Genomic DNA, 285,875 nt, shown 5'->3' with positions numbered 1-285,875 from the left:
AGGAAAATATGGTTCATAACAAACTGCAATCTGGATTTAGGAAGGGACATAGCACCGAAACGGCGCTTCTAAAAGTACTCAATGACCTTAGAGTATCCGCAGATAAGAAGCATGTGTCTGTTCTTCTACTCCTAGACCTAACAGCTGCGTTTGATACTATTGACCACTCAATTCTCATACAACGTCTGAACTACTGGGTAGGTCTATCAGGCACAGCCCTATCCTGGTTCTCCTCATACCTGTCGGGAAGAAGATATTTTGTCAATCTAGCTGACTCTGTCTCAGACACTCACATAATTAGCTCTGGTATTCCACAGGGCTCAATTCTGGGCCCTCTTTTGTTCTCTCTGTATATACTGCCCCTGGGAGAGCTTATTAGTGCTCATGGAGTGAACTTTCATTTTTATGCTGACGATACTCAGCTTTATCTCTCCGTAGCTCCGGATGACCCCTCTGCCCTTGATCCATTGTTGACCTGTCTCTCTACCATTACATGCTGGATGAGTGAAAATTTCCTCAAATTAAATGAGGACAAAACTGAAGTTCTCATAGTTGGCTCCAATGAGCAAAAAGAATTAATTAAAAACAGACTTGGTAACCTAACTGTAGCAAATAACCATACAGTAAGGAACCTGGGGGTTATCATTGACTCTGACCTAAATTTCAATGCGCATATGAATTTCATTACCAAAACCGCATTCTTTCACCTTAGAAATATTGCACGCATTAGATCATATCTGTCTCTGGTTGATGCAAAAACACTGGTCCATGCATTTGTTTTCTCCCGCATTGATTACTGCAATGCACTATTTTGTGGCTTACCAAAAAAAACATCAGACCGGCTTCAAATAGTCCAGAACGCAGCAGCAAGAATTTTAACCAGAACCAAAATGAGAGAACACATTACCCCTGTTTTAGCCTCACTACATTGGCTTCCAGTAGTTTTTAGGATTGATTTTAAAATTCTCTTACTGGTTTATAAAGCCTTAAATGGACTAGCACCTTCCTACCTCCTCGACTGCCTACCTAGATATGTCCCAGGCCGCCATCTCAGGTCCACAACCGCTGGTTTGCTCCAAGTGCCTAAGAGGATGGCAACTAAAAGACATGGCGAGGCAGCTTTCTGCTTCTACGGCCCGACAGCCTGGAATAAACTTCCAGTGCACCTTAGACAGGCATCCTCAGTTGACATATTTAAAGCACAGCTCAAGACCCACCTTTTTACTCTTGCTTTTAGTTGAATTTTAAAGGTTTGTTCTTACCTGTGTGTGACCCCATTTATGCTTACTGCCGTGCCTGTTTTACTCTTTTACTCTTTTTGCTCTTTGCTATTGCTTTTATTGCTGGTTTTATTCTGTTTGCTATATTGTTTTTTTCACTGTCTTAAAGCTGCTTTGTTTTTATTTGCTTGCTTTGCTTATCTTCTCTTGACATGTAAAGCACTTTGAGTTGCATTCTATGACAGGAAAGGTGCTATATAAATAAAGTTTATTATTATTATTATTATTCCTCCTCATTTCACTACATAAACCTCAATAAAGTGGCAGCTGGCTGGAGAGAGATGGACAGAGAGCGTCCGATGTCACGCAGTGCGACGCGATAGTCGGACACTCGCATGCAGTTAGGACACGGTGTTTAGTTGTGGGCGTGGTTTGCATTTTGGTTACGTAACCAAAGGGAGCAGAATCTGAACGGCTCGTAGATCCACATCACACTGGATGGCTCATCCGGGCGGCTGTACAGACACTGCAGAATTTGGTTGCTTTCCTCCTTCTCTGAGTTGGCAGGCTGAGGGGAGACCACTTTATATATGTTAAAGCAAGAAAAAATTTGTTTTTCATAATAGGTCCCCTTTAAGTTGTGTGAAATAAGACCTGGAAACAGGCATTGTGGCATAAAATTGTCAAATTGGTTTAATTCACCGTACAAATTGTTACAGATTACTTTTGTAATACTGTATTTGACCTGGTCTTTGTACGTTTTGACCGTATAGAAACGTAATTCTTGCCATTTTAAGAATGTGATGTGTACCTGCTGGACCCTACTGTCCTTACTTTTTAACAACTTTTGCTTTCTATTATTTTACCTCTTTTCTTATCATTTTATTTCATTTTATATGTCATTTATGTTTTAATTGTGTCTTGCCGCTTTTAATGTTGATGTAAAGCACTTTGAATTACCTTGTGTTGAATTGTGCTATACTAATAAACTTGCCTTGCCTTGTATTATTATTATATAACAAACATCAGAATGGTAGAAAAACTCCTACTCCTACTAAAATACTAATGTTGCACTGTAAAAACGTCTACTCATCTTTACTAATTTTTATGTGAATATGACTAGTTCAAATACAAAGTTAGATCATCAATACATATTGTTTGTTGACTATTTGACCATTACATTAGAGTACTGCTATTCGCTTTCCTAAATATTTTTTTATCACTAGATTAAAAAAAACCCAAAAGGACTGGGGTAAGAAGAAAACAATAATTTCACGTTCATTTTGTTAAAAGAAATGTCTCTGCACAATCTTGATTCATACTTGTGGAAGTGTTGATATAAATTCAATTAGATGAATCCTGAAGGATCAATAAGGGTTGTGGTCAGTGCAGCCCTTTTGGCATGAACCGCTGACAGATTGAAGGAAAGTGTCTGAAAAATGTTTACAGAATAAACAGTAGATGGCGCTACAGAGCTGTAGCATATTTTAACCACCAAATCCCTGCAGCAAAAATAGGTCTACTTCTTAATTCTTCTTTATTTTGGGCCACGTGTATTCTCAAACAAATCCCAAATTGTCTTTTGTTTTTCTTAACATTTCTATAGATGCATTTGTGTACTTCATTTCTGGTTGGTGAAAGAAATTCTGGACTTTTTCTAGTTGCATCACATTTTCTTGAAAAATCTGTAGGTGTGTATCAAAATTAAGTTATCTTTTATTCTGAATGACACATGTGCTATACTATTTCATGAATTATATCATTTTTGACGGATGAACGTTTAAGCGGTAGTCCCATGTCAATGATTAATAATGTCAAGATAATTAGCTGAGTGGTTATTAGGCTAATCATGGCGTGATAAAACCCCTTGGTTATTGACTGACGATGTAAACTACTAATGATTTTTTTACTCGATGCTTTGAATTTATTTAAAAGCCCCCCCACACACACACACAAAGGGTGTCCTAATTAAAATCCAAATTCCTCATCAACTGTGAAAGCATATAAGACAAACACACAAGCCATCATGTCTGACAAATTAATGTGATGTGATGTTTATGAAATGTCATTACACACATGTGAGTTGTAAATTCAATCATTTCCTGTGGTGTATGTCTAAAACAATATCTGCATAAATCCTTTCAGTATTTTTTCCATGTCTGTACCACACTTTTGTCTTCAGAGTCGGCTCAGACATTGCCCAACAGTGACAATGTACACGTATGCATGAATACATTGACTTAAAGACACCTTTTCATTGAACTCTTCTTGAAATATTTAATATTTTGTTAGATTTCAAGCCTAACAATACTCATAAGACTCACTCGTTTAGCATAGTTAATATTTTCTGCAGTTAAGTTTCATGTAATACACTGATATATATTGTGGTTCTGTGTGTGTATGAGTGTGGGCACACTCATGTGGCATTGCTCTTTTAAGCTTTATTAAGTGATACAGCACTGCTATGAGACAGAGGTTGTTTATAATCAAGTTATCTCGAGCAGCAATCCAATTTTCCAATACAGAATGGAGTTAGGTTTCATGTGTGTGTGTGTGAGCGAGAGAGTGTGAATGTTATAGTGGGCTTGTGGATGACACGGGGCTTTGCATTTCGTTCTTTCTTTGTGTGTGATTTCACATTGTGCATGCAAGTATATGTTGCTATGGTTTACGTGATGCTGTGCTGATCTTGATCCTGTGTAAATTGCATAAAGTAATCAGACATGTCACTGGAAGTTTTCTTATGTATTGCAAAATCTGTGATTTTCCTAAATTTAGCAACAGGCAAAAATTGTCACTACTTCTCAGACACTGGTGAGCAACCCCTGGTTTTTGAAACCTGAAGGTTCATTGAAAGACCACCAGGTTCTGGCTCCAAACCCACAAACCTATGCACAATAATTGCAGGTACGTGCCTTTAAGAGTGACAGCTGCATTGCAGCTGTTAAATAGCACACTGTCATGACTTAAGCTACTTAACACTTTCAGTGAACTTGACTTCTGAGCTGCGCTGAAAGACCTAAGACAGCACAATCATTCTAATTTTAAAGATAATATAGCTTGTTGTGCGGTGACTTCTACTAACAGAGCATTACAAAAGGCTCTGGGTTGGCCTGGAAGCGGCCGGGGATCTCATTGGATGATGCTGTAAGAAGGTGCAGCAGCTGGCTACTCTTACCAGGCCACCTTCACTCCCATTGACTCTGTCAATGCCAAACGCCATCCATCTAACTTCTGGCTGAGGCTCATGTGGAAATAAGATTTACTTCCTTGATTTAGTTCCTTAACTGACTGCTAAGCTTTTAGCAGTCAATCTCTATTGACTCCGGTGTTAAAATGACCAACAGAAAAATGCTTTGGTCTCAGGTTTTTAATTTCACACCCATGACAACTCTGATGAGAGTGAATTTCATTGTACTGCTCCAGGGGAATGATATGACTATTTGACAGTTGGCTCAGCCAGTATCCAGGCACTATCACTTCTTCATCCTTAATTATCATGCTACCACGCTTCACAAAGAAACCAAGCATTTATATGAACCCAGCGTTAGCTAAATGCAACTGTCATTTTTGATTTCACTGCTGAGAACATGACAAGTTCAGTTGAGCTTCAAAAATTGCCCTTAAAAACACATGGGTGTTATCACAGATGGTTTTAACAGTACTTTGTAATACACTGTGTGTCCAACTTGTTTACTTGACTACAAATAAACATAAACAGTAGCTTTTAATTGTCTGTTACGTGTGTTTTCAGCTCTGGTGGTTTGGCCTCAAGGCAAATTTGGGAGTCTAGCAACGCTGCTTTTCTCCCAGTCTCCCATTTTTGTGTCAGATGGAAGTTGTTTGTACATGTGTGCATGTGATCAACCCACTGCGTCGTCTTTGGGCCGTTTGCTCCAAGAGCCTTTGTGAGCACAAAGAGGCTTTTCTGCCATTTCAGCACCTCTTCCTGTCCCTTTCCGCTTGCCTGCTATAGAGGTTGTTTCCATAGAAACAAGATGCAGGATGCCCTTACAGAGGCAATATTGTAGGTTGTTTTAAGGAGACAGTTAAACTGAGTCATTTTTTGTCTTTATTAATTTTAATGACGTTTCTTTTCACTCACTAAGATCCTTAAAGAGGTTTGACGAATGTGAGTTCCCTGAGGTACTGAAGCTAATTTGTTCCATCCAACTTTACTTTGGGTCTGGATTGAACTTAATGTTCTTTTAAAGAAGTTCCCAGCAGCTTTCGGTCTCCACTGTGGGGATCCCTCACCTGATAAACATAGACTCCATTAGTTTTTTTGTGAATGAATGAGTGGGCAGAAGCATAAAACACTCAATGATCTAGAGACAGAGGATTTAGCCGCCACCCCACGCTGACCTCCTCCTCTCATCCTATGTGCACACATGCCGGTTTTGATGCTCTGTGTTGCAGCACTAACTTGGTCAATGAATGTCTACGTCTCTGTAATGCCCTGAGGCTGCAGTGACCAGCCAGTGTGAGCCTCCATCAGGCCCTCCACCCCAGCCGCTGCCTGCTCGCGGCCCAGCAGCAAGCAACAGAGATGGGCCAGACATGCAGCTAAGTGTGGGTCAGTAAGTGCCCTGAGGATGGAAGCTAAAATGTAGGTCTACGTGATAGTGGACTCGATTCTTATCACTCACAACCGTTATATCTCTTTTTGACTGATGATCTGTGTTTGAATGCATAAATGATCTTCACTCAGAATGTTCCAGGCTGAGCCATGATGGGGTTTTGTGATGTTCAGCCCATTAATATGTCCATTCTGTGTTGCAGATTCATGCTTTACTTTTGGGGGCTACTTGAGCATACATTGCACATTATCACACATCACACTAACTGAAACGACTTAAAATTCAACAGTGACATTTTTGCTGTCACAGATGAATAAAAACTAACATTTTAAACATTTTCTGTCCAGAGAATTATGAGCCCATGAACGGCAGTGAAGCAAAAGATTTAAACTTTCATCTCTGGTTTTCCAAACTTATAGTTATATTTTTCATGCTGTTCTATTTGTTATTGATAACAGATCGGTCTTTTTGAAGATTTTTGAATAAAGAGAATTTTTTAGATCTGCTATTCAATAGAGCCTATACTTTTGGAGTTGCTTTTAGCTGGTGGGGTTTCTTCTTTCACAGAACAGTCTGTAAGACTAACAGACATCTAATGATGAAGGTTCAAAGTATTTGTCCTCCTGAACAATCCCAGCGTCCCCCTCCTCCTCTTCCAAGGTTACAGGAGAAACTATGTTGGGTGATAAAACCTTGAAAATGAGCCAGTGTGGTTTTGTCCATTCTCAGTTACTGTATCACATTTGTGAATATAAATGGCTTGTTTTGGTAGCAATAACAACACTACTAAAACATAATACAAAACATGAATTACACATTTAACACATCCCTAGTTATAAGGCACTACAACTTAGCAAGGAAATGTATTTCTGGATTCTAATCACACTTTTCACTTATTTAGAGAGTAGAGTGATGTTGAAAGCTTGTGTTTGATCTTTGTACCGCAGAAATATTCCTTTTCAGCCAAGTTCCTGCAGAGTGGGAGTCAGACAGGCTCGACTCAACAGACTGAGGAACTCTCTTGTCCCTCAGACTGTTAAATTATTTAATCAGTGTTTGTGTAAGCTGTGAGATTCATGGATTGACTGAACACGGCGTGTTGATGCGTTACAGTTACTTTAGATTTTCTATATTGCAATTTTGTGCCAAAATATTAGATAAATTGTGATACAATATTATGTTTTGTTGTTGTTGTTATGTATGTATGTCTATCATTTAAGTTAAACTCAGGTTTTCAATATCCACAAAACCTCATGGTGTTATCAGTGCTGTTCATACTCTAGTAACTTTTACACTCATACAACCCCATACAATCGAACGCCCTCCTCTTATGACAGACGGCAGTGACGCGGCATTAGCAGTGGTATATAAATCCAGCTGCATTCAAATTTAACTTTGGGCGCAGCAGGGCAGCGCCCCACCAAGCTCATATCTGTTGTATCGAAGAGAAGCAACTGTGCATGTACAACTTAGAATGAGTCTATGGGCAAAGATTTTTGCACCTGGGGAGGAAACATGTGACCAATCAGTAACTTTAGACAACAAAAAAAATGTACTAAAACCTAAAATCTTTAGTCTTTCATATATTGTTGCGATATATGCGATTGCATAATGCGATATTGTTGCGAATGCTGCTACTCCTATTAAGAAAATAGCCAGATGAGGAATGCAGCAGACGATCATTCAAATGTTTATGCAGAGGCAAAGCCCTTATGTACTTTACAATGATTGAGTAGTGTTACCGCACAACTACACTGTATAAATGAGGCCAAAAACATCTGTAAACTAGATTTTGATGACTTTAGATTAGACCAGCTACGGAACATCCAGCGCTGCCGGAGACGTGGAAATGTGCCCAAAGTGTTTCCATTACACTTTGCAAATAAGTGGATTTTTAGAATCGCCTGAAAACCCACCTCCTGGAAATGTAAAACATTGTATTTGATATTCCGTTTTTTTTTTTTATTAGTGCCTTTTCAATCACAGGGTTTCTTTATCAATATTTGGTTTTGTGGAAAGGGGTAGCCTAATGGAAACGCGCCTAGAGCTGTAGGTCCCTTGGTGGTTAGTGTTGTCAACATCTCTCTTCTCATGTGTTGTGTACCAGCTGCTTTTAACAAGCTGTTGTGTAACCTCTCCTTAAAAAGAAAAACTTGGATCCTAATATTCTGTCAAGCTCTGGGCCAATTTCCAAGCTGCCTTTTCTTTCTAAAATCTTGGAGAAGGTGGTTTATCTTTAGTTACATGTCCAATCTAGAGCGATATGGCATTTTTGAGAAGTTTCAGTTTGGTTTTAAGTCATGTTACAGCACTGAAACAGCCCTTCTCAGGGTGTGCAATGAATTGCTTTAGCAGTTGATTATGGAGCTTTGGCTGTTGTTCTTCTTTATGATTTCACCGTTGCCCTCGACACAGAGTAGATCATGACATTTTATTATCATGATTAGAGCAGTCTGTTTGATGTGAAGGGCACTGCACTTAAATGTTTTAAGTCCTATATACTTAACAGGAGTATTTCTGTCCAACTTGGACACTTTTCTTCCAGAGAGGCCCCACTTAAATATGGGGCACCTCAAGGCTCTATTTTAGGCCATGTTTTATTTTCTCTATCTGCTTCCACTGGGCTCATATTTTTGAAAAATATAATTTGGCATTTCATTGTTATGCAGATGACATTCAGATTTATTTAACTTTAAAATCTGGTGGAGCCCAGTATTTACAGAATTTGAAACAGTGTCTACAAGATATTAAAATATGGATGGAGCTGAACTTCCTCTGCTTAAATGAAGATTAAACAAGTCTTTGTGTTTGGGAAAAGTAGCCTGCTGACAGGAAGTAGCAGTGGTGCTGGCCCTCTGTATTTTTCTAACTCTCCAAGATTTATTTGGAATTTTGCCATTCTTTTTGATAAAAATGTCAAATTTTATCAACAGGGCAGTGCACTAGTCCAATATAGTTTTTATCATTTGAGGCTAATTAGCAGAGTTAAGCCTTATCTTCCTCATGCTGCCCTTGACAGTGTCATTCATGTTCTTATCTTTTTTCGACTGTACTACTGCAACTCCTGTTATCGTGGGATTGACCAGTCTCTCCTCCGCTGTCTCCAGCTGGTCCAGAATTCAGATGCCCGTCTATTAACGGGGACAAGACATCTGATTGTTGAGCTTTCTTCACTGGCTGCCTGTTTCTTTTAGAATTGCTTTTAAAAATGTTACCTTTAGCTTTTAAATGCTTACATGTCCTGACTCCTCCTTATCTCTCTGACCTCTTCCTTGTAGAGCTCTGACATCTGACCTGTTTCATTACAGCTCCTAAACTTTGGAATGGTCCCCCTCTTTCTGTGAGGTCTGCCAGAACTCTCAATGATTTGAAGTCTCTTTTAAAAACAATTTTTTCACACTGGCTTTTAACTCCAGCGAGCACAATCAGTTAGCCAGTCCTTGCATTATCTTTTGCCTTTTTGTTGTTTATTGCACTGACTTTTTTTTTTACTGCTTTTATTTGTATTATATTGTTTCATTTGTTGTATTTTTATTCACCTGTACACCATTCTGATTGTATTTTTGACATGTTAAATATAAATAGATAAATAATACATGAATAAATAAAGTTTTTATAAAGTGTGAAATAAAAATAAAGTGACTTTATTTGATTTGACTCAATTGTCTCTTGGTGATCACACATCTTTGCCTTGTCTGTCAGAGGTCACAGGTATGATTGGTTTTGTTGCATTTTATATCTGATTTGCAGAATTCAATTTGAATCCATCCAACTTCCATCACAAAAATGACAACCATGTACCTTCACACCTACAATTTCCATTTAGTCTCATTAAAGTTGTCTTCATAAAATTAAATGATAAGCTTGTCAATTCAGTCTAACATGACGTTACTCATAGGCAATATGAGATGGATCAATCTCATATTTAAATCAAATCCGGGTTCAATTTGCTTCTGTGGATGTGTCTTATCTATTCCATCTATCACATGCAGGTTTTGGGGGCAGCAGCCTAGAGAAGTCTGGGTCTATTGGCTGTCTCAAACTCTCTTTTGGCTATCTCCTCCAGCTTTTCTGAGTGGACACAGGTATTCCTAGGCCAGTTGAGATATGCAATCTCTTCAGTGTGTCATGGGCCTGCATTGGCATGTCCTCCCAGTTGTGCATGTTAGAAACACCTCGTAGAAATTCTTACCAGATGCCTGAACCATCTCGGCTGGCTTGTCTTGATTTGGTGGACCAGTGACTCTACTTTGAGTCTCTACTGAGTTACTGAACTTCTCAGTTTTTGAGTGTCCAGCAACCCTGCAGAGGAAACTCATTTCAGTCGCTTGTGTGTGTGGTCTTGCACTTTCAGTCATCTCCAAGAGTTTGTGACCATAGGTGAGGGTACAAACATTAACTAGTGAACAGTAAGGCTTGCCTTGTGGTTCAGCGCTCTCTTTGCCCAGGTCTGGAAAAAGCAGAGGTAGAATGCTGAAACTACCAGACTGGACCCCTTTCCCCCCTTGGCTGTCCCGAAAAATGTTGTCCATAAAGATTATGACCTGAACCAATGTAAAAGGGGTAATTTCCCACCCACAAAGAACTCACATTACTGGTGAAAATGCTTACCAAACTGATATCCCATTTGTTTAGAAACTGAATGACTCATGATAACCATCTCACACAAAGCATAGCAGCCACACAACGTTCAGAACCTTGAGGAACTTAGGGTGTACCTATCCATCCCAGAGCTTTTTAACTATTTCAGCAACCTCAGCCTCATAAGGCTCTGGAGACCAATGAGTTCATGTCAGTTGTCTCCAGAGTCTTATCAACTAACCAGTCACTAGAACTCCTTCTTCACATTGACTGCCTCACTTTACTTGGATGTCCACTACTTTGCTCAGGGATTATTGCTACAACACTGACAACCTTCTGGGCTAAAGCCGCCTCAACATATGAAGGAAATGGAGCATGATATGGGCCAAATGGACATTTGAAGCTCTGTCAGTGATGGAATTTGAAGATATTTCTGCCAGATGTTTCCAAACCTTCACTACTTGTTTCAGTGTCACTGGCTCTGTCTGGCATCTGCTCCCACCATTTGATATGAATGTAAAGTCAGTCAATGCACTGTGGCCACAGTTGTCCTGTCCTGTCCGTGCCCATTTAAGTGATGCGTGCAGTCAAGCATTGCTGTGGATGCACCACTATCAAATTAGCAAACTTTTGCATAAAAAGAAATGTCTGAAATGCTTGGCTGGAACTAAGGACTTTCATTTTTGAAAGAAGCTGTGAAAGTTGAGCTCCGTAGGATGATGGGACAAAACACAACAGGGGTCCAGCTCTGCCAAGAATAAGCAAGAGCCTCCTCTGCTTCACACCACTGCAGCTTACACAGATAAATCTAAAACGGTCCTCTGATGCACACATGGACAAAACAAAGACAGCATCAGACATCTGTGCACACTTAGTAAACACAGTCAAATTATCATATTGTGTATGACACAAAGGGGAAACAAATTACTTATTTCAACCGCCCGACTTGTCATTTTGACCACGCACCTGTTCCTGTGCCAGCCTGTGAGTCTACAGAATGTGTGTTTGGGTAATCCCAGCCAATTCAAACAGTTTTGTTACGCTGAAGAATGGGAGGATTAGTTTATGGAGCTTCAAAGCCAAATATAGAAAAACACATGCAAAGGCTTATGGACACATCAAAGTATGAGAATGAGGCTGAAGAATGCACTAGGGTACACCTTTATCTTCCATCTTGCCTTCTCTTTCCTGCTTCAGGTCTTATTCACTGGGGGAGATCACGTGATCTTTAAGTTGGAACAATTAAATATGACACTGAAATTCAGGGGGGTTGGATGAATCTTAATCCCTAACACAAAACTAATTAACAAGGCTTTCATATCATAATGTATACGTGGAAGTGCAGAAATTCCATTTTTTATTCCTCCCTGCCAGTTACATTTATCCTTCTGCAATGGTTACAAAAAAATTTAACATTTTAAAATAGCTGAATGGTTTGCAGCACATTAAAACTCTGACTCATCTTCATATTTTCAGGCCAGGATATAATGAATAAGACCTAAAAATTACAATGAGTGTGAATCAGTGCGCTGGTGAAATATGCAAAGCCTCAAATCAGAAGTCACAGTGATAGACAGAACCTGAGGGCGGCAGGAGTTATCTTTCAGAGCCTCCTATACAAGAAGGTAACTGTTAATTTGACTTTAAACGTATCACTAAATATAGGGATCATGCTGCAGTTTTACAAGTACAATATTTATTAAAAACATATCTTCAGGGTTTTATAGCATACGCAGTATGGTGCTTTTCACACTTTTCACTGTGGACTCCTTAAGAGGTGGCAAGTCAGTGGAATAATCTTGCAGAGTGGATTTGAAAACTGTAAAAGTGCCTGGAGAGGAATGAAAGAGCTTAAATATTTGCTTTGGAAAATAGAGCATTTTTATTATGTAAGAGTTCCTATGAGTTGGTCTTAAAAGTTAAGTGGAAGAAATGAGGCGGCTGTGTAAAAACACACACCACTATTGTTTTTGTATTCTGCTGTCCCGCTTGCAATGGCCAGTTCCCTCCAGATCTAGGAGGATTTCAGCCTTATCCTCATAACTGTATGTTAATCTTGTGTGAAATCCAGTATTGCTGCCTGTCTGGCACTGCCGTCGCCACCTGGTTAGGCTCCTAAGCTCCTATTTGCTGACCAAAAATGGACCAAGTTTGATACAACATGCAAGTATGCATGTTGATGCATACTTCATATCATAAAAAGTGATTGTCCTCTGTGGCAGTGTGGGACGCTTTTCTGCTGTCATAGATAACTGTTTTTGATCAGGATACAGATAATTGTGCCAGCTCCCTGCAGCACAATGTAATTAAACTACAAAGCAGTGGATTTGCAGGGGGGTGGAAATAGTGTGCTGAAGTGTTTTTGTGTTATGTTGTGAAACTATTTAGTGCAGTACAGATATGCAAACTGTTGGTGATCAGTAGATCTGTCTTATTTGCGGTGTGGTGCATTCAGGTGACAATGATTTATTTAATGTAGGCAAACAGCAACATCACTGACTGCCTTCAGAAGGCAAAAGAGGACCATCATATATGTGTGACTCAACAAAGAGAAACCACTTCAGTTTCCCCTTTTGAAGAAATGTGACATTGCATGAGGAAGGGTGTTGAATGTTACTTCTCATTTATATCAGCTCAAACTACCTCCACCTTTTAGCTGGAACAGAATAGCCTCTGAATGAGATGTGACCTTTGACCCCAAGCTGCTCATACTGGTGGCCCCTCCTCCGCCACAGGACAGGATTCTTCTTTATGTCAGTAAAACAGACTTCAGATGTTGCCAGGCATCATCACTGATGTGGTAATCTTTACAGCATGTGGTGGGTGTGTCACTGGGAGGGGCTAAACCGCCCCAAATATAGACCTGGTGATTGGTTTGGAGATTTAAACCAAAAGCTGAGCATTTGGAGAATTGGCTACACGTCATGTCAATCACATATGATTATGTTGCTTTTAAGGTCCCATAGTATTATTTTTACCATTTCAAGAAAACAGCCCTCATGTTTTTTTATTCATCTCTCACTTGTGGACTGTTACACTTCCTTAAGTACGCAGGCTGTAACACATGCATTTAAGACATACTTCCACCTTATCAAAATGGTTTCATTTCATGACATTCATATATTTCAGACAGGATGCAGTAGTGTTTTGCAACTCTGCTGTGTGACCCACATTTTTATTTTTTATAAATGTAGCTAATCTAATAAAATACAATACGATAATGTAAATATATGTTTACAAAAGATTCAAATGACTGGCTCCATCTTAAAATCCTGTTTACAGCATAGTTAATCATACAATGCAGCGTGACACTTGAAGTACACTTTGCTGTTTATATTCATGCATTATTACACTTATTAAATGCTTCATTTGTACATGTAATAGATGTTTTGTTTTGCAGTACGCTACATTGTGATGGGTTAGCATGACCACATAGGTTTTGTCTTAGTATTATAAAAGCATGGCATAGTAGCTTAGTTTGGCTATCAGTAGGCTATCACAAATATGGGCTACTATTCATGGAAAGGGGGAGTATATGTAAGATAAGATAAGATAAGATATTCCTTTATTAGTCCCACAGCGGGGAAATTCGCAGTGTACAGCAGTAAAGGGTATCGTGCAAAACAAGAGGCATCAATATAAATAATAATAATAATACAGTAATAATATCAGAGTATGACACACTATAAACAGTACTGATATATACAATAATAATAATAATAAAAAATACTGGTATATAAAATAACAGACGGATATTTACATAATTGCACGATATATAATTGCATGTACATCAAAATATGTTATGTAGCTTATTTCATTCAATTTTATAAGTATTTATTGGTGGGATTATCTTGTTTGAGTCTATGATGACAATGTTTTTTGGGAGTGGTTCTTGGTTTGGCGTTCACAACGAAGTGGTGGATATTCCGGAGGCCCGTGAAGGCAGCACCGCCCCCTTCAGTGCACGCTCTCTCCGCTCGTTCAGTGCGAGGATCGTTCAGAGCAGCGCTGTGGCTGCAGAGCAGCTCTCATGTGCTTCGCTTTCACGCTGCTCAAACAGGATGTAGCGACTGAGACAGACAACCAAGAGAAAAAGGAATAGAATTAGATAAAAAAAAAAAAACTAGACATTGCGATGTGACATCCAGCAGTCACTCAGACAGAGATGAGCGCAGCAGCAGCGGAGGAGTGGAAGAAGACAGGAGGAGTCCCGGCGAGGCAGCTCAGCGCCGGCAGGTCTTGACGGCTGCTGACCTGAGACACCCAACCCCGCCGAAAACGCGACACATAAGCCTAAAATCCCTCCACCTAAACCGACCATGGCGGGCCAGAACGACTGCTGCGTAAAGGTGGCGTTGAGGTAAGCCTCCAGCCTAAATTATGGTTCCGCGTTAAATCGACGCAGAGCCTACGCCGTAGGGTACGGCGTAGGGTACGCGGCGACGCGCACCGTAGGCTCTGCGTTGGTGTGACGCGGAACCATAAATCAGCCCGTCCGACGTCTGTCTCCTGGAAATCCTGCCGACCTTTGCAGACTACATTGTGTCTGTCTCTGCCTTCCGGGCGATCACTTATGTCTCTCACCACACTACCACCAACTCTCCTTATTGCCTCCGCTCATTGTGATACAGAGGAGGGCACTCCACGTTGTTTTGCAGTATCTTGGCATTGCATGCACCTCTGCACCTCTGCACCTCATTGTAAACGCAAAACATGTGTCTGTGCAAATGCAAAATCTCCACATGACTGGTGTCCTTTTTGGAGGGCGGCAAGAGTTTTATGTGCAGCAGCACAGCAGCTTGCATTTAGGATTTAACACAGGACGAAGTGACAAGGACAGCTGCAGCCAGGTACAAGGAGGAGAATGGGCGTTTCTCTGCAAACCCATTTACAGTGAATTACCTTCATTCTCACCTTATCTCCACTGGCCACGATCACCCTGTAATATGTGCATTGCTGAGTTGTAAAAGGAGAGTCTTCTTCTGTTATTTCATTTATTTTTTTATTTTTTCATATCCTGACTCTGCAATTTAAATGAGCACAAAGAGATGCTCTCCAGGATCATTTGCTGCCCATGTTGGATATGCAGTCAAAAGCTCTGCTAGCACAGCCGCTTGTGGTGTGAGGATATTGGATTAGTTCATTAGTAGTGTGTGCTTAGAGTAATTGTAGGTTCAGAGAGAGCATGTACATGTGCTTGTATGTACTGGCACTTTCTGGGTGGCAGCCTTTGGCAGGCAGGTCCCTAGTGCGAGGATGTCTGTAATCAGGCTGGTTTTAGAGTGCGTGTCGAGCTGAGGCGGTGGTCTGACAGACCTGCAGTCCGTTTTACTCCAAATTGTTAGTAGCGCGTGTCTCTGTGGGAATATTTGACAATATTCTGTCAGCACAGTCACACATGCAAATAATCAAACATGCATTGACTATGCAAATTTGAACCAAATGCAACATTATGGCATGTAACAGTTCCTCATCAGTGACCCTTTTAAGGTCCATTGATTGATGTGAGCCGGGGCTGAGAACGTGGGGGTTGTCTCTGCAGAGATGAGCTTTGCTTTTAAGATGAGACTTAAAACTAGTGGCTCCATTTCCCCGGGGGGTGTTTCAGTCTCCAGTCAGCCACTGAATGAATCTCCTTTGTGCTTGTTCACAGCCCCAACTGTAACAGGAAGCAGATAAGGTTGTGGTAACTAGAAAAAAAAGGTAAAAAGAGAAACTATACAGACAGTTGGTGGCTGCTGCTCCGCAGAAGTTGTTGAATAGAGTATAGCTGAATGAGTGTGAAACTGATGCCCCACACGTATGTCTTTTATGGTCATCACTGTGTAAACACACTTCCATTAATTTTGCCCATCAAACACAGATGGAAGTCAAATCAGCATAGACGGCTTCATAATGACATCAGCACAATGAAATCAGTTTAATCAGCACAAACTCCAACAGAGTTTGTGCAATTACAGGACCTCCCCGGTGGGCCAGCTCGCCCTGCTCCTTTTCATCATGTGTGATCTATATTTACATGCCCTGTGAGTGCTACAAAAAGTGTCTGTGTGTTTAACAGGAAATGGGAAGCAGGCAAATAAACACACGGAGAGGGATAACTTCCTGTCTGTAAGCAGCGTAATTCCCTGAAAAAGCCTCCCAGCTTCTTCTCTTTTTTCCCAGAGAAAGTTGCCCACTGATAAGAAGGGGGTGATGTTTAATCGCTACCAGGTTGGGCTGCATACATGAAGACTCCACACATTGGAGGATTTCTAGTTTTGCGTGTGTGCTCGTGTGAATATGGATTTTGAGGTCAGTGAGGTTGTCATGAGGTTGAACCGACCCTCGCCAACGGCTGCTCTGTCTTCCTTAGACAATGTCTTTGTATCCGTTGACATGGCCTGCAACCCGGCATTCAGACTAGACTGCCTGAGGAGTGGATTGGACACACACACACACACACACACACACACACACACACACACACACACACACACACACACACACACACGTGCACACGTAATCACACGCACACAGGAACTGCATTGCAGTCAATTCAGACAAGAGCACATGGATGTAATGCTCCTCCCTGTAAGTGGCTGATGTTAAATCGCTCTCGGCCCAGTTTTTGCGCCTTTTTGTGCAAAAGCATTCATTTACAAAATCAGCTCAGTCTGGAGCAAACAGGCTATAAAGATAAGTAGATTTGTTTGAACCTGCACACTCGCAGCAATCGTCGCACACAGATGTGCACGTGGTTTCACTTCACTAGCCCGACGCTGCCTCTGCTGGATTTTATGTCCCGTCCTTGAGGGTTTGCGTGCCCTGCCATAAATATCAATAATCCCGCTTTTATGTGTGTGTGCTGGGTGAAACCTTACGTGAGAGTTATGACGATCGTGTAAACTGCTTATTTGCATATTGATTTCTGCCCCCCTCTCCCCGCTGTGCCTCTTTGTGCCACTCAGTCATATCAGAGAAGCAAACGACCTGTTCGCCGCTGAATTTGCAGAGTCAGCCTTCATGGCTGTGTATGGGCATAAAGACAAATCTGTTCTTCACAGCTGTGATCCACGACCTTGAGACTGCGACCTGATGTTCTCCCCTTAATGGACTTTCTCTCAAAGCTGTGGCTCCTGTGTGGTTTGGACAGATTAAGCAGAGCATCACGAAAGAGTCGAGTCATGTGTTTCGCGCTGTTGTGGCTTATCAGGATGGTGGTAATGAGTTCCAGTTTGGTCTGCCAGCTCACAGGTGGATGACCGGGGTGAAAAAATAAATAAATACATTAAAGCATTTAGGACTCAAAGGCCGCAGGAGTGTTTCATAAATGGATTAATGTGCTCCACTGGCTTCAAAACAAAACAAAGAGTAGCAGAATACGACTGCGGAAGGGGCCTCTCACAGCTGATACACAAAAGGCTTTAAATGGAAGAAAGAAAAGGTAGTGTGTTGTTGTCAGACGTATGTCCTGTGTAGCCTACCAGTCTCGCCCATTTCCTGTGTGTGTTAATAGTTTGCAACGCTACCTCTGTCTGGGTTACAACCCCCCAGCGTGAGGGTCAGTGTTTAGATGATTTGGTGGGAAAAAAAGTGTGCATCTAAAGGCCTGCAGTAATTGTAGTGACTGATGTTGCCGGGTCGTGCTGCTGCACGAGAGCGTTTCTTACACTTGGGCTCAACATGCCCCACCACCACCTCCTCTAGCTCGCTGCAGACTCACGCTCACTAGTTTGGAAAGTGAAGGCCTTAATCGATGGGAGTCGCTGGCAAAGTTGTTTCTAATCAGGGATTTGGAGTCGAGGGAGGGAAGAAGAGCAGGAAGCGTGGCAGAGCACACGCCCGAGTTGGCCATCAACAGCTGCGCATCACTTCCTCCTTGGTGGTGGTGATCACATGCTTCTTTTTTTTAGGTTAGATTACTTTTTTGGAGGCTTTTTTCATTTCTTTTATTTGATCACGGCAGTCAAAACAAAAAGGAAACGTGAAGATGACTGTAGAGGGATGGTTGGGCAGCTTAGACTTGAACTTTAATACTGCTGAGCTTTTGCCAGCCATGTGGTGTAATCACACAGCTGCCGGGGCTCCTGTGGTCACGTGTTGTTATGTTCTCTCTGGTTGTTGTTGTTACCTCTAAAACATCCTACACCCAGCTCCATGCCAGTGTCTTTTCGTGGCGTGAATGCCAAAGAACCCGGAGACATGTGGCGCCGAAGTGTAGAGAACTTCAGGCATGAGGCGTGGAGGTTAATTAGACTGGCACTGGGAAAAAGTCAGGTGGTGATGTGCAAAAAGCAGGAGTTGGGACATTTGAAGACGGTTGTGGATCTTGGTCATTAAAAACAACAAAACAAAACTAGTGATTCAGGGCTGTAGCAGCAGATTGCATCAAGCTGAAGGAGTCTGAAAGTGCAGAACAAAACAGCGACTGATATTTGTCGCTAGATAGTCTGATTAATCGTGACTCATCTGACATCAGGGTTACAAAAGCAAATGGATGGCAATTTTTTTTTTCTTAAAAAGAGCCCGTAGTTTCTTGTAAGCCAAATTTTTGGGACGCAGTTGTGAAAGCAGCCTTTGGATTGACTTCTCTTTCGTGCGTTGGTACTCCCCAGTGATGTGCTGCTGTTGCAGAATGACTTCCTGCAAGGCCGCCACTGAACTCTCTGCGCTTCTTGTTCGCTTCCTGCCGCTGACATGACTCAGTTAGAGCTGCAGAGTTTTTTTTGTGAGTTGAGATAAAATGGGCTTGAAGACAAGCTCGGGGCCCTTTTGTTGACATACTTTCCTGGGGTCTGTTAGCAGCTCTGTTGCCATGTCCTGACTAGAACTGGACGATACACAGTCGGAGAGCATCATGCACGTCCTCATTTGTGCACTTTCTTTTCTTTTGTTCCCTCTTATCTGCAGTAAAAACAGAATAACATCTGAAACTGTGACCAAAATGCAGTATTGTGGCCAGATTACTCTCTTTTTCCAGCTTCGTTTACACACCCACTTATGCACACCCACAAATAGCTCTGTATTTATTTGAATTTTTGGTTATTTAAATTCAGCTGTGAATGAAAGAGGCTTCAGTCTAGTTCAGCATCAACATTTTACTGTTATCAGGGTCTCTCCTATGTGAGCTGGCCCTCTAAACAGACCCCACTATCACCATTCATGCATCTCCGACACAAGGAAACCCTTTTTACAGCTTGTGTGGTCGGAACACACATTGTTTGATAGCATTTGGGTGAAAGCTAAATGCATTTTTCGTCAGAGCTACCGCTGTCTGTATATTTTGATGAACCATATGTGCATGTTGACATTGTTGTGGTCAATTAGTGATCATAGGGAGTTGTGTCTGTGGAGGGGAAGGGGGGGGGTTGGCAGAAGCCCCTTTAAACAGAGCACCTCCTGGACGAGCGGAGACAGAGGACGCAGTGTGAACGAGTCTGATGTCACTGCGAGTCTTTGTGCGCTCTGCTGAGCTCACACACACACGCGGATAAAGACGCAACAGAAGCGAGGATGAGGTTCACGCTATATTCTTTCGAGGGCACAGTTGAGCGGGAGAGCATAAAGAGAGCAAGGGCGAGGATTGTAGTGTCCATTCAGTTTTATAAACTGCCCTCCTTTCCTGTAAAAAGAGCAGTACCTCCTGCAGTTTACCAGGGTGAAAACAAGGATCTGGCAGGGGGAGACGAGCTTGTCTGGTGGGCCGAACGGAGGGTGATGTGGAAAAAGGGTCAAGTGTGTCGTCTGTTGTCAGAAAGGCTACTGTAGCATGCAAAAATGAAATGCACGTGTGTGTACGTGTGAATAATTCGAGTGCAGCTGAACGCGTGCGCCGTATTCCCACTGAGAGCAGAAGCAGGAGTTGTTGTGTCTAGACTGTAAAGAGTTGATTTACTTCTCTTTTTTTTAATGCCAGCCGCTCTTTTGAACCATTTAAATGAATATTTTCTTCTGCTTTTGCAAGCAGTAAATCGGAGGAAACCATATAACCCATGGGAGTGTATTGTTATAGAATATGAGCTTATGCTTTTTTCATGCTCATGTTTATTATTTTCGTGAAACAGCCTTGAACATGCAGACACGCTCCCCTGACCAGCTGGCCTATAATCACCCTTCCCATTAAGTAGCTTAATCACATGTTTGTTTTGTGCTACTCGAATGGAGCGAGGTGTCAGCAGAGTTATTGGCTTTAAAAACATCCGACTTCATGAAAATCCTGTCATGGTTTGCTGTAAGCGTGTTTATTTTAGTTACCTAATGTATTTTTGGAAATCAAGAACATGAATTAATTAGGACTCTGGAGGCCAAAGCAAGAAATGTACGCTGTTTTATAAAGGTGACATCAAAACGTTATTGGTGCTGACGTTTTTAGCTATGCTTCACAATTTTTGTTTGATCTCTGCGGTATTTTTGTTTTTTGTGCTGCTGCTAAATCCTATCTCACCAGTTTATTGCTAACTTTGTTTGGAAATGTGAATGTGGTGGGATTTTCAGAACTTAAAGTAACTGTGCTCTTCTTTACCTTTTGATTGACATTGAGAGTTAAAGCAACACGAAGGAACATCTTCATATTAATGTATAAGTTTCAATTTGACTTTAAACGGGAATGTTTGATTATGTTAGATACTTTATCGCTCTTGTGATCAACAACAACAAAATAAAACACCCAAAGATCCAGATCGTATCTAGATCTCTTAATAGTCTGAACAGCCAAAAACAACTAATGCAGTGTTTCCGAATCAACTTCAGACCACGTACGGAGGTGGTTTCAAGTATGATGGTGTTTTTGTTCAAACGGGATTTCAAATAATCTTTTTGCATGAATAGTTTTATTTTGCACCAGACTACATATATGGAGGTGATGGCTTCAGACTGTCAAAATAATTCACTTGGCTCTGTTTTGACCCGTGAGCTTGACGTGTCCTTCAGTTGACAGGACAGTGATTCCAGCCTGGGAATGGAAGCCGAATTAAAATGGTATGTGATGGTGAAGTCAGCAGAAATGAATATTCATACTAGTAGTGGAAGTAAAAGACAGATTCAGTTACTAAGTCATTCAGCTTCCTACGTATGTCTCTATTTATTGGAATGTTGTCACGTTTGACTTTTCATTCCTTACGCGCTAATGCAGTGGCTTGATCTTTCAGGTAAGCCAGCAGGTGGCAGAGAACAGATCCTTGTTCATAAGAAGTATAGGATCTACCACGTACAGTTGAAACCAGAAGTTTACATACACTGTACAAAAAGACGTGTAACATTTTTTTTGTCTCTGTCTGAAGTCAAATCAGACTAAACCTCTCCTGATTCAGGTCAGTCAGGATCACCAAAATTATTTCATTTTGTTTATTGCCACAATAATGAGAGAGAGAATTTAATATTACTTTCTTTGCGGTCAAAAGTTTACATACACAAAAAGTACTGTCTTTAGATAACGTGGGGAAGCCCAGAAGATGATGTCAAGGGGGGTGGAAGGCCCTGATAAGTTAACTGACAACATGTGACTTAATTGAAGGCACACCTCAAACACTGCTTCCTTGTTTGATATAGAAAGAAAGAAAGAAATCTGCCAAAAAATCAGGGAGAGAATTGTGGAGCTCCACAAGTATGGTTCATCCATGGGTGGAATGTCCAGATGTTTGAAGATGAACGTGTACGTGGCGTTCATCTGTTTAAACAATTATACGCACAGCTAAACATCATGGCAATGTCCAGCCATCACACCACTCAGGAAGGAGACGGGCACCGCGTCCCAGAGATGGATGCGTTTTGGTCCGAAATGGGCGAATCAACCCCAGAAAAAAGCTAAAGACCTTGTGAAGATGCTGGACCAAGCTGGTAAGAAAGTGTTATTATCCACAGTGAAACGAGTCCTGCACTTATGGGCCGAAAGGCCACTCGGTAAGAAAAAAGCCATTACTCCTAAAGAAACATAAAAAAGCCGGATTACAGTTTGCAAAAAGACACCGAGACAAAGACCCATGGAAGATTTGTGGGCCACCGACAAACCTGACTCAGTTACACCAGTTCTGTCAGGAGGAATGGGCCAGAACTCCAGCAGAATACTGTCTTTACATACTGTCTACATGTGATGTAAAGCCATTATGTGTTGATTATGAGAATGGGAATAATTTTGGTTTGTCTCGTAGGAGGAGCTTCAGTATGAAGTCTGGAGTAAAGCCTGAATTTTGGTTCTGCGTCAAACCAACGCAGAGCACACGCGGTCGCCGTGACGCCGTCGTGAACCCTTCGGACTTCTCCGTCACTCCATTTCGTCGCGGTGCAGTACCCGCGACCGCTAGTTAGCGATCTTTTCCTGAATGGTTTATCCAACTTTTTCCGGTCACAGTAAATCAAAGAGATAAGGACAACTATTGTGCTAAAAACCAAAACAAAAAAAATCACACATACACGAAGAAAAGAGCGCTGAAAGTTTACGACTGCTTCAAACTGGAAACCGGAAATGCGTTGCTTCCAAGCGAACCAATCACAGCCCTCTCCGTCTGCGTGTGGTCTGCGTCGCCTCGACGCGTAGTTACAATTTTCGGGAGGTGCACATCAGTGACGGCGTCAGTGATGGCGTGTGGTCTGCGTCGACGAAAGAAAAGTCTTTTGGCGCCATGGCCGAAACCGAACAGGAAGTCGGCCATTTTGAATTAATCGTGTAATTTTGCCGCAATTTATGCCATTTCTTCGCCCGAACCGTAACGTGCACCCAGGTGTGTTATACATCAAAATGTGCGTCTCCATCCTGCGACGATGCGCATTACTTTTCTCAGTCAAAAGTGTTACCTTGGCAACGATAGACGCCAAAAAGCGCGCCCCCCCCTTCATCTGATTGGTCCATATTTGATAGTTCCTACTTTCTGCCATAACTTTTGAATGGTTTGACATAGAGAGTCGTGGCTGGTGTCATCCGCTAAATGTCCAGGGCTGAAGAATCTACATGCAAGTCATACAAGCGCTTCCACTGCAGCACGCCTGAAGGTGCACAAGGGTGCGAGGGCCCGTTCATCGCTGCTTGCAGCTTTAATCTTTACTGTTTTTGTTAACCAGCTTTCACAGTCCACAACTTCATAAAGGTGAACAAAATAAAATCCATCACCAGGTGGAGATTTGTGTCGAGCCAAATCCTACAACAGTCCTCCAGTTTGGCTTCGTTACATCGGTTCTGTGCAGATAGGTTACCATAGCAACCACGTGGATTAGTGAACGTCAGCAAGAAAACGGATGGAATCAAATCACATGCAGTTACATAAACAGTCAGTCAGACAATTGGATTTAGATCGGTTGTGAGTGATCAGATTTGGACCAAAGACGGTACCGATGGAAGAACTGAGGAGAGAAGTTGTTTCTAATCAGTGATTTGGAGGTTTGCTACACAAACAGGAAAAAAACGCTGCTACAGAGCCCAGTTTCCTCATAGGATTACGGGAAGCAAGGGTTATGCCATCCAGAGTCAGTAAACGCTTGGATATTGAATCTATGAGACACTTAAGGCCAATAATAGTGATCTCATATTTGCCTAAATTTAAAAGTAGAAAATGACAGACCCTCCAGGCCTATTTAAGTCTACAAGCCAAACATGTAATTTCAGTAACTGATTGGTTTCAAATTGACAAAGTTCTCAAATAGTTTTCGGTGACTGGATGGAAAATTTGATAATTCATAAGCTCGAGTTGCCAAAATCCAGTTTGCTGCAGAATTCAACACCATCCAGCTATTTTGTGGTGGGTAATAAAGTTTGCTTTGGCTCTTGTTAAAAATATTGGTGTTTCTCTATTTCTACAATGTTTTAGCATTTGAGTTCACGTTTTAGACATTTGTTTTATAGGTTCAGTGCAAAAGGGATCCCAAGAAGATGATGTTTTTTCTCTCTGTCGGTGGTGCTAAGAAGCCCCCAGGGAGGAGGCCGAGGAGCAGAGACACAGCAGCAGTCTGCCTCTCAGCTGTGCTTTTTTGTTTGTCCGTGGAGATGGAGAGGAACAGGATGAACAAAGGCATCGGTTTTCAAGTGTGCTCATGATTTGATGTATGCCGTATTGAAATATTACGTCATCATTTGATTCGTTGTATTTTGTGTACTTTTTTGTGTGTGACCTGATTCTTTGAGGGTTGTTTTATCTTTGAAGATGCAGCATGAATCACAATTTCACTGTTTGAAGGAATACACATGTGACTTTACACACGTAAAAAAAACTCCACTTCCATCTTGAATTAAAACACAGAAATACACATTTTAACGAATTTCACACGTGCCGTCCATAAACCTGATTTCATAGTTCTTGCATCCACTCATGCGGCAGGCTTGTACCAGTTTGCAAAGGCCTCGACAGATCCCTCTGACGTTGACTGTAAAAAACCTAAATAAAACAAAAAGAGAGGCCATACACTTGAGACATAACAGAAAAAGAACAGGGTCTGTCCTTTTGAAAAATAAGGGTTATTCACACCTCCACAAAGCTTTGTCAGAGGTCACAAACAGATCAAATGTGCATGCATGGAAAGTTTTGGCACCGCTGACCCAATTTGTAGCATGATGAAAACCACATGTCTACAGAGTTCTGATTGGTTTGTGGATGCAGTTACCACAAATTTGACCTTAGGGTGCTAAACCCTGCTTCAATGTCCGCAGACTGTAAACATTCACATCATGTCTCTGTTGCATCTTTGCTTCTAATCTTTGATCCTTTTGGGAACTCTCTGTCTGGTCTCTCTGTTTCATTTTAGTTAAATAATAGTAAGGAGTATATAGTCTGTCAGTTGGGTATTTATATAACTAGTAGTTATGTTGCTGCTCTAAAGCTTTGTAAAAAGGAAACAAATATTTTTTTTTCTTATTAATTCGTTTGGATTGTTGAAATTAACAGGCAGGAATGGCTCCTCACTGACCTTGACAAGACCGTCTGTCATGAAGATGCAGGAGAGGAAGCTAATTTGATTCTTTGTCATGCCTCCACCTCCCCCCACGGAGCAGCAGACAGAGCAGATGAGGGGGGAGGAGGAGGAGGGGAAATGAGTTGGGGCATGAGGGAACGGGGTGGGGATTGACCCAGAATCGGCTCATGTGGTGCCAACTGATGTGATCCTGGAAAAATGGGAGATGCTCATCTAAAACTGATAGCTGCTCGCCCTAGAACGTGGCGGGAAATTAGTTTCTGGCTGAACGGCTCACTTTGTGCTGTGGTGATCAATACAGGCCTGAAAAGTAGCGCTCTGGTTTTATGGTAATTGGAAAAATGATTTAGCTACCTTTCAATGTTAGCTCTATCAATAACATTCAAAGAAAACATATGCTCTCCATTTAAATGTTAATTACATTATTTTGACACCAAATAAAGGCAGACTTGTCACATGGTCTGTTAAGCTTTCAACACATCTTGTCTTCCTTTACCTAATATTATCAGCAAGGGCTACATTTAAAAGTAAACTTTTGAACAATAAGTGTCTCAAAAATCCCCCTTTTTTTTAAAGAGATGCACTGCTTCCATTAATCAGATGGGAACTTAATGTGTTTGTGTGAACAACGTGACACAGTGTCAGCTTGATTTATGATCAGCGGTTTAAAGGAATCCACGAGATCTTGCTATCGAATAAACAACATGGGATTTTCTGTCGGCTTCACAGCTGTGGCCGAATGAAGCGGCGAGGAAGACGACCAGAAAAGTGATCGATGATCTCACGGATTGATGAAGCCGTCAGTGTCGCGCATCTCGTGCTTGAAAAGCATTACAGATTCCACTCGTCCTCACGTTGTCTTTGACTGTCACAGGACCGAAAAGCTGTTCACTGATGCAGTCTGAGCTTCAAGGCCCGCAGACAAAAATGAGCACAGTGGTGCATTCAGACGGGTCTTCATCTTCTGACACCGATCTATGCCTTTTGAAAATATATTCCTGATGGAGATATTACGAGATTCTTTGAGCTGATACTTCTTGAAGAGTTGACCCAGCTCTTTCCAGATAATGTGGGGCAACTCTGTCCTTGAAGTCTGGCTCAGTTAAGCCAAGAGTTAAAACATCAATGAACCAGTTTGCTCATTTGCTCTCCAGCGTGTGACGCTGCACGGTAATGCAACCAGTCAAAGCAATGTACGCAGAGTATGTGAACCCTGCTTTCTTTTATCGGCGATTACCAATTGGCAGCGCAGCCTCGGGCCGCAGGGTCTCCAGTCTGTGGGGATAGTTTGATAGATAAGGACACCAACGGTGGCTCACATGTATATCTGTGCGTGGTTGTGGTGAATAAACTGCTCACCCAGCAGAGGACGAGAAATGAAAGACTGCCCTTAATGTGAATGTACACAGAGGAGAATGTCGTCTTTTGAGGTTGTGGTGATTTTTATTCACGTTGATTTCCATTAACCCATTTTTAATATCATGTTATTAATGTGAAAGTAAAAAGAGAATAGTGGAGTTGCAATTGATGTTGTTGTCATTTCTGATTATTGGGTTGAAGGTAAAAGTTTTCTGTTCATTTTTTTTGGACACATCTGTCCCACATCATTCTTATTTGTATCCCTTTATATAAAGAGTTTAGAATCTCTTCAATAAACATAGTATTTCAGTAAGATATCTAAAGTTATTAACAGCAACAAAATACTGTGATAATCCATCCATCCATCCATCATCTATACCCCCTTCTTCTTATTCAGGGTCACAGGAATCTTTATGGGGAATGTTACAAAAACAGAGTCTCATGTTGTCATAGCGTTTGATCAAACATAAAAACATAACATGTACACTCTACAATCACCTTTGACATTTTGGCCAAAGTTCTCTGAACATTCAAAGTTCATTCGCACTGATTTGTGACGCTTTTAAAGTTTTTGTGCTTAAGATTTACCCTTGCCAATTGTGCTGATCATGATGGTCATTACAACGGGGATCGGGACGCTGAGAAAATCCTCAACAATCGGCATGGTAGTTTCAATTTAAAAATGTAAACATGCCAGAGTTGGCAAGAGAGATAATTTCATCTCTAGTCTGAACAACACAATATTAAGGACATCAGAATCAGTGCAACATAAAAGTAGTGCATTTCTAAAATCAGAATCAGAATCGGCTTTATTGGCCAGGTTCGAACGTTGTCCAACAAGGAATTTGACTCCAGAAATTTCACTCTTTCGCAGTAGATAAACAATAAACAAATGTGGTATTTTTGACATATGTACAGATAAACATCTAAGGTGCAGCAGTTTGAGGTAGGGAAAAAGAAAAAGAAAAAAGGACTGCTCTAAGTAAAGAAAAAGCTTTGTGTTGCCTGAGGGCAGTGCCAAGGAAGATGTAGACTGGCTAATCATGATTACAGGTTAATAACTTTTGATCCATCTCTTTGAGTTTTTTTTTTAAAGTAACAGTAACAGTAACATTTATTTTAGGCCTGTGTTGGTTTAAAAAACAAAGTAATTAATTGTTTTATCGCTATGATAGCTGGAGTTTTCACTTAATTTAGGAAAGATCATTCAAATAGTTAGAGGCTCTCACCGGGAAACCGTCTTGCCCAAACCTACTACACTGTACAACGCCATCCCCTCGTGGGCCTGCCCCAGTTATCCGGTCGTGTTTCTGTTATAGAAAATCTTTCAGTGGAGGAAGTGCAAGCCCGTGTAACATCTTAACAGTGAGGCAGACATCCAATGTCGCTGTGCCAAGCTCAGCAATGCCAAACCTACTCCATATGGGATTTAGTGATGCCTCACTTCCAGAAGCAATCTATGCTATCTAATGAGCTACTTAAAACACAATGGTGGTGACATTGTCACATTCTAGGAGAGGATTTCTGGCCCCACTTTGGCACACTGAGCGGCAGACTTGCTTACTGTTGGTCACAGTGTTATGGCTGATTGGTGACTCTTCTGTCTAAAACACTTGTTTTCCTCAATGTATCTCCCAGTCTTAGTATAGTCCAGATTAAGCTAAAAAAAAAAACAGATGTCTTATCCCTGTTGCTCAGCTTGGGAGACTTCCAGCATGGGAGGAAGATGTGAAGGCTTTTTTGATTTCTTGATAAAACTCAAGGGTTAAACTTGGGTGGTGCTTACAAACACGACTACTGCAGTTGGTCATACTATAATGTCACCACATCCTAGACACCAGACGTTTTGACGAGACATAGTAGACACTTTTTTTGAACGTTAACTCAAAAATGACCACGTTCTGTTGTGTAAGTTGCAGACTTTCATAATCACTTCAGATACAACAATATATGCATTCAAGGGTCTTAAATGTGCAGCAGGGTGGCCTGGTGTTTGGCACTGATACCTCACAGCAGGAAGGTGTCTGATTTGTCTGGATTGTCTCCGGGTACTCACACCTCCTTCCACAGTGTAAAAATATGTATATTAGGTTGACTGATGATTGTAAATCACCCGTAGGGGGGAGAGTGTTCATGGTTTGTCTGTTTATGTGGCCCTGCGATGGACTGGTAACCTGTCCAGGTTGTACCCCTGCTGTTGTCCTGTAATGAGCTGGAACAGGCCCCCGTCATCCCCGCCTTATCTTCCAGCCTTGCATTATACAGTTTACAGCATAGCACCATGTTGGTGCTGCTTGTCTCATCTGAACCGCCCGCTTCAAACAAAGCAGGTATAAAAATAGATGGAATACAGTATATCCCCCTTTTCTTGCGGTGCTCCGGCCTGTGCCAAACAGGGACCTTTTAAAACCTCTTGCTATAGGTTCACTGTTATCTTTTCCTCTATAAAAGACATCCTGTTGCGTTGAGTCGGTGGCTGAGGTCAAATATAGCAAAATAGTTAATTTAATCATTGTCACAGCATTCGTAGATGATGCAACCCTACCTCGCCATAAACAAGGTTCAGTGAGGTATTTTCTAGCTTTATTCAAGCTATTCTTTCGACTGTTTCAGACAATAATATGAAATTAAGAATGTGGCTGTGTGCATTTGGCTGCTGGCCTGGTGGCCTGCTGGGATGTCGGGGCCCATGTGGAGGATTTGAGGCCAAAGCGAGAGACAGATTTTGGAGGGAATGGCTTGCTTCCATGACCTAATAAAGCATGCACAGTAAGAGCATAGCGCAGACATTGTGCGAAAAAAAGTGTCATGAATTGATTGCGATAGATGGAGCATCAGAGCATCAGACAGATGGGAAGATGGAGAGACGACTGAGTCGGATGGAGAGAGGGAAAGAGACAGCTGATGGTTTTTATGGGCAGAATCACTGCAGACAGCTGATCCAGAAAATCAATGGCAGCACTGATTAAATGGGCAGCAAGACAGAAATGCTTACTGTAGCTTGATAATCTCGATATTTCAGCAGCATTATGCCGGAGTCTTTCTCTCAAAGCAGGAAGTGAGTATAAGCCCTTTGATAAAAGGGGTGTTTGATTAAAGTTTATGATAGGTGTTAATTAGTGTTGGGCTCATATAAGATCAGCAATCAGGATTTCTCAGTCAGCAAGACAACATTGAATAATTAGGATACCCAGTGCCTTTTTACTACTAATATTCAGTATTGATATATTTGAATATGTTGAGCTTTATACCATATAAATAAATATGTTTGGGGTGATGATGTCTTATGAATTCATCTATTACTTTTAGATGATTGGCCCTGGAAACCTGCATGTTGGGACTCTAGGTTAGTTTTTAGTTTAAAGCGCAGGCATCTCTGAGGACAGCCTTGGTAAGACTTTAGAGTCTTTTACTTTCTGATTCATATACTGGATAAAATAGTTGCGGCGTGTAATATTCCCACTGAAATTGAGCTATCAAAACTGTTTGAAAACCTGCTTGAAAAGAAGAGCCTTCTCGGCTGTTTGATCTTAAAAACGCATGATATTTCACTCTTTCTTTCCCGTATTTTTTTCTTGCTGGTCATTGTGTTTTGACCTCAACGGCCATTTGTCTCCCTCCATCCACAGCTGCACCTCTGGGCCTCTCTCCTTTCATCACACAGTCACCGATATGCCCAGAGCTCCTAACCCAAAATAGGAAGAGGCTGCTTCCTGAGTTCTCAGGGCTTTTCATGTCAAACATGCGCCGATCTACTTGAATTGTTATTTCACCCACCCGGCCTTGTTCTCGTTTTCATTTCCCCCCTTTCGTGTTTTCCTTCATGGCAGGGGCAGATGCAGTGAGGGGACAACAGAGAGATGAATTGTTCGGAGGGCATTCATCTGCTTCACCTCCACAGCTTTTCAGAAGTTTTGTATGAGGTGCCGATGTCACAACTTTCCGCGGCACGTTTAACTTGCAAAGACTTAAACTGTCTACACTCACTGGTCCATCAAGGAGCTCTGAGGTTCATCACTAATCTTAAAGCTTTGACTCACCTCAGTACTTTACACATTTTGGGCTGGACAATCTATTCTGTCGTCGACGTTGACTTGAATTTTCTTTTACAAAGCTACCCCTTGAAAATCTCTTAATACCTACAGACTTGCACCCTTGAAAAAAGCTCTGAGGTCGTTGTCTTCGCTCCCAAGACTTGTTTCTTTTAACTATACCTGAGGTCCAATCATCAGTTCCCAAGCCGATTCCTACGTATTGAACTTCAACTTCTTATTGCATGATCTTAAACATGATTTTAATATTCATCCACTTCTGGCTGTAGATGTAACTGATCATTGTCAGCCATGTTTAAAACAACTTTTGAAAAACTTTAAAGGCCTAAAACAAGTGATAATTTTGGACTTTAGTGTTGTCTTTGAGGATGTGCTTGTGCTATCTGATCAGACGATACATGAACATAGTCTACTGCACGAGCTAAACAGGCTACAATAATGATAACGATAAGGGCTAAATTCCTTAGAATTGTGATAAGATTGCATCTTAAATAATAGTAAAATCCTGGCCGACCTCAGCAGCAGAAGTCTCTCCTTCTGGCCTTGACCAAGTCTGTCTAGATGTCATCAAGGTGGGCTTTATTCATATTGAGTATATTAATAATTTCCATTTATTATAAGATAACAAGCTAATGAATGAGCTGAGTGTTTTTCAATGACTCCAATACAGATGTTGTTTGTTTGTGACTAGATGTGTTAGTGTATCTGTGTGCGATGGTGTCAGTGTGTTGTGGTGGTCGACGTCTGCCTTTTATTGTGTGTGTGCTTTTGTTTTAGTTCTGTAAAGCACTTTTTGTTGCACTCGTTGTATGAAAAGTGCTATACAACTATAGTTAGATTGATTTGATTTTTTTTTTCTCTCCAAACTTAATGCACTAGTCATAGGTTTGTCAAAAATTAGTTGTCAAAATAAGGAGTTTTTGCTTCATTAGTTGGAAGAAATTCTCCTGTTTGTTAGTTCAAGTCGATACCAACGTTGATGTCGACTTACTTTCCTCTTGAAAATGAGGTTTCTGTGGGTCACGGTGTCCACGGACTGGATTTTCATTTACATGGCTTTTCCCTCAAATAATATACACAATGGATTTACAAAGACCACAGAGGTGTAGTCAAATATGGAGGCCCAAAACTGACATAATTAAAAAAATAAAAGCAGAAATATATATATTTTGTTCTTCTGTGCTGTTTTGTCAAGAAAATATATTTTTTGTTTTTCCTTTTCCTTATACATGTACATGCATTCCTTGTTTTTACATTCCTCGTCTCCTCTTTTTACTTTACCTTCTGCGTTTCTGCCTCATTATACAAATGAGGAGGGCTGCCCTTCTTTGTCCAGCTCCCCTACTATTGGTCAATAATGGGAAGGATCCTGCTTCTTCCTGTTTCTTGACAAAAACGCAAAATGCAAAAGGAAGGCTATATATATATATATATATATATATATATATATATATATATATATATATATATATATATATATATATATATATATATATATACACACACAGTATTTCTGCTTTTATTTTTAATCATGTCAGTTTTGGTTCTCCATAGTCAATGTCATCAGTAGAACAAAACAGTGGACTGGATTATCATTAATATAGAGATTCTCTCATTGAAGAAGTGGCATGGAGTGCCACACCCCAGCTTGCAATTTTCCCCTGTAGCAATTTGAAACAACTAAAAAAATGGGTTGATGAAGCTGAACATTCAGCTTTATGGCCCATTAGTGGCTCATGGGACCCTATGCAGATGCGTAGTTTGCAATACAGCAAGAAACGGCTCTGGTTTTTAGAAATCCACATTTTCATCCTGGTCACCACCTGACGGGAAAAGAGACGCTTTAGTCTCTTTCTTTTAATTTAACCTTTTGCCCCTATTTGATTTCTGTTTTGGGTGTAATTTCCAGTAAAACATCTTAGTTTGCCAGCAGGCCAGCAAGAAAACACAAGACAATTGGTTGTACTTCCTCATTTCTGAGGAAGTATCTCTCTCTTTTTTTTCTTCTGCATAGAACCTCTTTGAGAGTTTCTGGATAGTTATCTTTACCTCATTGCCATGATAACCTGTTTTGTGCACGCTCACGCTGCGAGGAGAGCCCAGCTGGGTGTGTAAAATCAGTGAGAACATTTAGCCAGTGGACATTTAGGTCAGGTGGGTGTGTTGCAGCTGAAACACACAAATGTGTGTAATATTGGAGATTACAGAGACTTTTTTTGTTTTGAATTCACACTTCATTTCTGTTTCATGTAGACTTTTTATGGATGTGTTTTTTATAGGGACATGTGGCCACCATAGTCACAGCTTTGTTCTGTCCATCGTAATCATGGCCCTCCCTTGATGGAGAGGTCACCACAGCTGAGCTTTGCAGCCCCCAAAAACAGATTTTGGCAAGGTGATTCACCCAGGCTGCCCTTCCTGACACAACCTCGCAAGCACAGGCAGAACGAGCAACCGTCACACAGCCGGAATCAAGCTGGTGACCTTCTGACTGCCAACCACCGGGCCGCCAGAGCAGCCTGGGGAAAAAAAAAGAAGAAGAATAAATTAAAATTGAAATCAAACGGTTACATTTTAATTTTCCGTGTGTGTATGCAGAAAGAAACTTGCAGCTTTGTCAGGCGGTGTAATCCTTATCTTAACTCTGACCATGACGAGGCAGAAGGGTATGGTTCAACAAACGGGACAGAAGCAGATGGAGACGCTGTGCTCCTGTTTATGTAATCTGTGTAATCTCTCAGAAAAAGAAAGACATCATTACTTTGTAAACAACACTAGATGCTTGAGTTTGGTATGTTTGTTTTTTTAGGACAGAAATATAGTGTCCTAAACTATTAAAGGATTATCTTATCTTATCTTATCTTAGTGGATCTGTCTCTGTACGCCGCGTTTTTTGGTGAAAGAGAAGTTACATTTCAGGAACTTTGTCATTTCATCATCAAATGTGATGACGTCTATTGTTTTGTTTGTTTCATGTCATCTGATTTTGTAAATTTTGATTTGTACATCTGATTTTGTACATTACTGTCTTTGTTCTTTTGGTGATCTCTCATGCTTTTGCTTTGCTGCAAAACATTTTTACTGGAAGGTAACTACTGGCTGTGTCCTAGCGGTATAACATATGATAGCAGTGGCGATAAGATGACACTATTTACTGAAGAAAAACTAAGCCCACATTTGAAAGCAGTGTGTTTTTGAGTGTACGATATGGTTTCTCCTGGTTGGGTTGTGGATCTGATCCATTAAACTGTTTTGGTGCAGTCCTGGTGTCCTTGTACTGTTCTTTAGTTGCACCTCCCTCTGGAGCACCGGTCACCAGAGTGAAGTACAACTGAAGAACACTGGAGGAAAGTTTGTTTTTCTTTTTCCTGTTTTTAGGCCGGAGTATTGCTTTTTCAAGAGACAGAATAAAAGCAAATATTGATTAATGTGCATGCCCAGGAGAATTTAGGAATTGGACTTCTCTCAAATTGTTAATTAAAACTGCAGTTAAAACTGCTTTTGTCTAGAATTTAGTGCAAAATTGATTGTCTTTTATTTAACACATCTCCCTCTTATACAAACTTTAGCTCTTTTATTCCTTGTTTTTGATACATTTTAATGAGTAAGCTGAAAGTTATGAATTTCCTTCCATGAATTTTATTCATCAAGGAAAATGAGGAGAGGCAGAGTTATTTCAGGACAGAATAAGTTGGAAAAGATTAGCAGGATGCCAAGAGAGATGAAGAAAGTAAGCAGGAGTACAAAGCCATGTGACGCAAGGCAAACTAAAGTATTATGACGAGTTGTATGAGAGGCTGAACACAAAGGACCAGAGGATTTGTACCGGTTTGAGAGGCACAGATTGAGAGGAGAAGGATGTGCTGAAGGTTTTGGTGATTAAGGATAGGATGGAAATGTGTTAATGAGGAGAGTATAAGGGAAAAAATTGAAATAATACTTTATAAAACAGGTGAACGAAGAAAATGAGAGCGAAAGGTGAAAGGTGAAGAACCTGTAAACAAAAAAGTGACATGGCATTGGTAAGTTTAAAGTGAGATCAGCTTTGAAGATAATAAGGAATGGAAAGGCAGTTGGATGACATATCCGTGGTAGTATGGAAGCATCTAGGAGAGGAAGGGGTGATGTATTTAACAAGCTTGTTGTTGAACAAGACAGTAGTGAGACCAGCCCTACACTTTGCCTTGGAAACAGCCGCACTGACTAGGAGATGGGAAGCAGAGTAGGAGCTGGTAAAGTTGAAGATGTTAAAGTTTTCTTTGGGAGTGATGAGGATGGATATAATCAAGAACATTAGAGGAGCAACCAGCGTCAGATGTCTTGGAGACGCAGAAAGAGAGGCTAGACAGAAGTTGTTTGGATACATAAAGAAGAGTGATGGTGAATCCATTAGTAGAAAGATGCTGCAGTTGGAACGTTCAGGCAGGAGAAGAAAGGGAAGACCAAAGAGGAGATTTGCATTTGGTGAAAGATGATACCCAGTTGGCTGTTGTGACAGAAGAAGATGCAAAAGTTGAGAGGAAGATGGATAAAGGGGATTCTGATGCAACACAAGGAAAGTTTACTTCTATAGAACAATTCAACAGGGTGATTCACAGTGCTTTATAAAGACATTGAAAAGCAGGATTAAAAGTTTGAACAAAAAATGATAATAATGATGGTGATCATGATGATGATAAGATAAATAGATAAAATAAAATAAAACATGCCGTAATTTACAGAATTTAAAATAATCACTTAAAAGCGAATGAGATGCAGGAAATAAAGGTTGCAGTGCATTGTGGGAGAAATGCAGAAGTAAATAAAAATGTTTTCAACCTTCATTTAAAGCAACTGAGAGCAGCCCTGATGCATAATGGGAGTTTGCTCCACAGGTGAGGAGCATCAAAGCTGAAAGCTGCCTCGCCGTGTTTGGTTCTAACTCTGGGTACAGAAAGTAGGTGTGACGCTGACGACCTGAGGGTTCTGGTTGGTTCATAATGGACCAGGAGATCACAGATGTATTTTGGTCCGAGATCATTCAGACATTTGTAAACCAACAGCAACATTTTTAAATCTATTCTGTGACGGACAAAAAGCCAGTGTAAAAATCTAAGAACCGGAGTTATATGAAGTGAACCCAAAGGGAAAAAGCCGAAAAATGATGATTCATCAGATTCATTTATTCAACAAGAATGAAGCCCTTCAAAGTTCATACCAAGACATGCACAGTCAGCCCATACTGTTAATTGATTGCCAGTATTTAGGAATCAAGTTATGCATCTGTCCATTTCTTTTAGCTCTGCTGGACTCCAGCTTCTGAGGGAAGTGTGTGGCTCTCTATAATCTGCAGTTTCATTAGTCACAGTCTTTTCACTGAAAACAACTGTCTATGTGATTAGAAGCGGAAGACAAAACCAAAACAGCTGAGTCTTGGCATATGAACCAAACACTAAGCTGGAAGATGGTATAAGGCTCACCGGACCTGGAGGATCTGCAGTGCCATTTCACTACGACCACCCTCTCCACATCGTGCGCGTCCTTGTAACAGTCCTTCAGAGGATTTGTCGCATTAAATGCTGTTGGGTCGTGCGAGTCAGTTGCTTGTATGCAGACTCACTGACACATCGACACGTTTGTGCTTGAATGCATTAATTTGTGCCATCAACACTGACACGTGTGCGATTCCCAGCTGCTGTGTTCGGTTGGAGGAAAGGGAAATAATTTGAAGTTGCTCATCATTGATCAAACTGTGTATTATTGATCTAGCTGTGTACAGGTCAGTGTAGCCTTGGGCAGAATAGAAGGACTTAAATCAGCACAAAATCAATCCTAATCCGTTGCCCTTCAACACGTAATGCACTGTGGAAGCTGCGTTTTCTGTGTCCTATCGCTGCTCTGCGTCTGTCCTGTGCAGACAGTTCACCCATTGAGCTTTCATTCTTTACCTGTCAGCTTTGAGTTTCCTGGATGACAAACTGACTGAGTTATCTTTCAACGGTTACTTGATGTGCGTGCGTGATGAGAGGAGGGGTTATGGCTGTGTGTTTGCATTTAAAACAGTCGTTAAGGAACAGACACAAAGCGTTCGTTATGTGTTTTTCCACGAACAGGTCGACATCTGATCGGCAGAGGTAAAGAGAGCCAAGGCGTGAGAGGAAGTGAGGGAGAGTCCACATTAGTTACCGCTCTCTTGTTATCAGGAGGAAAAGGAAAGTGGAGCAGGCCCATCCACTGCATCTGTTATCAACGCTCCTTTTCCTAGTCGTCTGTTTAAGTTGGCAGCAAACTGAAAGACGGCTCAAAAACTGAAGGACATGTGAGGACGGGCAGGCGTGAATAAGATGTGATGGTTTGCAGTGGAGGGATGGAGAAAGAGGGATTATATTAAATTGAGATTGAGAATTTGAAGATGAAATAGACTATGTTTAAGAAATGCAGTGTGTCTAATGATGAGTGCCGTCCTGCGCTGGCTCAAGCCTGACGGGAGACCACAGAGCTCTAAAACCCTCACAGCTCTACTGAATACAATCAACTGTGTGTGTGTGTGTGTATGTGGGTGGGTGTGCGCTAAGTCTTTACTGAAGTGTTTACATTAGGGAAATGAACTCTGGCTATCACAATCCTCTCTCTGAAGGTTGATTGAGCATAAACGCCCACACACACACACAAAGAGGCATTACTGGAAGTCTCTCATCATCGGCAGTGACCACAATGGGCTGGTTTATTGTTTTTCCCTCTTTGTTGGTCGTAGATTTGGCATTTGGTTCAAGTGGTTTTATTTTCACAAGTGTAATTAGACAATAGGTCAACAGTTGTTTTTGTGCTGAAGATTATTCAGAAAAGTGGACCAAATGGGCTACTGGCATTTTCAGTCTGCAAATTTGAGCATCATCACAACAGTTATATCATGCTGGTGTGGAAAGCAACATGTGCTCAGATGCGCAGTCATCTGGCGGCAAATGCAGTAGAGGAAAGCTGTCAAACCTTTTTTTTTCTTCCCAATGTACAGTACACTCACTGGCCACTTTATTCGGTACACCTGTCCAACTGCTCGTTAACGCAAGTTTCTAATCAGCCAATCACATGGCAGCAACTCCATGCATTTAGGCATGTAGACATGGTCAAGATGATCTGCTGCAGTTCAAATCAGCATCAGAATGGGGAAGAGAAGTGATTTAAGTGACTTTGAACGTGGCATGGTTGGTCTGAGTATTTCAGAAACAGCTGATCTATTGGGATTTTCATGTACAACCATCTATAGGGTTTACAGAGAACGGTCCCAAAAAGAGAAAATATCCAGTGAGCAGCAGGTCTGTGGGTGCAAATGCTTTGTTGATGCCAGATGTCAGAGGAGGATGGCCAGACTGGTTCGAGCTGTTAGGAAGGCAACAGTAACTCAAATAACCAATAGTTACAACTGCACAAGAGCATCTCTGAACGCACAACACGTCGAACCTTGAAGTGGATGATCTACAGCAGCAGAGGGCCACACCAGGTGCCACTCCTGTCATCATGGAACAGGAAACTGAGGCTATAGTTCGCATAGGCTCACCAAAACTGGACAACAGGAAAAACGTTGCCTGGTCTGAGTCTCGTCTGCTGCCACATTCGGATGGTACGGTCAGAATTTGGCGTCAACAACATGAAAGCATGGATCCATCCTGCCTTTTATCGGTTCAGGCTGGTGGTGTTGGTGTAATGATGTGGGGGATATTTTCCTGGCAGACTTTGGGCCCATTAGTACCAACTGAGCATCGTGTCAACGCCACAGCCTACCTGAGTATTTTTGCTGACCATGTCCATCCCTTTATGACCACAGTGTCTTTTGATGGATACTTCCAGCAGGAGAACGCACCATGTCATAAAGCGCAAATCATCCCAGACTGGTTTCTTGAACATGAAAATGACTTCACCACTCAAACGGCCTCCACAGTCACCAGATCTCAATCCAATAGAGCACCTTTGGGATGTGGTGGAAAGAGAGATTCCCATCATGGATGTGCAGCCGACATCTGCAGCAACTGCGTGATGCTATCATGTCAATATGGACCAAACTCTCTGAGGAATGTTTCCAGTACCTTGTTGAATCTATGCAACGAAGGATTAACGCAGTTATGAAGGCAAAAGGGAGATGCACAAAATGTTGGGCCTCCATCAGCAGGACAAAAATAATTATAATTTATTATTATTATTATTATTATTATTACTATTATTATTATAATAATAATAATTATTACTATTATTGTTAGTATACTATATTATGGGATGCCTGGGTCTGGGGCCCTCCGTTGTCGGGCCGGCGCGGGTGTCGCCCTGTTGGGGGGTTCCCTCTCCCCGGGCCCGTCTCCGGTCCCCCCGCTGCCCACGTGGCGGCGCTCCTTTGGTCCTGGAGGGCCGCTTTTGTGGGGGCGGGTGCGCCTGCCCGCGTTGGCGGCCGGGGCGGCTCTGTCTCTCCGGGCAGGCTGGCCTCTCGCTGGGTGGGGGTCGTTGGCCTGGGGGGTGAGGGCCTCCTGGCCGCATGTCCGGCCCGGGCCGGGTGGTCGGGGTTTGCCTGGATCCCGGTCCGCCGCCGTGGGTTCCCTGGCTGCCTCTTCCTGTGGTCGTGGGGGCCCCGCCCGCGGGTCCCCTCGGCCACTGCTGGCGGTGGGTTTCCTCCCGCCCTCTTCTCGCCCTCTGTGGGGTTTCTGGTGGCCTGGGTTCCGGGTTCTTCCTTGTCGGCCTCTGGTCTCGCGGGTGGCGGGGTTGCTCCCCCCCTCCCCCACTATAGATACAGTTCAGGTGGAGCTTTGATAGGATTATTACGCACGCAGGCACGCACACACACACACACACACACACGCACACGCACACGCGCACACACATCTGCTCACTCACCTACATACTCACTCCGCAGTTTTGGGGGACAGATAGCAGGTAGCCTAGCTGTGATTGGGTCCCGGGGACCTGGGATAGTTGCTGCTTGTGTCTCTGCCTGTTCTCGTGTCTTTGTTTTTTCTCTTGCAGATTTCCAGGGTTCGTGTGCTCATTGTGCGTTTCCATGTGTTTTTCGCGTCTTGGACTAGCAGCGGATCCCCCGTGCGTGCGTGCGTGTGTGTATATGTATATATATATGTACAGTGTATATGTATATATATATATATATATATATATATATATATATATATATATATATATATATATATGCGCTTTAGGTTCTTACCAACATCGTATTAACCATTAATATATATGCAGACAAGGAAAAACAAAAGAAATGAAGGCAATAGGGGTCCTACTAGCAAGGTGTACCTAATAAAGTGGCCGGTGAGTGTAGTAAAAGTAATCTTTTTATCTTCATGTTTACCCCACATTTCACACATCATGTGAGGCTTAGCAGAAAATGTGTTTACTGTTGTAAGACAAGCAGCCAGAGGAGAACAGAAGAAAAGTACATAATCACGATTTTGTTTTTAACTCCACTATTGGGAAGATGATGTGTATATGAATAATTTAGAGTGATGATTTACTCAGTCCCTGGTGCTTTTTCCCCTCTCTGAAGACGTGTTTTCTCATATTAGCTGTTGTATGATCTGCAGCAGCATCTCCATGGGATTCGTCTGGATGTCCGTGTGATGACTTGCTATTAACTGTCCCCCGATCACTTCTTTCTTTCTTTCTTTCTTTCTTTCTTTCTTTCTTTCTTTCTTTCTTTCTTTCTTTCTTTCTTTCTTTCTTTCTTTCTTTCTTTCTTTCTTTCTTTCTTTCTTTCTTTCTTTCTTTCTTTCTTTCTTTCTTTCTTTCTTTCTTTCTTTCTTTCTTTCTTTCTTTCTTTCTTTCTTTCTTTCTTTCTTTCTTTCTTTCTTTCTTTCTTTCTTTCTTTCTTTCTTTCTTTCTTTCTTTCACATCTCAGTTGTGAAAAACTAATATTCAGTTGTGTAGCACTTTGAAGGCTCACAAAAGCTATATGTATTATAATCTCTCTTGTTTGCCACCTGTGATGGTTGCTGTTGTGTCTGCATCATTTTCATTTCAGCTTTTTGACTCTTGGGAAATATCTCACATTTCAATGTTACAAAGGTCTGGTGGCTGACTGCCTTCGCCGTGCTTTAGATAAATTCACATCAGGGCTTTTTTTAAGCTTTCCAAGTATATTTTATTTAGACCGTGTGTGTGTGAGAGCATCTTTGATGCCGGGGTCTGACCAGTACTTGGAGCTTTGATAATCATAGCAGTAAGTGTTTCAGAGCTGGTGGATGAGTTTCTGATATTGTGTTTGGCAGAGTTGGATGAGGCATCCATCCATCCACCTTCACATTGATCAACACAGGATGAGCACAGTTTAAATATGGTCATTGGGGTGAGGGTGTGTGCTCTGAGTTACCTTGTTTACCCCCCCCCCTGGGGTATTTGAACTTTTTCTTATTTGAACACAAACATGACAAGCGAAAGATGCGGTCATTTGCCGCATAAGGGAAATAAAATCTGTGTCTCTTGACGCCTTTTTCATTCAGACATTTGATCGTGGCGCTGTGGGCTATTTTTAGCATCTGATGCGCTTTATTGAATCTGCCATCTGAATCTGGATCTTTGTGCGTGCATGTGTCTGCTTGTGTGAGATGCTTGCTCTTTCAATCAATGCTATAGATCCCACCCTTTCTGGGTGCAGCTGGCTTAAATGCTCATCCAGCTGAGCCATGGCGCGTGTGTGTGTGTGTGTGTGTATATGTGTGTGTGTGTGTGTGTGTGTGTGTGTGTGTGTGTGTGTGTGTGTGTGTGTGTATTGATTGATTATTGAAAGCTGTCATTTCTTCTCCCGGTGGAGCCTCTGACAAGATCCTATTGTCATCTTTTAATGGAAAGGAAAGCATTAAATTGCAATAAAGAATCTTAAACACTGACCTATAAATGCTGCTAGAATAGCGTATAAACAGAATAATCTCCAGTGCTTTTACTATACAGCTGCAGCACGCACGCATACGCACGTGCACAGTCCTGCAAGTCCATTGTACAGAGACAATGCGCTTCCCTTCTGCAGTATCCACTTTATGTTAATAATTGGCTTGAAGAGCACTTTTGGATGCATTAACTCCTGTGTCAAGGTCACATCCGGCAATAAAAGGAGCTTCTGCGTCTGCGAGCTGCATTCAGAGTCGCACTCTTTGTAATGAGGTTGGCTGGGTGAGTGCGCTGGTGCTGAATCGCACCGTTCAAGTGTTTTTAATTCCTTCCTGGAAGACTCTCTTCGGCGAACCCTCGAGCTCTGAAGGAGGGCAAGGAAGATGTGTGTGTTTCTGTGGTGCCACAAAGATGTGCGGCAAAGGGATTAACGGAGTGTGTGTTAGTGGTGGGTGTGGTACTTAATACATGCTTGAGAGGAAACATGTGTGAACTAAAGATGGTACAGTAGGTTGTTTCTAAACTGCACATGTCTGTGTGGATGTATTTGGGGTTTGCCCCCCCCCTCCCCTGTGGCTTTATGCAGCATGTGTGTATTTCTTTGTGCTGCATCCTACAGGGGGTCTGTAGTGTTTTCCTGCTGTGCAGGAGAATAATGATTTGCATCCCCTCGACTGAACCGGGGGGGTTTATAGCACGTGGAGGGTTGGACCCGATGCCTTGATAAACGCTGGCTCATGGCTTTTTTTTTTTTAATCCTGTAAGTGATTACCTCCCCACTGTGTTGACGCTTGTCTGAAAGCCCTGTTCACACTCTGACGGACCTTCTTCTGTTCTAATTAAATTATGCGAGGGCAACATTTCTATACTCTCTGTTTAATCACCGCTGCAGCACAAGCATGAAACGAGAGAGGCACTTCGTCAGCTACATCTTAATTAATCAGCCCTCTTTCCAGTGAGGAGTTTAAACTCTTTAAAATTATCTGACACTCAATTTTTTTTGTTAACAAGTTCAAAAAATGTTCCGAAGCAGAGGCTCCTTCTTTTCTTACTCATCTTATGTGGAATTTTTTTATTTTCTTTTTTACAACTGGGATGTCAGGTGAAAGCAATTAACTTCAGTGAGCTACCAGTCAGGATGGAAAACCCAGCAGAACCCAGAGTCCCGAGAAAAAGAAGGATTAACAGCCGCTCTATTAATGACTTATGAGCCCGTCTTCCCGTCAGCAGACCACCAGGAAGTTGGTTTTTCTCAGAGGTGTCCGTTTTATGCCTCATTATTACACGTTCCCTGAAATAGCCATGGTAGTCTGCTGGTGGGGATTCCTCTTTATATTTACACAATTAAGTTCTGTCAAGGTCTTTTGTGTGTCGAGATTTTGTACAGGTTTAAACTTTGCTCTCACAGTTCAGTTTCTTTTTAAAATATGTACTTTAACTTATTTTTCAACAAATAATGCTTAAGGAGAAAGATGATGTAAATTTTGCTGAAGTAAATGCATGAGGTTACGATATAGTTATTACATAATACAGTTTGTCCCGTGGAGCGGCTCTGATTCAGCAGATGTCTGCAGCACATGTGTCATCACAGCCAAGCGGACAGCAGTGTCGAGTCAGAACTGTTGTCATAAGCCGGTAACTATTTTGTGAAATAGTTTAAGGTGGGTGTTGTGAGCTTCTCGACTCCACCTCTTTCATTTGCAGGATTGTGCATCATTTGAGATCTGTCCTGCAGCTTCAAGCTACCGTGTAAATGTAAATTTGTACACAAAGTACTCTCAATAACTCCTGAAGCTTATTATGAACACTTGAGAGCAGAGAGCAGAGAGCATGCAGCCTGAGTGCTCACAGCAGCACACACCCACCACACCAAACAGATAAAATACCCATAGTTTTTTTATTACTACTTTATTTTCACTGTCCAGTAGTTACATTACCTCATCCGGAGTTTGTCCACTTATACATCGGTGCAGATCTTTCTATTATGCACAGTTTTGTTGGAGTCATGTGTTGAAACCCTCCAGATTGTTAAAACGTCACCACAGACATGTAACAGCCAGCCATCTGCTCCAACTCGCTGCATAATTCCTCCGTCACGCATGAAAGGACACGTCCATTTCTGTTGATGTTTTTTTTTTTATTAAGGTTTTTGCGACGTCGATGTTAAGAGCTTCCACTTGTGTATGGGCGACTTTTCACACGTATTAGAAACGGTGTTGCTTCTAATGCTGCATTCATGGACAAACAGGGAAAAGGGAAATTCTTATTTTCAACAACAATGAATGCGGTAAACCTCAGATGACTTTGTCAAGATATAAAACATTTAATAAAGTACTGTTGGAGCATTTTTAGCTAATTAATTTATTCAGCTTATATAACTGAGGATGAGAAGTTTCAGTTTACAACATCTAGTAACTAAAATTGAGTTGTGATTTAGATGGAAGAGTTGGATTTCCAGTCTGTGATGTAACCTCACCCTCCAAATCTGAACAGTACACCGAAAAACCGCTGCAAACAAAGTGACAGGGTTGTCACGTCAGACACCCAAATCCAGTATTTCCTCCCAAGCGCAGATTTATTATATTTATTTTCCTGTTACATTTACATACACTTTCCTCAATGAGTGAAATGATGAGTTCCAGCAAGATTATGGTGAATATTGTTATTTCTAAATTGATTTAACGATGACAGTAGTTTGTTATTGTCACAATACCATAACAAGAACACAGTGATGCTAAAATGTGTTTACGTATTACACATATGTTTTAGTTCAGACCTCCCTTCCTTAATCTTCATCTTTGCTTAAAGGGGACCTATTATGGATCTAATACCTATTTTAAACAGGTCTTGAATGTCTTAAAAACAAGCTTTTGATTTTTTTTTTGCTAAATAAATTAGAAATTCAGCCTCTAAACCGTGTCTTTATCATCCATTGCATGCATTGGTCTCCCAGTTTTTATCTTTTTGGTCTCCCAGTTTTTATTTGTTTATTATGCTTATTTTTCAATCACAATGTCAAAGCACCTTGTATTTCATGTACTTGGACGAAAGGTGCTATATAAATAAAATTTGATTGATTGATTGATTGATCCCATTCTCTAACCTCATTATCTATGCGGAATTCTGAGTGGGCGGGGCTATGATAATGAGGCACTGTGCTGATTGGCTGCTTGAATGACGCGTAGAAAAAGGCGGAAGCTCCGGCCGGCGGAGTTAGTTGTTGTTCTGGCCAGAGTTAGTTGTGGGCGTGGTTTCACGCATCGGAGGCCAACCTATGTAAATCGCTCGTCGTTACGTAACGACGGGAGCAGAATCTGAACGGCTCGTAGATCCACATCACACTGGATGGCTCATCCGGGCGGCTGTAAAGACACTGCAGAATTTGGTTGCTTTCCTCCTTCTCTGAGTTGGCAGGCTGAGGGGAGACCACTTTATATATGTTAAAACAAGAGAAAACGTGTTTTTCATAATAGGTCTCCTTTACGTCTGAAGTGTCCCAGCTTCCTTATCAAGGATCTAGTGTAACACACCTGGATCTGTTCTGTCCACCACATTCAGCTCTATTCACAACAAATACAATTCATTCCACAAAAGCTGGTATATGTTCTTAATTAGATTGAGTTTCGACTTCGATACGAAGTTAATGTGCTCTTAAGATCCTTGTTGAAATCTCGTCTCCTTCTGATAGCTTTATCTGCTGGATCCAATAAAACACTTGTGTCTCGTTTGTGATTAGTGGCCTGAGTTTGCATGAAGGTGCCGGCTTTCCTGCTCCACAACATATCGTCACTTCTTCATTCACTGATTGCGTTTTTTCATGTGCCTCCGTCTTAGGATTCGTCCTCAAATGGCCAAAGAGAAGATCGAGGGCTGCCACGTCTGCACACTGGTCACACCTGGAGAACCGCAGGTCCTCCTGGGAAAGGACAAGGCGTTCACCTACGACTTTGTGTTTGATATAGAGTCGGAGCAGCAGCACATCTACCAGTCCTGCGTGTACAAGCTCATCGAAGGCTGCTTAGAGGGCTACAACGCCACCGTGTTTGCTTATGGTCAGGTATGACGCCTTTTCTCATTATTGTAAGTCATTTGTTTTTCAGATGCTTAAGATTACCATGTAAATTAGCACGATAATGGTGGGAAAAAAGTAAGTCAGTGTTGCTATCGCCTCAAAATAAAGAAAGTACTCCGGGCATGCATTTATCGGATATGCCGACGCAGCCATCGGACAGCTTTGTTCATGAATATGAGAAGATGTTGGGTCTGTAAGTGTTCACGAACCGTGTTCCAGACGGGCTCGGGGAAGACCTACACCATGGGGACCGGCTTCGATGTGAACCTGGCCGTGCAGGAGCAAGGCATCATCCCGCGGGCGGTTCACCAGCTGTTTGAGGGGATCCAGAGCCGGAGGGAGCGAGCCCAGGAGGCCGGCAATCAGCCGCCCGAGTTTAAAGTCAGCGCCCAGTTCCTGGAGGTGGGTGACCATCGCACAATCTGACTCAGTCTAGAAATGTAAAGGATGTTGGAGTGATAATGTTGCTCGCCTGTGTGTGTGTGTGTGTGTGTGTTTGCGTCCTGGATTTTGGTTCATGTTAACTCCAACCAGATGGGACAAAATGGGGGAGATGACGGGATCAGCCTCCACTTCCACAAACAGGAAGTGACAGCTTGAAGACAGATGGGGTGGGATGTCTGCTTGGGCTTTGTTGGTGCTGATTAATGTTTGCCATTACCTCTGACATTATTGCTCATCACTCTGGGCCACAAGATGGATACGAGCAGGGAATCGAGGAGAGGAGGGATGCTGGTGCAGGAAAAATTAGATATACGACTACTAATCATCTCCTCTGGGAGTATCTGGGAGGCAAATCTTTAGGTTGCATGTGGGAGTACATATGTGTTTGTATGACCTGATTACTTTAATAATCTTGTAGGGATAGATTAAAAAAAAAAGTAAAATTAAGTAATTAATAGCTTTTATTCATCGGTTTTGTTCTTTTCTGTCTTGTTCTAAGTTATTAGTGTGTTTTTCTTCGTTTTTTTTCAGGTCAAAAGGTTATCTTTGATGGTAAACAGACGTGTGTGTGTGCGTGCGTGTGTGTGTGCGTGAACAGCTGAGCTCTCAGTTGACCTCTATGACCTCTGACCTTTGCCGGTTTCAGAGAGGCCGTTAGTTTGACTGCTGTTGCTGCAGAGCTGTGTTTCAACAAAATAAGATGATGTCACTGTAGTAATTAATGAAGTTACTCTGTTGTAGTTGTACAATGAGGAGATCCTGGACCTGTTTGACGGAGGCAGAGACCCCGAGATTCGCAGCCGGAAGTCTAACATTAAGATCCACGAGGACGCCAGTGGCAGCATCTATACCACGGGAGTCACTTCCAGACTGGTGCACTCTGAAGAGGAGGTGGGTTTGTGTTAGTGTGAAGGCTTTTTATAGCCAGCCAAGAGTGTTTCAGCTCTTTTTGGGGAGTCTTTCACCCACTCTTCCAGCAAAAGGTTCTGGCTCTGTGGGGCAGCGTCTCATGCTTCTGCTTTGAGGTCGAACCGCTGAGATTCAGAGATGCCTCCAGCTTTTATCCATCGATGTGTTTCATTGTGGATATTGAGGCATATTAAGTGTCATTATTCTGCAGAAGCTATTCTCAGATTTGTTGCAGTTTAACTGTACCGTTCCTCCGTTTGGAAACCTTGTTCACCTTGCTGCAGGCTACAACTCCAGCTTTTCTGTGTGGAGTTTGCATGTTCTCCCCGTGTTCCCTTGGGTAGCTAATGTGAGCTACTCTCACAAAAACATGCAGCAGTCCTGGGCTATACATGCCCCCTCTGGCCAACCAGGGCGCCAGATGGGGTGGGGAGGATCTGGCCGGAATAACGTGATCCTTCCACGCACTACTCCCGGCCAGAGAAGCCCCACCCTGTCTGGTGAAAAGATGCGGCCTGCTCACTCCTCAGGTTAAGGAGGAGACCTGAGCTCAGTGCAGGGTTGGTAGAGGGAGCAATGCCCAGGACTGTCACTTAGGTAGGAGCACTGGGTGATGAAAATGGGAACAAAATCGGGGATAAAAATATTTAAAAAAAGAAAAAAGAAAGAAAGTCAATTCTAGGAGTTTAAAGTGAAGACACATGAAGACAGTGAAGTACCGGTACACCAGGAAGGTTTGTGAGTGTGATCATCGATATAAAAATTGCTTGCGACTTGTTTTTGTTTCCCAGACTGCTCTTTGGGAGAATATTTGAGTTTTTTGTCTTTTACTCTTCATTGAGAATGAATGTAAGCACCTGTCTTTGTTTTTGTGTACATCCGTCCTGCAGCTGCTGCAGTGCCTGAAGCTGGGCGCTCTTTCCCGCACCACAGCCAGCACGCAGATGAATGCCCAGAGCTCCCGCTCGCACGCCATCTTCACCATCCATCTTTGTCAAATGAGAGTCTGCCAACAGCTGCAAATGGTGAGGCTTTATAGTGGACAATTGGGGTGCTTGAAAGATGAGAGGATATTACAATGATTAAAAAATAATAACATGATGACAGGAAGCTCCGGATCGTGTCTCCCCTTTAATTTTTATGCCCCTTCCATGTCAGCTGTTAGTAAGATGGATTAATAAAAAAAAAAAAAATGCATGTATTTGGGGGAAAAATATAAATAGATGATGAATGAATGCTGATGAATGAATTAAGTGCTTATTTAGATATTGCATTGTGCAAGATGATTAAATAATTGCCAGTAACTGCCATCCCCCAGAATGGAGGCGGGGAGAGCGGAGAGGTGAACGGTGTGGACTCTGGTCCCATCACTCAGCCAGAATATGAGACGCTGATGGCCAAGTTTCACTTCGTGGACCTGGCTGGCTCTGAGAGACTGAAACGCACAGGGGCCACGGGGGAAAGGGCCCGGGAGGGAATCTCCATCAACTGTGGACTGGTGAGTCGGGCAGGAAATGATGATGTGTCCGCAGCAAAAATAGCATATATATATATGCTTTAGGTTCTTACCAACATGGTATTAACCATTAATATATATGCAGACAAGGTAAAAAAAAAAAAAAAATGACGTTTGCGTTGTCCTGTTTGTGTTAGCTGGCTCTGGGAAACGTGATCAGCGCTTTAGGTGATCAGAGCAAGAAAGGAGGACACGTCCCATACCGGGACTCCAAACTCACGCGACTGTTACAAGACTCACTGGGAGGCAACAGGTACACCAGCAGACACTCCATCTCACCGGCTAATCATACATAATAGAACGTTTTCTTGGTTTGTTAAAACAATATATTAAGATCTGCATCTTTCCCTCCTCTGCAGCCACACAATAATGATCGCTTGCGTCAGCCCGTCGGACCGTGACTTCATGGAGACTCTGAACACCCTGAAGTACGCCAATCGCGCCAGGAACATTAAGAACAAGGTGGTGGTGAACCAAGACAAGACCAGCCAGCAGATCAGCGCCCTGCGTGCAGAGATAGCCCGGCTCCAGATGGAACTGATGGAGTACAAGGCGGTGAGTGATGGATGGCAAGGAAGAAGCATTGCAGAAGAAGACGGGGGAGGAGTTGAACGGGATGTTAGGCATGAGAAATGCAACGTGGCAGGTTGAGTGATAACACAGAGCTAGGCTAGCCCGGGTCGGGTATCTGAGGCAATAAGGCCATAAGAGAAAAGTGTGAATAACTGTACAGAAAACATGCTGATCAGCCGTTCCTGCTGTACCACCTGCTGACTATTATTACTACATTAAATACCATTAGGGACATGTGCGCAGCCGTGAAAGCCTTGTCTATTGTGCAGCCTGACTACTGAGATTAATAGACCAGAGATCAGCCTTTTACACTGTTTTATAGAGGCGATCTATCATTCAGCTGAATGTATTCTTCTGCATAGAGTCAGTTACAAAGTTTGCAGGTTGGTTTGCATGAAATGTAAAGAGAGACCTTCTAAGAGTCTCTCCTTTTTAATCATCTTTGACCTCCAGGGCTGCAAGAGGCAAGCAGCTATTTAGCGGAGCTGTCAGTCTTTTGTGGACTTAAGAGGGTTACCGCAGATACAAGGGGGAAGTAACTATAACGAGAGACTCGGAGCTGACCTCGATGTGGTAACAAGGGATGTGATGTGACCGGAATCCAGAAGTAATGGAGTGTCGCGAGCTGTGACCGGATTTGATAGAGACTCTCTGTCCGAGACTGAAACAACTGGATTTGTTCAGTGTTTTGGATTCAGGGTTCAACAATAGCAGCTTGAAGAGGCAAAGACGGATCAACTTGTTCTGAACAGCCACATTGTGCACAGTCGGGCCCCAGTACTGTGTGTGTGTGTGTGTGTGTGTGTGTGTGTGTGTGTGTGTGTGTGTGTGTGTGTGTGTGTGTGTGTGTGTGTGTGTGTGTGTGTGTGTGTGTGTGTGTGTGTGTGTGTGTGTGTGTGCGCGCGCGCGCGTGTTAGGGATCGATTCAAATGTCAAGATTTGATTCGGATTCTTAAGATTCAGAATCGATTATCAAGATTTGATTCGATCCGATTTGATTCCGATATTGATTTGGGTTAGTGTTATTAAAACTGTTTTTTGAGCTGTTGCATGAATTATATGACTGTAGTTCTGCAAAATATTACTACTAGTATTATATTGAGATTCAACAGCAAGTATTGGCAGCTAATGATGCTGTAAGGACCAATCAGCTCCCAGAATGCTGATAGAACTGTTTTCAGAAACATCATGTGGGTCAGAATTACCAAACAGATCCAGGGAGGAAACAGAGACGGATGAAATCGCTTTTATTTTTCCCATATTCTGTTTTTATTTGTTCCATTTTCGGTCTATTTTGTTTTTTAATTTTTGAGCATTTGGTTTTTAGCATTTTTTGCAAATGTAACCCCAAGACAGTTTAGAACACTTTAATGTTTTCATACCTTTAAACATATTTAAAGGCAAAAACATGGCACCAGTTATTCTCGTGTCCAACAAAACATTCCTTTTTTGGGGATAAACAAAAAAATAACCAAAAGTTGTAATGTAATGATTAAAAAAAAATACATAAATAAATAAAAGAAAAAAAAAGAAAGAAAAAAAAATCGATCTTTAGACATATGAATCGATTTTTAGGAATTAATATGAGAATCGATTTAGAATTGGGAAATCGATTTTTTCAACACAGGCCTAGTGTGCGTGCGTTTTTAGTTGAGGGTTTGTTGCTGACGGTTTGAATCCATGCAGGGAAAGCGTGTGGCATGCGAGGATGGTTCAGAGGGCTACAGTGACCTGTACCAGGAGAACGCCATGCTGCAGAGAGAGAGCGACACGTTGCGGCTCCGAGTAAAGGCCATGCAGGAAACCATCGACCACCTAAACGCCCGTGTGACTCATCTGCTGGCCAACGAGGTCAGCACGCTACTCACCAAATCAAGTACGTGAGAGGGATGCGTAATTACCACGACTGGTCCAGCTCAATCTCAGCAGCTACCTTGTTAGAAGTAAATTAACAAAGTATGATGACCTCTGACCTCTAGGTGAAGGCAACGAGGAGATCGGGGCTCTGGTTCATAACTATATCCAAGAAGTTGAAGGACTCAGGTAAGCGCTCCAGATCTGGTATGATATGAAATAAGCTTCTCTTTCAAAGAAGTCGGGTTGGTAAACGGAGCAAGAGCCCTTATGGATCTCATATTATATTTTGAAAAAGCTCTTTCTAAGTGCACTCATCTTCCTCTGTCAGGACCAAACTTCTTGAGAGCGAGTCCATGAACGAGTCGCTGCGACGGCAGATGACTCGCCTGTCTTGTCGTTCCCCCTTCCCGACCTCTGTGCTGAGCCCGGCCCCCGGTCACCCCCCCGGCTCCTCTCCCGCGCCCATGTCCATGGAGGCGGAGATGACTGACGTGCTGCGGCGAGCCAAGATGGACATCGAGAGGCTGAAGAAGAAAGAGAGGAGGCAGCGAAGGATGAGGTGAGGAGAGAGAGAGATGCATTCTGCTCTTAGCTTGAAGTTTTTCCCCTTCTTCAAACATCTTAGAAGTTGAAAGGGCATCATTTTCTCTGCCCATGTGTTCCACCTTCCTCATTACTTTTCTCTTTAAGAGCGACTGCAGAAGTCAGTTATGGCTGTGGGAATTAGGGAAAACTGAGATGCTGAGAATTACGCAGCCTTTCACACAAAGAGGCCTCGTCAGTTGGGTCATGAGAGAGAAGATTACGCAAACTAAAAGGCTAATTGTGCGCTAATGGAACTGGGATGAAGGTAAATGGCCATGTAGAGATGGTAAAAGTAAAGGAGGGAGCAAAGGGGAAAATAAAATTGGTAATAAAAGTTAAAAGCCTAAGGAGAAGGATGAGGGTACATGTACTGGTGGGGACTTCGCCAACGACTTTGGAGGGCTGATTTGGCAGCGCTCCCAAAGAATTAATGGTGGATGTTCGGGCCAGGTGCCTTCTCTCTCGGGGGCAGAGTGTTTCTGCAGAGCCATCTGGATTATTAGTATTTTTTTTCTTAATTGCTTCTGTTGTTTTTGTGGAACATCATTTCTTTTTTTTTTTTTGCTTTCCGTTCTGCAGTCCAGAGATGGAGAAAGGCCTGAAGAAGCGAGTAAAACTGCACACTCAGGAGAACGGAGAGAACCGGCAGAGCGGTGAGAACGGTCAGAATGGAGAGATCGACTCAGATGACAATTTCGCCGAGGCAAGTTTCCACACGCGTTGTTGCAGACTTTCACCATCATTCTTTAAAGAAAAAAAAGTCTGATTTTTATAATCACTTGCCTGTCTCCCGGTAGGACGTCATGTCTCCGCTGCAGGAGGAGAGTGGCTGCGACGAAGATGAGGAGGAGGAGGAAGGCAGGGAGGAAGAAGACGATTTCGACAGTGACGAGAGTCTGGTGGATTCGGACTCTGATTCGGAGGACAAAGGTGTTGTCTCTGTTTTGTTGATTCTTTGGGGAGAAATCATGTAGTTTTGACATAATTGAAGACATTTTTGGTGTAAATGAAGCTGCTATATCATGCAGGTTAGAGTTCTGAAAAAGAGTGTTGACAAGTATCGCTGAAAGTTTTGGAGTTGATGTAAAGGGAAAGAAAATCCCTTAGGATTATGGAATCATTTTCATGTTCAAAGATGTAAAGTAAGGTTAAAATCTTTCTCAACCCCCGTCTCTAATTTGCAGCCAACTTCCAGGCTGATCTGGCGGACCTGACCTGCGAGATTGAGATCAAGCAGAAGCTGATAGACGAGCTGGAGAACAGCCAGCGGAGGCTGCTGATGCTGAAGCTGCAGTACGAGGAGAAGCTCATCCTGCTGCAAAACAAGATCAGAGACACGCAGCTGGAGAGAGACCGCGTGCTGCAAAACCTCAGTGAGTTCGCTTCCTTCGCTCAGTTCAAGGTAAGGTATCCCAGCACCACCTTGTTTTAAACACTGCTGACATGGTTTCGCAGTGTCCATGGAAAATTACACGGAAGAAAAGGCCAACAAAATCAAACAGGAGTACGAGAAGCGGCTGAAGGAGATGAACCGAGACCTGCTGAAACTGCAAACTGCACAGAAGGAGCACGCGCGTCTCCTCAAGAACCAGGGGAGGTACGAACGGGAGCTGAAGAAACTCCAGGGCGAGGTCAACGATATGAAGAAAGCCAAGGTAAGGAGACGGCAGCTGGAGCCACGCGGGCGCGGATAAAGGGTGTCGTCTCATCTGACGTGCTTTGCTGCTGCGTTCAGGTGACGCTGATGAAGCAGATGAAGGAGGAGCAGCAGAGGAGGAGGATGGTGGAGGCCAAGAGGAACCGGGAGATCGCGCAGCTCAAGAAGGAGCAGCGACGACAAGAGGTGGGCAACCTCTCCGTCACACATTTACAAATTAGTTTGCTACCTTCAAAGAACCAAAAAGAACCCACAACTAACTCTGAATTGAACTGAAACTGACAGAAGTTTGAGGTGTCCTCACTTTTTATCCCATGTTTAAAAGAAATCATCAGAAGTATTGTTTTAGAAGCATGAGCTGCTGCTGCCTCTGGCACCGGGTGCTATAGTTCACTCCAGGATACCTTGATTGTCTTGAATTTTAGGAAATACTGAATCTTACACAGATTCAGTATTTCCTGACCCACAGCAAAGCCCCCCCCAGAAAAAAAAGAAAAAAGAAAAAAAGAAGCTGAGTCTGCTCCATGTGTCTTAGTGGTCACAGCGTTCTGCTCTACAGAAACTTCATTTTTTCCATCTGCTAGTTGTTTTGACTCTCAAAAAAGCTCCAGTTTTGTCTCTTCAGACCAAACATTATTCTCCCAGAAACGTCGTGCCACGTAAACAAGCATCTTATCAAATTCCAGTGCGGTTGTTTCATGTTTATCTTGTAGCAACTGATGTCTTAGTCTTTCTTGAAACGCATGGAAGGCAACAGTGGAGAACCTCGACCCTGGAGTTCCCCCTGAAGATATTTGGCTGTTTTCTTGAACCTACGGTCTTGTCTCGAGTCCTATGGACTTCCCACTTTTTAATATTTGCAAATGTAGTCACGGGAACGAGTTCTCCTGGAGAGCAGCTCACTTGATTATACTGTATGTACTGTTCCTTCTGAGCTCCTCCAACAACCCTCTCCTTTGCTTCCCATGTTCAGACTGGTGCATGTAATGATGGCGAACACCAGGGTGGCAAGTTTTAGCCCTTTAAGCAGGACTAATAGCTCATAAAAATGATAAAGGCACCTGTGTTACTAGTTAAGCTTGTGAGTAAACTGAAACATGACTATGATAGATCATACTAATTGACCCCAGGAAGAATAGTTGCTGCTGAGGCAGTGACTAATGGGGATCTACAATAAATAAATAAACAAAAATACTTCCAACAAATGTGTACAGACTTGCAGTAGCCTTGTAAAGTAACAATAGAGCCTTTGTTTTCATACATTCGTTTGTTGACTTGATCGAACTGAAGCTTGGAGGTATATTTGGTTAAGAGATAATTACTTTTGATCTTATCACTTTTCATAATAAATCTTTGTTTCAAACAGCTCTGATGTTAAAAACAAATTTGTCTGCGTTTGCAGTCATGCCCTTCTGCACATATGGAGGCGATGTATTTCGTGCACCATGTGTGATCACTGCACTGTATGCACCGAGGTTTTATGGATATTTTGCGTACACATTCATTAGAAAAGGAATCATTTGGTAATTGCTGTGCAAAGTATGAATGCAAACTTGACTGAACAGTGTGACAAATGTTATACACGTGTTATTAATTTGTAGCTGCGGTCTTTGTGGTCCAAAAGCTGCAAGTTCATTTCGGTATTTAAAGAATCCTTCATTGTGGTGATTTGGTCCACAGAACGCTGACATGTTGCACATGTGGACATTCAAGCCTCCAACTTTCCACCTGGAATATTGAAAGCCTTTTGTATTATCGTGTATTATCGTAATGCAGACGGATTTCTGGATTACATTTTTTAGTGCACACTATTTAACTGTTACGTTTCATCTTTTGATGGTTTCCCAGGAGCAGGATAAAAACAATTACTCTATCTTGAATCAAAGTAAATGCATGCAAACCTGGTGGTTCAGAGAAACTAAAAATGGATTTCTTTCCATCAGTACCAAATCCGGGCGCTGGAGTCTCAGAAGCGGCAGCAGGAGATGGTGCTCCGCAGGAAAACCCAGGAGGTGACCGCCCTTCGTCGCCTGGCCAAGCCCATGTCTGATCGTGTGGCCGGACGCGTGGCCCGCTGGAACACGAGCCCCCCGGCTACGGACTCTGGAGCCGATTTTTCGGCCAGCACCACGGCGAGCAGCTCTGAACCCGAGACCGGCAGGTCTGTGAGTGGGTTGGTGCGGCACTGGAACAACAAGAACAACGTGTACGGATACCTGGGAGAGAGCGAGGGGAGTGTGGACGGCACACGGGTCATCGGGTGAGAAGTCATCGCTGAGATAAAGACTGCCACATACGGCATCCAGTAGTTTTTCTTTGTTTTTTTTCCTCTGGGTTTCTTCAAGTTGTTTTTTTTTTCTCTCTTCTCAGGGGCAGAAAGAAGTTGCAGCGTAAACCAGCAGGACTGGGCAGCACTGCAGCTGCAGGCAGAGCCAATAGTTTCTCCAAGTCAGCCCGTCAGAAGTGGCAGGCCCTCGAGCGTCGCATAATGGATATCGTCATGCAGAGGATGACCATCTCCAACGTGGAAGCTGACATGGATCGCCTCATTAAGGTAAGAACGGCATCAATGCCACTTTAGATCTTGTTAAAACCTGTCCCGTTAAATGTTAAAGTGTTTTTTTTTTTAGGTATATTCTTCTTCCATCAGTTTCCTGGTCTCTCTCTCTACCATGACATTACATTTAGTACCCATGTCACTTGATAAAAGTGAAAGTCAGGAAAACTGTTTGCCCCATTTGGCAGTTGTACCCTGCATTAGCAGATCTTTTAAGCTGAGCAATATTTTTTTTCCTTTTTGCTGTCTCTGCATTTGCGTTTTTGACGAGTTAGAAGCGAGAGGAGCTGACGGCCCAGCAGGAAGCGCTTTCACACAAGAGGGAGGTATTGATGGCCGAAGGGGAGGGACCAGAGGCCGAAGACCGCCTGCTTCAAGAAATTAGTGAGGAGATTGAAGTGCTCAATGCCAATATAGATTACATCAATGACAGCCTGTCTGATTGCCAGGCCACCATCGTGCAGATAGAGGAAACCAAGGTACGAGGACAAACACGAACACGTCCACGCCGGTCTGTAAACTTGTTACCTTTCATGAGAGAGCAGTCGGTGTGCCTCCGCTGACGGTCAGTTTTGTGTTGTCCTGCAGGATGAGCTGGACTCGGTGGACACCTCAGTGGTGATCAGCTCCTGCTCCCTGGCTGAAGCACGCCACCTGCTGGACCACTTCCTGAAGGCATCCATAGACAAAGTGGGTTTAATACAGAGAATCTTGGAAATAAAAGCACATTCACAAAGACAGGATAATACTGTATGCAGAGTACCATAACTAGCGTTTATTTGGATGCACTGCCATCTAGTGGTATCTATTCGTTACTGCAAGCTGAATGTACAAATGATCAATGAGAACTGAAAAATGTGAAGGCATGGTTTGATATCAATGAGCTATCATTAAATCTAACTAAAACTAAGTTATTAAAGTTTAGCACTAGAAAAATAAATAATCAATTAACAATTAAAATTAGTGGTATGGAAATAGAAAGAGCAAAAATAAGTTCCTGGGGGTAATAATTGATGATAAACTTTGCTGGAAATCACATATAAATAGTGTAAAATCAAAAATGTCTAAAACCCTAGCAATATTAAGTAAAACAAATTATATCTTCAGTCAAAGAGCACAGTTTTTGATGTATAACTCACTCATAGTTCCATACATTACTTATTGTGTGGAGGTATGGGGTAACACCTATAAAAAACACATATAAACCCTATTTTCTTATTACAGAAAAGAGCTTTAAGGTTAATTAATAGATATGACTATTATGAACCAACAAGTAATCTCTTTATTAAATATAATACTACTACTAATTCCATGATATAGTAGAGCAGAAAACTGTTTTATTTGCCTTTAAAGCCCAGCAGAAACTGCTTCCAAACTGCATTCAGGATTTGTTCCAAATAAAAGAAACCCGCTATGACCTGAGGGGGAAACTCATGTTTGAGATGACGACAGCAAGAACAAATATTAAAAAGAGATGTACATCAATTAAGGCAAGAGAAATATGGTATAGTAGTGACAACGACCTAAAAATGTGCAGTTCTATCTACAAGTAAAAATGAGAAAATGTTTAAAGAAAATATTGTAAATAAATATAAAACACTATAACTATAAAGTATATTATCAAAAACATTCTAGAATGTGAAACGTCAATTTTAATATTTTGTCTTATTTATTTTTGTCTTCTTTATGCATTGTTTGTTTCCAAGGATTAATGCTAATGTTTCTGATTTAAGCTGATCACAAGAGAAAAAGTAGGCGCTATAAGCTACGGCTTCAGCCTACACCTTTTCGGCAAAAGCAATGTTTATTTTACTTTTTTCATTTTTTTTTTGTAAAATAACTTGTACAATTGACCGAAATAAAGACAATTCATTCATTCATTCATCAATAAACTCATTGCGTAAAATCATACCATAACCTTTATTGTTCTGTTAAATTCTCCTTTGTCTATTAGTTTGATTACTGGGTGAGTGTTGATGGTGTTTACTTTCGTGTGCAGAGTTTACATGTGGCTCAGAAAGAGGCTCAGATCCGACTGCTCGAGGGCCAGCTGAGGCAGACGGACGTGATCGGCTCGTCTCACAATCACATGATCCTCGATGCCCTGCGTGAAAAGGCTGAATACATCCCCGAGCTCCAGGCTCTCATACACAATGTTCAACAGGGTGAGCATTCATATTTTTCTCGCATTTGAAGAACAATGAGAAGTTTAAAAAATGAATAAATAATGGTGAAATGTACAATAATTTTTCATTTAAGTCTCTTTTCCTACCTACCGATATATCTTTGTATTAGTAGATATTTTTGTATTATGTTCAAAAAGGCAAACTGATGTGTTGACTGTTGTAAAGGGAATTGTGTACAACCAAAACCTACAAATAACATCTTTTCTGGATCAAAATAACATAGAGGTCGAAACAAAGAAAAAAAAAAAAAGAGTTTTACTTTATGATTTATTCAAGTATATTTTGTCTGGATTTACAATTTAATCTGCTAATTATTTTTGTCCGACAAATACATTTTACATGTTTTTATGTAAATGTTTTCAATGTTTTTAACATGTCGGTAATTAAAAAACCTAACATTTATTTGTCGGAAAAAAAGAATTAGCAAATTAAAGAGTTTTCATTTAGTTTTACTGACAACAAATCTGACATCAAAGCTTTGACCACTGAGCTATTCAGTTTCCAGCAGAGTGAAAAACCAGCTTCTGCTTCAACATTGCTAAAATGTAAAGCTGAAGTCAAATGCATTTAAAAAAACAAAAACAAACAGACGTACAGTTCATGCACATAAAGTTTGTGTAGTGTATTGCAGGTGTAACAGGTTGTGTTTTTTGTGCGGACTTTCAGAGAACGGTTACACCAGCACAGACGAGGAGCCGTCTGAGTTCAGCCAAGCCTCCGACTGCAGGTGAGCCAATGTGCTAAACTTCTCAGGATGCACATTAAACCCAGTCCATCTCACATCCTGACCCACCCTAGTATATCTGCTGGAATTAAATTTTTCTTGGGGGGGGGTTACATTTAGAAAAAAAAGGAAGTACAATCTATAATATCTCTAATCCTCTCTGTCTTTTTTCAACAGTGTGTCTCAGATTAAGGAATCCAACAGCCAAGATGATTTCAAAGTAAAGGTAGAACTTCTGCTTCTGTCTGTTCCTGGTGTTTCATTTGGCTTTTTGGCCTAATTTTGTTGTGCCAAGAAAAACTTTTTTTTTTTTTTTTTTTTTTTTTTTGTCAGACTCTTCGCTATACCTGGGTGAAACCACAGAGTGGCAGTATAAGCAAACTCTTAAAAATCTTCCCTTCTTTGTCTTGGTAGCAGACCAGCTCTCGCCCTGTACTTTTATAGTGAATTTTTTGTAATGATTATATTTTTTTGTCTAGCCTGCCTCTTTTTGACATGTAAAAGAATGAAACAGATCTTGTTCACATTACTGTGTTTGCACGTGTTTGGCTTTTTCCATGTTAAATTATGTTTTCAGACGTCTTGTTTAAAGGGGACCTATTATGGCATCTAATACCTATTTTAAACAGGTCTTGAATGTCTTAAAAACAAGCTTTTGATTGTTTTTGATAAATAAATTAGAAATTCAGCCTCTGAGCCATGTCTTTATCTTCTCATTCTCTAACCTCGTTATGTATGTGGGATTCTGAGTGGGCGGGGCTATGATAATGAGGCTCTGTGCTGATTGGCTGCCTGAATGTCGCGTAGAAAATGGCAGAAGCTCCAGGAGTTGTTGCTGTTCCGGCCAGAGTTAGTTGTGGCCGTGGTTTCACGCATCGGAGGCCAACCGATGTAAATTGCGCCCGTTACGTAACGACAGGAGCAGAACCTGAACGGCTCGTAGAAGCCACATCACACTGGATGGCTCATCTGGGGCGGCTGTACAGACACTGCAGAATTTGGTTGCTTTCCTCCTTTTCTGAGTTGGCAGGCTGAGGGGAGACCACTTTATATATGTTAAAGCAAGAAAAAACGTGTTTTTCTTAATAGGTTCCCTTTAAATTAACTCCTAATATTCACGTACGCCTCAAGTGTTCTTGCGCCAGTATCCTCCTTCATCCTCATTTCACTCCATTTTCTTGGGTCCTCTGCAACACAATTGGTTTTCATGTTTCATCCAGATGGAGCCTCGTCTGTCAGCCCAGATGAAGGCGGTGTCGGCAGAGTACCTCGGCCCAATCCTGGACCCGTCATCAGGCGGGAAACTGCAGCACGTCACCAAGTCTCTGGCCTCGCTGACGGACATCCAGGAGGACGGCCTGAGTCTTGTTCCAGGGAGTCTGGGACTGAGTCTGACCTTCAGAGACACTTACCACAAGGACCGGGCATCCCGCACCATCAGCCTGCCCGTTAGGGGACACACCTTGTAAGTCATGGAGATTTAAACATAAATTAAATGTGGACCAGAGGTATTCTTGAAGTGTCACCTGCATGGAGAGACGATGGACGCACCTGTATCTTAGGCATGTATCAGCCCTACCAACCTTCAATCAACATTAATTTGGCCAACCAAAGATCGCGAGGCTACAGTCTACAATTTTCTTCTGATCACATTTTCAAGCTGAAGCTGGAAACGAAATGCTATCTTGTCAATAATGAAGCTTTAGGAAGGAAAAAAAAAAGATATATTGAGGAGATTAGCATCAACCCTCTGACACTGGAGATCCGAATGTGCATTTGCTCCGCTGGTATGCAAGAAAATAGTCTGCAAGGACGGCTTTAAAATAGTATAAACCCCTTGTTGCTATTAGATTCCTGACAGTTTATTTCATTGTTTTTGCTTTGAAAGTCTGCTTAGTTTGCTTGCTCTTGTGTGTGTCAGTCCTAGGCAGTCTCGGGGTTATGACACATCCCCGATTACGCGAAGGAAGTCTTATGACCGTGCATACAGGTACAAGTAATACCCAGTTCAAAGTTAACTTACTTGCAGATGGATTGTTTGATTGTAATCAAGTCTTCTTTTTTTCCTCCCCTCACGCTCCTCCTGCTCATCATTAGGCCCACTGACGGCTACACTCCTCCGTCCTCCCCTCCTCTGAGGACCAGGAATGACCGCAATGTCTTCTCAAGGCTCACCAGCAACCAAAGCCAAGGTTCAGCTCTGGACAAGTGAGTGCACGCTTGCCTCAAAAGCATAAAACGCGCACACAGGTTGAGTCCTCTTCGTCCCCACGTTTAAATCTGATCGATTCAGTTGCCCCTCAAACCCGTCCCTTTCTTTTCTTTTCTTCTCCCCCATGGTTTAAGGTCTTCATGGGTCCTGTGGATAGAAGGAAGGTCAGGCTTTTTGAAAGAAAAGTGCAGATACATTTCACTCTGACTTTTTTTTTGCAGGGACAAATGGCGAGAAACGGTCGTAGACTCTGAGTAGAGAATGCTTAAAAAAGCATCACAAAACACCATTATCCAAAACAAGGCGAAGAACAAAGCTTTTTCAACCTGGCTTTCCATAAGGGTGACAGCATTGTGTAATTGCAGTGGGCTTTGAATGCACATGAAGAAATTACCAGGAGGCCAATGTGGCTGATCAAACACCTGCGATGTCAGCTCAGTACTCAGGTTTGACATTGTTGTCAGACAGAATCCTGTTCCAGTTTTCCTCCCATTAGCATGCTGGAAGGTAAACTAAGGGTTTTAAATGCTTTTTTTTTTAGTGTGTAATTGTGTTTTCTTGCTACAGCAGTCTGAGGGATGATGTGGGTATGAGGCTTGTGTCAGCTGAAAGGGAGCCAAGTGTGGAATGAGCAGGCGTTCGCTTCCCTTCCCGCTCACAATCAATTCCAGCATTCCCCCTCCGACAAACGCTGGCAGTCAATTTCAGCCGGCTCCGAAGTTCCCTACTTTATTCCTGTTATTACGCCGGAGCATTTCTCGGCTTTTATGGAGCCCTAATTGGTAGCGAGGACGCTGTGAGAAATAAGTTAGGGTGTTGTGATGGCACGTATGCGTGCTGTATGTGTTAATAACTGCATGTCTTGTGTGCGCCGGAGCCTGTGGCTCCTCATTATCTGGACCAGGGGTAGGTAAATGAGATGGCACTTGTCATGTTCTCATGCAGCTGTTGTCGTTGGTGGGCATCTTGAACAAACGCAGTGCGGGAGGGTGTTTACGTCCGGGGTCTTTTCTAAAGTTGCCGCAGGAAAGTGAACCCCCATCGAGCGTGACGCAGGAGGAGAGAATGCCGTGAGATTTCTTTTCTTCCCATGTGTGGCTGCATGCAGTTTTTGCATCTTGGATTGAGGGGAATGACATCGGGGTTTGTCACGGTCTTCTCGCATCTCAGTTGTGTTAATGTTTTGTTTACCAAAAGAAAATACAGTGCGTAATGCATTTTATTTATTTATTTTGGGCCCAGATTTATCATTAAAACCATACCTGTCATTTGACTTGTACTGTCGTATTATTGCTGTTACAGACTCAACTCTGACACTCGAGTGATCGACACAAGCATGCATTTACGTAAATGAGTTAACATGTTAAAGAAAATACAGTTAAATGTAACTGGAAAGCGATGTTCTTCACAAACCCAATTAAAATAAAAGATGCCGTTTCAGTGACGCTGACGGGACTTTTGTCTTCCCTCGTTTGGTTGTTTTTGAGACGGGGATGAAGCATTTGACGTGTAAACACAAAATTAAAATGAACCTTTGTTTGAACCAAGATTTCTCATCCCTTGGATGGAGACTTGAATGACTTTCCCCCCCCCCTTTTTTTTTTAACCACTGAATTTCAAAATGGATTAGGTTTGAGAGTGATTATTTGATGCTGGCAGTCACCATAACTGACAATACTATAAATGTGGCCATCGCCTTTTAACACTGGTGTCCCCAAACATTTATTCTGTTTATTTGATGCTCAGAGACAACAGCACATCCCCTGAAAGATTATATAACAGTTAATAATGCACCATTACACACATGCCAGCATTTCCCTGAGAGTTATTCTGGCGGTATGGGTGTGGCACAGATTCCTTTTTTCCTCCATTAATTTCTCCCCTTTTTTAAACCTTGTTTGCTTTCCCCCCATAAAACCTTTTTCTGTACCGAAGCCCTGAATATGTCTGCAGAGGTAGAGTTCTGGAGTGGAGGCTGACCTTTTTGTAGCCAAACACAAAGAACAAAACAGAAAAATGACAAAAACTCTTAATGTTTAGTTCTGCAACCTTTGTGCAAGACCGTATCAGCATCAGTGCTTCCTCCTTGACCGCCTCTCTCTTTCTGTCTGTGCCCTTCAGTGTCTGCTTTGCAGACTGACAGTTTAATTTTAGTTGGAAATGCCGTTGCAAAGGGCTTTCTTGCAGAGCGCGGTATGAGATGACTGACACCGTGCTCATGTCTGGTTGTTTCATGCGAGGTTCAACAGCCGGAAGCTTGACTTCTCCTAAAGAGGGTACACCTGTAAGCACATCTAAAGCTTACATGCTTGTACATGCTTGTATGTTGTCAAAGTCAACTTGTAATGCTATTGGTACATTTTATGGACAGGTGTCAATCTTCTCTCGCCAGCTCTCAGCCAGAATCTAAATAACGGCATTTCCTTGAATATCCCTGTTTTATTCAAACCTTTAACCCTCAATGTGTCTCCTAACTCCGCTGGTTGAAGTCCACTCACTGGTAAATGTTGGGCGTGTTGCAGATACAGGTCAAACAAGACAGCCTGTTCAGTGAAGCGTTTTGAGAAGAAACACACTTTTGGGCAAACTGCCTGATTGACACTGAACAAGCTTTATTGTTGCCCGAGCCTTTCCTGCCAGCGTGTGCTCCGCTTTGTGTTTAAAACCCGTCTACTACTCACTCCTTCCTTTTGAACCCTTTTTGTCAGTAACCCTTCTGTCTTTTCTTCGTGTGGTTAACCCTTTCCTCTCCCCACCCTGCCCCCTCCTTCTCCTTGCTCCTCTTCTGCCTCCAGGTCGGATGACAGCGACTCCTCGCTCTCCGAGGTGCTCAGGTAGAGGAATCGTGTCTGTCACTCTTTGTTTTCCCATTTGGGCTGTCAACCCCACTCGGTGTCTTGTTCCTCTTTCTGGTAGTCCTTCTCCACCTCCACCTTTTAGTTGGGGTCAGTGTGGTGCATGATTTAACCACAGTGCCTTTGTGATGCTGCATATCTCTGAAGTCACATGCAGGATCTGAACCAACTAGACAGACGTGAAATGTGAATTACTAATCATCTGTATGGCCGTGTGTGTGTGTGTGTGTGTGTGTGTGTGTGTGTGTGTGTGTGTGTGTGTGGTAAGTCACTTCACCAACATGTGACTGCAGAATAGATGGAGTTAAAAAAACACAAATGAGTTAGAGAATAGCTGGAAATGCTGCGTTCTTCTCAAGAATAAGACGAGAACATCGGTATCGTGTAAACCAAGCCTGTCCATGTGCAGCAGGTGAAACCGCTTTTCTGCAACAATCGAAATACGATTGTTCTTTTTTGTTTAATTTGCAGAAACGTTGAGCTAAAACAACGCTCTTCACCCATCGTAGCTTCCAGGAGGGCTGTTGTCATCTCTGAATTATTCAGACAATGTGGGAAGGCTGCAGCTACTAACTGCATTTTTTCCCGTTGTCTACTTTCGGTAGGATGGGTGTAACCCTCAGAAATAATACACTCGCTGGTTGTCAAAAGAAGCCTGATTCTATAAAGATGTACAGCTGTTTTTTACGATGGACATGAGCCCCGATGTGTTTCAGAGGGGCGGCCTATGAGAATGCAGACCTCTGCATTGCAGGAGATTAATTGGACAGCCGCCCACTTCGAACTTTTGAGCGTGACCTTTCCTGGGAAATGTACAGCAAATGAGAGTGCAGTCGTTTCCAATTCGTACCCTGACATGTATGTTGCTTTACGCTCGCTTTACACTCCATCACTTTTGACATACACAACACAAAACACTTCAAAAGCATGGTATTTTTTTCTGTTTTTGAATCGTGTGTTTACTCCTGCATGCTCTACCCAAGTGCTACAAAGGAGTTTCCAGTTGTGAGCTTAACTCTGCAGCAGAGAAGAGTGTGGGTGAGAACAGCAGCTCCACAGGAAGTCGGGACCCAATTCTTTGTATGTTCTTCAAAAGTTTTCCGGTGCTCATCCGTAGTTTAAAAGAAAAAAAATATATATATTTTTCACTCGTCCATTTAACAAAACACGAATGCAGTTCCAGTGTTGGCAATGAAGCATGTTGGGTAAAAAAACAAACAAAACATAATCGAAGTTAAACTAAAATTAGACATTGAGGGTTTCCACATGGTACAGTTTACAAAAATATATTTTCTCTTATGTAATGGCTTTATGCTAATTTACACATCTGCTATAAATAGCATTAGATCTATTCGAAAAGAAAATACCTAATTTTCCTCCAACTTTTAACAATTCCCTGCTTCATTGACGTCATCCATCATTATTTCTAATTTACCCCCCACACACACACACAAATAGTTGTACCTCTCACCAAAGAGCCGTCTGTCCGTTGTTTTTTTTCCTTTTCCGTGTTTCTGCAGAAAGGACATGCTGATCCTACGCCATGTTTTCATTAACGCCGTTCTCGGGTCTTGGCCCCGCAACATCCATTAGCAGCTCTTACACGCTGCATAACACAGCGCACCATGATATTCTCCCCAGATGCTGACAGAAGTAGAACAGTTTCTGCTATTTTGAGTCTCACTGTTGTAAGAACTGGAGTGCTGCATTAAGCAACATTACATTAGGTCCTTTTTTTTCTCATTTCAGAAGGAAAAATAAGGGAACTAGATAGAAACTTCCAAGAAAGTACTCAAACTAATACACAGTTAAAGTTTTTTTTGAAGAAAGTAGGTTTGCCATGTGGTATTTATGTGAATCACTATGTTAATGGTATTTTTTTTCTAATTGGAATAACTCAGGTGAACATTAATAGGAGGAATTACTCGGTTTTCTGTTTTTTATTTTTGTCTTCTTAAATAGAATCAGGCTAGAAGAGTTTACACCGTACATTTGCCACCACAGTCTGGTTTTGTCTCCGCTAAAGATAATAATTTAACCATCTCATTAACTTGTTGCATCTCTCTGAATGACCTCCACGCACCATGCAACCTTTCCCCTGAACCCCAGACGGCGTTTGGCTGTTGGGCGTCGGCTTCCTTCTGAACTGAGGGGGAATGTTCACGTCGCTGCATGTGGTGATGATGCAAGGATGTTGCGCCGGAGTTCGTGGAGTCGGTCATCCACGCTGTGGCTGCTGCTGTTAATAATTGCTTTCTGAGCTTTTGTTCTGTGCAGATCAGTTCCTTTTTTTTGTTTGTGTGCCTTTAGTTAAACTTTGCAAACATGCATGCAGCCTCTCTTTTCACTTGCTGGTGAATGAGACTTTCTGACTTTAGTTGGCAACTCTAGCAAAGCCTTTTATCTTACTATTAAAGTATTATGTTATTTTGTTTTTTTTTGTGCTCAGACATCAGTGCACACCAGAGAAATATGTTGCCATCCTTGATGCCCGCATCTCTATTTTGTTCACTCTGTGCAGAAACAAATAAGTCCCGTTTCTTATTTTCTGTGTGTGTGCGCGCAATCAGTTTTCTTTTGCCCCTCACATCTCTTCGTGTCTTTGGCTCTTTCCTTCACACTACTTCGCACACGTGCACTCTCAATTGCACACCAACCGCTACCCATGAAGCCCCGCTAGGGACCAATTTTTTCAGCAGCTCTCCCTCTTCTCTCACCCTTTCCTTGCTCTGCCTCACTCTGCTGACTGCTCTGCAGGCTCTCTGGGACTCTGGGCCTGTCAGAGGGACATGGATTGTGAGGGTGTGGTGGGAGGTGGGGGTGGTAAAAGATTGACTGCACATAATATAGGAGAGGCTCTGTGTATGTAAGGAGGAGACAGAGATAGACAAATTGAACAAGAAAGCGGCTTCTACTGTTGTAATGTGTTAATTGGGCTGCTCTGCAGCTAAAAGGAAGGAAGGAGCAAGGAGGGATAGTGTTTACTAGTACTGCTGATGTTGTTGGACCATAAATCTATTAAATGTTTTAGATATATATAGATATATGTATATAGATGCAGTTTTGTGAAAAAGTGTTTGCCCCCTTCCTGATTTCTTATTTTTTTTGCATGTTTGTTGCACTTAAATGTTTCAGATCATCAAATAAATTTAAATATTAGACCAAGATATCACAAGTTAACACAAAATTTGAGGTCTTTATTATTAGGTCTTTATACGTTCTTTATTATTAAGGGGAAAGAAAAATCCAAACCTACAGTACATAGCCCTGGCCCCTGCACCTGACTGAAAGGGCTGAAGATGTTGTGTGTTTGTTGTCTGGGTGGCTGGGTTTTCTTTCCCCTTAATAATAAAAGCCTTCATATAAAAACTGCATTTTGTGTTTACTTGTATTATCTTTGTCTAATATTTAAATTTGTGTGATGATCTGAAACATTTAAGTGCGACGACATGCAAAAAAATAAGAAATCAAGAAGGGGGCAAACACTTTTTCACACTGTATATATGTAAGCATTCGGAGAATCCCCTGAAGTGACTGCAGCTCCACTTCTGTCCATGTGCGTGTACATTTTCTTTACAGGAGTAATTTGTCTGTACTCATACAAGTTTGTTTTGCTTCTGTATTTTTCTGTTCAAAAAAGATTTGTGTTTCTGTGTGCATGTTTGTGATCAGCCTGTGTCTTATTTGCGTACAGTCCACATCTGAAGGAAGTCGTCACTGATTTCCCCTGAGGAAACTGACTCCCCGTTTGTGCTTGTCAACTATAGGGGAGTGATCAATCCCATCGGGGGTGTGAAGGGGGGTCGGACGGCGCCCCTGCAGTGTGTGTCTGTAGCCGAGGGCCACTCCAAGCCGGTCCTGTGTGTCGATGCTACAGACGAGCTGCTGTTCACTGGATCTAAAGGTACACGCACCCCTGAGTGAGATCTTTACTCTTAAATGAGCAAATCCCGACACGCTTTGAGGGAAAATACTTTCAATGGAAAGAGGTTTTACCTTGTTTATTTAACTAAAGTCAATCATTACTGACCCACGTGCATGGGCTGCCGTGGCAACCAGGTTGTTGCCAGTAACAACAACACAGAAATGGAAGTGTTATCAGTGACTGCGTTTACATGCAGTCAATAACCCTTTTAAAACCCCAATATTAGCAATAACCGGGTTTGCACGGCCATGTAAACACCAATAACCCCTTTGAATAACCCGAATTTGCTCATAGTCGGGTTTTTAAAAACCTGAATATGACCCCTGGGTTACTCCTTTCAAAACCCGAATATTCGGTCATGTAAACGCCAAACGGGATATCCCGATCAAACGGAACATGAATTTGTTTTCTGCGCATGCTCTTTTCGCAAGGAATCTTGGTCTTTTGAGTCCAGGAAGTTCTTATAAACACGGAGAAACACAAGACCAGGAGGAGACTAATCACTTCATAAATGTAATGAAGGATATGAACATTTCTGCATTTGTAGACGGTAGAAAGTACCGGGATAGCGAGATTTACAAGAAGGTGAGAGAAAAGTTGCGCGAAGCAGCATTTGTTTTGAATTTGGATACAGGAAGAAGAAGCGGAAATGACAGTAATTGCGTCATCACGTTCTCCGCGCGTCGCTGGTTTGATCCAGATATCCCAAATGATTAATTACCATGTATACAGGGATAACCCTGTTTGCTCACGCATGTAAACAGAATATTCCGAATGTTTCAGTAACCGGAATATTAGCAATAACCCGAATTTTGACTGCATGTAAACGTATTCAATGTATTCCTTGGCTTGTGAGTGCTGATCACTGCTGTATCAGCAGTGCTGAGCTCTGACAGCTCCAGTTTTGACTTCATCAATGTCCCTCACATTCCCGGGGAGGCAAGAGACACTTTCCAATCCAATTTGAGAAAACAGACTGATATGACTGTGTCGCACTTGTAGAAATTAGATCAGAATCACATTCAGAGCTGCTCAATATGTGGCTCTGTTGCCACGCTTTCAAATTGAAGTCGGTGGCATCGTTGATCATCTAATTTATCGTTTAGATTTCAGTGCTCTCTTTCAAAATGGCTAACGTCTGCTTTTTATCTACTTGAAACATATGATGAAACTGCAGCTTTTACTTTCCCGAGCCAGTACCGTGATGAAAATGTGCGCCACAGATCAGCCAGGAGCACAGCTACCTGCTGCATGTTGGTGTATTTAAACATTAATTATTGTATTTGTTGACATCTAACATTTTTTTCTAAATGTTAAATTACTAATTCAATCCTTCAGGTCCTCTGGTAGCTGTTCCCGTGGTTACAACCATTCTGTTCCTTTCAGCACTGTGATACTTTATGTTGTGCCACAAGTCTCACTTTAATTACTTAAATTAAACAATTTATTTATTACATTTCATCAATGAGTGTTCCCATTTCACAGGAAGGGAAATAAAAGCTTTTCTTAGACTCTTTAGCTTAAAAAAAAAAAGTAATACTTTATCTTAAATACATTTAAAGTAATACATATTGAAATGTGTTTAATGTTTTGTTTTCATTCACACATTTATCACAAGTCGCAAATATTGAGACATGAAAGCTTTTATTAGCCTCAGTGTATCACCGTCACCTGGTGGGGAAAAGGAGGGTAACGATGGCTGGTAAAGAGTGGTAAAGATAAAATAAGCTTATGTACTTGATATTTGAAATTTTCAATTTTCCTTCCCCAGACCGGACTTGTAAAATGTGGAATCTGGTGACGGGTCAGGAGATCGCCACCCTCAAAGGCCACCCAAACAACGTAGTGTCAGTCAAATACTGTTCCTCCTCCGGCCTGGTCTTCTCCGTCTCCACTTCCTACATCAAAGTTTGGGACATCCGTGACTCTGCAAAGTGTATCCGAACTCTCACGTAGGTTTATCACTCTAGAATCGCCCTGTCCAACTGTTCGGAGTTAAAAGAAACTTCGGCTGCTTAATCAGCTTTTTTTTCTAAGATAAGAGCGGTTATTTCCCATTGACGTTTCTTCTCCTCCTCCTTGTCTTGTGGTTCTGACCTCTCTTTACCCCGGCAGGTCATCGGGGCAGGTGGTTTCAGGAGACGCGTGCGCCGGCACAACCACCCGCACAATAACCTTCGCCCAGGGCGAGTGTCAGATCAACCAGATCGCTCTCAACCCGACAGGCTCCGTACTGTACGCCGCTGCTGGAAACATCGTCCGCATGTGGGACCTCAACAGGTGCGTTTGCTCAAACAGTAATCCATTCACTCATCTGCTTATTAAGTCCTTTTTGTATTCAAATATTCATTACCACTTTTACTGATTTGTGTAGTCTTCACGCTAGCGCATGGTTCATTCATGTGCTTGTTTGCATCTGACTGAAAGGGCTGAAGATGTTGTCGGTAGGCAGGGCAGGAACCCGGGGATTGTGATATGAAGCATGTCCAAGCGAGCGTTTTCCATGTAGAACCAGTTTCTGGCTTTTGAGGTGACACAGCGTCCTCCTCGCTTTTTCTGCTCCTGGAGAGAAACTATCAACAGATTGAACCAGACAGTTCACGCTGAGGGGCTTCAAACTATTTAATGATGCATAAGAATCCCCCCAGAAATGAGAAATGAATGTATTAAACATTTCTTCATCCTCTCTGCCTGTGGCATTACTGCGTCTCAGTGGTTGTAGTTCGTCTCAAGAGATGGAAAGTGATTTCATTTAGTGACAACAGGTTTTCTTGGAAATCTGATTCTTGGAAGTAATGAATTTCACAGACCTTTGCTTCACCTCCTGTTGTGTGTGTGCGTGTATGTGCGTGTGTGTGCGTGTCTGTTTATCTGGGAAGGATGCAAGCAATGGGGAAGCTGACAGGCCACATTGGCTCCGTCATGTGTCTGACAGTGGGACAGTCTCTGCTGGGCAAAGACCAAGTCATCACTGGCTCCAAAGATCATTATGTGAAGGTACAGTACCACACACTCTCATTAAATGTAAAAACGGCAATCACAAGGTGAGTAAAAAACTAATTTCCATCTTTCTATCCTATGGTCAGGTGTTTGATGTGGCAGAGGGAACTCTGGGTAACGTAGGGCCAGCTCATAACTTTGAGCCACCGCACTATGATGGCATTGAATGTTTGGCCGTCCAAGGAGACGTGCTGTTCAGCGGTTCCAGAGACAACGGCATCAAGAAGTGGGAGCTGGAGCAACAGGAGCTGACGCAGGTATGTGCGGTTAAACAGACGTGTCTGTTAAAATGGGTTTTAGAGACTTACAGTCCGGGGCAAATGTTGGTATCAGCTTATCCTTCTCTTGTTTTGGTGTGTTAGTGTCCTTGTTCTTTTTAAACAGCAGGGTTGTCCTGGCAACTCTTCCAAATGAACTGTACTTGTTCAGTCTTCTAATTGTGCTGTTTACAGTTTTGGACATTCAACATTTAACGTCCATGTGCAGGTCTGTAGGCAGACAGGTTGGCAGTGCCGGACATTGAGCGCTCGAGTTTTTTACTTTCTTTTGTGTGTGTGTGTGTGTGTGTGTGTGTGTTCCTCTGAACACTGTATGGTCTAACCTTAAGGTAAATATGCTGGACGCCCACTCCTGGGAAGATAGGCAGCTCCCTTGAATGCTTCCCACTTCATGGTAATCTTACTCACTATAGAAAGTTGAAATCCAGGTTTTTTAGAAATCATTTTATAACTCATGTCAAATTGATGTGCAGCAAACATTGCTCATGTCGTTCCCTCTTGGCGTTGTGTTAACACACACCTGAACGCTGTGAAACACACAACCTGCTAAATCTGCACACCTGGTCATCATCAATTAATAAAGTGCTGATGATCAGCAGCAACTGAGTGCCCTTTATGGAGCGATGACCAAGCACTTTCTTTTGCAGACATTATTGTTTTTCTTTTTTGCCTTTTTTTTTAACTATATAATGGCACATTTAAATATATACATATATGTAGATGTATATGTATATATGTGTGTTTGTATATATATATATTTTATTTTTTTGTCCATATGAGGTTGTATTTTTCTAATATAAAGACGAACTACAATCGGATGTTTTTTCATTATGTTTTAACACAAAAACAACGTTAAAAGGGGGGGTACTACCCGTAAGAGGAGCTGAAACAGTGTCTCCATATGATTCCTCCTCACATCCAGTATGAGGTCAGGAGTGTGGAGAAAATGGTTTCATATTCATGTGAATGCAAAGGTCTAAAACAGCTTCATGACACTGTGGCATGAGCCTTCAGGTCGCCAGCATCCGTCAGGGAGCAATCAATTCAAGATCTCTTGACCTTCACAACGTAGAGCAGCCACTTTTCTAAAGAGGTACTTTGGTAGACATCAGATTCTTCTCCTCAGTTTTGATATACTAAGAAAAAAAACAACTGCATCTGTTATGTTGTTGGTGAACAGGAAATTGCCCAGCAGTCATTTTGTTTCTGGGTTATTTGAGCCATATATTGAAAATGTCAAATGTTGTATTGTTTCAGCTTTTGGGGGGTGGCGGTGAAAATATGTTTTAATATGTTACAAAGTACTTATAATGAAGTACTGAATGTTTGTTTGTTTGCGAATGAGAGATGTGGAAACATTGTAGCCGCCTGAATGTCTCCATTGTCCTTCTGAACTCATTTGTTATTTTTTCAGATAAAGCCATGTAACCTGAGCAGTAACAGTAGAGTAGCTCATTGAGTTATGACGGTGATAAATCTGACGAACAAGACATAGGCTGATGCGAGCTGACGTGGTGAAATATGGTGTGAATTCCGTCAATCAAACTACGGAGCCGCTAGTTGCTGTTTTTTTTATTTGAGAAATGTCGTGCTCCAACAACAAATGGGATGAGCTGAACCCAGCGTCGGGCTGTGAATGGTGAAAAAAACCTACTAGCAGCCAGTTGAAGTGTTAGTGTGAACATTTCTCAAAGGTTACCTGAACAGGGGAAAAGGTGATTAAAATCCACACAGTTCAGAGGGATAACTAATCATTTTTTCAATAGCTGCCTGATTGGATTTGTCGATTTAAGGTCAAAGAGCTCAGTAGAATTGTAGTAGATTGTGTTTTTAATTAGCGTATTTCAGTCCAGGTCAGGCACACAACCCTGACCCTCCCCCACTCTGATGGAGAATGCATTTTACTCCTTTTCCAAAACCGATTCGACAACAACGACTGTGGAGCGCTGTGTTGTCATCTAAGCACTCAGCTGGTGGGCAGCTTCCTGCCACCTGAACGCTTCCTTCATGCTTTTTTTTTTTTTTTTTTAATCCAAAGTCCTTGCTCTGTGGAGCGTCTTCATGTGCAGTGTGGCAGGAAAGCCGTGTGCCAAAAGCAATATCCTTGCTAGAGCCCGTTTGCACCACAGGTACCAGTGGAGACGGTTACTGAGTGTGTGCACGCCTTTGTGTTGCACACTCTGATGCTGCGGTGTCTCCTGTGTATCCTCCGTTGCTGCATATGTTAATAATTCAGAATAAAACGGCTCGTGGGCGGATGTGACTTACTCATTTGCATGCACAGTACTTTCCAAACTTGTTTTGCATAGCTTCTATTTAGCCTTTGTTTACCTAACCAGACGAAGCCGGAACAAGGGACGTTTATTATTTTCTTTTTTCAAAGCGGGGATTTAATCACCTCTGTCTTTGCTGCGGACTGTGCCACATGACCCTCAACCTCATTTGTGAAAGCGCCCAACACGATCCATTTCCCAGCCTCTCTTAACTCAGTAGTCTCTGTCTAATTATGTAATGGGATCAAATTACAGCTAGGGGTATAATAGAATATATTACAAGTTGAGTCTGAAACTGTGTGAGCTGCTCTGCTCTGACCACTGCAATAAAATGCACACTTTGTAGTCTTTTTTTTTCCCTTGAGGGCCTTCAGAAGCAATATGCTTATAATTACCGTACACGGTAGTTCAGGGATCCCTCACCTGCATTATGGAGGCCTTGATATAGTTTCCAGAAATAGTTTAAGTGTGTGTGTTTGTGTGTGGTCTCCGGAGCACCAACGTGCTTATGCATCTGTGGTCAGTATGTTCTCCACACATTTTCATGCGTAAAGTTCTCCCCGATAGCATATAGAGATGTAACGTACACAGCTCTCCACGCACAGCTGCTATTGCATAATATTCTTACTTATAACGCTCTTATACACCAAATCTGCTTTCTTTCCAAACATATTGGCACAGTTTTTGAACCCTTGAGAATCAATCAATCATTTTGCTTTAACTCTTCCCAGGTGATGTATTCTAACTAATTGTGGTTATATATTTTCCATCTTGTCTGGTTCTTAGTTCTAGCTTCTGTTCACGTGTATCAGTTTCCCCCGAGGAACATTCATGACTCAAATCCGCTCCGTCGTTCATTCAAGGCTGCTTAATTGAGGGGCAGAGCAAAGTTGGGGTCATGTGAATAAGATTAATTTCGGGGTATTTTTTGGCTGTGCTTTGACGGGATATTGTTTGACCTAAAAGAAAGATTTAAAAAAAAAAATTTTCCCCTGAGGATATCACGGAGAAAGCAGCGAACTAAAGCCCACATACCTCTCTGGAGGTCTGAAAATGGGTGTGCGTTGATGTTCATCATCCACCTTGATTGAAACTAAACGTTTCTGCCAAGAAAAAGCTCTCAAAGAAAGCATTTGTCAGATTTGTAGGATAACGCTAGTGAAACTGCCATTTTTGCTTGAATCAAATATTATATGAATACTTGTATGATGCATAATATATTACAGTATATATAGAGAGAAACTGGTGGTTTTATAACAATGACATGGTTTGTTTCTGTGCCTGTGTTGCTTTGCTCAGAGCTGCATTAATGTGCAGACCAGTTGGCCGAGGTAAAAGGAATAATAGAACAACATTAAAACACAAGCTGTCAGAGTTATTAAAGTTTGATGAAGCCCTCCATAAAATTTAAATTGCTCTCCGCATGTTGGCTCTGGACTCTCGAAACAGAACAGCGGTTGATCTGATTATGTTTAACATCCCATCCCAGCAGTGATTGGTTACAGATGCACTTTTCTCCTTTCAAAACGGTTTCTTTAATTCGTATGAAAGTGTGCTTTAAATAACATGATATCCAGTAAGAAGCTTTATGTTGGACACTTTTGCATCTAACAGGAAAATGGAGCTAAAGTTAGACTGCAGAAATAATTGATACAGTCTTAAAATAACTTAAAATCTAGTAAAATAAAACAGGGTCTTAAAATGTATTTGTAGTCTACGTAAATGTCAGCAACATGCAGATTAGATAGGATTAGATAGGCGTGTAGAGTTAAGATTACCCTCTAATGATCCTCTGTAAGTACAATTATAACCATGGGCTCTATTGTTTTTAGCCTTTATTGGAAATTCCTTTTTTTTTGTTTTAAAGTCGAGCTACATGATGATGTGAATGGTAAATAGGACTTATTGGTGAGAAATTCTTTTTGAAGCCGTTGTAAAATGCAGAGCGCACAGACACACACGATCTAAGAATAACTGCGGCATTGAATCTAAAAACAGTCTCCAAGTGAGTCTCCATACTTGTACTTTTATGTTGCCTAGCAACAAAGTAGTGCAATTTTCATTCAAGGATTATGCTGGTATACTAAAGATAATTCACGCCTATTAAAAAACGAAACATTGAACATGCATGTTTATCTGCTGCTATTTAAACCCCCGCAGACACATGCAGGCGGACTATTTTCTTCATTTATGAAAGCACTCGCTTTCATATGTTTCATATGTTGATATGTTTCTACCTTGAATTCACAGCAAATCCCAAACGCCCACAAGGACTGGGTGTGCGCCCTGGCATATGTGCCTGGCAGACCCATGCTGCTGAGCGCCTGTCGGGGCGGCATGCTGAAGGTGTGGAACGTAGATAACTTCACACCCATCGGAGAGGTCAGAGGCCACGACAGCCCCATTAACGCCATCTGCACCAACTCCAGGCAAATCTTCACCGCTTCCAGGTAAAGTTCAAGAAAAAACCCTGCAGAGCTCAGTCAGCTAAACTCAGCCTACTTCCCTCTGCTTCCTCTCCTCTCCCTTCGCTTAATTTCATCACGACTCTAACCCTTTACTTCATGCTGTTGTTCAACCATCTTTTTGTGGACTAAATGTCTCCTCTTGATGGAAGTCTTAAACTCTGCCTTCCTCCCTCCACCTCTTCCTTCCTTTCCCTCCTCCGCTCCCCTCCGCCTGGTCGTGGTGACCCCAGTGACTGCAGGGTGAAGTTGTGGAACTATGTGCCGGGCTTGACCCCGTGTCTCCCTCGTCGGGTCCTGGCCATCAAGGGCCGAGCCACCAGCCTCCCATGACTGCCTGTCCTCTGCTCACCAACCCTCCTCTCCTCTGGTACTCTCTTCACCAATTTCCCCGTCCTTTCCTCGTGTTGTTTTATGTCTTTCATCATTTTCAACTTTACCTGGGTGGTCCCTGTCATCCCTTATGTCTCTTTGGGCTTCTAGTTCGTGGTCTTTTGTTTAGTATTTATTTTTCCTGCATTCCCTTGTCGCTATTTTTTTTATTTTTTTATTCTTTCATCCATTCTTTCTTTATTCTTTAAAATTCATCACGGTTACTTGTCACTACCACTATTAAGATGAACGGCCTCTCCTCAGACTGCACTGTTTAGCTCTGCTTTCCTGCCGCACATCATCAGTGAAACCACATGTTTTTTAGAGATTTTTTGGGATAAAGGGGATTTTAAAGATTAAATAAATTTGATAGTTTATTTCTGAGGTTTCAGTGGTGTAGCTTGTTTTTATTTATTTTTTAGACCTTTGGACTGAGTCTCAGAAATGGTTGCTTAACTGACATCGTACCTGGCGTGAACGCTATATTTTCATTATACAGATATCAGAATGGTGGCAGTTTTTTGTGATGTACTCAAGGAAGGAATCCATCACTGAGTTTTTCAAACATCCACTCAGCAGTTATTCTGAGCCTCCGAACACCAGACGAAGCACAACTCCGTTGAGCTGCATAAACAGAATAAAGTGCATCTGTCTTTTGTATGACTTGATGCTCTGTCGCACGCTGGCCCTGCAAGTAAAACTGTAGAAATGAAACTAAGTTGGAAGTAGAGCTGAGACAACTTTAAAAAAAAAAAAAAGACATTTTAAGTCAGGACTGAGAGAAGTTATTATGTCAGTCCAAGTGAAGAAATTCAAAAGATTTGCATGGAAACACTTTCTCCGTGTTGGAAAATACCACCATAAAATACGGTAACTCTTAAAAGAACTGCGTTGTACTAAAGTCTTGGAGTTGGTGTCAAACAGTTTCAGTTCAGATTTGGCATGCAGATGTTTATTGAAGGTAAGCAAAAGCAGTAACCTAACACTCTTTTGTTATAGATACTTTTATGTTTTAGCCTCGAGCTGGCTAACCATGCCAGTTGACTAGTTTGCATACTGCACTCACCTGTTGTGCATGCCACCTAAAAAGTAATCGTATGCTTTCAATTGACCTTGTCAGTTGCAGTTAATTTGTTTAGCACCAATTCCCAATAAGAGACATCTCAAGTCACTTGACAAAGAAAGAAAGCAAAATTTCATGCAGTGCAATTACATATAACCCATTTCAATGTAATTACATTTCAGTTAATTCCAATTTCTTGTAATTTACTTAAAATCCAAAGGAGGAAAAATTGGCAGTGTGAAAAACATCCAACTGTACGATTTCCCATCCTGAGCGAGCACAGGGTAACGGTGGAGTGAAACAATTCCTGTTCATGCGAAGATGTGTAACAGTACCAGCACCAGGTGGTACACTGGTCACTTGCACACCGGAGATGAGCGGCTCAGCTTCCAGATATTACTCCCATAATGCAAATTGGGCAGCTGACTGCATCATCTGTACTGTGTAGCATATCCAGGTGAAATGAGCCTTCACTGGTGGGGTTAAAGATTCTAGATTCTTTATTTGTCATTGTTCATATTTCATAACAACGAAATGACAGGTGCTTCATCGCAGATGCTGGTTGAATGTGGTTTTAAAAAACGGTCATCTTGATAGACGGCAGTGAATCATCGCCACGATCCGCCTCACTTTTCATCCGGCACTTTTACAAACTTCAAGCATCAACAGCTGAAAGACTGCTGCAGCAGTTTACCGTCGTGTGATTGAATCTTTCCCACCTAACCAGCACAAACTTGTCAGGCTGACGTCTGGACTGACGTCATAGCAGCAGATTTGAGCAAAATCTAACAATGCTGATAACGTAGTTCACAGAAGGAGGTTATAAGTATTAACAGTGAAGGCGTGTCTAAAATGTTACAGCAAAGCTACATTTTGTCTTTTCCATTAGAGAGTTATTTTTTGTCTTTTTTCTTGTTGGCTGGTCTCAGATCTCAGTCGGCATCCTCAGCAGACACGCCCCTCCCCCAGAGATCGCCGCTCATTTTTGCATGACTATGAAACTTTATTACAGATGCTCAGAGACGGGTTTAATCATTTATGTTTGGTTAATAGCATGTTTTACTGTGCTGTCCCCAACTGTGTGTGTGTGTGTGTTTCTGTAGTCCATGTTGAAATTCATTGTCTTTTTGTTGCGTCTGATGTGTTGGGTTTTGAAAAGCAGGACTGCATGATTGATGTTATTTTCTCTTTCAGCAGTTTTTTTTTTCCCCCCTTTGATCATCATCCTTCCTCTCTCTTCCTCTCTAGTGACAAGACGGTGAAGATCTGGCTGTCAAAGGTGTGGAGGAAGAGGTGAGAAACAAAGTGACTGCGGGATCCTTTGTCAGCCATTTTGCTGAAACTTCAGCCGCCAATCTGTGACCTGCTCACTTAAAGCGATGAGATGCGACGCCCGAGTCGCAGTTTCCAAGGCAATCAAGCTGCAGAAATTGTAGTCGAAGCTGAATCGTGTTGAGGGGGGGGAAAAAATCAAAAAAACAAAGGAAAGAAAAAACATAAAGAAATGCCTTTCAGATTTTTTTACTGCCAATTTTGAAAATGCCATTCAGACATGGTGCTACTTCAACAAAAGAAGAAAAAAAGAGAGACTGCATCTGACTAGAGAAAACAATTTCTCACCTGACATGAAAGCTACTGTAGCACCTGAAGCCTGGTATTAAATGAAAGTGTCCTTGTGTTCTTTCACCAAGGTTTTAGAAGGTGAGAGATCTGTTGGGTTTCTGCTCCTGCGTGAATGAGATCTGTCATCACTGCTGTTCTGACGTTCAACACATTAGATAATCATGTCATGTGTCAATTTGTGTAAAATATCTTTACACAAATTGGTTAGTATTTTTATTCTGTTTAAATGTATAGCAAAACTTTTATTTACAGGAGTTGCATTATTATTTTTATTGTTAATTTATTGTTTTCCCTACCTCACCTGTTTGGACTTTAGCTTGAGGCTGGCGGGAACATTTTCACGGGTCTCTGTGTGCAAACACTTGGTGCTTTTACGTTTTTGCGGCTGTTATTTAATGCCAGGCTCTTGGTGTGTCCTCTGCGGCCTTCCGGCTCTCGGGCCTTCTAGCTGCTCACCTCGCAGACGAAATCAAATGCCGTGTAGCGGCAGCTACAGCCGTCCCGGGGGACTCGACCGGAACGCATCATCTGCTCTGTAAAGTGCCAACTGCGGCTGAAATCAGAAACACCTGTGCAGATGTTGCTCATCACACAGTTGTGAGATCGGTACTGCTTTCAGGCCGGAGTGCCAGATCGTGGCTCACACCTGCCATCTACCCTTCAAGCGGGTGGTGCAGGAGCCATGCGGCTTTCCCTCTGCTCGCTTTCCTCTCCGCTCTGATGTTTAAGGTCAAGTGTTAGTCCGGCCAGCCTAACCGAGGCGTTTCGCCCTGTTCCCAGCTACTGAGCCTCCCTTGGAAGCCAGTTTAATTAGAGAGCGCAGCTCTAGCAGCTGCCTTTCATGCAAGATTACTTGAGTGGAAGTAGGTCATCACTGAGAGGGTTTCTTTTTTTTTATTAAAATCCCAATTTTTTTTTTCCACCCACTATTTTGCTGCTATACTTACAAGCAGGAACAAACTTCATGTCCCTGCACACTGATGTACAAATCTGTTTATGTGGCAGATTATGTGTGTGGGCAAGGCGCATATGTACTGTATAAGCAAATCTAAGATTTGACTGGATGTTTCAGTTATCCATCTCGTCTGATAGGTCCTGACATCTCTCACCGTCTTGATTTAGTGTTTCTTTAATGAAACAAATTCAGTGCTCCACTTTTGCCCACGCATGCGTGCACCTACAGGCAACATTGAGTCTTAAAAGTCAGTTTCAATTAGGTTTTCTTAGTTTTTCCTCATATGACACACGTGAATAGTAAAAATAGCTTTACATGATGAGCGACGAGCTGCATTTTTATGCTACCCGTCGCAAGATTGGCTTATTGTTCGATGAAAAGCCCCGTTAGTTCGGTTTTGTTCATCTCAGTAATATTGCTCCCCCTGTCGATATGAATAATAATTTGCTGATTTAATGCACTTTTCTTCATGAAAGACCCAGAGATGTACAGCATGTAATTGAATTAAATGTCTCTCGGATCCTAAAACAGCATTCGAAGGGATCTGGCAGAAGAAGGAAAAAAAAACCAACTTTGATGAAGCTTCCTCTAATCTCTGCTCTAATAAATGTCGCGCTGCTGTTTCATGTGTCCAACATGAGTCCGAAGCTGCTTAAACACGCCAAAAGCAATTTTGAAAGTTTTAGTGTTTTTACTTTTTTCCTTGGGAGGTCCTAAATGGCTGTTATGAATGCAAACGTGGATTTTGTTGACATGACGACACATTTTACGGAGTAGTATTTTGCTATGAGAAACTCAGGTAAAGGTTGGTGGGTAATTTCAGTCATACTTTAGTCAGAACTTGACCCTGTGAATTTAGATAGCTTTTTGAATCAACCAAATGCCTTGTTTGTGAGATTTTTCTTTCTTTTTTTTCCCTACTTGGCTAAAAATGGTACTGTTTGTGTTTTACCCCTTCCCCCTCTGTTTTTGTGAAATATTCATTTCTATGTACTATGCTTTATGTATTGCAAAAATGTAAACATTTCAAATGAGATCTGCCCAATCTGGCCAAAGCTGATAGGCCTAGCGACTCTTAAGAATATGTGCACTGATTTTTGGACCACGATTCCTTGTTTAAAGTCTTGGAACATCTGGAATCTGTATGATAATTTGCCTATAAAACTGGAGTCACTGGTATAAAATGTAATCTGTGGGGAAATGAACTCCCATAACATAATGGGATGTATGTTTTGGCTCCACTGGGGCCGTCATTGCATTTACTTGTGCCAATTATCCGAACCGACCCTGCTCACCAGTCCAGTGACGTTTCATGGTAATGTATAAACAGCCTTCATCTCCATTTTTCTAGCTTCTCCAGACTCGTACCTATGGTTAGCAAATCCTATGTAGTGACGTAGCTTTAGGCACCGTCCGTTGTGCCCCGTACTTGTACATTTGCTGAAGGACGTGTAACGCCAGTTGTGGCGCATCTTGAGCGGGCGAGTCATTCATCCATGTTTTGGGAATCTACTGACAAGAATTAACACCTGAATAGATCTGTAAAATCATAGGAAGGATGTGGTTGTTTCTGGACCTTGAAGCACAGTCAGTCAGTTAAACACACTTGATGTTTGTTTACCTGGAAGAGTTACTTTAACCACATAGAAGACCCAAATCATTTCCCGGTCTTGGATCAGCCCGATCCAAACTGAGTCCACTCCGAGACCTGTACTTGAGCATATGTACCCATTACTTGATGACCTGTAAATAGTTTTGTAATATCTATTTATAAATGTTACACAAGACATGTAGTTGAGGTCAGCTGACTTCTTTGTCGCTAGCTGGCCTCAATTTGATATCTGCAAGTAAGGATTTACATGCACTTTGGAAAACAGACGTGGCTGTGAACGTTGGAGGCGCCGCTGTTTTTCCAAATATAAATTTAAGCCATATTTTAGACTTAGTTTACAGAAAATAATCGTGAGCCTAAACGAGGCTTAAACTGCTGACATTGTATTGAACACAGCACATCTGTTTGAATCTACAGTAGGGTTAGAGATGAACAACGTCACTGTTCCTGCTGAAATGAGGTGTAAAATAGTTCAGACAAAAAAAAGACTGTCATCTGCTTTTTAAAGTCTAATTTTGTCGTAACTTGAGAATTAGAATGTTAACTTTTGGCAGAGCAGCATGGAAGTGTTTGTAGATGCTCAGGAGACTCCCACGATAAATGGTTCGTGCTCATCGGCTGCCTCTGAAACTGCCTTCTACGCCAGCAGCATATACTGATTTGACCGAAAATGTTTTCTGTATTATGTAGTATTGGGAAATAAATCAACATTCCCATATCACAAAATGCTTCTATGTAGTACTGATGAAGAAAAAAAAAATCTTTAATATAGATTGCCACAAGCGTGGGAATTATGGATGTTTATCCACTTCTTGCCCTTTTTTTTTTTTTTTTTTGTAAGTCCATAAACGAGGAGTAAACAGTAGTAACTGATGCTTGTTTGTAATGCGTAGTTGGCAGTTTCAAACACAGCTTATGTGTAAATGTTCAGCACTGGGGGTCCCTGCGGTAGTATGGAAGGAGAAAAAGAAGTGCTCAACAACAATACATACTACTGTGTGTGTGGAAACAGTGAATTTCCCATTTGCTAAGCCTCACCCCCCCGAGTTACGGCTGATAAAGACTTCATCTGTTCACAAAGCACATTAAGTTCATAACGACTGCAGTGCAAAAGCTGTGTATGAAATGTAGATGGTCTGTTGTTGCAGAAGCCAGAATCACTCTTGAAATAGGATAAAGCAGACACAGCCGTCCAAATGTCCTATAAATGAATTGTACAAGCCACTTCAGCGTCTCGAGAGTTTGTCTGTTTCACAAACCCTGCTTTGCTCAGTTGCATGGACTAAAGAAGGATTTGTCTTTCACCATCTGGTGTGTGGTTTAACAAATGGTTGATTACAATAAAAGACACAAAGTCATTCCGCCAATCAACAGATTCTGTGTTACCGACTCTAAAACTGAACATCTAATGACCTGTAAAAAAAAAACAAACCCCAACAACCCCTGAGTAGTCAGTATCTCAGCGTAAGCCTCATGCCTCAGCCGACAGGCTCGACTGCCTTATAAAAGCAGAAAGTGTATGCGGGACGTAGATAATCAGTCACCATAAGTCTTGACTCAGTAACAGACCAACTTTGAGGATTGTAGATTGTCCTTCAGTTCTGCTCAAGACCAGTCGGAGTCTGTTTCTTTTCTCATGATGGCAGAAAAGACTTCCAGTTTGCCTCGGGCTGCTGGCGACACGGTACTGCATTTAGATACGATCCTGAGGGCTCTTGATCAAGAGGGCACTTCACTGCTCTGCTGCTTGGCAGGGGAAATCTGTCACACTCCAACACACGCCGTCTCTGCAGCTGCTCCAGTAGATTTTCTCAAGGTGCATGTTGTATTGTTAACGCAACATGCAACAATGTCTGTGAAATATGAATTTTGAGACACAAATGCAGGGTCAAAGGTCATTTGTGCCTTTTATTGCACAGACTACTCCCTCTTGTGAATATGTGTACAGTTTTTGTTTTTTTTATATCTGCATGTACTCAAGCCATGTAAAATGATTCAGCTGAAGGAAAAAAAAACAGGAAAAAAGAAATGGAAAAAAATGTAAATGAATATTTAATGAAGGATCCATTGTTCCCTCAAGGAAATAAATCAGTCCAAAACAACTGCTTTTGGGTCTTATGGTTTAATGATTTTGGTAGTGTCATTTTCTTGCCTGGGAATTAATAAATATACACTTTTATTTCTACGATATTTGACATTTTCTGAAGTGAAGTTAGCAAATGAGCTCCATATAAAAGCAAAGTGTAGGGAAAAAAATAAAATCAATATTCGACCAAACACAAAAATCAGATGCTTTTATTTTCAGAAGATACTTGATTGCCAGACTGATTGGGTTATTGCATTTACCCATCTGTATATTGCAACACTAACTTACTAACCATATTTAGGTCAAAGCAACTGACAAAGAAAACTATCCTTCACCGTATCATTCATAAACAGAAACAGACAAACCCGCTTTAAAAGATGACATGCAGGCTAAAGGGAGTGTTTTTCATTTTGATGCATTTCCTTTTGCTTCAGGGATCGAAACACAGACTCAGAACTCATAAATCCTTGTTTCCCTTGCAAAATCTGATCATTAACTCGTGTTGGGCTGCGCCTGTCTCAGCCGCGATGGGAGATACAAGCACTGTGATGTACGACGGCCATTAACGCCTCAGAGGAGGCGAAACCCAGTGAAGACGCCAGTCACAAACAAACATTCATATACAAACCCTGTCACAATCCAGCTGTTTGCGCTCCATCTGCCTTCTCCTCACAGCTTCCTCTAAAAGTTTCCTCTTGATGCTTCTGTCTCTTTTGACACACAGTGTTTCAGTCATCTGATTTACATTTCCTGACCCATCAATCCTTGTCACACCATATGAATCATTTTACAACTTTAAAAATCTCAAATCATTACATATGATACTTTTCATTATAATAAGTGCAATAAAACTGATTGAACCCTTTGTTGTGGTAAATGTTTGAGGGATTTTGATGTCTTTGCACTGTTGACAAAATCTCTTTGAAAGCTGGATTGTACTTAACTAAATGTCCTGTAGATCTGTTTACAGCAGAACTGATGCTAAACTACCAACAATCACATCCACTTCATTATATACCAACTTTAATTTCTCTTAGACAATGTTACCATGGTAACATTGAGACTTGGTGTCTAAGAGGAGCTTCACATAATCATCTGCGTGGCTTTGCAGCTATACATGACACAGTTGGGTGAAGTTTACGTTGAAAGATCTCTGGTGGCTGGCGGGAACAGCCTTGCTTCAGCCTTTTAGTTGGTGGCTACTTTTCATCATCAGAGTACTATACCGGTTCAAAGTCTGCGACTTCACATTACTACAGTTGCTATGTAAGGGGGTGCAGTTTTCAGATGTCTTCATGAACGAACGCAGCTCTTCGAAATTCAGTTTTGCAATAATAAAACATTTTATGTACATGGCACTTTACATTTGTTGGCTACAAAAAATGATATAAAAATAATTCTCAAATAGTGGAAGCAGTTATTGAAAGGAATTCTGAAATAGAAATGTTTTAAACTGCCTCATAGGCCGCGTTCAGACTGCAGGCAAATCAGATATATATCTGATTCCTTCTCATATCCGATTTTCAGGGCTGACTGTCCACACTGTTTTTAGCAAGTGTCCATATCGGATCTGGCTCTGTTCAGACTGCGCCACATCACTGACTGATCCGACGGGTTGCCGCAGCAACGACGTCGGAGCGGAGGCGTCACCCAGCGCGTGTATTGTGTGAAGTCATGTATTTCTTTTATATATATAAAAAATCCCAAAATATCTGTACCGTTTCTGATTGGGTCGGCACTGCGCATCATTTTTAGACATAAAAATGAACGCATACCGCAAAAGTTGTGTCTCGACGGAGGGACCCGGCGTCCCAGCAAAATGAGAAACAGAGAAAGGTGTTCAGAACAAAACCACCAGCAAACTAACAAACCAACCAACAAAGCTCAGAGTTAACAAAACGAACCAGCAATTAATAACTGGCAGCCCCGCTCCATAACCTCTCCTCCTAGGAGGAGAGGGGCTGACGGGCTGCAGGTTCAGGCTCACAGCGCGACTGAAGGCTGATTTATGGTTCCGCGTTACACCTACGCAGAGCCTACGGCGAAGGGTACGCGGCGACCCGCACCTACGTGGAAATGCGGTGGAAATGCGAAGATGGGTGCATGCGCATGCGGCGACCAGCAGCAGTGGTAGTGCGTCATGTTTGTTTGTTTGAGTTAATGTTAGTTGCAAGTTTGTGTAGTGTGTTTTCATCTTTTTTAACCCGAACTCCACATCAGCTTGCCAAGCGTGTCAGAATTCAGTGACAATGGATATGTCCGTGATTTTCTTCCTGGCGGTGTTGGCGTCTGCATGGTGCCCACTGCTCATGGCACTTGAACCTCATCTGACGATCACGTACTCCAGAGACCGTCTGCTCAACTACAACAACCTCGCCAACAGCTGACCGCCAGCAGACCTGATCTTCCCTGACTTGGAGGAGCTTGTCAACCAGCCCGAGAAGGCGACTACTCTAGATCTCCATCGCGTGAGGCGGCATCACCTGTCTCGCATCCCCCTGCCTTCCATCATACTATCAAACGCTCGATCCCTCCGTAACAAGACGTACGAGCTGCAGGCTCTTGTCCGCCACCACCACGAGCTCAAAGAGGCTTGCATCCTTGCCTTCTCGGAGACATGGTTCGGGGAGAAGGACGCCAACGGTGACTTGGCCATAGACGGGTTTGGGGTCCGTACCGACAGAGCGGCTGTAACAACAGGGAAGTCATGCGGAGGCGGGGTATGTTTGTACGTTAATGAGCGCTGGTGAAAAAATGTGATTGTGAGAGAGAGACTATGTACAAAGGATGCGCCCTGTGTATCTTCCACGTGAGTTTCCTCAGATTTTTGTGACTGTTGCCTATCCATCCTAAGGCTAATGAGGGAAATGCATCAGAGTTCACCTATCAAACTGTACAAAAACTCCAGTCTATATCACCAGACGCTCCTAATCTGATTTTAGGTGATTTTAACCACTGCTCACTTGAAAAAACCCTCAGACATTTTGATCAATATGTGTCCTGCGCCACAAGGAAAGACAGGATCTTGGACTGTGTTATGGGTCCATTAAAAAGGCCTATAAATCAATCTCTCTCCCTCCGCTGGGGTCAGCTGACCATAATTGTGTGCACTTGATACCATCTTATCGGACATGTTTCCAGAGGGGGAAAGTAACAACTAAAAACATCAAAGTGTGGTCAGAGGAGGCCATAATGACTCTTCAGGGCTGTCTGGATTGTACAGAGTGGGAGCAGTTCATTGAATCCTCTGGTGACATTCACAAACTCACCAATGTGGTCAGCTGTTAGGTTACTTAGGTGAGGACACTGTTATTCCTGTAAAAACTGTTAAATCTTACCCAAACAGTAAACCCTGGGTAAGTAGACACCTTAAAGCGCTTTTAAACAAAAAGAAACAGGCTTTTAAACTGGGAAACCAAACTGAATTAAGGTCTGTACAAAAGGATATCAAACAGGACAAACTGAGCAAGAACAATCTGGGCTCTGCATGGGATTGCATTAAGACTATGGTTGGGTTGTCTGATAATGCTAAGAAAATCTTATCATTAGATGGGTTTACTTCAGATTTATTTACTTTGGCGCAGGAGCTCAACAAATTTTATTCAAGGTTTGATGTGCATGATTTTAACAATGAAACAACTACACTGAAAAACACTCTTTTGGAGTCAAGTCATCTGGATGCGCCTGCCTTTGATGTGCATACAGTTGTTAAAACTTTTAAACACTGTAAAACCAGAACAAGTGTTGGCCCGGACAACATCAGCGGTCGAATGCTCTCTAATTGCGCAAATTAGGTTGTATTTTTACATGTATTTTTAATCCGTCTCTTTTCCAGCAGAAGGTTCCTAACTTGTGGAAACTGGCTACCATACTTCCTGCTCCTAAATCTAAACACCCTAAATCTTTAAACGACTTCAGGCCTATAGCTTTAAACTCTTTAGTTATGAAGTCATTTGAAAAACTGGTTAAAGCCGAACTTCTGAACAAGACTGAACATTTGCTTGACCCAATGCAGTTTGCCTATAGGACCAGTAGTGGGGTCCAAGATGCCACCCTAACTCTGCTTAATTACATATATAAGCACCTCGAGGTCTCTAACAACCATGTCAGACTGCTGTACATCCACTTCTCATCCGCCTTCAATACTATTCAGCCTCATCTGTTGATTCAGAGACTAATTGACAACTTTAGTCTTGATGGTAGCATTGTTGGCTGGATTTTGGATTTCCTGACGTGCAGAACTCAGAGTGAGAGTAAATGGACAACTTTCTGACCTATCTTTAACATCTACTGGCTCACCACAAGGATGTGTCCTTTCTCCTCCGCTGTACATATTATACACTAACAACTGCTGTAGCACATTTTTAAACCGTCATATATTGAAGTTTGCAGATGATACCGTCATTGTGAGTCTGTTGAACAGCACTGAAAACTCCCATGGCCCTGTGGTTGATTACTTTCTTAAGTGGTGCCAGGGTTCTTTTTTTTTATCTCTTAATGTATCAAAGACAAAGGACATGTGTATTGAGTTTAGGCGTTCTCACCCTCTGCGGATAGGACAGTGATTGACGGACAAGATGTAGAAATTGTAGAGTCCCATAAGTATCCAGGAACTATAATAGACAATAAGCTGACATTTGCGAGTAACACCAACTTAATTTACAAGAAAGGTCAGCAGCGTCTGTACTGTCTTAGAAAACTGTCCAAATTCCATGTTGATTCATCCTTGATGTCCATGTTCTATCGTTCTTTCATTGAGTCTGTATTCATTTGTTGGTTTTCATCACTTAGGGTAAAGCAGAAAACTGTTCTTACCAATGTGGTTAATGTCCGTAGTAAAATAATTGGCTCTGCTCAGGGGACTTTACAGGACCTGTATAACAAACAGCTGTATAGGAAAGCAAAAACTATCCTATCGGACTGTTCCCATCCTCTACACCAAGAGTTTCAGTTTCTCCCATCGGGTACATTGCTCAGACTTCCACTTGTCAAAACTAACAGATATAAACATTCTTTTGTACCTTCTGCCATCTCCCTTCTCAATTCCATGAGGAAAAGGTAGCTGTTGTGGTGCTTAGATTTTTAGATTTAAACTCGTTTACTATGTGTATATATTGTTGCAAAATTAATTGCCCCCATTGGGGAAAAAATAAATTAAATTAATTGATTGATTGATTGAAGTCAATGAAGATTGGGGAGAATTGGTGCAATGTGCTGTGTTTTCCACACCCTCATCAGGATCCGTGCAGCACAGTTCTGGATGTATTGGAGCCCTGGAGACTCCTGCCAGGAATCCCAGTGAGGAGTGTGTAATCTGGCCTGGAGGAGACAAAGGCATGAACCAGCTTTTCAGCATCAGGGAGGGAGAGGAATGGGCATCATTTGGTTTCACAAATGAGTTAAATATGTCTATCAAAAGATAGGTGGGGGTCAAATCTGAACCCCAGGCTGGTCACAGAGGATGTGAGGGAAATGTTGCAGCCAGAAAATAAGATAGCAAGGAGGGGGGAGGATCCAAGTTGGTATGGGGTTCCAGCAAGGATTGCTTCAGTTTTTTGAGATGTTAAACTGAAGAAAGCTGTCATCCATCCATGCCCTTGTCTCCTACAGACAGGCAGTGAGTGGCTTGTGCAGCTGTGGGAGGCATGTGCTCCAATTCCACATAGAGCTGGGTATCATCAGCATACCAATGAAACCAGATTCCACACTTGCTGATAATGTGGCACAGGGGGAGCATATACTGTAGATGGTAAAACAATGTTGTGGTTGATTTTTCAAAGGTAGTGGTAATTTGAACATTTACTTCAATATTTTTGGAGATGAGTGAGCTCACTAGTTAAACTGTAACATCATGCAGCAACCTACGCTGCAATTAGCATCCTTCAATCCAATACAGTTCATCCATTCCAGCCATTCCTGTCTTATACCGTACATCAGAGCCGCCGCAAGGGGTGTGCGAACCGTGCGACCGCACGGGGCCTCGCGCCCCAAGGGGCCTCGCGCTATGGGCCGTTTTTGAAAAAAAAAAAAAAAAAAAAAAAAAAAATCCTGTTTTCTTTTTTCGTTTTTTCCCTTATAAATATCAACAGTCACATTCCATTACAGACCTAAATGTGTACTAGTCTGTGCATATCAATAAAATATATGTGCAAATTGCAATGATGCGCGTGTCTGTTGTTCAATACAACTGATCAGACCAAGCGCAGACACAAGCTGCTCTGATCCAGACGGGTGGAGTTGGAACAGACTGTCACACAATGTCGAGAGAACGAGACAGATTCAGGAAATTTCCATCAGGGGATGAAAAAAGAAAAAAACTAAAGAAAATGGAAGAGTTTAATGCCTCTCTGAAAGGCTCGTTTGATAAATTTGTTAGAAAAATCACCAATCCGACCGGGTCTCAAGCAGCCGTGGGGCCCCCCGTCGAGGCAAGTCAAATGATGATGAGGCAGGGGAAGGTATCCAGTATTTTGCTAATTGGAGAGTTAAAATTGCGCATATAGACACCCGATCCGACCCAAAAAACCCAAAAGTTTTGCGGGCCCCCCCCCAAGCCATTCCGCACAGGGCCTCACAAATCTCCCAGACGGCTCTGACGTACATACAGAACATATTTCTTTAAAAAAAATCGTTTTTTCTTCTTTATATTGATAATTATATTTTTATTCTTTAAGATTTGCACATTGTGTTTTTTTTTGTTTAGCTGCTGCCTTTGAGGATGACAATTTCGAACCTGTATTGTGTTGCACATGTCAGAATTGACAATAAAGTTGACTTGACTTGACTTGACTTCTCCCGTGTTCACATTTCATAAGGGAAAGAAAAGCCCCTTTAAGAGACAAACACTTGAAGTCTGAATGCATGGCATTATGAAGTTGTTCTTTCGCTGTCCTCGAAAGATCAATTGTTTCTCAGATATTCACAGCAAGATGTTGCACAACCAGTGAACATGGTCTCACACTCAGCCAAACAGCAGTTTAATCCTAGTTTACACTCTTTGAATCCAGGTTTACACAAACCACATACTATCTGTAGTGCAGGCTTTAACTATATCAGTGTAAGACATAAATGTTTGTGAATAATTTGAAAAAGTGCTTAATTATTCTTAAAGAATTACTTGATTTTTTTTTCAGGGGGGCTTTTTGTAGACGGTGCTCATGATTGCATAATGTCTTAAGTATTTTATCATTTTGTCATGTTTGTGCCAGATCCACAAGTTATATTGAGTGGAAGGGACTTAAGGACTTAACTATTAATGTAGACACATGGATAATAAATGTTGTGCCAAGAATTGAAGGCAATTAACTCCTTTAATTATTTCCCACCAAAATGAATACAGTCCACAATCGGATGACATCAAATTAGATCAGAATGCAGTTCCAATTTTGAGATAGAAAAAGGTTAGGAGTATCTTCTTACTGAGGGAAAAACAATGAAGATCAAGATTATTAGCGCTCAAGTAACTATTGATAATTTCCCCCCAAATACTGATGAACGATCGCATCATTTATAAAACTTCACATGGTGCAATGCTCCTTAGTGCGAAGGCTCCAGTTTGCTTTAGTTTCAAATAGATATTGAAGTTTTCTTTATACAAAATGTAGTGAAAATAGAGGTGGTCAGAGTTATTAGTCCTCAAGGGATTTTTGGCTTCAAACCAAACCTGAGCAATCCATCAGCATTTGAACCTTATTTAAAGAACTACAAGGGCAAGGCTTGTGTCTGATATTTGAGAGAGACTCCACTCACATTTTTATAAAGAAGACATATTGGGAGGCTAAAGAAAAGTAAATAACTCAGTCTGAAACTGAGACGGGGTCATAATGGACACTTGTGGAGGGGGAGGGCTATACTGTCCCATCGTTGCTGAACACAAGCTGATATTTTCCAGAGTCATGGCTGATCAATGTATGTCAGAATGAGCTTCCTGATTGTCTGACTTGAGTGATCCACTGAAAGATGTTGACAATGTTTGCTGCTTTGCACTATATTTATTTGGATATTTGTATGTTGCTCTCCATGGTTCTGTCTAATCTTCATTGTGTCTGTTGCATCCAAAAACAAACTACTAACTTCAGTTTAAAAACCCTAAAGTACTAATGACATAGCATTAGGATTTCTTCAGATTTGATATTATTAAACCATTCTACAGTATTTACAGCTGCGTGAATGCGTGACACACAAACAACTTCCAGGTGTTTCGGCCCTATGGGGGAACTGTGGATGATTTCTGGATCCAATTTTGATTTCATGAACATGTACCACTGATAAAGTATGCTTGTGATGGCATAATAACTCAAGTTCCTCTTTATAAAAGGACTATACATTTTTGATAAACAAATATCAACCCTTCACCTGTTTTACTGCTGCTGTCTGTGCACAGGAGCTGCATGTATTCTGCACACATGAAGCTCCATCACGTGTAGGGGCAGCCACATATCTGAGCATTTTCATGTCTTAAATATTATTGTTATCGGGTGAAGCAGGGTCTGATGGAGAACAACACAAGTATCCTTGCGTAAAAATGAAAATAATTAATCAAATGCAACTGATTAAAGATAATCAGCAAGTACATAAAAGTAGAAGTTTTCGAAGTTTGCTGGTCTGGAGGCGATTTGCTAACACAATGTGAAGTAGGAGAGTCATCAGTAATGGTTTTGGGGAAACAATCATTGGCGCCTTATCAAACTGGGAATTGCTTTGAGGTTATTTCCAAATAAATCTGGAGCCCATCATTGTACACTGAGAGAGTTTATTCAAAAACATGCAGGACGGCTGCCAGCCTTCCCAGAGGTAGATGTCCCAAAGTGAGAACGCCTGATGCCCAGAGAAATAAAAAATAAATAATCCAAATCTGAGAGCTGAAGTTTAGGCTGTACAAGCCAGAGTCCGGATGCTGAATGTTTTATGCTTATTGCAGTACAATTAGATGACACACTGAACACGTAAGGCTTTTTTAAAGGATTGCCAGGAGAAATCTTTTCAGTAAAAAGAGTGCAGCAGCACACTTTAAGTCTTATAATTTGCATCTGTTTGCAAAGTTCCATCTGCATCTTAAGTGTACTCTGTAATGAGCAATGTCCTTTGGACAGAAGATGACTAAATGTAGCTGCTCCACCATTATGCACAATATGTTGTTTGGGAGAAAACAGTGTATGTCAGCACAGAAGAAAGTGTGACCATGGGACATGAATTATTTCAACTGTGGATGACACAAGTGTAATCACAAAAACACATTATTTATTCAGTCCCTCCCCCTTTTGGGCCCATTGTCTCATCACGATACAGCAAGTCCCCTGCTCTCATTTCGTCTTCTTTGAAGCCTTTTTCTTTTCCGGTTGGTTTGTCTCTCTCCATGGCAGGAAATTGTAGGAAACCAAAGCGGTGATGAGGTAAGTAGCCATGCCGGTGTATCCTCCAATCACCAGACACAGCGGCTGTGCCAACACGAACAGACAGAACACGTTCATCGACGCACCGTCGTGCAGCTCCACTCGATCGTCCTGCGAAGCCTTCATCACTCCAAAGAAATACATCAGTGCCACCGCGGGGTAAAAAGCCAGCTCCACCATGATCAAGGTAATCCCTCGCACTGGAATACCTTTGGAGTTAAGTTGTACACGTTGGAAAGCAGTATATGAAATCCACTGGAATAAACAGTTGTTCAGATGCACACTCACCCAGATCCAATATACACTCCCAGACTGAAACGTCTCTGCAGTGTGAAGGTAGATGTGACATGAAACAGAATCAGACCTTTGATCCTGCATTGTAAATGCGCCGTCAAACATTATCCACCCACTGCGCTCCTTATCAGGACATTTGATAGTTGTTACAATCACCACGACGACTGGTGGGTTTCTTTGAGTAAAGCCTTCCTTTAAATTCTCAACCTGACAAAACCAGTTACGCTTTTCTTTCATGTTTTTTCTGTAAAAGGATCAAATGGCGTTCTTCAACAGCATTTACGTGAGAGGTCTTCATTCATCTGTACATGGCATGTTGCGTGTCTTTATAGATATTCAGTCTTATACTGTAGGCAAATAAATGATGTAAAGTAAGAATGCTTTCAGAAACATACTATGTAGTTTTTTATTTTCGGTAAAGCCTCATTTCTTCCTCAAAACACAAAGCAAATGAGCTCATTTTTCTTTGAAAACCAGGAACTACCTATGTAGGTACAATTTTAATCATGAAATGTCTTGCTTTCAAGCTTTAGATCAAAGTCTTCACAACATTATTTCACCAATTTCATTTGATAATAAATAAGTGCTGCACTTCAATGAGCTGTATACATAATTATGTCTTGAATAGAGACATCTTAAGTAATTTCCAGCCACTTACATTGGGTACATTTCATGTTGCATTAATACAATCAAAGTAGAGAAAGTACAGACTGTTCCTTTAGGACTTTTAAAGTCCCTTATGGAAGTTTAACCGTAAGGGATTTTTTTGTGTGCCCTTTTCTCATTTTCATCTCATTTCCAACACTTAAACTCTGAGATCTTACTGTGATTTGCAAAAGAACTAACCAAGATATGCTTGGCTGGTAAAAACAGAGCTGAGGAGAATATTCAGGCAGCTTCCCTGGAGATCTCAACTTTCCCTGGAGCAGGAACAACTACTTCACCATTAAAAGTTTTGGAAGTTTTGAATCAAGCAGTTCCTAATTCATTTTAAGAAATAATTTGTCTATTAATAATAATAACTTGCACTTATATAGCGCCTTTCAAGGAACCCAAGCATTACAGTAAAAAACTGGAAAAGAACAAACAAAACAAAAACACAACCGGGACAAAACAACAGGGGAGGGAACCACTTAATGGGGAAAGGCCATGGTGAAAAGTTTTGAGTTGTGCTTTGAAACTGTCCAGAGAAGGGGAGTCACTATTGAAGACTTGCTCAAGAAAAGTCTGGTTCTTCGTATGATTTTAGCAATGGTGTAACTCTAATGCAGCACTGAGGTCTTGGATTCCCCATTGATGCAGCCTGAAGGAGCACCAGCCAATCAACCACCTTGGCCCTCCATCAATGTTGCAATTGTCAATCTCAGAGCAGTCTTTCATAAATGTTCTCTGTGTGATGTTTGCCACCTTAGGAGGGGTTTGATTCTGGACCACCACCACAGGGCCCGAGAGCCGGATTACTCTCTGGGAGGGAACATGTGGCTCTTTGAACTCAATTTATCAAACCTCCTCCTCCTCTGCAGGGTGGGAGTGAGCACACTGACTTCTTGCAGAGGGAAGCACAAAGCCTCAGCAGCTTAAAACCAATTCAATTATGAATCAGAGGTAATTGGTGTTAACTTACACTGTGCCATGTTGTAGTCATTTTGTCTTTATAGATTAGTGTGTGCTTCAAGTGATTTTTGGAAAACACTTTTCTTACATTTCAGAGAAAAAAAAAGTGACAGCACCTGTTAAATATTCATCAAATAATTGTCTGGGTTATAAAAGCAGCCAAAGTTCAACTAGCGAGGATTTATAATAAGATAAAGTGGTTACAGTCCTCCCGGCTTCAAGACTCAAGGCTCACAGTGGTTAATGTTTGATCGCAAGAGGATGCATCTCGCCTCGGGCTCATTAGCAAAATTACCCACAATTTATGTTTGCCCTTTAATTGTGATTTACCATTGCAAAGATCTTTGAAGGCCACAGTTAAGAATTATCAGATGATATTGTTGGTGCGTTGGGATTTCTATGCATTAATCCATATTCAGCAGTTGTAAGAGCCGGTAGGAAGACTCTTCACCAAATACCAAAAGGCGAAGAAAACCGTTCGTTGATGTGGGGTGGTGTTTAAAGAATAAAAATTAAATAAATGTATTAAGTGTTGCTGATGTTGAATTTGGAGCATTCATGCACCACAGATAAGCTGCAAAACCAGTTACCAAATTAACATGCATGGAACAGCTATACACAAATATATGTGTATGTGTGTATATATATATATGTATATATATATATATATATATATATATATATATATATATATATATATATATATATATATATATATATATTAGCTATACTAATTACACTAATAACAGGCAGAAAATAGGTTTTAAAGAAATAAAGGAAAAAGGGGAATCACAGAGCTTCTTTTACTTGACAAGGTTTGTGCCTAATCGCAATGTTTTTGGACAGAATGACGTCAGTAAGAATAAACACAGTAATTAGTGTTCGGAAGATGTAGCAGAGGGCACATTTGAATCCCCTGTGGTGTTATTAATGTCACTGCGAGAACAAAGCATTGACCACCTCCTGGTCCTTTGCAGTTGGTCGGCAATAGCTTTTAAAAGGGATGTTGGTGTTTTACAGATCTTTGCTAATGATGATTCAACAAGAAATAACACCATTATTGAAAATAGATTTTCCTCCTTTAATGTATTTTTTTTTCAGTAAAATTCAGTTGATTCTGGTGGCAGTTTTATAATTAAAGACCATATTTGTTGCTTTCAGACACAAATATGTGTAAATATAAAAAACAGTCAATGCAGTGAGTTTTCTGATCTTAATAAGCTTTGTCTCTGCTGTTTGTTACATTGTAAATTCTGATTTTATTTTTGTGTGTTTGACTAAAACTGTAAGCCCAAATGAAATAATACTGACGCATGCTCCACTTCAGCTGTTAAACAGAAGTCACATAGGACCTGCTAAACAGAAGGAAAAAAGATTGTAACTAGAAAACAATAACAGCACGTATCTCATTTATAAAAACAGGAACACATCTGTCACATATGATGTGTAGAGCGCTATGAAGCTACTCAGTTTTAACTTAACGTGGTGCCAGTTTGTCATTGGTTTTTGCATTTAAAGTAAAGGGTCAAATGGAAGAATCTCATTACCAACAAACTAACAAGTAAATAAACAAATGTCAGCTGTAGTAGAGTCTGACAAATATATGTTGATGAATATTTCCCCTCCCATACTTGCACAGTGAGACTTTAAAAACACTTTGCTTACATGGTAGAGCTAAAAGGAGCTTGGTACAGCTGTGGATGTAAATGTACCAACTGAGCCCAAAAAACATATGAGAAATGACATAAAGAGGCTCCACAATATTACAAAAGTTAGATAGACAGATAATTATCTGTAATGAGGGGCCAAAAGAGCACTCATTTTTATCCCTGGTCCTGGTAAGGTAGCCTCTGTTCAAAGCTCAGATCGGAGGATGTAGATATTTGCAGGACGTTTAGTATGAATATGTATGACATAGTTATATTTAAATTTCTGACACAGGCGGTGGATTTCCGAGGCAAAATGGATGTTGTGACGGTCTTGTCCCTCCCTTTTGTGCATTTCTGTTCTTTTTGGTGCTCTGGCCCCGCTCCTGCCAACCCACTCTGTGGAACAGAGCAATTACAGCCAATCCTGAAAATACATGAATCATCCTGGAGAGAGAGAGCGAGAGAGAAAGCGAGAGAGGGCTGGGTATGCAGATGTGTGTGCCTCTTTATCTCTGCTTATAGGCTGTTTAGTGACATATGAGAAAATGATTTGTTTTTATGTGTGCAGAGAGCTGTGCACTTCTGAGAGAGTGATCGCGTGCTTCTGTATGTTCATGTATGTGCGTGCATGTGTCTCCTGATCCTGAGCTCGAGGGCTGCGTGGGCAGAAGCATCCTGTGCCGATGTAAATTGATTTGCAGAATCCAGAAGCTTGGTGCTCCATGCAGGAAAGAGTTGTGTACTCCTTCACCCGCTTGTGAAGGGCGGTAAAATGCTTTGTCTCGTGTGTCTCCGTTTGTGTGTGAGCAAGACGGAAGTCATGACAGGAATGAGTGTCATGCAGGAAAGGTGAGATGACATGGGAAATCTGATGATTCCCTTCCCACGCTGACCAGGAAAAAAAATGAACACCCGAGTTTTTCCAATATCCAATTTGATGAAAAGTTATTTATTTCCTGATAGGGACTAGTCATATATGGGAACACGGTTGTCACTGGCTCATTCGTGACCATTAGTGTTAATGTGCATTGTGTGTGTGTGTGTGAGTGCATTCTTTACTTATTCATGAGAAGAGACAGAGAGATGAAGAGTGTTGGAACAAGTGAGATAAACAGCGAGGTGGGGGAGAGAGGAAAGCAGACACACTACCTGCATTTAGGAATAATTGTTATCCAAAAGTGACAAATCCATCACTTTCTTGGCGGGCAGCTCTGTAAGTTTAGCATCTTCATTACAATGTGGTTTTACATGTTTGCATACAACAGTGTATTGATGGATGGTGGCTATTAAATCTGTATGTAATTGCCTCCTTGTAATTAATATTGATTTTAAATTTGTCAGCATGAACGCACCTCTGCAGCTCTAATTAAAGTCATCAATGACTGCGATCTCATTGATGACACAGAATTATTTACTTTTAGTTTTACTTGATGTCGCTACTGCCTTTGCAGCTGCCGCTCACAAAACTATAATTCAAAGAGTTCATGAATCAGTTGGTGCCCTGGTTTTCATCCGTCTTAAGAGATATACGTTTTTCAGCAAACAGTAAAACGATGTCTGGGGTTACACCGGGTCAGTTCATGCTCCATGTCCCATTAAGCTGCAATGCTCCATCCTGCTGTCATCATGTATTAGATCCTAACATTTACACACAGAATATGCACATTTATCTTTGCTCTGATGATCTCAGTTCTGTCAGTAAGAGTGTACACTGCCTTGTAGAGTTAAACAGTGACAAAGAAAAAAATATCAAAGATGGTAAATCTATTAACGCTGGCTCACTGAGGGAATAACAAAACAAAACAACAAAATCTTCAAATATACAGAATACAGATACATTTTCCCAACAAATGTATTTGAAATGCTCAGAGAAGCCTGTATGGCACCAATATCCATGTTGAGAATAATTTTAAGAACATTTCTTCCATATTCTGATGCTCAGTTTGGACTTCAGAAAGTCATCTCGACCCCATCCTAAGACGCTCTGAGCTGCTGCCCTGTGATTTGACTGATTAAATATTTGCATCAATAAGCAGATGAACTGGTGTATCTTTTAAAGTAGAATCTGAGTTTATGTCAAAATTTGAATTTCAAACAGACTTTCAAAGGCCGATTCATGCATTTAATTTCCCGCAGTTTGGACAACTGCAGTGTAATATTTTGGTGAACTTTTCCCCCAAAATATTTTCCGTTCTCAGAGGTTTATGGTTCCAACTGCAAACACGGCATTACGTGATATATATATATATATATATATATATATATATATATATATATATATATATATATATATATATATATATATATATATACATACATATATATACATATACACTAACCGGCCACTTTATTAGGTACACCTTGCTATACCGGGTTGGACCCTTTTTGCTTTCAGAACTGCCTTTATCCTTTGTGTCATAGATTCAACAAGGTACTTGTCGGCTGCACATCCATGATGAGAATCTCTCGTTCCACCACATCCCAAAAGGTGCTCTATTGGATTGAGATCTGGTGACTGTGGAGACCGTTTGAGTAGTGAACTCATGGTCATGTTCAAGAAACCAGCCTGGGATGATTCACGCTTTATGACATGGCACGTTATCCTGCTGGAAGTATCCATCAGAAGATGGTACACTGTGGTCATAAAGGGAAGGATATGGTCAGCAACAATACTCAGGTAGGCTGCAGCGTTGACACAATGCTCAATTGGTGCTAATGGGCCCAAAGTCTGCCAGGAAAATATCCCCCACATCATTACACCACCAAACCAACCTCAGCTCGAACCAGTCTGGCCTTTCTCCTCTGACCTCTGGCATCAACAAGGCATTTGTGCCCACAAAACTGTCGCTCACTGGATATATTCTCTTTTTGGAACCGTTCTCTGTAAACCCTATAGATGGCTGTGCATGAAAATCCCAGCAGATCAGCAGTTTCTGAAATACTAGCCCGTCTGGCACCAACAACCATGGCACGTTCAAAGTCACTTAAATCACTTCTCTTCCCCATTCTGATGCTGGTTTGATCTGCAGCAGATCGTCTTGACCATGTCTACATGCCTACATGCATGGAGTTGCAGCCATGTGGTTGGCTGATTAGAAACTTGCGTTAATAAGCAGTTGGACAGGTGTACCTAATAAAGTAAACTTAACCGAGCATTAAGGATAGCCAACTGTGGACTCATTTTAAATTAATTTCGTAGTTAGCAAAAAAAGATGTGTGGTATCAACGGATTCAGTACAATCTGGAGTTTCTGCTGATATTTTGTTAGCTTCAAATGTCTGTAATTTAAGCCTTTTATTTTGGGTAGAATAACTTAAAATTCAGCACATGATCTTCATTTTCAGCCCCAGCTGTGGAGTTTTGCCAGGTCCCTCAACATTTATCTCAGGATGTTCCTAGAAATGTCAAAAATAAAGAGTTCATTCAGTGGCATTCAAGTTATTTCCAAACAATTATTTCCAGTGGTTTGAAAATGCAATTAACTTAAAATGTCACCATTTTTGTGGGATTTATTCTATGCTAGGGCAAAAGCAGAGCATAAATATCAATTCTTTATGTTTCATGTCTGTATAGTAGGGAGATCTGCCGCAGTAGATGGGCTGATGGACGATGATGAGGATGGTGGTACCTAGGGAGAGCTAAGAGTACTGGGACTAGTTTTATGTGATGAAATATGGTAAAATATTGTTTGCTTATGGTGTGTTGGAAGGGCCCAACGCCGTTTTTTCCTTTTTTCCCACAAGACCCAGAATTCCTGGCAGCCCCCATGTAAAGTCATGCAGAACAAGAGTCTAATGAATTAGATGAATTAGATAGTACCTTTGCTGCGCACAGGATGCACATCGTGAATGGCCTTCTCTACCTTGCCTTTACTTTAGTTCATTTTTCTCTTGTGTTGTCCATGCTGCTTGTCTTCCCCTTGTATTTGTGTTGTTTTTGCAATATCTACAAAACATATCTTTAAGTGTCACCTCCATTGAGTTTGTAATGAAATATCAAATACAGATGAAGCTGACATTGTATCTTCCATTTCATGATGGCTTTCTTAGGAAAATGTGCAGCTTTCTTCAAAGGAAAGTCAAAGCATCTGACAGCAGGAAGGCGAGTACAACTGCAATGCAATTAAAAGATTTACATCCAATTTTCATTAGGATATCACAAGGTTGAGCGGAAAGTTATTATGGTGAGTCTTAAAGACTAAAGCTCATGGTTTGCACATCTTTAGGGGAACATACGATAGCTGCATATAACTTAGTACATTTGATATAAAATTAACTAAATTAAGTTTGCATCCCTGTGCTTGCGTGGGTTCCCTCCGGGTTCTCCGGCTTCCTCCCACAGTCCAAAAACATCCATAGTAGGTTAATTGATGATTCTTAATTGCCCGCAGGTGTGTTGTCTGTCTGTATACGTGGTCCTGGGATAGACTGGCGATGTGTGCAGGGTGAACCCCTGCCTCTCACCTGGAATAAGTTAAGATGGCATCCAACAGACCTCTGTGACTCTGCAAAGGATAAAGCGGGTAAAATGGATGGATGAACTAATGATATATTTTTTGTACTCTATGAAGAATGTAACATTAGTCAAGGCTGTTGCATCAAAGCAACAACCTTTAAAGGTGAACTTAAATATATACGCAGCACCTTCCCATTTTTAAGTCCTGCATGTTTTAGATGTGTCCCTTTTTTTATCAAACTGTGATACAAGGAGCTTGCTCATCAACAGAACTATCCAGACTTTGATGACAAGGTGGTGACGACCGCTAATTAGAATCAGGTGTGTTGATGCAGGGAAACAACTAAAACATGCAGGACACCGGCCCTCAAGGACTGGAGTCCAACACATGTGCTTTAGATTGACCTGGTGACTCACTCAGTGGTCCTGACCACCAACTGTGGACGAACCTCTCTGCAACTTCAGCTCTCAGTCGCACAGGGCTCTTTTAAAGGAGAACTATTATGAAAAACACGTTTTTTCTTGTTTTAACATTTATAAAGTGGTCTCCCCTCAGCCTGCCAACTCAGAGAAGGAGGAAAGCAACCAAATTCTGCAGTGTCTGTACAGCCGCCCGGATGGGCCATCCAGTGTGATGTGGTTTCTACGAGCCGTTCAGATTCTGCTCCCGTCGTTACGTAACCAAAATGCGATTTACATAGGTTGGCCTCCGATGCGTGAAACCATCCCCACAACTAACTCCCCCCGGCCGGAGCTTACGCCATTTTTCGTAGCGGTGTATCGCGCCACTCAGGCAGCCAATCAGCACAGTGCCTCATTATCATAGCCCCGTCCACTGAGAATCCATCCATAAAGATCCATAGAGAAGGAGGTTAGAGAATGGGAAGATAAAGACATGGCTCAGAGGCTGAATTTCTAATTTATTTAGCAAAAACAATCAAAAGCTTGTTTTTAAGACATTCAAGGACTGTTTAAAATAGTTATTAGATGCCATAATAGGTCCCCTTTAAATGTATATGCAGCACCTTCCCATTTTTAAGGCGACCCTTTAGAATCTAAAGTTTAGATTGACTTGGTGACTCACTTAGTGGTCCTGACCACCAACTGTGGACGAAGCCACTTCTCTGCAACTTCAGCTCTCAGTCGCACAGGGGTCTTTTAAATTGGTCTTTATTGAACAGTTTGAAATGAATCCACACAGCAATTTTCAACCACGCCTGAAGGGAGAAAAAAAAAAGTGTAACTAAATAATATCCGAGCGTAATTCAATTTCTACAGAAGAGTATTAGGGCCATGCAGGAGAAAACATATTTGAGAGGGGAAGATTTTTTTTTTATTGTGCACTTCAAGAAAAAAGTCGAAATGTCTAGATTAATGTTGAAATCCAATTTTGAGAAAAAAGTCAAAATGTCGAGAAAAAAGTCGAAATGTCGAGATTAACGTTGAAATACAATTTCAAGAATAAAGTCAAAATTTCGCCTTTTTTTCCCAACATTTCAACTTTATTCACGACATTTCGACTTTTTTCTCGACATTTCGACTTTTTTCTCGAAATTGTATTTCAACATTAATCTCAATATTTCGACTTTTTTGTCGACATTTTAACTTTTTTCTCGAAATTGTATTTCAACATTAATCTCGACATTGCGACTTTTTTCTTGAAATTGTACTTCAACATTTGATATAAAATTAACTAAATTAAGTTTGCATCCCTGTGCTTGCGTGGGTTCCCTCCGGGTACTCCGGCTTCCTCCCACAGTCCAAAAACATGCATAGTAGGTTAATTGATGATTCTTAATTGCCCGCAGGTGTGTTGTCTCTCTGTATACGTGGTCCTGGGATAGACTGGCGACCTGTGCAGGGTGAACCCCTGCCTCTCGCCTGGAATTAGTTGAGATAGCATCCAACAGACCTCCGTGACCCTGCAAAGGATAAAGCGGGTAAAATGGATGGATGAACTAAATGATATATTTTTTTGTACTCTATGAAGAATGTAACATTTGTCAAGGCTGTTGCATCAAAGCAACAACCTTTTAAAGGTGAACTTAAATATATAGGCTAAGCAGCACCTTCCCATTTTTAAGGCGACCCTTTTTGACCTGGTCAAGAATAAAGTCAAAATTTCTCAACATTTCAACTTTATTCACGGAATTTCGACTTTTTTCTCGACATTTCGACTTTTTTCTCGAAATTGTATTTCAACATTAATCTCGATATTTCGACTTTTTTCTCGAAGTGCACAATAATAAAAAAAAATCTTCCCCCTCTCAAATATTTTTTCTCCTGCATGGCCCTAATAGGCTACTTTTCCGTAAATGTCACTGTCCCGCTCACACGCCCTGAGTGGAGACCAGAGAGACCAGAGAGACCAGAGCTGCTGCTGCAGGAGAACATGCAGCACCAGCAGCACCAGGGCGCTGGGCTGCCAGCGCTTCCATGTAATTCCGTGTGGGAGGAGGAGGATGGGTGGGTTTAAGTGTAGCTATCAGGTCTTTTCTCCTCACACGCTCTGGTGTGCGCACAGGCTGAGCACCAAACCCGACAGCAGTCCACCTCTCCATGCGATGTGCAGCAGGTCCGTGAGGGCGCAACACTGTCCCCGTGTCAAAAGATATTTACACTTGCATGACGAGTTAACAAGTGCGCTTCACCTTTTTTTTTTCTTCCTTTTTTTTTCTTCTTCTTTGCGACTGTTCACTGACTCAACTCCCTGCTTCCCCCTCCTCCTCCTCCTCCCTCCATCCTCTCCAGCTTCAACCTTTCTGAAGTGGCTGCCTCCCCCGGTCGGACCGGAGGCCGGCTGGTCTCCGACCTGCTCCAGGGAGTCATCGGGGAGCCGGCGCGCTCCATCGGCGCCAGGCTGTCCGCGTCCCGGCTCCCGCCCGAGCCGGCCCGGGCTCTGGCCGTGGAGCTGATGGAGGACGGGGACGGCATGGACAAGCTGGAGGACATGTCTTCTGTGTACGACTTCGACCCGATCACCGGCAACATCCCCGCCACCAAAGTGGAGATCACCGTCTCCTGCAGGTGAGTGGACGGTGTCCGCGGGAAGCCTGGTTCATGGTTCCGCGTTAAATCGACGCAGAAGCGTACGCCGTAGGGTACGGCGTACCTGCGCGTCGCCGCGGTACCCTACGCCGTGAGGCTCTGCGTTGGTGTAACGCGGAACCATAAATCAGCCTTCTGAGAGCGCACAAGTTCGGCTGCATCCTGGCTGCGCGTTTGGTGAAAGTTGTGGACGCGCCCTACCCTTTTAAGATCATTCAAAATAAATGATCTGCGGTTCTACTGTTGTTTAATCATGCCGAGGAAAGTTGGCTGGTCTAATATTTGACATAGCCTATGACTCTTTATTTCCACCTGGACGTTTCCTTGTTTTGCAGATGCAAAAAATTAAGCACACTTGAACAAACTGAACTGCATGTTGACAAAAAGGATCTTCGCAGAACTTGACATTACATCTCAGGCAACTTTTTTATTATCGTTTTTCGACACATTTTTGGGGCCAATGTGTAAGAAAGCTGTTATAAAGAAAAAGCCATTTTAATGTAACCTGGATACACCCACAAATACTGGACGCGTCTCTTGCTGTAGCCTACATCTTTTTTTTTTTTATCCACAACAAGCCTCGTAAATGCTGCAGGAACTGTACAGTAGTTGGATGCTCTCAGCAGTAACAGGGGACTGGAAAACCTCATCCTTTCCCTCTTGCATTTTTGAAAAGGGTTATTATATTTTAAAGGTTTTCATCATATTCACATTGCGCCTGTGTCCCCGGCCTCAAAGGGTTTTCTGCTTCTGTCTTTTTCCGCAGCGCTGCCTCTCAGAAAGTCTCAGAGAGAGAAAGCCACCCCGAGCAGCGTCTCTGAACTCAACTTGTTCAAAACAGACAGTTCTCTTCCCATTAGGGGAAGTTTTTTTAAAGTCACGGCTCTCTGTGCCTCTCTCCCCTTCCTTCAGACACTTAAGTGTGAGAAACAACATATGGGCGCACGAAAAAAAAACACGTTTCTGGTCTTTGATGCTGCGTTTTTAGGTTGGTGAGCCGTTGAAGCAGAGTGAGTTTGAGCTATAACAAGCTGTGAGTGCATTATTGATGAGCTCCCTGACCTTCAGAGAAGCTCGTTTCAACATCTCTCAGCTTTGAGTAGAGACAAAAAAAAAACAACAAAAAACAGACCCGTTGCAAGAAATTTGCTGAATGAACAGAAGCTCAGTTAAGAGCCAGTTTAGATGGAGATAGGGTGGCTTCAAAAGGGATTGCTTGTGCATCAGTCAAAGCTCGACATAGTTATGGATTTCATGTTCTTCTGCTTGCTATATGATGAAGCTGCTTGGGCTTGAATCATTACTGATGCGCAATTAAGGGCCATTCAGCTAAATGATGAGCTGCATCCCGACGACCCCTGCATTTATGCAAATGAGTCCTCTCATAATGTATAAGAGTCCTGATGCGTTTCTGTGCTGGTGTGTGTTGGGAAAAAATAGGGAGCACTGTGGTGATGTTAGAAAGAAGACGAGTTTGGGGAGGAGAAATCTTTAATCAAAGGGGTAGGGTGGATGTTTTTTCCCTCCTGCTTCTCTGCCAACCTGTTTCTGTTTGTAAGAGGAATAGCGCCAGTTTTTTTTTTGTTGAAAGAAAAGCATACATTTGATGTGCAGCACATTTGTGTTTTTTAATGTAAATGATATGGATGACAAAAACTCTGTGTTTCATACTCTAATCAAGCTTATTGGTCCTGCTGTGCACCATACCATACAATGGAGTGGTCATTCAGACCTTGCTTTAGCAAATTTGAACAATGATTCCTCCTAATGAGGCTCCTTGAAAAATTCTTGCATGCCCATGTGCAACAACAATTTGACAATTGGGTTAAAGGATTTCAAAGACCATGACAAGCCAACAGCTAACTACTTTTGAGACAAGCCAGTGTGGATTTTGGGACTAATTTAGGATAATTTATCCTGTTGCTGAGGCCTCAATTGTTGTACAGTTTGCTGTTATTGAAAGAAATCCCTTCCTTTCTTTCCCAATCATGTCGTGAGCTAAAGCATAAGCCCAAAGCACAACTGATCCATCCCATGTTTCAGATTTGAAAAGATGTTCTTTTCATGAAATTCTACAAAGTTCTACATCATCACTAGCCACCACTGCTGTCTCAGACTCCCTTGCTACAGAAGAGATGATCTGATTAATATTTTTGTCACATTCAAACACCTCTGATATTATTTCAAGGCTCTGCAAATCCTCTAATCCTTTGTTCACATGTTGTGTGAGTCAGATTCCTGTTCAAAAGAAGAGTTTTCTTTGTTGGGTCATTTTTGCGGTTACTCTGTGATCATGTGCATGTTCTCTGTAAATCGACCAAACCACAATGATAGCTGTTCCCGGAGGGTAAATACAGCTTATTACAAGCTACACTCCTGAGACAAAGTACTATTATCAGTACCAAAGTGTCAAAGAGAGAGGGATGGGTTGGCACTAAAACAGGAGAATTTAGGGGAAATGATAGGGATTGGTTTGTGTTTTATTCAAAAAGAGGAATAAAAGGGAAACCTCTGGAAGCAGGAAGTTGAAAACACTGCACCTTAAAAATAGATCCCTACAGATTGTATTCTTTTTCTCTTATTTCAGAAGGTCTTATGATTCTTTTTTTTTCCATGAACAGAATCTTTTTCAAATTCTCATCAGTTTATTTTAGCTGCTAAACATTCACTATACTTCATCTGTGGATTATGTTTGACACCGTATTCATAGGGTCTTAAGTGTGACATTGGGTGCTACGTTTGTTTTGCAGGAGAGCAGAGCTGTGTCAGAAAACAAAACTGGTTAGACAGTTGGACTCCACAGAAAAAAAAACAACTTAAGAATTTTAGGCCAAAAATCAAACTGCGTTTTTTCTTAAATTGGTGTTTACACATCCACAAGGCCTTCCTGTCTATTGTCGGCTGTACAAGGTAAAATAAAAGCAGAAAGGTGCGGCGTGAACCACAGAGTGGAGGTGTAAATCCTACTGCCACAAAGCCACAGTCCTCCATTCAGGCCTGTCCTCAAGTTGAAGTCTGTTCTCCCACTACTGCTGCACTGTCTTGCCAGTCAATTCAACAACACAAAGAGGTACTTATGCATCCAGTGTGACCCATCTCTCCTCTGCTGGGAGAGGAGAGACTGCCTGGTTTGTGTATTTAAGAGCAGGTTTGTCAATGGAAGAGAAGCAGCTCAGGAAAGGGATTTTGAAAAGCGATGAAATCACTTGGCGTGTCCTGTTAGTGTGTTAAGGCTGAATTATGGTTCTGCGTTAAACCTACGCCGTAGGGTATGCGGCTACGCGGCTACGCGGCTACGCGGCTACGCGGGAGGCTCTCCATAGCCTACGCCGTAGCCTGACGTGCACCTCCCAATAAATGTAACTACGCGCCGAGGCGACGCAGACCCAACGCAGACTGAGAGGGCTGTGATTGGTTTGCTTGGTAGCAACGCATTTCCGGTTTCCGGTTCCAGTTTGTGAAGCAGTTCTTTCAGCGCTCTTTTCTTTGTGTGTGTGTGATTTTTTTTTTTTGGGGGGGTTGTTTTGTTTTTTTGCACAATAGTTGTCCTTATCTCTTTGATTCACTGTGAGCGGAAAAACCAGAAGCTAGGGGGGTATTGCACCACGGCAAAATGGAGTGAAGGAGAAGGGTTCACGACGGCGTCACGGCAACGGCGTATGCTGTGTGTTGATGTAACGCAGAACCTTAATTCAGGCTTTAGAGTAAAGCCTGGGATATACTTGCAGTTCAGAACGCTTGAACGCATCATGGCCGCCACGTGTATCCTGCGTTCATTTGACGCGTCGACGTGCACTTTCTAAAAAAGACACTGAAGGCGTACGCAACCTGCAGTTCTTGCTCTGGCCACGAGTGGCGCTGGTCCCGGTCTGATACCAGCTGGTCCCGGTCAGATACCAGCTGGTCCCGGTCAGATACCAGCTGGTCCCGGTCAGATACCAGCTGGTCCCGGTCAGATACCAGCTGGTCCCGGTCTGGTACCAGCTGGTCCCGGTCTGGTACCAGCTGGTCCCGGTCTGGTACCAGCTGGTCCCGGTCTGGTACCAGCTGGTCCCGGTCTGGTACCAGCTTGTCCCGGTCTGATACCAGCTGGTCCCGGTCAGATACCAGCTAGCCACAAGTGACGATGCGGAGGTCGCTGGCGCCGTTTTATTTGCCGAGATTGCAACCAAAGCAATGTTATAATCTCCTACATCAGGGGTCTGCAACCCAAAATGTTGAAAGAGCCATATTGGACCAAAAACACAAAAAACAAATATGTCTGGAGCCGCAAAAAATGAAAAGTCTTGAAAAAAAAGTTGAAATGTCGAGAAAAAAGTCGAAATGTTGAGAAAAAAATCGAAATGTCGAGAAAAAAGTCGAAATGTTGAGAAAAAAGTTGAAATGTCGAGAAAAAAAGCTGAAATGTCAAGAATAAAGTCAAAATTTCGAGAAAAAAGTCGAAATGTCGAGGGAAAAAAAAGGAAAAAAAGAAGAAATGAAAAAAAGAGAAAAAAAGGAAAAAGACGAAAAAAAGAAAAAAAAAGGTCAAACATTTTTGAAAAAGCTCCAGGAGCCACTAGGGTGGCGCTAAAGAGCCGCATGCGGCTCTAGAGCCGCGGGTTGCCGACCCCTGTCCTACATCATCCAATGGTGTCATGTAAACTTGTTCGTTGTTCTAATCTGCTACTGCTACTTCCGCTGATACTACCGCTACTACTAAATATTTAATCACTTTTCCAACTGTTGCTCTGCTTACTGCCCCCACTGACGTTGCGGTTGGTGGTGCACGTGAACGGACGCAAACGCAAGCACCAACAGCAAGTATATCTGGGGCTTAAGTTGCTGCTTGCTTCCCCATGAAAAATGCAGGTAGAAATGAACTTCCATTTCAGACCTAAAGACTGAGCACTGGGGCACTTTAGCTCAAGAGCTCCATCTCCTACCACTCAATGGCACTCAGCCATCGAGTTGAATATCTATTTTCCACATAGACTGAGTGTTGGGGACCACATTTTGGGGTTTATTATTCAAGATAAACTGTTCTTGTTTGTTTGTTTTTTTTTTTAAGAAAAAGATGCTCATATAATACATATATCATGCAACATCAAATGGATAGTGATCTCTTGGATAGCTGTTCATCTGTTGAAGAGCAGGTTGTTCAATCTGTCGGTAGACATGCTTATTTCTCACTTAGCTGCAGTTTGGAGTCGTTGCAATGCAGCACAATGAATTTGGAATCAATACGATGCCTCTCTAGTGGGTTGGCTTGATGGATAAGACTCTTAACATGTAAAATGCCCTTAACAAGCAGTAGGTCAGAGATCATATTGACTCAACACAGAACGGAGGACCAATTTAACTAATAGTGGATTGTCCTTTTCTCCAGACTGAGGCCTAATCCATGTCCTTCAATAAGGCAAAAATAGTTGTAATTTAATTTGTGGCTTTTGGCTGTAAAATATTAAACCATTCTTGGAGTGGGTGCGTAGCTAAAGTGGGTTTTAATGGCTAGTTTTTTCTTTTTAAATGTGATCTAAATTCCTCTGCTTAATTTTTCAAAATGGCATTCATTAGCGTAAAGAGTTGAGCTTTTGAGAAGCCTGCTTTTAGTATCTGTATCTGTCTGAGTATCTGAAGTTCCTTCATAGATATGAGACGGATACGAAAGCACCTTCCAGTGCATGTGAGCCCAGGAGAGATCCAACACTGCTGAACATCACCGCTCGGATTTTCCATCTTTTTCTCACATGACATATTGATAGGTTTTAGTTGTTCCGGTGTGAATGTCTACTGCACCACAAGCTCCACTGAAACTCATTAGCCATACCACGAATATGATGTAAAAAACATGAGCTTGCAAACTGCAGCATAATTATCCTTTTAGATGACTCCCTCCCACCACCCAAGCCAGATAAGCCCTTTTTTTTGGTCCTCCTGAATGGTTCTCAGACATAAACACACTATCGGGTATTTTTTATCACGACAAACTGGGCACACCGCCCAACACCACACAGCTTAACTGGTGCAGAGCAAGAGATAAAGGTAGGAGTGGAGAAGGAATAATGAGGAAATGGATAAACAAAGGCAGGCTGAGATGAGAAACTTGAAAAAGAAAAAGTGGGGTTAGCTCATCGCTACGCAGTAACTGGAAGGGAATTAATTAGGAAAAGAAAAAAGTGAGACTCAGTAATTAATGTAATCCAGCATTTAAGTGAAATCGAAGCAAAGCCTGTGAGTGAATGGAAAGTAGACTAATCGTCTTCCCAAATAACACCAAGGATTACATTGGAGGCACCAAAAAACAGTTTTGATTTCGGGGGAAGCAAAAACAAGTTCTGAGCATGAAAACTTCACATCACCCTTCTTTAGTTAAGTATTTACACATTAGAGAAACATAGTTAGCAGTTTGGAGTCCTGAATCCCTCCACCTGGGGTCCGTTTCACAAAGCAGGTTTAGTGAAAACTCGGAGTCTGTTAACCCTGAAATGAGGGAAACTCTGAGTTTTCCGTTTCACAAAGGGAGGTGACTCAAACCAGAGAAAGAGGAGTAACTCTAGCCTGTTTCACAAAGAGAGGTAACTTAAGCTCTGGGTCAGTTACCGTAGTAACAGACGCTCTGAACCTAACCTGGTCGGGACCAGGTTTATATCGTGAAACCTGGAGTTTCTCTGCGTCTCTGCCCTCTTTCAGAGCCACACGCACATTTGATTTCCTCATTCATTCAGTCAGCAGGTGAGTTTTGGCGAAGTTCTGCCGTCTGTCATTAAAAACAGAGTCAGTATAAATATTAGAAGTCCATTGTCACGAACACGGCGTGTCCTTTTGATGAAGACCCAATTGATGAAGGTGCAGAATTAATGCACAGAGAATTAAATATTCGTCGGGAGATGGTTATCAGACCGCGTAATACATGAACATTACAGTACATAGTCTCATTACAGGCAAAGCAATATATGTTAATCATTTATTTGTTATAATTTTGATGATTGAATTGTTTAATGATTTCATAATATATTCACATTTTTTTAGATTTTTTTATTTGGGGTTTTCCTAAACTGTGAGCCATAGGCTAATCATCAAAATTTTAACAAATAAAGGCTTGAAATATCTCCCTTTGCATGTAGTGGGAAATAATATTTGTTTCACCTTAAGTTGAATTTACTACGAATGAAGTTTTGCAATATATTCAAATTTTCCGACCTCCACCTGTATATTATTACATGAATAAATAAGAGCATAATACAGGGGTCTCCAACTCCGGTCCTGGATCCACCTATCCAGCATGTTTTAGGTGTCTCCCTCTATGAACACACCGCCTTATATCATGGTGTGCTGAAGCAGGGAAAGATCTAAAATATGCTGGATAGGTGCTCTCCAGGACCAGGGTTGGAGACCCCTGGCATAATGTGTGTCTGTATTGGTTCAATACGGAACGCAACTTTTAATTCTCAATTACGGAACAATTCCGTATTTCAAGGGACGGGTGGCAAGCCTACATAAACCTGTCCAAGCCATCAAGGAGTTCCACAGGATTGCAGGTGAATGATGTAGAGATATGTTAAATTAATTTTATATTATATTCTGTGCTGCGGTGTTACTCTTTTTTCGAAAAACATGTTCAAATTCGCCGTATGCGCGCATTAAAATCTCTTATTCCATTCGGGTGAAAAAGATCGGCGTGAAGTATGTGGATCTTCAGATGCAAACTAATGTTTCCTCAAAGGGAATTTGTAAATGGAAATGATAAATAAAGTTTAAAAGAAAAAAAAGAAAAAGTATGTCGCTCTTTTGTTGTCGCCGGTTGCCATGGTGAATCCTTGTATCAGCGCTCTACTGATGATGGCTTTTTATTTCCCTCACGCACGCGCGTAACTCCAGGTAAAACTACTTAGAGTTGAGTAAATTACCTCAAATCCGCTGTTCTGGAACCGAAAACTCAGAGTTTCCGATCTCAGAGTAGATCAACTAAGAGTTCAGGATTAGACTCAGAGTTTGTTGAACCTGCTTTGTGAAACGGACCCCTGGTGAACATACAACAACTAATTATTCACAACTATGGTATAAATTGTGACTTCAGAGTTAGTTTATATGTATAGATCATGTGAGCTTTCTTTTTTTTCTGTCTTTAAAGTAAGATACAGAGATTTATGAGCAGTTTTAATGGCTCCAAGTTTTGGCCTAGCTTGTTTTTGAGATGGACTGTTTTTACATGCCATTCAGAGCTTTTCTAAAGGGGCATTTTTAAACATCTGCATAATGATTTGGGAGATAATTGTCAGGTGTATTATTATGAGTGGTGAACTTTTTTCACTCAGTCAGAGCGAGCATATATCTTGTTGTTATGAAAATATCAATTATAGGTTATTTCTAACAGTCGTGGGTACAAAGAAAGTATGAAAACTAATTTTGACAAAACAGTCTCTTGGCAATAAAGTGCTGTGGGCTGCTTTGGTTATTAAAAGATCATTAAACTATAAACGCTTTCAAAAGGCTTAATATAAATGTCAAAGTTACAATAAAGTCACAGGTTTTATGAATTATTTCATGCTGTTAAGAGGGATGAGATAAAGTGTCACCCGTCCAACGATCTGCGCTGATAGAAGAGGGAATTCATTTCAGTTCAATTCAGTAATACTTTAATAATCCTTGAAGGGAAATTGTATTGTTCCAGTAGAACATCTGCAAGTTTGTCCATCAGTCAGCATTTGAATGTGGCTTTTAAAGGTATAGTCTGTAATGTTGGAGAGCTAGCAAGATTTGAAAGTGACACCTCCTCTAAGCCCCACCCCCTCCTCCCCCTCCCGTCAGCGCTCCGTCCAAAGCCACGCCCCCACAAACTTTGGGGAACGCGCATTTGCAGGAGTCGAGTTTTCCAGGACATTTTGGACAGCACATTTTCAACAAAACTACCCCATGTCTCATTCACCTGTAACCGAGGCCGGTTTTAGGGGGGGGGGCAGGGGTGGGCTGTGCCCACCCAGACGTGCATCCTGCCCACCCAATCAAAGTTATGGGGATCCTTTATTTTTTTATAATTTTATTTTTTTATAAATATAAAAAAAAATCACAGAATATCTCTACAGTTTCTGATTGGGTGAGCACTGCGCATCATTTTTAGACACAACAATGAACGCATACCGCAAAAGTTGTGTCTCTGCGGAGGGACCCGACGTCCCAGCAAAATGAGCACAACAGAGAAGTGTTCAGAACAGCACACAGAGCACACACTGAAGGTGATTTATGGTTCCGCGTTACACCAACGCAGAATGATGCGCGTCGCCGCGTACCCTACGGCGTAGCCGTGGCAACAGAGCCTGCACGGCACCGCAGCACCGCAGCACCGCAGGACCACAGCGCACCGCCACCCGCACCGGCGCTCTCCGCCCTCGCCGGGATGGAGACGCCTCCATCCCCACGGACCCCCATACTGGAGAGGTGGTATTTTTGGCTGCGTTTTCTCGTTTTCTCTGCCATTCTTCAGAAAACGTGACTCGAGTGTGTGAAGTTTTTCGGCAAGATTTTCGACGTGACGAGTGCGCGCATGGGACAAAGGAGGGCGTGGGCGGGACTTAAAATGAAGGCATCTGATTGGTTCTTTCTCACCTGCCAATCCTCTGGTCCTCTGACCAATCCGTGCCACTCGGTGCGCAAAAAACAGATTGGTCAGAGTTTTTACAGGAGTAAAGCTGTCAGAGAGGTCAGATTTTTTTCTTTCCTTTTTCTGAACACATTATTCACAGAAGGACCATTTCACCCAGTATAACAATAAATGTTTTTGAATACGATTACAGACTATACCTTTAAGCAGTCATTGGGGAAGGTTGTAGGCGTGGCCAGGACTGGTACTGGTCTGGACCTGAGGAAGTCTCTGACTGTTGTTTCATCATTGTCTTCTTGATGTGGGATGTTTTCCATTATTTTCTGCAACTTGTGCAACATTCTTCTTTGCACAGTCAGCTCTGGGGTCCCCAGAGCGGTTCTCAGCACAGAGCCAGGCTTCTTTATTAGTTTAGTTTTTAGTCACTTCCTCTGATGCTGCTGCCCCAACAGACAAGTACAGAGAAAACTGCACTGTACAGAGTTATAGAAGATATGCGACATCTCACAGGCTGAATCTTTATAAACACCCTGAAGAATCAAAGAACATGCTCCTCATACTGGTGCCTGCTTCGTCCAGAAGCCCATGGTGTCCTCAGCTCCAACAACGTGTCGATAAATAACCTGCAGCGGGTTCAGAAAAGGGTTCTCCAGGATTTCTGTAACGTGGGATGTTAAGGGAACGGGTCTATAGTCAGTAGGGCGATTTGGGGACTGTAAGAAAGTAGCATCTCTTCTGCAGCACTAGAACTTTTGCAAAGATTTAAAAATACAAGTATATCATCAATTATTTCCTTTGCATAGGGGAGCATCTCAATAAAGCATACTAATAAAAACGTAGAACTGCTCAAACAGAAATAAAATCTGCTGTGTTACATGTCATATCCAACTTACATTTGGTTCTCGTCTTGATTTTTTTTTTTCATTTGTTAACCAAAGTGTCAATACATTTTATCATCTTTTTTGTCCTCGTGCATTTGTTTTTAGTTTTCAGCCTATTGGGGAGACTATTTCATTGACTATTATTACAGTAGGTGTGTCAAAGGCTGTGGGTCCAGGGAGAGAGTGAGATCTATGAGGCTGAGACTAATAAAGGAGGATGCTGGGTTTTGGTTTTATTTGCCACTTAATCTTACATTCCCCTTGATGACTGAGAGATGAAATAGTTTAAACAACTTCTTCCTTTCTTCCTGTTTTGCTCCAACTGCAACGTCTCTTCTTTCATCCATCAGATATTTGAGGTCTCAGTGTTTTTACTTATTGGGCTCTTGAAAACTCAGTCAGCTGGTCCTTCATTAACTCTTCCACTGGCATCGTTACTGATGCAACAGATATTTAAAGCTACCAGAAGTACTAATGGAAGTCTCTCAAGCAGCATAGCATTCAAACTATTTGCTGCAACAGGTTTTTGCTGGTGTGGTGCTGGTTTTTCTGGGATTTATTTTGCTTGTCATGCCCACACAGATATTTCTCCTTCTCCTTTTATTGCTTAAGTTACTCTCCGTGTAAGCAGCAGATTCACATCACTGATGAGGCTGCTTTTTTTTTTTTTTTTTTTGCCTCCACAGAACTGGCCTTTGAGGGTCTTTATATAAAATCGATGACAACGTGCAGCCTTTGTGTCCTGGTTATCTAGGATTGCTCACCAGTGTGTGTTTTTGCTACTGTTGTTTCTCATCAGCAACTTTTCTCATTGTTGAGTCAAATTAAAATGCATTTTTGCACTTGGAATCGATTCATATTGAAAACACTTTAGAGAAATTGTTCTGGCTCTGTTTATTTGTTTCTACCAAAATCCACTGATGTTCACTGAGTATATCGGGATTTGTTATGTTTGTGTGGAGCTGCTTGCATACATTTGGATGCCATCACAGCATAAAGCGCAGCTCTCCTGACCTGGCGGCACCACTCATTTATTTTTTAGTGTCATTCAGTACCAAAGTGAATGACTGGGTTATAGACCACTAATGTCCTTTTTAGCACAATTTACTGTATTTCACAGTTCATAATATCCTTTTTTTGTCTTTTTAAATTCCCTTTTCAACTGCTGTCTGTACTCTAATGGACAGCCTGTGACTAACGCATTCACTAAATCTATAAACCGTACTGCAGACATATCAGAATCATACAATTTATTCAATTTAAGAGCTTGCACTCACATTTTTAAAGCAGTATTTTCCCATACTTTATTTTTATGCTATAAAAAACCCTCCTTCCTCTAAAAGTTTGTTTAAATAATATTTTACTAAGCCACTGATTTTCATGTGTCACCTCTCACCTCATACTAAATAATCCCCTGCAGCTATGACAGCAGCACTATTCAGTTTGTCAGGGTCTTCATGCAGCAGTGCCTATAATCAGCCCTGTCATCTGAGAATTAACTGTGTCGTTCCTGCAACCGTCAAATTCTTTCCTGCCCCATTCTTGTATCAAGCTAATATCTTTCAGCTCTTCTGCCTGAGTGAGAGAATCTCCTTGAATGTAAACAAGGCCTGGCGAGACTACGGACGACATCCACTGAACATAAGCGATGTCAAGTCCAGGGGAAGAAGGGTAGCACTCTTTGCAAGTGTTAATGATGGTTCACTGTCATGCTGGCTTTAGCGACTGAGAGGCTGAGATGAGGCTTTGATCTGTGCCCTCTGGCTGACGAAGCTTGCTGGGTTTTTGGCGAGAACAGACAGGTCATGGGAAGACAAAGTCAGATTTATATGTGAAGGGCTAGAGGAGCATCTGAACACCATCTGTCTAAAAAAAGAATTGTGATTAGCGAACACGTTAGGAGGCTAACACCGATTTCTAATTCAGATTGAGTAAAGGTGCCGGGGCCCTTGTTGAGTACTTAGAGCCCTGAAATCCATATACTTTTGCTGTAAAACAGTATTCTCTGATTTGTTATTTAATACACGTTTACGTCAGTTACAGAAGAAGCCGTTATCAACATGTAAACAAGCATATCTTGCTTGCTTTTCTCTGATCCCTGTTTTGCATACATCAATGTTTCCCTGGACTTTTGAATTGACATTTCTTGGATTCATGTATCTTGTCAGCTGCAGCTACAAACAGACACATTCTAGGCTTTTATAGGAGGACACCTCCGGTTTATCATAGATGGGTGACCATCAACAGTTTATTAAGATAAATCATAATAAAGGATACTACAAAGAATGAATTATAAACTTAAAACATCTCAGAATGTGTGGAAACACTCTGCATCTAAATATTCTGATAAAAGGACAGGTGCATGAACAGTCATTTAGCTGTGGTAAGGAGCATCTGTCCTCAACAGATATGTTGTAATAATAAGGTCCTAACAGCTCTCAGTCCGAGGAAGGTGAGCCACAGCTGTGCACAGCTCCCACCGCTCTGCAATCAGATCAGTGGGTCTTCTTCATCCATACTAGAAACAAATTGCAGCAAGAGATGCATTTTAATTGACTGCAATCAACTAATTAGTTTTGAGTTATGTGCCAACGATGGTCATGAGCAAAGATGATTGGATATTTCCCGGAGTGGTGTCGCAAGAGTGCTCACATGTTGGTTGTCAGGCTCAACACTTTCTCAACACATGCTTCAAAGTGAGCTGAAAGTTATGCTTGTCCTGACATATTCCGTACACATGTATCCATCTTATCTGAACAATGTTCCTGACATGGTAAATTTAATCTGCGATGCGTAAAATGAGAGAGAATATGCGGTATGCTCAGTGGAATCTAATGAGCCCAGCTCGCTGCTGATGTTTCATGCTAGAGAGATTCTTATCTGAAAGTGTTATTTTCAATCTGAAAGGAAAATTCATTTAGGGTATTTTTAGAAGTGGTTTCAATGTTAACAGAGTGTGGGCACAGTTCATTTCACTTCGACCATTAGAAGCCTAAAAGCTGATCTCTGGACTCTCTACACCTAATTCCCAAAGTAAAGTCTGACATTTTAATTAGCCCAACATCTCCATTGTACACAAGTGAGACTCAGAGATGTACGAAAACGGTTTATCGGGGTCTATGATTCCAATTTAACTGGAAAGGTGGTTGAGTGTGTATCTTGCAGTGAATGCTGCATGATTGAGTCCACTCCTCTGACTAGATGTGAAATTGCTTGTCTCTTCTCAGTCTCACTGGTGATATTTCAGCTCTGGCTTTATACTCCTGAGTACAGTAAGGGATGATTGGTCAACATGGTCGTGTGTGTGTGTGTGTGTGTGTGTGTGTGTGTGTGTGTGTGTGTGTGTGTGTGTGTGTGTGTGTGTGTGTGTGTGTGTGTGTGTGTGTGTGTGTGTGTGTGTGTGTGTGTGTGTGTGTGTGTGTGTGTGTGTGTGTGTGTGTGTGTGTGTGTGTGTGTGTGTGTGAGAAGATGGTTTATATTATGGAGCAACCAATGCCCTGAGGCCAATGATATGATTGAATGAAAAAAATGTAGGTGTGAGCCTGCCAATGTTGGAAACTTGTTATCCCGACCACCTCCATGGTGTCGTGATGGCATCTTTAGAATTTGGGATATTGATTATTGTGGGTTATACAACCCCAAAGCAGAATGAGTTTGGAGGACAGAAAATGCAAACAAACACACACAATAGAAAATGCAGTGTCATCAACTTTGGCTGTTATTACCTTGCAGGTATAGAACAAATCCAAGAGATTTCATATATTTGATTTGCATCAGTTCTCCTAGTGAAGGTCATGCGTGTCCACCTAAGACTGTCTTCCCTTTTACACATTGAATTATGTGTTGATATTCTGCATTGTAGGAGAGGAAACATGCAAATCTCTTCTAGTCATTTTTAAGAAAAATCGTTCTAAGCATAGAAAAAAAACTTTTTTCTTTATCCTCAAACATTCAGGGCGAAGTTAGATTTATGTAGTTGGTGGGGTGTACATAATTGGTTATCAAACATGACATCCAGGTTCTTTGTAACCTTGGTGGAAAGCACTGTTGTAGAGCCAATATCCATGTCCATATAGAGGCTGATAGGCAGGGATAACCAGGACTTCAGTGTTAGATGCGTTAAGTTGAAGATGGTGATCCTTCATTTAGGTAGACCGGTCAGAGAGGTTAGCAAAGATTTTTCCAGATAGTGGGGTTGTCCAGTGGGAAGGACAGGTAGAGTTGTGTATCATCTGCATAGCAGGTGGTGTATATGACAAAGTGAAGGGTCCCAAGTACCGTACCCAGTGGAAAGGTCAAAATGTCTGCCAATATCACAAAGTCTGCCGTAATACGATTCTGTTTCAATTCAATTGAGGACTAATATGAGACGGTATTGATTGAGTACAATCACTTCCATTCATATGAAATTGCAATAAGTAAAATGAAAAATGAAATTTATATGTTCAACTAGACAATTCAGAAATGATTTGTTCCTTTAATAAAAATAGACTACACTCAAAGTTTCTTGATGACATGTATTAATGATGACATTGACCGCCTCTACGGCGGGGCGCCCCTCTGGTCTTGGAGGGCCACTTTCGTGGGGGACGGGTGCGCCTGCCCGCGTCGGCGGCCGGGGCGGCTCTGTCTCTCCGGGCAGGCTGGCCCCCTGCCGGGTGGGGGTCGTTGGCCTGAAGGGTGAGGGCCTCCTGGCCGCGTGTCCGGCCCGGACCGGGTGGCCGGGGATTGCCTGGGTCGCGGTACGCCGCCGCGGGGTCCCTGGCTGCTTCTTTCCGCGCCGTGGGGGCCCCGCCCGCGGGCCCCCTCGGCCGCCGCCGGGTGGGGGGGGGGCCTCGCAGGCGGTGGGTTGCCTCCCTCCTACTTCTCCCCTCTGTGGGGTTGCCGGTGGCCTGGGTTCCGGGCTCTTCCTTGTCGGCCTCTGGTCTCGCGGGTGGCGGGGTTGCTCCCCCCCCTCCCCCACTATAGATACACTTCAGGTGGAGCTTTGTTTGGTTTATTACACACACACACACACACACACACACACACACACACACACACACACACACACACACACACATATAGTCATTTAGTCACATGCACACACACACACACACACACACACACACACACACACACACACACACACACACACACACACACACACACACACACACACACACACACACACACACACACACACACACACACACACATGCATGATCATATACATACACACACACACACATAGACATACACACTGGCTTGTTCACCTGCATGCTGGCTCTCTAGTTTTTGGGTTTAGGTAGCGGTAGCGATAGCTTAGCTCAGACTGCGATCAGATCTCAAGATTTAGGTCGATTGCTGTTCGTGTTTTGGATGGCTCCGTGCCGGTTTCGTGCTTTGTTTGTGGTTTTTTTGTTGCAGATTTCCAGTGCTTGACGTGTGTCTCCGTGTGTTCCTGCTTCCTGGATTGGCAGTGGATGTCGTCACCCCACCCCCCCCCCCCCCCCCAAAAAAAAAAAAAAAAAAAAAAACACTGGGTTTGTATGTGTATATTTATGTATGTGTACGCATATGTGTGCGTATATATATGTATATATTACATATAGTAATAATGCACATATATACACTTTTGGTTTCTACCGTCATGGTATCAATCAATAATATGTGTGCAGACAAGGTAAAAAAAAAAAAAAAAAATGTTTTAATGTCTCATCAATATTTTCACATTGTATAGATATATACTACTAGGTTGTTTATCATTAGATTGACGTATCGATGTCAATCGTGGGATCATTACACCCCAAATAGTGTTTACATGGACCACAATACGCAAGTCTTAATCAGATAAAAGCAATACTCTGAATTAAGAAATTGACATTTTAACATCAACATTAATGTAATTATGGTCATAATCGTAGTAAGCGTTTATTGCAATACAGCAGATAGAATATGCCAATCATAGTCACATTGTTAAGACATGAACTACGTTTACATGGACAAAAATAATCCGATTACTGATGTTATGCTAACAAGAACATATTAATAATCTAATTAATAATTAATAATCTAATCTAATCTAATCTAATCTAATCTAATTTAATTTAATAAGGCATTGACATTAATTAAAAATACTCACTTCATAATCGGGGTTTACATGTTAAAAAGCAAAGTTTGATTAATGGGACGTCGTCCAATTCTGCTTATAATATGCAACTTTAGACAGTAGACTTGTCCTTCTGAGCTTTAACCTGTTTTGGGCTTGGGTTTGGGCATATCTGCTGCTTCTCCTTTGCCTTAAGTGTAGTACATGGCTTTGACCCAACATGAATAAAATGCTACATTGAATACTGTTTTTGTTATGTGTAAAATATGATGCTTGCTCACTCCTGCAAGTGTTAGTGCGGGCACACACACTCTCTTTTCCTTGATCCGTCTCCCTGATGCATCTGCTCTCTTGCAATGATGTTTGTAACAGCACTGATCCATACTGATCCATATTCAGTTCATGATATACTGTATAACCTCCAGGTTTCCCCACACTTTTGTTTTCATCATATTGTTCCATATTCCTAATGAAATGCTTTTGATATTACAATGTTTATGTTCAGTGTCAATTGTTGGTACACTGTACCGACAATACTGCACTACTGTACAGTAGGCTACGGTTGGTAGTTTTGTTGTTATTGGTTTGTCCAAAAATCTTCTCTCAGGTGAAATTAAACTAATTCGGGATCCTGGAGCTGTAACTTGTTTGTACTCCTATTTGATGAACTCTTACATGGGTAACTAGCTGACTTTTTGGTGCCAACACATGTTTAGTTTCACTTTTTCAATTTATCTTTTTAATTGCCATGCAGTATACTACAGAATGATACACTCCCAATGCGATGACAGTAAATAACTTATTCTGCTGCAAATAATCTAATTGAATGAACGTTTATGTTTTGACCCCCCCCCCCCAAAAAATAAATAAAAATAAATTCATAATTCAAAAAACCTATTCATATTCACATCAGCCTTATTGTGTTTGTACATTCTGAATGCAAAGGAAAAAACTAGTAGAAAACTAGTAGTGCAGACTGTGACTGTAATTCAAGTTAATAAAACACTTCTATATTTGTATCTTGGCATGTTAATATTAGCATTTAGATTAAAGCACTTCTGGGCAGAAGTACAGCCTCATAGATTCACAAGCATGGCCATAGGCTCTTAGTCTTGACATTTTTATGACTGCTTACACGTTCCTTGTGTCAATGAATGATCTATAGTTTATGTGAAACCTCGAGCTAAACCTTCTTAACTAAAAGAGGATGTCACAGGGACAAGCAAAGGTAGACACTTCACAATAAGAGAGATCTCTCCACCGTGGCGCTTCACTGACCTAATCACATATTTTAAAGTGAACAACACTGATGGAGTTTCCAAAGTTTTCTCTTATTAATTTTAGTTTTAAGGATGTTTTTCCTTTTAGTCTTTCATCTGAAAAAACTTGCAGTATTTGTCTTCAGAATAGAATTTTTAAAATTCAGAGCTGGAAATCTGTCTGGTCCCTGTTAATCGCACAAGATGCAGACTCGTTTCTATTATGGTTTCTAAACAGCTCCATGTCAAATTATTCCATTTACCAGAAAGATTTGGATTAAAAGTCACAAATTGTCAATGACTTGAGATTTTGATTTTGGGTTTATCTAAAAGTTGTTTGTTCTAAATTTGAGTTAGTTTTGTGTTGTTGTACTACTGTTGTTTTTTCCTTTTGTTGAAGTTGTTCGCTCTATTCTGTTTTAAATATGTTTTTCCTGGGGTTTGACTGCTTTTGTCAGTGTCTTGTCAGAATTTCAGTTTCCGGTTGCAATTTCAACTCAGAAAGTTGAAGAAACCACCAAGTACCCAAATCTGATTTCAGAGTCCAACATGGCTGCTACAACAGCTGCATCAACAATTTAAGCACCAAACTACATCTACTGTTTACTGGAGGCTGGCCTCGGGCTGTTTATCTACAGTCCAATTTCTAATGCAGAAACTTATGTAATTGAGAACCCTTGCACCAAATAAACTTCTCTGAGTATTAATGGTGCTCGAGTGGGGTGAAACAGTCTGCAGCCACTGTTGCAAGGACTTTTGGCAATAACCCCTGACTGGGATTGGTCAAAAGTTAGTCCACTACTTCAGCATCAAACCCCTGTGGCTTTATCAATTTCCTGGCTTTAGGATTTAGGATTTTGCTTTGGACCTTGTTTGGCCTTTATTTCATTTTCAAGTTCACTTAAAGTAGCAAAATTAACTCATAAAGCAGTGTATATCATGGCAGAGTTGATTTATGGCGCTTTTACACTAGTACTGTACCTACTCAGCCGACTCGACTCGCCTTGCCCTCGTTTCTTTTCAATACCCAGATCAGAAGTCGGCGGGTTGGAGCGAAGCTGCTGTGACGTATTTGATTGTGTGATCTAAACGAAGAAGAGAACAAAGATGTAGAAGATGGAGTAGATGATAGATGTGCTGCTGGGTCTGTGGCTTGTGTTCGATACCAAGCTAATAAATGAGAGTGAGAGAAGCTTCAAGCGGCGATGCTTTTAAAAAAAATGTTGTTTGTCTCGGCACTGCTGAAAAGTCAGCTGGGAGCCGCGAGCAGCTGAGAAGTGACAGAGCTCCTGGTGGATCTGGTTGTTCCTTATCGCCTGTCTACATCCCTTTTTAATTCTCTCCTCAGCCACCAGGTTTATGAACATCTGCACCTCAGAGTTGGATCATGAAACAGACTTTTGCGCTGCCATTGCTGGTCGAATTAAATGAACAAGAAGCCGCAAGTCGCTCTTTCGCTGATTTCCGCCTCCTGACTCAGACGTCTGACTGGCCAACCCCCCGACCAATCGGTGGCCTGTAGTGTGATGACGTCAGATGCAGCCCGACTCAGCCCGACTCACCCCGACTCAGCCCGCTTAGAACCTCGGCAGAGTAGTTACATAAAAAATATCTACTTGGCCGCCTCGACCCCTAGTGGAAAAGCGCCAAGGCGAGTCGAGTCGGGCTGAGTAGGTACTAGTGTAAAAGCGCCATAAGAGACTCAAGACAGTAGTTATGGAGGATACAACAAGAGAGTGACCCTAATAAGAATAACACGGGTTGGACAGTGTTACTTAAGGAACATAACTTTCTCATCTATCTGCAGACCTGCAGTAAAACCCCTTTACTCTGTTTTGACTTTAAATGTTTATTTGGGCTCTCAGGCTTTTGCATTCATGTCTTGTGTTTAGCTGTTGTGCTCTACTTTATGTTTCTTCTTGAAACATTTCTTTCCCGGTGTTTGACTTTTTTATCTGACTTGGTCCGTCCTGATTTTTACCACCTTTGTCTTGTAATCAACTGCCATTACATCCGTCTGCTCAAATGTTTGCCCTTCCACCTGTCTGGGGTGTACGCATGTCTTTGGCCCATCGAGGGCTGGGATAGGCTCCAGCATATCTCTGTGACCCTTAGTCGAAAAATGTGGATGTTGATGGATGGATGAATGGATGGATGACTGGATGGATATTTCTCTTCCTTGTTTGCCTAGTCTATTTCTCAGTCCGTTTTCCCCTGCTCCTCTGTTCTGGTGCCCTGGCCCTGTTCCGTGTTGTTCTCTAAAATAAAAGCTACAGCATTTAGATCCTCACCATTATTAGCAGATGGGATAGACGAGCAAGGAGATGGCCAGGTCAATCTTCAAGATGATGAGAATATGGCTCCACTTTTGAAAAGCTCTCATCTGCATTTTGCAGCTAATAGAAATAGATGTGACAAATTTGAAATGTTCCATGAATCTCATTTTGTCAGAGCGCATGCCTTACGGTTCCTGCTGCTGTTTGTTGGGGATTTTGTGACAATCCTGAGATTCCATGCCTGACTGTAAGCCTCCTGTGTGTATCTGGCTAGCAGAGAAGGAATTTCCCCAGAGGAGGTCTTGACCTGAATAATTCAACAGCTGGTGGGAAAAACGATCCTGCTTGGTTCTGCTATTGATCTGACACTAAAGCAACGCCAGCACCATAATTTAGACTCAGGTGATTGAGGCTTTGAAAAGTTATAAAGAGGGATTTATTTATGAATTGCTGGCTCACATGACTTTTTCATTGGGTTAAGACAGATGAGAGATACTGATTTGTATCTTACTTATTAGGGATTTTACAATATATGGATGTTGATGTGATGAGATATACAAGTGATACAATAGTATTCATTTGAGCGATGAAGATGAAGGGCCAGTAAAAGTTTTTTTTCTTTGGTACATTATTCAGCTTTAACAACACCGTACTCCATACGCTCTTACCCGGTTCGCCACTCCCTCATTTATAATCTGATTAGTTTCATTTTCCACCTCCACATTTTCCTATATTGCTCATATAACCAATTTTCTCTGCTCCCCATCTGTTCATCCCTTTTTCGTTTATTACCCTGTTTTTGAATATCTCCATCCGTGCTCCCCTATTGTTATTACAATACTGAAACTTGAAGGTGTAAGCTTGAATTTTGCATGTACCTACTGCATTTATACAACCCTAATCCCCAAAAGGTTTCGACACTCACAGACAGAATGCAATGGTATACAAATCTCATAAACCCATGTTTTATTCACAATGTAACAACGAAAATATTAAATCTTGAAAATAAGGACATTTACCACGTAAAGGAATACATGTAGGAATAAAAAGGAATAAAGGAATATTTTTGAATTAGATAGCGGTAATAATTCTCAAAACATGTCAAATGTTGTCTAAAAATGGTAAAACATATTGACCCTTTCCTGAAAAATAGTTGCTCATTTTGAATTTGATGGTGGCAACACATCTTAAAACGAGTTGGGATGTAGCAACACTTACCACTGAATAGCTTTCGCTAGTTTTTAAACACCAGGCCTTACAAGCGTGGGAACTGAAAGGAACCAGTTGCTGGGAATTTGGGTGAGAAATGTTGTAGTATGCTCTGAGCTTCCAAACAGCACTGGGTCATTTTTAATGGTATTTTTCATTTCAGGATGCACCAAATGTTTTAACTGGCGAAAAGTACAGCCACGCTATCTTAAGGAATGCCCTGTGTTTAGCATTGTCTTGCTAACAGATGCAAGGCCTAAATGGTCTAAATGGAAGCATATGTTGCTTTTAAAACCATATATCCCTTTCAGCATTGATGATTCTGTTCCAGATGTCCAAATTGTACATTTCTCAGGCACCAATGCATACCTACACCTTCAGAAATGCATTCTTTTGAAATGAGCACTGATAACAAGCCAGATGGTGCCCCTCTTCTTTCGCTCAAAGGTAAAACTTCCACTGTTTCTAAAAAAGAATTTCAAATTTCAATTAGTGTCACCACACTATCTTCCTCAGTTCCTTTTTTAGGAGCTTTGGCCTAGAGAAGCCACCTCACGTTCCATATTATGTTCATTTATGGCATCTTCTTTGCATGATAGAGCTTTAAGGTGCCTTCATGGATGACATGCTGCACTATGTTCTTAGTGATTTCTGCAAGTGTTCCTGAGCCCATACAGTGATCTCTATTTAGGAATCCTGTCAGATGCACAAAGTCTTGTCCAGATGCACAGAAATATATCCAATTATTGCAGACTTTTCATCATATTTTGTGCTGAAGATGTTGAGATATTCAGTGCCATCAAAATTACATGGAGGAATATTATTCTAAAAATGTTTGACAATTTGTAAACCCAGTTGTTCACAGAATGATTAACCTCTGCCCAAACTCTGCCTCTCTAAGATGCTGTTTTTTAATGCCCAATCATGTCACTGCCCTGTTACCAATTAATCAAATTAATTGCAAGATGTTCCTCAAAGTGTTTGGGATTTGTATTTCCTAATCTTCCAACCTTTTCTTGCACGTCTCAGTTTTAAAAGACATTTTGCTGCCAACAAAATGAAATCGTTAATATATTTTTACAAAATGGTGAAATGTCTCACTTTCAACATTTGTTACATTTTCTATGTCCTATCGTAAACAAATATGGTCAATGAGATTTGCAAATCAGCGGATTCCTTTTTTTTTTCCCAAAAAATTTCAAATTGCATCGGGGCTTCTGTTTGGAATTTGGGATGTACATGTTCACCATATGGAATATCAGGAAAAAATGCATACTTTTCCTACATAAATATATTCAGTTTTCTGTTGATGCAATACCCTTCCTTTTTACTGTGGGATGGTAAACAGGACAGAGTCAGAATAAAGGCTGAATTATGGTTCTGCATTACACCAACTCAGAGCATACGCCGTTGTCGTGACGCTGTCGTGAACCCTTCGGACTTCTCCGTCACTCCATTTCGCTGCGGTGCAATAGCCCCGAGAGCGCTAGTTCATACTTTGTTTAGCTTCCGGTTTTTTCAGTCAGAGTGAATCAAAGAGATAAGGACTACTATTGTGCAAAAATCCAAAACAACCCAAAAAAAAAAAAAAATCACACACGAATAAAAGAGCGCTGACAGTTCTCGACTGCTTCACGAACCGGAACCGCGTTGCTACCAAGCAAATCAATCACAGCCCTCTCGGTCTGCGTTGGGTCCGCATCACCGCGACGCCTAGTTACAATTTTTGGGAGGTGCACGTCAGCTATGCCGTAGCCCTCGCCGTAGGGTGCGTGTCTCCGCGTACCCTACAGCGTAAGCTCTGCGTCGATTTAACGTAGAACCATAATTCAGGCTTAAGTATCATCAAGGATAATATCAGTATTTTTAACTAAAACTCTGCTAACAACTGCACTTGACTCATACAGGAAAGTGCAAAAAACCCAAGTATACTGCACTTGGCCTACTTAAACCTTTGAATCATGTACTTAAAAAGAAGAACCCTCCCCACATATTCCTGCTTTAAACAGAAAGTCTAAGTAGCACATCTCTCAGATATGTTTTAGAGCTGTCTGCTGAATGTTTCCTCCACACACATTCACTTCTTTGATGTAGCACTAATGCATAATTTTTGCATACTGTGTTATAAACTCACATGATTAAGTCAGCTTTAAAAGGTAGAATGGTGAATAGTAAATTGCACATAGGTGAAGCCGGACCTGATCTTTTAGGTGTCAAGAGAGTTTATCAAATGATTTCAACAGTTCTTGTAAGATATGTATCATTTGTACTACATTAGCAGATATAATTCATTCCGGGTGCAATTATTGGCCTCAATATATAGATATTTGTGACTGAATTTAATAAAAAAAGCAAAAAAGCAAGTCCACAGACTTCTGATTTCAGTTGCCGGTGGTAACAATGTTTACAGATGAAGATTGTACGCATCATTTTTCATACTGGGTTGTTTTGCAGTCGACTAAGTTGTTCCATGCATTCTTAGTTCCCATGTTTTGTTTCTTCCTGCTATCATGTGATACCACGAGTGCAGTAAGTGCCAGGGTAGATTGAATCATTGTGTAATCTAAAAAAGACCAATACAAGTGGACGGAGTAAGACTCATGAAGATGGTCTGCGTTGCAGAGTTGATGACTTCACAGCAATAATTTGGCAAAAGCTTTGTTAGCTCTTTATTATTATTATTATTACGGCCCGAGCACTTACAGTGCGAAGGCCCTATTGTATCTGTTGGAATTTTCTTTATTCTGTCGAAAGGAGGGCCTTTTTGCCCCCCTAAACGTGCCCCAAAAGTCACCAAATTTTGCACACAAGCCAGGCCAAAATTTGATATTTAATGGTTTGCATTAATGGGCGTGGCAAGATGCCTCAACAGCGCCCCCTAGAAAACTTTGTGCCTCAAGCCCCACAATACGGTTTGACGTACATGCACGAAAATCGGTACACACCTGTATCATGTCGCAACTTAAAAAAAAATCTTGGCGCCATGGCCGAAACCGAACAGGAAGTCGGCCATTTTCAATTAATCGTGTCATTTTGGCGAAATTTATGCCATTTCTTATGCCGCTTCAGAGCCCGAACCGTAACGTGCACCCAGGTGTGTTATACATCAAAATATGCGTCTCCATCCTGCGACGACACGCATTACTTTTCTCTTTCAAAAGCATCACCGTGGTGACACTAGACGCCCCCCCTTCATCTGATTGGTCCATATTTGATAGTTCCCCAAAAGTCACCAAATTTTGCACGCAAGCCAGGCCTGGCAATAAATTTGATATTTAATGGTTTGCATTAATGGGCGTGGCCTAATGGTTCAACAGCGCCCCCTAGAAAACTTTGTGCCTCAAGCCCCACGATACGGTTTGACATACATGCACCAAAATCGGTACACACCTGTATCATGTCCCAACTTAAAGAAAAGTCTCTCGGGCTCTGCCATTTCTTCAGAGCCCGAACCGTAACGTGCACCCAGGTGTGTTATACATCAAAATGTGCGTCTCCATCCTGCGACAACGCCCATTACTTTTCTCTTTCAAAAGCGTTACCGTGGCGACGCTAGACGCCACAAAGCGCGCCCACCCTTCATCTGATTGGTCCAGACAGAAAAAACTTTGTGCCTCAAGCCCCACAATACGGTTTGACGTACATGCACAAAAATCGCTACACACCTGTATCATGTTGCAACTTAAAGAAAAGTCTCTTGGCGCCATGGCTGAAACCGAACAGGAAGTCAGCCATTTTGAACATTTTGAATTAATCTGACTCGGTATTGAGTAATTGACCTTCATTGGCATGAATTAGCCCCGCCCCTTCTTCTGATTGGTCGATATTTGATAGATCCTATTTTCTGCCATAACTTTTGAATGGTATGACATACAGTGTCGTGGGTGGTGTCATCGGACTCGGTTTTGACTCCTTCACCTTAATTGGTGCAAATTAGCCCCGCCCCTTTTTCTGATTGGTCGATATGTGATAGCTCCTATTTTCTGCCATAACTTTTGAATGATTTAACATAAAGAGTCGTGGGTGGTGTCATCAGACTCGGTTTTGAGTCCTTGAAAATAATTGGCATGAATTAGCCCCGCCCCCTTTTCTGATTGGTCGATATTTGATAGTTCCGATTTTCTGCAATAACTTTTGAATGGTTTGACATAAAGACTCGTGGGTGGTGTCATCGGACTCAGTTTTGAGTCCTTGAACCTAATTGCTGCAAATTAGCCCCGCCCCTTCATCTGATTGGTCAATATCTGATAGTTCCTACTTTCTGCCATATATGCATATATCTTTTGAATGGTTTGATATAGAGAGTCGTGGCTGGTGTCATCCGCTAAATGTCCAGGCCTGAAGAATCTACATGCAAGTCATACAAGCGCTTCCACTGCAGCACGCCTGACCGTGCACAAGGGTGCGAGGGCCCGTTCATCGCTGCTTGCAGTTTTAATTATTATTATTATTTTAAAATGGTAATATTATTTATTTTTACCGAATCCCTGTCTCTATAGCATGATTGTTTTTTTCCCCCCATGGTTGTCCACCATCGAGTAAATTCAATCCATCCCAGTGCTCCAGTTGAAAGTGATGTGGATGTGATAATAACAATAAATAGTTACATCCATTACTCTCTTGCAATAAATCTTAATTCAAATATCATTGTGAAACACTGAGAAATGATAATAAGAAAAAGACTTTAAGTTATGTTGCATGTGGAGGAGTTTAAGCACAAACTTGTACTGGCAAGTCAGTTTTCTTTGTTTCAGCTGTGCTGTGACCTTCTCTGAGTTTCGGAGGATGGAAAATATCAAATGCTGTTTTCTATTTTTCTATATTAACACAAACACATAAACACAGCTTTCCCCTGAGCTGAGTGCAAGTGAGAGGTCGAGCCCGGCGCCTGGGCTGTATGTACACTGTATAGACTCATCTCACTCCCACAAACTGCCCTATTGGAACGAGAAAATACAGTCTCGGTGTTACCTTTCACACGGATACACGCATATATTCAAAGGCTTTTCTCTGATTTAATTTTCCAGAGAATTTGGTGCTGGAAGCATTATTCAGATGTGTGCATAGACATACGAACAGTATGTCAGCTATAGGGACATTTGCGTCTATGATCAGACTTGCATTTAGACTTTGCAACAGTGCAGTTTAAAGTAATAGTGGCAATATTATTTTTTTGTCAGAAACATACTGTAATGTAAAACAACAGTGTGTATACATTATTCTACCACTGAACAGTACATCCAGGAGTTCCCAAGGTTCTGTTTATTAGCCTGTGGCAGCCTATTTATGCTGAATTGTCTCCTGTCAAAAGATCTTATGAGCTCCATATGCAAGTCTTCAAAGGGAGCCACTCATCCCTAGATATTTATCGGGCTTCTGTCAGCCTGCACTCAGAGCAGTTAGAGTTGGAGAGCTGAGGAAGCTCCTGCAGGTTAGAGGAAAGGAACCGTCTAATTATTATGATTTGTGTCAGATTTCTGTAAATAAAGTCGGCAGTGCCTGTGTGTGTCTGCATAACCAATGCGTGATTCTTCTTCCTGAGAAACCCTGTTAGGATCAGTCTATTCCTGATACAATCTCGAAGGACCTCCATCTCTCTCCCTTTCCATCTCAATCGGAAATTTTCCAGCACACCTCTTTTCCATCCTCCATACTTACATTTCATTTTCCTGTACATTCATTCTCTTATGATTTTGGAAGATCCCTTGTGCGCAGACATACATACCCAAATCACACCCCTGATTTTTACATAACCTCATTTACATGAGGACTTGGGTTTTTTTTTTTTGCCTGCTACTTTAAAGGCCTTTCGGTCCTTTTGAGATTGGTTATGCAGCACTTAATGTAAATTAGGAGGCACATTTGACAATATTTCATTTCATATGATATGTGTAGTTAATGTTCTTTTAAACTTTAAGCCACACTTACGACTACGGCATGGCAGTCTGACAGAGTTAATTGGAAGGGTTCTATTTTCCTCATACAGAACTTTTTAGTTTTTTACATTTTCAGCGTCTAGTTTCTTGCTTTGCTCTGCAAAATGAACCGACCTAAAATTACTCTTTGCTTGTGGGAAAGAATCAGAAGAGCTCATTTGGCATTAGAGGACAGTAATTACCCCAGTTCGCCCGCAGAAACACAGTACTCTCCTCAAGCCCAGACTCAAAGCCTTTGGATTTTTAAGACATCAACATTAGTCTTTCACTGGGTTACACTGGTAGCCCCGCCCACAGATGAGTAGATGAGCATCTCATCAAAAATTTTGGTTGAGGTTTACTTTCAGATTTAGGGCAGCACCATTGTTGTCTTGGGGGTTGTGTGAAGGGAAGGCATATGCTGTGTGGGCTGCACTTGACATGGTGATAAAAGAAATGCTTTGATGAGGTTTTGTTTCAGCAGACCTACTTTTGAATTCACCCAAGTTGAGCTCTCACTTGCTGGGTGTTTGAAGTTTCAGTTGTCTTGCCTTTGTTCCACTTCCTATTTGAGTGGCTTTAACAGATCTGGATACTGTGCATTTCTGTGTCCACCAGGTCCAACATTGAACATTACATCGGTGAAAGGGTTGTAAATGGTTAATGTAATGATTCATTGGGAATGGATCTGTAAATGACTGAGCGACTTGCTAGTCCGTCCATCCGTCCAGCCAGCCAGCCATCCGACCTCATCTCAGTGGTGTTCAAGAGACAACCTAACCAGATGACCAAACGACTTCAGCCGGCTCATTTTGCTGCCAGAGGAGTAGTAGCTCTATTATGATTTCCTAAAAATGCTAGAAATATTACATACATGCCCCTATTCTCAAGCATCATTAAGCGTTATTTATACAAAGATATGATGTGCAGGGTTTTGTAGAAAGAGTATTTGTTCCGCTGAATTGTGTTTGTTGTGAAGGTATTATTGCTTTATGAGTGTCCAAGCACCTTGTAAAACGCATCTGTTGGGAATTACTTTAATGTTTTCCAAATATTATACACTGAAGACTTAGTTTCAATATTAAAGTTCAGAGTTCAAACAGATGATAAAAACCTATGTGAGATAGGGAAGTCATGTGACCTCTTAAACCCCATTGTACTGTGCATATGGTTTAACTAGCTGACTGTTAGTTTTATCTCAACTGCCATCCTGAAATAAAAATCTGACAACATTCCTTTTCCTTGACACTGCAAGAGGTAGATAATCCTTCAAATTAAATCAAAATTGATATTATAACAAGAATAACAAATCACACGCATGCACGCACGCACGCACGCACGCACGCACGCACGCACGCACGCACGCACGCACGCACGCACACACACATACACACATATATATATATATAATGTAGTATATATATTATTATTTTAGCAGGATTAGTACACAGTGTGAAACTATGAACCTTTAGTATTCAGTTACAGTATGTGCAGCACTTTGTTTCAGTTGTGGGGGTTTTAACATGCAGTAAAGAAAGTTGGTGTGGTTTGGTGTTCCAGCTCAACACAGACTCATTGATTAGATTGGCTAAAAAGAATAATCATGTAGGTTCACCTTTAAACACTTTGATAACAGTATTAGACAAATGGCATTTTTCTATTATTTATTTTTTAGGTGGATTTGCATTTTTCATAAAACAATCACACTGCAACCATGTCCAGCTTGGAGTTCAGCTGCAGGTTAAACGTAGAAGATGGCTTCTAATGAAAAGCTGAAAACTGTTTTTCTTGCGCATTTATACAATGTTGGACTAACTTAAAGTCTTTGATGTTTGAACCTGTGCCTGGCGGTATGAGGTCGCCAAGTGGGACCGAGTAATTCAAAGCAACTGCTGGTCACGGCTAAAAATATAAGAGCAGGCTGGCTGGATGATGGAAAATTAAGTTCGGCGGTGCAGAGATGAAAGCGGTTTGAGGCTACGTTTAGTATAAGAGATAATGGTTAGCCCATTAGAGGGATAATGCACAGCCAACAGATAAACAGGAGGTAGAAATGACAGAGATAAAAAGGAGACAGTGGCAGAGGACATAGAGGCTGATTCATTTTGGACCAGTAAGTGGTAAAAAAAAAGTCATGAACTAAATAAGGAAACAGGGGAGAGGCCGAGGGAATACTGGCGACTGTTTGGATCTTGCACGGTTTGATGATGATGACTAAACATGCACATAAGTTCAGATATATATATTGAGGCTTCCTTCACAAATGCTTCACATTCAATAATGCTGAAGGTTTTGTACTAGAAGATCTGTAGTATATCACAAACCATTGTACACCTTGAAAAGAGGGTCTTGTAGCTCGTTTTTTCAAGGTTGGAATAATCTCTTGAGGTCTTAATGAAGTAATACGGTTTTAAAAGCGGTGTTAAGGCTTTCGTGCAACCCAGCATCATCGGAAGTTTGGTGGAGATCTAGATTTGGTTTGTGATGTAACAGCACCCTGCAAATCTAAACCACTCATTGAATGAGATATTTTCAGAAATGTTTCAACTGGCAGTCACTCTGGACACCCAAATATATCCTCTCATTCAAAGAAAAACTGCACTTTAGTTAAACAATGTTTAACTTTTTCTGATATATCCCAATGTAAAACAAATGAGAAAGACTGAACAAGTGAAATGTCAGGAAGACTCCCACACTGTTCTTACAAAGATAGAAATATAATTTATAAATGAAGTCCAAAAAAGTCACAACCTCCTCTGCTGTTTTTGCGTCTCTCTCATTACGACTAAAAAGGCAAACTTCTTTCCTGTACCAGTTAAATCTAATTTCAGTTTATATAAAGCAGTAATTGCTGTTGTAATGATAATTGTAGCAATTAATTGCTTTAAAATGTAATTCATCCATTCATTATCTATACCTACTTATTCCTATGCAGGGTCATGGTCTGCTGGAGTCCATCTCAACTGTCAGTCTAAAGGAAGGACCTCCTATAGACAAACAGCCACACACGGACATTTATGTAGAAAATGAACAAGGAACTTTCTAGCTGTAACGCAAGTGTTAACCTTCAAAACACATAAAGAAAATCACCTAAGAGCTTTGTACATGGAGCAACACAACACTTAAAGCACTTTAGAGAGTGCTCACCTCTGCCCAGCCATCCTCTTCTCAGCAAGGAAAAACTTTTTACTTCCTTCTGTCTGTCAAAGGCAAAAAAAACATAATCAAGGACCCAACTCACCCAGGCCACTCCCGGTTTTAGCTCTTGCCCTCCAGCAGAAGGTTCAAGAGAGTAATGGATTACATTTTTATATATGTATCTGATTGTATTGTGGGACAGCCAATCCACGTTTGTTGACAAACACCAATGACAGAGTCTATTTATATATACTATACATCTCTTAAAGGAGCATAAGGTAGGATTGAGGCAGGATTTATGAAAAAAATTTGTATACGTTTTAAGTTTTCTAGTAATAATTTCAGATGAAGCGTTCCAAACCAAAACGAATGAGCGTTCCAAACCAAAACGAATGAGGCCTCTAGCGTATCTCTCCGTTGCCTTGAACAGTCTGTGTGCTGCAAAATGTGCTGCAATTGTGGGGCCAAATTTCCCGCGCTGGGATGCGGATGTGACGTCACATGACGCTGCATGCAGGTTCTCCCCGTTCTCCTGTGCCGGCTTCGCTGTTGGCTGCAGTACCCCCGACGGCCGTCGTGGCGAAGGGTGGCGCTAATGAGTCTCATTTCTTAAAAGGAGCCTCATGCTCCTTTAACTTTGTGCCTGTGCTTGACAACGGTGTGGACCAGTAAAGGTTGTTACATACTCCAAAAGAACAGAGACGTTTTTCTCCAGGTAGCAACAACGAGAACTAACTCAAGTTCAAATGTCCTTGGAGTCCTCACAGGACATACAGTACATACAGTGTAGTCAGGCTTTTTGAGAAAAACAGGCAACTGCCATTTACATTTGAATGATCAGAACATGTGTGTGGAGATATCTTGTGGTTCATATAACATAAAAAGGTTATGAATCAGTGTAGTTTCAAACATTACTGCAAGAGTGAAGATGCAGATCAGGAAGGGGCTGACAGAAGTAAGGAAGAAGAATATTTCATCCCCTTTGACATTATATCACATATCAGTAACTCAAAGACAGACAGCATTCAATATCTCATTTTATATAAAAGGAAGGAGGTGTGGCATGCAGAGGGTGTGTGCAGTTTAGTGTGTGAGATTTAAATGCCTCTACGTAATGAGCCACCGGGCTTTGCAGTGATTTGTGTGTGCTTCTTGCTCCTAAACCTTGGTTACATTTTCACCGTCCGTCATGGTGTACGTACAGTTTCTTACAGGGCAAAAGAGAGGCAGCAGATGTGCCCAAGCCTAAAGCAAACCGCAGCTCTGAAAAACAAGCCCTAAAAAGTCCTGTAAAACACACTTTGCGCAAGCGGGAAATTAGGGATGACATTTCTGCTTCTCTGCATTGACCCATTTCACATTTCTGACCAATTACACAACAGTTCTCGGACACCACACAGGAAAAATGTTCTGCTCAGATGATGTTTCGAGAACAAGCTGCAGGAACTCCCAAATCAGGGCTGCGAGAAACAAATGCTGTCATTTTATTCTTGCAGCTCTGAGAGCGAGAACACATTTCTTTGTTCTTGTGATGCATTCAACCTTGAGTCCTCTCCATTACAAATGGTAAAAAAGTACTTGTTGCAGTGAGCTCTGGGGTGTGTGTTATGTGTTAATGAGCAAAAGCTAAGAGACTGAAACAAACAAGCTCAACCAAATACAAAGAAACGTATTATATTACATTGCATTCGAGCAGTTTAAATATTGCTCACAAGTTTTTTTTATTGGAGTAATATCATGACAGTTTGTCAGACTTTGGTCGTGCTCTCATCTTAATTCAGCTGGTGTAAGGTCAGTGTTTTTTTTTTTCTTGTCTCAATGTTAAACAACATCAAATGCACTCAATGTAATTAAAAGCCTTTGGTCATCTGAAGTTTGCTGGATCAATTTTGCCTTCAGGGACCCTTTGGCTAATGACCGGGCTGGTCATTAGCCAAAGGGTCCCTGAAGGCAAGATGCTGAATCCCATGTTTCTCCAACTGCCCCTGCCACATAGCGCTAGTATGAAGCATGGATTTAAGATAAAATAAAATGAAATAAACATTTAGAACATGATACTCTTGTCATCCCAACAAAGGGAAAAGCCAAGAATAAGAAAACATTCTTTAGCTATGTATGATGTAAATATTCGCTCACATGAATGTGTCGACGATTCACCACCTCTTTAGATTGGCGTTTCTACCTCCAACGTCAACCATGAAGCAAGCAGATGGGCCAGTCATAAACATGGAGATGAAAGAGCTATAAGCCTAAGTTGAACATGTGCCTGATTCGTCTCTAAACCAATGTTGAATCCACATTTTTTTTAAAGTATTTTTTATATTTAAACTGCACATGGAACGCAAAAGCAGCTTTGTCCAAGAGTCGATTAATTTTCTTACACATAGTTCAACATTTTTTGCTATCACAGTGATAATGGTGAGAAAATAAAAATCTAAAAGGGAATCTAGTTGTAGCTTTGTGAATGCTGGCCCCTCCAAATCTCCAGCCATAGCAAAGTATTAGTCCATAACTGAGTTATGGCACATTGTCTTTAGATGCGAGAGGATCTAAGACCTTAATCTTATAATCTAATTATCAAATTGAAAACCACATTTTTCCAACATCTTTTCATAATCTTTTAGTTGATATGATGTTTTGGATGTAATTCAGACTCACCGTGTTCTGTTTGTGTTGGAATGTGGGAATTATTTTGGGATAATTTTGGTATTGAAGAAATTTCTCATCAAATTTACATTACTTCTGTTCCTTGGATTTATTGGACTTGTAGCTTGAGATTGTGATACAGCAGTTTGCAACATTTATGTAATTTGTAATGTTGCCAAAGCAATTTACTTGAGGGCTCGGGTGCATTAAAACAGAAATAATGAAGCATGAATCACTGCAGCATGCTGTTTCCTAATGTACCTTTGAGGACTGGTGGGTTGCTGTATGGAAACCATCCAAATGGATAAAAATTTGGATGTAAATAATAGCTGAATAAATTAAACTTAAGAAGGCATCCATTTAGCAGAAACGATGCTTCTGTGGGACATGTTTTCATGAAAGTATGAAAATCTGAAAGTAGAATATGTTTTTAAATAGTCCTTAATCCAGTATTTTTCACTGCAGTGAAACTATATGCTGCTTTTGTAATAACTGTTTAGATCAATTTTTTTTCTTAGACCTTGGTCTGTGTGTTTCTTTGGCAATCAGAGATCACAGCAGATACAACTGACTTTTTAAACTTTAAAATCACACAAAAAACACAAGGTCATAGGACTTCACACGTTTCTTTTTTCTTTTATTTGTCACAGCCTTCTTGGCTCCCTCCTGAAAGCTATCAAGGAGAGATGGGAACTCTGGAGCAGAGGAAAGATCAAAACAGATTGGGGCTACTGAAAGAGCATAGCTGTAGGTTTATGGCATCAGAGGCAAATGTAACGAGAAGAAAAATCAAATACTGGAATCATAAGATCGCAGAGGCTTTTGCCCTCCAAGTGAGGGTTCGGAGGTTACTTTATTTATCTAACGGACAAAAGAAAACAAGAATTGTAATAATACTGGGTACACACTACCTACTGGCAGGCGTTATGAAAAGGTCAAGCATGCCCAATGGAAATGTAATAGAAACACTGCCAGAGTTGAAGAGAAAGTGCATAAAAATGTATTTAAAATCAGATAAAGGAAAAATTGGATTAAAGGAGGAGGAAACACAAAAATTCATGATAATAATAATGAAAACTCACACAGAAAATCCACATGTGACTGTCTTGTAAAGTATTTCCTGTTTTGTCATAAAAAAGCATTGGAAAAGATTAAAGCTTTTTTCAAACATTGCTCACATTCAGAAAGTACTCAAAGAAACATTAATGTGGTCATATAGTGTGATGCAACACACTGGGTTCAGCAAAATGGGAGTCCATTTTTCTTATATGCAAAAAGAAAGATACAGAAAAATAATTAGTGCTGTCAAGTGATTAAAAAAAAGACCGATTTAATTAAGATCTGTAATTTATTCATCTAATTAATCGCTTTCTTAATCTCACCTAAAAATTCCTGAGAAAAGCCCTCAACTTGAGGTGTTTTCCTTTGCATTCATTACATTATTATGGCAGATCAAAAGATTGATATATGACAACAAAAAATGTGGCTTTATAGAGTAATTTATTTATTCCTAGCCATTTACATCCACTTGTCAAGAACATTCGCCAGCCTCTCCGTCACAGACGTGCGCATGCGCGCGGTGCTGTCCTCTAGTTTAGTTTGGGGAAGAGCGTTGCTTTGGCAACATTGTTGCTGCTAACGTTAGCTGTGGCTGCGCTCGTGACCGGGTGCTTTGCGTTTATGTGGCTAAACTTGAGCTGCTTTGGTGGTGAGCAAAGTCCTTTCCAAAGATAACACATATTACTTTACCCTTATCAAAGGTGCTGTCCCGGCGTTTTACAAATGTGAATTCCCCATTCACTGGACTGACAACTTTCACATGCTCCTCGATTTCTCTTCACCGCTACTCACCCCCAGGCCTGTCCAGCTACAATGGGAGTCTACCAGCGTAGCTAAACACGCCCACACACAGGGAACGCTAATCAATGTCCACTTCAAGGTGGGACTCACCATTGTTTTCCACCTCTAACAACTCAAGCACATAACGCCCAACGCACAAACACAGATTTCACATTAAAGGCAACTCGCAAACAGAAAAATTAAAGTTAGAGATTAAAAAATATTTAAAAACATAACGCGCTAAATATGTCTGTAATTAATTAATCGCAATTAACGTGCTAATTTGACACCCCTAAAAATAATATTTTTCGGAGTGACTATTTGCACCAGGATACAAATAGCAGGACCCCACTAGCTGAGCTATTCACACCCTGTTGACATATGAGAACAAATGCGTTGCCCATGTGCATGTGCACCAACGTGTCTGCAACAGAAGGGGCTTTTTCACTTGCCCACGCATGTGCACCACTCTGAAATTGGAACCATGTCAAACAATAGAGCCAGGCAAACGTCTGCTCTCACACTTTTGTATGAACAATTTTTGCACTTATGTCATAGTAAGATATTTTGAAGAGATTAAATGAAGTTTATCAAAAGTGGTGTGAATACCTGTCAATCTCTGTGAACCCGATGTTCAACTTTGAGGTTCTTTCCTTTCCCTAAACAGTAGCACCAGCCTCATCGGCTAAGCATTTTTTCTCTGCAGACCTTAGGGTTTTTTTAAAGAAAAGCTTTGGAAACCCTCAAAATGAAAATCATTGAATCCAACGAAACTGGTCAATATTTCCCTCCAAAGTTCTCGTAGTACAGTACAGAACACAAAATGTAACTGTAGTGACTGTTCCCCTCTGAAAAGTTACATTTCATCCAGAGAGAGGAGTTACGTGGGAGTATTTTATGTAGCTTCTGTCTAAAGTAATGAAGTCTTTGTACATTTGTCTATTGTATCAAACAATGGCATGTACTGATTAGAGGTTGCGCAAAACTCACCCATGCACTCTTCCCACATTTTATCTAATATCTGCAATCCCAGCTCTTTCCCCCACTGTTTTTATAAAAATGATATAGTGGTAACACTTTCATTAGGATTTAAGAATAAGCAGTATTAGAGTCGGACCAATTTATGTTGCTTAATCTGACATTCAAAATGTCAGGGCCTTTACAATTTAAGAAAGGGGAGGAGACGGAGAGGAACTCATCGCTGGTTAAACAAAAACTACTTTTACCAGCTTATGTTCACATAGTAAGTTACCATGGTAACAGACCAAACGTACAAGTTACCTCTCTACGTAAAATTGGAAACCCTGAGTTTCCTTTATTTCAGTTTCAGCATGCTCACAGGTAGACATATGCCAGTCAAAGGTTCGATCCCAGGCGTATCGAAGTTTCTTTGGGGTTGACAATAAGTCAACTGTTGCCTTTGATCACTGTCTGTGAGAAAAAGCACAGCATAGACTTACATGGAAGAAAATTATAGATTAAGAGCGGGTCGTATTAATGGGTAGCTTGAAGTGTCACTGATTAACAAGACCTGTAAACTCTTCATCCTCCAAACAAAGTCATTGTGTGCAGTAATTTAAAACTCTCCTCCACAAAATAGTTTTGATAGTAAATTAGCTCCACAGCCGTTAGCAGTTTAAATGTGTACAATACTGATGGTGATGCTTTTGTGCAGAGCAAAAGCAAAAGAAGCTTTATTGCCAACAATGTGAAGTTACAGTTGCGTCCTAACTCCATCTCTCCGTCTCACCAGCAATTCTCCGCAATGATTTAATATTTGCAATCATATAAAATAAGCGACAATAACTAAGGATGACAATGCAATCTTCAGATAAATCTGTTTATTTACTCAGACTCGGGACTACACCCAGTTTCCAGACCATTTGAGTTAACTAAATGATTTCAAACAGCAATGTTAAAATATACATGACATTGAACTTACAACAGTTGTTGAAACTCCAGTTTGATATCATTTTATATGATGACATGGCTTTCAGATCAGAACATACTTTTGTGTGTCTTTACATAGACATTTATCTTCACAGTTTTCAAGCGCTTAATCGGTGTTGGTAAAATAAATGTTGATGCAACAAATCCCCCCGGTTTTTGGAAATCAGGCTGGTAATGAAAGAATGATGTTAAGGTTATGGAGAACAATTGCTTTTCTTCTACCGTTGAATGCTGACTCACATCTAATTTAAGGTTTATTGATCCTGATGTCTTTATTTTTCAGAGTGTGGCTGTAAAAAACTAAAGATGAGTGTAAGATAAGATAAGATAAGATAAGATAAGACAAGATAAGATAAGATAAGATAAGACAAGATAAGTACTCAATAGTCACCAAAACAAGCTAAAAAAAACCCCAAAAAACACCATTGACGACAATTTCTATTGTAACAATAACGTAAAAAGACAGAATTTAAAACTATCTAAAACATTGATGACACACAACGTTCCAATAACTAGTAACTTTTATTCGTGCAAAGATTATTCTTGTGTTACAGATGCAGTCATATAATATTACATGACAGTGAGTCCAGTTAGATTTGGTAAGGTGTGGAAAATATATATATATATATATATATATATATATATATATGTATATATATAAAAAAGTATACTAACAGCATAATCATAATCTAAAGAAAGCATTAAATTGAAAAAATAAAATCCATATTAAAGTGAAAACATCACATACAAATAGCAGCGCCAAATAGGGGAAGTGAGTGAAATAAACAACATAATGGATTCGTAATGATACTAAAATAAGTATTCTAATGCATTTATCAAAAGGGAAATATGTGATTCATATATACTTTTGATGACTTATTACTTGAGACACAGGTGATGTAAACGGCCAACACGAGTAACAATTATTTCTGTTTTCTCCCCTCATTTTCCAGAAATTTGCTGGATAAAGACACATTCTCAAAGTCAGATCCAAGTGAGTACAGTATGTTGCAGAAAGTCTGTTCTCTCACTTCACGTTTTACTGTAACATGATAGTTGTGACACCCTGTGTGGTTTTCTTTTTCTTCTCTATGATGTGGGTAGTTTGTGCAGATATATGTTTTACTGTGACTTTATCATTATTATTTCATTTATTTTAAATGTTGGCTAATGTCTTCACTGTTTTGGAGCAGAACCCTTACAATCAGTCACAATTCATTTGTAATTGACTGTCTGTTTTTCTTGAGCTGCTTCTCAATGTCTCTTTTTTTAACAATATACTTTGGTTTGATTTCTCTGTCTGGTACCTTTTCCACAGTGTGCGTACTTTATACACAGGGTGTCGAAACCAAACAGTGGAGAGAGGTGAGTGTGCACGCACACACACACACACACACATACACACACACACACACACACACACACACACACACACACACACACACACACCACACACAGCTGCACAAAGAAAATGAAAGAATTCTGTCCAATTAGGCTGTAGTTAAGACATTACATGTCTTTGGTCTCTATTCTTTTCACAGTGAGCACACATATTTGGCTTTAACAATTAATTAAAGCTGCTCAGCCATCACTTTTCTGAACGTGTCAGGAAAATATCCCCTAATTGGACACTTCAAACTTTGATAACAAGAAAAATCCACAGGAAAACAGTCACAATGTGGTGATCAGTATGTTGATGTTTGAGGAACTGAAAAGCTCTACGTTGCGTATTTCTCAAGTCAAAGAAAACAATAATGTAGATGAAGAATGCATACTAATTCTGTTTATACAGAATTTTAATTAATTAAGTGAAATTTGAATTCAGATGAACTAAACATTGAACCTGAACTCTACAAATATAATCTTATTCACAAATAATGAAAATAACTTGAAATTATGTCGGAAATGCAACTTGAAAGTCCGTTGTATAAACCCTGACAAACATTGTCAAACGTCACAGATCTCAGTGAAAATGATGGAAATGATTATCCCCAGTTTTGTAAATAATGTATGGCATCTGGGTTGGACGGTCACTCAGTGGAATTATGTTTTGTGTTCAGGAAGATTGTTTTTGTAAAGACTTGGACAAAGACCAGCCAGATTGTCATCAACAAGTCTAAAAGCCCAACTCTGCAATCATATGGGGTTGATGAGTTCTATTAGCAAAAATGACTTACTGTTCTGTCACAGAGTAGTAGACTTAGATTTTAGAGCTCTGATAATACTGCCTTCAAGAGCACTTCTTTTCCAGAGATGTCCTGCATATTTAAACAAGAAGATGCAAAATCACAGTCTGCACACATTATAAAAACATGACTGAAGTATAAGACGATGTGAGTACCGGATCGACCTTTCAGTCGTCCTGACCCATTTCAGAGAATGTGTGGAGAATTGTGAAAAGAAAAATACGACAGTAATGACACCCACCCTGTTGCACAGGCATGTTACAGGAAGAACAGGAACAAAATAACAAGTGAAATGTTTCCTTACTTGGTGTCCTCAATGCCAGAACATCTTTTATGTGTTACGAGAAATAACAAAAGAAGGGAAAAAAGACAACTTTACATATACTTTTTGGAATGTATTATGAATCTTGAATGCACTTCCGTAGGTTTTAAATGCAGTTTTAGTTTCATTATTATTTTTGTAATTTGTATTCTAGTCCCACCTTTTTATGATCTAGTTTTAAAAGTTACAAAAAAAACAGATATACCAGTTGAATACAGTACATATTTCCACATGAAAACGGATGTAGCTAGCTGGCATCGGCGTCCGAGTTTTTCCAGGTTTCATTTTTACAGACCCAAACTATTTCAGATGTAGAGTATATAATTGGTAATATTTGAGAGAAACATAATGGCACATGCATTGAAATGTATGACTGTGTATTTAATTTGTATAGACAGGTGACCCTTATTTGCGGGACACCCACATACAACAGATGGCTGTGTGGGTGTGGGCTTTCATTCCGATGCAGCTGAACTGCTGTGAATACGCTCAGGGCATATGCATATGTAGAGGCCCTTTAATGATAAATTCTCCATCGTATTTCCTGCTTCTTTTTTTAGGCACATAGAAGAACAGGCTGTTAATCCAATTACGCACACAAAATATAATTAGTCTAATGAGCATTTCCCTTCTTTTCTGATGTCAAATTATACTTCATTCTATCCTCTTCACCAACAAACATGTTATTCAGTCTTCTACTTGCGTTAATAAACTATCACGTCCTTAATTATATTGTTAAGAAGCGGTGCATGGGTCGCTGGTGAGGTTTCGTAAGCAACATTGAACACTTCAGACTGAATATTAACCAAACAGGTGACTCACCAAGGATTCCCAAATAACATGTTGTGACAGGACCCTGTGGCACACAGGTCAGACTGAGGTCACATTTGATGTTGATTTCCATTTCTTCCAGCCTGCCATGCTCACACAGCTAATTCTTGATATCCATCATTTTTGACTTGCATGAGCTTACTGCCGTCATCTGTGTTCCCTCTTGTTTTTGTTTCACATGGCCGTTCCCCTGACTTTCAGCCCAATTTACTTCCCTCATGTGAGGGTGTGACCTGATTTGGAGCTCATCACAACTGATTATTTTACTGTACCCGAGACTCTTTGATCCCAAAATATAAATATCAAACACGTTTGATATCATGCATAGTGAATGTGATATGTACGGTTCAACTGCATGCTCCAATAACCAGTTAGATTGAGTAGATGTTGTTTATTCTCATGTCAGAGCAGAAAACATAGCACAACCCAAACCAAATGGACTGTAGCTAAAGAAGACCACATGAACACATGAGTTTCTATTAGATATTGTGCCCATGGAATCACATTACAACAAGCATTAGATATGTGTTCTTGCAGTTTGGTTGAATTGTCCAGCATATGTGCTTGGAGGAGTGTAAGATGAAAAATTGGTTGTCTATCCAGTCCTGTGTTTTTGAAATCCTCTAAGTTCCTCTAAGGTCTAGGCAACTTTCGAACTGAAAATTAAACACTGAAAGGTTTGTACACTTGGTGAGTGTAACCATGGTACAGTACTTTAACAAAGTAACTAAGAGGTAATCCGTTATGCTTGTATAAAATCAAGGTATCGCTTCCAGCAATGACTGCCTGCAATAGAAGAATTGAAACTTGTTGGAGAGCAAATGTCTAAAAAGGCTGTAGAAGATGTTCGCCATGTGTAAGGAAGGGTTGCTAGTGCAAAAGTTGTTATTCCCTTGTGTTTAAAAACATAATAAAACCATTTGATGCTAGTGGATCTCAAGTCTTGAGCAAATATAACCTCAGATGGACCACAAAATCAAACCTTTCCTCAGGGTGCCATTAATAATTTAGTGTATATCTCTCTGTGTGTATGTGCATGTGTTTATATATACATTTGTATCTGTGTATGTACTGTATAGGCCTATATTGTTACGGTACTATAGAAAGTTTTTGCAGTGATAAAATCTTTCCACAGGACATTGTTCCAGAAATCTTGTGGATTTGTTCAGATGCAATTTTGAAAATTGCAGTCATGTTTTAATATTAATTTTAACCAAAAGGGGCTCTTTTTGCAACCTCTTCAAACAAACTGTACTTGAGTCTTCTTCTAATTGTGCTGTCATGGACTTTTAACATTCTCAGTGAGGCCTGTGATGTCTGAGATGTAACTCTTGGGATTTGTTGCATTTCATGGTCTGATCTTAAGGTAAATTTACTGGGATATCCACATTTGGGAAGATTGGCCATTTTTTTCCTCTTGTGAATAATCTTTCTCTTGTTGAGCTTCGGATCTTTTGGAAATGGCTTTATCACCCCTTCCAGACTGATGTACAGCAGCAATTGCTTCTCTAAAACCATTACTTGCATCTTTACTTCTTAGAGTTGTGTTAACAGACACCTGAATGCTCCAGACCAGCAGACTGCTAAAACGTCCGCTTATACAGAAGTCTGCACACTTGTTGTTGATCAATTGTATTGACCCTTTTCTCCACACACCTGAAGGTCTGCTGGCTGAAGATTAGCAGCAGCTGCCTCAGCTTACCCTCTTAAATCCTAAGGAAGCAGTAAAGGGGTACTTAACATTGCTCAAATGTTTTTATTTGGATTTCATGTTTGCTAAATAAATAATTACAGAGTGAAAGAAGTATATGTTTGTTTTTCTGGATTTGTATTTGCCTAATCCTAGGTCTCACAATGTAGAAATGATTTTCATTATGTTTTTACACGCACATACACACGCACACACCGCCCTGCACATTGTTGTAATGTGTTGCCTAACCATCAAGAGCTTTCAAGTGTCACTGGTTAATACAGAATATATGGAATATGGAGAACAGTGTTAAAAACAGTTTGTCCTGAACTAAGTTATGTAAACATTACCTGAGTGTTCATTCAACCTGAAGAAAGTGTTCATGACCAGTCAGGCTTTATTGTGATCATAAAATAGCATTTGCATAATTTACCCCGACTTAAAACAAATACAATAGTAAAAACATTTCTTCTGCATTCCCATGTATGTGTGTATTCTGGTCAACATATATTATACTTACTGGATTTTGAGTGTAACATACAGAAATGTGGGTTGTAGTAGCAGTTAAACAGCCTGGACAGATGGTAGACAACTGAAAACACAGCTGGAGCACTCTGCGGTAGATTGTCTCAGTCTGAGGGAATATGGTTTTTATGGTGATTGTTAGAAGTCTGATACATCTTAACTTGGGTCAGAAAGAAATTTACCCAGGGATTTTTTCTTTTGCAAATGGGCCGGAGGGAATCCTCAACCTGTTCATTTACAAATCCCTTGCCACTCTCTTTATTCGTCTCTTGTGAGTGTCTTTTGGTTTTGATGGAAGGTTTTGAGCTATTGATTACTCACAGTTTATGTGAGCCTGATGTGTAGTCAGCGTTGTGATCCAGCATCTTTTTTTATTGCTTGGACCTGCACGATGAGCTCATCTTCCCAGTCCTTTCTTTCTTGAGATCTACCCAACGCAAGTTATAGTTACGTCTTGTAGACTCTGAGAAGTGGGTCAGTAATATCATGATCAAGTCCAGCACAGCACCGTCTTAGTTGCTGACACAGTGGCCTAAATTTCTAGTACAATTTCACTGACTTCCCTTTGCTGACACTGTCTTATGGTCTAAAACTGCCCCGATTAATTAAAAATCAGTCTGCAAATCATTTGATCGAGTAATAAAATAAACATACATTCATGTTCCCGTCTGTTTGACTTGGTTTAATCCAAATCCTTCCCATGCTTTGGGAATCAAGACTGCCACTCCAGGCCACTCCAGAGGGATTTCTTTTCAATGGAAAGAAATTTACTGGTAGCTTATTTGTTTTCATTGACTGGATCCCAGAAATAGAAACAAGAAAGGATAATATAAGGACAAGTTGGTGTATGTTGAATGGCACCTTTCATCTCATTGACTCTAGCTAAAATCTTAGTCAGACAAGAGTGTTTGACATTCAGTACCAATGTATTAACTTCTCTTGACCTCAGCACCCTGGTCAAACAGCATTCGGCTATAGAGATGAGACGTCTTCGAAGTAACTGAATCAAACAAGCCCTTTATGTGAAAAGATGGTTAATGACTGGGCTGTTGGCTCACATGTATCAAGTGTGAGACTCATACAGGGGCTCCTGTTCACATACTGTCATGCCACATATCATTTTCTTGCACAAAAAAAAGAAAAGTTGATGGCTGGTAACTTTTATGTGCTGGTTGTGCAGAAAATGCACAAAGAAAGCAGGCAGCAGCATCTTTCCCTCAGGTTACAGGTTCTCTATCTGTCACTCTGAAACTTTACCTTCAGCGTTGTACCTTAAAATAGTCCTCGATTCAAGCTAATGCTGGTTGAAACTGTCAGCATTTAAAGTTAATGATGTTTCATTCCAGTTTAACACTGCAACTATAACAGGCAGAGATGCTGTGTACTGCGGCTGCAGTCATAACCTGTATTAAATTTGTTATGAATAAACAGGTGGGAATGTAGCAGTAGATTGTAGTGGAAAGGCCATTTTATCTTACTGCACTGGTGATAAGGTGTTACAGTTGTAAAATCCCGCTGATAAGAGTTAAGTCTGCATTTATGGGCAAGTACTGAATGCATTAAAAAGTTCTGAAAAAATATAAGCATGAACGCTCAAGCTGTACTAGCTCATGTTGATAGTTGATGAAGCAATTTCCCCTTTCCGTTTTTGTCCACTGTCTTATTTGTTATAGATATTACCCACTCCTGCATGATATCAGTGTCCTTGTGTGCTTGTGCACTCGTCTTTGAGGGGTTGTAATGGATATTATTCAGAGTTAACGTGCACTTAAAGCGATAAAAACAAATGCACTCACCTGTTAAATGGTTCTTCTGTACAATTTACAGCGCTCATGTGGCCACTGCGAGTTTTCAAGAAAAGTAATGGGATTTTTGATTTATTTTTTATAGAAATTCATCATCATTATTATTTGGAAACTTAACCAATTCTCATTGACAAATTAGATAAAAGCAAAGAAATGAAGTTCAGACTGTGGTTCACTGTGACATTTCCCCCATCTGCAGTTAAATAATTAAGCCGGTCAATTTATTTCAGAACATTGTAAGCCAATGAAAGTAGTACCTCTGAGAAAATGCCATGAACGAGCTCGGCCTTGTGGTTTTATAGTAATTTGTTTTGGAATCACAGGTCTATAGCAGGTTGGTTTAATAATGATAATACAATTAAAAAAAAAATATGTTTGTGAAAATATTCCTTGAAGTAACTTTGACATTGTGAGAATCACAGTTCTCAAAAATTTATGGAATTTAGCCATAAAATTACAACCCCGTATACCATTTTGGTGTAATTACCAAAGCGGTCGTGATGTATCCATAATCCAAGTATACAATAGGTTTTACATTACATACAAAGAAAGCAACAAACAAACAAACAAAACAAAGAAAACGCTTGACTTCAGTAACAATCAGCTTTATTAAAAAAAATATACTGATGTACATGTACATTGCAACATCTTATAAGAGGAATAATAGTGAAAATATAAGTATAAAGAGTAAACCTGTGGGAATTTCCTAATTCTCCGATGCAGCACAATGCAGATATGAACAATTTTGATGCAGTGTCATAACATAATCTAACCCTTCACCAAATTCTGATATGTTTAGAAAAAGGCTGTGCTTTTCTGGTCAGATAAATTAGCTTGCATGGTACATTACACCAAGAGTGAAGTACTGTATTACTGTATACTTAACAGCTACAATGTCATGGTACCATTATGGTAACAAAAAAAGAGCTCAGCATGAAATAAAATAGAATCAAATAAAATCAAACACCAAGTGGTTTATAATGCTGCACAACTTTCACATGCTCCTCCCTTTTCACCTCTTCTCCGCTAACCCCCCCCCCCACCCCTGCCTGTCCACCAGCGGAGCTAACCACGCCCACACACAGGCACAGCCAATCAGCGTCCACTTTAAGGTGGGACTGACCATTGTTTTCCACCCACAACAACTCAACCACAAACAGACTTCATAATAAAGGCAACTCACAAATAGAAAAAGTAAAGTTAGAGATTAAAAAAATTGATTAAGCGATTAAAAAACTCGCTAAATATGCCTGTAATTAATTAACCTCAATCTCTCAGACCTTCAATATCCCGACATATACAACTACCTGATTAACTTTCGTCCAAGTTCGGGAATTCTGTTAAAAATGACAAAAGCCTGCAGGGGTATAAATGGACGTTATGCCCTGGATTTGCGAACAGCATTCAGCTTTGGACTCTCAGCAAAGAATTATTTTATCATTACTGGAAGGGTAAGCGGCACTTCATTCATTTAATTAACAAAGGCACTAAATAAAGGCACAACACCAACACAGTCAGTAGGCTAACGTAATCGACATGTTAATTACAATCAGATGTTGCCATGGATTTTCACCGGATCAACTAATTAGTCAACTATTCAATTAATTAATTATTCAATTCCTGTGTGAATTCAATTTTAAGGGACCACCGCATGCATTCATTTTGACATGTTTATGAGAAATAGTTATCATGAGGGGTGCCTTTTTTAAACATAAAAAAACAGCTTAAGGAAAACTCAAATATCCTATCTCAAAAAATTAGAATATTCTGGGAATCTATCTTAAGATGTAAGCCATAATCAGCAATATTAAAATAATAAAAGGCTTGCAATATTTCAGTTGATTTGTAATGAATCCAGAATGTATGACATTTTTGTTTTTTTAATTGCATTACAGAAAATAAAGAACTTTATCACAATATTCTAATTTTCTGAGACAGTCCTGTATATATTTGAAATAAATACTGTTGATTTCACTTTAAAACGCCACTCCAGACCTGTTTTCACATATTATTCACATGTAAGTTTGTATAATAATGATGATTCAATACATTTTGATGCATCTTTAGATTGAAACCCATTAAGTTATGATTAGCGAGTAACGAGTTAAAATCAAATCACAAGGCCAGCAAGGATTTGTATCTCAAACATACTCATACATCAAATATAGTCTTACACAGTTCAGTTTGTACTTCGCGCTGAACCGTCTCTTCTGAATCCTGTCAAAGCCTTTCACTATTGTTTATAAGCCTTTCTTTGGTTTTGTGTTTTTAGTGTAGGTTCTTGAGGAGTGCATCATTTGTCAGTTGTTTTGGACATTTTAGCTGTGCATGTGAAAGGGTTTTACTTGTATGTGTGCAGCCGTGCAGGGTAGTGTTTGGATGAGTTTTGTTTCAAATGTTTACATTGTTTATCCATACTAATTGTAAGTAGGTGTTTTTTTTATTTTAAACAATTGCACAATCACTGCTGTTGCTCAAACAAAGCCAGGGATTTGTGTTCCCTTCTCATTAAGTCTCACAATGCCTAGTGCATGTGGATGGAAATAGATTTTTTTTAATGCAATAGTTTTGTTCTTTCCCTCCACCAATAAATAAAATACTACAGCTGTGAAAATAAACAAGAATTATTTTTAATATCTAAACCTCACCTATGGTGTAATTTTGTTTTTCTCTTTATATGACGAAGTACCAAAAATACATCCGTGTTTTTATTAGCACTTAATTGTACGTATGAAGTGGGCATTAAGAGACAACCTGGATTTCAGCGTAGAGAAGTCAGCCATAACTTAAGTGCTATTTACTGGGTAGCTACAAGGTATCAAATAACGACTTGCAGTACCTCTTGTACAATAACAGTCTGGGGTAACTCACTTTATTAAAGACAAAGTTAAACAAAAATCCTAAAATGCTGTGTAATTAAATATTAACAAAGGGATAATTTGGTCACTTTACTGTATAATGTAGCTTGTAACCCTAAAAACACTCAGTTATTGTTGATGGAAAAGGCGAGTACAGTGCAGATTTAGTTTGGTCAGGGTAAACTGTATTTATACAAGAATAAACATCATGCATTTCATTTGCCGTTTATGATTAATCCATATTCATTACAAATACTTGATTATTCTCACGTTCTTTTAAAACACCAGGTGCTTACAAAATTTTTACAGAATGATTGGATTCTAAACTAGAAATCATTAAATTTGACGGCCTTGTTCTCGTGTAATGACATTTAAGAGCTAATTAAAGCTCTCAAGTTTTTTTTTATGATTCGCTCGTGTGCTAAAGTTACACCAGATGTTCAGAGATATTACAGGGTAAATGTCAAGAGCTATGTTATGTAGCCTTACAAAGAATAGTAAGTTCAGTAGGAAAACGTTCATGTTTAATATATCTATTCAGTTCCTCTGTGTAAAAGTAAAGGCATTGTAATTAAAGTGTATTTCCAGTGTAGTTTACAGAATAATGAGTTTATTTATAATGTAAGGAATATGAACTCTGGACCAAGAGTCATGTATAACTTATTACTTTTCGTCAGACTTTGGGCAGTGGCATATGCTGCAAACCATTACATGTCTGGCACTTTGAAAGGTCTTGTTTCTCATTTTGCATACCTTGCATATTAAGAGTCATCTTCAGCTCCTTCCTTTCTACTACGCTTGCATTGTTCCCATGCTCCTACCTTTTCTGAAGACGGGACTCGCTGCTAAATTTCATATTACTCTACACGGATTATACACTGTTAAAGATTACGAGTACCGTGGAACCTCTCAAAGCTGTTATATGCATTTCACTTTTTCTCTGGGTTTAGTGACTGTTAATCACAACCAAAAGTTTTTCCACTTCAGGTTTAAGCAGACGAAAATAATCTGACATTGGTGTCATTTACTTCTGTCTGTGAAAACTCAAGACACTGCAGGGCTCATTATATCAGCTTTGTGTTGCTGTCTGCTGAACATGCTACAAGGAGAATAAAGAAAACCACGTTGGCCAAAAAACAAGTGATTTGGATGTCACAAATCCCCGGCTGTGGTTTCTGCGTGCTCCGGGGAAGAAGATAGTGAAATCTCTGTCTGGTTTGGGACAGAAAAGCCATGTAGAGATTGTAGGATTATCCTCAGATCTCGGCCTCACTCCCCTGGGCTTGGGCTTTTCGGAAATCTCACCCATAGCATGGCTCTGTTGTTAGGGACACGTTCACATTTCAACCTTAGACACTGCAGCTGCTGTACAGGTATAGCCACTGCCTAAAGAGCTCAGTTTGCCATATGTAGAAATTATCTGTGTGAGCTGTTGTGTGTTTCAAATGTCAAGAGTTCGGTTCTTCGGGACTTCATGCCGGATTCTCATTAGCTCCAGCAGCGCGGGCAGCATCTAATGAACTCTGCAGCCTAGTATTGTTTCTTCCATTCAGAAGGGAAATCACATTAAGGAGCCCTGCCTTCACCCATCCTCTATAGTAACATGTTCTCGCAGCCTTATCTTTACCTCGCAGATTCAGGCCCCGTTTACACGGAGCAAAAACGGTGGCGTTTTCATGCTTTTTGGCCGTTCATTTACACGAAAACAGAGCTCAAAGCCCCCAAAAACAATCATTTCTGAAAACTCCGGCCAAAGTGGAGATTTTCAAAAACTCAGTTTTCACGTTTGCTTGTAGACGGAGGAAAACGGAGGAAAACAGAGATTTAGGCTCAGAACGTCACATTATGCAACAGAAACGTCACCAGCATCATTTGTGCGACCTGTGTTTACAATTTGTTTGGCCACCGTCAATATTTTCTTTTATTTTACCTGTTTTAAATTCTAAAGTCACACTTAAAAGTAACTCCACTTCTCTGTCACTCCAAACGAAAGACTCTCGTTCCATCTTGGAAGTAACTGGCAGTCCAGGCTGATTTATGGTTCCGCGTTACACCAACGCAGAGCCTACGGCGTAGGGTACGCGGCGACGCGCACCGTACGTAGGCTACGCCGTCGATTTAACGCGGAACCATATTATTCAGGCTTCACACATGTCATTTGTTGATGTTTTTTTCCAGGATTCCGATTGGCTAGCATGACTTTACGCTTCTCGTTACACTGCCCCCTGCAGGTTTGGCTGCTCATAGCACCTTAACAGCGTTTTCATGCGGGTTCGTGTAAACGAGGATATTTTTGAAAACGTAGAGGGGAAAATATCCGTTTTTGTAAATACCCGGCTATGTGTAAACGTGGCCTTAGTATCAGTAGCCATTTACTTTTACTTTTCTCTCTTGCTGATATAAAAATGAGATTTTCAATTAGTAAATTCTTTACTAGAGGTATTCAACAATTCAACAATTTTTTGCCTTTTGTTTTTAATGTTTTACATAAAAAATCAGTTTGCCTTCACATCACACAGCAAATGCCTCTATTAGCAAACGCTAATGTAACATTTTTAAATGTTCCAAGAATGTAATTTTACTTATTTGTTTTTTCCATTCATGTGTCTGAAAATGAAATATGGGAAAAGGGAGATAACTTTGACAGCTACTGTCTGGAATCAAGAGTTTCTTCTCCTTATTTGTGTTATACAATCCTCAATTTAAACCCTGGATCATAATTGTCTTTGCAAGTAAATAGTCCAATTATTCAATTTTGTTCAATCTAAATATTTTAATGATCAATTAAAAATATGTTTAAAGTTATGGAAGAGTAAAATGCTGTCATGTGGCGAGACAAAGAAATGCAGAAATAATATTCTCACCTTGTAATTATTAGCACAAAAACACACACCAACCCACTCACACACATAAAAAAGCGGCAGACTATTTCAATTTCTTTCTCACCCTCATCCATCCATCCATCCATCCATCCATCCATCCATCCATCCATCCATCCATGAGTTCAGTAGCAGAGGCAGCAGCTTACACAAAGAGGCCTATGCAAGCCCCTCCGCCACATCCTCTAGCTCTTCTCATGGGATAATGAGGTTCCCAAGCCAACCGAGAGATTTTATCCTCCCAGTGTGTCCTGGGTCTGCCCCCGAACCTCCGACTGTGTGGATACGCCCTAATCACCTTTTGTAGGGATTCGTTCAGGAGCCACCCTAACCAGATATCCAATCCATCTCAACTGGCTCCTCTCGGTTAAAAGGAGAAGAGCAAATACTTCCCGAATGGTGGAGTACAGACACCGGAGGAAGGAAAGTCATTTTAACTGCTTGTATCATCAATCTCATTATTTTGGTCACTATACCCCACAGTTCATGACCATGTGGGTTAAAACATGAATCGAGCAGTAAACAGAGAACTTTTCTCTTTGGTTCAACTCTCTCGTGCTGATTATCATCCCCAACAATTAGCACTCTGGTCTGAACTGCTTCAGAGAGAACTGAAGACTCCCGCCGAATGGAGCCAGCAGGACAACATCATCCACAAAAAGCACACAAAGCACATGTGGACCGATTAGTTTAGAACACAAAAGATTTCTTAATTTTGTTTTAATGCCGAGCTCAAATAGGAATAACCGCCCAAAAAATGAAAAGCCATACTGTAGCTTTCCGGAAATAATCAAAGCTGAGCTATTTGCAAATGTCTCATAAGTGTATAATGACGTTATGCAATTATTATTAATATTATATTGTCACTCTGAAGATATTCTGAATTGTGGATTTCAGATTTCACAATTTTTTAAATTTGATGCAACCATCAAGGCTTGAAGTTCACTGTTGTGCTCAGTTGCTTTTTATTTGATTGCCAGGAAGGAACTGGCCAGATTTTCCACATGGGTTGAGTAGTCATCCTCAGCAGTATTTTTAGATAAAAATATTTGCATAATGTCTGGAGGAATTACCATCAAAGAAATACGACTAAAAGCAGAGGCTCTAAATGGCCAAACTCCAGAGATTCCTGAAAACGCTCCCTCCACAGGGAGACACACGAGGAGCATAAACAGGCAGTGGTGAAACATCAGCATTTTCTGCTTGAAGACATCTTTGGATCTTGGATTTAGTTTAGCATATTTCAGGTTATTTTTGTGTTCATTTACCCAAAAAGTGGAAAAAAAAGAAAAGAAGATTAAGGCCTTCTGACCATCTCACATATCTGCCCCGTGGCTGTATTTAATTTAAACAAATGGTGTTCACTCAAGTGTATTCTTGTTATCTTTTCTTTTTGTCAACAAAGTATTAATTACGTAGAAATCCTTTGGCAGAAAATTAATTAGTAAATTTACGTCTCGCATATGTGAAACTTTTAGTCATTTGGACAGTATCCATGAGCATTTTGAGAGTTTTGACAGCCTTTCTTTTCCTTAAACTAAAAAAGTGGAATGTAGGAATGCTTGTAATTAGGAAGCATTAATCACTGGTTTTCTTCTTCGTTTCACTTCCTAGTCGTTTTCCACTCCCCTTCTCTCACCAAAATCACTCCTCGAGCCCCCCCCCCCCCCCCCCCCTTGTTTGCTTTCTCCTCATATCTCTGGTACCATTTTCATTCCTTATCTCGTTTCTTTTCCATGTGCTCTTCTCATGTTGTTTCACAGCCGACACAAATTTCTCATCTCCGACTTTATCTCTTTCTCTCTGAAGGGTTGATCAGTGGGTTATCTTGTTGTAATTAATGTTAGACAAGGGTGAAGAGCAAGAAACCAGGAAACACACCCCTGGGTTCCTCTGCACATCAGCGACGTTGTAAAAGCAGAACTATTTATCGATAACATTTCTGAAGACAGAATAGATCCTTCCTCAGACTCTGGATCACTTATCATGTTGCTTATTCCTTTATTGTGCTTCTCTGTTGACCACCATGTGTCTTGTTCTCTACACAGTTTGGCCGAACAGAGGTGATAGACAACACACTGAACCCTGACTTTGTTAGAAAGTACATCTTGGACTACTTTTTCGAGGAGAAGCAAAATCTTCGCTTTGACTTGTAAGTGATTTATTATTATTTCTTCTGTTTTCTGTAACTCTTCACACTTAAGTGCCATTACAGTTTGCAAAAGCTGCCTGTTCGTCGAATGCCAAAAGCAGACATAACTCTCTAACACGTAGGTGTGACTCTGGCGAGTTTGCCATCTCCATCGTACCTATTTAAGACATCTAGGTCTATTTAATGTTTTCTCACCTAAACCTGACAAAAGTTTATGAAACTTACACAAAACAGGTGATTATCAGTTTTTATAGGGGAAACAACAACTTTGTTGCCTGATGGGAGGGGAACCAACTGACATTAGAGTCATACTTTACTTGCTGTTTGATTAGGTTTAAATGGTTATTTCTAGTCAGAGCTAGTCTAGCTAGTCAGAATGAGGAATATTTCATAAATGTTTGCTTGAATGTTACGTCTTACATCTTACTGATTTTTACACAGCACTTTACACTTTCGAATTAGACATGTTTTCTTGGAGCGCTATGAATTTTATGGGTTTGACTGACAATTGAGTGAGCGAGATCCAGTGTTTCATAGTTTGATCTCCGTACATTGCATATGGTTAATTGCTCTCACTTTCATTGCTTTATTTTTACATGCACATTAGATGAGGTCAACCTCTCAGGAAAAGGGTCTATTTGAACCTTCCCCCAGCTGCTCTGCACAAACAGCAACATCAGAAAAGACACTCGGCCCCAGATCTTTTCATCTTGCCCTCCTCTAAATTAACACATTTATGACCTTTATCTCCTTTTTCTCACATGATGTCCGACCGCTGAGTCTGGCACATAAAATTAAGATCTTGTTTTCTTTTAATAACTTTTCCTTATTTTCCCGGCTATTAGATTTCCAGTGAGAGTTTTACAGTCGCTCTTTTCCATCTTTGGTTGTTTGCATCAGTTCATCATTGCTAAAAAAACAAAAACTTTCAAAGGCTACAGACAAAATGAATTTTGTGTAGAGAGAGAACATTTGATTATCTTTTGCTTTTCAACATTTCTCCTCCCCACCCATTTCAGGTATGATGTGGACTCCAAGAGCCCAGATCTGTCTAAACATGTGAGTGCACATACTTATTAGCCTGAATCACAAATACCAGGAGTAATTCCCTCTGAATTACTGGCTTTAAATGCTCGGAAAGGGGGAAGACATTTTGCTGCAGGGAGTTTAATTTGAATTAGTACAACCTATTTTAATCATTAGCTAATTGTGGAAATGTTAAGGTCATTTTGTTTTTATGCATGTTTTGATTGGGTGTTGAATGCAGCATGTTTTTATTCATCTTTTTCAAGGTGGAATAAAACAAACCCCTTATTGGTATCAAATACAAGTATTTAATTCCCTTTATACAGTGTTGTTGGACTTTGATTTGACTTTCTGACTTTTGAGCGGTTATAAAGTTGTGACACTGTAAAATTAGTGCCAAATGCACTAATTTTCAAATTGCATAAATACCTATTTTATGCCCAAATTATATAAACAACTCAAAGTTGTTTTTTTTCATGGACTAAGTTAGGTCATTTTGAATTTGATGGCAATAACACGTCTAAAAAAAACCTGGAAATTGGGCAACAAAACGTGTGAAAAGTAATTAGCACAAATCAAAAGAAACTGAAGGAGCGTTTGACAGCTAATTAGGTTAATTGGTCACAGGTCATTAATATGACTGAGTATAAAAAGAGTGTTTCAAAGAGATAGAGGCTCTAAGAGATAAGGGTGGGCAGAGGCTCGCTAATCCGTGACAAACTCAAAAAAACTGTGGAAATGCGGAAAATGTTTCTGAATGTCAAGTTGTGAAGACTTTAAAGATCCAACCATTAACAGTGTACAATATCCTGAAAAGATTAAGAGAATCAGGAGGAATCTCTGTGCACTAGCGTCAAGGCTGGACATCAAAACGGGATGCTTGTGATCTTCCGGCCCTCAAGCAGCGTTGCATTAAAAACAGGCTCAGAAATCTACTGCATGGGCTCAGGAAAACGTCCGGACATCACTGTCTGTAAATACGGTTCACCTTGCAGTCAACAAATGCCGCTCGCAGCACTATCATGCAAAGACGACAAATGTGAACATAATCCAGAAATGCTGCAATGCTGCTATGTGGTCAGATGAATCAAAATGTCAAATTTAGTTTGAACAGTGGCGAGGGATCATCCAACTTACCCTCTGTGGGACTATTAAAGGTTTATCTTATCTTATCTTATCTTATCTAATCTTATCAGCTTCATTCAAAAACCTACATCTTTGATGGTATGGGGTTGTATTAGTGCCTATGGTGTGGGCACCCTTCACATCTGGAAAGGCACCATCAGTGATGAAATGTACAATAGAGGTTTTGGAACAACATACTGTATCTTCCGACCCAGCCAATGTCTGTTTTAGGGAAGGCCTTGCATTTTTTTTTAGCAAAAGACAATGCTAAACTACATACAGCAGCATAACTTCACAGGAGCAAAGTATGGGTGCTGAACTGGCCTGCCTGCAGTCCAGGTATTTGACCAAAAATCCAGCAACCAAGACTCAGGACTGTTAAGCAGCTAGAATCAAACAAGAATAGGACAACACCCCCCCCCCCCCTAAAACTCCAGCAGCTGGTCTCTTAACCTCCCAGATGTTGTTTACAAGAAGAGGCTATGGTACACAATGATTAACATGGCCCTGTCACAACTGGTGTGAGATGGGTTTCTGCCATCAAATTCAAAATGCGCTAATATTTTTAATGAAAATTGTCTGAGCTTCAACATCTAATGTTGTTTATGTTCTACCTGGGATAAAATACAGATTTATGATATTCTTATACTGATATATATATATATATATATATATATATATATATATATATATATATATATATATATATATATATATATATGTATGTATATGTATAATGTAGCTAGTCTTAGCTTTTCAGCTGTGCTATGCTGTGCAATAACTTGAACAATCACAGACTATAGATCATGGGATGCTTTTTACTATTAGTTTCCATTTTAAGAATTGTTATACATTACATTTCAAAGTACTGTTTTGGTTTACTGGAAGCAGTGAAGTTAATTTTTATTCGTCAACACTGGAAACAATAGTGAGAAAAAGCATTGACCAAAGTTGGAAACAAAATAATCATTCTGGATGATTATTTGATGCATTTGGATGTCTGGGGTTTGCATTTTTCCATCAGTTGCTTCAGCTCCACTTGTGACGTGCTCTCACACAGCATGCTGATGTCTTTCCGCTGCCGCTTTGAACAGGGCTAGGACTGTTAGGTATTTTGGTGGAGTGTTGTGTATATGATGTGCTCTGTTGTTGTTATTGTTGCTGCCGCCGCCCAACTTTTCTGGAAGCCTGCAGAACTCAATGTAGGTCCCTGCATCTCTCTCACACTGACACTGCATGCACGCTGTCTCATATGAAGGATCTGTCTCTCAGAGGGGGCCGTTATTTAATTCAACAGACTGTAATAGCTGAAAGCCAAAACAAGTGGTCTGAGTATCTTCAAACTGTTTTCATAGTCTCAGTGAGCTCCAGAAAGCCTATAATGTGTCAACAATATTTAATTGTTATGTATTTCAAGAGTTTTTAGAGCAAATTTTCATCACAATGATGAAATTTTTCAGGCACTTGCATGTTAAAGTGAGCGGAAACAGTAAGCGGAAGAGAGCAGAAATAATGATGAAAGAGTCTGTGAGCTGCAAAGGCCATTGTTAAGAATTTTGGTTGGGAATCCTTCATAAAGCAATTCTAAAAAAAAGCCTATACCCTGCCAAGAACTGGTCTCACTGACAAGATCCATGCCAAGAAACACTGAGAGATATGGTCCTGTTAATCACGTTTTTCTAAGTGAACCTATGACTTTTCTCTAAGAGGTCTGTATATCAATGCCTCACACATTTGATTAGAGCTTTATTTTTGATTTTTTTCATCACTCTTCATTGGGTTTTTAGTTTTTACCATCGTCTCCCACCTGCCCGTTCTCTGCTTCAAGTCATTACATCTTAACTGGTGTTCAGCATATGGATCGTGGTTGACTAGTGCAGTTCTTCCCAACCTTGTCTTTTAGCAAAACACATTGATATAGACAGACTAAAAACAGGAAGAAAGGTTTGCTGTGTGATCCTAACAATATGCATATATGTCTGTTTGCATGCTGTTACTGGCCAATAGAAGTATTTATGTAGGTGCAGATAAATCATTTGGCAGCATAAAACTTGTATTTTAGTGAAATGAAATACATCGACACATCATTTCCTTTCTGTTAGACATTTGGGTGCTTCTATGAATTTATCCTTTTTTCATCCTTTTCTCATAAAGAAGTCTTTTTCTAAGCGTCTGGGGTTTTCCCACAAATTCTTCCACTCATCATGTCACAAACTCAAGCTTGGTCAAGGTCCCTGCTTTTAAGTACCTCTTTAGGAGCTGCATCTTGTCAGGCGAGGATTTGCAACGACTGACAGCATCAGTGCATATTAATGCCGGAGGTAGGGAGCTGAATTCTTTCAGGAAACCTGAACCTTGAAAAATGACTAGATTTTTGCTTTAAATCACTGTTCTTTTTTTTTTTTTTTTAGGATAAGTCAACAAAGCTATTATGTCAGGATTGGGAAAACATCATGGTTTAGAGCCAAGATGCACTATTATACCGTGGACACTTTTCCCTAGGTTACCATGGGGACATTCCTGGAACAAAAGTATCTTCAGCAGTATCAAAAAATGTGTATATACTCAATCTTAAAAGGGGTAGCCTGGTAATAAAAGCTGACACCAAGGGATCCTGACCAAGCTTCCTTCTGTGATGATTAAAGGAGTCGTGACGGTTTCCGTTTTGTATGATGGAGTAAAGTTTTTGTATTTTTTTGTGTCAGCTTTTGTAAGATGATACGGTATCTGACTTCACATTTTTATTCCAAGGTTATATTTCGCATTGATAATGACAACACTTTCCAAAGAGTATAAACTATATCCAAGGAGATCTACGAAGTGCAGATAATACTGTAAACATTATACAATAAGTTCAATACAAGAGGTGGAGAAAATATATAGCGTATCAATGCAAAATTAAATATGCAGGGTTAAAATATTGAACAACAATGCAATTCTTTTTAAGATAACAAAAACATGTCTTTCTGCTGTTAAGGATTACAGGTGACAAAAAATGTCTCATCAATTTACAATGACCTGCATGAAAAAAATGTTGACATACAAGTGAAATTATAACATTTGAACGTGGGAAATATGAATAAGCATTAGTGAAAAGGTGTTTTGTGAAGAAACTAATGCTTGAATTTGTCAAGTGAAAACAGAAATGTGAAATATTATTGAGTCTAGTTCTTTAGTCTAGTACCCTGATCAGTTGCCTCAGTTCTTCAAATCAACAGTTCTGGTATTTGTCTTTCTTTTCAACCACTCTTTACAATCTTCCCTTTTTCCCTTCCCTCCAGGACTTTTTGGGTCAGGTGTTCTGTACTCTTGGGGAGATTGTTGGATCACCGGCTAGTCGACTGGAAAAACCACTGGGGTGAGTGAGAAGTTTTCCATACCTCCTGACTCCAGATGTGATTTTTTTTTTTTTTAAAAGCTGCCGAAAAATCAGCAGTAAACAGCAGTAATCTTGAGTATAAAATGTATATAGATAGCTTCATTTATACTGTGAGATCTGTAGATCCGTACATGGCGGGAGATGCTAATTTAGAAGACAAGAAACTGAGTCAGAGACGGGTGAAAACCGAGATATGGGAGAAGGGGAGGAGATGGAGGATGTGATTAAGACAGAGATGTGGGGAAAAGACACTGATCAGACAACGAGAGAGAGGGACTGAGGAAGGAGACAACACATCTACAGATGTTTTCCACAGATAATTATTGTCATTAAAGAAAAAGGAGAAGCGCAGAGGAAAATTACTCAAATTACAGCGTATCCCCTCCGCCTTTGCTCTTACACCGGCTGAGCAGAATGGAGTATTAATTGTCCTACAACCATCATCAATGTCATCATTCTGATGGGCTGTTGTGCACGTCAGGTGAAGTCCTTTTAAATGATGCGCTAAGTAAAATGTCTTTTACCTCTTGATGTAATAAATTCTTAGAATATCTTCTGAGGTTCACCAACAATTTAAGAAACTCTTCTAAGTTGGTAACCAGTATTTACTGTCCATCTGCTGTATTCATTGATGTGTTCATGATTGAATAATATGTAGTCTTGCATGAGTGTGACTTAATGTGTGTGTGGGACTGTGTGGAAATCCCAGGGTGCTATGTGGTCCAGCTCGTAGAGGGAAAACATGTTTGAGATATGTAGGTCACGTTCACCATGTTGGTTAAAGAAAGAAGAACCCAGTTTATAGCAAACAGGGTGGTAAAAGACTGTACTTCAGTAGTTATAGTTTTATTTGGATCCCCATTAGCTGCAGCAAAACTGCAGTTATTCTTCCTGTGGTCCGACATAATATACAGTACCTGACAAAAAATTAAAAGCAAACCTAAAGAAGTAGTAAAGAAAAAGAGAAGAAAAATAGAAAAGAAAAAAGGAAAAAAAGGAAATTCTACTACAAAATATACTTTAGATATCTGTCAAATAACACATAAGTAGTGTGGTCATATGTTTCTGATTCTTCATCTGTGTTTGAAATCACGTGCAGTATATCATAAGTCACAAATGGTAGACTCACCCTTAAATTTAGTTAGAATTTTCCGGGTTTTACTGTTTGAGTGATCAAATGAAGAACACGAATGACACAGATGAGTGCACTGCTCCGTCAGGGTTGTGCTGCTAAATAGACGTATGTGTCTGGCCTCTGTAACAGACATCAAACTGAACATCTACCATCCCCACAGACAGCATAGGGAACATGCATGCATGTGCTTGCACAGCCGTGATGACTAATTTGCAAAACTCTTACAAAAATATTTGTTCTCCGCTATTTTGGTATTCATTGATGTTGTTGCTTAAGGGGACGTCAGCTGTGCAAATGTAAGTGCGCCCTAAGCATCTATCTTCAGGGCTTATTAAAAAACATAAAGTTTATTATTAAACCATTTCTTTTTTAGCTTAAATTAAATGGCAATGTTTAAGAGAAAATGATATAGTTGCCAAATTGTGAATTTTTAATTTGACTCTGCAGCTGAGAGATAACACAACTGCTGCCAAAATGTATTCTTTGACACGCTTTTAATTGCTATTAAAAGACTGCACCGCCCCCTGGTTGAAACCTCTATGGCTAAATATTAAACAAACTGCTACTTCAACTATATATGGTGTATATAGGGCAAATCTGCCTTTGAAATGCCACCATACAGTTTATTCTACATGCTTTCTATCTCATGGCTCCTAATGACATGTAGTGGGGTTTATTTCTGGTGGACTGACACAGATTCATAAATCAGATGATGATACCGTATCGTTTAGTTCTCTTAGTGTGTCGAATGAGCCTGTGATTTGGCTGGATATGTGAAATGATTTCCCGATTCCTCATTTAAGATATGAACTCTGAACTCAATATTCATGTGGACTTAAAAAAAAAATGTGGATCAGCAACTTTTTGAAGTTACACCCGGAGAGGCTGTGAAGAACATTTGTTTCATCTTCTTTGGGGGGAGTCCTGGTATGCAGAAGCAGCAAAATCACGCACATATAAACACACGCAGCGGCGCATTGCTTTGGTAGATTTGATCCCCACTGGAGTTTGTTTCCATGTGGTAAGGAAGAATGATTCACTTTTCATTGCTGAACCAGCAGGAGCTTTTACAGCATGTGTTTGTTTTTCATGTTTCAACCAGTTATTGTTCGACCTGAGCATACAAAATATAAAACAGAGTAAGTCATCATCTGTCATTTCTAACGCCATCCTCAAGTTTAAATGTGAGCATTTTATCACTAATCCACAATAACCCTTTTCTTTGTGAGCTGCATAAGAATCAAGTGCTTATGTTTGTAAGTTGAAATCTGGGTTTTCTCTTTTCTTGTTAGTTGTTACTCAGCTTCTAACCATATTCTGACATTTAGAGTCTTACATGTTTTACTTATTGAAGTTGTTCTGAACCTTGTTTAAATGGTAGATGATTGTACAAATTATTTTCTTTTTTCTTTGACTAATTGATTTGACTTTAATGTTTGTGCTTTTATTTATCAGGAGCTACTGGGATTTTCAAATGGGAGAAAAAAAACCCCAGAAACAAAACAAAAAAACAAAATAACGGCTACTTTGATGACAACTTGGGGTTCTAAACAACCTAAAACGTTTGGTCTGATTTCACACAACACATACAAGTTGCAGCTGAAATGAAACAGAGATAGTGATTCAAAAATTATGTCCTCAAACAACTCTTTTCCACTTGCAGAAAACTGGAAATAATTTTCTAAACTTGAAGGACATTTTATCCACTTTTGGCCACGGGTATTTGTATTATGCCCATATCTGATTGCTCCTCTCTGACGGTCCCCACATGACAGTTTTTATATTGCCATGAATGGCCCTTAAACAAGTGTGCTTTAGTCATTATCCACACTGCATGCAGTAAATAAAATAAAAAAAGCTTCAAATCCAATTGATACAGTTCTTGAAGCTAATTTTACAATCGAGTACTACTTCAGCACATCACTGCTTCTGTTTCAAATGCAGACAAAGAGAGCACTTGACACACTCATCTGTCATGCAGTAAAGCCGGCATGAGTGTTGAGATCAGGTCTGCTTATGCAGATGTCTGAGGAGAAAGGAAGTGAAGAGAACGGCTTTTTTTTTGCTTGAAAATAGAGTAATGTTGACCTCTAGAGTCATGTGAAAAAGATATTAGAATTTCTATTTGAAGGCTTTATTTAACATTCAGATGTGTGGTCCCACAATGCCAAATAAGAAGGAAATCAGCAATGATTTCAGCAACTGTTGCTGCCAGTGGTTTTGCTGAAGTAATTGTTGCTACCCATCGAAAGGTTATGATCACGTCCTATTTCCTATTTCCATTTAAAACGCAGTGGATGCCCCAGCAAGCTCCCATCCATCCATCCATCCGTCCGTCCGTCCGTCCGTCCGTCCATCCATCCATCCATCCATCCATCCATCCATCCATCCATCCATCCATCCATCCATCCATCCATCCATCCATCCATCCATCCATCCATCCATCCATCCATCCATCCATCCATCCATCCAGAAATCACAAAGGGCTTTACAATAAAAAAGCGGAGCAGGATAAAAAAAGAAGTATAAAACAAACAAGGAGTAAGAACATAAAAAGGAAATAAAAGAGCACCATAAAACCGAGTTTAAAAAAATGCAAAGTCAAGGTTATTCAATCAACTAAAAGCTTGTCCAAATAAAAGGATCTTCAGTTGTCTTTAAAAGAGTCAGCACTGTTGGTCAGGCGCGTAGAGAGAGGAAGAGCATTCCATAGTCGAGGGGCGATGGACCGATTACAAATTGTCTGTGTGGTAGATTGAGTCTGTCCCTATGAGATGCACTGGTGACATATCTTGGGTGGATGTCTTTTGCCTGGTAAGAGTGGGGAAAGGCTCCAGGAACCTCCATGACCCTGGGTGGGATTGAAGTGGGTACTGAAAAGAAATGAATGCATGGAGCATTAACAACAGGACTTCACCTTGTCCTGAAATGTTAATGAAAGTGTGTGTGTGTGTGTGTGTGTGTGTGTGTGTGTGTGTGTGTGTGTGTGTGTGTGTGTGTGTGTGTGTGTGTGTGTGTGTGTGTGTGTGTGTGTGTGTGTGTGTGTGTGTGTGTGTGTGTGTGTGTGTGTGTGTGTGTGTGTGTGTGTGTGTGTGTGTAAGAGAGGGACAGAACAACACAGAGCCTAGCCGGCAAACAAGACATTCTTTTCATGTGAACATCAAAGATCCTTTTCTCTTTTATGATCACTTCAGATTTTGCAGTGCTCTCTTTCAACCTCCATATGCATAAAAAAATCAACAATACACTATTATTCAATTTAAATGTTTTACTGCTGCGCCATTGATCAATTCCCCATGTATGACGTTTTAAATATATTATATAATTTTATTGTTTGTTTTTTTGTTCATTTACAAAATGCAAAGAGAAACCACAGTTACATAGGTACTCTTGAACACAGTATTTGAAGGAAATCGGCAAATAGGATGCTCGAAACATCCTGGAGACCTAACTGAAGATCTTCTGTGGATGTAGGCTGACTCAAATCTGCAATAGTGTTGTCATCAGGACTCTTTGTGAGCTGCACGATGACTTCCAGAACTCTTTGTTCTTTTTATGCTAGAGACAGTTCCTAATGAAGTTGCCTCTATGTTTAGGCTTTGGTACCAGTCACGTACCTCCTTCATGGTAATGCATGATGGACCTGCCTGTATTTTTCAACAGTAAGGCGATCATTAATCGTGGCTAAATCCCAAATTCAATCTACTGAAAAATTGACATGAGACTTCCACTGTTCTTCACTATTGCTTTCACACTTTTTACTGTGTCACTCACAAGCACTTTGGCGAAAATCTTCTGCTGTGGCCAAATAATTTAACGGAGCATCTGCTACTATTTTTCTGGAATTTATGGCACTTTTACACTAGTACCTACTCGGCTCTCCTCATCTCAGCTCGGCTCGACTCAACTTGGCCAAGTTTCTTTTCCATGACAATTCAGCACATGGAGCAGAAGAAAGAGGGTTGGAGCGACGCTGCTGTGACGTACTTGATTGTGTGATCTAAATGAAAAATACAACAACAACAACAGACAAGACAACAAATGAGAGTTTTCTTCTTTGTGTCTGGCCGTCTTCCATACCATGTCCTTCCAATGGGTGGCACAGGCAAGTGCAGCAGCGTTGGGTTCGGCCAGGTCATCTCCAGTGCATTGTGGGGCAGATATGCATCTCATGATGTGGTCCATGTTTGTGGTTCCACACACGCATGCATCAGAGCATGTTCATTTCCATTTTGTCATGGATGCCTTGCAGCGTCCTTCGCCGACCCGCAAACGGTTTAGGGTTTTCCAGATAGCCCATGGTTGGTCATGGCCAGTTGCAAGACATTCATCTGGGATGATGCCTCTCTCTGTCCATTGGGTTGTCTGGCTGCCCAGGCTGTTCCACTGGTTTTGCCACTCCATGGTCCTGGCGACAGAAGGTGTGGTCCCCAGTTCTGGAGTGGTATCCAGGAAGCTGCTGCTGGACGTGAGCCGTTTCAGGGGGGCCAGGTGTTCGTGCAGTGAGTGCCGGTTGTCATGGGCCTGCTTGCTGCGCTCTGCTTTGGCGGTGACTGCTCTGCAGATGTCAGGGGGTGTGATGCCTGAGAGGGCGTAGAGGCAGTGTGGCGCATCCCGGGCAATGCTAAAGACAGAAAACTGTGTATCACACTGACTGACTGAAGTAGCCAATTCTGCAACCATTGACCGTCAACAACAGTCCAGTTTTTCCTAGACACGATGCCGGCGTTACTAGTAGTGACCTCAATCAACGTCGAGGGATACACTAGAATGAAGGCCGATGTGCTAGCGACTAGTTGCAATGGAAGCGACATCGTCTGTATTCAGGAGACTCACCTGGGTCAGACGAGCAACCTCCCAAGTATGGATCAGCCATGTTTGTGAAACCCCTGCTGGACGTCAGGGATTTCCACACAAATGAGAGTGAGAGAAGGCTTCAAGTGGCAACGCTTTTTTTTTTTTTGTTTTAGTTTGTCTCGGCGCTGCTGAAAGTCAGCTGAAGTCGCGAGCAGCTATGAAGTCACAGAGCTCCTGGTAGATCTGGTTGTTCCTTATCGCCCGTCTAGATCCCTTTTTAATTCTCTCCTCAGCCACCAGGTTGATGAACATCTGCACCTCAGAGTTGGATCACCAAACAGACTTTTGCGCTGCCATTGCTGGTCGAATAAAATGAACAAGATGCCGCCGTCAGAGTCACTCTTTCACTGATTTCCGCCCCCTGACTCAGACGTCTGACTCCAACCCCCGACCAATCGGTGGCATGTAGGTTGATGACGTCAGATACAGCCCGACTCAGCCGCTTAGAACCTCGGCAGAGTAGTTACAGAAAAAGTATCTACTCAGCACGGGTAGACCCTTAGTGGGAAAAAGACAAATGGAGTGGATTCGAGCCGAGCTGAGTAGGTACTAGTGGAAAAGTGCCATTAGTCCTTAGTGTGAGTTCCAGGTAGATTTTTGGGGGGGCTGGATCATTGACCCGTGTCTCCGTTACCAGGAACGGCCCTGCAAAAGTATCTGTCAGTTACTGTGTGAAAAACTTTCCTGTGGTAGGAAAGGTGCTCAGGTTGGCTAACAGGAACTAGGGCTCGGTGATATGACCTCAAATCAATATCATGATAAATTGGGCAGTTTTACCTCGATAACGAAAAATGCAGGGATAGCCAAAGGGACATTATAAAACCAACAAAGAAAGCTAGTGTATATTAACTATAATTCTGGACATTATTATTATTAGTTTTAGTCTTTAGGTTGTGCAATAGTCTTAATTTTGGCCCGATCCTGCTCTTTCCCATTTATTGGGCAATAGGGCAGCCCACCTCATTTGCATAATGTTGCTGAAATGCATAAGGTAAAGAAAAAAGAGGAGACGAGGGATGTAAAAACAAGGAATGCATGTATAGGACAAGGAAAAAGAAAATAAATACGTATACTGTAATCCCTCGTTATAACGCGGTTCACTTTTCACGGTCTTGCTGCTTCACGTATTTGCATTGTGTATTGTGTTCTGCATTCTGTTTGGATAAACAGTCTCCCCGTTACAGTTCTCAAATATAATCGATGGTGGCATGTCGGTTTATAAGAATCTTTTTGCCTAGAAGAAAAACAGAGTGACAACAACTTCCCATAACTGTGAAAAAACACACCTGAACCACGGGCTTTAGAAGAAAAAGACGCTACAAAGCGAGTCAGGATGCAGTCAGAAGAGCAGTGAAATACGCGCCAGTCACAATTTGTGCTACTGTACTTATTGTATGTTTTTTTATAATCATTTTTCATTTTCTCCCGTTCAAATCCAATTACTTGGGTCTCGGTGGGGCGGGGCTGATCTCCGCAATTTGAAGCCTTGTATAATAATTTGCATAAATAAAAATAAAGGTTACTACTTCACGGATTTCACCTATCACGGATTCTTTTTGGAACGTAACCCCCCGCGAAAAATGAGTATTTTTATTATTAATTATGTCAGTTTTGGTCCTCCATACTTGTGTGGGGCTACAGCGTAATAGAGGCACGCTGGGTGAAGAGGCTGAGGAGACGTTCAGCCGTGATAGAGGTTCCTGTCTGGCGGGCTTACCCTGAATCCCAGTTAATGGAAATGCACCTTTTATATGGAAATACATGTGCAAATCTGCTTTCAGCTAGTTTGGAGCTGATGCCATATTCCAGTTTCAAAGTTTTCTTGGCCAACCACTGTGTCTGCAGTCCTCAACTTGCTGGCCTGTTTTTTCAAGATTCTTTAAAGCAGCTTGAGCAGCACATCTTGACACCCACGTCATCTTTGCAACCTCTCACTGCATGGGAGCTTGCTGATGCAGTATAACTACCTTGTGTCTTCTTGTCAGTGTGTGCAACCTTGTCATAGCATATACACTATGACATGAAACTGTTATCTACAATGTCATCCTGGTTTGATTTTGCCTGTTTGTCCCCCACTTTTAAGCTTCCTACACAGCCGTTGCTGTTTAAGTCAAGGACTGGACGTTTGGTATAACTGATATAGTTGGTAAAGCATACACCTGACTGTGATTCTGCAAAATCCCTAAATCTGTCCAAGCATAGCTAGAACAACTGATGCTCTTTTGAAGGCAAAGGGTGGTCACACCAAATATTGATTTGAGATTTTTCTTCTGCTCATTTTGCATTTTGCATCTTGGTCCTAAACCATTCAGTGCTTTATAAACTAATAGAAATATTTCAAAGTCTATTCTCTGAGATACAGGGAGTTAGTGTATGGACCTCAGAACTGGAGTGATGTGTTCTACTTCCTTAGTTCTGGTGAGAACCCGGGCCGCAGCATCCTGGATCAGCTGTCTGATGGACTGCTTAGGCAGACCTGTGAAGACACTGTTGTAGTAATTGAGTCAACTGAAGGTAAACACGGGTATGAGTTTTTCAAGATCCTGCTGACTGATTAGTCCTTTGATCCTGGAAATGTTCTTCAGGTGATAGAAGGCCCACTTTGTAATTGTTTCATTGTGTCTCTGAAGGTTCAACTCTGAGTTCATGACTACACCCAGATTTAAGTCCTTATCATCTATAGCTGTACCTGAACCTTAACCTGTGTGCTGACTCTTAAACACTCTTATTTTTTTCCCCAAAACAATTACTTCAGTTTTATTTTTGTTCAGGTGAAGAAAATACTGAAGAACAGGCACATCCACTTATTGACTTATTCTATGCATCTCCTCAATACTTGTTTATGGTGCCATATCACAACACAGATCATCTCAAGACACTTGAACAATACAGTTCAACTCATTCCAAACTATTCAAATAATACAAAGCCAATAAAATAAGAAATCATAACTATCAAAACTTTTCTTTAATACAATCCCTCATCGTGAGCAAGCACCGGGTGACTGGAAAAGAAAAACTCTGCTTTAACAGGAAGAAACCTCTGGCAGAACCAGAGTCAGGAAGGGTGGCCATCTGCCATGACTGGTTGGGGGTTGAGAGGACAGGAAAAAGGAGAGAACAGCAACAACAACAGATCAGGAACACCTGCTGGGAAGAGGGAACACAGGTCAATAACAACAACACTAGTGTCTAATAGAGTTGGAGGAGAGGAGAACAGAGTGAGGAGAGGTGTATAATGGGAGGTCATCCGGTACTCTAGACCAATAGCAGTCTAACTAAGGGATGTTTCAGGACACCTGAACCATCCCTAATCATAAGCTTTAGTAACAAGGGACGTTTTAAGCTTAATCTTAAAGGTAGAACACAAATGATCAGATATAAACTACAAGTAAACCTGCTGTCTGAGAGTGAAGTGCTCTGCTTGGAGAATATGGAACTATGAGGTCTTTATGATATGATGGAGCTTGGTCATTTGGCGCTTTTTGTGCGAGGAGAAGAATTTCAACTTCTACTCTGGATTTTATTGGTAGCCACTGCAGAGAAGCTTAATCTGGGGATATATGATCTCTCCGACTGGTTCTCGTCAGAATCCTGCCTGCAGCATTTTGGATGAGCTGGAGTTTTTTTTTTAAATGTTTTAGGACAAACCAATAGTAAACAATTACAATAGCCCAATCTCAAAAGTAAATGCATGGATACATTTTTCTGTGTTAGTCTGAGACAGATTGTTCCTAATTTTAGCAATACAGTAATGGGAAGGTGAAAAAAGGTGGTCCTAGAAACCTGTTTAATATGCAAAAGACAGATTCTGGTCAAACATATTCTAAGGGTCTAAAGGAAACTGATGATTAAATGCACGTTTTTGACTATCTATGGCTGAAGGGAAACCAACCTTGATTAAATGGGGCCTAGGACTGAAATGACAAGTCATTCTTGATTCACCCCACTCTCCCCAGAGTGTATCCTGTGTACTAGAGTGTGATGGGAATTAAATGTGATGTCCAGCAGAAAAAGAAACACTTCACAGTGTAAAGGAAATGTAGGACATTTTGTTACCATATGACATGAGTTATCCTAATACCTAATGACATAATTTAGCACCCTAGTGATGTTTTCTGTTCACATAAGTGCAACAGTGTTCTAACAGTGTCCTGAGGTGCTTGCTGTTAGCCTGCAATTGTGCACAAAATAATCTTTGCTTATGGAACCACAAAGAAAACCTGAATGCAGAAAAAACTGAAGCCAAAATGTTTTTACTCACATCTGATGTTTAATTCAAAGCCTTTTTCAACAAATAGCATTGGACATTCTGCTGGACTAAAATATGTTATCAGTAATTTCACAAAGCAGAAGGGAATAGCTGTAATGACACTGACCCCAGCAGATTCTGAAGCACTCCAGCATAAAACTGAGCAATAAAGAATACCGTTGCAAAGATTTTGATCTTTTTTTTTTTTTTATTAATGCAGCCAAAAAAGAAAGTCCTTGATTCAGCCTTGGTGAAAGAATTTAGTGCACCAATTGACTTTTCATCCAATCCTAGCAAACAGATGGATGCGGTGTTGCACTCATCCAGTTACTTTATTTAACATTTACCATCAAAATTGTGATAAAAACCTTTATGGCTCTTTGACCATTTATCTTGTTGGTTTTTGTCATATCCTTGTATATCTGCAATCTACAACATTATAAGGACATTTGTGGTTTTGAATAAAAGAAATCAACTACTCCTGCTATTTCTTTTGGATGGATTTATGATGACTTATAGTCACTTCAAGTATAATTATTTAGTCTTTTTTTTTCATTCTTTCTTTCTTTTTTCTTATAATTTTAAATCATGCTCTTTATTGATGTTGTAATGTCTTTGTAAAGACATTAAACTTTGAATCACCTTGTTGTTGAATTGTGCTATAGAAATAAACTTATACAAACTACTGAGCATGCTGTTTTTACTATTTAGTTTGAATCACACTAGTTTTTATGTACAGCCCCTTTAGACAAATAAAAACTCAAACTTGATGGTTTTTGGATGTGTGCAAATGATCATTTTCAAAGCAGTGCCAGCAGCTGCACAGTTACAGACATCTTGGAAATGATCACCAGCACCACACTCTTCATACAGAGCCTGAAGATCAGCTTCAGTTCAGCTGATATAGAAGACACAAATGGCTCCATCAGGGGCACACCGGGGACAGATGAACACGGACTGAACGGCTTCGAGCGTGCTATCTGGTGCTACTGACAAGAAGTAGAGGCAATAAAGTTGAATTAGTATAAAAAAAGAGAGAAGAATTCAAGAATAGAAAAGTACAAGAAAGAAGAATGCTGAGAGGAGGATGTTCAGGAGTGCAAAACCATTTACTGCCTTGGTATTCCCTGAATGTCAGTGCAGATTGCTGGAACATTGTATGGAAATAAAAGGAAATCATTTGTGAATGTCAATGGAGGTTTCTCTGCAGAGGCGGAACACTCAGCTGGGTATAATAACAAACCACCTATGGCACCAGAGCTTCACTCATCATTTATTGTCTCTGTATGTAGTTCTGGATGAAGTGTCGGCTCCTGCAGGATATTTGCAATCATGGGAACATCTTAGTTAGTGTATTTATCTTGTGTACTGGGATTATGGATGTCTGCTGTCAGAAATGGAGAGGTTATAAATAACTCCCTTTTGCTTTTTTTTAAGGTTATAACAGTTACTAAAAACAGTTTTCCTCGCATATGTAAGCCTTCAGATTTTTAATTTTGCAGATCAATACCATCTCTGAAACTTTTTTTATTAACTTTGAAAAGACTTATTAGCTCTGCTTCTTTTTTGTTTGTTCTCAGTTCCTTTATTCAAATGGACCTTTTTATGGAGACAATTTCTGCTTCTTAGGCAGGAAGTAGCTATAACGAATCTCCAAATATCAAATGGAATTTTAAATGGAAGCAGAAATCCATCACCTCAGTTGTTCGGAGTTTCACTGGTTGCAACACATTTCACAAACAGGTATCTCTAATGTGAGGCACACAAAAGCAGCAGGATCTAAATGACTGAATTCCTTTTGATGTCATCTTTAGATTATAGACTATAGATTTTTTTTTACATTTTTTTACATTATATTTCATTATCAGTACCTTTCATCATTCTTCTGCAATCTCACTGAGTCCAAGCCCTGCCTTAATTACACTGTGATGTACCGCTGTGTGTTTGTAGAGTAGAACTGGATGCTATTTTAATGCTTACTATGTCTGTTGGTGTTAAACATGTATGTATATTCATATAAACTGGACTGCAATTTAATTTCAAACACATTTTTAACACAGCTTCTTCACATCTAAGTCATTTTTCTCCCCCAATCCCTTCATGTCATAAACCAAACCAGTGATACTGGCCTCTATTGTAAATATGAATTAAATTGGATTTATATGAATTCTGTGACTCTGAGACTAAGCAGAGTCCGTTAAATATGGCCTTAAGCACATTCTGCTGTTGTGCGTGCATGTACATATGAATGGGTTGTGGATTATTTTTGAAGTTGTTTGGTCCAAGAGGGAGACAAGGACAAAGTTATCATCTCAGATCCCTGTAAACAAGGATTTAAAAAAGGCAGAGTAGAAGAGGACATATCTGAAACGAGCCTTTGGCGCTAAAACTAACAGGAAAAATACATTTCACACATAGTTTACAAAGAATTCTCCTCATTTAAATATGCTACATGTACACTCCTCTTTCTTGTCCTCTCAACCACCATCCGGTCGAGGTGGATGGCCACCCTTCCTGAGTCAGCGGACGTTTGGCGTTTCCACAGTCGGCTGGTGTTTGCTCAGGTTGAGGTTGAAGAATGATTTGACGAAATCTGTTGGTTTCCTTAGCAAAGCAATATTTAGGGCCCGAGCACTTACAGTGCGAAGGCCCTATTCTGTATCTGTAGGATTTTTTTTTTTCCTTCTTCCGACGAAATGAGGGCCTTTTTGCCCCCTTAAATGTGCCCCAAAAGTCACCAAATTTTGCACGCAAGCCAGGCCTGGCAAAAAATTCAATATTTCATGGTTTGCATTAATGGGCGTGGCCTACTGGTTCAACAGCGCCCCCTAGAAAACTTTGTGCCTCAAGCCCCACAATACGGTTTGACGTACATGCACGGAAATCGGTACACACCTGTATCATGTTGCAACTTAAAGAAAAGTCTCTTGGCGCCATGGCCGAAACTGAACAGGAAGTCAGCCATTTTTAATTAATCGTGTAATTTTGGCTCAATTTATCCCATTCCTTCGGCAGTTAATACGGCCCGAACCGTAACGTGCACCCAGGTGTGTTATACATCAAAATGTGAGTCTCCATCCTGCAACGACGCACATTACTTTTCTCAGTCAAAAGCGTTACCGTGGCGACGATAGCCAAAAACCGCGCGATATAATGAGTCGTGGCTGGTGTCATCGGAATCGGTTTTGAGTCCTTGAACATAATTGGTGCAGATTAGCCCCGGCCCTTCATCGGATTGGTCAATATTTGATTGTCCCTATTCTCTGCCATACTTTTTTTTTTTTTTTTAAATATTTTTATGACCGATTTTTTTTCACATTTTCATCACCCAGTGCTCATACCTAAGCTACAATCCTGGGCATTGCTCCCCTTTACCAACCCGGGGAGGGCCCTGCACTGAGCTCAGGTCTCCTCCTTAACCTGTGGAGTGAGCAGGCCGCTTCTTTTCACCAGACAGGGTGGGGCTTCTCTGGCCGGATGTAGAGCGTGGAACGATCACGTTATTCCGGACAGATCCTCCCCACCCCATCTGGCGCCCCGGCTGGCCAGAGGGGGTATGTGTAGCACAGGACTGTGTGCATGTTTTTGTGAGGGTAGCTCACATTAGCTACCAAGGGAACACGGGGAGAACATGCAAACTCCACATAGAAAGGCCATTTTGCTAACCCCACCCAGGGTGTGGGCGCCGAAGTCATGGGGGAACTAACACGCACATTGAACCCAGGACTTTCTTGCTGTGAGACGGCTGCACTACCAGCTGCGCCACCGTGCCCCCACTCTGCCATAACTTTTGAATGGGTTGTGATAAAGACATGTGGGTGGTGTCATCGGACTCTGTATTGAGTACTTGACCTTCATTGGCCTGAATTAGCCCCGCCCCTTCTTCTGATTGGTCAATATTTGATAGTCCCTATTTTCTGCCATAACCTTTGAATGGTATGACATACAGAGTCGTGGGTGGTGTCATCGGACTCGGTTTTGACTCTGTCACCTTAATTGGTGCAAATTTAGCCCCGCCCCTTCTTTTGATTGGTCGATATTTCATAGTTCCGATTTTCTGCAATAACTTTTGAATGGTTTGATATAGAGAGTCGTGGCTGGTGTCATCCGCTAAATGTCCAGGCCTGAAGACATCTGAAGACAAGACGCCACAGATGTAGGGGTCCCGGGTTTCGGCACCAGAAAATGTTAGGTCTAAGGGCCAATCCCAATTCTCCTTCACTCGCCCTTCTTTTCTCCACTCGCACTTCTTTTCTTCCCTAAACCCTAAAAAAGAAGGGGGAGATTTTAGGGCACTTGAGATCTAGGGCACTTGGCCCAGGTGCCTGTCCCATTTCTCCTACTCCCCCTCGTTTTCATCCCTAACCTGATCAGGAAGCAGAGAGCCAAAAGCTGTTTTAATTTCAGCTGTAGCGCTGTTAATATGGCACTTTATTAAGTTTTAATATTTTTTCAGGCATAAAGGTAACCTTAAGATCCCCTACCTGGGCTCAGTTTATCCAAATAACGCCTGTTAAGAAATTTGACCCGATGTTTGCGGAGATGAGAAGAGCCGCCGCCCCCGGGGAGCAGCCTCAGCTCACAGGCCGAAAACAGACGTGTCCGCCGGGTCAAGCTGCTGCGTCGCCCCGGGAGAGAACTCTCTCCCGGGACGCAGCCCTGTTGAGAATTATGCTGGCTGAAATAAATCATTTAGGAAGATGTTGGTTTAATAGATGAAATCTAACAGTTGTAGCTACGCCTGTTAAGAAATTTGCTCCGAAATTTAGAGATTTCTGTCTGCCGGCTCCAGAGTTTGGGTCCGCATTAAATCGACGCAGAGCCTACGGCGTTGGGTACGGCGTACGGCGCGCGTCGCCGCGTACAACGACGCAGACCGTATGGCGTAGGTTACGTAACCTCCGTCGTAGGCTCTGCGTTGGTGTAACGCGGAACCATAAATCCCTTTATTCTGGCGTGATCTTCTACAACTTTATATGAAAGTGTGTAAATTACCCAGATAACAGCTGGATTACTTTGTGGCTTCTGAAGACTATTATATCAGAAACATCCAAAATAAATATGACGAGTCACAGGATTATTTCTCTCTATTTCTCTGAGACGAGTCTGCCTGTTTGCCTTCGGTCGGCGAGTCAAATCGACGCAGAGCCTATGGCAAAAGCATTCTGGGAAATTTTCATACCCCCTCGCTCGCCAAGTCAGCATCTGAAATCCCTCGATTTGAAGGGGCTATTCTCAGCCCCTAGCCCTCGTTATGCCCCCTCCCCCTAGGTGAAAAGAGGAATTGGGACACCACTACCTTCACGGGAACGCGCAAAAGTTAGGGTTAGTGAAGAAAACGAGGGCGAGGGGGAGTATTGGGACGCAGCCTAAATCAACATTACATACATTCATAATGAGGAAAGACACAGACACTGAATTGGAATGGTTTTAATGCACTTCTGCAGAAGGGAGAGAGCAACGCAACAGGGGCAGAGCCCCTGACAGCAAATGCTTCCCAAAAATCCTCCTCCCAGAAGATGCTTTTATTGAGAAACTTGACAGGAAATGACCATATAAGGACAGTGAACAGTGAACAGTAGACAATGGGTGGAAGTGATAACGTGTGATTGAATACTGACATTACAGTAGACAGATGTCACCAGAACAGTCCAAAACCCTGAGTAGATCAGGAAGTGGCTGTTGTAACATCTGTTCACAAAGCATGTAACAGTTTCGTAAGGACAAAAACAAGTTTAAAGGTTAATTAACATCACAGACACTTAAAAAAAATGTTTCCCTCATGTTCACAACATTTACATCAAATGCAGGAAGATTGTATTCAGCTTATCAGACGTCTCCAGCAGGATTGAAATTCCAACAACTTGTTTCTCTCTGAATGCTGAATGTCTTTCTGGCAGTTCTGTTTTCAACTCACCTGACATCAAACAACAATACACACCTCTTTATGTAGGTTTGGCCACCAGCAATTCCTGTCCCACATTTCGAGAGAGCTGTGCTCAACTGTGCCTCATTATGCCTATATCTGGGATATGCAGATGGCAATGTGGGAAAGAAATGCAGCTCCGCTCCAGCATCTCTAGTTTTTGTGATTTATTTGTGACATTTTTGTGAAATAAGACTCGTGCCAATGAAAATAAACTAGTTTATACCCAGCCACATTGAAAATGTCCAAAAAAAGAGACTTGCATAATTTGAAACCGACAAGAGTTAGAGGTATCCATCATTTTTTAATTACATTTTTGAGAGAAATAAGACTTAAAAAAAAATTAAATAAAAATGGGACACAAAAATGGTGGTACTGTTAACTAAGGGGTTCTCTTGCACAATCTTCAGCAGTAATCACTGCCAGCAATGATGTCTGTTGCTCTCAACGAGACATCTTTAATTATCAACTGGTCTTTTGGTGTCCTCTTCCTGAGCAAACTGGTTTACCTGTCTCATACTTGCAAGGTGTCACACTGCAGTTTTCAGATCTCTCCAGAGATGTGCAACATTGTTAAAATCAGGACTTGTAGGCGGTTATTGTATAGAGGTCTGAGAAATTCCATCCATCCAATCAGTATGGTTGCCTTTAGCCATTGGACTCTTGGTCTACAACTTTACTAAAAGTTTCCAAACACCGGGCAGCATGTTTCACTCCTCAATGAGTTTATAGTCCCAAGCTTTCAATATCCTCTGAAGATATTCAACACCAGCCCCAAAACATAACTAAACCCCCCTCTGTTTCACAGGTATCTTATTTTTTTTGTCTGTGAACATAAAGCTTTGTCCTTCTGATCCAGTCCAACTTTTTTTCCATTTTTCATTTATCAGTGAAGTCTTTCCATGTTTTCCTTGTAACATGACCACAAATCCCTTTCTTTTAATAATTTTATTCACTATTACATACTAAAATCAGGTGATACCATTCAAGTGGAAAAAAGTTGCATTTGTAATTTAGGTGTAGTTTTAAGGTGTAGAATATAGTGCAGTGTTATTTCAATCAAATGTTTTATGACTAGCTTCAGCTTATAAAAAGTAAGAAGAAACATATCTTCTTCAGCTTGTCCTGGGCCTAACAGAAGATCGCCTCCCACCTGAACATCCCCAAAATGCCTTGCTTTGAATGTATAGGACCCGTAACTGCACCACTACGGCTTTTACACTTCTTTCATTTATAGCCCCTTTTAGGAATACCCTGTGTTTAACGCACGGATCTAAGCTGTCATGTGCCGCTTTTACATTGACCGACACGGGGTGGCGTGTCGAACTGCCCTGCTAATAACTCGCCTCCAAGGGTAGTCTTAACCGCAGGTCAGGTCTAATGTAAACAGAACTAACGCGTGGCATGTCGTGGGAGGGGTTTGTTGATCATGTAGTACAAACCACCAGGGAAGTTTTTTTTATTAGGGCCCGAGCACTTGCAGTGCGAAGGCCCTATTGTATTTGCAGGAATTTTTCTTATTATTTTTTTTTTTCTTCTGACAAAGTGATGGCCTTTTTGCCCCCCTTAACATGCCCAAAAAGTCACCAAATTTTGCACCCAAGTCAGGCCTGGCGAAAAATTTGATATTTAATGATTTGCATTAATTGGCGTGGTAAAATGGCTCAACAGCGCCCCCTTGAAAACTTTGTGCCTCAAGCCCCACGATACGGTTTGACGTACATGCACGAAAATCGGTACACACCTGTATCATGGCGCAACTTAAAGAAAAGTCTCTGGGCGTCATGTCGAGAAACCGAACAGGAAGTCGGCCATTTTGAATTAATCGTGTCATTTTGGCGAAATGTATGCATTCCTTCGGCAGTTAATTCAGCCCGAACCGTAACGTTCCCCCAAGTGTGTTATACATCAAAATGTGCGTCTCCATCCTCCGACCCCACGCATTACTTTTCTCTTTCAAAAGCGTTACCGTGGCGACGCTAGACGCCAAAAAGCGTGCCCACCCTTCATCTGATTGGTTCAGACAGAAAAAACTTTGCGCCTCAAGCCCCATAATACGCTTTGACGTACATGAACGAAAATCGGTACACACCTGTATCATGTCGCAACTAAAAGAAAAGTCTCTTGGCGCCATGGCCGAAACCAAACAGGAAGTCGGCCATTTTGAACATTCTGCATTAATCGCGTAATTTTGGAGTAATATATGCCATTCCTTCGAGAATTAATTCAGCCCGAACCGTATCGTGAACCCAGATGTGTTATACATCAAAATGTGCGTCTCCATCCTGCGACTACGCGCATTACTTTTCTCTTTCAAAAGTGTTACCGTGGCGACGCTAGACGCCAAAAGGCGCGCCCCCCCTTCATCTGATTGGTCCATATTTGATAGTTCTCCAAAAGTCACCAAATTTTGCATGCAAGCCAGGCCTGGCGATAAATTTGATATTTCATGGCTTGCATTAACGGGCGTGGCCTAACGGCTCAACAGCGCCCCCTAGAATACTTTTCTCTGCCATAACTTTTGAATGGTTTGACATAGAGAGTCGTGGGTGGTGTCATGGGACTCTGTAATGAGTCCTCAAGTTTCGTTGGCCTTAATTAGCCCCGCCCCTTCTTCTGATTGGTTGTCCCGATTTTCTGCTATAACTTTGGAATGGTTTGACATAGAGAGTCGTGGGTGGTGTCATCAGATTCTTTATGGAGCCCTTGACCTTCATTGGCCTGAATTAGCCCCGCCCCTTCTTCTGATTGGTTGTCCCTTTTTTCTGCTATAACTTTTGAATGGTTTGACATAGGAAGTCGTGGGTGGTGTCATGGGACTCTGTAATGAGTCCTTAAGCTTCGTTGGCCTTAATTAGCCCCGCCCCTTCTTCTGATTGGTTGTCCTGATTTTCTGCTATAACTTTGGAATGGTTTGACATAGAGAGTCGTGGGTGGTGTCATCAGATTCTTTATGGAGCCCTTGACCTTCATTGGCCTGAATTAGCCCCGCCCCTTCTTCTGATTGGTTGTCCCTTTTTTCTGCTATAACTTTTGAATGGTTTGACATAGGAAGTCGTGGGTGGTGTCATGGGACTCTGTAATGAGTTCTTAAGCTTTTTTGGCCTTAATTAGACCCGCCCCTTATTCTGATTGGTTGTCCCGATTTTCTGCTATAAATTTGGAATGGTTTGACATAGAGAGTCGTGGGTGGTGTAATCAGATTCTGTATGGAGTCCTTGACCTTCATTGGCCTGAATTAGCCCCGCCCCTTCTTCTGATTGGTTGTCCCTTTTTTCTGCTATAACTTTTCAATGGTTTGACATACAAAGTCGTGGGTGGTGTCATGGGACTCTGTAATGAGTTCTTAAGCTTCGTTGGCCTTAATTAGCCCCGCCCCTTATTCTGATTGGTTGTCCCGATTTTCTGCTATAACTTTGGAATGGTTTGACATAGAGAGTCGTGGGTGGTGTCATCAGATTCGGTATGGAGTCCTTGACCTTCATTGGCCTGAATTAGCCCCGCCCCTTCTTCTGATTGGTTGTCCTTTTTTTCTGGTATAACTTTTTAATGGTTTGACATAGGAAGTCGTGGGTGGTGTCATTTCTGATATGCTTATGGGGGGCGGTGGCCGTGAGTGCGAGGGCCCGTTCATCGCTGCTTGCAGCTTTAATTTTATTTATTATTTTACGTCATTTTACACGCCCACATACAGTAGGTCGCGCATAACGCCTACCTACTCGTCTTCCTTCCCCTCAAATTGCCTTCAGTCACCAGGATACAAATAACACATTGCATTGACATTACCAATGCACGTTAAACACGCGTTCATCATCCAGTGATATTAACGGGATCCAATCTAAAAACACCTTATGACTGTGATCGTTAAGTCAATAAACAGAGATTTTGGTCATTCGTGAGGACAGTAGATCCGCGGTAGAATTTAACACCTTCTGAGTCAACAATCTCATTACAATCAGGACGTTTACATGCACTAACAGAAAGTCGAATTGTTGCCTTAATCCGACCAATATCAAAGTTTTAAAAGCCATGTATACACCTTAGCCGGGCTGAACTGAAGCTCTTGAGATCGAGCATGTATACGCAACCCACGCTTAGCAGAGCTACTGACCGCCTCGGGACTCTCCCCTTCCCCGAAAGTGACGAGGTGCGGGAGTGGGAATAACAGTCAGGGCATCACAACAACATGGCAACAGAAGAAGAAGAGGGAGACTTTGCGTGCATCTTACCTGCAAGATGATCAGGCTTAGTATGTACAAAATTTACAGAGCTGCTGCATCATTAGCATCCATTTTTTCGCATGTTTTTGTCCTCCTTCGCGCTTTTTTACCAATTGTCCCATAAGAATGCCAACGCCAAAGTGGTAGCACCGCGGAGTCGAATGCACCTCACTCAATAATTTGATTCTTCTCATGCATGAATACTTGGATTTCTCTGAAACTCCAGTTTAATCCTTAGCTAGATTGTTGCCAATAGCTTGATTTAGATGTGCATGTAACCGCAGTGTTACCCCAACACTTGAGCAACATCTCATCCCCACTGTGGATTGGAAAAAAAAACATGTTTTTCTGGATTGGACAAATAAGAAAAAAAGGCCTTTAACTTTGAGGTAATGAAATCTTAACCATCACATGAAGGTGCAAAACTCTAACCCACAAACTGCGACGCAAACTACCATCATCTGCAAAAAAAAAGATGCACTGTTGGGCAGAAATGTTCAACAACACGGACCAATACACAGAAAATAATAATAAAAAATTGTAAGATTAATTAAACTAAATCAAATAGGCTATAAAAATGAATTCCCAATGCTGTTGCTACCACAGAGGACACAAAACTCCATCTCATGAATGAAAATCGTGTTTTTAGCCCTTTCATTAATCACACTGTCGTTCCTAAGTGGACTAAAGGCAAACATCCCCCACAGTCTTGAGACAAAGAATCTGGGCTGGTGCATAATCAAACTGGGCCCGCAAGGCTCACACTCCCGAATGGTTTAGTATAGTCGGCTGATCAGACAGTCAGGGAGGAACCAGACCGCAGGGATCTCTGTATGCCCACCTGATGGAAAAAAAATTTAAGCCAATGACAGCTTTGGAGCTAAGATTAAAAATGTCATGTCTGTCATAGCTGTCTATTGATAGAGATACATTCATGATAAATAGCACACTCACACAAATGGAAAAAGACATATGCATGACAGTGACAGAGCTGTGCTGGTTGGTTAAGCCACATTCCATAAATAATCATTCTCCAAGGAATATACAGCACACTTTTGGTTTTGGTATTAAATATTAGGGAACCCTCACATCCCATTTTGACAGATGGTGAAGTGGGAGAGACACATATGCCAACAGCGAACAGCACCAAAGGAAATTCTAGAAATAGTTCCCTGTCACTGGGAGAATGAGTGAACTGAGAGAGAAAACATTTCCTGATGATCAGACTTGGTGCCATTTACTTTTAGTTTTTAAAAAGGAAGGAACTTTGCAAACAAAAAGAAAATATTGAAGTTAAAGGAAAAGAAAAAGGAAAAAAGAGGAATGTACTGTACATCAAGATGGTTCATGGTGAGGATTCTAATTCATACCAAAATGGCCCATAAGGTAGGATTTCTTTCCCCCACATTTGCTAAAAACCCACTATATCCACTCTGGTGCCATTCTCTAATAGAGCTTTAGTACAGTGCGCTGATAAATCTGCACCTCCGTGCTGCTGTCTTTCACTGACACATGAATAAATCAGTGTCTTCAGTGGCATCACCTCCACAAAGGGACTTCTGCACAATTGTGTCCACACATACACATGTGCTCATAACATGCAAGCAGCATGCGTACCTCACAGACAGATCCTGTGCTCCGACTTTGAGAGTGGCTATTCATGATTTTCTAAACCTATTCTCCTCCCCTGTCCCTCTCCGTTTCATTCTGTCATGTGTCAAGCTTTTTCTCTCCCTTGGATGATATTTCTTTATTGACATAAAAAGGCTCTTGTAAACACACATTGTCTTCTTCTCAGACTTCTCTGATGAAGCTGCATTCCACTGGAACCAGTGGTACCACTTCACTTGCCCCCCGAGGAAGTCTTGATTGGTCGACTGAGTCACTGCCACAAGAGAAATGTCTGTGCTGGGAATTGTTATAGTGCATGTGTAGGCTTCCTTTGAGACCAAATATCATATAGTAAATATAAGATACAGGTCTTATTACCTTGGTGTGTGTGTGTGTGTGTGTGTGTGTGTGTGTGTTTGTGTGTGTGTCTGTGTCTGTAGGGTGTGGGGGGTCGGTTTGAGTGGTCAGGAAAGAGTAATGGCTTAGAGTTTAATTACTACTCGAGGGCTTCTTTTCCACATGAGTACCTAACCTCATCCTCTCCTCACGCTTCCTTTGTTTCTCTTAAAGGTCTGGAACTTTTGGAAGCAGATTTTCTACTTCTTTCTTTTATTTTAGTTTTCCAAAACTGCGGTTGCATCTTTGTCTTCTGGGAGGTTTCATGATTGAATCAGATCTGTTGGTGGAGGATAAAGGGGCTACTAAGAGCCTTTGCAATCAGATCATAAATTTGATATATACAGTGTTTGAGGCAAATTTAGAGGGAAGCGTGCTGGGCTTTTCTGTAAAATCACTTTAAAGGGGACCTAATATAGCATGTACTATCTATTTTAAACAGGCCTTGAATGTCTTAAAAACAAGCTTTTGATTGTTTTTTCTAAATAAATTAGAAATTCAGCCTCTGAGGAATGTCTTTATCTTCCGATTCTCTAACCTCATTCTCTATGCAAGATTCTGAGTGGGCGGGGAAGCTATGATAATAAGGCACTGTGCTGATTGGCTGCCTGGATGACGTGTAGCAGGGGAGGGCACAAAGCCTCGCTCTGGGCAGAAGAGCAGCCGGCTGCGTACACTATTAAACCGTGTCCTAACTGCATGCGATGCGAGCGTCAGCGACAAAATCAATTCCATTGCTTTATTAGGGCCCGAGCACTTACAGGGCAAAGGCCCTATTGTATCTGTAGGAATTTTCCTTCTTTCTTTCTTCTTTCTACTTTCTTCTTTCTTTTTTATTTTTCCAATGAATTGAGGGCCTTTCCCCCCCCCTAAACGTGCCCCAAAAGTCACCAAATTTTGCACGCAAGCCAGGCCTGGCGAAAAATGTGATATTTAATGGTTTGTATTAATGGGCGGGGCAAAATGGCTCAACAGGGCCCCCTAGAAAACTTTGTGCCTCAAACCCCACAATACGGTTTGACGTACATCCACGAAAATCGGTACACACCTGTATCATGTCGCAACTTAAAGAAAAGTCTCTTGGCACCATGGCCGAAACCGAACAGGAAGTCGGCCATTTTGAACATTTTGAATTAATCGTGTAATTTTGGCTCAATTTATGCCATTCCTTCAGCAGTTAATACGGCCCGAACCGTAACCTGCACCCAGGTGTGTTATACATCAAAATGTGCATCTCCATCCTGCGACGACGCGCATTACTTTTCTCATTTAAAAGCGTTACCGTGGCGATGCTAGACGCCAAAAAGCGCGCCCCCCCTTCATCTGATTGGTCCATATTTTATAGTCCCTATTTTCTGCCATAACTTTTGAATGGTTTGACATAGAGAGTCGTAGGTGTTGTCATCTGACTCGGTTTTGAGTCCTTGAACATAAATGGTGCAGATTAGCCCCGCCCCTTCATCTGATTGGTCGATATCAGATAGTTCCTACTTTCTGCCATAACTTTGGAATGGTTTGACATAGAGAGTCGTGGATGGTGTCATCCGCTAAAGGTCCAGGCCTGAAGACATCTACATGCAAGTCATACAAGCTTCCACTGCAGTACACCTGAACATGCACAAGGGTGCGAGGGCCCGTTCATCGCTGCTTGCAGCTTTAATTTTCTATTGGACTGTCCTAACTGGCCGCGAGCGATGTAGCGCTGCGCGCCGTTTTGAACTGAACATTTGTCGGATGTCCTGCTTCTATTTTCTTCCTGTGGCTCGCGTTGAAAGCCAGTTCAAAGCGCTGTAAGAAACAGTCATGGATGAGGAACGGCTGATCCAGTTAGTTGAAATGAGAAGTTATCTCTATGATACCTCGTCATTTCACTACTAAAACCTCAATAAAGTGGCAGCTGGCTGGAGGGAGATGGACAGAGAGCGTCCGATGTCACGCAGTGCGACGCGATAGTCGGACGCTCGCATGCAGTTAGGACACAGTGTTTAGTTGTGGGCGTGGTTTGCATTTTGGTTACGCAATGAAAATCAGCAGAATCTGAACGGCTCGTAGAAGCCACATCACACTGGATGGATCATCCGGGCGGGCTGTACAGACACTGCAGAATTTGGTTGCTTTCCTCCTTCTCTGAGTTGGCAGGCTGAGGGGAGACCACTTTATATATGTTAAAGCAAGAAAAAATGTGTTTTTCATAATAGGTCCCCTAAGCAATTATCTAACAAGAACACTGCAAATGGAATAGTTTTTGTCATGCTCCAACCTCATATGTTGAGATCAGTTTTTGTGATACAAATATATGATACAAAAATTATTTCTGTGTTCATCCGCCATAGTTGCTTCCACATGTCCAGCTACATTACAGATTAGATGAAGTGATAAAATAACATAAACAAAGCTCTAATCAGAAGCTTTCCCACTGTTACGCGTTTGTGTCGGGAAACCAGACATTAATGTTGAAATATGACTGTAGGAGTCCATAATGTACATAATAGAGAACACTTTTACTTAGCTTGCATCAACTGGTGAACACACCGAATCCTTCACCTTCACCAAGGGATTAGTTTGTACGTAATAAGAAGATTATTTTCTATATTTATTAATTTATTTATTTTGGCCTGGTGTCAGTTTTGACAGTGTCCGCATCATGCTCATGGCGGCTGTCTATTTTATGAGGTTTATATTGATTTCAAAATACAATATTTACAATTATGAAGTTGCAATTTGCTATGAGTACAGTTATTACCTGTCATTGTGAAGATTAATTGTGCAACATACAGTACCTGTGTGCCAGTCCCATCTACACATCCTCAGTTGAGGTACTGGAACATGGTAACTTCACAGTAAAAACTCTGAAAGTGGTGTTTTTTCATCACATGCCATATATACGTTTGAATAACATCAGCAAATGATCAGATGAATGAGTTATCATCACCTTGAACTTCTTTTGGCAGTCTTTTCTGATAAGCATTGTACTATACACCTCGGTTCTTGTCTGGTTGTTTACCTGTTTTGAAAATGTGAAAGACTAAACAAACTAAGACAAACCCCAAGCATTCATAAATTACATATGAAGTAATATATAGCAATATGTCAGCTCAAATTGAATATGCCTTTGGTTCCTCTGATAGAATAGTTAACTTCATCTCTACCTTTTACCCTAAGGGCATGTGGTCTAAAATAAATGCATTTTCATAGATATTAGCATTTGTAACCAGGTGCACAAAATAGTCCCCACTCTCTTTTTTTCTGTAGAAACATAATGCAAATATTATGGTATAGTAAAAATAGTTTAGTACGAGGCAAATACAACCTCCGGCATATTATTGAATATTCATTCACACAGTAGTCACTTCCTGCGTGACTTTATCAGTCACTTTTTTATCATGTTCGTTGACGTTTTGGGGCATTGGGTTACACACAGCTGTCATAAGGTCTTGCAACATGATTTCAAGATGTTGAGTAGGACTTACTAAAACACTGAGTCTTTTACTTTTCAGCCATATTGATGTTGCTGGTGTGCTTTGATTCATAGTTCTGTTGGATGAGTTTTTGCTGTCTAACAGATGGCCTCGTATATCTCTACAATAACTGCTGAACGGAGCAGTTCATTGAGTCGACAATGACTGCAGCATGCCCGGGTGCTGTGGCTGCAAAAGAACTCCACATCTGCTTGCTTGTTTATTTATTTATTTGTTTGTTTGTTTTTTTGTCTACTAAAATGTTGGCTTAAAAGATGACGATCTGACTTTTGCACTAATCCACAGACAGCAAGTAAGGAACTAATTTCTAAAGTAAATAACAGACAGCTTCAGATCTGATGGTTTTTAGCTGGGAAAAATAAGACCTTTTTGCTTAATTGTTTTCATTTTCATTTTTTTATGTGAAATCATCAAACTCATCATGACAATGATGGTTTAAGAATTTGATTATACTCTGTGCAAGAGTGAATAAAAATAACAAAGTGGTAGGGTCAGTCGTTAGGAGTCAGCCATTAGATGCTGGAGCAATTTGTTCATACAGCATCCCCCTGGTTCACTCAGAAGATTAGATCATCATTTATGTGATTGTTCTTATTTGTCTTAGTCATGAGCAGATGCAGTGATCAAGTAGTGGATGGGTTTAGAAGGAGATTAATTTCTTGTGTATTTAATCATTTTAATTTCATCCAAAGTGAGCTTCAAGGGAGAGACTACATTGCTGTGTTGCATTTTCTACATTTTCTAGCTCATTCTTTCAGCTATTTGTTTCCCACTGTTAGTCTTTGAAGCGCGAAAATCCAGCGACACCTTATTGAAAGGAAACCCTACAAGCAAGGAGGAAAAAAGAGAGAAATATTTTTCCACTAACCCTCCTGTCTAGCTCTTGCACAGACAGGAAAGTCTTTGATGCTGTGATGAAAAGTGACAGCTGTGGTGCCCAGGGCAGCTTGTGTTCACAGGACCAGGTGAAGTGAAACGGATAGTTCAAGGATGCGGAGCTCCATGGAAATGTGGCCACCAGAGAGGGGTTTGCCCAACCAGAATCCTCACTAGCTTCAAACTATGCGGCAAAGGTTGTCATCTGTGAGGAAATGCTTGAATAATGCCAAACTATTCAGAATATAATTCTCAGTTTGGCAAAAATAATAAATAAAATACAACTAAATACAAAGAAAAACTCAGAAAATATAAACATTTTTAAAAACTAAATTATGTTTATGGTCAAGACTCCAATGAAACAAGCTAATTATCTTACCAGCTTTAAAATGTTTGAAACAGTTCTCTGCTGTCTGCCGCATGAGCACAACCTGCAGGTAGATGACTTTCAAAATGACGATACTTCTGCTGCGTGTTGATTTTGGTTTTGCTATAGTGCATATTACGTGCTAACAATGACCGTGGGCCATTGGTCATATATCTGTGTAGCAGAATATTTTGGTCGTGTCCTATCACTAACTTGTAGATATTCTTCCTGGATTTAACCAACTTTTACCAGGTGTTTGATATGATTTATGACTCCCCTGGATGCATATACATTTACATTTATGACATAGGTACAGTAGGTGTGACTGCAGGTTTCTGAAGTTTTTTTAAATTGAAACACAGACTTGAAAAAAATACTAAAGTTATTGCTGTATAATTTATTTAATCTCAACGTTAAAAAGAACCGAAGTTAATGAAAATTATTCAAACTATGAAAGTAATTGAAAGACGTGTGATAAGAAAACCACTGAATATTTGATCAGGAATGATAACAGAAATAATAATAGTTTTCTGTCTGACTGCTCAGTTTAATTTGTTGCCTTGCCCTCAAGTCTGCCTTATTTACTTCAATGCAAAATTCAATCTAGCCTCATTTAAAACAAGTAGCCCCTATAATAACGGAACGCACTGCGCTTTCCTCTGAGAAAATACAGAAATTCCCTGTGGTATTCCGGTTACATGCACATAATGATTAATTATATGCTAATATTCAGCAAATTAAAGTCAAAATGTTGCCACACATAAAAAAGCTTTTCATTATATGAAAATGCACAACAAAGGGATACATAACATTTTATTTCACAGAATATTAACTGAAGATTAACAGTGACAGCATCTAAAGACATTTTAATATGACTTTTTTGATTACATATTTGGAATTTTAATCTTGTATATATTATATCAGAATTGGGTGACTTTGTCGCTCTCCAGATCTATGCTTTCAAAAAAATGTCCATCCATCCTACTTTTCCATCTAAATGCACTTAATCTCATTCAGGGTCACGGGGTGCCTGGAGGCTTTCCTAGCTGCCATCAACCAAAAGAAGGGGTACACCCTTCTCTTTAACATTGTTGCCAAGTACATGGTGTAATGCGTTTTGTTCAAGATCCTGGGGAATCTGATATGATCCTCACTTTTGACTTTACAGACTATGCACAACAATTTCGATGTGCTCAATTCTTATTTGGGTGCAAAAGTTTCCCCAGCCTATCTGGTTGCCAAGGTTGTTAGGTTTGTTAATTGCATAGGAAAGCAGCTTCATTAAGGCAGTTCCTGCTTTCTTGTATGTAACCCTGTTGGCTGTTTCTCTCCACCCTGTCCTATGGTCCCTTTATAAGCCTGCCTATGCAGAGCAGAAGGCTCCATAGTACATAATTTAACTGCTCAGCCCTGTTTTTGCTCTGCATTTGATGTTGTAATTACGTGTCACACAGAGAGTGATGCTAAGGTCTTTGAAAAGTCTAATCCAGGCAGCCAGAGCACCAGGACCTGTATGCACTTACAGAAAGGTGGGAACATTTTTATAATGATAAATCAAAACCCTTACATAATCTGCTTGTCAAACTAAGTTTTCCACTAAACATTGATGAAAAATATTTTCATAAACATCTAAATACTGATCCAGTTCTACAGTAGCAGGGCAGGTATGAATCAGAAGCATGTGATGAAGTAAGTATTTAGGGTAAGCAAAAGCAGTCCCCACTCCTAACATTGCAAGGTTATGCATACGTATACCTAATAATCAATTAAATGTTAAAAAAGTTAATTAAGCCGTCTAGGTGTGTGTTTGACAAGAAGCTAGTAATTTGTTTTCTCTCTTGAATGCAATAATTTACAGAAGACGCAGCACATACAAATACATTTCAGGGAAATAATGAGATGAAAAACAACCGGTGGTGCAGCACATGTTGCAGGTCTGCGTACTAGCTCAGAGAAATAGATTTTTTTCTTTTGCAGCTTCTTCTTGCAGTGTGCATGGGTTTGCATGGTGATAATGAGATACAGTTTAGTGATCCACACTTCACCAAAGAGAGTACAGGGCTACGCACCATCTCAGAGAGCTAAGTTAGTAGAATAGGTTTTTTAAATATTTTTATCCCGATTGTTTTTCCCATTTTTTCCCTCAGTGCTCCTACCTAAGTGACAGTCCTGGGCATTGCTCCCTCTACCAACCCCGGGAGGGCCCTGCACTGAGCTCAAGTCTCCTCCTTAACCTGAGGAGTGAGCAGGTCGCTTCTTTTCATCCGACAAGGTGTGGCTTCTCTGGCCGGACGTAACACGTGGAAGGATCACGTTATTCCGGCCAGATCCTCCCCACCCCATCTGGGGCCCCGGCTGGCCAGAGGGGGCATGTGTAGCCCAGGACTACTGCATGTTTTTGTGAGGGTAGCTCACATTAGCTACACAAGGGAACATGAGGAGAACATGCAATTGACAGAAACAGTTTACACGTATGGCCTTACTGCTTCTGGTTGACACTGCTCCTCCTTGCTTCCAGTACACAGTACATCACCAAAATGTTGAATATGTGCTACCTGAATTTTGATTTCAAATCCAAGCAGTTAGGTTCAGTTAGAATAGATTCATTTATTTCTAAAAGTCATTTTAATCATTCATATTTGTCGAACTTACACTTATAAGACTTTTTTTTGTGATGTTTTAGCTGTCATTAGGACAGTGGATCCTCAAAGTGATCACATCTAAAAGGTGATCAGATGATAAAACGTGTAGTGAATGTTTCACACACGTTTCACACAAAGTGTAATTGTGTGTCAAGAGACTGACACTATTGCTCTAATTACACATTTTGCCTCTGCATAGCAGCAAGCGTCCATATGTCCATCCGTTATGCACATTTTGTGAGCTTTTTCAGGGACTTTGCAATCAGTTTACACCCTGCCCAAAACTGAACCTATGCCAACTGTATATTCTGTCTGAACATTGGGGAACACATCTGCATAATAACAATAACGATCTGATCAACCCAGCGGGAAGCCAGTGGAGAAAATACTTCATTATTGACCAGATGCTTGTGATCATTTCAATAAACGCGTCAATTAGCAATGCACATTCCCAAACAAATTTGCTATTCAGTCATTTTTACAACAGCAGGGTGCAATGTTTGACATTTAGAAACAGGTCTCCTGTGGTTAAGCCACCGTCCTGGACATCTGTACCCACTCAATGACTCTGAATGTCCAAACGAGATGCCTATCAGGAGCAGGCGGAGAGCATCTCTGTCTGCTCCTGGTCACGGGCTCCTTAGAACCTTGACCATGGCGTAGCTGTTCAATACCTGCCCTCACTCCTTTGATGGAAGCCCTGAGGATTGTAGGGAAGGTGGTCAATCATTCAAATGAGATCGTGCGGAAATGTTTACTGGTGTGGCCCATAAGAGACATTAGTGGAGAAAAAGGTTTGCCAGACATTTAGAACAACTAAAAAATGCTGTAAATCAGGATAACAGAACTCTGTCAAATCACCTCGACTTCCTTCATGTTTATGAAGTATGGAGTGAAATAAGTTTAGTTTACTTTGTAAAATGGCTCTCTGAGATACTGGCTTGTTTGTTGGCTTGCCAGTCCACGCTGCACTCCTGCCAGTCTGACTGACACCTCTGACTGTACTCATTCTGGCTGCTCAGAATCCCCTGCATACCCATTTACAATAAATGGCAAACCGGTTTGCCGTGCACTTCTGCTTTGGTGTGAAAAGGTTGTAGTCTGGGTGAGAGCTCACCCATTATTGATACCCTTGTGTTTAATATCGCTGTGTGAAACTCCATTTCCACTTCTAGCTGGCAGCAATTGATCACAGCTTTCACTTTGTAAGCTAAGCCATCTGTTAAAAAAAACAATATTTGGCTGTTGTGTATTTGATTGCAGCTATCAGTCAAGCTGACAAATCAGACCTCCTTGCATTGAGTTAACAGTCTCAGGTATTCCTAACTACTTCATCAAGTTACATTTTACTCTACCCTCCACTCTCCAACCGGGCTCTCGTTGGTTCGGAAAGCAACAGATTCACAGAACCCACAAAGCACAGCTTGTTTAAACATTTGGAGACAGCTATTTTGGCAAATAGCATTGATTCCTCCCTCCAAAACGAATTAGTGTTGGTGGAAAACAAAGCAGTACATAGATTGGCTGCCTTTGTTTTCGATGCTAATTGCCTGTGGTGTCAATTGTTCCCCAATCAAAACAAGGGCAGTATGCATGTGCATGTGTGTGTTTTTTCCACTTTCACCTTCTGCAGTTATAAATAAAGGGAAGACGGAAGAGAAGTTCAGCGACATGACATGTATTCACGTTTGTAAGGGTCCTTAAATGTGCTCTCATTTGTGGTTTTGAACTGCTATTCATCAGTTCCCCTCATTTGGCTTGCTTTTGAAACATCCCCAGGTATTGGCTCTGACACTTCCTTCTTTTGGAGATTAGAGCGTTTTTTTCAATGAAACACGAGCGTGGATCATGGAACACATTAATCAGGCGTAACTGTGCCTAATTTACCGTATATTTATCTGTACCTGCTGGGTGTTTGGCATTAATTCAGCCCTGGATTTTGGCTATACACTTGAAACAAAGCAGTATTCTCTTGGCAGACTGGCTCTAAACCATATATATGTACATATATTGACTGAAAATACATTTATGTATTTACTTTTTTTGAAGAGAATTGGAAAGAGATTTCTGACATATCGGTTGGGACTTTATTTGAAGATTTTATGCCACTTTTTCATTAAAAATACTTGAAAACCTCTGAATATGTTACTTAAGCAAACAATGCGTATGGTCAATTATCTGCCTGACACTGAATATAGTGGCTATTTTACTTGACTAGATCATATTTTATTTGACTGCAGTGAACTTTGCACCCTGCAAAGTGCTTTGAAATGTATTTGTTGTAAATTGGCACAATGCAAAAAAAGAAGAAAAAGTTAAAGTGAGAAATGCAAAGACAGACATCCAGCACTTACTTTTAAATATTTCTATATACATGTTCTACCATCTACAAGTTAATCGGTTGAAGGCATCGTCATGCTGAATGGCAAACTCCTTTTTTTTCTTCCAAGGCCTCTGCTAATGTCTGCAATTTGACACCTGCTCCAAGCGTTTGTATTCATCTGTCCTATATCAAAACATAAATGTTGAAACCGTGTTGAATTGTCCAGGTGGGATCTAAACAGCTACCAAAGTGTCACATGTTAACATATCCATCCATCCATCCATCCATCCATCCATCCATCCATCCATCCATCCATCCATCCATCCATCCATCCATCCATCGTCCGCCGCTTATCCGTTCCCGGGTCGCGGGGGCAGCAGCCTCAACAGAGATTCCCAGACTTCCTTCACCCCAGACACTTCCTCCAGCTCTTCCGGGGGGAGTCCGAGGCGTTCCCAGGCCAGCCGAGAGACATAGTCTCTCCAGCGTGTCCTGGGTCTTCCCCGGGGTCTCCTCCCGGAGGGACATGCCTGGAACACCTCCCTAGGGAGCCTTTCCACACAGCGCGCCGAATGGTTGCGAAAATACGGTATTAAAGAACTAACACAAATGAAATACACTTCAATTAAATACTTCGTTTTTTTTTTTTGTAATTTATTTTCCCAAGCCACTCGGAGCCGCAGTATAAGGATGAAAGAGCCGCATGCGGCTCCGGAGCCGCAGGTTGCCGACCCTTGGTCTAATGGATGCATAACGTAACCCCAGCCTCTACTGTAGCGCCTTATAATGCGGTGCACCTTATATATGGAAAAAGTTTTAAAATAAGTCATTCATTGAAGGTGCGCCTTATAATGCGGTGTGCCTTATAGTACGGAAAATGTTAAAAAACGTTAAAAAAAAAACGAAAAAACGTTATTCAGGGCGAATCTAATCCACCCCCCGGTGCCCCGCTACTGAGGAGCTTACGAACCACCTCAGTGACCTCGGCTTGGGTGATGGATGAGCACGCCCCAGAGTCCTCACCCTCTGCTTCCTCAGTGGAAGGCATGTCAGTCGGGTTGAGGAGATCCGATTCCACCGTCCGACGATGTCCCCAGTCGAGGTCAACAGCTCCCCACCCGCACCATAAACGGTGCCGGCAGAGTACTGCTTCCCCCTTCTGAGGCGCCGAACGGTCCGCCAGAAATGTTAACATAGGATATTGTAAATCTACAGTTTCTCAAAAGGTTGCACTTTTAATTCTGTTTGAATGACGCCCTACAAAAACGTCAAGAAGTTCCACTACCTTGAAAGATACACTATTGCTGTCTGTTAATGCGGCCTGTGCTTTATTTGATGGAATACTATCTTTGTCAAGTATAAGTACATCTGAAACCCTGCTGCAGCCTTTGCAGTTCATTTCTCTGCTTTTCTGGGTGGCTGTTCACTCTCGATCCTCTTTTTGATTAATGGCACCATCTCTCTGGTGGGTATTGTAATAAAGTCAAATGAAGACTTGAATGGCTGAGGCTTTGAAAAATCAGCAGTCGGGTAATTGAGGAGGTGGATGTCTCAGGTGGTTCTGTGTCCTCACAGCAATAAAATAGTTTTCCTTTTGGTGAAGAAAGTAATTGTGTTAGACAGATTGCATTTCGCTGCTTATTGGTGTTTGTTTGGATCGTCATGCTCACGCTCTGTTTGAGACATTAAAGAGCATGTGGTGTGGAGGAAACATCCCTCATCCCAGGATACATCATACTCCCCTCAATTTGTCACCTGAAAAGAAGCAGAGACAGAGTAGCGACCATTTAAACGTTTTGTAATCCGTGCTCCGATCATCAATAATCTCTCTTAGTCAAACGTTTGTCTTCCTGTGGTGAATTTTGCTTGACGAATTTGACAAGAAATTGTCTCTGAAACCTGTAATCATTCTTTTCATGTGGAAATATTGGATGGTCTGTGATTTCAAATATGTTATTTGGAAGGTTAATGGGTAACAGGCGATATGGAGCACTCCATTTCCCTCTGGGAAGATGGCTTCGGTTCAAATCCAATCCCTTTTATAAACACGAACCCAGCCAGATTGAAAAAAGGGACTCATAGATATATCTCTGACCAGTTTTACTCAGAATCAGTAAAACCCCAGGACAGCCTAACGCCAATAACAATAATCATAATTAACAAAAAATGATTTACTACTCCTGATAACTTAGACAACTATTAATTAAATATAAGTGATTTTTTTATGAACATGCAAAAAAGAGGATCTTTAAAATTTCTGTTTATGTAAAAAATAGAATTCAGTATTGATGACATTGATCTTTTAACAAATAAAGTTAATCAAGTAATATGAAATCTGCTGACCTTAGTTGTAACATCAGTTATTAAGTCTTGAAAATTTCCTCTCAAATACAATTTCGGTTGCAAGTGTTTCAATTCTATTGTTAGCCTGAGCCTTAAGTACAGTACATGGTTGAGCTGAGATAAGGATATACAAAAAAAGTGATGGTTTCGGTGTAGGACATTCACTCCAGGAACCCATCTCTGATTTCCTTTTTAAATACGGGGTTGGATCTGCTCCCAACAGCCAAGCCTCCAACCTCCACACCTTCAGTTTCTGCTGGGATACATAGCGTACACATAGCGTTCTGCGTGACTGAACACTGGCACTTTTTCAGATTGAACTATTAAGGAGGCAGTTCCTTTAGCCATACCGGGTGGGCTGGCATAAACTGGTGATCAAAAATATCTTTAAGTTGGACAGAAGCAGAGATAACTTACTGCCTGGCTCCGAAACAGGCCAGAATTTACACCCTTCTTTTAACTGTGACTATTTTGTTGTAATGTGTAGGTGTCACATTTTATAGCTTTTCCACAATTTTCCCTTAAAGTCGCAGGGCTTATTTTAAAGCATTTCACTATATTTCTTAAAATTTGAAGCTTATGGCAACACTCCCAGAGTCTCTCACTTAATTAATGTCACAACTCTTAAATACTAACTATTTTTTTAACCCCTTTTTCCTCAAATGTACTATGACATTTTTTAAATCCATCAAAGCTTTGAGATTCCTGCTGAACTTCTGTGAATATAAACAACGTTTGGCTACACATCACGATCGTAATCTCACCCACAATGCAAGCTGTCCACAGATGTAGTTTGAGTTGTCAGACTGTAAAATCAAAATCAGAGCCGACAGTGCTCAGACCTGCATTTGATCCTGAAATGATCTGATAGCGAAAGATGAGTCAGGTCAGCCGCGGTACAACCTCGTTTAGACGCACTGAGAGCACCTAGAGTAACTCACTTGTTTCAGTTATTGAATTCAGTTTTACTTGTAGTGATTTTCAGCTGCAACTTCAAACGTTATCCTTATACATAATCAGCATTTTGTTAAAGATAACTATCTTTCTCAACATCTAAAGATAAAAAAATAAATGTTTGTCCCACATTTTGAATCATATCTCAAAAACAAAACCTCAAGATCTGACAGCATTGAATGTTTTATTCACAAGGTAACCCAATTTGCTAAATTTGGTCAGCATATGTGTCTGCTACAAGAGCTTGTTATTTTCATCCAACGAAAGCACACCGTTTCAGTCATCAGATGAAGTCTCAGTTGTAAAATCTGCTCACTTTTATGTTCTTGGAAACATGAAGATGAGCATTTGGTGGGTTTTTAATGGCAGTCAGTAATCACCATCTTTGATAAACTCCCTGAAGGGCATCCCGAGGGGTTTTTGCTTTCCAGACTCCCACTCAGTTTGTGGTCTGAAGATCAGTACAAGCCACGGGAAAGCAAACCGCTCTGCCTTTCCTTAGTCTCAATGGCAGGTTTAGACAAAAGCTGTGGAGTGAGAGGGATCAGGTGATCTCTAGGTGGTGATTTGGCGGTGGGACAAACCCAAAACATTGGTGTGGGATTCTTAAACACGGAGGGCGTGGATTACACTGCATTCTCTATGTGACTTATACGAATTGTAAGTTAGAGAGCGGTTGTGCCGTCTCTCTAATTGGGTTAGGGTATTTCTGCACTGTACAGTTCTGCAAAAACATGGATGAGGGGGTTTTCCAAGTAACACACTTTGACATGAATGGTATAAAAGCAGAAACTAATAAACAGCACAAAGTGGCAGTTCAGTGCATAAACAAAATTAGCCAGCATCTGTCTCCAAATTGTTTTCTGTGATGGAGAAGAGAAATTTCAGTGCCTTTGGGGACCAGAGTGGAAAAGATTTCAGCTCTTGTAAGGAAGCCGTCTTACTTTCAAGGAATTTTCATCCGAGACACATGTCCCCTCTGGGGGGGATTTGCAACAGATGTTTGTTTCCGAGGATGGTGGCAGGCTTTGGTGTCACACTGATTCTTGTTGGGAGGCAGTGACTGTAACCCAGCGACAAGCAGGAGAGTGAAGAGAATTCAATTAATTTTAAATGATTTATTAAGAATTTTCATTGCAGTTTTAATTTGGACTAATACAGTGTGGCAGAGGAAAAAGCTTCTTTCTTAGATAAGAAGACAGTGTTCCTTCTTTGTTGGATGAGGTCAATGACGGAAATCCAGAGCATGACTGTTGGAACGAATCCGTCGCTCGCCTTTGTTCTTCAGTCGCAAATGAGGACAAGCTGTCCACTGGAAGTTAATTAACATGCGAAAATCCTCAGAAAAATGTAACTGAGGGTGATGATGGCAGCCCACCTTTTAAAGTCCGGCTTTTTCCTGTGCAAGAATTGATCATTGACCAGGCAATTGATGTCTCCTGCATGGGTTGATAATCCAGCAGGGGAGTGACAGGATGTGCAAGTACATGCGTGGTTAAAGCAGAAGACATGTTTAATTGTAAGGTAACATAAAGCCCTGATACGCTAGAATGCTTCTTACCGGTCCACAAACTGCAGGCAATCAATGATAAAACAGAGACATAAAGGTGGAACTGGAAACAGGGCTTCACCGAGCCGAGAACCATGAAATCACAATCTCAGAAAATTGCCTTTATATGATCAAAATGCATATTATAAGTGGCCAGACAAATGCATTTTTCAGAATGAGAAATATATTAGCTCTGGTGAAATTTACAATTTATGTTACTCGCTTCCATCAATCATAATTGTCCTCTGATTATCACCAAATTTGAGCAGGTAAGGACTTACAGAGCATGAAAACGGCTTTTGGAGAAGCATTAGTAGACAGAACATGCTATACAAATGTTTTACACCTGACAGTCTCTTCAAGCCTTGATCACATGTTTGGGACTACTTTTTGTCAAAACACCACACTAATAGCTGACACAGTAGCCCACCTTAAATCCAGGTATTTATTTCAGGACTCCCTTCCCCTCCACAACAAATACAAATGTTGTATTTTATTAAATTTGCCACTAAAATACAGGTGAATATATGTGTTTAATTTGTATTTATATTTTAAGATCAGCAGGTTTCCTACATATTACTTCATTTAAATTTAATTTAATGTCATTTATGTAAAGTGTGCATTTTCAGTTGAAAATAAAGGTTAACATTAATATGGAGTTGCTTGGGGTTTCGAATTGTCTTTGGTTTTATGCCTCCCTTTTCACTGACAGCACACAAGAAAGATGAAGAGGAGGCAGTAGAAAAGAGTCAACACAAAGCAGAGAGATAGATCAAGCAAGAAGGTGGACAGAAAGACGGTCCTGCTGCAGAGCCAGCATCCATTTCATTCGGATTCAGTGCAGTGTATTCCACAACAAATCAGCAAACTAAAAGAATGGAGCTAATTATAGATTTATGGAGGCCGTAGTTCATCAGATTCAGTTTTTTTGGGTATAGATAGACAGTTGAAATTCTGGTTGAGGGAGAGAAAAGAGAGAGGAAACTATATGAGCTGTCAGGGCAAAGCATGAAAGAGTGACAACATCCAGAGATTAAACCGAGGGAGCAGTTGCCACAGTAACACAGATCAGTGTACTGTTGTAGTTTTGCACATGCATCGTATACATTTGATGTGTAAAGTGTTTATCAGTAGTCGCAGTGTGGGATTTTGTGGATTGATATCTGAGGTCTTCATTTTTTTTTTAATTTTGCATTTGTTTCTGATTCAGCAGCAGCTGGATGGGAGTTTCAGAAACAGAGTTTAGTAATGAGCATCCATGCAACCACACCATTCCACATTTCATGAGGAGCCTTAATCATAAAAACATGTGATTTAGTAATGGGGTAGGGGACGGGGGTTGTGCCTCGGTGGAGGTTAATGCCCAGCAATGCCACTTCCATTAGGTGATGCTGATTCATAATTAGTATTAACTCATAATTCTATAATAAATAGTTATGTCCTGGGTGATGAGGCTCACCTCGGGCTCGGTGAAGGTTTCCATCGAGACAGTCAAGGAGGCCATGAATAAAGAGGCAGAGTTGTGGTAGTCACTTCAGACACCCGAACAAATGTTCTCCAGCCCAGGAAACCTACTTTAAACAGGCCTTGAATGTCTTAAAACCAAGCTTTTGATTTTTTTTTTGCTAAATAATTTAGAAATTCAGCCTCTGAGCCATGTCTTTATCTCCCCATTCTCTAACCTCATTATCTATGCAGGATTCTGAGTGGGCGGGGCTATGATAATGAGGCTCTGTGCTGATTGGCTCCCTGAATGACGCAATACACCGCTACGAAATAATGGCGGAAGCTCCGGCCGGCGGAGTTAGTTGTGGGCGTGGTTTCAAACGCATCGGAGGCCAACCTATGTAAATCGCTCCGTCATTACGTAACGAAAGGAGCAGAATCTGAACGGCTCGTAGAAGCCACATCACACTGGATGGCTCATCCGGGCGGCTGTACAGACACTGCAGAATTTGGTTGCTTTCCTCCTTCTCTGAGTTGGCAGGCTGAGGGGAGACTACTTTATATATGTTAAAGGAGCATGAGGCTCCTTTTAAGAAATGAGACTCTCTAGCGCCACCCTTCACCACGACGGCCGTCGGGGGTACTGCAGCCAACAGTGAAGCCGGCACGGGAGAACGGGGAGAACGCACATGCAGCGTCATGTGACGTCACATCCGCAGCCCAGCGCGGGAAATTCGGGACCGAATTGCAGCACATTTTGCAGCACACAGCCTGTTCAAGGCAAAGGAGAGATACGCTAGAGGGCTCATTCTTTTGGGTTTGGAACGCTTCATCTGACATTATTACTAGAAAACTTAAAATGTATACGGATTTTTTTCATAAATCTTGCCACAATCCGGCCTCAAGCTCCTTTAAAGCAAGAGAAAACATGTTTTTCATAAAAGGTCCCCTTTAAGTTTTAGATTTAATTTGTATTGTTTGTTTTTGTTATTATTTCAATTCTGTTTAGAATTAAATTAGTTCCTCTTATCATGTTTGCCTGGTCAGAATAAAATGAGACTAAACATTTTCTTTATGAGTAAAAAAATAATAATTTCCGTTTCCAAATTAATAATGTATTTTTGAAATGAAGTGAATTGAATGAACTTTCAAGGGTTCAGCTTTATATTTGCAGTTCGTGAGAGATTGAAACACTGAACAGTATCATGCAGCTCTTTAAACGTTCCACTCTTTCTTAACCTTAGTGCCCTTCTCCCGCAGGTCAGACCTCTCATTTTTCCATGCTGAACTCTAGTATGTTTTGCAGGCTGTTAGTCGAGCTGTTGCACCAAATTAATCAATGAATAGCCATTGTTTAGTGGAGAGTTTTTCTGGAAGAACTCCAGCACAGTTTCATTCTCAAGAGGTCTGACAATATACAATGGACTTTTGACCTTAGCAGGGAAGTTTCTTGTATCGTTTTCTTCAAGCTTTCTCTTTGTATTTGAATGAAATTCCTGGTAAGAAAAGGACACGAAAAAAGAGAGAGAAAACATTACTTTAAGTATAAAACTGTAAAATCTAATATAGACAAGAAACATGTTCACTTCTGGGATATCTACACAGCTATTAATTCAAATGCAATAACTCTTGTTAATTGCATTTTGACTTGGAATAAAATAATACATTTACAGTAAAACATGCAAAGAAAAATAGATTGCATATTAAAGTGTTTTTTCAGTAGTAATACACTGATATGATGACACTCACAGAATGAGACTCGGATTGTCATCTGTAAATAAAGAGGATGGTATATTTTATCTATTGATTTTGTCCTTTATCCAGCTCCCCTCATTATGTTCCCAGGAGATTTGTTGATTGTCTCCAAGATTGTTGTAATTAAAGCTTCTTGTCACATACTAAAAACGGTGTATGCATGTGTGTGTTTGATGTCTGCACTTTTAATTTCTAGTCTTATGCTGCTACACAGTACAAGAAGTAATATGTCACAATCTTTAGATGTGTGTTCATGCAAAATCGGCTAATCCGCAGCCCGCTTCTGTTTAATGCTGGCAGTTCAAAAACACCCTGAGTGTACCCTGCAGGTCTTTGAAGTATTGTGTAAATGGATAGGTTACATTATGGATGCACCGTTGCTTTGACTCTTTAGTGTTTCTGATAAAAAGACAAAAAAGAAGTCCTTTATTTTCTGTCATCCTACATTGTTGCAAGAACTTCCCAATTTTCCAAAGTGCAGTTCAAAGAATAGAGCTTACAAAGAGCCGGACACATTTATTAGATTACTACTTTAAATTTCTAATAAAATGAAGGAAATGTGTCCAGGCGGTCAGACTGAGGAGGAATCTTCTCCACAATAGAGGAAACATGTCAATATTTTGTTCTTTTTTTTCCCTTCCCTTCCATCTCATTTGATTATTTCAATCTCCATCTTCCACTTTTTTGTTTTAAAAGTATGACAAATGAGAAGTAAATAGGAGATATGCATGCAGATTAGAAAATTTGAAGATTTGAAATTTTGGGCTGTTTTAATAAGCATTCCATTGCCTTTGTTTTTTTTCATTTGTTTCTCATTATAACACGTGTGATGTCTGAGAACATCTCGACTATGTTCTCAAATCAGACTTTGGTAAAACAGCCTTTTCTATTCCATCCACTTGTACCACTTGGTGCCAGTTCATTCTGTCCAAGTTCACAGAACAACATTTCTTGAGAAGCGAAGCTGCTTTGAAGGCTCAATCTGTAATTACATTCCGAAATAGAGGTGAAGTGAACTGGTCAGTACCGAACGGTTTGATAATAATTGTTTGTTTTGTTGCTCAAAATTAAGGTCTCATTGCCAAAACGTTTCACACCATGTAGAACAAATGACAATTAAGATAACAAGGATAAAGAAAGAAAAAAGGTAGCTGGAGCTACATTCATGTGTGACTGCATGGTGCATTTTTGCTCTTCATAGAAAAAAAAACCACTCAGTCACACATAGAGGCACTCAGGCTGGATGAAAACGATAAACTGTCACATCCACACAAGCCAAATGATAAATAGACTGTGTTGGTGCTTTTCTAGTCTTGTTGACTCCTCAAAGTGCTTTACACAACAAGCCACATTTACCCATCCACACACATGTTCATAGAGTCTTTGTCTACAGAGATCAACACAAATAGCTCTTCTCTCAGGCCCTTTGGAGGCAGTGCAGAGTTCCATGTCTTGCCCAGGGACACTTTTTCAAATGATGGTATCAAATCACTGACTATATGGCTAACAGCTACCTCCTGAACCACGGCTGCCCTGAGATAGACATCATCTTTTTTTCTACATTGCATTTCTTGTCGAGTTAAGCATTGCTTCTTATCATTCAAAGTGCAAGATGCTTTTAAGAACATTTTTGATAATTTATGCTTTGAAAACGTAATGGACACAAGTCTACCAGCTCAAAAAGTATGGAAAACATGTCTCTGGTGTATTGTTTGTTGCTTTTACAGTCTAAGCTTGAGTGTTGTTGCACCTCATATATCACTACTGCAAAGCATTGGCAAGTATTTTTTCAGACTTTTAACAACTAGGAAACAGTAAAGGTTGAAAGCTTGGTCCTGTGGGGTCATTGTGGCCGTAGCAGCTCCGCTCTGCAGCAGCTGCAAAGCCACAGCTTGTCAGCACAGCACACCACCTCTTTTTGCATAACCTAAATTCACTGTCTGTTGATTTTAGCGTTTTAGCGGCCCTAAGATAATACACTATTTCTGGGAGATAAATTGATCCAGTTACAGGAGGTGAAGGAAGAAATAAGAGGAGACACATGTAGATATGGAGCCATTTGTCTTTTGAAAGCTGCGTGTTTAAGCATGTGGCTGACAACTCGCCAAATGCCTTTGATTTTGAGTTTGCAGCATTTTAAGTGATAAAAAACACACTCACAGTTTCATGCATCACTCAGCCATTCGACCGGGATGGTTTTCCCACCTGAAGATCGATTGAGTTTTTCAGTGTGTGGGTCTAAGGTCTCCCTCTACCTCTTAAAAACACTCAGACTTGACAGTGGCACTAATGGCACTTTCTCACACAGCTGGAAAGCACTCTGTTCAGTCTATTGACCTTTGCATGTTTTGTGCAAAACCAAAACGCATCAAGCTCAAATGATCACACACAAAGCAATTCTTAGAAAATCGCAGTTGCAATATATATTATAACTAAAGTAACTAAATCCTTTTGACTTACTTCCCCGAACAATGCACCTTTGTTCTCTGGGACCCTGGAGAAATAGAAGGACTGCAACTGTTATTAGGCAACTATGTTTGCAACCTTTTCATTTAAGAAAAAGTTTTAGGCAAAGCACAGTGTCAGAGGAGTATTTGTGTGTTATTCATTTTTATATTTCAGATAACTGATTAAGTTAACTGATAAATGGTTAAAGTTACTAAGCTTACTAGTTCCTGCTCTAGTAATTAAAAGGGTGACACATCCTGATTCGAGATAAGAACTGACATTTTCAGTGTTTAACCAAGAGCCTAATGATTCACAATATGTCATGGCACTGTTAATTACTTTACCCTAAAATATCAACTAGTTGCTAAAAATGGACATAACAGAGCACAAGGCTTCACTTTTCAGTCTAATTAGATTAAAATTTGTGCAAGTGTGTGTTTTTTATTACTCAGGGATGGATAGCACATGTACGTGAGGAAGACTTATTAAAACCCAACATGTGGCCAATAGTAATGGAACAAAACCCTTTGGACTTAACCAACAAGTTATCTCCGCAGCTCATTGTTCACCCCTGGGATTTATGTAAATACCTATTATTTTAAAATGTCTCACTGTTTCACAATAGCAATGGACTTGGGGACGGTGCAGGTAGAAATATAAACAATGGTAAATCCTTTGAAACATAACACTCAGACATGAATAAAGTAAAGATAGCTGCCCCTACATTCAGCTCCACGCTAAATCAGACCAGCCTCCACGGGAAATCATTCTGGGTCAAGGTACTCTGTGTCCTTAAACCAAAAAAATGCTAGAGTTGTGCGGCCTCCTTAGAACTCTCAATTTACGTTCTGTCTCATCTCAATGAAGCTCTTAGTCACGATCAGGCGTGTATGCTACTTTAATTCAGTAACGTGCTGCTTTCCTTAGTGCCACATCATCTTTAATCATACAAAAGCTCCAGGAATTACTACCAGCTCTCCTACCTTCAGTCAGCCGAATCATTGTTCATGTTGGGACTAATGACACTGACCAAATCAGATTTTAGCCAACTCATTCATTTTTTAAGATAGGAAAATTTGTATTCATCTCTGGTTCTATTCCCACTCACTTGTGGTTGCCGCTGTAAGTGGTTTTCAATGGTCCTTAGTCTCCTAACCTGACTGCAGTCCACATGCAAGCCCAGGAACACTGGTTGTATTCATCATTCTAACATCCTCTGGAGTTACTGGACGTTTACAGAGACAGAGAGAGAGATAAAGAGAGAGAAGTCATTAAAATTGAATTCGTGGCACATTTTCTTCCGAGGATCTTGTATAAACTCACCCAATGTGACTTTTTATGGAATTGACTTACGTAATTACATTAGATGCCATTCCATGCAAATCACATATGTATCATAATGTATATATTTCATGTATTCAATTATTTTATTTTATGGGACATTGTTGTATAAAGCACTAAAGATATGAAGCCATGTATCTTTTAAATCAAAATACTTCGATACTGATTTGCCAAGCCATAAATAACATCCAATTATGCATCCCTTTTTGATACCACTTATTTCTATTCAGGGTCACAGGGATCTGCTGGAGCCATTCCCAGCTCTGTTTGAGTAAAAGCCAGGTTACAGCCTGGACAGGTTGCCATAAATACAAATCTATTTTTTATTGTATAAGTGTGGTTAAGGTGTTAAGAAAGTGAAGGCTCGAAGATCAAATGAACATGTTCAGAAATTCACAGAAAACAAAAATAAAACCATTATATCGGATTCAAGTACTGTTCCACTGGTTCTGTCCACCCGATAAGGTAATATACTGTAGGCTTTGATGGCTTATCTGATTTTTTTTCCAACCTTTCCATCATCATCTTCTTCTTTTATTTTGAGTTTTATCAAAGAAATCTAAATGCATGTGAGTTTGCATATGACTTAAATCTCCTTCAGATAACAGAGCTGGAAAACACAGAGTTGAGATATGAAGATATCAGCACTGTTGCACCTCTGTCCTTACCATTTCTAGTGCAACATGCAAATAACTGCAGCCCAAGTACACAAGTGCTAATGTTCGAATAAACTTGTACACAAGTCTACTTGAACATTAGCAAGCTTGGTAAAAAAAACTACCATGGTTAATAAGGTTGTCCAGGAAATGCATGATCTCCAGAAATTGCCTCCTCCATAAATCAGGTCCCAATTAGAGAAAAACAACAACATTCTGTTATTAATACCCACAGTCTAAACAGGTTCAAAAGCAGCACTTGTGACTTGGGATTGTTGTTCAGAGGTCTGGTTAAAAGCTTTGGCTCCTGTGCTCTTGTGCTCACGTTGATGCATGATATTGCCACTCAGACTGTTGCAACTAGTAATTCTGTTAATGAAGACGGAGAGAAAGATAATTAAAGCTTCAAGTACACGTTTTCATGTAAGATGAGTTATGAGTTGTGGTGAATAGACGAATGTGCCAAACAAACTGAAATTCATTACCATGAAACATGCTTGTGTGCCAAATAGATAAGCAAACCTATTATTTTTTCACAAAGTAATTGCTACAGAAAACACATTTGTCAACACAATAACAAGTAGCAGTTAGAAAAATGAAAATATTTAGTATTTTTTGTAAAGTATTTACAGAAGTTTCAAACAGTTAGAAAATAAACATTTTCACAATGTTTTTCATTAATCAATTATGAGTCGATAGTAGGTACATAAATGTGTTTTCCTTTTATTTCTATTTATTAATCTATTTTTTTAATGCATCTTCCAATGTGTTTCTATGCTCCAAAGGGGGATCCCTGGGAAGAAATGTGGCACTATCATTCTGTCTGCAGAAGAGCTAAGCAACTGCCGAGTGAGTAAACCATAAAAATCTCCTATGTCAAATGCACATTACCAGGCAAACATCTGTTAGCAAAGCCTCAGTAAAAAGACTTCACATACGAAGTGGAGTGAGCGGATGGGAGGTTGTAAAGGTCAATTAAAGCTGCAAGCAGCGATGAACGGGCCCTCGCACTCAGGGCCACCGCCCCCCACTAGCATATCAGAAATGACACGACCCACGACTTCCTACGTCAAACCATTCAAAAGTTATAGCAGAAAATCGGGACAACCAATCAGAAAAGGGGGCGGGGCTAATTAAGGCCAACGAAGCTTAAGAACTCATTACAGAGTCCCATGACATCACCCACAACTTCCTATGTCAAACCATTCAAAAGTTATAGCAGAAAAAAGGGACAACCAATCAGAAGAAGGGGCGGGGCTAATTAAGGCCAACGAAGCTTAAGAACTCATTACAGAGTCCCATGACACCACCCACGACTTCCTATGTCAAACCATTCAAAAGTTATAGCAGAAAAAAGGGACAACCAATCAGAAGAAGGGGTGGGGCTAATTCAGGCCAATGAAGGTCAAGGACTCCATACAGAGTCCCATGACACCACCCACAACTTCCTATGTCAAACCATTCAAAAGTTATGGCAGAGAAAAGTATTCTAGGGGGCGCTGTTGAGCCGTTAGGCCACGCCCATTAATGCAAACCGTGAAATATCAAATTTATCGCCAAGTCTGTCTTGCATGCAAAATTTGGTGACTTTTGGAGAACTATCAAATATGGACCAATCAGATTTCAAAATGGCCGACTTCCTGTTCGGTTTCGGCCATGGCTCCAAGAGACTTTTCTTTAAGCTGTGCCATGATACAGATGTATAGCGATTTTGGTGCATGTACGTCAAACCGTATTGTGGGGCTTGAGGCACAAAGTTTTCCGGGGGGCGCTGTTGAGCCATTTTGCCACGCCCATTAATGCAAACCATGAAATATCACATTTATCGCCAGTCCTGGCTTGCGTGCCAAATTTGGTGCCTTTTGGGGAACTATCAAATATGGACCAATCAGATGAAGGGGGGGTGCGCTTGTTGGCGTCTAGCTTCGCCACGGTAACACTTTTGAAAGAGAAAAGTAATGCGTGTAGTCGCAGGATGGAGACGCACATTTTGATGTATAACACATCTGGGTTCACGATACGGTTCGGGCCGTATTAATTCTCGAAGGAATGGCATATATTGCTCCAAAATTACGCGATTAATTCAGAATGTTCAAAATGGCCGACTTCCTGTTCGGTTTCGGCCGTGGCGCCAAGAGACTTTTCTTTAAGTTGCGACATGATACAGGTGTGTAGCGATTTTCGTTCATGTACGTCAAACCGTATTGAGGGGCTTGAGGCGCAAAGTTTTTTCTGTCTGAACCAATCAGATGAAGGGTGGGCGCGCTTTTCGGCGTCTAGCGTCGCCACGGTAACGCTTTTGAAAGAGAAAAGTAATGCGTGGTGTCGGAGGATGGAGACGCACATTTTGATGTATAACACACCTGGGTGCACGTTACGGTTCGGGCCGTATTAACTGCCGAAGGAAGGCATAAAGTTCGCCAAAATGACACGATTAATTCAAAATGGCCGACTTCCTGTTCGGTTTCTCGACATGACGCCCAGAGACTTTTCTTTAAGTTGGGCCATGATACAGGTGTGTACCGATTTTCGTGCATGTACGACAAACCGCATTGTGGGGCTTGAGGCACAAAGTTTTCCGGGGGGCGCTGTTGAGCCATTTTGCCACGCCCATTAATGTAAACCATTAAATATCAAATTTTTCGCCAGGCCTGATTTGCATGCAAAATTTGGTGACTTTTTGGGCACGTTTAGGGGGGCAAAAAGGCCTTCCTTTTGTCAGAACAATAAGAAGAAGAAGAAGAAGAAGAAGAAGAAGAAGAAGAATTCCTACAGATACAATAGGGCCTTCGCACTGCAAGTGCTCGGGCCCTAATGAGTTGCAGTCAAGCAGTTGTAAGCTACAGAAAACTCCTTTGGACCACTTCAGAAAGATAACACCACAATCTTAAACCCAATCTTCTATTTATATTAAAACATTTTGAATCTGGGTCAAAAGATTTGTAATTGAGTTGATTTACACAGATATCAGTTTTGGAGTATTTAATATTTTGCAATCCAAAGAATTGGCTTGTTAAGGCCAGGCTGCATACAAGGATTACAAAGATGTGTGCGTGTAAATGATACCACCATTATTCGTCCCAAACATAAATATGGCAGCTATGAACATTTTTATTTTTTTGCCTTAAATGAAAGACATATTTGACTACTGATAAAAATTAAAAATAATTACTGTGGGGTACAGTCTCAGCCCTAGAATTGGTAATTGATGAGCAGTTCAGTGACTTGGTTTTGTTTTGCTAGTATTCAAAACATGTGTTAAAACACACAAATTATGTTTGAAAAAAACAGAAATTTCATATTAAAGACACCTTGTTCCTATTTAATGCAATAAAAGGGGGCCAAGGATCAAACCTTGGGGAACACCTGTGGTCATATTAAGTAGGATAGAAATAATCACTTGCCAGATGTGTAGTTTCAAACCAGCATACATAGCATCAAAAGAGTTCAGGGGCCTCATTTATAAAGCTTGCGTGCGCACTGAACAGGGCTTGAAAGATGCGCACGGCACCTTCTACACAAAGGTTGGGATTTAAAAAAAAAAAATGAACGGAAAAATGTCCGTATCTTTAGGCAAACTTTGATCCTAGCGCACAAACATTTTGAAGATATGGGGAACTGGCGACGCAGACGGTGAGGTGGTGAAATGAAGCCAGATTCATGTCATACTTTTAATGTCATCACATATCAGACTTATAATATAATAGCGCTGATCGTGTCCCTCTGTGTTTGAAGCACAGCGTCAGTCAGGACACGGCTGTCGTGCCAAAAAGTGATTGCCTGCCAGAATCTAATTTCTCCCCTGAAAATTGGTCTTTTTACCTGCCAAAAATTGATTGAAGGCCAAATACAGTTAATGAAAGGTTGTTTCTACCTAATAATGATTTGATCTCATTCTTGAGCTTCATAATATAAACACTAGAGCTCACAGGATTGCTTTTAACTCTTTTAAAGGACCATTACAACACAAAATAGGCATTTTCACCTGCCAAAAATTGATTGAAGGCCAAATACAGTTAATGAAAAGTTGTTCCTGCCTAAATATGATTTGATCTCATTCTTCAGCTTCATAATCTGAAAATCTGACGTTTTAGCGCTATCGCTCAACGGGCTGCTGTGCGCGCTGCGGCCAGAAATCAGATTCTGGCAGGCAATTATCCGATTTCTTTGCTGCATGTAAACGTACTGACTGAGGACATAACAAATAAGTGAGGTGCCACTCTCTTCTTGGCCTCCACCTTCAGATCACTTTTTTATTTATTTTTATTTTTTATTTCTGCCACAGATCTGTCCGTGGCACTCACTGCGTTTAGCGCAGCAACGACGTGCTGGCACTCACTCACTTTATTTGTGTTAGTGATGTCACTACTGTGACCACCAAATAATGTTGTTTTCCTGGCCTCCACCTCATCCACAACATCTCGATCTCGGCCTCCGTGAAATTTAGTGGCACGGTTGCCTGACTCGACAAGTCTCATTCATCCTGACGCACAGCAGAAACAGGCTGCAGGAAGCCGCTGCGCATGCTCAGCAGGCTCATTCATATGCAAATACAGCCATGGAGTACTTTGCATTGCCCATTCATGGTAGAAAGTGGGCATGTAGAGGGCGGGGTATGACGCAATTTCACGTGCGCAACCTTCCAGCTGGACTGTGATTTATAAAGCAAACATTGCGTGCAGATGTGCGTGCACACCGTTTTATAAATCAGGATTTTTTTGTGCGCACGCCATTTTCGGCTTTTGAGCGCACGTACACTTTTAGTATGAATCCTACGCACTCTTTTATAAATGAGGCCCCAGATCATTAATAAAAAGGGCTGCACAGTGTTGCCTGTTCTCTAAAGACTATGTACAATTATTTACTAATTTTAGAGCATCTTTAAGTAGTCAACTAAAGTTCTATGATTAGATAATTGTTTACCCCCCCTTTTTTTTTCATTTTTGCTCAAGACTTAAAACACCTAACCAGGATACTGGTACAGGTTACTATCACTGAACAAAGAACAAAGACAATTTTCCATATGGATGTAGATATGGAAAGAACTTCAATATTAAATATAGACATTAAAAAGATATGCCAAAGCAGTAAATTAAGCAGACTACTTAAAATATGATTGTGCAGGTGCTGATTGGAGTATAAATATTTGAGAGTTCTGAGAATTTCTAAATGTAAAAGATGAAAAAAATCAAGATGTTAGATGTGTCATAATGAGAATCAAATAAGAAACTAAAGGCAATTAAATGCATATTAAAATTGCCAAACATTTCAAAACTATCAAATAGTCTGCATATCTAAACTACAGCACCTAGATACAAATAACTGGATGCACTTCTAACAGAATATACCAAAGACAGCAAGTGTTCCTCTGTGGAGTGACCTGCTGTGTGATGAAACGTTGCAGGAACATGATGGGGGAGCGCTGACTGCTCCCTCAACCAGCTCAGCGGTTTACAGCTTTGAATACTACACTGGCTCCTCTAGCTTGCAGATTGTGAGAGTGAGCAAGAGAATGCAACTGAGAAAATCAGAGACGGAAAGAAAATGATGCAATGAAATTGAGAGCGCAACAAAAGCATAAAAAAAACTGATAAGATGTGGGGAATTAAACATTTGTGGGAATTAATAGAGCAAATGAAGCAGTGCAACAGATGGAAACAAATTCAAGGACACAGAAACAAATCAATACAGGATTATTTAATGCCGGACATGTACAAGCCCTTAGCTATAGAAGCAGTTTGACCTGATGGTAGTGTTATGCTGAACAGTGGTTAATTCCAAGGCAAACCTCCCTTTTTGTCATAGGCAAATAGAAAAAAAAAACAACACACACACGATCACAGTAATTTCTCTGGGGACTTTATTCCTATGGGTACACTCTATTGGTACAATGAATTCCCTAGATTCCTGTATTAACTTTAACCATCACAATTAAATGCCTAACCCTGAGATCCCTTATATACCAAGCTGACAACTAACTGTCAGGAACATTGGGAGTGTCTGTGAATTTCTGTCGCTCTTGTCTTCTTGGTATCTCACACACTACTGGCAATGTCTAACCCAGTTATATTTCTCACCAAACTTTGATGAGACACATAACTCAGATTTTCTGAACAGTGCAACAAATGATTGCATGTGCATGAGGCAGCAGTGATGAAAACATGCTAATGACTAACTGAACATGTCACAGTGTCATCTCTAGGGGTGGGAAAAAAAATCGATATTTCAATATATTGTTGTGCTCTCTGTTTCAATAAATAATCGATATACTGTCGGCTAATATCGATATTTTATTACAACACACTTAATGGTTTACGCGGTTGTCACCGCACTATTGTTCAAGCTCTGCCCCGCCCGCCCCCGCTGCCCTCGTGAGCAAAACAAACATGCCGCCTGAGAAACCAGCTCAGAAAATACAGAACCACAGTTTACTCCGTACAGACAGCGGGCTGAGCAGCACTGTTAATGCTGGAAAACTTGCTGTTTGAGCCGGTGTTTAAACTTCCATGTGCGTTAATGTCCGCTCGCACAGACAACCAGCTGCGTTAAGAAACGGACCCCGCTCCGCTCGCGCTCCATGAGAGGAGAGCGGCTCGTACTGTAATACAAAATTATTCCACAGACGCCGTTAAAGTAAATGATCGTCAGTCTTTTTGTGTTATGACGTTTATGCTTTTCACTCTGTAAGTGATCCTCGCTCGTATCCTTCCGTGTCCAGTCAAGCGTGTGCTGGGAAAACTTGCAGATCATTGAATCACCAGGCACGTTACACACGGACACGGACACTCTCATACACACTCAGACACACGCCCACCCGTGCAAAACCAGTGTTCAGTGCTTTGGATATTTCAGCTTAAATTTCAAAATGTTATATTAGTTCAATGAAGTTCATATTATTTATATTTATTATAGCTTGTTTGGTTTCTTCTGTTATCGGATACAGTTTGTCATGACATGAGTGAAAAATGCCTGATGCTTCATGGCAATATGTGTGTGTGGTGACAGAATAAATTAGACAGGCTAAAAGGATATTGGAAAAGAAGGGATATTGTTAAGCCTATTTGAGTTATTTATTTCTTAGTTATTTCACAATAATTATATTTGTGAAATTATTATTTAATGTATTTAATTATTACAAAGCAGTGCACTGTCCTGGTTTATATAAAACATGTTATTAATGTTCATGCACTTTAATTTGTCCAGCTGTACAGTGTTTACATTTACAAGCCTAGGAGACAGTGAGGAAATATACAAATGCACTTTCTTGTATGAAGTTTTGGCATTGAATAAATGCATAACTACAGACGTTTTCCTTTTTATAGGTATTTTTTCTTTTTTAGTCCCATATATCGTGATATATCGCTCTTACCGATATATCGATATATCGATATATCGAATATCGAAAATATCGTGATATTATCGATATCCTGGGCCACATATCGCCAAAGTATCGAATTGGGACTTACCCGTATCGTCCCACCCCTAGTCATCTCATTTGTCAACTTCATGTTTCAAAGACAAGGAAAACTTTACACAAGAAAGTGGTGATGAGGGAGTGTAGAAATTAAAAAGCAACTGATAATTTCTTCAGAGAGTTTTTTATTTTATTTGCCATCGTTTTGAGTTGGAGTTGGGGTTTGTATCATAGCTCCAAGATAACTACCTCACGATTCACATATACTTGATTGATTGAGTTCTAAATTGTGTTGCCAAACATTCAAGGACACTTGCATCTCACTTGCAAGGACACATATTCAAACAAGGTTGCATAGGTGGAAGAAGATGCAACGACATTTTAAATATTCAACTCAATCTGACCTACTGTATAAGTCCCAATGCAACTAAAACTAAGCTAGAGATAACACAGAGACCGATGCAAAAACTACCCACCTTTAAGTATCATGTTGTCAGAGGAATACTACAGTTTATTCTCACTTTGATTATACAGTACTGATTAAAACTCCCACTCCTCACATTTAACTGTTTCTGTCTACAGAACCAAGACAGGTATTTAGTGTTAAAGAGATCTAAACTCTACACTCTGCTGACACCTGAAACCCAGCTATTCACATTTCTCTCTTGTGTGTCTAACTTGGTGCCTGTTCATTCTGTCTCTTGCACGACCAGAGGATGCTAAATATGCGATGCATGATCTCTTATAAATGGGCTGATTTTACCCTTTGACGGTGAAGCGTTCTTATCCAAATTAGGGACCAAACTGTATTCTTTATTTCATTTCTCCCCAGCAGCATGCTAAAACATAATGGTACTTGGTGTATTCAGTCGTAAAATATTCCTTGTTAATATTTTATGGCCCTCTGCATGTCTGGTATCTGGAGACAATGGCCTTAACAGGAGTTTGAGAAAATAAAATAAATTAAAAGTACTCAGATTTTTGTGAAATGCTTGATTCCGTGTGGTAATAACACAGTAATTCATTTTAGCATTCATCAACTTCCATTATTCCCCCGTTCCTATTCAATGACTTGATTCAAAAGATGTTATTGAGGTCAGTAGATTTGAGTTATATTTGGTGACTTGTAGCAAAGTGAGAAAACAGACAATTTTTTTAATGATAAACCTTCTTAAGTCATCTGCACAAATTTCATTTACAGTAGTCATTTTCTAATTAGTAAGTGTATTAATAGACCCAAGACTAAGTTGTTGTTGCTGGTTACCAGATTATGGACCAGCAGGAAACTGAAATTTCGAATTATTTATTAATTTAAAAAAATTTACAAACATTTTTTACATTGTATTTTACCTAACCTAACTGAGCTAGATTATTATTACTGTATTATCCTCACTATAAGGCACACTTAAAACCCTTAATTTTTCTCAAAAATCGGCAGTGCGCCCTATAATCAGGGGCGCCTTATGTATGAATTTTGTTGTGCTTACTGACCTCAAACCAATTTTATGTGGTACGCCGCGCTCAAAAACGTGTTTTAGGGTGATTTTGGTAAGCGACGAAGCCGCTCTGCTTTATTGATGGTCAGACTATTCAGCTGCCACATTAAAGTCGGTCCTTTGTTGAATACGGGTTGCACCATCAGAGAATGTTAAATAAATAATTATGTAGTTCTGGCAAGCAACCACCATCCCACATCTAGTCCATTTTCCCTTACTATAATTAGACGTCAAGCCAACTTTAGGTTTTTAGCGTAAACCCAATTTTCTGGCTGGCAACGATGAACCAATCAGAGAACAGGATGACGCAACCTTTTTATTTGTGGATTTGTGGAAGATGAATGATTTAAAATGTGAGTGTATTTTTCTATATTAGTTACAGTTGAACAATATTCTGAGTTATTGTGAACAAGTTAAAGGAGCATGAGGCAGGATTGAGGCAGGATTTATGAAAAAAATTCGTATATGTTTTAAGTTTTCTAGTAATAATGTCAGATGAAGCGTTCCAAACCAAAAACAATGAGCCCTCTAGTGTATCTGTCCCTTGCCTTGAACAGGCTGTGTGCTGCAAAATGTGCTGCAATTCTGGGCTCGAATTTCCCGCGCTGTCCTGCGGATGTGACGTCATGCACGTTCTCCCCGTTCTCCCGTGCCGGCTTCGCTGTTGGCTGCAGTACCCCCGACGGCCGTTGTGGCGAAGGGTGGCGCTAATGAGTCTCATTTCTTAAAAGGAGCCTCATGCTCCTTTAAATAAAGTTTGACTTACCAGACTGTTTTGTTTTGCTTTATATATGTTTTATCATGCGCCTTATAACCCGGCCCGCCTTTTGTATGAAAATAGACCCATCCATTGAAATTGCGCCTTATAATGAGGTGCGCTTAATGGTCCAAAAAATACGGTATGTGCTTTGTTTTAGAGCATTTAGTGACAAGACAAATACAATTTTTATGACTTCTTCTGTAACAACTGATAGGTGTAGTTTTGCACGAATGTACAAAACAGTTTGCTAGGTTATGTCTAGTGTAAGAAAAGATGATAATCTAACCAGTTCAAATTGCGCCCTGTTCTGGTCTAATCTACTGTATACAGAAGCAACGAAGTTGATGATAGACTGCAATTTTATATATTTTTATTTTATTTTAATGTGAGGAACATTTTTAAATTACTTTAAATGTGCCTTGTAACCTAGTTGAATATTTTTATCCATACACATACAATAATATTAAGTTCAAAATTTGAATGAGTTGAAATAAATAAGCAAATCATTATTAGATGCTTTCTGCTTTCTTTAACATAGTACATGAAGTGGTCTTTAGACGAACGTACCAACAATACGATAAATTGTATGTACGTTTGTACTACGAGCTATGTGCTCTATAATATGATAAGTTGTCAGATTTAACAACCAAAGTTAGTTTGGGGTTAAAATGTTTATCATCATTTTAAACTGTCACAAATCCAGAACAGATTGACTAAGACAAATCTACACCATATGGCTAAAATCTAGCGAGAGCTTGCAGATGTGGCTCATTCTCCCAATTTATCAACTTTTATGAGCTGTGCATTAAAGTTATCAATTTAAGTACACTGAAACATTCTTTCAAATGTGTGCTGGTTATTAAAACGTTTCTGCAGAGTCGATATTAAAATATTGGTTTACATAAATCACAAGAAATTCTGCTTGTTCTAATGCTATCAAGCCAAATTCAAGCCAACCAATTTGCTGTGACAGTTACAGCTTTGTGGTATAGAGACCAAGGCATTGCTAAAATGTATTACAAATATAACTCCCTCCTTCACATCACATCAACAATGTTTTGTAGTTGTGGCATGCTGTATTCATTTTTGGTTGTATATCTTTTTGAAATTTAATTGCTGTGCTGTCCGCCTGGTCTGGGTTCTCGGTTCCGTTGCTGCAAGGCAATCCAAAGCTTGTCTATGCTCAAACCTTTTTATATATCTAGCAGAAGTCACGCACCATGATTTCACCCAGAGAGTCTATTTATCCTCTTGATGGCTTCCAGGCAAAGTAACATCACACGCACAAGCAGACGAAACCCCACATGGACTTTTGTTTAGCTTTAATTGAATAAACTGAATAGAACTTTGTTTGACTGTGAATAGCCTGTGGAAATATTTTCTGACCAGCAGCCTTTTTTTTGGTCTTTTATTCTTTTAAAAAAAATATTGCGTCTGTATGATATGAGAAAAAACATTACATTTTACCATAGATGAAATATTCTCATCTTGAGCTGATCTGTTGCCTAAATTCAATCTGCAAATCCTTGTCTCTGCCTCTCCTACCGTGTTTCAATTTCCTGTGTTGTCCTCTCTGGTGACTCTAAATTTCACTTCACATTGAACAATACATCTAAAAGGCAGCATTTGCCACATATGGCACAGCACAAAATGGAGTAATTTTCTCCCAGCGTGAGGGGAGAAGAAGTGAAAGACAGAAAATATCAAATTCAAAAAATAGAAACCAACCCTGGAGCAACTGGATGTGGAATGATAAGAAGAGGCTTCGACCACTTAGCTTGCATCATTTCACTTGTTCAATATTTGACAACAGTGTTATGTAGATGAGTGATACAAATGAATATGGATGGATCAATCACAGATTAAAAGTTAGGACATTAAGGCCCGGTTTCACAGACAAGGCTTATATCAAGCCAGGAGTAGGCCTAAGTCAGACTAGTAAAGCTAGGTAATTTAAGTGGCTTGCATGAGCGTGGCTTACATTTGTCTTAGTTAGTCCCAGACTGTGGAGTCCTGGAGTAAGCTTAAATGAGAACTCCTCATTAGCCTAAGTGGGAGCACAGTCTGTTAGCCTAATGGTGTTCATAAAAACCTGGAACGGAATTGAGGACAGTTTTGCTGGAGGGAATTTTGACACCAAACATGGCTGAAGCTAAAAGAACACGCTCAAAGAACTATACTGAGTATGAAAAAAAACTCTACTTAAACAAATTTTGGGAAATCATGCTGTTATTGAAAGTAAAGGGCATAGTGCTGCTGTTGAACATAAGAAGAACAATGCTTGGGCTGCCATTTGCAGTGAATTTAATGCAAATGAAAATGTAACCACACTTTTGTATCTAACAGTGTTCTTTTCCCAGAGGAAATTATTCTAACCCTGGTGGAAGAGCCAGTGCACAGTGACTGTGCACCCTCCACATCTGGCATGGCATCCCAGAGAAAAGATGCTGCCAAAACCATCCAGCAGAGACCAGAAAGGATGTCAATGCATGAAAAGTTAACCTTAGAAGTTCATGAGCAGAAAATGAAATATCTGAAAGAAGAGCATGACATGAAAATGAGAATTCTACAGGTCGAATTGGATATGAAATTAGAAGAGAGAGTTGTTCAAAGAAAGATGCATGAGATAGCTATGTAATGTAATGAAATACACTTGACAAGAGTGTGAGTATTGTAGTCACCACAACCTAAATTTTAGGACAGCCTTGGTTGAGTTTCTCATTTAATTTTTCAGCACACTATTGCACTGCAATATTGCACTGCAATGTGAAAGCAGCTCTGAGTGCAAGTCCTCGTTGGACTGGCATGGGCACATCTGAATCATTCTGGTCTTCCATTGGAGGGTCAGGACAATTATACTGCTTTAGGTAGTTGTGCAGAACAGTTGTAGCAATGATCACCTTGCAGCATCTTCTTGGCTCAAAACGAAGTGTATTGCATAAACACTGGAATTGATTTTGAACATACGCTTGATCATCCCTTTAGTGCGAATATGAGCTCTGTTATATCTTTGCTGCTCAGTTGTTGTGGGATGTGGCCAAGGTGTGAATAAATAGGAACTCTGCGCATATGCACTGTCACCAATTAGTATTCCGCTATGTTGCCCTCTCTCAAACTGAGCACACAATGAAGAGTTGTGAAAAATTCTTGAGTCATGTGTTGTTCCTTTCAAACGGGCAACAATGTTTGAAAACTCTAAATTGGGAGTGCATACACCCTGAACATTGATGGAAAACCAGTTCTTACGGTTCCTGTACTCCTCAGCATCAGGAGTTAATGGACACTTGATTTCAACATGACATCCATCTATACAGCCAATCACTCCTGGGAAGTTCCCAAATTTGTAGAATCGCGATTTATAGTTGGCTTGCTCAGCAGCATCAGGGAACTATATGTACAGATTTCCCAGTTCACAAATGGCACTGCAGACATTGTGAACTATTCTACACACTGTTGCTTTGCTGACACCAAACAAATCACCAGTTTCACGATGAAAGGTTCCAGATGCCAAGAATCTCAAAGTGATCAGAACTTGGAGAGAACTGGGTACAGGCCTTCCTCTTTGAGACATGGAGGAAAGTCTAGGCTCGAGCAAAGTAATTATCTCCAGTACATCTTCTTTGTACATACGAAAGCGGTCTCGGAAAGTTATTTCATCAAACTGATTCAATGGATTACTCCTATCTATAAGTATTTGTCTGGCTGGCCTCTGTAGCGAATATTGGTCTTCATTTAGATATTCCAAATACTCCATGCTCCCAAAACATCTGTGCTCCCTTTCACAAACAGTACTAAGCTGAAGTTAAACCTGCCTCTTTGCAGGATTAATATAAACTTCAACTTAGTCCTAGAGTAGCTCTAATCCACCCTCTTGCAATTGGCTTTGTTTAATCCAGAACAGACTAAATCTATGACTATTTTAAGATATGTCTGTGCAAGTGACTTAAAGTTAAGCCAGCTCAAACTGCATTTTAGTCTGAGACTAGGCTTAAGCCTTGTCTGTGAAACCGGGCCTATATCAAGCAAGAAAAATTAAAGGAAATACATTTTGATAAACCAGACATATGAAATGTTCACACTAGTTTCATATTTAGCTCATGTATAGAAATACACAAATGTGTTAGTAACTTATGTGTTGTTGGCAACTGAAAAAACCTGAAACGTATAACATAATTATAATTTACTAAAATTTGACTAACAAGGATCAGGCATTTCTTATAAACTGTGGGTACAAAACAAACAAAACAGGCCTTGACAAAGAAATAAGTACCCTTAACGTATTTTGTTGCCCATGTCACATCCACTCACCTGCCAGCTCCGCCCCTTCATGTCACTATGGTTTCTCCCGCCTTCCTGCTTCGCATCTGCAATCAGCCCTGGGCTGCTACTTAAGCACCCCAGTCCCAGCCAGTCGCTGCTAGATTGTTCTTCGTGTTATGCAGGTCTTTCCAGCACTCACCCTTGGACTGATCACCTGGTTTCGACCCTGCCTGTCCCCGACCAGTTCGCCTGTCTTTGTCCTGGTAATCACCTCAGCCCAGGGCTGGGCGATATGACCTCAAATCAATATCACGATAAATTGGGCAGTTTTACCTCGATTATGATAACCCTAAGCCGGCACCACTGTGACTCGTTTGTAAGATGGTCTGTTGGAGTTACTGTGAGGTGAAGTTAATTTCCCAGTATGAGGAATGCCATGTGTGGCGTGAGAGTGTGTGAACTTGTTGAAATGCGCATGTCTCACACTAAACAGCCCTGTTACTTCAGCCGCTTCTTGGTTTGAACCATGAGCCATTTTCTCTGGTTTCCCTTCTCGTTCAGACTGGATGGGTGGAGTCACGTGATTACAGACATGCTGTCTTAAAGGGGAATGAAATTATCCTATCAAAAAATCAAAATCCGACAGTACAAAACTTTAATATATGTTTAAATCACTGCACAGCAGCAGAAAATTGGACGCGTTTCAGCTTACAACTGCTGAACTGTAAGCTGAAACGCATCCGATTTTCTGCTACTGTGCCATAACCATATATTAAAATTTTGTACTTCAAGTGAGTGCTGTCGGATTTTGATTTTTTTATATGGTTTTTGGACTGGCACCCGGTGACACACTTTTGCTCTTTTTGAGTGAGCACGCCAAGTCTGCCGATTACTGAATGAAATTATCCTATCAGCACACAGTCAAAACAGACAAAAAGATGTTTCTTATCTTTTTTTTTATCAATACATCGAATTTACCGACATGGGAAAATTGACGTCGGCCATCGCAGTGAATGACGGTAACGGTACATTTTCGGTTTATTACCCAGGCCTACCTCAGCCACTGTCCCTGATCACGAGTTCTGCCTGCGCCTCTCTGGTTTCTGTTTGGCTGCTCCCTGGGGTGCTCGACAATTCCTCTGACAGATCGGCGTTTCAGTTACTGCACACCAGCTGTTTTCTGGTATTCGCTCTCCTGCCTCTCTGAGTGTTACCACGATCCTGAGGACTGAACTCTGCTCTGTTGCCTGCTGTGAGGTGACTTTAATAAAGACTTTTACTGAACACTCGGTGCCGTTGTGCTGCACTTGGGTCCGCCGCAAACCCTTGTCAGCACATACTTTTGAGGCAGCCATTGCAATCGAGGGATTTCTATACCTCTCAATGAGACTTCTGCACTTGTCAACAAGTGTTTTCTTCAACTACTCATGAGCAAACTGCTCCAAGTGTCTTTAATGGGTTTTCAAGGTTAGAAGAGTGCCTTCTTCAGACTGCATGTTTCAGCTTTCCCCACAGATGTTCAACCAAATTTATATCAGGGTTCATAGAAAGCCCCGATCCAATGTTTTCTTCTTAGCCATTCTTGCGGTTTTGTAGGTGTCTGTTTTGGACCATTATTCATTTTGAGGACCCATAACCCCAGTTTTCTGACACTGGGAGCCACACATCCCTTGAGAATTCCTTGATAGTTTTGAGATGTCATTGTACTCTTTACAAATTCAAAACACTGTGCCAGAAGCAGCAAAGTATCCCCAGATCATAAGAGTCTCTTCAATGTTTCCCTGTAGATGTAGCCTTCTTTTCTTTGAATGCTGGGCTCTCGTGTATTAACTGCACACAGAGAAGCCAAATAATCAGTGGGACATTTATAAATATCTATCCTGTTTTTTTTTTACCTTTTTAATACACCCTTTTCACCGTTATCTCCACCCAACTTTATCAATTGAGCATTTAAGTAATTTGTTACTTTTCCCCTTTCCTCATCTTCTCGTCTTAGTTATCTATCTTTTGTCCAGGTTTAATCCCTAGAGACACAAAACACTGACTCAGACGAATTCTGTCTTAATTAGTTTAGCTATAACTTTTTTAACGGATGCACACCTGTTTTCTCTTGTCCCAAAAACTCATTCCTTCCTTCCTTGGAAGGAGTGCAGTTCTAAATGTACCTATCTTGGCCCCTCTTTAAATATTGATGCCCTGATTTTCTCCTTATTAGCAACCTGCTGTTGATCACAGAGCGTTGTGGAGGGTGCATGTGTGCCAAAGAATGTTAATGAGGCTGGCGCAGATGCATATTTAATATCTCCAACACATCCTATTACCATAAATGCTTTTATGTCACTATCAGCTCCACTGAGGTTGTCTGGTCTGTCCTTACTCAAAACAGCAATGCTCATGAAATTGTGCATTGGAAAAAAAAAACTACAGTCTGTGATCAACTCAGGTCACTGAAAAACCACTTAAATCCTACTGAGCAAACCAGTGGAAGGTGCAGTGGAGGCTGTTACTGAGTCAGATTCAGTTAAATTTCTTCAAACTTACAGTGTGTTGCAGTTAGCAAGACATGATAGATTTTATTTGTAAATAAATCGGCATGACAGTATCTCATGGCATACATGTACCTGCTTTAAAAGTGTCAAATATAATACTCTCCACACAGTGCAAATGATAAGTTTTAAGTAGGTTTCTGGGAGTCAGTTGGTTTTGAATATAATTGTATTGTTATCAAAATTGAGGGGTAAATGGAGGTTTGTTATGTGTGTTGGAGGTTCTGTTGTGTCAAAGTTGCAATGGATGAGTCCTGTATCTGCATTAGTGTTCCACTGGAAGTATCTGATAAATGCACTATTGCCAATAAACACAAATGATCATACAAATAAATATTAAAAGGACATTTTTAGTACATTTGAATTGTAGTTTCACAATATATTTCTGTGTAATATAACAATATAATTTGCATATATACAGTACAAATACCCAGATAGCCATATGTATACATACAGTATATGTATCCTCTTTGGGCGGTTGCCCGCTTACAGGTTGAGCCCTCTTTCGGAGACCTAAAAGCTTGAGGGTTCTGCGCAGTATTTTCTCTGTTCCTAGTCCTAGTACTACACCCTTCTGGACCCAGATTGTTGATGAATCTGCTGGAGCCACTCTCCCAGCTTGGAGGACACAGTTCCTACTAGTTCAGCACCACTGCTGCCTTCACCTGACGGATCTTCTCTATCTCCTCCTTCAACCCCTGGTACTGTTCTCATGTCCCTCCTTCTTGCACCCCGCTGTTATGTGCTGGATTGTTTCGGAATCTTTGCACAGTCTGCAGCTGAGGTCTTGTTTGGTTTGATAGACCCTAGCCTCTATCGCTCTTGCACTGCCATAATTAATGCCTCCATGCTGTCCTTCAGTCCAAGGTTTTACAGCCACTGGTAGGATTTCTCGATGTCGGTCACTTCTTCAATCTGTCAATGGTACATGCGGTGCAAGGGCTTCTCTGTTCTCTGTTCCACATCTTATTCTGTACTGGATTTCTGGTGTCTTAGAAATTCACTTAGCACCTTATCCTTAGGGGCCATTTTCTTGATATATTCCTGGATCTTTATTGTTTCATCTTAGATGGGGGTTTGGATGCTCACTCATCTGCAGTCTCCCTCTTTCTGCTTTTTAGAGTCTCATGGTGCTGGACTTAGGGTGAGATTCTCTGTGCATTGTGAGGACCTTCCTCGTCTTGATATCAGTGTCTTCCACCACTTTCTGTGGCCAGGTTACTATGCCAGCGGGGTACCTTATTACTGGCTTGGGCATACGTGTTGATGGCCCGGACTTTGTTCTTTCCATTCAGCTGGCTCTTCAGTATCTGCCTGATTCTTTTCAGGAACTTGGCTGTGGCCAGTTTCCTTGCCGCCTCCTCATAGTTGCAATTTGCCTGTGGAATTCTTTGATGCAACTGCTGTGAATCAGCAAAGAGTTAGGGTCCCATTCCTACTGCCTTCTGTGAACTGAAGAGTAGCCAGGTGAGAACAGGGTTATCAGAGAAGAAAACAAATTGGAATGAATTCATTTCCTGTCACCTAGGAGCTGTGGAGAATATGCATATCAGCCTGGCTGTTTAATTAATCTAATCTCTGAGGTACACACCTTTGATGTTGAATGAGTCTTCAAAGATTTAAAAATGTTGATGTGCCGCAATCAAACCTGGAAACGAATACCTTTTGTATTCCCACTCTGAATACTTCCAGCCCATTAAAAGAAAGTTAATGCTTTTACCATCCCATTTCTATGACAAAGGCTGCAATTATTTATCTTCTAGGAGACGATCCACTCTGTTCACAAATAAACAAATGGTAACCAAGATCACATGGATTACCTTGCGCTATTTATGCATCTAAAATGTCTTTTCATTGTGTGAAACGTTCACATAATAGATGTGTTGCCTACACCTACAGTAAGCAAAGAGGAACTCAAAACAGAAAGTACAAAATAAAAATAGACAGACCAACAGTCCTATGGTGGACTTGAATTATGGTCTACTGGGGAAACGTGTCCGTCCATCCCTAAATACTGTACATGCTTTTTTTCAGTTTTGTCCTCTGCCTCAAAACCTTGTTTAATTAGGAAATAAATGTATAGCTCACGTTTCGCACTGATTCTTTTTAGTGTTGTAATGTGCTGGTCCACATTGTGTAAGACTCTTGTTCCAGGTCCCGGTTCACAGCATTTCTGTTTAAACATATTGGTTCTGAATGTGAAGTTGCACAAGTAATTTGATTTATTTTTATTGGAAGATTTAACAAACAGTTTACTAGTTTGCATAATATGTAAATAAATGTCAATTTGTCTTGTATAGGAATTGGTTGTTTTTAATAAGTGATCTGTTTTCGCTCACAAGCAAAAGTAAGTTTTATACGATGAATCGATGGAATATTCAATAGAATAATCGATTACCAAAATATACTATAGCTGCAGCCCTACTGTTGATAATAGCCATATCTAGTTTTATTACACGGGGATTCATTCAACATTCATTCAGCTGATTTTTTTTTTCTCCATGCAAAGTGAGGAACTTGTTGAAGTCCTGCAAATATTTCTGCTTTCACCGTTAAAGCTGAAACAAGTATTCATCTGCTTGTACATCAGTCAGTGAGCAGTGAGGAAGCATGCAGTCTCCTGGAGGATTAAAGGAGTGTTTTTTAAGAGAATTAGACTGTGAGAGAGTGAGGTCTGCGTGGGAGGGTTGTGTCAAAAGCCAGTCACGTGTCCTCGGGGTGAGGACATGAATACAGATAAAGTTCCTCTCTCGCTGCTGGAGCTGAGTGGATGTGATGTGTTCACATGTGTGCTGTCTGGCGGTGTCTGATAAAGCACGGAGCAGACACTGTAACAAAATGCATACTTGAATATAAATTGGCATGTGTGTAGAGACTGTCTCACTCTCAGGCACACTCACTTGGACTATATCTTGCTTATTTGCCACTTGGCGTAAAGCCAAACACGAGGGCGCAATTTGCCACATTATAAAGCTATTAAACTATCATTAGTGGTGCCATGGTTGCCCATTGTAAGGCCACAGGCCCTGACAACTACAACTCCGATCTGCACTCCTATAGCATCTGAATGTATTGTAATGAACTTGCTGTGTTTGAGAGATTAGGAGCAACAGCGTAAATGCCACAGACAAGTCAGACCCATCCCTGCACTGCCACCACACAAGGACAGCCATCAGATCAGGGAGGGGTAGCTGCAAACAAGTAGCGCAAGCTTCGGCAGCATGCAAGTGATTTATATTTGGAATCTGGAAAAGCACAACACTTTAGTGATAAACAACTTGTGGAGAAAATGCACAATCAGGCTTTTTGTTAGTGGGTGTGATACTGTGAAGAAGTAAACATTAGCTTGCAGTGAGAATTAATCTCCCAGCATCTCCTGCAGGCATTTGATTTATATCTTTTTTTTCTGATCTTTGTTTATTCCCTGTAGCTTTAGGAGACCTCCTGTTAGGTCATTTTTCTTTAGCATGTGCCAGTGCCGTGGATAATATTAGTTAACTGCTTAACTGCTGTTGAGCTAATGGTAATGGCAGAATTCAAAATGTACCATTTAATGTGAAGCTATTGTTGAGTGATTTTCTTTTATTGTATTATACGTGTCAATAACACGTCAAGGGCAATTTCTTAAATGAATCATAGAAATGGGGCATTGTGGAAATTGTCAGCCATGGTATAACTTATCTTCTCCTATGACTTCCAGCATATTGGAAAAAGAAAAGAACTGTAACATTTTCACTTTTAAAAGCTTTGTTTTCTGGTGTAGGATTTTCTTCAAAATTGTCCCACCTTTTAATTCTTTGCTTGAGAGAGCAACTGAAGGTATAATTTGCTTCGACACAATGACATTTTAACCTAAGAGATACCTGGGAACGTTAGGAGCATTAAATGCCAAAAGAAGGAGAAAAAAAGGCTTGCTCTCAAAGCACATGGAAAAACGAGAAGCCAAAGGCAAAAAGATGTTTTATGTTTGGTGTTTTTCTGAGGGTGAATTGCAGCAAAGGCATCTGCCACATTTCAAATACGACAGGTATCAGAAGGCGTTAGCTTGATGACTATTACTCATGCAAGAATCAGACTTGGTAGCAGCTGCCACTAATGTTAGCAAGACTTCTGGTGGATGGGTACTGTGCCATGGTTTGAAATTAAAGTGCATTTGCTCGCACACACACAGAAATGTTGGACCATTAGGTCGTGTTTATAGATAAAGCTAGAGAGGTTTTCAGGGTGACAGCCAACAGATTACAGCGCGAGAGCATGTAAGTAGGCGGCATTTACACAATGCAGACTGTAACACGAGACATCAAATCACTAAAAATACTCTGCATACTAATACTAATACTAATAAATATGCCATCTAACCTGGCCTGATAACCAGTCAGCCATTTGTTTTTAGTAACCGACAGCTGCATTTAACTTCTTGTCATGAATCTCACCCTGCCTATTGTACTGAATGGTAAACTTTAGTCCTGTGCTGTACTTCTTTATACTTCTATCTCCCTGTCCCAGTCTCTATTTTCTTCAATACTGCTTGACCTACAGGAAAAAAATGAGAAAGGTTAACCAAATGCAAAATAATGCTCCGTGATAATTATAAAAAAAAAAAAAATATGTGTAAAATAAAGTAACACATGTATCTGCTAAATAACCATGATGGTGCACGTTGATACATGTGTCAACCATCCCAGAGAATAATGTGTCAACATGCCGCTGACATTAGGGTGCACTTCTAAACTGACAAGTTGTTACCGTGCTAGCACCAGTTGGCACAAGCTTTTACATTGTCTATAAAAATACATTTTGGTTGTATCACTTTGATTGCATACAATATATTTTCTATGTCCCTAGTCATAACAAGTCTAGAAATTATTGATTGGAAAGGATATTTTCTTTATTATGATACTGAAAGATTTAAAAATGTATACTCATTGAGAAAGTGAACACCCCGCAGCTGTTTCACAGCTATGTGTTGCTCTGGTCAAGAGGACAGTTCTTTTAGGGTTAAACGTTTGTGGCACTGCTCTTCAGCGCTCTGGATATTAATGGTGTTTCAAGGTATTTCATGATCCATCCATCCCTGGTCTCCTCACTAAAGCTAACTTTTTTCACCCTTGGAGTTAACTAGTGACTTGTGACAGACACCAAAACATGGATATTTTAATTCAACATGCAACCCTGAGTCTGAATCAACCCATTATGTTTTATAGTATGGCTTACATAGTTTGGCTTAGGAGGTAGCTCGTTATTGATTGAGGAGTTAACATTGTTCTGAGCTGAACATTACCAATGTTCAATTCAATTCAATTCAATTCAATTTTATTTATATAGCGTCTAATACAACAGAGTTGTCTCTAGACGCTTTCCAGAGACCCATACCCAGAACATGACCCCCGAGCAGTTATTACATAAACAATGGCAGGTAAAAACTCCCCTAGTGGGAGAAAAACCTTAAGCCAAACAGTGGCAAGGAAAAACTCCCCTTTAGGAGGGAAGAAACCTTGAGCAGGACCAGGCTCATAAGGGGGGACCCTCCTGCCGAGGGCCAGACTGGTGGGTCAGGGACGGCAACAGCACAGCAGGCAGGTGGAAGCAGCAACGGGATGACCAGGGGTGGGGACCGCAGGCCAGCACGCAGCTCCCGAAGCTCCGGCCCAATCAGCAAGTCCCAGGTTGGGGTGCAGGGTCAGGGAAAGACTTGTGCTCCGTAATGCAAGCTACAAGCCACCCACGACCACCTGCAGGTTCCGGTGTCCGGCAAAGGATGCTGCAACATGGACAAAAGAGAGAAAAGGGAGGAGAAGGGGGGGCCAGCACAAGAAACTACAGGAGCGACTCTGACACACTAAAGTTTACACTACCTAGAGATTTACCAACACCAGCTAGAGGTTTACTAAACACTAACAATAGGCTTTACTAAACAGAAATGTTTTAAGTTTAGTTTTAAAGGTGGAGGTGGTGTCAGCCCCCTTAACCCAGATTGGAAGTTGGTTCCATAGTAATGGTGCCTGATAGCAGAATGCCCGCCCTCCAAATCTACATTTAGATACTCTAGGAACTACGAGTAAACCTGCACTCTGAGAACGGAGAGCTCTGACAGGAACATAAGGCACTATCAGGTCTTGCAAATAATGCGGAGCTAAGCCGTTTTGGGCTTTATACGCAAGTAATAACATTTTAAATTGGATTCTGAATTTTATGGGTAACCAATGGAGCGATGCTAACACTGGAGAGACGTGGTCTCTCCTGCTAATTCCTGTCAGTACTCGTGCTGCTGCATTTTGGATCAGCTGGAGCCTATTCAGCAAATTACTTGGACATCCTGCTAACAACACATTACAGTAATCCAGTCTAGAAGATACAAACGCATGAACTAGTTTTTCTGCATCACTCTGCGAGAGGATTTTCCTAATCTTTGCAATATTACGGAGATGGAAAAAGGCTATTTTACAAACCTGATTGACATATGGTTTAAACGACAAATCCTGATCGAAAATAACACCAAGGTTTATCACAGTTGCACTGGAAGCCATCGCAACACCATCTAATCCCTTCCTAAGATGCTCTGGACCAAGTTCAGTTCTGTTCAGCTCAGAACAATGTTAACTAATGCAATTGTATAAGGAAACTAATCTAATGATCAGTTCATTAGAAATAGAGCAACTTACTCTGAACTAGCATATGAACAATACTGGAAAAAAAATATTTATGAGTAATTACTTATATGATTGTTGTTCTTTTTGTCCTCCCACAGCAATGGTAAACATCGCAGAGTAACTGGGATGTGCATTAAATGATTATATAAAGATTACTTAAACACCATACTGAAAGATTGAAGATACTGAATATAGTATACTGAAGATACTGATGAGTTATTAGCTAATACCTAGTTTTTCCTATTTTCATCTGGTATTGTCAAAATAGAGTTTCTTGGTTAATCAAAACCAGTCATCTCAATTTAACGAATACTGTATATTAAAACAATAACTGTTAAGGGTAGAGGGATTCATCAGTATTGTATGGCATAATGGTGTGTCAGTTTGGAAATATAACGTTTTTTTTCCAGGCTTCATCAAATGTAACTTCAAAAACCACCAAGACCTTTGATGGAACTGGCTCCCATAGGGGCTGCCCTAAAGCACCCAGATTAACACTTAGTCAGACCATCATATATTTTTCTGCAAGAGTGACCCCGAACACACCTTCAGGCTTTGTAAGGGTTATATGACCAAGGAAGGGATTGATGATGTGCTATTAAATGACCTGGCCTCACTTGTACGTGACCAATACTCCATTAAAATAGTTTTGGGTTGGATGTGTGGCACAATGGTTGAAAAGCAGTAAACAAATCCACAGCATCTTTGATACATTTTTAAACACTGTTGAAAACATGTCCCAGGTCATGACCAGGACGTTTGGAAATGATGCAGATGTTAATATAAATGTGTCTCTATATTTAAACCTAAAAATAAAAAGTAAGTTCTGTGAAATATGCTGTTTTCATGTATAATTCTGTTTCAGTCCAAACTTTTTACTGGTTTTATAGTTATAGGTGAATATACATGTACTTAACACTGGTACAGATACACAATATGCTGAAGAAAAGTAAAGAAGGAAGTTTAAACAATACTTTGAAGAGCTTATGATATACTTGTTCTCCCACTCCTCATCCATCTGTCCTCATACCATGCATATCTTCAGGACAGTGCCACCATGCAGTTTTGTGCTAACAAGCTAGACAAAAAGGACTTTTTTGGCAAGTCGGACCCCTTCATGGTTTTCTACAGAAGCAACGAGGATGGAACGTAAGTTGTTCATCTGCTTTTGTTTTCATTCCCATTAAGTTGTTTAATTGACCGGGCAAGTGTTTAGGGAAGCCCAGACTGCATTCTTTCTTGACATGTCAGGTATAATCGGTTACCAACCGACAGTTGGACAAATGTCCTACAACTTATTCCAACATCACCTCTCCTTACCTCCTTATGCAGACTCCTTTAAAACCACAGCTCCCATTGAATTGCTTCAGTAATTGTCATGACCGTTGCATACCGGGACTAGTGTCAAAAGAACTAAGACACCAGTGACTTTTGATAAAACAGTGAAAATAGTTCACACCATAACGATTAGAGTGACTTAAACATGGCATCCGCACTCATAAATCAGTGAATCGTATCTGTGTTTACTAAGCTTTCCAAATCTATTGTAAGAAAACACTGTCAGACACTGTTACATATTCAAGGCAGGACATTTTAAAGCCATGAAAACCTGTTTTATAACATGGGGGAATTTCTGATAGAAATAATTCAGGAAGGCAAGGAGACAAAAACAAGATTTGATGGAATACAGTATAGTGTGCATTAATGCACGCGGTCGGGAGGAGGCCTGAAGTCATAATGGAACCAGGCACATTGTAGGAGGCTATGAATAGAAGCATGTATCCTTTTCAAACCACATCCACAATTCCCATTTCTGAGTTTTACATGTAAATGGCTCGAGGAAAGCAAAAAGCAGCAATTGATGTAAAAGTTGTGAAAGAATGCATGCCCAAAACATTGCATCTGCATTAAAACACTGCGGTTTTCAGAGCCAACTCGTGCAGGGATGCACAACACTTTCCAATCCCATCAAAGCTTCACAGAGTGCACCTTGGACTCCCATAGAGGCCGGTAGTTGTGTCAGCATCTGCTCATGTGGTGGGAAATGCATTCAAGATGTTCTGAGTGTTGTTGGTGCCAAAGGAGGTACAAATTAGAGGCTTGTACGGTTAAAGGAGTCATAGGGTGTTAAAAGGCTTGAGGCACTCAGTGGAGGATGAAAAGCTTGATCCAAGGCTTTAGATAAAACAACTTACAAAAAACATGACACACGTTGTCAGGTAAATCCCTCAATAAGTCCTTATGACATGTTTGGTCATGGAAAACTACAAGCCAAAGTGGAATATTAATTTAGTCTCTGTGAGCTAAGCTGAAACAAAAAACAAAGCCCAATTTAAGCATACGTACTCTAACCACAAGATATGACCGTATGATCTGTCTCTCCAGTTCTGCCCCTCATTTGCAAAGTAGCATCATTTTTTTTCTTTCTGCTTATCTTGAATATATTATTTCCTAATGGTCATCCTCTTCTGGCTCTAGGTTTACTATCTGCCACAAGACAGAGGTGGTGAAAAACACATTAAATCCAGTGTGGCAACCTTTCCCTATCCCTGTACGAGCACTGTGCAACGGGGACTATGACAGGTACAGTAATCATCCCCCACCTTCACACACATTGTGGTTCTGTTTCTGCTCCTCACGTTGCTGCTTGTCAATTCAGTGCTGCACGTTTCCAGACTATCTTATGCACAGTAAAACGCACCTCATGAATAGTGTTGGAGTCTAGTCATGTTGTCATTGATTTCTATTTTCCCAATGTATGTCTGTAAGAAGTGTCACCCTGAGGGACAAGGTGTGTATCAACTGCAGTCATTAGTACACTCTAAACATAAATAAAAATTGTTCAACTAGAAGAAATCAATACAAGTTCAACAAGTGGCAGTGTTCCTCTTCCCAATGTTTTACTACAACGTGATCTCAAAGCAGCCATGTGCTTCTTACATCCCTTTATATTGATCTTGGCTAAAATGGCTCCTGTCAGACCCAGTTAGGCTCTCACACCTATGTTTTCTTGTGTTGCTGTTATGAACAGCTTTCCCCCCAGAGGTAATCCCAAAGATTGAAAAGATGAACTGTTACACTTACTGGAAATAGAGCAGTGCAGTGCCAGTGGAAACAGTTATTTATTCAAAATTATTGGTGTGTACTTTTGACATGTACTGCAACTTTGTGTGTAAAGTGACTTTTTAAGCACAACTCCTTTGCTGAACAAAAATTTTCCATTCATAGATTAGAAAGTTATTAGGTGCAATTTACTAATATTTAACACATTCTGAATAGAGAAGGGTGCTTTTTTCACATTGTTTTTGTTTGTGTCTTTCAAGGCTAATAAAACGAAGGGAAGGCTGAAGCAATGGTGAACTAGTTAGTAAGATAGTATTAAATCCTATGTGCTCCTTAAAGGGGACCTATTATGAAAAACACGTCTTCTCTTGCTTTAACATATATAAAGTGGTCTCCCCTCAGCCTGCCAACTCAGAGAAGGAGGAAAGCAGCCAAATTCTGCAGTGTCTGTACAGCCGTCCGGATGAGCCGTCCAGTGTGATGTGGCTTCAACGAGCCGTTCAGATTCTGCTCCTGTCGTTATGTAACGAAAATGCGATTTACATAGGTCGGCCTCCGATGCGTGAAACCACGCCCACAACTAACTCCGCCGGCAGGAGCTTCCGCCATTTTTTCATAGCGGTGTATCACGTCATTCAGGCAGCCAATCAGCACAGAGCCTCATTATCATAGCCCCGCCCACTCAGAATCCCGCATAGAGAATGAGGTTAGAGACTGGGAAGATAAAGACATGGCTCAGAGGCTGAATTTCTAATTTATTTAGCAAAAATAATCAAAAGCTTGTTTTTAAGACATTCAAAGCCTGTTTAAAATAGGTATTAGATGCCATAATAGGTCCCCTTTAAAAGAGATTAGTCTGCAGAGGTACTCTGTGTGGACAAAATTAGAATATCTGCCATTGTGAGTGGCTCACTACGAATATAGTCTCAATTTCGGACCCACTTCAGACATAGAGAGGCTATGCCCTCTCTTCCAATTTTGGATAATGCACTCTTTCCGCCCTCACTCAAAGCTACAGTGTTTAAGTTATGGTTCAGGAATGGTCTGAAAGGGGCGAAGGACCTTTTAAGGATGGTGTGTTCATGTCATTTAAACAGCTTGTAAGTGAGTGTAATATTCCCAGCTCAGATTCATTAAGGTATTGGCGGGTGCGCGCTTTTGTTCGGAAGCTTTTTCCTTCCTTTCCGTCACTCCTGCCAAATGACTGGATAGATGAGTGGTTGGGTGGAGATCTATATCAAAGACGGGGAGTGAGCAGATTGTATGAGAGTATTCATATGAGCGTCTCTCCGTCACTTATTAATATTAGGGCAGCATGGGAGGAGGAACTGGGATATGAAGTATCTGATGACTTGTGGCAAAGTGCGAATTATGTGGACCCGTCCTACTCCAGATGCTGCCAGGCTCCAGCCAGCCTCTACCATGTTTTGGGCATGCCTAAAGTTGGTACTGTTTTGGTCTTCAATTTTGGACACATTCTCTTATATCTGCGGCAAGAAGAATATCTGCTCCTGAAATTACATTATTTGGTGCGGTCCCTGCGGAGGTGGCATTACCTGGCGTACAGTCGAATGTCATCGCTTTTTCATCCCTACTAGCCAGACATCTTATTTTTTTGTAACTGGAAATCAGTTGGGCCGCCCACGCACAGGTTGGGGGCATGATGGCACTGGAGAAGTTGAAACACTCAATCAAGGGATCAACCCAGAGGTTTTACAATGTCTGGCAGCCATTTTTGAATTACTTTAAATCAGAATCTCCAGCTAGAGACACTGAAACTATTACATACGTGTGTATATGTGTGTGTCTGTGTGTGTATATACAGTATATATATATATATATATATATATATATATATATATATATATATATATATATATATATATATATATATATATATATATATATATATATATATACATATATACATTGTTCGCTCGTCACGAGTCAGTGTTGTAGCTCCGCCCACTCCCCCTCAGTCATGGCGAGTACGAGCAAGGGAGTTGAGAGACAAAAGTTCATTCAAATCTCCGGTGTGGCATCATTTTGGTTTCGCTGTTGATTACAACGACGATGGAGTGAAAATAGTTAACAGAGCTTTTACTGTCTGTAATGATTGCTTGAGACCGGCTAGTGGAAGATCAGAGCCCGTCTCCGCCTGGTGAGTGAAACGTTACACTGAGCAGGCAGAGACGGGCTCTGATCTTCCAATAGCCGGTTTATTTACGGGAAGGAAACGAACAGCTTTACAGTCTTAAACAAAGGCAGACTCCAACTCTAACGTCTCGGGCAAACTCCCCCAACAACTTAAATTAGAACACCTCAAGAAACCTCGGGGTTCAGCCCCCCCTCCCTCCGCCCACCACGGCTCCCTTCATGACATCACGTGCAGTCCGGTGACAGGCAGAGAGACGAGAGAATTCAGGCTGATCTCCCCACTTTGTAACGCTCCCATATCAGGGTCGCTACAATATTTTGTAATATTGTAATAATTATAATAAGTATAATCATTTACAATATTTTTGCGAAGGCAAACCGTCCGACGCGAAGCAGAGGACAGTTCACGCCCCCGCGTCGTTCATATATTTATGATAATGTACACCTAGTCGGGCATTATCCCATACGTATTTAGTATAGTGTGTACTGTACTCACTGTACTGAGTTGTCAAGATTAAGAGGCTGTTGACTATAAAGAATTATATATTATATATTTACATTTTGAAAAGTGACAAGAGAATTAAACAGGAAAAAAAGCTCTCTTCATGCACATAACAGTACCGATACGATACTTCTACCACAAAAATAACTAGGCTAAAATTGCAATGAAAAATGCAATGAATTGGAAGACAGGTTTTATTTAACAGATAAATTCAATAAAAACAAATAAAATGAGTAGAATAACTATTTTAAACAAAACTCAGCCGGCTGGACTTTCCTCCGTGGCCCGGTCACACTGGGAGCGCGCAGCCCCCCGGCCACGCGCCTCGCCGACAGCTCGCTGAGTCCCAACACGGCCCGCGGGTTGTCTCTTGCCATTGTCTGTCGCTTTTGCAGAACCTGAGCTAATGTTGGCTGTGGTGGTCTTGCAGTAGCATTAGCAACCTCCGTATACTCAGCTTTATGATGCGCCTTGAGATGTTTTATCAAGTTGCTGGTATTAAACTACGTATTCTCCTTTCCTCCTCTTGACACCTTAGCAGCCAGAGCCGGATTAACGCAAAGGCAGACTAGGCACGTGCCTAGGGCCCGACAGGGGGGGGGGGGGGCCCAGACAGAGGGACAAAAAAAAAAAAAAAATCTTTTTTTTTTTTTTTTTTTTTTTTGTCTGCACACATATTAATGGTTGATAACATGCCGGTAAAAACCTAAGGCATATATATATGTGCATTATTACTATATTTAGTATACATACATATATATATATACGCATACATACGCACAGGGCCGCCGCAAGGGATGTGCGAACCGTGCGACCAATTTTTTATTTTTTTTTCCTTATAAATATCAACAGTCACGTTCCATTACAGACCTAAATGTGTACTAGTCTGTGCATATCAATAAATATATGTGCAATGGTGACGCGTGTCTGTTGTTCAATACAACTGATCAGACCAAGCGCGGACACAAGCTAGTCTGATCCAGACGGGTGGAGTTGGACCAAACTGTCACACAATGTCGAGAGAACGAGACAGATTCAGGAAATTTCCATCAGGGGATGAAAAAAGAAAAAAACAAAAGAAAATGGAAGAGTTTAATGCCTCTCTGAAAGGCACGTTTGATAAATTTGTTACAAAAATCACCGATCCGCCCGGGTCTCAAGCAGCCGTGGGGCCCCGCGTCGAGGCAAGCCCAGATGATGATGAGACAGGGGAAGGTATCCAGTATTTTGCTAATTGGAGAGTTAAAATTGCGCATATAGACACCCGATCCGACCCGAAAAACCCCAAAATTTTGCGAGGGCCCCCCTGGCTATTTCACACAGGGCCTCGCAAATCTCTCAAACGGCTCTGCATACGCATACACATACATACATATACACATACAGACATACAGTACATACTACAGCACACTTTGTCTTACTGCAAATTGTATTGGTCTTTGTAGATTTTACTTCTTATTTAACTATTCAATTTAATCAACACATTTAATTAAGATTTTCTGCAAAATGCTCACAATCGATAAGATAAGGATAATTTAATAGCATTTAATAGAGCATTGTAATAACGTATAAATAATAAAAATCTAAAAATAGTCTGATAGACTGTTTAATATACAACACATGACTTATTTTGGAATACAAAGAACCAACTTGACTATGACTCTGCTATGTAAAATGTGAATTAAGTTTTATTAGTAACTTTGGTAAGTTTAAGATTTCATAAATAACATCGATGGAGGGGGGCCCAAAAATCACAGTCTGCCTAGTGTAGTCCATTTATTTAATCCGGCTCTGTTAGCAGCGCATAACTTCCAGTCTGCCTTGCTTCTGTCGTTGTCCCTTATTTTGAAATATGTCCACACTGCTGACATCCCGCTTGCATTAATTGTCGCTATCTTGCCTGAAACGGCATTGCCAGTCTCACTCATGGGTATCACTCTCTTCTCATCCCCACGCTAAGCTTAGCTGACTAGCGGCTAACCGGAACAGCTGGCTGAGCAGTGGCGGCTGGGCGGCTGCTCCGCCGCCAGGCTGCACTCTCACCCGGGGAGCCACGGGGCGGCTCAACATCTCCCCCGAGAGTCACTACTCAGTAACTACAACAACAATGAAGTGGTATCGGAGAATTTTTGCGAGTATGAGTATATGAGAGCAGTATCGGCTGGTATACTGGTATCGGTATCGGGGCATCCCTAATATATATATATATATATATATATATATATATATATATATATATATATATATATATATATATATATATATATATATATATATATGTATTTGTATACACATTTGTTTGACTCGTGTATATTTGGGTTATTATTGTTGCTTCATTTCCACATACGTTGTGACTGCTGTTTGCAGCCTTGTTGGTTGTATTGTTTGGGTTTACAATATAAAAAGCCAATAAAAATATCTGAGTAATAATAACCAAAAAAGAAAAAACTGAATTTCTGGACCTCTCCCTGTTGATACATAATCGTTGCAGACATGTTGAGTCAAAAGGGTTAAGAATTTACTTTCCTCACAGCTTATCAGCTTTCCAATTCAAAAGATAGTGGTGTGAGGAAAACTAGATAAACTCTGAAAGAACTGTGAAGACAGGCGAAATAACAAACTGACTGACTTCATGGGAAACATTTCACGACGGATGCCATATCTTTTTTCTGCTTCTCTCTCTCTCTCTCTCTCTCTCTCTCTCTCTCTCTCTCTCTCTCTCTCTCTCTCTCTCTCTCTCTCTATCTTATCTTGTTTGTATGCAATCAAACTTTAATTACCAACGCTGGGAACTTGGCTTTGGTAAAAAAAAAAAAGAAAAAAGAAGAGCTAAATAAATACCAAACAGACAAGCAGGACATCAGTGCTGATGAGTTTGCTTTAGGGATTCATAAAATAGCGTCAACTAGTAAAGTTGAAACTTAGATCATATTTGGTGAAACCTGTTACCAGCCAACCACATGAGTCCAAGAAGGACTCTGTACCTTGTCAGAGCTGATCATCTACGAGGGACTCATCAGGGCAGAAAAGGCGCCTTATGAAATATTCCTGTGCCTAACAAAGATGCACACAGATAGACGCATGCCCCCACACCGAGACTGATGAAATAAGACAAGGCACACTCTAGAACAGCCTTGGACGCTAAAAGTCTTGAAATATCACTAAGACAACAGTTTAAACACTTCATAAATTGTATTTGTAGGGTTGAGAAATAAACTTTGTATGTGTGGAGGGGTCTATGTTTATACTGTATAAAGGGGGAGTTTAGAGGTCCGTCTTTGTTTTTAATTATACAGCTCTTAAGTACTATTATTAAATAATATTTTCAACCTTTCATGGTACATTTTCACCCTACTTCTATTTATACATCCGAAACAGCTCTTTACTGTGTCAATCTTTTTGAGCTGTGAAATTACTGTTTACATTTATAACGTGAAGGAAAGCTTCTGTTTGAAGTGCTGACATGGTGCAGAAAGTCCCAAAAAAGATTTAAAAAAAAAAAAGGCATTTAATACTCTTTGATTTAATAAAAGCCTACTGTATCTATGAACCAAGTGGAAAAAATACAAAAAGGGGGAGGAGATTCCAGGATGCCAAATATTCAAGAAGATCATTGTCAGATTCAAAATGGAAATGCCCATCCCCCATAAGATCAGACTGATCTCTCAAACTCTTCCAACATAATGCAACATGCTCACCATCATCTCATCACTCGTGCTGGACACAAGGGGAAAAGACATGACTTGTCACCATGGAGATTCATAAGAAATACTGACACCATAAACTATGCTCCATGAATTTCTCTCTTGGTGTTCACCAACTTGAACCAAGCAACTTAATTATATATGTAATATGGTTCCAGCTGGTTGGCGTTTATGCCATCTCAGCCCAAATCCATCACATGTTGGATAGAGCATCCATTAAACACCTCTCCACAAGTATGTGAGTAAATCACATGCTGCTGAATTACTTTATTGTAGTCAGAGCAGGACTTTGGTTCGGATATATTCCTCTTATCAGTGGCGCCACATGGCAAAGGAAAGGTTTATGAGTGAGTTCAAGAGAAGATCACTTAAGATTTCCTATATGGATACCGTGGTTCTCTCCCAAGTGACATCTCTAAATTAGGAAAGGGAAAAGAAGGGAAATGCAATATTTCTGCAGCTTCCTCGTAGATTGCATGAGCACGGTTTTCTTTGCTAAAGAAGAAAATGAAGCCCTTGCAGACTCAAAAATAAGGAAAAAGGGAACAGTTGAACTCTGTTCCTTAGCACTATTCACAGAGCAATCACTGAAATATTTTTTTTTTTTACCTGAGATCCATCTGGAAGCTATTGTGAATTTATTTCAGTCGTGAACTTCAGAGCTAAAAAATCTCAAATAAAATGTCAGACCTTCAAGTGAGAAAATGGGAAAAAAAAGTAATACAATTTTCCATTGTCAGTGACTGTGTTTAGTCTTAAAATAGTTATTTCTTGTAGGAGTTTTTCTCTTTTTTTTTTAAACACCGACGTGATATTTATATCTTTCTTTGGTAATGTGTTGTTTCCATAAGTGCAAAGCAGCCCCTTTAAGTTTTTAAATTGAGCAGATGTTGTCTGTCTGTTATAGACTGACTCCTTGGCCCAGGTCATGGATGAAGCTAACCTTTTAACACACCATCAGTGCAAAAAGATGCATCAGTCTTGCGTCACAAGATGCAATCCTTTTGTGTGTTCTCTTATCTGGATAAATCAAGTTGTTTCGGTTCTCGTTGAACCTGTCCCAACGTATTCTAATAAAAATGCAGTTAAAATCATGTCTGCCTCTTTGGAAAAGCAAGTAAAAAGATCAAATAAAAAGGATAAGAAGGAGGACATGCTACAATGTCTACATTTTGGTTAGTAAAGAAATCTGTCCGTTGGGTCCAATAACTCTTAAAGGGGACCTATTATGAAAAACACGTTTTTTCTTGCTTTAACATATATAAAGTGGTCTCCCCTCAGCCTGCCAACTCAGAGAAGGAGTAAAGCAACCAAATTCTGCAGTGTCTGTACAGCCGCCCGGATGATCTTTCCAATGTGACTTTTACGAGCCGTTCAGATTCTGTTCCCGTCGTGAGTCACGACAGGAGCAATTTCCATAGGTCGGCCTCCGCTGCTGAAACCACGGCCACAACTAACTCCGCCGGGACAAGAACTCCGCCATTGTTTCGAAGCGCTGTATCGTGTGGCTGTTTGAACAATGAGGGACAGTAAAAATTTGGTTTTGCATCGACACTTACCCTCAAAAAAGGATCAGTACCAACAGTACGGACCCGGCAACTGCACACGAGTCAGCGGTAAGTGACGTTAATTTTTTATGTTATTTATATTTGTCTACAAGTATGATCTTTGTATGGGCTAAGTATTTAGCTTAGCTCCGGTGTTACCCGTTAGGTAACACCAAAGCTCTATTAGTAATACATTTTTATACATTATAAATACATTATACATGTACATTTTTTTCTGTCTATGGTTTCAGATCTTCCTAATGCACCTGAAGCTGTTCAACGACACCTTCAGAAGACACTGCCCTTCCTTGAGCCAGCAATAGTGCATAAATGTTATTTATGGTGTATATAAACAGTGTATGGTGTATATAAGTAGTGTATATGGTGTATATAATGTGTACAAATGTTATTTTTTTTTTTTAACAACAAAGTTGCCATTTGTTAACATTCAGTGTTGTGATTTCTTTACAGTTAACTTGATTCATTTGTCTTGTAACATAATAAATTAAATGATGAGGAATTGGAGTAAAGACTGTGGTGTACCTGTTTATAATTCAATTAAAGCTTCCTGTGTGAATTAGTGTGAAGACGAGGTGACCCGGTCCCTCTTCAGGGAACTAAAGGCTGATTTATGGTTCAGCGTTACACCAACGCAGAGCCTACGGCGTAGGGTACACGTCGATTTACCGCAGAACCATAATTCAGGCTTTAAGATCCGTTTACACCGTGTAACTGCATGCGAGCGTTAAAATAAGTTAGAAAGCAGAGTAGATTAGTTGGTAATAAAAACCGTTTAAGAGAATAAAAGTCCAGTACATGTGCAAGAGCAAGTAGTGTGCAAAAAGTGCAAGTGTGCAAAAACACAAGTCCTCAGATCCCCTGTCTGCAGTGGTCCGTTGGCAACGCCTGGTTGTGGAGCCTAATGGCCACAGGCACAAATGACTGCCCAAAACTCTTGGTGCTCTGGCGGGGGGCGACAAGTCTGTGACTAAAGGTGCTCCTCGTCCTCATCAGTTCACCATTTAGGGGGTGGGTGGGATTGTCCATGATGGCATGCAGCTTCCTCCTTGTCCTTTTTTCTGCCACCACCTCCAGACTGTCCAGGCTGCTCCCACTACAGAGCCAGCCTTCTGCACCAGCTTATTGATCTTGGCTGCCGCTGACGCTGCCCCCCCAACATGCCACCGCAAAAAAGAGGGCACTGGCAACGACGGTCTGATAAAATAGCCGCAGCAGCCTGCTACAGACATTAAAAGACTGTAGCCTCCTTAAGAAGAATAGCCGGCTCTGCCCCTTCTTGTAGAAAGCCTCAGTGTTATCAGTCCAGTCCAGTTTATTGTTCATTTGGACTCCCAGATATTTATAGGTGTCTACCCTCTCCACCTCCACCCCCCGGATGGAAATGGGAGTGGGAATCCTCTTACTCCTCCCAAAATCCACCACCATCTTCTTTGTCTTGGTGGTGTTAAGCTGGAGATGGTCGGTGTCACACCGTCCCACAAAGCTCTCCACCAGGTCTCTGTACTCCTCTTCCCGGTTGTCACTGATGTAACCCACGATGACGGAGTCGTCGGAGAACATTTGTAGGTGGCATTTGTCTGAGTTGACTTGAAAAACTGATGTGTAGAGGGTGAATAGAAATGGTGCCAACACCGTTCCCTGGGGGGCGCCAGTGCTGCACACCACCATCTCCGACTGGCAGCCCTGCAGTCTGACATACTGGTGTTTATTGGTAAGGTAGTTGTGGGTCCAGGCCACCAGGGTGTCCTCCACCCTCACGGCCAGTTAGGACAGTCCAATAGAAAATAAAGCAATGGAATTGATTTTGTCGCTGACGCTCGCTCGCATCGCATGGGACACGCTTTAATAGTGTACGGAGCCGGCCCTTCTGCCCAGAGCGAGGATTTGTGCCCTCCCCTGCTACACGTCATTCAGGCAGCCAATCAGCACAGTGCCACATTATCATAGCCTCCCCACCCTCTCAGAATCCCTCATAGAGAAGGAGGTTAGAAGCGGTAAAAATAAAGACATGGCCCAGAGGCTGAATTTCTGATTTATGTAGAAAAAACAATCAAAAGCTTGTTTTTCAGACAAGGCTTTTGATTAACTCACAGCAGGTTAAAGTGTTGCCTGGGGTGTATAATGACCCGAAATGAACGATTTGGAAACCCTTTTTTTTTTTTTTTTTTTAAGCAGTAAGCACTGAACACAAATATTTCTCTGGGTGACTTTGACTGCCTCTTAGCTTTGGAGCCAATCACAAGTCACCATTTAAGGAATTGTAGTTTTGCTAATTCTGTTTTTATAGGTGCATGGTAGTGTTAAAATACTTTATTTCAATTCTATGTTTTTGCTTTTCTTTTTTCAAAATGTGTGTAAAAATACAATGAAAGCACTTTGATCATAGTGGGTCTTAGTATTAGGCAAATACAACCTCAGATAAACAAAACTTTTTAACTTGTAACTTTTTTCACTCTGGAAGAAGAAAATAATAATAAAAAGTAAAGCTGTAAGCAGCGATGAATGGGCCCTCACGCGTGCAATTTTCACCAATAAAGGTCAAGGACTCAAAACTAAGTCCGATGACACCACCCATGACACTTTATGTCACACCATTCAAATGTTATGGCAGAAAAACGGAACTATCAAATATTGACCGATCAGAAAAAGGGGCGGGGCTAATTCAGGCCAATGAAGGTCAAGTACTCAATACCAAATCCGATGACACCACCCACATGTCCTTATGTCAAACCATTCAAAAGTTATGGCAGAAAGTAGGAACTATCAAATATGGCGTCTATCGTCACCACAGTAACGCTTTTGACTGAGAAAAGTAATGTGCATCATCGCAGGATGGAGACGCAGATTTTGATGTATAACACACCTGGGTGCGTTACGGTTCGGGCAAAGAAGCGGCCAAAGCAATGATATAAATTGCGGCAAAATTACACGATTAATTCAAAATGGCCGACTTCCTGTTCGGTTTCGGCCATGGCGCCAAGAGACTTTTCTTTAAGTTGCGACATGATACAGGTGTGTACCGATTTTCGTGCATGTACGTCTAACCGTATTGTGGGGCTTGAGGCACAAAGTTTTCTAGGGGGCGCTGTTGAGCCATTAGGCCAAGCCCATTAATGCAAACCATTAAATATAACATTTTTCGCCAGGCCTGGCTTGCATGCAAAATTTGGTGACTTTGGGGCACGTTTAGGGGGGCAAAATGGCCCTCATTTCATCGGAAGAAAAATAAAAACATCTCCTACGGATACAATAGGGCCTTCGCACTGTCAGTGCTCGGGCCCTAATAATAAAGAAAATATTACTTGAATTTGTGTAAGATGACTCCTCAAATTTACCCCAAGATCAGACAATGTGCAATAGATGTGCAACAAAATAAAAATGAAACCCAAAAGCTACATGCCCTACATGCTTCACTGAGGATGTTAAAGTCCACATCAGCAAGGTTAGAGGAAGAGAAGCATTAGACAATTTGGGAGGGTTGTCAGGAGAAAGGATGTTATGTCTAAACAGAGAATGGAACCAAGACTGAGGTTTGCAAAAGTGCATCTATACAAAACACAACACTTATACGAAAGTGTCCTATGGAGAGATGAGGCCAAGTTGGAGTTGTTCGGCAAGAACCAAAGTAATCACTGCAGTTCAACAGAAACACCAGCAAGCACGGTGGTGGAGTGGTGATGATTAGGGTGGCTTTGCAGGCACAGGACCTGAGCACCTTGTAGTCATTAAGTTGACCATGAACTCATCCGTAAACCAGAGTATTCTAGAGGTAAATGTGAGACCATCTGTCCAACATTTGATCAAAATCTGGTCATGTGACTGGAAAATGGTCTGAAGCACACCCGCAAATCTACAACAGGATGTCTGAAAAATAAAATGCTCCTGATTTTGGAGTGGCCCATAGTCAAAGTCCAGACCTCAAAACAACCACTCCAACAGGAGATGAGACCAGACTGAGCGCAGCTCAAGAAAGAGGCAAACTAGAGAGCAAAAGATAACAAGGAAGGGTTAAAAATATACATCAAAGGAAACAGAAATCCTGCATTCTGATTCGTTCCACATGAAAGTGTTGCGGGAAAAGAAGATGAGGGATTGTGAAGAGAAACAAAAGCAAGGGTTGTATCTTCAAATTGTTGGATTTTCTGCTTAACAACTCATGAAGAAAAGAAAAGAAAACACTTCATCTTCCCGTATGTTCATTCCTATCATTGTCAACAACATGGGATGAGTCACTGGCACTAATGTCTTTCATTAGTGTACAGTTGGATGTTCATAATTGACATGCTAATCTGGGTTACTCAAAGATCTATTTTTGTTCTCCGCAAAACATCTCAGACTGATCTTGGAGCGGGAGAACAGCTCTGTATCCTTTTTTTTTTTCTTTCATTAGTTATATAGGCTTCCATTATCGCATGTGAGTCATGAACCTCAGAATAGAAGCTGGAGATATATGCAGCAAATTAGTTTTGGAGTATATGCAGTTGCATAGGTTCAATAGCCACGTTAAGGATCCAAAGACTAGAGTCATTTTATACAGTTTCAAGTTAAGATTCAGAGATCTAACATAAGATTACTCCAAAGATTTTGAGCTGGCGTTATGAGAGCGTCTATTTCCTTGCGATGAGACGATAATACTTGTACAAGACTTGCCTTGAATCCAAATTGACCACGGGAGGAATGATTTATTTCTTTTTCTCTACCCATTATTTTCTTTTTTGCTATCTCTTTTTGTGCCAAACCTCTTTCCACTGAGGAGAAGCAGCACCAATTCTCTACAACCTAGATGACAAACACATTTTCTCTAGCGCTCAGCCTCAAAAGAGCAAACCTCCACCGTGCAACAACGGGGACCAGATGGCAGGGAGGAAGCTGAGCTTATATCAGGCATCTTTTAGTTTCTCGGTGACAGGAGAGAATCTGTGATGTATCACTTGATTCCGTTTTCTTTGAATCTGGAAGGTATCATTGCTTGTGCATGACGAAATGGGATAAGAAGGGAGACATGGGGGGGCGTATCAATGTGACTCAGGTATGAAAGTGCCAAGAGGAGGTTTTTTTTTTCTGCAGTAACACATTTTCCTGAGTTTGTGTAAATTGCTCTCAGGGTGTCTTTTTCTGCTGGTTTTGAATGTTGCCAGTATGTGTGCCCTGCAGTTTTCTAGTTATAATTGAAGTGAGGGTTTCACACAAGTTTTCTTTTTTTTCTTTCGTCACTTGCACCCTGCTGTTCAGCCTTGTCCTAAGGGTGACGAATGTCCAAGATTAGAATCAAGTGACATGTATCCAAACTATTTAGGAGTTGTACTGTTATCTCTTGATCTTTTCCAAAATTAAAACAAACATTAAATAATGTGATTCCCCACCAACAGTTTCACCCATTGGTCTTATTGTAAGCCACTCTTTTATGATGAAAGGAGATGACTTCGCAGCTCTGATCATTTTTATTTCAAGTTTTTAGTCCCTTCAAAAGCCTGAGAAAGAAATAGTTGCAGAGGATTTCAAACTTTGAACTCATGTGTGAATGTGTTATAAAGCTTCTCATACTAGTGGATTAGAAGTTGAGATATACAACTCTGTGAAACCCAAAGGAGCTCGACATGTGGAGAAAACATTTTCAAACAAACCACCGAATGTGCCTTGCCATATCTCATGTTCAGGAATAAAGTTTGTTTGTTGCGCATTTGTTTTGATTTGGCTCTTCTGTTTCCACAGAACAATCAAAGTGGAGGTGTATGATTGGGACCGAGATGGCAGGTAAGAGGGATTGCAAGGATATTCCTGGTATTTTTTTACATTAATTTCATTCAATTAAAAAACATGAGGCGACCTCTTGGGAGCTGGTTCCAGGCAGGCATCTCCAACATAATTTATTCTTGCTTGCACTCCTCTGCATGGTTTATTCTGGTTACTCCATCTTGTTCATAGGTCTGTTTGATGAGTAAAAAAACTACTCAGCTCTCTCACGCATTCTGATGTCTTCCAGCTGCACGACTTTAGGGTTAAGTTATATTTATCATCCCCAATATCTCTACATATGCCTGATAAGTGGGGTTTGCCTAGATCGTAGCATAGATTAGCAAAATTAAGTGTTTTATCATTAAGAAAGCATTTGAAGTCTTCACTGTGAGAAAGGACTGAATGAAATAATTTAATACAGAAATTCAAGTGAGGATCACGGTCAAAATTTCATTCAGCCAATCTCATTTCACATCTTATCAACAAGTTCTTTTTTCTGTTGGGCTAGTTCTCTGATGTTTGTGCCTGACTTTTATTTTATTTTTTCTTGTTCTCACATCTACTCCCAAGCCACGACTTCATTGGAGATTTCACAACCAGCTACCGAGAGCTAGCTCGAGGGCAGAGCCAGTTCAACGTCTATGAGGTGAGTCATTCCACCGTTCTCGCACCTTACTTAGATGTCTGTCGGCTACTAAAATCTTCAAATCCCTCTGTGACAGATGTTTGGATCCTATTTCTGGTCCAGCTGACATTTCCATCACTGACATTGGTGTTGCATTGTCTTCCGTTATTGTATCACTTTTCCCTTCATGAATACTTTCTGCAGCTGCAGCATTACAATATTTGTTAAACTATCATGAAAAACCACATCAGTTATTCCATAATGGAAAGTCCTTTATTTAAAAAAAAAAAAAACAAAACGGAACACATTTTTATGTTTTCATCAGTTGTGCATTTTTCCTATTTTCTTTTTCACTTTATTTATTATGACACTGTAATCCCAGGTTCTGTATCCCTGACACACATATAAATTGAGTATTAGCAGCAGGATGAAACAGGATTAATAGGAGAACGATTCAGGGATTTACAATGATCATAGCTATTTCTCAGGGGACAGCAGGAAATGTATTTTTTCTTCATCTTGGACTCCAAGACTGGGCGGCAAAGCCAGAAAATGTCATTGGTGTATCCTTTGTTTATTGAAATCACCATTAATGTTGTACACAATTGATCGCGTTAAATACTAATTATAAAAAAAAAGATGACGGTTTCAGATGACACATCCTTTTGTTATATTCATACCCTTTAAGATAAATGTAAATGTTTGAGTGGCAGTTGAAAGTCAAATTCTCACCAAATATAGAGGACATGTCAATGCTGTCATGCCCCTGTGGTTTGGTGGCCTTCAGCGCAGGACAAATACCTGTCTTTTAGATGTCATCTCCATTATAGGCTACTTTTGATTCCTCTCTACCTCCCAGTGAGACTGAAAGGCCCTTTAGTTTTTGCATCAGCAGATTGTTCGGTGTGTCAGACAAATTGCCATCCCTCCATGTTAAATTAGGGGCTGTCACTTTCATGCCTAGCAGCCATTGAGAATTGAGGTAATGAGCTGAGACAACTCTGGTTTCTGGATTGGCATTTCTCCTTTGTTCTTGAGCCAATAGAACGCTGCTAAACTAAATGTTACCCTGTCTCTCTCATCCATTCAGGTTTGAACTTTCCATTTTCTTCCATACTATGTGATTGATGAGCAGGTTATATGATCTTCCATGAGCTGCATTTCGCCATGAAATCCATGCACCCCCTTTTAGAGTCCTCCACACCTTGATATTACTAACATCAGATACGTGGGTGAATATACATACCCAAAACCCACACACCATCTCTCATCATATTGGTTGGAAACTCTAAAGAGATAATTAAGTAGTAGAACTACAAAGAAATTACATGACACACACACACATTTTATTTAATTGTTTGTAAAAACACACGGTTGATGACCAGACTCGACAAACACAATATTTAGACTTTCATATTATTGAATACTAAAGCTGCATTTTTGTTAAATCCCAATCAACGTCTATGAAAATTTGTAAAAATAACCAAACGAAACATGGTAAATAATTCTAAAAAAAGCTTTCAACAATCAGAAAGTGATAGTTGCGCTTATATTTATGTACCTTCCCCTTTGGGATTGATAAAATATTAATGACTTGAATTGAATTGAATTACTGTATTTATTTGTAAATATTTTTTGTGTTAGCAGAGACAGATTATAGCTGTCACATTTCTTTACATTTTCCTTCATAACTCACTGATATATTACAATACAATAATTAGGATTTAATTAAACATAACAAACATGTTAACATTGAAATGTAGTAACATTGAAAAAACATAAGGCAGTTGTACTATACAGTTACTGACTGTATTAGAAATAAAAATAAACCTGCTCCAAAATTACATCTCACCATGAAGACAAACTAACAATGAAAATGGAAACCAATGAAACACCAACAGGTGTTTGCGTTGGTTCTTACATGAGGCCGTGTGGTGTTGAGGCAACTTCTCAACATTTGATATTTTCACAAAAAACAGCATCCAAACACAGTAATTATTCACATCAATTGGGGGCCTGTACTTATAAAGCCCAACAATATTATAGTTAAGACATTTGTTAATTGCAGTGCTTCATGTCAACAATAGCTACGATAAATACAGTTTATTATTTCATAGTTATAATCCTCCTAACCGTCCAGCCTCCTCTGAGCAAACTTTCAGGTTTGCTTAGAGGAGTAGAAAAATATCCCCTTTTTAAAAGGTTATTTTTATAGCTTGAAAGATTACTTTTGTGAACAACTTCCACTGTGGTGGAGTGACCCTGCTGCTTTTCCATGATGTACACAGTCAGTACTTTTATTGTTGCTTGTTTCGAACTGAAATAATTGGCCATGTTATAATTGACCCTGCTCTCCTCTACGCTCACTCTGAAAATGTGTTTTAAAAAGAAAATATGAAAAATAATATCATTCCATCAGTTCAGTGTTTTTCAACAAAATTGAAACTGGGGTGTAGATTAAAATTAGTTGTTTTTACTTATACAGGTGTTTTCTCACATTGTTGTGTGAACTTCAGACCTTGCACTGAAATGCATCCTGAGAAATCCAGTCACCGTCAGCGTTTAGTCCTGCGATTATACCTGGCATTAAAATGTGTAACCAAACAAGCCTTGAGAGATCAGTTCTGATCTTCTCACTCTATATGCAAATAAACACGCACACCATTTTCACTAGGAAACATCAAATGCATACTTTTTTTACAAGAAGCAGAAGATGAGATCCACTACACACTTTTGTATTTCACTAAACTTAATTCAACAAAGGACAAAAAAAAGTTAGAGTGTATAGGATACAAGGAAAGATCCACCATGGATAAAACAAAAACATTTAATGAAAAAGCGATTTATTGCGTAAATGTATCTGCAAAAATGACTTTGCGCCAAGCTGTGACGATAATATATTCAGCAGTCCTTGAATCTGTCTCATTCTCATCTTGACTATTAATGAATGTTGACACAAGTGTCTCAGACCACCTTCAAATGTGTCCTGAGTGATCTGTTCTGAAACCTCCTCAGTATGTGTTCAGACATGGCACCAACGTTTGCCTCTCGTGAGCGGGTTCTGGTGCACACTTAACATCTACTTTAACAGGTACTGTACGTGCTGAAGTCCCAAACTAACAGGAGGATAATGCTTCTTATGTTGACTTTTGAGGTTCAGCCTATGACATAATGATGCAGGTAACATCTAAAAGAGACTGCAGTGCATCAACAGAAAACTGCAATGACCTCCAAAGCCACGCTATTAATTATTGTGTAAGTGTTGTCAGTCTACCTTTAGTCCAAACTTTGGTTTGTTATATTACCTGTAGCTCTTGCTGTTTATTTTTGTAGGTGATTAACACAAAGAAGAAAATGAAGAAAAAGAAATATGTCAACTCTGGAACGGTGAGTATAGATCCAGAAACTAAAAGAGGCGGTCACTTGTACATTGCACACACTTCTCTTCTTTTAAATGACTGCTTCTTAGATTACATAAGCTTTGAAACATGGAAAGAGTATGTGCTCTCTGAATTTTGAAAAAAAAAATTCAAACATTTGGCAAAGGAGGTAAGCTTTGTTGATTAAGTTATTCAAAAACTTAGCTTAGGTACAGGATATTGCATTACATGGATGACCTAAAACACACTATTTTATTATAACATTTGTTTACTATGGAAGGTTAGTATGATTTTAGGAAAAGTAATGGAAGAAAAAAAGATGAGACACAGCATGTGATGTAGGTCGTGATGGAAACTCTTAAGTCTCACTTACATAGAACATGGAAGTTGGACAAATTAAGGATGAAGGACCTGAAGAACATGAAAGACGTCAGTGGGCCGAGTGACTCCAGCAATAAGCGGAGACACTAATTTTCCATGCAACTTACCTAACAGTGCATGCAGGGCAACTAATCCAATCAAATTCATCTGATCTTCACTTCAGAATTGTCCTCTGGCAGTGGAAATGTTTCAGTCACCAGGAAAACTGAAATGTTGAAACGGAAAGGCTTAATCAACTTTTTTTCTTCCTTGTTTTTGACTTCAAGGTGACCCTGCTCTCCTTCTCAGTTGAATCAGAGTTCACCTTCTTAGATTACATCAAAGGAGGGTGAGTGGGTGTGATCTTGCTTTTTTCCCCTTCTTCCAGCATATATATTAATGGTTAATAACAAGTTTAGCAAAGCCTAAAAGCCACATATACGGTATATGCATTTTAATCTTGCAACAGATGGGGGGGGGGTTGTTTGTGCATGGGTGTGTGTGTGTGTCTGTGTTTCCTTCACCAGCCCTCTTGACAGTCTAGCCATATTTTATTAATCCTTAGCCAAAAAAAAGGAAAATTCTGCAAAAGAGGACTGAGATCACAGACAGTGGGACGTGAAAGACCAAGAAAGAGTGAGATATGAAAGAGTCGGAAAGAAAAGACAAGACATGAGTGCAGTTTGGTGACTGTGATGTGTTGTCGTGTATGTGAATGAGTGTGTATCGCAATGTGTTGGAATAAAAGGAGACATTTAAACATAGGACAGCCAAGTATTTACAAACAGAAGAGGACAGAGAGAAGGGGTACATCAAAACATAACAATTGCATAAAAATTATATTTACATAATAAAATTACAAGTATCCTTAACTGCTCGTACATACGTAAGTATACTGATATAGTAGTATACTTACGTATGTACATATACATGTATAAACAAAAATTAATATGTAAACATCTATTTAAGAGTACATACATTTAACATAGTACATTTTTGTAGTACATGTATACACACATATGCATATATACATAAGCCCCACATATACACATTTCCATACATACACACACATGCATATTACACATACATACACATACGTACAAACACACACACAACCACACATATATATATATATATATATATATATATATATATATATATATATATATATATATATATATATATATATATATATACAGTATGCACACACAAAAAGTATTGCAACGGTCTGATCATTAAGGAAACCATGACACAAGCTTTTTACTTCAGCAGCTTTCATACAAAAACATCAGAGAATGTCTAGAGAATTATTTATCTGGACTATTTCCACAATTTCCTCCACATATACATCGTGCACAGCTGGGGAAACTCAGCATGAGATGGAAGCTCACAGTTGGAAATATTCTTGAGTGGTGCCTAGGCAGAGGCAGGAGATGATGTAAAAAGTATTCTGCTGGAATCAGATCACATAGGATATGTGTGTATATATGTATGTGTGTGTGTATAAGCACTTCTCAAAAACAATTAGAAAACACATGTGATCTCTACGGAGGAGAGAAAAAACCATGTCAGATATCTATACTGGGGGCAGCACGGTGGCTTAGTGTTTATTACTGTTGCCTCACAGCAAGAAGGTTCCTGGTTCGACTCCCTGGTCCAGGGGTCTTTCTGTGTGGAGTTTGCATGTTCCCCCCGTGCTTGCATGGGTTCCCTTCGGGTACTCCAGCTTCCTCCCACAGTCCAAAAACATGAATATTAGGTTAATTGATGATCCTAATTGCCTGTAGGTGTGAGTATGTCTGATTGTTTGTATATATGTGGCCCTGCGATAGACTGTCGACCTGTCCAGGGTGTAACCCCTGCCTCTCGCCTGAAATTAGCTGGGATAGGCTCCAGCAGACCCCCGTGACCCTCAAAGGATACAACGGGTATAGAAAATGTATGGATGGATATCTATACGGAAATGGACAGGATAATGTGTAAGGAACAGAAGGATGTCACTTCATTTGATGGAAATACAAATTATCAACCTACAGAGGGGTGATTTCAAAAACGCCCTAAAAATGTAAGTAAATGATGCAGCAGGCTGGTCGGCAGCACCTGGAACTGGTTCTCAGTAACTTGTATGACCCCCACGTGATTGTATGAATGCCTGACAACGTCGGGGGAGGCTCCTAATGTGAGGATGGATGTTGTCCTGGGGTTTCTCCTCCCAAATCGAGGCCATGGCATAACTGAACTCCACGGCAGTGCAACCTGGCAGCATCGGATGGACTGAAACATAATGTCCCAGAGGTGTTTCATTGGTTTTAGGTCAGGCAAACCTGGGGGCTTGTCAATGGTATCAATTCCTTCATACTCCAGGAACTGCCTGCAAACTCTCTCCACATGAAGCCGGGCATTGTTGTGCACCAGGGTCTGACAATGGGTCCAGGGATTTCATTCCCAAACCTAATGGCAGTCAGGGTGCCATTTTCTAACTTGTAAAGGTCTGTGTGTCTCTCCATGGAAACGCATCTTCAAACCATCACTGACCCACCACCAATCCGGTCATGCTGAATGATGTCAAAGGCAGCAGAACGTTCTCCATGGCTTCTTTGATGTGACCCTTTCACGTGTGTCACTTGCTCTTATCTGTGAAAAGCACAGGAGGCCAGTGGCGCCCCTGCCAATTCTGGTGTTATAGAAAATGCCAATCAAGCTTCACGGTGGTGGGCAGAGACTGAGCACAGGACTCGCAGAGGATGTTGCACCCTCCGGCAGCCCTCATGAAGTCTACTTCAGATTGTTTGGTCAGAGGCATTCACATCAGTGACCTGCTTGAGGTCATTTTGTAGGGCTCTGGCAATGCTCATCCAGTTCCTACTTGCACAAAGAAGCAGATACCGGTCCTGCTGATGGGCTGAGGACCTTCTATAGTCCTGTCCATCTCTGCTAGACTAAGAGCCTGGAATCTTCTGCAGTCTCTTCCATGCTCTTGAGACTGTGCTGGGACACACAGTGAACCTTCTGCATCACATGTTGATGTGGCGTCATATATATATATATATATATATATATATATATATATATATATATATATATATATATATATATATATATATATATATGTATGTGTGTGTGTACATGTTTGTACATGTAGTACAATATACACAGCTTCCAGTATTAAAGCGTGAAATATGTATTTAATTGGGTCAAAGTCTTACTTTCCTGACTGAGGGTATCAGTGCTTCGATCTGAGTTTAGCCGGGGCAGTCGAGGTTGACACGTGCATATCCAGTAATTCTCAGGTGAAGTGTGCCTGCACAGGCTGACTGGGCTGCGCTTTGATCTCTGCTGTCTCATCACAGGGGGCTGACTGTCAGGGGGCTGACTGTCAGAGGTCTTTATGTCCCTTGGCAGAGCTGACAAGTGTGACAGATTTGCCTGACAGTTTTTAGCTTTGGCTGATTTATGGTACAATAACCTTAAGGTTTAGTGACCTCAATTCAAAAAAAAAAAAAAAAGAAAATATCATTCTTACCAGCCTGCCCCTGAACATTACCCTGGCACTTGCCTGATGACATATTACAGAGTTGCCCGTTGCAAATGTAAAGCCTCTTATTCTTTATGAAATGGATGGAAGTTAGGAAAATGAAATATTATACACCCCATCTTTTTCCTACTAGTGGAGGAAGCTCGTCGTTTTTTTTTTATCGTGATTAAAATGAACTGATGCGTTTTACATCTTCTTTGACAAGCACTGAAGTCATTTAAGGACATAAAACGGTTGACTATTCAGATATCACCAAATGCATTTCACCCTCTTTTAGCCTGCAGAGAAGTGAGGTGTCATCATGCTGTTGATTCATCTCATTCTCATTCTCCGGAGCACGGGGACAGTTAAGGCTGAGGCCATGATATGTCTGGAATGTAATAAGGGGCCATCTCTCTTTATTGATTGTGGTTCAGAGCACACATATCAGGTTAATGATTTGAATGACATTACCAGCCTTTTACCAGCCTTGAATTTCAACTAGAAGGAAGTGGTGCAAAAAAAAATGAAAACGCTAAAAAAAAAACACATTTTTGTTAGGGTGGACCAAAGATCGATTGTGAACAGTAAAATCCCGCCAAAAATAAAGAAAACCAACCGTATCGGTAGTTCTATTAAAGTGATCAGGACAAAAGATGTTGGATAGCCAAAAGAGAAAATAAATAACTAAAAGAAGCCTATTTGATCAAGTGTTGAAAAGGCTCAATTTCTAACGACTACCCAGAATTGCAAGAGTCACGACTGATTATTTTTTGTCTAATACTGACTGTCAGGTCAAAGTTCTCGTCACATACTCAAAACAAACTAATAAAATGAAATAATAAATAGATGTACAGTTTGTTCATCTGCCTTTCTATGCAGCGGTGTAAAAACATTATAAAGATGCATATAATTTCCTAAAATAAAGTTTAATTACTGGTTAGGTTAACAGGGTCACACTGTGGCATATTCTGTATCCACAACCCAAAAGATTAATGTGAATTGCTAACTCATTCATTTGACTGTGTTTCTTTTGCTTTTCTCCCTGGTGACTTTCCTCAATGATGAGAGGCTGTCATTTGAGCGCCTTAAGACCTTGTCTCCTTGTAGTAAATTAGCAAATGGTGCGGATGGGGGGGGGGCTTCATCAGCTGGGAAAATTGGATTATGATTTGCTCTTAAGTGCTCCATCACTCTAATTGCTTGTTACCAGCCTCAGTTCGTCAGTGGAACCTCCTGCTTTTTCTCATAATGGTTAAAGTCAGATACGCAGCATGTAATCACCTAAAATCTTATTTGACAACTGAATGACTGCACTCTGTTATTTCACACAGTTTTGTGAACTACAGATGATACCTGAGAGAATGCAAAATGCAGATGTTATTTCTCATGCTGATAAAGAGTGTTATACCCCTCAATAGCTCTAAAGACAATATTTTCATGTTGCATCAGAGACTTTGTAGGATTGTGTGTGTTTGTGTCCTCGTGCAAGAGCAAAGGAGATTAACAAAGCTTGGCGTATCTTTATAGCCGTTTGCTCTCTGTTGCTGACTTTTTCAATGTCCTCTCCAACTCCATCCTAGGACGCAGATCAATTTCACTGTGGCCATTGATTTCACGGCATCTAATGGTGAGTGATACGAACATCAAAGGGAATGTTTGGAGAGTGCGACAAGAATAGATAGTTGTGCACTTTGACTGTGGCATGTCCAATATCAGAATCAATCTCGCAAACACAAGCAGACACAAATGCTGTACAGGCGACATGTGTCGGCAGCAAGTGACCACCGTTCCTGAAGAATCCCTCTTCCTAAATCCTCCGTCTATATGCTCAAGTTAACTGCTTTAACTGATGCTGCCAATGCCAATCGGTTTGAACATGATACACTAAGTAAGGGCATAGGCACACTTATCATTTGCGTTATTTTATTATTTTATTTAGGTTATAAAGTCAAATGTTTTATCCCATATGTGTACCTACAGTATGATTAACATATTTATTATAAAGCTCATGACTGAAAGACATAATCTATCAACCTGCATAAGCAAAGAAAGCAGAAGTCTCTTGCTGCAGATTTGGATCTGATTCAAATTCTGTTTTAAGAGTTGCCCATTAACCGAAAAAAGAAAAGAAAAGAAACAAACTGTAAAATTAAGCTACTATGCAGGTTTCGCAGTTTTTAAAAAGATGCTTCAGGCCTAAAGGCAAATTATTGTCTGTTTCAGGTAAAGGCTGCATTTCAGGCATCATGACCCATCAAAATATATATTTAGAGAGAGAGCTGTAAATTAGTAATGTATGTCGCTTACATAGTTACATCATCAACATAATTTATTAAACCTGAACAAAATCCTCCAAGTCAAGTAACAAAAGGATGTCCTGGGTGTTAAACCCTCATGAACCACTCTAAAATGTGTTACACTCAAACTGCTAAGCTCAAAAAATAAGCTTTTCATAGTGTAGCTATGAAAATACTTGAAATTGAAATTATTTACAACTTTCTTTAGACTTAATTCTAAAATTAGCATCAGTCATTAAAATAAACATCCCATATTTATTACCACCATGTTTTTAGGTGGGGGGAAAAAAACTGAAAATATAAATCATTCATTCATCAATGATTAGCAGTGACATATTTTTACTTTTTGTCTTTGTCCAAGGTCAAACACTCACACTTCAACACTGTTTTCACGATGTAGCTATAAAAAATACTGTACATTTGGGAATAAATTAATTAGATAGATGTTTGGTTAATTGATTCTGTAAATAACAGCATATGTGCAGCTCGAGTATGAAGGTGTTGACAGCTGAATAAATGCAAACAAAGGTGACTGATAACAGCCAATTCACAATTTCCTTCCTGAAGATTTCCATGTTTGCTGTTTAAAAAGATGAGAAGTAATTTGTTGTTACACATTGGATGACATCCCTTATATTTCCTTTTGTAAGAGCACAGCCTGAGCGATCATATTTCTGTTACAGCATCACATACGGACAATCAAATCCTGAGCCATAGTCATTTACAGCGTAAATGGGTGGATTGACAACATGCTATTAGAGAGGGGAAAAAGCAACCTGATCTCACAAAAATCCGTGAAATGCCCACGACCTCTCACTACTATTTTCCGTGGCACCAACACGGAAATGTTATATTTCCGTGTGAGCACCACGGATATTGTACTATGCGAAGTCAATGGGCTCCGTTTTCGTGATATATACACAGATTATTACATAATTATTATGTATATATTATTCTTTAATATAATGGCTAAGTTATGAGTTTATGACGCGCAAGTTACTGTTTGTTACTGTCAGTTTGTAAAAAAATTAATTTTCACACATTTAACGATTATATATTTAAAATATATTTACACAAATGTGTGTACCATGCCCTTAAACTACTATGTGCACTCTTATTTTAGTATTAACAACCTCCATTTCTGTGAAAAAAAATAATATTTGCTAAGAACTACATTTCCCTAGAGTCATGCTATACAGCTTTATGCTAATCAGCACCATATTTGTAGTCACATTGGTTTGGTTTACCCTAACGTATCTATGACATCACATCCGTGATCGGGGCACTCGTCACGTGATCAGGATCTCCGCTCGTCACTCTATGACGTAGAGGGGATGACCAGGGAATTCCCTTTGGTTGACGAAATGGCAGAATGGTTAAAACAATTAATTTAAATATCGCCTGTCTCCACTTCCTGGTTCAAAAGCAATTAAAAATGATATTTTGTGGCTGGACGACGCTCTGGTTAAGGTCTGGTTAGGTTAATGCACCGCTTACTGTATGATTGGTTAGAAGTAGGAAACGCTTGTGGTTTTTGCTAAAAATAATAATTTCACATCACTTACGCCACCTCCGTCGTCATGGCGACAGCAAACAACATGGTTAAATACTCAAATTTACGTTAAATACTAGAAAACACGGTTAAATACTCGCCGTCAAAATACTGTTAAAAATCATCAAAACACCATTTTTAACACCAAACACTGTTAAAACAGCGTTAAAAACATGCTTTTACAAACTGACAGTAACAAACAGTAACTTGGGTTTTAAAAAACTCATAACTTAGCCACTATAATAAAGAATAATATATACATAATAATAATGTAATAATCCGTGTATATATCACAACAACGGAGCCCATTGACTTCGCATAGTACAATATCCGTGGTGCTCACACGGAATTATACCATTTCCGTGTTGGTGCCACGGAAAATAGTGGTGAGAGGTCGTGGGCATTTCGCAGATTTTTGTGAGATCAGGTTGGGAAAAAGTTAGAGTGAAAACACGACACCTATACTTTACGTTGGTTTATTTTGGGTTTGTTTTTTTTATTTACCATCATGCCTAAAAATGAATGGTGGAGGGAATATCTTTACAGAATGTACAATGCACCATATGACAGCCTTCTGATTATTTAATTTGTCAACAGGTAATCCCTCCCAGTCCACTTCGCTGCACTACATGAATCCCTACCAGCTGAATGCCTACGCCATGGCCCTGAAGGCTGTTGGAGAGATCATTCAGGACTATGACAGCGACAAGATGTTCCCAGCTCTCGGTTTCGGTGCCAAATTGCCACCTGATGGCCGGGTATCACACGAATTCCCTCTGGTGAATCCTCATTACCTAATTTCCCCTCCGATAACCCAGTTTAAGTGATTTTTACAAAGGCTATTTTATGCATGAAAACCTTGAAACATAACAAATGATTCTCAATTAAATATTGAATTGTATTTTTTTAGTGATTGTTTTTTCTCCAACTCTTAGATCTCGTGGGTGATGTAAAAATTAGAAACAGTGAACTTAGATGTGTGGCGTGTACCCACTTAGATTGCTTCTTTGGTCTATGAAGGCACCCATCTGAGCCATTAAAATTGTTTTTTGTCTTTATCCTTTCTAGAATGGAAACATAGAAAATCCTTATTGTAATGGTATCGAAGGTATCTTAGAGGCTTACCATGAAAGTCTGAAAACAGTCCAGCTGTATGGCCCAACTAACTTTGCTCCTGTGGTGAACCACGTTGCCAGGTGAGAAAGCAATACAAGTTGGTGAACAGTATCATCTTGTCTCCCTCTTGTTAAAAAGGCAAATCAATCATTACATGAATGAAGATTGTTATTTTTTGACTAGAATACCTGCAGAGAAATAGTTTCACCTTTGTTGTGTGCTGAACATCTTCTACTTCTCATTCATCAAGTTTATCAATATAAACTGTGTAATAAATGAGTCATTTTATAAATGAAATTGCCAATTTTAAGCTTGATCTCATTCTAGCAAAGCAGCAGTCAGTCGCCAAAGCGTGATTTGATCATCAACAATTCCAACATGATAGATACAGTATTTTGTATAACAACTGGGATCGTTACCAATCTTCATACACTCAGTGTTAAAGATTTAAATTGCATCATATTGTTTACTCTTGCTGTTATTGGGTTTAATTTCTCCACAACTTATTTTGCACTGAGCTGTCTCTGTCCAGTTGGAGACAACAGACAGGCTGTGTTGTGTTCAGATATGCATTTTTAAATTTTCTTTTTGTCTCCTGGTGATTTTAGCACCCATGAAGTCAATGGATCAAATATTAAAAGGGCCTCTAGTTACACACTGACATATAAAGTCACATTTTACGAGACACGGAAATGAAAATGTGCCATAATCTGACTGTCTCAGTTGATGAGCTTCATCCAAACAATCCTCCGTCTGATTATCTCAGTGTTCGGTTATGATTAGAAAATGTCTTCATCATAGAATAAAGTCACATTTTTAAACCTTTGGCACAAAGTCATTGCTGCAAGAATACACAAACAGTATTTAGCATTTCAATTGATTAACTCATATAAGCAGATATTTCAACAAAGAAAATAATCTGGGAATCAATCAAAGTATGACACTTGTTTTGAACTTGATTGTTTAAGCCTTATTAATCAGTATGTATTCACGATACGTTTTGTTGAGTGTCATCAGAAGCACGTCAATAACAAAGAACATTTTTACAGAATTTGCATGATAGGGCACGAGAGCTCATGATAGGGCCTGTCCTGAATTAATATTCCTCGTCAATTGTTTCAATAGATCCATGCGTAAATCTTCATATCTGAATTGTTTATTTTCTAAGATAATGCTGCATCCTCTAATGTCTGATTATATCTGTGTATGCAGATATGCAGCGGCAGTACAGGATGGTTCTCAGTACTTTGTCCTCCTCATCATCACAGATGGTGTCATTTCAGACATGGCGCAGACCAAAGAAGCCATTGTAAATGTAAGACTGGGACCAGGGGGGGTGGGGGGTGAGGGTTACCCAATGTTGTTGTACACTGTGTCTGTTCCAGTCCTGGCATGCCAGGAGCCAAGTGATAGCAACATCGGCTCCACAAATGTAAAGCAAAAACATTGATACTGTATAAAGGGTTCATATTACACGACAGTGTGCTGCAACTGCTTGTTTCAAAACTGTCAGGACCCAATATACACCCATTTATTACTTGAGGTTGAATCTACCAGAACATTATTAATCAATTCAGCAATTTAAAAGATGTAGGTGCCCCAGTGAATACAAAAGCACAACATTGCGAGTCATTCCCCAGAGCTTTTCCTAAAACTCACTCACTCACTCCTCACTCCTTTTTTTTCTTGCAGCTGTAAATAGCAGATTGCTACCTTCCGTTTCTTTTTTCTCTCTGTTTTTCTCCGCCTCCTCCTCACCTTCAGCCTGCTGCAGGCACAGAACACACAGCAGACTGGATTTAAAGGGAATTTGCGACTGTTAGTCAAAACATTAGAACAGCCACACCTTCCTTTTAAGATCTTGCCTGCTGCTCTATCTCACTGCCTCCAGTCCTGTGGTCTACTGATGCTTGCCGCTTCCACTGCTATCCTTTTAACTCTCCACGGGTCCTGGGTGAGGGAGGACACAGTGCTGAGGATGTGCAAGTCACTCTCATTCACACTCGAAGGTATATTCAAGAAACATCTAACTAACAGATTCAGAGAAAAGTGAGAGTCGTAACGTTCTTTACCCTGTACGAATGTGTAAACATTTTGATCAACATGTGAACATGTGGCAGAATATTTTGTGAGTGCCTGTACAGTGGCACACAGCTGGTTTGTTAGTCATAACATATTCTTCACTACGGATGTCTCATTGTCAATCACCCAGAAGTCCCGTCCTGTGCTCACAGCTTACGTGCCTTTGTTGCCAAAGTTTCTGTCTTTCTTTTTGGTGAATCTTACGAATCCCTTTCTCACCTATACAAAGGCATTTGCTGCCTGTCTGTATATTTTTTCACACTAAAAGATCGAAATGTCCTGGTCTTCATTAGCTTTTTCCATACTTCTGCATCAACATTGTTTTTCCTTTTACTATTTTCCTCATTTCTTTGTCTGCTTTTTGCTGCGTTTCCCCTAAATGTAAGGACCTACTAACGTACTTCATTACCAACCCTTTTTAATTCCATTCACTTTGGACTAAATCAGCATGGATCCATGTATAAACCCCGAGATATTTTATGTTTTGTCTCGTCAGCCTCATAATTGAACAGTTAATTCCTTGTTATCAAATGCCTCCTGCCAATCTGAAATGCTACACTTAAAATTCTGATGAAAATTGGTGGGAACTATTTTTCTTCGACTGTAGCTTATCATGTCCTATCTAAAAGATCTCATGCGGTAGTTCCACATTACCCCTGCAGAGTCGCTTGTCCATCGCAGCATTCTTCGCTCATGAAAAATAACTATTATAAAGTGGATTGAACCAGATTTGGGATTCTATTGAACTTGCTTAATGTCTCTGTAAATTTCCCTGGCATTCTTTTGCTGTGAATTGGCACCATATAAATAAAGTAAATCAAATTCGACTTCTGTTTGTTATTAATATTTCAAAATGTTCAAGACACATGCAAAAATAAGTTGAGAAAGCAACTCTTTTACCACCTTGTAATGATGCTGTTCTTTTTTCTAAACAGTGAAAGATGTTATAATGTTTGAGTAGTGAGTCAAACGATGAAGCACTTTAGCTGATCTCTTGTCTCTTTTTTCCTATAAGTGTGTTCAACAATAAAGCGTTGGGTCTGTTTTTGTTGTTGTTTGTTTCAAAGTTCCCCCGCCAATGAAAACAGGCCCTCTTCTTCTGTGGCCATGCATTCATAATGTTTGCAAAATGTAATTTTTACATTGTGTTTCTGTTTGGATCTCCCTGAAAACGATGTGGTCTTAAAGGTATTGGTATTTTAGAGCAATGGATCTCAATTTCTCTGAAATACATTGCTCTAAAAAAAAAAAAACCTTATTGATCCATAATCTGGCTTTTGTACTGGTTGCTGTTAAGTACAAGATGTCCTCTAGGACACTTAGTCAGACGTGAACAACAATTAAACTAGCATATAAAGCAACAGTGGAAAATGGGCAAAATAATGATGGAAGAAACATGAAAGAGAAAGTGAAGTAAAGCTTGGACAATACTTTTAAAACAACTTAACCTTCACGTCTATCTGAAGACCCTCTCAGCTGAAAAATTGCAGAAGTGCATTTGCAGTGCTTGAATAGACTTGTGCAGACCTTGATGACAAGCTGATGATGATCGGTGATTTGGAATGAGGTGTGTGGGAGCAGGGAAACATCTAAAACATGCGGGGCAGTGACCGCCCCGAGGACAGGAGTGGGGGAACACTGATCTACTGTATTGATGATCCACTGGACTGCTTTGATGAATGCTGGTTATGATGCAGTGATGCTGAGGGATCAAGGATCACTGGTGTCCATTTTAGCCTTGTCTCTGTACTCTTTATACATTTAAATTCTTCCAGATTCCTTTAAATATTTGATAGATACACTTGAGAAGGAGAAACGTGCAATCCCCTCCAATTCTTTGTTAGGAGAGCAATAATTTGGAACACTGAAATAGTTTTTTTTTCTCATGTTTAATTTTAGCACCATTGCAGTTGATCGTTTCAAATTTTCTTTGATTGAAGCGCAATGAAAACACTAACATACATTATTAGCATCCATTTCTTGCATGAAAGGCAATAACAGCTGCTCCAGCACAGTTTCTGTGGTTCAACAGAATCATTTGTAAAAAGCAAACTCCTGTAATTAACATCCCACACATCTTCTATCAGTCAATCTGACTATTAAATGGTAAAGTGATAACTCAGCTGTTTGGTATCATGGTGTTTATCACACTGTATCCAGAACAGAAAATGCAAAGGAGAGAGTTTTTTTCATGGCGATACCATTTCCTTTAAGTTGTGCCACCTTTAATGCAGAAGACAGGCTTTTGGCTTTTTTTTTTCCTAGAGGTGTGACAAACAACAAGTGTCCCACCACTTCTGTGACAGCAAAACTACAGCACCGATTTAGGATATGATGTGTCCAATGTTCAACACCCAGTTTTCTGGCCACTGGGAATACACTGACAAAACTGTTAGTGTGAAGACACTTGTGTTCTCAAAATAACTCAATAGTGCATGATTATGGACATAGAAACGGACCAATCATAAGTACCCTATGAGGCTCTCATCAGTATATAGCTTTTGGAAAACCATGTCTGGAATATAGCAGTGTTTGATTTTTTTTGTTTGTTGTTATTTTTTGTTTTTATTTTTAAAATTAAAAAAGTTAAAAACTGAGGTTCAGTGGGTGGGAACCTGCAAAAATATTCCATCACCTATTGTCACAGGTAAAGCAAACTGTTAGAAAGGGGTTTGCAGCAATCAGGTGATTAACTGCAGAACTGACATAAAACATTTTGTGGAAGTAAATGTATTTTTGCATTAGTAAATGAGGAAGAGAGTAAGAGTTCTGTGTAATTGTGTGCGTTTGGACACTTGTTGTATTGTGTATTTGTGTGGTATAATATTGATCTGTAACCTTTTATGGCCTTGTAATGAAATTTAGCACATTTTTCCCTTGTTCAGCCATGAGCATCTATGTTTGTCTTCAAAACATGTTTGGTGAGGTTAAGGCACCAAAATCTGTAGGTTAGGGTTATTCAAGCAATAACTGATTAGGCATAGACACTAACAGTACTTGGTCCATGGTTTGTTGATATTTAAAAAAGAAGTAATTAATTAATTTGGAGAAATTAATCTGCCAAAGTTACAGATGGCCCAGATGGCTTTCCAGCCGAATTCTATAAGGAATTCTGGAGCATATTAGCACCAAAATTTTATAAAATTATCCTAAATGTTAGGGAGAATAAAAGCTTACCCTTAAATATGAATTCTGCTAATATTAGTCTTTTATTAAAACCGGATAAGGATCCTTTGCTCCCATCGAGCTACCGCCCAATATCATTGATAAATGTAGATCTTAAAATAATCAGCAAGGCTCTTACCAAACGTCTGAAAAGAGTCACCCCTTCTATTATACATCCGGATCAAACAGGTTTCATTAAAGGTAGACATTCTTCTACTAATACTCGTAGATTACTTAATATTATAGATTATTCGAGCATCAATAAACAGGAAACTACTATTATATTTTTAGACGCAGAAAAAGCATTCGATCGGGTAAAGTGGAAATTTCTATTGGCAACTTTACATAAATTTGGATTTGGCGAATCTTTTTTTGACTGGATAAAGATATTTTATAGCTCTCCCAAAGCACGTGTAAGGACAAATGATCAAATCTCTACAAGTTTTAACTTGCAAAGAGGCGCTAGACAGGGTTTCCCTCTTTCTCCCTCACTATTTACAATATTTATTGAACCTTTAGCTGCAGCTATTAGACAAAATCAAAATATTAAAGGTATACAATGCAAAACATAAGAGCACAAAATAAGTCTTTATGCGGATGACGTACTACTCTTCCTCCAGAATTCACAAACCTCACTATCACAGACAATTGCTCTTATAGAGGGATTTTCATCTCTGTCTGACTATTCTATTAATTGGTCTAAATCCACAGTTTTGTGTGTTAACTGCATGTTTAGGAATATAGCCAATACTGAATTACAATCAGGGAACATTAGATATTTAGGCATGAATATCTCCCTTAGGCTGTCAGAGTTAATACAATTAAATTATGTTCAGCTTTTAAAGAAAATAGAAGATGATCTTTCCAGATGGAACTCTCTTCCCATTTCACTCATGGGAAGAATAGTCACCATTAAAATGATGGTTTTACCAAAAGTAAATTATTTTTTCTCAATGATACCATCCAAACCCCCTCCTTCTTGGAGGGGGTTTGGAGGATTAGTTTGAAGACATTGCAAAAATCCAAAGAATGTGGAGGTTTGGAGTTACCTAACTTCCAGTATTACTTCATAGCCAATAAATTACAGTATATTGTAAAATGGACGAAAAATCATTCTTAAGATAGTCAATGGCTGGACCCAGGCAAGTGTTTTGCAATGATCTTGAAATCTCAGAGTTACCATTTATTAGTCAAAGCATTAAACATCATAAATGTTTCAAAAGCATTAATATTAGCACAACTCTGACAGCCTGGTGGGAATTCCTTAAAGGAGCTTGAGGCAAGAATAAGAAATGAGACTCATTAGCGCCACGACGACCGTCGGGGTTACTGCAGCCAACAGCGAAGCCGGCACGGGAGAACGCGCATGCAGCGTCATTTGACGTCACATCCGCAGGACAGCGCGGGAAATTCGGGCCCGGAATTGCAGCGCATTTTGCAGCACACAGCCTGTTCAAGGCAACGGAGAGATACGCTAGAGCAGTGATTCTTAACCATAGGGCCGCGGCCCACACTTGGGCCGGCAGGGGAGCGTGGCCGTCACGATTCATACGCACACAGGCGAAGGGGCGGGGGGTCCGGGGCGTAGGGGACATTGTCCCACGTGTCCGGTACTCCCCGCCTCGCGGTTTTAACAACACTGTAGACACTGCACCTTCAACATTTAATAAATACATTTAACAAGGATACTTAGTTCTGGAGGGGGGGGTCATTGTCAATATGATACCCTAACCTCCCCCTCCCTGTTTTTATTGCATTAATTACTTGCACTCAACACCAGGGGCGGGACGGGAGAGGGGCCCACACCACCCGCGTTCCCTCACCGGCCTGGGATAGGCAGGTCGCGATGCCCGGGCCTGGCGGGGCTCGCCGCGCAGCCTGGGGTGCCTTCTGGCGGTGCTGGACCCCCCCGGGGAGGGGGAAACAGTGCACGAATGTGCGTCTTTGTCGGTGAGAATGCAGTCTGGAAGGGTCCTGCCATGGAGGATTTTGGCCTCCATTGGCAGGACAACAAAATTTAAATATATATTCAATATATATATGTACAGTATATATATTAAATATAGTAACAATGCACATATATATATATATGCCTTGGGTTTTTACCAGCATGGTATCAACCATTAATATGTGTGCAAACAAGGTAAAAAAAAGAAGTAACAATGGCATTATAATTTAAAAAGCAAAACAAGCAGGAAATGTCTCTTAGGAACAACAGTTGTGCACTGTCAAAAAGCTGATTGTTAGATATTATCAATAAGTGTGCAGCATTTGACAATAATGACCTACGTGATTTTTTTTTCTTTAACATGACATTCTTTAAACAGTACAAAGACGTAACATTTTAATAATAATTGAATGTGTTGCCTTGGCAAGTAAACACGCTCTATGAATTCCCATGACAGGATTATGAAACTAAGGATTAAAGATGTGACAAAGTGTGCAATAAGAATAATGAATGCCAATGAGCCCACACTAATGAGAATCTAAACTAGTTGCTTTTATTTCGGATAGTTGAGCATGTTGCAGCTGTATCTCGAAACATTAAAGGCTATAATTTAAAATAATATGTCATTTTCAAAGCATTTCAGTGTGTCAGCATCTGAACTCCAGAGAACAGAATGGGAGATTTTAAAACAGCTGTCCAAATCAATACTCAACAGTGTGCAACACATTAACAATTAATGTCTGTGTTCAAAGAAATTCTTTGTTGTGTTTTTGTTTTTAAAAGCACCTACAGTATAGTGTTTCTTTGAGCTGGTATCCATGTGCAGCGCCACATGAATGATGAGTGTAATGACCCAGGTGACCAGTCTGTTCAGACTGAACAGTCAGTCTTTCAAAAACACACATCCATAATTCTATTTTTGTGTGCATGTGAGTGAGTGACTTCAAGAACACACTCATCAAGGCACACACATGCATGGCATCTAGCTTTTAAAGGCAACCGCAGAGTGAATCATCGGATCGTTTATTTATGCTTTCAATTGTGCGTTGATTTTTTGTGTCTCATTAGACCTGATCTGTCCTCCTAGATAGGGAGACAGGAGGACGGATGCATTTGATGTTCTGATGTGTGTGCGTCTGCAGCTACGCACACATGTATGTATGAGTGTGTGTACCGGTATGTGCATGGGAGGACAAGGAATGCCAGAGGTTGAACACTGATAATCACACTGAAGTACTGGAATGCTGCTGAAGTGTCGGTGGTAATACTCTCACCCCTGTGGCAATAACAGATTTGCTATTGCACATTTGTGTCGCGCAAGAGTATAAATGTACTTGATGTTTTGAAAAAAGTCACGGCGAGATGAAATCCATTGCATTACATGAGCTATATACTGTAGATAAGCTTTAGTGCTGAGCATTTATGGGGTCATCAGTTTTGAGATGCCTCCTGTTTAGGCCATTCAAGATTTTCCCTCAAAATAAAAATGGATCATCCAAGACTGCAGGGGTGGACGTGGCACATTGGACCGTGACTGACTCCCAAACTACCTAACATGTAGTTAAAATGTGCTTCCCTATGTACATTCACCGGCCACTTTATTAGATACAGCTGTCCAACTGCCCGTTAATGCAAATTACTAATCAGCCAATCACATAGCAGCAACTGAATGCATTTAGGCATGTAGACATGGTCAAGACGATCTGCTGCAGTTCAAACCGAGCATCAGGATGGGGAAGAAAGGTGATTAAAGTGACACTGTTGGTATTTCAGAGTATTTCAGAAACTGCTGATCTACTGGGATTTTCACGCACAATCATCTCTAGGGTTTACAGAGAATGGTCCCAGAAAGAGAGAATATCCAGTGAGCGGCAGTTCTGTGGGTGCAAATGCCTTGTTGATGTCAGAGGAGAATGGCCAGACTGGTTGGAACTGGTAGAAAGGCAACAGTAACTCAAATAACCACTCGTTACAACCGAGGTATGCACAAGAGCATCTCTGAACGCACAACACGTCGAACCTTGAAGTGGATGATCTACAGCAGCAGAAGACCACACCACCCGGGTGCCACTCCTGTCAGCTAAGAACAGAAAACTGAGGCTACAATTCACACAGGCTCACCAAAACTGGACAACAGAAGATTGGAAAAATGTTGCCTGGTCAGATGAGTCTCGATTTCTGCTGCAACATTCAGGCCCATTAGTACCAATTGAGCATCGTGTCAACACCACAGCCTACCTGAGTATTGTTGCTGACCATGTCCATCCCTTTATCACCACAGTGTAACCATCTTCTTATGGCCTACCATGCCATCATGTCATAAAGCGCAAATCATCCCAGACTGGTTTCTTGAACATACTGTAACAATGAGTTCACTACTCAAATGGCCTCCACAGTCACCAGATCTCAGTCCAATAGAGCACCTTTGGGATGTGGTGGAACGAGAGATTCCCATCATGGATGTGCAGCCGACAAATTTGCAGCAACTACATGATGTTATCATGTCAATTTTGACCAAACTCTATGAGGAATGTTTCCAGCTACTTGTTGAGTCTATGACACAAAGGATTAGCGCAGTTCTGAAGGCAAAAGGGAGTCCAACCCGGTACTAGCAAGGTGTACCTGTACCTACTGTAATAAAGTGGCCGGTAAGTGTATGTTTTACACTAAAATGTAAACTTTTTGGACAGCCCCATTTCCAGTGACTCTGACAAAGTTGTAACACCAAATAATCATTGTTTCTAGATTTGGTCTCAGTTTTATAACTTTTACAACTCTAGTATTTTCAGATGCTCAAACCTATTGATTTTTGGGACCAGCATACATGTTATCTAGTGAAACATCTACTGTGAGCATTTAATTCACCAGACACTGTCTTTTCGTTTAGGGCCCCTTTTGTGTGAAACCTTTTAACAAACATTTCATACATGCTGTATATGCCCATCCACACGTTTGAGGTGCTTAAAACAAAGTAAGGAGGCTCTCAGGTGTGATCCAATGGGACTTTTTACGATGTGTTGAGGGTATGTGCTTCTTTAATATTTGGTGTGACCACTAGATCAGCCTCTGCTTCCAAGACAACACCAGCTGACTGCATAGTTTTAAACAGTACTTAACATTTAATTAAACAGCAGGGAGCTGTATTAACTTGCCACAGTTACCTGGATTTAGTGTCTTCTGTCTCTTCCTCTGCTTCCAGATAGACTCCAACCTGGATTGGGAATGAAACTGTAACAGTACCCCATTTTTTCTTGTTCTGACTGAAGATGGTACTTCATAGTTTGTGCCTTTTTTTGGTTGCCATTGTAATGCTGCAAGAAGGACCATTGAATTCCCTCATGATGACGTGCTTAATGAATAAAAATCTGATAATCGTGCACTAATCAGTGCACTATTATCCTGCCCTTCATTTATATTGACATCCTAGTATATTTATTCCATTAATGTGTTAAATATACAATAATATATATGAAATTTCTATGATCATCCATGGCATTGGTTTTTTGGGGCATATTTTTATTTACTTTTTTTTCTTAAATTATTTGGGGCTCAGTAACAAATATAACTTAAATGTACTGCAGTGCAATATTTTATATAAACTATATTTAAGTGCCATGATTTTTAGTTTCTTGCCTGTTTTGGAGACATTCTTCAACACACCTGGGAGACATACTGCGGCGTCATCTGGCTTAATGTGGAGCCTGGGAGTGGTTGGGCGGGTGAATGAGGATGGTTGCTGTACTCACAGAGCTGGCATCTCCTCCCTTCCTTCTTCTCCTGGTTTATCCATTTGCTGCCATGAAAGCCCTTATCTAGTTATCTGCCAACACGTCTGTCCTCTTTTCCCCTTTTGTTCGGTAGACACACAGTATTTTTCCTACTCAGAGTATGATTTGTGAGAGGATATTGTGATGTTTTTGTATGGAAATAATTTAGATGGGATACTAGAGCTAATAGTTACTTGCTGTTTCAGCACTCCAGGTAACACTATTACTATTGGCACTGATTGATCCTACTTGATGACCAGCATTCAGACTTCTCTTCCCTGAAAAGTGATGGGATGTATTTATGTGATTTAAAAAAAATTGATTGATAAAATATCTGGAAAACATGCCGATGAAAAGGCAAATATAAAAACAAATTGTATGTCGTAGGAGCATGTCACTCCATCAGCCTTTTGTTCTTCCTTCCTCTGCCTCTTTTTTATGTATTTTCTTATTTAAAGGTCATATGGCTAGTAAAACAGTGACACAGAGCCTTACTGTGGTTATAATATATGTGCCTGTAGATGTAACTACATAATGTCGCAGTAATGAGCACTGCAGGTCATTAAAGTGAGGGCAGGCATGCGGATGAAGGAAATGTGATTGGGCTTCTGAGGCTTGTTAAGAGTGAGATGATTTTACATCTCTTCTTTTTTGATTTCTCCTCAGGCTGCCAAGCTTCCAATGTCCATCATCATCGTTGGAGTGGGTCAGGCTGAGTTTGACGGTAGGTTCGATTAAATTCATTAGCTGCAGTGATGGTACAATTATTCAGCTAGTTTCATACATGCATGCACAGATGGTGTGTGTACAAAAAAACATATTACAGTAAAAAATGCAATTTCAACGATTTTAATGGTGTTCTGATAATGTTATCTAAATGAATGTCGCTGGTCAAAGATTTCTTAAGCTGTTACTCCAAAGGGTCCAACTTAAAAATGTCCTGATCCCCAGAGTAATACAGAAGTACAAAGAGAGGAGAAGAATTCACATAGAATAGGATGTAAATGCAAAGAAATACACCGTGAGACATGACTGAGATTACTTCTGTAAGATTAGATTTCTTTTACAATTTTCTTTAAAATACTTCTTTTTTCTTAATGTGCTATGGAAATATGAAAACATCAACACCATAAGTTCTAGCGTTAGTGGAGCGACCTTTTACTGGTACTAATTCAGGGAAAGTTGCAATAGGAACTCATCAGGAGGGAAGAGTATGCGTAGGTGGATGCATGCATAATTACAGAAGGACTGGCTGAGGTTAATTGCTGGGTTTACTGTTTGGTGCTGATGATTCTAAATTGCAAAGTCTATGTTAAAGGACTTATTAGTTGATTAAACAGGTTATAAAAACTGTATGGCTCAAGTAATGCTAAAAACGAATGCACCAACACCATGTAAGTGTTTACTTAACCTTGTCTGTGTCTTAAAGTTGACAATTTTTCTGCGCTTTAATGCTGTGTTTGTATGCATAATTTCTTATCTTTCAGCTATGGTGGAACTTGATGGGGATGACATCAGGATTTCATCTCGAGGGAAACTGGCAGAGAGAGATATTGTTCAGGTGATTGCTTTTTAAAGTATGAAAGATTATTTGTTTCTAAACGCAGACACAGATTTTCTCCGTTATTAGAGTTCACATCATAGTTGTGAAGTAGAAAACAAAGACCAGTAAGTTCTCTGTCTTTGAATACCAGCTTTGGAAAGCCATTTCTTTCTCTAATACTTTGACACTTGTATTTTACATTCACTGTTGTGCTGATACATTAAAACACCATCTGTCAGTACAGGTAGATGAGGACATAAATGTGGTTGCTTGGAATTCACATGGGGACAACTATGCAAGATGTTTCAATATATATTGAAACACCTGACGAGCTACTTCAACTACGCTAACCTGTCATCTGTCTCTATCTGTGGTGTCAAATCTTAAGATTTAAAGGTATAGTCAGTAATGTTGGAGAGCTAGCAAGATTTGAAAGTGGCAACTCCTCTAAGCCCCCCCCCCCCCCCCCCCTCCCGCAGCAAGGCCGGTTTTAGGGGGAGGGCAGGGGTGGGCTGTGCCCACCCAAACGTGCATCCTGCCCACCCAATCAAAGTTATGGGGATCCTTTATTTTTTTATAATTTTATTTTTTTATAAATATAAAAAAAATTTAACAGAATATCTGTACCGTTTCTGATTGGGTGGGCACTGCGCATCATTTTTAGACACAACAATGAACGCATACCGCAAAAGTTGTGTCTCGGCGGAGGGACCCGACGTCCCAGCAAAATGAGCACAACAGAGAAGTTCAGAACAGCACACAAAACACACACTGAAGGCTGATCTATGGTTCCGCGTTACACCAACGCAGAATGGTGCGCATCGCTGCGTACCCGTACGGCGTAGGCTACGCGTAGGCGCCGCAGAATCGCACTTTGGCTTTCTTTTTTTAGCCTTTTTAACAGGGCGAGCCGTTACAAGTAACGCGGGAGGTGGTATTTTTGGCTGCGTTTTCTCTGCCATTCTTCAGCAAACGTGACTCGAGTGTGTGAAGTTTTCCGGCAAGATTTTCGACGTGACGAGTGCGCGCATGGGACAGAGGGGGGCGTGAGCGAGACTTAAAATGAAGGCATCTGATTGGTTCTTTCCCCCCCTGCCAATCCTCTGACCAATCCGTGCCACTCGGTGCGCGAAAAACAGATTGGTCAGAGTTTTTACAGGATTAAAGCTGTCAGAGAGGTCGGATATTTTTCTTTCCTTTTTCTGAACACATTATTCACTGGCTACTCTCGGGATGGAAGGACCATTTCACCCAGTATAACAATAAATGTTTTTGAATACGATTATAGACTATACCTTTAAGTAAATGTGTACTGGTCAAACTAGGATGCATTGAATTCTCTGAAGTCTTTTATAGCTGACACAGTACTGACACTAATGGACAGTCCTTTAGCTCCGTTTTTGCTTGGTACATAGATCACTAGATGAGATAGAGTTTGGGCAGTTTACCTCCTGATTTGGCAATAGCCTGCAGGATTTCTTTATGTATTGTGACAAATACAGTTACTCATTTAGCAAATGCTTACAAGCAAGGGACAGCAATCAAGCTATGGTACAGTTGGAGGCCCTGGCATTAAGTGCTAAGTTAATGGAATAAACCCATAAAGAGAAGCATGTTAGGTACCAAAAAATGACCAAGTGCAAGGTAGACTTGTAAAGGAAGTGAATGTAGAGAAGTGCAGTTAGAAGTGTGTTTGAAAAGTTCGGATTTTAGAGGTATCTTCAAGACTTTGTTGAAAGTAGAGTGGGATGTCCTGAACTGATAGCAAGTGACAGAGTGACACCAGTCTGGATTGTCTTGTGTGTAGGGGTGCCATTGCCATACGGTCTTCTCTACAGGAGTATTTCCCAACCCTGGTGCTCAAGACACTGTCCTGCATGTTTTGGATGTGTCCTTGCAGTAACACACCCGATTCAAATTAAGGGATGTCGTTGGCTTGTCATCAAAGTGTGAACAGCTCTGTAAATGACACAGTCGTCTAAAACATGCAGGGCAGCATACCCCTGTAACCAGGGTAGGTAAACACTGTGCTGGAGGAACATAATGATTGGGCAGGAGTATTAGCATTACGGCTAAAGTTTAAATAAAAGGTTGCAGAGCCAGAATTCACTTGGTAGGCAACAGTGATGCGTGGGTAGATTTAAAAATGACACCAACATTTCCCTGCATTAGGAATAATCATGGTCTGCTTTAACCTAAACGTTCAAACATTGATCATCCATCAGGACAACAAAAATTATTAGGGCCCGAGCACTGACAGTGCGAAGGCCCTATTGTATCTGTAGGAATTGTTTTTCTTCCGACAAAAGGAGGGCCTTTTTGCCCCCCTAAACATGCCCCAAAAGTCACTAAATTTTGCACGCAAGCCAGGCCTTGTAAAAAATTTGATATTTAATGGTTTGCATTAATGGGCGTGGCAAATTGGCTCAACAGCACCCCCTAGAAAACTTTGTGCCTCAAGCCCCACAATACGGTTTGACGTACATGCACGAAAATCGGTACACACCTGTATCATGTCGCAACTTAAAGAAAAGTCTCTTGGCGCCATAGCCGAAACCAACAGGAAGTCTGCCATTTTGACTTAATCGTGTAATTTTGGCGCAATTTATGCCATTCCATCGGCAGTTAATACGGCCCGAACCGTAACTGGCACTCAGGTGTGTTATACATCAAAATGTGCGTCTCCATCCTGCGATGACGCGCATTACTTTTCTTAGTCAAAAGCGTTACCGTGGCGACGCTAGACGCCAAAAAGCGCGCCACCCCTTCATCTGATTGGTCCATACAGAAAAACATTTGTGCCTCAAGCCCCACAATACGGTTTAACGTACATCCACGAAAATTGGTACACACCTGTATCATGTCGCAACTTAAAGAAAAGTCTCTTGGCGCCATGGCCGAAACCGAACAGGAAGTCGGCCATTTTGAACATTTTGAATTAATCGCGTAATTTTGGCACAATTTATGCCATTCCTTCGGCAGTTAATACAGTCCGAGCCGCAACGTGCACCCAGGGGTGTTACACATCAAAATGTTCGTCTCGCACTTTCTCTTTCAAAAGCATTACCGTGGCGATGATAGACGCCAAAAAGCGCACACCCCCTTCATCTGATTGGTCCATATTTGATAGTTCCCCAAAAGTCACCAAATTTTGCACGCAAGCCAGGCCTGGCAATAAATTTGATATTTAACGGTTTGCATAATGGGCGTGGCCTAATGGCTCAACAGAGCCCCCTAGAAAACTTTGTGCTCAAGTCCCACAATACGGTTTGACATACATGCACGAAAATCGGTACACACCTGTATCATGTCCCAACTTAAAGAAAAGTATCTTGGCGCCATGGCCGAAACCGAACAGGAAGTCAGCCATTTTAACTTAATCGTGTCATTTTGGCGAAATGTATGCCATTCCTTGGCAGTAAATACGGCCCGAACCGTAATGTGCACCCAGGTGTGTTATACATCAAAATGTGCGTCTCCATCCTGCGACGACGCGCATTAATTTTCTCAGTCAAAAGCGTTACCGTGGCGACGATAGACGTCAAAAAGCGTGCCCCAACTTCATCTGATAAGTCCATATTTGATAGTTCCTACTTTCTGCCATAACTTTTGAAGGGTTTTGACATAAAGACTCGTGGGTGGTGTCATCGGACATGGTTTTGAGTCCTTGAACATAATTGGTGCAAATTAGCCCCGCCCCTTCATCTGATTGGTCAATATTTGATAGTTCCTACTAGGGCTGGGCGATATATCAAGTATAGCCGATGTATCTCGGCTTCTACTCTGTGCGATGTACAAAATGACTCTATCGTGCATATTCAAGTATAAATTTTCACGCATTTTGCTTTTAGCCGCGGGCATTAAATGACAGACTTATCTCCCTCTCTCGTCTCGTCTCTCCTTCTCTGAGACATAAAACAAGCGCACCCTGTCACATACGTCAGTCACGTGCTGTCGTGTGTGCATTATCATTGGCCCCCGACCAGCTGCAGGTGTCGGCGCTGCTGTCCGGGACCGCCGCTCACTTCCACCCCGCTTTAACTTTACTTTAACTTTCCCAAACTCTGCCTGTTTGCGCCGTGAGCTCATCTGCGCGGTTGCTACGCGCGGCGGACTCTTTTCAAAGCTAACCGGTTTAGTAAAGACGGGAGGGATGTTTTCTCCTCGCACGACGCGAACGGCTCTCTGGAGAGCCGAGGAGCCGCTTAGCGCGACACGCGCAGCCGAGCCTTTAGACCGATTTATGGTCCCGCGTTACACTAACGCAGAGCCTACAGCGTAAGTGCGCATCGCCGCGTACCCTACGCCGTAGGTTCTGCGTCGATTTAACGCGGAACCATAATTCAGGCTTTTCTCTTCCAGAACTGAGAAACGTCACCTAGTGTTGCTTAAATGTGGCCGCATGAAATCAATCACTATCACTATATGACGTCATATTTCTAACAATAAGTGAAAGTGATGCAAAGTAAAGGAGGAGCGGATGAAACATTGCAGTCCCTGCACCTACAATTTAATATAAAGGTGCTCTAAGGGGCCCCTGCTGCTCAGAGCAGCTCATCCTGGTAAAACCAGGTAAAACCAGATAAAACCAGGTAAAACCAGGTGAAACCTGGTCATCCTGGTAAAACCAGGACCAAAACATGTTCTTAGCAGATGTTCTTCAGACGGGGAGTCAGAGAGATGCAACGTGCACTTTCTATTTTGAAATTACACTTTTTATGTATCATTTATCATCTATCATCTGAGTAGCAATGAAGAGAAAAACCATATGAGAAGATAACCGGGCCCAAGGATAAGGTGTGCACAGTAAAGATAAAGGATCCCGGCACTGAGCCTTGGGGCACTCCAATAGAGAGGTGATGAGGTATGGACTGCTGTCCTTGCCGTTATACACTTAAGGAGTGCCCTGTGAGATAAGATGCAAACCACAAACTTGCTTTGCCTATGGTCAACCATATCAAAGAAAGCTGAAAGGTCGACTACGGTAAAAACTGAGGCCTGGGACACAGCTTCTGCGGCAACTTCAGCTTCTGCGAAATGCAGACTGGTTTGAGGCGAGGATGGAGATTTTGTGAGAGGACGTCCAGAGCATAATTCATAATATATAATAGAAAAAAAGAGCTAAATCTGAACTACTTTCTTAAATTTTTCTGGGAAAACATTTTATCTCTAATTCTCATTTATCTTATGTCACACACAAATATTCACTGCAACTGATCAGAGCACCTATAAATTGTGGGACCTGCACTATTCAAGTTAGTCAATCAGTCAATGCCACTAACTCTTACTCTCACTGGATATGATTGGAGAACAGGGATTCTGTTTCAATGCCTCTTGGTTGGAATAGACCCAGATCTGAGTAGAGTTATCCAGCCCCATCATCTTCACCTCTACCTAATGTCATATCACGCTGCTTTTACTGTGCCTTGCAAAGCTGTAATACCCATTTTGAAAGGAGGGCAAGCAAAAGAACTTGCTATGAACAGGCCTGTAAAGACATGGTTGAAAAGGGAGCTGTTGTACTTTGTATCTGTGTTATTAAGTTAAAACTTTTATGCCTTTCTTTTTTCCCCCTCAGTTTGTTCCTTTCAGAGATTATATGGACCGGACAGGTAATCACGTGTTAAGCATGGCACGACTTGCGAAAGATGTGCTAGCAGAGATCCCTGACCAATTCATCTCCTATATGAAGAGCCGGGGTATCAAGCCCAACCCTGCACCGCCTCCTTACACACCCCCAGGACACACACACCACCACACACAGATCTGAGCTTCTCTGTGGACTGACAGCATGCAGCAGCCACTCAGAGTCTGGTGGGAATGCTCTACCTCCTGTTTTTTGGTGTAATTAGGAGTGCATACACCAAGGAATGGGAATTGAATTCTGAGCTGTACCCTCCAAATGTCAACTAACACGGTGTCTAGATTTTATTTTTTAATCTTTTTATTTTGTTTCTTTTGTGATATAAATATTTGTAGTCTCTCCTTGAGAGAGACTGATCAAACTTTTCAGGACTTGTTGGTGAAAGCCTTTCAGGCAGTGACTGTTTCACGTCTAATTTGACAGCAGGTCATGTTGTGGTTAAAACTTGTGCCTGTCTGTGGTTGTTTCTCTTGGTGTATCAGGACATGTGAACTTTGACCCAAGCCTTGCTCATCAGTCATTGGTGTGGCCTAATACAGTGACTTTTTAGGCATCTTGTCTATTCTCAAATACGTTTTTATATTCTGGGATTATCTCTATATCTGCTAATACAGCAGCTATGATGCTTTTTAAGCAAGTAAATGTTTCTAAAAGCATGTTGTATGAATTTTAATTCCCACGTCCCAGTATTATTTTCATATTTTTCATAAATGCTTATGAAAAGCACAAACCTATCTGTATAGCCAGAACAGCATTTGATTCTACCAGGTTAATCATGTTCTATCCTTCTGAGTGCTGCTATTCATTCAATCATTTTGAAAAAATACTAATTTATTCACGCTGGTCAAATATTTTTGCACTGCAGCCATGTCTTGCGGCCATGATATTATATTTAACATTGACGACAAAGGTTGCTATTAATGTTATTTTTCAAAACAAATAACCATTAACCACAGATGAAAATGCAAATACGGATTATTAAGTAATTTATGTATAATTACCTTTATTTGTCTCTCCAAACAACCTTCGTTTTCATTTTTTTAAATCAGAAGAAGTGATAAAGGAAAGAGGGAGGTCATTCTCTAAACATAATATAAAATACATGAAGATAAATACATTTCTTTATTCGTTAGCTGGATTCCAAAACAGACAAAGGGATGTTGAATCTTCCAGGCTCACTGTGTGGTAAATACTTAAAGGCAGTCTGGAGAAATATCATTGCATGGTAATTGCATGGGGTCCTATGTCAAAGTATGACCATATATGAGTTGCTATTTTATACGGATAAACTGGAACACAGCAGAGTTTAGGTCAGTCAGGTGGATTATAACTAATTTGTAAGCCCAAATCCTGTTATTTCAGCCTTGATTCAGATTCAGAAAAACTTTATTTATCCCCGAGGGGCAATTGCAATTGATACCTAAGACACTACCTATGGAGCCAAGACATTTCTGCTGAACCTCTGGCTGTCACACATCAGCAAAAACATGACTTCCACGGTCATAAATCCCTCCCTAGAGATTTTCATTTTATACAGCCCTGCCCCTCCTGGACAATATAACAGGTTTCTGGTGGCAAAACTGGTCTCCAGAGGCTCAAAAGGTTTGGTTATAACATTGGTTATGTCAGGTTGTTTGTTTTTTTTTTTTGCATGTGTAAATCACGTTGGCAATCTATTTGTGCCAAAGAGTAAACAGGGATCTGTTCTGTGATAATAATTAGTTTTCCTCACTGTAGCCTGGCATGATGTTACACCTTCATTAACACAGATTGCAATATGAGATGCCATCTTTTAAAAGGATGCAACATTAACTATGTTGCTGGGAAGTAGAAAAGAGAAATTAGAGGAAGTTTGATGGAATAGGTTTTTAGATTTTAAGAGTTTGGATACACTGATTTTTTTCTTTCTTTTTGTTCTTCTTTTACGTTACTGGTAACTCCAATGTCATTTTTGAGTGCTACTTTAAGAACAAATAAATGTACAAATAGTTGTCATAAAGAGGCAGATCAAAAGTCATACCACTTTGAGTAATGGATCTGAGTTTTAGACCATCGGGTGAATAAAATTTTAATGGCCTGAGATGCATTACGTCTCACTATCAGCTTCATGGGAAAAAGATGTTGCGGTGCTCTGTTTTGCTGCATTTAATCAGCAGAGTAAAAACGTATGGCAAGGGTCCTGATGCATTGATTTGTGACAAATAGGGTGCCTGAATAAAGAGAACAAGTAAGAGAATATTACCGAACATCATACTTAAAGAACATATCATAAACATTCAGTAAAATGTCATTATTTATGTTCTATGCAAACGCATTCCCTAACAAAACTCCTTGATTCAAAACAAGGGGAATACTTTCTACAAATAAAGCTGTATTTCCTATATTTTGTATGTTATAATATCACTGAAAATAAAATATCACATTGTCAGTATTATTGGTAGACAGAATATTCCTGGCAGGGCACTGGGGAGGAAGAAGAAAGAAGAAGAAAGAAAATGTTATTGTTAACAGCAAAGAACAGACATTAGGTGTTCAGCTGGGCTCGTAAAAAAACATTGTTAGTGTCCAAGCTTTAGATGATACATTATCTTCATCATAAATATTATACTTCAGGCTTGATATTTAATGACACCCCATAGGAGGGCAAAAAAAAGGGGTAGGTGGTCCATGGGATAAAGATGTTTCATTTTTACCTGTCTTCTTGAGCACAAGGTACGCAATCAGTTCAATTTGTTTAAAATATAATTAAAAAAGTCAGGATCAATCAAAGGATCAATCAAGAGTACATACAAATTTGTATGACAATTTTAACTGAGATGATCCAGTTTAGAAATTATTCACTTTTCATTTTCATCTCATTCTAGGTCCAAAGTTGGGTTGTTGTTTTTTTTTGTTTTTTTTTATTCTTGCTTGGCAGGGGAAACCAGTCTTGGCACCATTTTTAGCCTCACTTGCCTGCTCATTTTAGAAATGACAGTGTTATGTCAGACTAACACTGAATTACCTCAAGAAGTTGTCATAAACTCACTAGATCTATTTTCCATTTTATGTATTTATTTTTGGTGGGAGAGGAAAATCTATTCACATGGGAACTGTAATACTTGCCAAATTTGAGTACCATCAGGTTAAAAATTCATTTTTTGTGATGGTAGTGGTTCTATTTCTTTTATTATATCATTCTATTACATGATATCTGCTCTTAATGAGTTAAATAACTAGCATTACCATGGAAACGCTGCTTATGGAACATATTTATTTGGTCACTGAGGTCTCACAAACGCCCTAATTCAAATAATGCAGGTCTGGGTGATCAGTGAAAGCTAATTTCTAATTAGTCTCTACATCCAACAATATAAAAACAAGATAATTGCGATAATATTGATATTCTGCTTTATTATAATTTGCAGTGGTTCAGTGTTACCAATCAGAGCATCCTTTACTCTTTGAATTGGTTTACAAAGTACTCTTTCTATTTTTTCATCAATCTGACTCACACAGCAGTAAACATGTTTGGCAATTCTATGGGTCATCATAGTTTAATTAGGTGTATTACTCATTAATCATTTCTCTAGTTTTGTTCCTTGTTCAACCTTCATACTGCTCATTTTGAAAGACTGTAAAGACTAACGTTTTCTTATTATATTAAATTGACAAAGCAATGAAGAAGCAGGATTTGTTTCAGCTTAAAAGCCTCTGTTGAAGTGCTTCATGTAGCAAACTATAAAGGCCTTAATGATTTGAAAAGCAGTCACTCCATCATCCATCACGCCATACCATTTAGTTGTGAAGTGAAAAGCTCTTGAGATGGATGAGGATGATTCATCGGTGCAGGAGCGAATATCCATCAGTGCTTGTCAATACAGTGAACAGTGAATGGGTTCATTTCTTGGCTGATTCTGCTGGTGTAAAAGTTGGTATGCATATACTGTAGATGCCATCAGAAGTGTAACACCCTATACTGGAAGAAGTTCACCTTCACATTTTTGATTTTCTTCTGTCAGGAAACAGAAAGCTTTCAGGAAGTTATGAAAGGTAACAAAGTCAGTTTGGCTGGTTCCTCCAAAGGACTGTCATCCATGAAAGCAGAGTGTAAATACTGCCTCGTACTTTCATTTAGACTAGGGAACTCGTTTAAAACTTCTGATGATTACTTTGGATCACAATAAAACTTTACATTTAAGCATGAAACAGTCATGATTGGTTTCAGTAAAGTTCCTTTTAACACTCCCCTTCATCAAGGTAAGCATTTTACATTTTAAAAAAGCTTTCTAACCGAACACGCTGAAATCCTTGAAGGCAAACATCTCCCATGAGCCATTAACACTTAATCTTCACGATGACTGCCTCTTGTAACTCTTTAAAACCTTCTTCTTTTTTTTTTTTTACAATATTACTATTGCATTGAAAACGTTACTTGATTATTTTGGAAACTTGACAAGCCATTGCCCTTGTTATGTAACTCTTTCAAGCCCTGATTTCTTAGTACGTTAACTGACTGCATGTTTTCTTCAGTTCCAGTCAGTAAAACACTGCCAGCGTGTGCGGGGAAAAGAGGGCACATCAAGATGAAGCTATGTGAATTTCTGTGCTGAATGTGGCAGAAACAATGGACTGTATGTCTTTTCTCCTGTGCCTGGTCCCTGAAACAGTTTCTGTCTCCCCAGTGGTTGAAAAAAGAGGAAAAAAAAAAGAAAAAAAACTGTAGCTATTTTGCATGTTACAGTTGACACTTTTTTCCTTCTGTGTTTATTATTTTGGTATAATTTCACCATTTCTTTCTTATTGTTTAAATATCTTCAGTTTATAGGTTTGCATGACTCCCTACTTTATATTTTGAGGGTTTTTAATGTACATGATTATTGTCATATGGTCATATGGTGGGTTGTGAAATGCTTTGTATTGGATTGCCTTAAATTAAAATTATTTAAAAAAAATGACTACTTTTATTAAAAAAAAAAACAACAACAACAACATTGAGAGTTTACTTTACTGTCGCAGAAAAATTATGAGATATATTTATTCCTACAGTTGGATTTAATTGGATTTACTATTTTACAAATTCTTCTCAGAGATGAAATATTTTGAATTGATGCTAATACCGTCACCGTGGGATTTTAACACTGCAGATGGGATTTACTCTTTTCTATCTTGGTTATTAAAGGTACCTAAGGGTACTAAGGTTATTAAAATTACTTCAATAGTTAAAATCGCCTCATCATTGACCTTTAGTATGATGAAGGCTTTTTGCTAACATGAGTAACAAGAGTGGAGCTCCACTTCTGAACAGGCTGCAGCCAGACCAGGGGTGAAAACAGACCAAAACCAGTCACAGCAGCACTTTCAGTGAGAAGAAACATATGGGCTCATGTTATACCATTTTAAACATCACAGTATCTCTTTTTTAACTGCATTCTGAAAGGCTTTCTATTACTATTCTCAGAAATATGTCCCCTGGTTCATTCATGATCCCCCAAGAGAAAAGTATGTCTTAGAAAGATTGTCTGTAAAACTAACTGAACATTAAGCCTTGCAGGAGGGCTACTAACTGTGTCATCCATGTGTCACAGCCCGGCTCATAGGCAGCGACAAGGAGGGAGACGAGACGAGGATGACGGTATAACAAAAGGAAATTTATTAACAAAAGATAATGAACTAAGATAAGTCAGTAATCAGTAGTATGAGCATGTATGAATGTGTGGCAAGAACAACCAAAATCCAAACAGCAGTGGCCGTGCCCAACCAGACCAGAGAGAGAGAAGACAAGCAGGAGTGAAGCCTTTTAAAGAGAGACCCACACCGGGCCCAGGTGTGGGTCATCAGCTAATCAGGCGACCTCTCCACCCTGCTTCCTGCAAAGGAAAAACACAGCAGCAGAAAAGGCAGGGACAATTAGTGGATGGAGGGGTCGTCACACATGGTACAACTTGTATGAACAATTTACAGATTATGGACAATTATCCTCAACCAATGTCATCAAAAGCACCGTCTACAGCATGCTGAGAAACTACACCCAAGTTAATGGTTACGGTAGGTCCAACAAGAAATCAAATCACTTTCACCCCTGCGTAGAATCCATTTTGCTCATGTACGTGCCCCAGTATTGATCAGCTGTTCCTGTAAAATCTGAAAATGTTTAAAAAGGTAATAAATCAGGATGATTTTGAAAATATATCAACAAGCAAAGAATAAGTCAAATGGATATGGCCTGACCTAATTTCCCATCACTATGTAATAATGCATTACAATCATTTTCTACAATCTTTAATATTAGAATTTTATATGGAGTGAATATTTTATGCTAGCCTTTGGTTGACAGCACATACGCAGAAAAGTGAGGATAAAGGGAGATAACATATGATGGAGCAAAATATTTAGATCCTTCAGGTAATCCCTGTTCACAGCAGCTGTTAATGGTTATTATGTCACATGGTGGCAGAGACACTGGGCTCAGTTACCAATAACACGGTTGTAGTTTGGAAAAAGATTAAAAGGTGTACAATCTTTCCTTTTTTTATAAATGAAAACCAAGAATGAATAATGAGGAAAAATGACAAATGTTCTTGAATCTACACAGAGCATAATATCCCATTGAAGAAGAAGCAGCAGTAGTTCAGCACCTGGCAACCTCAGCTGTCAGTCTGGTCTCAATTATCAGGTTACAAGTCATGTCTCAGGAAAACTTCTGTGATTAGGACATCTTGAGCTGTTGGACATCGATCATGTCCCAGGGATCAGGTGAAAAGGTGTCGTATCTCAGGAAATATGGGGCCACCTCCTTGTCAAATGTAGCGAGCACAATAAAACATCTTCATGTGCACGTTTGTGAATACGTTTTTATTTCCTAACCTACAAAAAGTGCCTGCTTGCAAATAAGTCCTGAGTCATGCGCACTAAGATTAACTTTTTTTTATTTCAAATGGCCTGGACTCCAGTTTGAGCTCATTTGCTTAATCTAAAAGGATTTTCTCCGCTCCTGTTGGATTCTTGTGAGACGGCTGTGTTAAAATTCAACTCGGCCAATGGGATGATCTGACATCACCCAAACAACTCATCACTGCCTCCTTGCAGGTGTGCCTGCTTTGCTTCTCTGAATTTCCTACAGAAGATAGATCGTAAACTGTTCAGCAAGTCATTGGGCAGCAAGAATTTCAAGTGACAAATATCTTATAATTATTCAATAACTGTTATATGCATATCTGCATGTCAATGTTTATTATGTTCAAAAATACAAACACCATACCACTTTATTAATACACCTGGTATACTGACATTAAGTGGCCGGTGAGTGTACAGTGGATATAAAAGGTCTGCACACCCTCTCAAAATTGCAAATCTTTTAAAATATAAAAGAAGAGTTAACTTAAATGTTAGAATTGTCAAATGTGACACATGGGAGCTCCCAATAAAAAGTAAATACATAAAAACAAATGTTTCTTTAAAAAAAGGAGAAAAAAAAAGTTTAATAATTATAGGACTTTTTAAGTAAAAAAAAAATGTAAGAACAAACTTCCAATGCCGTGACTGCACACCCTTTCAGAATGGAGGCCCTGACTGTGTCAACCATTCACATTCAGAAGTAGGCCTGTTGGTAAAAGGCTCACACTCCCCATCCTAATCCTTAAAACCAGATTAAAGTCAGCTGGTGGTACTTTTCTGAATGTTTAAGGTTGCAATCTGCTGAGAGACACGTGCAAAACATGCACAACTTAATTATTTAAATCACTCATGAGTAGGATATAACATAATAACTGAGGGCACTGAATGTACCATGAACCACTTTCGAACCATCATCAATCAGTGGACAAAATGTGGCATCACAGAGCGACTAAAAAGATCAGGCTGACACTTCAAGATTGATGAGCAGGAAGCTTATCTGGGAGGCTACCAAGGGGCCATTAGCAACACTGAAGGAACTCCATGAGTTTTTGGCAGGTACAGGTCAGTACCTGCTGTCTCTACCATCTCCTGTATGATGCACAAGTCGGGGCTGTAAGGTAGGTTAGCAAGACAGAATCTGTTTCTTGCTAAAAAAGAATATGCAAATCCATTTGAAATATGCCAAATAAATTCATTCGGTGACTGTAAAGCATGTGGGGAAAATTATGTAATGGTCTGAAGTTACAAGTGTTGAATGTTTTGGGCCTTAATTGTAAAGCCAAAACAGAGCATCATCCATCATACTAACAGTAAAGCATGGCGTTGGCAGCATTATGCTTTGGGTCTGCTTTTTTGGGGCTGCTACTGGGCTTGGGGCACTAGCCAAGATAGACCAAGATATTTTTCCACAAAACCTTCTGTCTCTCAGTAGGCCAGAGGACAACTCAAATAAGTATTCAGAGGTAAAGCCCTTATGTAATGTATAATGATTAAGTAGTGTTATAGCACAACTACATCGTATTAGTGTGGCCAAAAACAGCTGGAAACTACATTTTGGTGACTTTAGATTGGCCAGCTGTCACATCTAGCACTGTCAGAGACATGGAAATGCACAATAAGTGTTTTCATTACACTTTATAAATAAAGTGGATTATCGAAAAGGTTTATTCAATGTTTCGGAGTTCGTTTTTTTTTTTTTTTTATTAGAGCAAAAGCTGCTTCCATAAAGTATTAGTTGGGAGGAGCGTGATGATGAGGTTCTTCTGAGACAACTTTACTCTAGATGAGTGAGGCCTAGTTTTCGTGGCAGACAGCTGAGCATGTCCAAATGACTGGCATTTACATGATAGATGACTTTCCATCTGATCCTTGAGACGTGAGGATGTCCTAATATGTTCACCGTATTGTTTTTCATCCGCCAGCCATGCAGTCAGTAATTACTTTTCAAGCAAAACAAGCTATTCATTGTTGCTTTTCATTCATCACTCTCAGTATTCCTTTGAAAATGTATACAAGTTTTTAAAAATCTCAAAACTGGAGTCCCTCTTAAGTTCGAGCCAACAGTGTAGAGTACATGTTTGGCCCTGCTATTTAAATGCAGGCTGTACACATTTGGACACATTTAAAACAATAGTAACAATAAATGACAATGCACTTAAAATTGACTATTGAAAATCAGGCATTGCTTTACAATCCCGGTTCAAGAGAATGATTGAACAATAAACAAAAAAACAACAA

The 285,875-nt window shown here is 40.6% G+C and overlaps 2 protein-coding genes and 1 long non-coding RNA gene across 5 annotated transcripts; 2 read left to right on the top strand and 1 right to left on the bottom strand.

Annotated features, from left to right (window-relative positions):
* The first annotated feature begins 14,383 nt into the window (after window positions 1-14,383).
* Window positions 14,384-83,366, top strand: kif21b (kinesin family member 21B). Of its 2 annotated transcripts, XM_061727694.1 has the most exons (34): window positions 14,384-14,741; window positions 45,358-45,580; window positions 45,815-45,997; window positions 46,781-46,930; window positions 47,839-47,973; window positions 48,267-48,446; window positions 48,602-48,717; window positions 48,824-49,019; window positions 50,724-50,913; window positions 51,017-51,080; window positions 51,223-51,453; window positions 52,059-52,182; window positions 52,277-52,409; window positions 52,664-52,852; window positions 52,935-53,134; window positions 53,215-53,322; window positions 55,080-55,396; window positions 55,507-55,690; window positions 55,969-56,172; window positions 56,282-56,383; window positions 57,693-57,858; window positions 58,546-58,606; window positions 58,781-58,829; window positions 59,824-60,068; window positions 60,525-60,593; window positions 60,701-60,811; window positions 67,438-67,574; window positions 69,367-69,547; window positions 69,711-69,875; window positions 70,475-70,592; window positions 70,682-70,852; window positions 75,397-75,596; window positions 75,845-75,981; window positions 78,295-83,366. In XM_061727694.1, exons 1-33 carry the CDS (start codon window positions 14,701-14,703, stop codon window positions 75,942-75,944), a joined length of 5,043 nt encoding a protein of 1,680 aa, XP_061583678.1. In that variant the 5' UTR covers window positions 14,384-14,700; the 3' UTR covers window positions 75,945-75,981; window positions 78,295-83,366. The 2 variants fall into 2 exon arrangements, with proteins under 2 accessions (XP_061583678.1, XP_061583679.1); XM_061727695.1 differs by lacking the exon at window positions 75,845-75,981 and having other exon boundaries at window positions 78,295-83,365.
* Window positions 83,367-90,613: 7,247 nt separating this feature from the next.
* Window positions 90,614-93,077, bottom strand: LOC133449473 (uncharacterized). The gene is made up of 2 exons (XR_009783040.1): window positions 93,003-93,077; window positions 90,614-92,923 (listed from the first exon to the last, which is right to left on the bottom strand). It is a non-coding gene; the product is annotated as an uncharacterized LOC133449473 (long non-coding RNA).
* Window positions 93,078-103,142: 10,065 nt separating this feature from the next.
* cpne5b (copine Vb) lies at window positions 103,143-281,665 on the top strand. Of its 2 annotated transcripts, XM_061727692.1 has the most exons (22): window positions 103,143-103,301; window positions 103,478-103,753; window positions 141,512-141,552; window positions 141,877-141,923; window positions 155,703-155,806; window positions 156,826-156,865; window positions 159,145-159,159; window positions 161,239-161,315; window positions 206,695-206,758; window positions 230,081-230,184; window positions 231,514-231,618; window positions 245,742-245,783; window positions 246,336-246,411; window positions 249,724-249,777; window positions 250,418-250,479; window positions 255,228-255,274; window positions 258,094-258,275; window positions 258,565-258,692; window positions 259,825-259,927; window positions 270,241-270,298; window positions 271,062-271,135; window positions 276,696-281,665. In XM_061727692.1, exons 1-22 carry the CDS (start codon window positions 103,189-103,191, stop codon window positions 276,885-276,887), a joined length of 2,004 nt encoding a protein of 667 aa, XP_061583676.1. In that variant the 5' UTR covers window positions 103,143-103,188; the 3' UTR covers window positions 276,888-281,665. The 2 variants fall into 2 exon arrangements, with proteins under 2 accessions (XP_061583676.1, XP_061583677.1); XM_061727693.1 differs by lacking the exon at window positions 159,145-159,159.
* Window positions 281,666-285,875: the final 4,210 nt, after the last annotated feature.

The sequence above is a fragment of the Cololabis saira genome, chromosome 8, assembly GCF_033807715.1.
Source record: "Cololabis saira isolate AMF1-May2022 chromosome 8, fColSai1.1, whole genome shotgun sequence".
Lineage (NCBI taxonomy): Eukaryota > Metazoa > Chordata > Actinopteri > Beloniformes > Belonidae > Cololabis > Cololabis saira.
Note: the sequence above shows the minus strand (reverse complement) of the source record. Positions and strands in the feature narration are given on the sequence as shown.

Bases quoted from the DNA above. Each gene is read 5' to 3' on its own strand.
- kif21b (XM_061727694.1), top strand. From the start codon at position 14,701: ATGGCGGGCCAGAACGACTGCTGCGTAAAGGTGGCGTTGAG. The intron at 58,607-58,780 runs GTGAGCCAATGT...TTTTTTCAACAG, and splicing joins AGCCAAGCCTCCGACTGCAG to TGTGTCTCAGATTAAGGAAT. The intron at 60,594-60,700 runs GTACAAGTAATA...GCTCATCATTAG, and splicing joins TCTTATGACCGTGCATACAG to GCCCACTGACGGCTACACTC.
- cpne5b (XM_061727692.1), top strand. From the start codon at position 103,189: ATGGGTGGGTTTAAGTGTAGCTATCAGGTCTTTTCTCCTCACACGCTC. The intron at 231,619-245,741 runs GTACAGTAATCA...CTGTTTCCACAG, and splicing joins TGCAACGGGGACTATGACAG to AACAATCAAAGTGGAGGTGT. The intron at 270,299-271,061 runs GTAGGTTCGATT...CTTATCTTTCAG, and splicing joins GGGTCAGGCTGAGTTTGACG to CTATGGTGGAACTTGATGGG.